General features: G+C 39.7%; 14 protein-coding genes, 3 long non-coding RNA genes and 1 pseudogene across 27 annotated transcripts; 10 read left to right on the top strand and 8 right to left on the bottom strand.

Annotated features, from left to right (window-relative positions):
- Positions 1-22,780: 22,780 nt before the first annotated feature.
- LOC141765991 (uncharacterized) lies at positions 22,781-30,806 on the bottom strand. Its single transcript, XR_012593556.1, has 2 exons — positions 30,693-30,806; positions 22,781-23,483 (listed from the first exon to the last, which is right to left on the bottom strand). It is a non-coding gene; the product is annotated as an uncharacterized LOC141765991 (long non-coding RNA).
- On the top strand, positions 23,778-28,372 carry LOC141765990 (shaker-related potassium channel tsha2-like). Its single transcript, XM_074632391.1, has 2 exons — positions 23,778-24,708; positions 25,846-28,372. Exon 2 carries the CDS (start codon positions 25,911-25,913, stop codon positions 27,351-27,353), a length of 1,443 nt encoding a protein of 480 aa, XP_074488492.1. The 5' UTR covers positions 23,778-24,708; positions 25,846-25,910; the 3' UTR covers positions 27,354-28,372.
- kcna1a (potassium voltage-gated channel, shaker-related subfamily, member 1a) lies at positions 29,892-38,728 on the top strand. Its single transcript, XM_074632390.1, has 2 exons — positions 29,892-31,477; positions 32,153-38,728. Exon 2 carries the CDS (start codon positions 32,404-32,406, stop codon positions 33,877-33,879), a length of 1,476 nt encoding a protein of 491 aa, XP_074488491.1. The 5' UTR covers positions 29,892-31,477; positions 32,153-32,403; the 3' UTR covers positions 33,880-38,728.
- A 4,632-nt stretch (positions 38,729-43,360) lies between these two features.
- Positions 43,361-49,376, bottom strand: LOC141765999 (uncharacterized). Its single transcript, XR_012593557.1, has 5 exons — positions 48,815-49,376; positions 47,785-47,919; positions 43,853-43,930; positions 43,540-43,746; positions 43,361-43,454 (listed from the first exon to the last, which is right to left on the bottom strand). It is a non-coding gene; the product is annotated as an uncharacterized LOC141765999 (long non-coding RNA).
- An 8,575-nt stretch (positions 49,377-57,951) lies between these two features.
- On the bottom strand, positions 57,952-73,053 carry cnot4a (CCR4-NOT transcription complex, subunit 4a). Of its 2 annotated transcripts, none has more exons than XM_074632388.1 (13): positions 72,838-73,053; positions 67,218-67,440; positions 66,688-66,885; positions 66,327-66,413; positions 65,689-65,790; positions 65,363-65,488; positions 65,136-65,260; positions 64,839-65,045; positions 64,672-64,729; positions 64,322-64,577; positions 62,111-62,626; positions 61,640-61,873; positions 57,952-59,911 (listed from the first exon to the last, which is right to left on the bottom strand). In XM_074632388.1, exons 2-13 carry the CDS (start codon positions 67,389-67,391, stop codon positions 59,580-59,582), a joined length of 2,415 nt encoding a protein of 804 aa, XP_074488489.1. In that variant the 5' UTR covers positions 67,392-67,440; positions 72,838-73,053; the 3' UTR covers positions 57,952-59,579. The 2 variants fall into 2 exon arrangements, with proteins under 2 accessions (XP_074488489.1, XP_074488490.1); XM_074632389.1 differs by having other exon boundaries at positions 67,218-67,421; positions 72,838-72,971.
- A 2,679-nt stretch (positions 73,054-75,732) lies between these two features.
- LOC141765980 (uncharacterized) lies at positions 75,733-86,109 on the bottom strand. Of its 2 annotated transcripts, none has more exons than XM_074632379.1 (19): positions 85,104-86,109; positions 83,803-83,905; positions 82,870-82,984; positions 82,610-82,784; positions 82,402-82,513; positions 82,176-82,282; positions 81,355-81,481; positions 81,124-81,244; positions 80,873-80,958; positions 80,586-80,704; positions 80,444-80,503; positions 80,293-80,356; positions 80,109-80,203; positions 79,887-80,015; positions 78,752-78,866; positions 78,528-78,665; positions 77,165-77,331; positions 76,987-77,069; positions 75,733-76,168 (listed from the first exon to the last, which is right to left on the bottom strand). In XM_074632379.1, the coding sequence occupies exons 1-19, from the start codon at positions 85,179-85,181 to the stop codon at positions 75,973-75,975; spliced, it is 2,190 nt and encodes a 729-aa protein (XP_074488480.1). In that variant the 5' UTR covers positions 85,182-86,109; the 3' UTR covers positions 75,733-75,972. The 2 variants fall into 2 exon arrangements, with proteins under 2 accessions (XP_074488480.1, XP_074488481.1); XM_074632380.1 differs by lacking the exon at positions 85,104-86,109 and adding an exon at positions 84,477-85,092.
- Positions 86,110-86,242: 133 nt separating this feature from the next.
- LOC141765981 (interleukin-17 receptor A) lies at positions 86,243-92,989 on the bottom strand. The gene is made up of 11 exons (XM_074632381.1): positions 92,340-92,989; positions 92,201-92,222; positions 91,510-91,653; positions 91,251-91,369; positions 91,045-91,171; positions 90,740-90,787; positions 89,546-89,703; positions 89,352-89,426; positions 89,185-89,254; positions 87,920-88,024; positions 86,243-87,834 (listed from the first exon to the last, which is right to left on the bottom strand). Exons 1-11 carry the CDS (start codon positions 92,511-92,513, stop codon positions 86,912-86,914), a joined length of 1,965 nt encoding a protein of 654 aa, XP_074488482.1. The 5' UTR covers positions 92,514-92,989; the 3' UTR covers positions 86,243-86,911.
- Positions 92,990-94,701: 1,712 nt separating this feature from the next.
- LOC141765983 (troponin I, slow skeletal muscle-like) lies at positions 94,702-99,640 on the top strand (annotated as a pseudogene).
- Positions 99,641-101,192: 1,552 nt separating this feature from the next.
- On the top strand, positions 101,193-103,617 carry tnni4b.2 (troponin I4b, tandem duplicate 2). Its single transcript, XM_074632386.1, has 5 exons — positions 101,193-101,427; positions 101,557-101,688; positions 102,512-102,601; positions 103,160-103,333; positions 103,487-103,617. The coding sequence occupies exons 2-5, from the start codon at positions 101,584-101,586 to the stop codon at positions 103,571-103,573; spliced, it is 456 nt and encodes a 151-aa protein (XP_074488487.1). The 5' UTR covers positions 101,193-101,427; positions 101,557-101,583; the 3' UTR covers positions 103,574-103,617.
- Positions 102,620-119,232, bottom strand: LOC141765987 (uncharacterized). Its single transcript, XR_012593555.1, has 3 exons — positions 119,158-119,232; positions 113,732-113,873; positions 102,620-103,310 (listed from the first exon to the last, which is right to left on the bottom strand). It is a non-coding gene; the product is annotated as an uncharacterized LOC141765987 (long non-coding RNA).
- On the top strand, positions 106,192-111,345 carry LOC141765986 (troponin I, slow skeletal muscle-like). The gene is made up of 8 exons (XM_074632387.1): positions 106,192-106,253; positions 107,076-107,110; positions 107,375-107,416; positions 107,736-107,867; positions 107,993-108,082; positions 109,303-109,476; positions 109,581-110,529; positions 111,279-111,345. The coding sequence occupies exons 4-7, from the start codon at positions 107,763-107,765 to the stop codon at positions 109,659-109,661; spliced, it is 450 nt and encodes a 149-aa protein (XP_074488488.1). The 5' UTR covers positions 106,192-106,253; positions 107,076-107,110; positions 107,375-107,416; positions 107,736-107,762; the 3' UTR covers positions 109,662-110,529; positions 111,279-111,345.
- On the top strand, positions 111,763-115,837 carry LOC141765984 (troponin I, slow skeletal muscle-like). The gene is made up of 5 exons (XM_074632383.1): positions 111,763-111,802; positions 111,935-112,066; positions 113,046-113,135; positions 113,723-113,896; positions 114,886-115,837. Exons 2-5 carry the CDS (start codon positions 111,956-111,958, stop codon positions 114,970-114,972), a joined length of 462 nt encoding a protein of 153 aa, XP_074488484.1. The 5' UTR covers positions 111,763-111,802; positions 111,935-111,955; the 3' UTR covers positions 114,973-115,837.
- Positions 119,233-119,299: 67 nt separating the features above from the next.
- bpgm (2,3-bisphosphoglycerate mutase) lies at positions 119,300-124,367 on the top strand. Its single transcript, XM_074632382.1, has 3 exons — positions 119,300-119,436; positions 119,885-120,509; positions 121,416-124,367. The coding sequence occupies exons 2-3, from the start codon at positions 119,909-119,911 to the stop codon at positions 121,589-121,591; spliced, it is 777 nt and encodes a 258-aa protein (XP_074488483.1). The 5' UTR covers positions 119,300-119,436; positions 119,885-119,908; the 3' UTR covers positions 121,592-124,367.
- Positions 124,368-126,928: 2,561 nt separating this feature from the next.
- Positions 126,929-161,064, top strand: LOC141765976 (uncharacterized). Of its 4 annotated transcripts, XM_074632370.1 has the most exons (18): positions 126,929-127,047; positions 140,417-140,519; positions 145,189-145,317; positions 146,005-146,302; positions 146,387-146,428; positions 146,506-147,159; positions 147,527-147,562; positions 147,676-147,743; positions 147,847-148,093; positions 148,199-148,324; positions 150,670-150,713; positions 150,808-150,886; positions 151,693-151,833; positions 151,919-152,050; positions 154,648-154,719; positions 154,820-154,832; positions 156,976-157,010; positions 158,712-161,064. In XM_074632370.1, exons 2-16 carry the CDS (start codon positions 140,446-140,448, stop codon positions 154,820-154,822), a joined length of 2,145 nt encoding a protein of 714 aa, XP_074488471.1. In that variant the 5' UTR covers positions 126,929-127,047; positions 140,417-140,445; the 3' UTR covers positions 154,823-154,832; positions 156,976-157,010; positions 158,712-161,064. The 4 variants fall into 4 exon arrangements, with proteins under 4 accessions (XP_074488471.1, XP_074488470.1, XP_074488467.1 ...); XM_074632369.1 differs by lacking the exon at positions 154,820-154,832 and having other exon boundaries at positions 146,005-146,293; positions 146,390-146,428; XM_074632366.1 differs by lacking the exon at positions 154,820-154,832.
- Positions 161,065-162,479: 1,415 nt separating this feature from the next.
- tnnt2d (troponin T2d, cardiac) lies at positions 162,480-168,111 on the top strand. 3 transcript variants are annotated; one of them, XM_074632378.1, is made up of 12 exons: positions 162,480-162,965; positions 163,087-163,097; positions 163,190-163,207; positions 163,330-163,351; positions 163,438-163,495; positions 164,147-164,263; positions 164,346-164,423; positions 164,508-164,618; positions 165,917-166,029; positions 166,124-166,214; positions 166,512-166,549; positions 167,923-168,111. In XM_074632378.1, exons 1-12 carry the CDS (start codon positions 162,586-162,588, stop codon positions 167,966-167,968), a joined length of 1,083 nt encoding a protein of 360 aa, XP_074488479.1. In that variant the 5' UTR covers positions 162,480-162,585; the 3' UTR covers positions 167,969-168,111. The 3 variants fall into 3 exon arrangements, with proteins under 3 accessions (XP_074488479.1, XP_074488478.1, XP_074488476.1); XM_074632377.1 differs by lacking the exons at positions 162,480-162,965; positions 163,087-163,097 and having other exon boundaries at positions 163,103-163,207; XM_074632375.1 differs by lacking the exons at positions 162,480-162,965; positions 163,087-163,097; positions 163,190-163,207 and having other exon boundaries at positions 163,231-163,351.
- A 365-nt stretch (positions 168,112-168,476) lies between these two features.
- Positions 168,477-182,355, bottom strand: dnm1l (dynamin 1-like). Of its 4 annotated transcripts, XM_074632362.1 has the most exons (20): positions 182,114-182,355; positions 178,624-178,768; positions 177,608-177,637; positions 176,894-176,940; positions 176,320-176,391; positions 176,108-176,194; positions 175,823-175,985; positions 175,369-175,489; positions 174,181-174,312; positions 173,722-173,928; positions 173,475-173,595; positions 173,240-173,395; positions 173,047-173,136; positions 172,869-172,961; positions 171,931-171,984; positions 171,619-171,690; positions 170,567-170,731; positions 169,970-170,079; positions 169,680-169,839; positions 168,477-168,893 (listed from the first exon to the last, which is right to left on the bottom strand). In XM_074632362.1, the coding sequence occupies exons 1-20, from the start codon at positions 182,213-182,215 to the stop codon at positions 168,837-168,839; spliced, it is 2,184 nt and encodes a 727-aa protein (XP_074488463.1). In that variant the 5' UTR covers positions 182,216-182,355; the 3' UTR covers positions 168,477-168,836. The 4 variants fall into 4 exon arrangements, with proteins under 4 accessions (XP_074488463.1, XP_074488464.1, XP_074488465.1 ...); XM_074632363.1 differs by lacking the exon at positions 177,608-177,637; XM_074632364.1 differs by lacking the exon at positions 171,619-171,690 and having other exon boundaries at positions 182,114-182,354.
- Positions 182,356-184,502: 2,147 nt separating this feature from the next.
- Positions 184,503-188,599, bottom strand: dnajb9a (DnaJ heat shock protein family (Hsp40) member B9a). Its single transcript, XM_074632355.1, has 3 exons — positions 188,459-188,599; positions 186,692-186,922; positions 184,503-186,420 (listed from the first exon to the last, which is right to left on the bottom strand). Exons 2-3 carry the CDS (start codon positions 186,906-186,908, stop codon positions 185,984-185,986), a joined length of 654 nt encoding a protein of 217 aa, XP_074488456.1. The 5' UTR covers positions 186,909-186,922; positions 188,459-188,599; the 3' UTR covers positions 184,503-185,983.
- Positions 188,600-190,600: 2,001 nt separating this feature from the next.
- On the top strand, positions 190,601-228,084 carry LOC141765974 (calcium-independent phospholipase A2-gamma-like). The gene is made up of 10 exons (XM_074632361.1): positions 190,601-190,752; positions 192,589-193,904; positions 195,372-195,521; positions 199,919-200,070; positions 201,097-201,191; positions 202,769-202,940; positions 203,384-203,441; positions 203,828-204,022; positions 217,540-217,735; positions 225,461-228,084. Exons 2-10 carry the CDS (start codon positions 192,657-192,659, stop codon positions 225,736-225,738), a joined length of 2,544 nt encoding a protein of 847 aa, XP_074488462.1. The 5' UTR covers positions 190,601-190,752; positions 192,589-192,656; the 3' UTR covers positions 225,739-228,084.
- Positions 228,085-228,398: the final 314 nt, after the last annotated feature.

Genomic DNA, 228,398 nt, shown 5'->3' with positions numbered 1-228,398 from the left:
TGTTTTTATGCATATAACCACTATAGATTACAATGACAAAGTACAGTACAGTACTGTGTACAGTACCCTCCCATGCTCAAAAAATAGGGCTCCCCCAGAAGCTACGGTTAAATTCGAACATTATAATTTACCGTGTATAAAATGTTTTTATGTAAAATATATCGAACATTGAATGACATCAGTTCTAAATTTGTATTCTTTCATTTAGCGCAGAGATTTCAAAAGTGGCAGATACAATTTCTTAGTGTCTGCCACAGTGGCAGGCAGTGAAAAAAGTTAATTGCAGACCCTGGCTGTACTACTCCGTGTTGCAGTGTCTCATCATATTTGAAACAAGCTTTAAAAACACACAAATAGTCATATGACAAATAGACTTTCACAGGGCAGTTATTCTTCCAGGCGCCATCATTCAGTAGGTCTTGCTACCTTGGCAGAGGTCGGCCGTTAAATGAGCCATATGATCCACTAGTATTACACTACATAACTAATAATAAACTGTAGGGCAAGCTGTAGCCTCTCAGCCTTCATATAATGTAATTGAGCCATCAAAAGTGACGTTTCAATGACGCTAGACTGAATGACAAGATTCTGATCACTAACAGTTTGATTACAATTGTTTCAGTGCAAGTTTCAGTCTATTATGCTCACATTAGTCAGTTATATTGTGATTATAGAGCAAAATGCATACATGCAAAGTAAAGAAATGGTGAGGGACCGTCAGAAACATTAACAATTGTAATGCGGGAACTGTAACTGTAATGTGGGAGTGGTAACTATTATTCAGGAACTGCAAGTGTGATTTAGTTCAGATATATTTCTACTAAATACAGCTGTAATGTCTCTGGGCTGTGCTCTTGTAAATACAGGCATTATTCCTTTCTTTTAGTTACATATTTGCAGTTACAATTATTTACAACAGAATGTAGTTAAATATTTTTCTGTTATCACAGGATATTGTGTCTGCACTGGACGTGACATAACATGACATAACACTATCCACTTTACGAGGGACTGCACCGCATTTTTAACCCAGTTGTTGTTGTCCCACATATTGAGACGACGTCCCACCTTTTCATTGGCTCTAGTTTTCAAAAGTCAAACCAATGCAAGTCAAATGCTTTTTTAAAATCTGGCTTTTATCCAATGGCTGTGAAGAAAGCAGGGAAGGCTGTCATCACGGGGCTGTTTGCTGTCAATCAAACTGCGCACACGTGGGTCAAGTGCAGGTTAACATTTCACCGTCTTTGCTATGCCGGGGAAAATTGCGAGTCACAAACTATGCAGATTTGGGCCGAATATGATGGAAACTACCACAAAGAAAAAGAAATGCAACAACAACTTTTGGGTGGGTGAAACCGGAGGAAGGCGATTCTCAGAGTTTTTTTGCGAAATTTGCTAGTTATTTTTCAATTTCACACGGGAGGGGAATATGACATGAAGTGACACAGTAGTGAGTCTCACAAGAAAGGTTTGGCTCTAAAAGAGATTTGCCGGTCAATGGATGCATTCGGGCAAAGCATAGAGATGTTACGAGGTAAGGGGCAGAATAGAAATGTTTATTTTTTTTAAGTTAGACATTATATCAACTTTATCATTGGTAACGTGTCCAACATTGTCCCACGCAAACATACTCTTTGTCCGACATTTGACTTGTTGGAATCTGGTCACCCTAATCTGGTCAGATATTGATGCTGGGTTAATAACATGCTTATTAAACAATAAAACATTAGAAAAACTTACAAATGGAAGGCAAATTATCAACACTAGGCCTAAGTGTTTAGTGATGACTGCTTCTTTATTTAGCTTAATCCCCCAGGACCTGTTGGCAGTCCACTGGGTGGATTAACACTAACACCACCAGCTTCAGCGTGCCATTCTTTACTCCCCAGCAGCACACACCTGACTTTCCACTCTTTTCTTATACAGTAGGCCTAGAGGTCGGCGTGGGAAAGGAGAAAGGAAAGGGTCATGCAGCAGCAGGTGTTGTAGTTGTACAGAAAGCAAAGAGATTGGGAAAGGGAATAACAAGTCTGGCTGAGTTGAGGGGGCCGGTGCAGTAATAGGAGACAACTTGCCCCTCCCTCTGTCAGCTTGCCCCCTGACTTTTGGCCTTCTCTTAAGCGTACAGCAAGGGCAGCTGGCCTGACTCGTACAGACAGTCATCTGTAGACCATCAGCATGTCGGATATGGTGAAGCAATAAAGAACACGTGCTCAGGCGCTTCAAGTAATCCTACTGAACGTGCTTCAGAGTGTAGAGACTGCTCTGCAACCTCTGAACAAAGCACGATTATCCATTAACAATAAAAGTCTCATAACTGCTGGAAGTTGCTCTGTGAAATGCCCCCTAGCTATATGTTTGTTCCATTGTCTTTTAGTCACTTCATTTGGGTTAACCAATGTTTACCATCATCTTATTATTAAACAGACTATAGGTTGAATTCTACAAATGTCAATATTTTGCTCAGATTTAATATGTCCACTGTTAATGCTCAATAATCAACAATAAATAATAACCACTATTGCCGTTTGTACATGTTGTGGAAGTCCCAGATACGTCGGAACAACAAACGCCATCGTGTCGGAGTTCATAACATCATCCAGCGGCGCTGTGTGAATTTCACCGAGCTATATTCACTGTATCTAGCAAGCTAACCGTCGCTACAGCGGTATAAACCCTAAATAAACAGATTGTGCTGTGATTTAATTCCAATAAAAAGAAGGATGCCGAAATAACTACATAACGATGCCGATTTGTAAAAAGTCTGTATTCATGCATTGTCAGGTCTGTCCGCAAGACGACAAGCAAATTACTTTTAAAATGCTTGTTTTCTAAATGGGGTTTGGATTGATCAGTGCCAGGTTATGCTAACATTGTAGCTGCTCCATCAACACTCAACATGACGTCATATAGGCATAATTACCGTAGCAACGTTGTTGTTTATACCACATTTATACACAGAGTGTCGTCCGGTCTCTATACAAATATGATGTATCTCTGGGTGGCCACAGACAGCTACAATATTTTTTTCCTCCATTTCTGATTCAACAACGTCAGGATGTCAGTGACAACAGTGACGACAGGAGGAGAATCTCAACGCTGATAGGCTTTCGCGACACAGCGTCACATCAATTTCTCGCTCGAGTTTAAACATTTAAATATGGGGGAATACAAGAGTGACCGTATTCGCATCTTTTGTGTCAAGTCCTTTGTGTCGCCTCTTTGCATAGATTTTGTATGTAATTGCGCCGCGCAGAAAGTTTGCTTCGCTTTTCGATTGATTGCCCCATTAGTAACCATAAGTTAACCAAAACAATAACCACCATCCCAATGACCAGGGCTACAACTAAAAATTATTTTCATTAGTATTTAATCTGCTAATTTTTTTTTCTCACTTCAATGAACCGTTTGGTCTGTAAAATGTCAAAAAATAGTGAAAACGTTTATCACTATTTCCCAGAGCAGTGCTTATTTTGCGTTTGCTTCAATTGTTGTTGCAGGTTTGATGCACATGTAATATAGATCAATGAAGGAGCTGCTTTTAAATAATATCTTATGTCAAAATTAAGATAATATACTTCCATTTTCATTTATTTTAGAGCTAAACAATCAATTGACAGAAAGTTGATGGACAACATTTGTTTTAAGCAAAAATAACAATAATGTAACCTACTAGTTCCAGCTTCTCAAATGTAATGTTTTTTTCTGTCTTCTACGACAGTCATTAGAATATATTTTTTGGGATTGTTTGTTGGACAAAACATGACATTTTAAGACGTCACCTTGGACACCTGTAAACTAATCATTAGCTGCAGCCCTCATTTATCGACAGTAAAACTATGATAGATCTCAGGTGTGAGTTTCCACCCCGATCAGATCAAAGTTAATTCATTTTGAACTTTGCTCTCTCTGCTACCTGTGTTTCCCTGTGATCCTGTCATCATGAGGCATTTCCTACTTCTCATTGAAAATCAATCAGCGGCAGGTTCTTGATAATCAGGGTGATATTAAAGCAATAATCATGTGATGTTTCTTGGGTGATGTACCTCTCTACCCATTACCTCTGAATACTCTCACTGCTATTTCCTTTGTGACAGAACCACTGGTAATGAATTGTTGTGTGATTTATGTTTCATTGCATCTTTAATAACAATGAAAATAAAACTATTCACTTTGCAGAAGTGGGTCGTCGTCATCTGACTTTAAATTTTGCATTACACTTGTTCTGATTCATGTGGAGGATGGCAGAGTAATTTTCTATTATCTCCGATGTCTTCTGGAGATATACGTAGCATCCGCATGTTTGCATCAAACTATCAGACACAAAATATTCTGATCTGTGGGTCTGCACATCCTCAGTTTCTCGAGTCAGCATGTTCCTCGAGAGAGTTTTATTAGGTTGATACTACGTCAGTGTTTGCCAGCAATACCTTTGAGTCAGGAAAACCCTGCGAAGCACACAATTTCTATAATGGTTGGAGGGCCTATTTCCAGAATATCTTCGCTGGGGTTGCTGCCTTATTCAATTACCTCGTCACTTAAAACTACTCGGCCTGGTCATTATGCATCTACTACATGAAGCAGCCTCTCCAGACAGATCGACATTTATTTAGATGACAGCCACACTTTCTTGTGCGTCATTATATTATCAGATGAGCAAGAGTGTTTAATGTAGTCTCTTTCGACAATGTTGGTACAGTTTAGTCATGCTCTTTCTCAATAAAGAGGGTCTTTTTTTATTTTTATAATCCTAATGTTGGCTCTACCCTAAAGGTATCATCATGTGTATGTTTGCTAAAAGCTAAATTGTATGTATGTAACGTACAACAGTATATTACCATTGTTCCTCCACTTCTAATACATGCATTAAAATATGCTGTGCCCCTGCCGTACAAATAGGTACAACTACATTAGACTGTAGGCAGGCAGTAGAAAAGTTGTTAACAGGGGGGACGGACGCGGTTTGTTTCATTAACATAATGTCTCTTATCTATTGATTAATAGTGGCATATATTTGACTCAAACAACACTCTGCGTATTCAAATTGTGTCAATGTATGCATCACATACATGACATGGACTGCAAAATAGCCTACACATTAACTATTCTTATCAAAGCTAATAACTCATTATATATATATATATATATATATATATATATATATATATATATATATATGTGTATATATGTATATAAATAAATGGGAAGACTCGATAATAAAGCACATCTTAAAACCAAACCAAGGATGAAAAGATTCAAACAAGCTACTACTAGACCTCTGCACAATAACAAACTACACATGACCCAGTAGGTGACAACTAATAATGTGGAATACTTCCAAATGTGTTCAACACCTTGGCTAGCCCTGTCCATGATGCTGAGTCTGTGTTCACAAACTTCAGCAGCTTCATTCAGGCACACACACACATTACTACAAGCACCATAAACACATGTTAAATGATATTTATCTGTTAGATCATGATGAATTCAGTCGGAGCCTTTCTATTTTTCTTTGTGTTTTTGTTATTTAAACTGTGTCAGTTGTTATTGTTTTATTTACAGTTGACGTGCTTTACAGTGTGTTATGTTAGTGTATGATGAGTAGTGTGAATGTGTAGTTTTGTATTGTCACCATGGAAACTATGTGGACCCCAGGAAGAATAGCTGCTGCTATGCAAAATATAATGGGGATCTAATTAAACAAACAAACATCTGCAGTTGCACAGTAACGTTATATTCATACAGGCCAGACACTAATGGAACACTAGCTAACTGTTTGCTTCATTTGAATTAAGCTCACCTGCTAGTTAACGTCCAGTGATGTCATTAGTGTTAACCACACAGCAGGCTACCGTCCATACACTGTAAAAAAAAAGAAGAAAAAAGGTGTAAAATAACGGAAACTTTCCGGCAGTAGGGGCGCCAGAAAATATCTGTTAAAAAACGGAAAAATACTGTTAATTAACATAAATAAGCTAATTAATTAATTAAGTAATTATCTTTACATAATTAGCCTTTATTACTGTAATATTACAAGAAATATTTTACTTCAACATATTTATTGTTAGAATAGTCATACACCGTACATCTAAGACCATTTACATATAAATCACAAATGTTAGCCCAAATTTACATTAACTCTCAGAAGTTTTGCTAAAAAAATCTGTATTTTTAAAAGAAATATTTTTTTTCTAACATTAATTAATTGTTAAAATAGTCTGAATAATTATCTTTAAAAATGATCAAGAAAAGCTTAAATACAGATAATTACGATTGGGATTACAAAAAATACTGTAAATCTAAGACAATTTACATATAAATCACAAATGAAACATGTAATTTTTACATTTTTTTCTGTCATTTTGAAATACAGACAAAAAGTGTAAAATTTCTTGGAAAAAAAAGTTTTTTTTTTGTTTTTTACAGTGTAGCAGAGCAGAAGCAGTTAAATGCTGAAGAGGTGTTAATGTTAACGTTCAAGTTCATGTTCATCGTTTTGTTTATTTTAATAGTCTTCATTTTATATTTGTAGACAATACAAAGAACAATTCAAACAATACATAGATAAGAAATACAAATAGATGACATACATGGATAAATAAAAACAAAAACAAACAAACATAAAACTAAAATAAATAAATAAAATAACAAAACACAAAGCATGCCAGGGGTTAATGTAAATAAATAAGATATTAATTTATTATATATTTATATTTAATAAAATAAATAATAATAATTTGTTCCAAAGATGGTTTCTGTCATTTTAGGTAGTTCTTATCAGCCTGATTTATATTCAAGTGTTCATATTTCTAATAAGTTTGGTTTTCATTAGTTATTTGATGCTATAAAAAGGGGGGTGAGACGTCATGATTGACAGCTGCTCTGAGTGAAGGAGTTGCGCACCCGGAAGCAGATGGAACTTTAACTTTCCTTAACAAGTGTGTGTAATATAACATAACGTCAATTTGATCATAAATGTAGTTGTAGAGATATTATGGTTAGATGTTGTGTCTTTCTAGCCAAACAGCTACCGTGGTGCTAACGTAGCAGCTAGGTGGTGATTGGCTTGGGCAGGTGTGTGGGCGGGAACTTGGCTTCACTTTTGTACAGTGGGAGGAAGTGGAGATGTGTCATCCATCTATGTATACAGTCTATGATTTTATCTTTATTAAGATACCTCTGCCCTCTTTTAACATGTTTTAGCTCCTTGTTTTGATTCTTCAGTATATGCCAATAGACTCAAACGAGCCAAGAGACAAAACAGTATCTGTTGGAAGCAAATCCAGAGCTAAAAGGTGAGTAAATATTGGACATATTCATCCAGAAATAGGAATCTAATAAGATACTCATGTTGCTCTCTGCTGAAGGTTCAAGCCAAGTGGGCAATTGCTCGCAAACAGGTTAATCATGAAATCTATAAACTAATAGTAAGCTACTATATCAGAGCTGTGTATCAAATGTGCCTCCTAGTGGGCGAATGCTTAATGAAACTAAAAGTAAATGGTTATTGGAGCGGGTTATTCCATAGAAATTACATGGTAATCCTGTCAAGTATTATAACAAAGCCTAAGACTAAGAATGTAAATTAAGTAAAGAAGAGTAATTTTATTAGTTTGATAAGATAATTGTTTTGTCTCTCTTTCTTTCAGACCTTAAGTACACCACTATCACCACCACTGGTTTAGCCGAACTCTCATTTGATGGTAATATACAGCAAAAGTGAACTACTACCAACATATTCCCTTTACATACTGTTGCTTTCATGTTACCATGTTAACCACAACAACATTATACAGCAACATGCATGTAAGGCCGATGTACAGTAAAGGGGCTAACTAAATTTTGTGAATTCTCAGGAGACCACATTCTTGACACACTCTTGGAGTTAAGCATGCACATAGCTGACAGAAAATAGTTGTGGCTACACACTGTAAGATCAGAGGGCCCTTGCCATGAGCTAATCATTCCATGTGCCATATAGGCAAGTGTTGAAGGAGTGTTGCCTGTTTATTTATAGGAGTCTCTAAGGTTCCACAGCAGAGGGCTGCTCTTTGAGCTGGATTCAATTACAGCTCTGGTGAAAGCTGAAAATACAGCATCTATAATACAGACACAAACACGAGTATAAATTCTTGATATGAATCTATAGAGCTTGTTTATTGTGCTGTTTTTACAGTAGTTGAAGTGCACAATGGTGACCATCTCTCCAGAGAAATACAGGTTGCTATATTAAACACATTAAGGCTATATTTTCAATATTCATGTAGTGTTTTTAATGTATTTTTTTGCATGCTGACTGAAATGAAGGGAGCTTATGTTGTGGATGTAGAAAAGTAATGTATGAATATATAACAACTACAATGGCAGCAGCACCCGCCTTTATCAGTTCAACCTAGCATGTGCTGTCATCATCCCAAAAACAGTTAACCAGTGGCTGCATGGGAAACCTACAACTCCTCTGGCCTCCAAAAACAGCCGTCATATTAGAGTTTTAAATTAGATACACCATGGGAACACAACAAAAATTAAAAAATAAGTCCCCAGCAGCAGCAATTAAGAATAAATAAACATAAATCAACTTTAAACTTAAGGAAAAACAGCCCCCCGTGCCTTAAATTGGCCTTTGTTTGAGATCACAAAGACATAATGAAAGATTTATTAATGATCTGGCACAAGTTTGAGTATTTCAAGGACGCTAAATGCTATCAGAGACATGGCAACATCTTGCAGTCCAGATGGTCAGCACCGGCCTCGGCCTGACCTAATCTCACGGTTCAGCGGTCTGTTTACGTTGTAAAGCTCTCTGACATTCAGGGACATGGCAGGTGAGCTACAGAAAAGGAAAATGTTGGAGTTAACGCCGAGTAAACCTCTGAGCTTCTGAACAAGTGAGGCCTTGTAAGTGCCAGTGTAAATATGGTTCTCCCTATAAAGAAAATAATCAGAAAACCTGCACTTACTTCAAATGAAATTATTTGTACAGGCAGAATGTTTTTTTTGATGATTTGGCTGTAGAGTCTTCAGCAGCTTGCCAAGAAAAGAAACCAGTCAGGATGTAGTAGAGCATGAACATGTATTTCATCTATCTGTAGAAGTGGAGTTACTGTGTGTGACAGTAATGGCATAGATATGTTGGCAGGAATCAACCCTTCTTAGCTGGTGTAAAGGTCACCTCCAGCAGAGCTGCAACAATTCGATAACTTGTCAACTATTAAATTAATCAGCAGCTATTTTGATAAATGATTTATTGATTAATTAATTAATTAATTAATTCCAAATAATTAACAAAATTAATGAGTCATTTTTTCCGAAAAAAAAGTAAAAATTCTCTGATTCCAGCTTCTTAAATGTGAATATTTTCTGGTTTCTTTACTCCTCTATGACAGTAAACTGAATATCTTTGAGTTGTGGACAAAACGAGACATTTTAGGACATCATCTTGGGCTTTGGGAAACACTGATCAACATTTTTCATCATTTTCTGAACCAAACAACTAATCGATTAATCGAGAAAGTAATCGACAATGAAAATAATCGATAGTGGTAGTCCTAATCACCAGGTTGCTTTATAGCTTTTCACCCAGTAGGGAAAATCCCATGTTATTTTGACCATTAGTGGAGTAGGAAATAATTTAATGTAAGATATAATAGTTATTAATGGGTGGTGTAAGTGACAAATTAAAGCATATTGGAAAACTATTTATGTTATTGACTATAGCTCTGATCAATATTATGGACCCAGTCATTACATTACTGACCCAGAGCAGCCTGAGGGAGTAGGGCAGCAACTAATTATTATTTCACATCATTGATTAATCTATCTATATATTTTATTAATCCATTCATCATTTAGTCAAGGCCTATTCAATTGGCGGCCCATGGGCCGAATTCAGCCCTGTAACGACCTCAAGCCGGCCCTTTGATCATTTATAAATATGAAAAATGCATTAAAAAAAAATCTTTCAATAAAAGTTTTATTATCTGTTCATCAACATTACCACTCACGCTATTGACGCTGTTACGGACTGTTAAAACTTTAAACACATTAACACAATCAATCTTCAGAAGTTGTAGCAAAAACCTAAGGAATCCATTGGTACCAACCATGTCATACTAGCTTGTCGTGAAGGAGGCAAACTTGCTATACATTTTGGAGAGGAAAAACTGGCATGGTCATTTTCAAAGGGGTCTCTTGACCTCTGACCTCAAGATATGTGAATGAAAATGGGTTCTATGGGTACCCACGAGTCTCCCCTTTACAGACATGCCCACTTTATGATAATCACATGCAGTTTGGGGCAAGTCATAGTCAAGTAAGCATACTAACAGCTGTTGTTGCCTGTTGGGCTGCAGTTTACCATGTTATGATTTGAGGATATTTTTTATGCTAAATACAGTACCTGTGAGGGTTTCTGGACAATATTTGTAATTGTTTTGTGTTGTTAATTGATTTACAGTAATAAATATATACATACATTTGCATAAAGCAAGCAGATTTTAAAAGGTGTATTGTTTTCACATTAAAGTTCCTAGCTTTGAAGATCAGACCTAAGAAATGTAAATGTCCGGCCCCTTGGCACTTTACTGTTATTTACATCTGGCCTATCTAAAAAAAGTAATTGAACAGTGCGGTTTAGTCCATCATATCTTCTCAGAGCCTCAAGGTGATGTCTTCAGATGTCTTGTTTTGTCCAGTCTACACTCCAGAACCCAAATATATTCAATTTACAATGATTTAAGACAAAGTGAAAAATTGTTGTAGATAATTCTGTATAGATCACCTTATCAATTAATTGACCAAGTGTTTCTGCTCTAGTATTGATACTGTGGATATATTAATCCATGTGTAGTGTTAAATCTTGTGTGAAAATAATGGTTGAGGCTCAGCACATTGAGTATGAGGAGTAGTGGAGCGGATAGTGGAAAAATCGTGCAAATAGTGATACAAGCACCAAATTTGGCATGATGATTCCCGAGGGGTCACTTAGCAAATATAAACGATCGGCCACTTGAAAATCCAAGACGGCCGCCAAATTGACCTGCCGTTAATGGTTTCTCTCATAGAAATTCATCTACTTGGTCAATTTGAGTGATCTTGGTGTCAAAGTATGTGATTTCTAGCATGCTGGATCTTATTTTGATAGTTAAATAATTTTTAACTTCAATATAAATTTAGTCGCGGAGAATGTTTTTCTTAAAAAAATGCATGATTTTGATGAACTTGAATGATTGTGATGTAGAATTATATGTTTTCTGGTATGCTATCTAATCTAACAATTTTTACAGCTTTAACATCCTCCAATACGTTTTTTTTTTTTTTTACTTTTGGCTGTCCGGTGAGTCTTTGCTTTGTGGTGTTTGCAAGGCTCAATTGGCTTGTAGGTCTACTGTTGTAGATATCAATAGCTGCTGTTGCCATAGGTGTAGGGGCTTAGTGGTAGAGGTAGCACCTTTGTTTCAGAAGTCAGCCACATCCTCCAGGATGGACTACTCGCACTGGTTCACACTACTTGCCCAACTCTCATCTATGGCTCCATGAAGTTGCCAGTGCATGGCAATGACCACACCTCGGACACCATGTTGGCTCATGGGCTGAACTAGGTGAGGGTAAAACACAGAGAGTCTCTGTGTGATGGAGTATTTCTAGCTCCAAATTTCAAAGTGCATAGAGTCAACGAACCAGCCATCTTTATCCATGAGGTTCCCACACCAACATATCTATCAGTTGCCTCTTTCTGGTCTTGGAAAACACAGACAGGCCAACATACATAGCAAAAGGTGTCTTCCTGTCCTTGGATTGCCTGTGGACCTGCGATCCTTCCCTGTATTTGGCAAAACAGCTCTACTGTAACAGTTGCAAGGTCAGATTTTGATGTGCCATTTTGGAGTTGTGACTTGATATCAGCCCCATGTTCAATCATACATACAAACTGAAGCAGTGATGGTGGGACGGTATCTTCAAGGTACCCATCATGAGACGTGCTGTTGAATTCTGATTTATGCTGAAACATGTCACGACGTATCATCTGAGCAGCCTTTGCCAGGTGGACTGCTTCTCCATATTTGCTTCCTTCTTCTGGGACAGCTCTTCTTTCTTCTGCAGCTGTTGGGCATTCAGATAGGCTCGTTCTCGTTTGTACAGAGCAGCCAAGCAAGCAGGCTGACATCTCCAGCACTCAGATTGGGAAGGAGCTTTCCATCACTGAACGGGCACTTGCTTGCATGGGATACAGCTAGGTTCATGCATTATTTTACGCAATCTGTACACCATCTGGATAACTGGAACCCCATTATCCTTGGCTCGGCTCTCCCGCGCTTGCACATCCTGTCGATTCAGGTTTTGCTGCCTTAAACTGATCAGGGGTTGGTAGTAAGCAGCATTTTGGACACTAAGTATAATGCTGAATCCTACTTAGCTGACGTTAAACCCCATTCTGAGTTACACAGCAGCGATTGTCACCAGTGTGCCCTGGTAGTGCCCGACAATCACTCCTTTACAGTTCTTTGCTGTTTTTCCAATTCTGGCAGTTGGGTTGGAACCTCATGGATAAAGATGGCTGGTTCGTTGACTCTATGCACTTTGACATTTGGAGCTAGACATACTCCATCACAGAGATACTCTCTGTGTGCTACCCTCACCTAGTTCAGCCCGTGAGCCAACATGGTGTCCCGGGGTGTGGTCATTGCCGTGCACTAGCAACTTCATGGAGCCACAGGTGAGAGTTGGGCAAGTAGTGAGGACCAGTGCCAGTAGTCCATCCTGGAGGATGTGGCTGACTTCTGAAACAAAGGTACTACCCCTACCACTAAGCCCCTACACCTATGGCAACAGCAGCTATTGATATCTACAACAGTAGACCTACAAGCCAATTGAGCCATGCAAACACCACAAAGCAAAGACTCCCCGGACAGCCAAAAGTAAAAAAAAAACGTATCGGAGGATGTTAAAGCTGTAAAATTAGATAGCATACCAGAAAACATATAATTCTACATCACAATCATTCAAGTTGACCAAGTACATGCATTTATTTAAGAAAAACATTCTCTGCGAGTAAATTTGACAGCCATCTTAAAAATGTCCGCCATATTGCAGTTCAAAATTATTAAAACTATCAAAAGAAGATCCAGCATGCTAGAAAACACATAATTTGACACCAAGATCACTCAAATTGACCAAGTAGATGAATTTCTATGAGAGAAACCATTAACGGCAGGTCAATTTGGCGGCCATCTTGAAAAATGGCCGCCGTCTTGGATTTTCAAGTGGCCGATCGTTTATATTTGCTAAGTGACCCCTCGGGAATCATCATGCCAAATTTGGTGCTTGTATCACTATTTGCACGATTTGACTGAAAAATGGATGTTAGCCGCTCCACTAGAGGTCTTACACACACAAACTGATACTGATAGAAGTCAACAAGAACTCCAGTGCCAGAAGAGTAGAGTCTGAGAATAGAATCATAAAGTTACCAATAAAGATTAAACTTTGAGACCTTTGAAGTCATCCTTGATTAATAACCCATGTGTGGTCTCTCCTGTGAACTGATCCCCCTGCAGTTGCCCCCGGCCTAGACTTTGGACGACACCGTCTACTAAAAAAGGGAAAGGCTTGATCAAGGAGTGAAATGATAATCCCAAGTAGGCGCGGGACAGGACATGCAGAGGTAATTCCAAGGAACCCTTCCCTCCGGATCTGAGGTATCCAGTTTCATCTCTTGCCGCATTGCCCCGCGTTACCTATCAGCAAAAACATGAACATCAACTTCAGATGACAGCAGGCTAAAATTGGTGGATATCAAAACCCAGAGCTTGGCTGGGGGTATCCACTTTCTAGAGTGGAAGCCCTGGGTACAGACACCTCAGGGTGAGGAGACCGAGTGCTCTCACTCACTCGCTGAGCGGGTAATGGGGACGGCATAAACACAGCTTAGGCTCTATTAGGCACAAACTTTCACACTATTAATTAGATGCAGCTGCACACGCTCCTCACGTCTCCGCCGTATGCACTAGATGATGAGTGAAGACTAAAATGTATGCTGTAGTCCATATAGAGTCCACTCTACAGTAGGTTTAAGATTTATAAGATGTATTAATTGTCACTGTATTATCAATCTTGGAACCCATCGGCTATCGGTCTGATGACGGATAAGCCTCTGGTGGCAACGGCCAATACTTCTGGGGTTCTGGTGTAGCCAGCGGATATCTGGGCCAGGACTTCCTTTTCCGTGTGGCGCTCATTGTTTACAGTCCGATTAGCAACTTGAGATGCAAGACTGGAGTTGAGATGACGTGTACAACCAGATTGTTTCACAAATAGCCAGTTTACACTCAGTTAAGTTTATTTTTTAGCAAATGAAGAGCTAAATCACTATCAGACTATAGTCCAAGCCTGCTTTTCGGCTAATGTGTTTGGACTATTTTGCTCTCCACACAGACTGTTAACTGCATTCAACCAAAGCCTGCTCAAACGTGATTGACAATATTACAAACTGAAACCAGAACACTTCCTGGACTGGACTTACTGATATGAGGAACAGAATGGGAAGCAGTCAGCAGCAGGTTTTGTTTATGCAGAGTAGTTAATTTTGAGACACATTTCTTAATTCTTTTTTTGCCTCTATGTGTAGTTTATACTTTGACACTCACATCATGTTGGAGGTCAAAAAGAAGGAACAAAGGGAGGAAGGCAGTAAATGCAACACTTGATACCAAAATATTGTACCGTTGCCTACAGATTGTGCCTTCATATGCAGATCTGGTTAAAGAGATTTGTGAATTATCGACTCTGCATGGCCATTGTCACACATTCCCATACAGCGACAGCAAAATATAAATCTTTAAAAAGAACTATAACCCAAGTACGGTGTTGTAGTTTGCAGGTCAAAACACCCGCCAAGTATCTAGTAGAACTATGATGATAAATTGGCCACATTAGCTCGCTGCAGATATATCCTTTCAGTGAATATGTCAGCCGATAAACTGCAGAACAGAAATTACACAAAAATGTCTGAGACATTTTAGAAAGAGTCACTTAAGTAAAATGTCTCTAGTGCTGGTGTATGTATAGTTGACCGCTTAATAATCTCAAATAAAAATTCTTGACCAGGGTAATGCATTATAGTTGTCCATTTACTGCCTCTATTAAACTCGTGTTTTTCTGCAGTATAATCAAAGAAACTAAAGCATACATCTATGGTTAATCAAACCATCCAGAGATGCAACCAAACGTTTATTCACAGCATATGTTAAAAATATTTTTTCCAAATCAAACAGTCAGTAATGCATGAGGGAAACAGGGCTCGAGACACTTGAATGCAGGTCTGTCTGCTCTGAACTGAAATAAAAGGCTCGTTGGAGACGAGCCAGGCCTGTGCAGAATCGATCACCAGCGATTACCGCACAATGCCGGTTAGATTTGTGTCCGACTTGATCCCGACTTGCTCTGACGTCATGCACGCATGGGCAGTGATAACCTCACGAGATCGAGGCGGCCGCAATTTTTAGAGCGAGGCGCCGCAGTTGCTCTCCACCGACTGCAAGACCCAGGGCATGATGGGAAATGCCTGGCTGTCGCCTGATCAAAGAGCTGATTGGCCCTTAGTTTTAACAACAAACACCACGTGTTGTAGAAAGTCCGAACTTTCTGTGTAATTGAAATATTTAACGCTACATTATAGGCTATTTTTCTCATGTTGTGCATTGAAGGTTTCATCTGTTAAACATATCTTGTGTGGTTAATAATAATGAAGGTTATTAATATAGCACTTATCAAAACGAGTGCTCATTACAAAGTGCTTTACAAGGTGGACATAAAATAAAGGATAGAATCCAATGCCAGATACACGTACATATATTTACAAACAAATCCCAACATGGTCTGCAAACTACAAGTAGCCTACAGATCGGATCAAACAGGATGCAACTATTCCTGTGACTTCCTGTGAATTCTTTGAAGTCTGCTGGAAACTGTCTGACTTGACCGCAACCTAATGAGTAGGCCTGAGCCCACCTGCAGTCACTTACTCCAATCAGGTTATGTAACAGGTCATTGTCTCTAAGTCCTCTAGGGGCAGTCATCCTCATCAGCACAGAGGGATAAGGAGAAGGACTCCTTATAAAAAGTTATTTACACTATGCATTTATAAACAAAATTACAACCTGCTTATATTGTTAATTGGGAGGTTCAGAAAGGGAAGTGGACCATCATGGGCATGGGATCAGAATGCTTTGGAACAAGCCAGGAGTTTTAATCATCTGAACAAAGTTTATTTTTCTACAAAATTCAAGTAATTGCTTTTATGAACTTAATGTTCAAAATAATATTAAGTTCATAATTAATTAAGACACTTATGGGCTGGTGTATCTGAAACAAAAGAAACAAGATTAGAACTTAACATTAAATGAATCTCACATGTCCATCTTAAAGGTCACCTATTATGCAAAATGCACTTTTCCATGTCTTTTAAACATCAATATCTGTCCCCAGTGTGTCTACAAGTCACCATAGTATCATAAAAGACCATCCTCTCTTTTTCTCCTGCTCCGTTTGTCCGGAAATGGGTGTCGAAAAACGCTGCGCAGCTTTTCCTTCTCTTCTGACGTCATTAGAGAATGCAAGCCACGTGAGGGTTTCCTGCTCGAACCAGAGAGAACCTTCAGTAGCTGACCCCGCCCCACAGCGCGTCACTGTCTCTCCTCCTCAACCGAACTTGAGCAAAGTAGCTCCTACTGTTAGTCTGCAAGAACCAGCAGAACAGTCTTCATGTACTCCCATCATCTAAATATAACATGTTCTTTCACAAAGGCTTTATGTAATTACACTGTTTAAACAGATGATATTTATATATTATATATATTTGATGTCATGCATGTAGCAGAGTACAGGTAGTAAATAGTGACTTGTAAGCAACACAACACATTTCTGTTTCACAGTCAAACTTTATTTGAGTTGACAGATGACAATATTAATTATTCACAGCATTTGTAATCATCTCACCTGTTAGTTAGTTATGTTAACATGGTACAGGAGAAAGTCTTCAGCTCTGGTAAACTATGGTAAGCTAAGCTCCGGTGGTCTGTAGTCATGGTAACACAGAGACAGCTCCTACTGTAAATAATATACCATTACTCTGATCTTCCATACATTTATCTTTTAGCAGAAATAATGAACTGACTACTGTTTCACATCTTCTATTTTCCACCCTGATGGTCGCTGTGTTTACACACCGTGTCATAGCGGTAGCATGTAGCTAACCCGTTAGCATGTAGCTACATGCTAACGGGTTAGCTACATGCTACCGGGTTAGCTCTGTATCTCCATGTAAACAGAGCCATCTGCTCACAGCTGTCTGCTCTCCTCTGGGATGATTCTGTCGGTCATTTCTCACAGATGGATCTGTAAAGACAGACGTAAAGCAGAGTGTATGTTTACGGTTTACAGAGTTGATGCATGAGGTAAACACTGAGTTAACTAACAGAGCTATAAACAGCATTATTTACCTGAGAGAAACCGTCAGGAAAACCTGGAATCTGGACCGCAGATGTTCATCATGTGTCGCCGATTTCTGATCAGATTCCTCCGGTCACGTGCGCTGGGTGAAGTTTCTGGTTTATAAACTTTAAAGTGGTTTATAAACTTTATTCTAGCTCCTCTCTCTCCACTCCTCTCTCTCCACTCGTCTCTCTCTCCAGAGCTGCTCCGGGAGGGAGGGGGAGGGTGACGCTGTTGTTGTTGAGGACGTTTGATTGACAGAAAACGCTGACCAATCAGAGCAGAGTGGGAGGAGACAGGCTGTGAATCAGGGGTTTTCAGACAGAGGCTGAATTAGGCTCTGAGGCAGGCAGACTCAGGCTGCAGTATGAGAAGAATAAAGGGTTTTTTGAACATTGCAGCATGTAAACATGTTCTAGTGCAACATTAAAATACATCTATGAACCTGGAAATGAGCATAATATGAGACCTTTAAGTAAGGCTAAATAAAGTTCCCAGTTAAACAAGCATGGACATAGAATAAGAACTAACGATACTAAACTAAAGATAAAGGAGAAGATAAACTCCTCTTACCAGACCTGCCGCCCCATGTGAAGGTGAAAAAGAGTGAGTGAAAGTGAGTGCAGTCTTTAAATAAAGTGTCATCAGGTGAACTTAATCAGGTTAATGAGGGGTGATAACGAGCCAATCAGTGATGAGGAAAGGAAGTGGAAAAAAGAAAAGAAAATGGGGATCTTTACTACAGATATTTGATTTTTTAACTGTCAAATATACTGTAGATAATCAGTATCTGTTAATTCAGGCTGCTGGTGTCTGTAGTGTCTTAAAGGCTCTAAAAATGGGCTCAATTTAATTGAAAAGTTAATTTTCGACAGTATTTACTATATTTCAACATGCCGTTCGGACCTGCCTCACACTGAAATATAGTCATACAAAGTCTGTTGAAACCACAGTTATCTAAAAACTTTCATTTATCAACCAAAAAATGCAAGTCTTAAAAATAATCCAAGGTACACTATAGGGTTTGTGCAATACGAAAATGCCTTAATTTTCCATGGCAAAATGTATTTAAAATGACCAATGCGTTGCGACCAACGTGGGTCTTCATCAGGGTCAATAACCTTGTCTTCCTCTGGGATCCATGCCTTGAATTATTTTTACTTTTTAAGATCATATTCCATCCATGCAATGAGCCCTTCACAAGATTGCATAAGCACAGATCTACCACAGGTTTGGGGTAAGGATTATTAAATATATAAGATATAAAAACCTCTTATCACAGTATATGTAGCTTATTTTCACAATATCCATATATATCACGATACAGTACATTTTCCGAAACATGTTGAGAAATTGTTAATGGATAAGATAAAATAAATTGGCTAATTTAGCAATTTGAATTTCTGACAAATCAAAGCACTTCATCACATTGATGCAAAAATCATATAAAATTCAGTATTGTCATACACACACATGCTAACAAAGTATTAACACACCGAGAATTATTTAAGTGACAGCTATAGACAGATTTATATCGTTTCATGGCATATAACATCATATTGTGCAAACCTATTTTTAATCTCGCTGTATAGAAATCGTTTGACCTGACAGTCACTAAATCACTGAGAATTTTTCCATCTTGATACGAAATTTTGCTTTTGGTGATACATTTTTTACTAGTGATCCTTTATTAAAATTGAAAGGTTTGTAGTGTTGATGTAAAGCAGCTTGAATCAGAAACCTCACAGATATAGCTCCACCTTTATAGACTCATTCCAGTGACTGAGACGCTGTCATCACCAGCAGACGTCAGACTGGGTCAGATGCCCCCTATTTCATTTCGAGCAGAGTAGTTGGCACAAGAACGATGTGATCCTGAAGGAGCTGTTGACGAGCCCGGTGACCTTCTAAAAACTCCTCTTTCAATTTATAACAACACCCTCACACACACAAACATTATATGCACATGCGTTCATTCACCAATTGTAGCTACTAATGGCGACGCCGGATACACACTTACAGAAATACACACACACACGCGCACACACTTTGTAAATACTTGGCGTAGGGTTAGGGAGGAGGAAAGCCAAGGGAGAGTCACTGACACAAGTAGCTACTGTGTTACCTCACGTCTGTAATGAGCTAGGAAGGAACATCATTCTGTCTATATTTAGACAACTTCAGAGGAAGATGTGCAATTAATCAAAATGCTGATAAACATCAGCTTTAAAAAAAATATTGTGTTTCAGAATATCTGAGCAATGCTAAAAGTATGCATTATTAGAACAATTTCAATATTATAATTAATATTGACATCATAATTGTGAAGTCAAATACTTTTTGAGTCATAAGGAATGTTTTTCATCATGCTGTTGTGACTGTTAGAGATTGCTTAATGTATTTATCGTCACATTTATTAAATCATGATGATATACAAGTCAGTCGAGATCAGTGGTGGAAGAAATATTCAGATCTTTTACTTGAGGAAAAGTATCAATACTACAGTGTAAAAATACTCTGTTACAAGTAAAAGTCCTGCATTCAAAATCTTACTTAAATAAAAGTACAAAAGTATTAGCATCAAGATTTACTTAAAGTTCCAAATTATTAAATTATTATCAGTACTCAAGGGCAGAATGGCCCATTTCGGATACATGTATATTATATTATGTTATATTATATCATAATATATTATATTATATTATATTATCTTATTATATTATATTATATTATATTATATTAAATTAGGGCTGCATAATTAATTTAAATGTTATCAAAATCGCGATATGGCCGACTGTAATTTTCAAATCTCAGTATTTGTTAAAATCACAATATTTGTTAAAGGTGAAATGTGTGTGAAAATACCATTTCAAATTAAATATTGTGGTGCTGCAGAGATGTCCTGACCTACACATCATATTCTCCAGACTTAAGAACTTTGGTACAGATCCCTGCAAAAAAATCACACCTTAATCATTTTTTTATATGTTTTTCAATGAAAATTAGATTAATGATGAAAAATGATCATTCCCTCTAATATGGCAAATCATATTGCAATATCAGTCAAAATAATTGCAATTAGATATTTTTTCAAAATTGTGCAGCCCTAGGTTTAATTACTCTTATACTGCTGGTGGCTTAACCTATAATAATAAATTATAAACTATTAGTTTACTTATATATTGTATCAATAATCTAAATTTACAAAGTAACTAGTGACTAAAATTTGAAAAAAAAGTATCTCAAAATTGTACTTAAGTACAATACTTGAGTAAATATACTTTTCATACGATGTTCTCAACCACTAAAACACATTCTCTGAAGAATGGTGAGAAAGCAGATGTTTCCTTGGTGTGAGTGAATCCAACAGTATCGTGTTTCCATGGGGGTCTCCTGCACTCATAGGTCGCCATTAATAACGACGGGAGGTTCCTCGCTGTCAGCATTCATGCACCCTGCAGCTTTTACGGCATGTGTTTCCCAGGCTACGCCTCATTACAAGCAGTCATTGTAAAGAAGTATGCACGTTACATGCATATCCATCTGCATATCTGAATGTGTGGATTTTTATAGAAGGCACTACTGCAAGACCCACCACCAATCACGCATGGAGTATACAGCATGTGTTGTTATAAAATAATCAAAAGAGATCAGATGAATAATGCACTCAAATAAGACCCTTAAAGATGATTTACCACTAAGGAATTCTGAAAAATGATGGTGACACAGGGAGGTTACTGTGGAGAAGCTTAAATCCTTTCAGAATTTTATATTTTTGTCTGACCGATATACGAGCGCCACGTGTCCATTCCTCAGCTTGTTTGTTGGCATTTGTTTCCTTGGTTACGGTCAATGCCTGACACCTTGGCACGACCCAGACAGTCATTTGGTGAGCTCTATATGCTAACACATTAGCAGCAGGCGGCATCGTGTCCTGACACTGACATTTGACTCCGACATCCAACCCTTTTGTTCAGTAATGGAAAGGCCCAAAAAAACCTGATCTCCACGGGGGAGTCGTGCTTGAGAACCTGACCACAAAGAAAAAAAACCCCTCTCTGACATAAATGTTTGTGGTGTCATGTTTTCCCCGCCATCTGTGTTATAATGCAAAGCGTCCAGGTTGGTTTCAGTAACAGTGATTAAGCCCTTGGGCTATTATTGTTGCGCTCCTGTGTGTACAACTGCAGTGACTGACACACCTGATGCAGCTTTATGAAGCAATGAAAGTGGAAAAAAACTGGCTATAAATAGATGCTGCACAATGCTGCAGTAACTTCACACTGTACACACAGCCGGGCCACATCTTCTAAACTTGATCATTTAGTCTTCAAGAGGAGGCTGAAGTATTAAACTGTAACCTGAAAGAAAGTAGATCCTGAACTTTTGCAAGGATTTGCAGGGTCTGATAAGGAACTAATAGAGTGCAACAGGAATGAGTCATGACACCTGGAAATGAGTTTGCATTTTAGCACTTCTGGGTCCCGCGTCTGGAAGTCAATGGGTTTTTAGTTAGAGGCCTGAAATAAGGTTTGTGGTTAACACAAGATGAAGATATTTTAACGTTTTGCTATACGACATAAAATACATCAATAAATACCCCACTTGTGAATTTTGAAACCTTTATGTGTCTCTAACAAGTGGCTAAATGAGACTACTAAAGGTCATCACTCCGACTTGTCGTTCTTTACAGCCTCGTTGTGTGTACTCGTGCTCATGCGACCGTGGTTGGTAATGCCTTCAAATGAAACTTGTGAGCTTGTGTTTACAACATGGGAAGGCGTGTACACGATATGCTTGGCGTTCAAGTGGTTAAGTCGTGAGAACACCGCTGCTAAGCAATGGCAATATTAACGTTACTGTCGGTGTCTAGAAGCCACAGAGGCTAACAGTTTAGCAAGCTAGCAAGTAATAACTTAATGCTGTAAATGCAAAGGCATAATGACAGAGGAAAATTATGAGGCCGTTGGGAATATCAACATTTTCCTAAAAACTATAATAAAATTACAAAGAAAAATAATATACGACTAAAATTACAATATATGATCTTCCCTGGCCTCCGTCACTTCTGACGTTAACAAACACGTCACAACTCATGGACTCGGAGCTTTCAGACACTTTCCACTTACGAGGTCATGAATGCTACAAGAGGGGGGCGTTCATATGAACCTTTCTGGTGAACACGGTAAACACGAACCCATATGAAGGCACCAGTAGTTCATATATGGGCTAACGTTAGGTTTCTAATTCTGATGATTGCATTCACGCTTCAAAAACCATAAAAGTGGTGTTCATTTGTGGAGATTATCTAGCTGAACAAAACGTTTAAATATCATAAACGTTTCTTTGCCACAGATTTTATTTTCTGCAATAATCCAAAACCCAATGGACAAATCCCATTGGCTTTTTGTCAAGGGAACCAGGGCAATGCTAACTTCCTGGTTGGCCTACAAAAATACATCATCCTTTGGAACACTCTATAAGACTGGAAGTACTTGCAGCTGGTTTTTACACCTCAGTATCTCCGTGACCCCGGGGCCAGGACACTTGTCTTCTGGGGGTCCACATGTTCCAAGCTGTAGTCTACAATTGAGCCCCTTTAAGTGTTACTAACGGTGAATGTTATTTTGGCTGCGGCTTCCTGAGGATGCTATCCTCTCTGGGCTACTCAAGTGTCAGTCAAGCCAGCAGTTTCCACTGGCCGGATCCAGGAGGGCTGCGGGTTATACGAGGCCCCCGTGCTTCAAAGCATTCAGGTTATTTCATCTTATTTATTTCAAGACACATCTAATATGCAGCTGCAGAGAAACCTCACTACACTCAACAAGCTGGATCTATTTTGTCGCAGTTGTCTGGTTTCTAAAACTGAGGGCTGCTGTGACCCACACGGGCCGGGGTCCTGGAGGTTCCCCTTGTGACAAGAATAACCCCATGATTTCATGAATGAGGGACCAGCAGGGTGAGAGACTTAATTTCTGAGTCGAACTTTGGATCTGGAAAAGTTATTGAATAGAATAGAATAGAAAGCTTTACTGTCATTGTATTAAATACAACGAGATTCACAGTTGCCACTTCTGGTCAGTGCTTTAAAACAAATACTTGAAAAGACTAAACGAGGCAGATAAAACATATAATAGGTAAAACACACACACAGTTATAAAGTAAATAAAACAGGTAAAGTAGATGTAATAAATAAATATAAACAGAAGTGTTACACTAGAAGTATAAAAAATAAAAAATAGATGTAATTGCACTTGTAAAATAGGTAGGGTAGATGTAATTGGACCTTTTGCTCTGAACAAAACTGAAGAATGAGGATATTTTAAAAACTTGCAATTGAAATTAAAGGTCCCATATTGTAAAAAATAAGATTTTCATGTCTTTTATATTATAAAGCAGGTTTAAGTGCTATATAAATACTGTGAAAGTATCGAAGTGCTCAATATACAGAGAAATACACACAGCCCATATTCAGAAATTGTGCGTTTGAAACAAGCCGTTTGGATTTCTGTCCATTTGTGATGTCACAAATATACAATATATAGACCATTAAACGGTTTTAAATGTAAACATTCTAAATGTGTCCCAATTTATTCCTGGTCGCAGTATATGTTAATGACATCAGCTGACAGGAAGTAAACATGGACCCAAACTGTTGCCAGGCAGCACAATTCTGTTGCAATTCCGTTGAAATGCACTAAAACGGAGCATTTCAGACAAGAGGGTAAATACAGGTATATTCAAGCAGACAGAATGAGGAAAATAAAGTTTTTTTTTAACATTACAGCATGTAAACATGTTCTTGTAGAAACACAAAATACAAGTATGAACCTGAAAATGAGCACAATATGGGACCTTTAAAAGATTTCATTTGTAAGGCTACCCCCCTTTACTTGTAAATCACTGCAGTGCTCCAGTGGAGTCAGTGAGTGTGAGAGGGACAGCAGCAGCAGCAGCAGCAGCAAGTGTCATCTGGTCTTCCAACTTGGGGAGGGCTTTGGAGTTTAAAATGGTGTGAATATGATAGCTGTAGCCATCGGTATAGCTGCTTATGCAAGTGGAGAAGTGAAGTTGACAGTTCAGAGGCACTAATCTGACAAAAGGACGCAACGGCACAAAGATTTGGGGATATCAACAAATAACTATTGGGGAGCAAAAGAAAGTGGACTTTGAGTGTCGGTGCGGCTGCATGAGGAGAGCTGGGAGGACGCCTAAAAGGTAAAAAGGGCAAAAGGGAGAGACTTGTAATGGAAATTTTCATATCTGAGTAGGCCAAACTTAACCATGTACCTTTAGAGAATCTCAGAGCCTCACAGCTAATAGACCTTGTCACCATAAGCATTAAAACAGTGACCCGACAGTTTTGTCTTCTGTGACTGTAAACAACAGAGGGCTGAAATACTTGTGATGCTCTGTTGTCTGTTCTGTGCTGATGTAATGATAATGATTCACTTTCTATCTTCCTGTGTGTTATGCTTTAGTATGTATAAATACTGCACTGTTAAGAATTTCCCAGTAAAATAACAGTAAAGAACTGGCAGCAGGGTTGCCTTTATGTTACTGTAAAATTAACATTATTATACTGTTGCTGAAATTTGCAGCTTTGTACTGTTAATGAAAAATACAGTTTGAACTTTTTTTTAAAAATTAATTTCACAGTATTTTACAGTTAATTTCCTGTTTAAAGATACATTATATAGCTGTTTTTCACCTTTCTTTTACATTATCTTACTGATTTGTTTTAATGCACTATTTAGGTTGTATTTTTTACATACATTTTAATAAACATTATTTTTTGCCTAGATGAATAGACTTAGCAGGTTACAGACATAGCAATAGTCACACTAAATACAATTAAAGGCACTTGTTAGGAAAAAGGCTATAATAGACTTGTTGACACTTTTCCCAAAATGTCTGTCTATAGCTGGCTACAAGCACAGAATGCAAACCATAACAACATGTGAGTGAAGAACAATAAAGCTAATTCACTGATTTCACAATCATGTACAATGTACAAGCCTCACATGTGCAGATCAGGTCCCAGAATTAAAAAAATACTGCATGAAACTGTTACTGATGATACTTTAGACAGTTGATCAGCAGTAAAGTGCTGTTTTTTTAAGAACGCATTATAGTTCAGTTAAAAAACGGCCTATGAGCGTAATTTAACAGGTTTTCTTTTGTATTAACAGTAAAGCACTGTTTTTAACAATAACAGGTTAATACTGTTGAAATCCTGCTGTAAATTAACAGCAATTGTTTACAGTGCAGATATTTTTCTTATTAATATATGCTTTTTTATTAAAGTTACTTGAAAGACAAGTTGTGACCTTGGTTTGTGTCTTGTTTTAACAGAAACTGCCACCATAGACTCAAAGGGAGGTGAGCGACAGATTTAACCCTCGGAGGGGGTAAAAAAGATGACCGTGGTGTCCCAGGAGAACCACGACGACACTGTGGTCGTAACTCCTCTGTTGTTGCAAGATGTTGTTGACCTGGAAGCAGCAGAGCAGCAGGAGGAGTACGGCAACAGCGAGCGGCTGGTCATCAACATCTCCGGGCTGCGCTTCGAGACGCAACTGAAGACCCTGAACCGCTTCCCATCCACCCTGCTGGGAGATGCGTGTAAAAGGATGCGCTTCTTTGACCCTCTGAGGAATGAATACTTCTTTGACAGAAACAGGCCGAGCTTTGACGCGGTCCTCTACTACTACCAGTCAGGAGGACGTCTCCGGAGGCCCGTCGGCGTACCTGTGGACATCTTCCTGGAGGAGATAAAGTTCTATGAGTTTGATGATGAGGTCATTGAGATGTTCCGAGAGGATGAAGGTTTATCCAGAGAGGACGACCGCCCTCTGCCCAACAATATATACCAACGCCAGCTGTGGCTCCTTTTCGAGTATCCGGAGAGTTCAGGACCTGCACGGATAAACGCCATCGTGTCAGTGATGGTTATCTTAATATCCATCATCATATTCTGCTTGGAGACTTTACCCGAGTTCAGAGAAGTCCAATCTGTGCAGGAGAACCATGTGAATGGTAGTGCGAAAGAGCCCAGTCCCTTCACAGACCCCTTCTTCATGGTGGAGACACTCTGCATCATTTGGTTCTCCTTTGAGTTCACCATGCGGTTCCTCTCCTGCCCAAGCAAAGCAGCTTTCTTTAAAAACATCATGAACCTGATAGATGTGGTGGCCATAGTGCCTTATTTCGTCACCCTGGGTCTTGATCTTGCAGAGCACCAAGGCAGCAATCAGCAGGCTGCATCTCTGGCCATCCTGAGGGTCATCCGTCTGGTGCGCGTTTTCAGGATCTTTAAGCTCTCCAGACACTCCAAAGGTCTCCAGATCCTCGGACAAACGCTTCACGCCAGCCTCAGGGAGCTGGCACTGCTCATCTTCTTCCTCATCATTGGAGTCGTTTTGTTCTCCAGCTCTGTTTATTTTGCAGAAGCAGAAGACCCCGAGTCTGGATTTACTAGTATTCCCGATGCGTTTTGGTGGGCTGTGGTGACAATGACCACGGTTGGATATGGAGACATGTGTCCCTCCACCATCGGGGGGAAATTCGTGGGATCTTTGTGCGCAATCGCCGGAGTGCTCACCATTGCTTTACCTGTCCCTGTCATAGTGTCAAACTTCAATTATTTCTACCACAGAGAGAACGAGGATGAGGAAAATGTCCAGTACATCCACGTGACGTGCGGACAGCAGACACAGCCCTCTATAGGAGGAGACAGTGAGTCAAACAAAAGTAGTCTCTCCAAAACTGAATCTTTCCAGGAGAGCGACGACTTGGAAACTTTGACGTATCCAATCATAACCCCAGTGGAGACACACACAGTGAGACTGACAGTTGTATAAAATGTTGGGAAACGTATTCCTGGTGAGTGGTCTTCCAGTGGACATATAGAGACATATAGTGGAGTTTGGGCTCCTTCATGTCGGATGCTGACGGTTGTTTTACGCACAGTGGTTCCCAAAACGTGGAGAGTCAGATATTCATGCTACAAAACCACCACCAAAACGAGGATTGGCTTAATTCACTGTTATTGAATTCTCTAGATGGCAAGGGGAAATGAAGGGGGTACAAATCAATAAGTGGGGGGCTGTGCACCAAAGGTTCATACTTGGGAGTCTTCACATGAACACATTTGAGCGTTACGCATGGAATATTTGAAATACCATCAGTAATATTTGAGCCATACAATAACAAACTTGTCAATCTATGAAGGGTATATTGAAATAACCAAAGAAAAAATACATTCGGAGATGTTTTCTCATCTTTAATTTCTCACTAATGTTTTTTTTAAAAAAGCTCTCAAGTGGTGTTTACGCACGAACCAAACTTTGCCTTTCTGCCGTTGAGAACATGACGTAGTCTATTCTCTTAGAATAAAGTGGAAGAGGAGAGCTCAGCTGTGCGTAAAAGCGCACATGAAGCACCATGAGACCAGCTCTGCCCTGGGAAAGCGCACGGTGAACTTTTCACAATTATGACATTATATGAGATATAGAGATTATTATATATACATATATATGTATATATATATATCTATATATATAGATTTACCTCATCTGATTAGTCTTAGAATCACAAATATTCACATCTTCTTAACAAGTCCATTTTGACAGGGCTAACAGCCAACATGTACATATGTGCAAAAGCCGTCTCATTGGGTTTAACTTAGAGACAAAATGATCAATCAACAATGTGTCCAATCAAACTTGTCTTTCAGTCAAAATGTCCATCTGACTTATGTTAAGTGTGTTGCTCTTTACAGCACAGATTTTTACTACTCTTGGTCATTTGGAAAAAGGAAATTGGTGTTCACATCACCCCCATTAGCAGAAAATAAACAAAGAAAAAAGAAATCAGTCCTGGAAAAAAATAAATAATAATAAATATATATATATATATATATATATATATATAGAAAGAAATAACAAATTACACTGAGAGATAAAAAACACCTCTGACTTAATTTTTCATTTGGAGCGTGTATTTATGCTTCTATATGAATCTGATGAGACCTCAAGTGAGCTCTGAGCGCCACTCTGTGGATGATAAATATCCCTGCAGACAAAAACACTTCTGCTCTACTGTGTGTAAAATAAATACTTTGCAGCTTGAGTATCTTTGCACTGTTGCAGCTGACCTTGACTGGTTCAGGCATAAGCCCCTGAGATCAATGCTCTCATCATGACTCTGTTATGCATCCGGATGCTTGTGATGGTCAACTAATCACAGCAGAACTCTCACTAATATTAAGGTGGGGTTTTGTTTTCTGCTTACTTGCAGGAGGCAGACGATTATGAGAAGCTTGTTTCTCTCCCTCAGAGTCGTGCGTGGGATCATCTTCTTCTCCAAAGTATTGGATCACTTTCTCACGGATATTGGTGCATTGCCAGAGTTGTAGAGACATCATAGAGGATGAAACACTTTGACATGGTTCAGTGTGTCTTAATGGACATTGTGTGTATCACCAGTAGAAACAAGGCCATTATTTTTGTTGTGCAGGCTTTAATTTCATGACCACGCATTCTTTGTATAAAAAGCCTTGTGTATACTGTGTTTTTGTAAATCTGAATTATGCAGCTTTTAATGCAAACTTTGAATCGCAACTTGCCTCATGTGTTGTTACAAACATTGCAGTTGCTCGCTGTAAACAACATGTAGCCTATTAAAGACATTACAATGCAATGTCTGCATGACACCAATGCATTGTGAAGTTCCAATGTAATAAAATATTTATTTTTCTAATTCAAACATGTATGTGAACTTAACTTAATCCTTTTTTTATAAATAAATTATGAGTCAGAAAATATAGCACTGGTTATTTTTTCACTCAGACTCGCAGAAGGCAAAGTCATTTTTTTGGACAAATCCATGCCCATTCATTAGATCAATAGGCCCACACTTTATCCCTTTTGGTGCTGAATGACTGAAAAAAAAGGGGCTCAGAAGCAGACATTGTGTTGTCTTGCCACAAAACCAATTAACTTATTAAACTGTCATAGTGATAAATGTGGGGGGATTTATTTGGCTGGAGGCACAAATTAACAAATTAGACATTTTAGTCTGATGACCTGATTTAGTGTTGAATTTGTGTTTTTTTTAGAAAGTCCGAAATTTTGAGGCCCTGGAAAAACCATCCTCCTATACGTCAGCAATGGACCAATATGTGTGCTTCATGTGTTATGATAATGACTTGAGTACCTTCTGGTGTTTTGTTTTTGGGATTTGTAGTTCTTTTATGTGGTGAATCAATCATCTTGCGCTGTCCTTGGTGCTGAATCTGACCTTTCGTCCTCTGCAGAGCCAGAATTCCTGCATTATTTTCTCTCTCAGATCTGTTTGTCTTCTCTGGAGACATATTATGTAGCTATGAAGATGTTATAACTTAGTCAGCATCATAAAGTATCAGATATTGGGTGTGAGCTGTGCACATCCTAGATGCAACCTCCCCTTTATGGGATGTTTCATATAGCTACGAGGGCTGCAAACACACATGTGGATGATTTGATCTTTCTCATTGCTCACTATAGTAAAATGATGAAAATGTACTAATTTGGTCTCAGATATTGACACATCCCTTGTAATCATTACATCCTGGAGGGATGGGATGAAAAGGTGATTTTAATCTCTCACCATTTGATGATATATACAGCTACTTTTATAAATCACTAAACATCTCAAATGTTGCCCATGCAGTTGTGAAATTTACTAATTTGGTCTCAGATATATTGACACATCCCTTGTAATCATTACATCCTGGAGTGATGGGATGAAAAGGTGATTTAATCTCTCATCATTTGATAACTTTTATAAATCACTAAACATCTCAAATGTTGCCCAATGCAGTTGTGAAATTTACTAATTTGGTTTCAGATATTGTAAGCATTACATCCTGGAGTGATTTTAATCCTTCACCATTTGCTGATATATACAGCTACTTTTATAAATCCCTAAACATCTCAAATGTTGCTCCATGCAGTTTTTGGATTTAGAGGTTTTTGTTACAAACTGTCACCTTGGTCTCAGATGGACTATAGATATTGTAATCATTACATCCTAGAGTGATGGGATTAAAAAGGTGATTTTAATCTCTCACCATTTGAAGACTTTTATAAATCACTTAAACATCTTCAAATGTTGCCCCATGCAGTTTGTTGGATTTAGAGAGTTTTTTTGTTACAAACTGTCCTTTCCCTTTGCAGTCGGATTGCGCCAGAGCTGGCACACAAGCGCTCTCTCTTGTTTTTGTGGTGTGTGGAGAACTTCTGGCGGCGTGCTTTAGTAGAGAGCCGGTCTGCATTGCGTCGAAACCCTCCAACTCCTCCTCCTCCCTCCTCCTCCCTCCTCTCCATCCCATCTCCTCCTCACCTCCCCATGCACTTGCATGTAAAAATGCACAGCAAAAACTTGCTTGACATTGTGGAGAAACATCCGGACCTCTCTGCTGCTGCTGCTGCTGCTGCTGCACACTCAACTCAAATCTGTTTTGATTCATTTTTTCGCTACAACACATTCTACATTCTACATTCTGCTCGTCATCTTGTCCTCCTCGCAGCAGATTTTTTTTTGCTGATGCAGTGATGTCTGGAAATGTCAAGGGCTCGCTTATTGCCCCTTAATGTATCTCTCCCCCCCTGAATTTGCAGCACAAGATCTGCTCCTGCGGTATCCAGTGAGCTGTCCACACCACCACACCACCGTGCCAGCAGCAGCTATAGCGACGCTGCAGCTTTCTCTCTCCATCATCTCAGGCTTTCCATCATTATAGACTCACCTGATTTCCATCTGCTTTTTTAATCTCATTTTTGTGGAGGATGGCGATGAGCACAGTATAGGCTTTTTTTTTTTTTTTTTCTTTCTTGGTATAGGTGCAATGTAAAGTTGCCACATGACACCCACTGCTGCCCTGCTGTTGGATGCTTTTCCTCGAGGATAAGACGCATTCAAGACCTTTCAAGATCAGCCCACGGTAAGCCTGCAAAAACTGCTGACTCGTACAGTAATGATATGGGCTTGTTATTCTCTCTCTGTAGACAGCTGCTGAAGATACCAGACAAACTACTGTGTTGTTTTTTTATCTTGCAGATGTATTTTATGCATCTTTTGCATCTTTTATATAGTGGGCCTGAAGGCTGTATATGCATGTAGTGATACATCAGCTGGTGTATAATGTCAGTAAATCAGATGTTATGCGTCACATCATAATTCAGGGCTGGTTAGAGAGTGGCATACAGGATAAATCACTGCCTTTAAAGACATAAAACCAACAGCATTTTGTATGTAAAACTAAACTGTACAGAAATATCATGAGTTGTATCAGAGAAACAGGATTAAAAAGAGTCAACTATAGGAATGTAGAAAATAATGCAAGCTCATCATATAATCACGACTACTACAGTACAGAAAGGGTTATAAATGTCTATATTAGAGAATTTTCATAGAGATTCCTCCTCGGTGTAGTGTCTTTACCTTTACTACTGGAAGACTGCACTAATTGCAGGTTGAGAGAAGTACATAAATAAATAAATAAAACTGCAAAAAATGCTGAGCCAGCAAATATCTTGGCTGTTTGATCCCATTATTTCTTCTCTCTCTCTCTCTCTCTCTCTCTCTCTCTCTCCCTCCCTCTCTCTCTGGGTGACAGAGGCAGCAGTAACAACAGCAGCAGATGCACCGGAGAGCAGCGATGGTCAAGTCAGCGAGAACCGCAGTGGAGCCGCACTGAGGCAAAGCAGCCAACCAGCCCCCTCGCATCTGGGGACGTCTCCAACAATTTAAGGGGTGTGGGAAGCTGAGGAGTGGAAAATTTGCTCCCGAACCTGAATGCCTGCTCAGTCAGACTAACCCAACACAACTCCTCCTCCTCTTCCCCCTCCACCTCCTCCTCCTCCCAAAATGACCGTGGTAGCAGGAGATAACATGGACGACACCTCGGCTGTCCCGGGCCACCCTCAGGACACCTACCCCCCGGACCAGACGGACCACGAATGCTGCGAGAGGGTGGTCATCAACATAGCCGGTCTCCGGTTCGAGACGCAGTTGAAAACTCTCTCCCAGTTCCCAGAGACGTTGCTCGGCAACCCCAAAAAACGGATGCGGTACTTTGACCCCCTGAGAAATGAGTACTTCTTTGACAGAAACCGCCCCAGCTTCGACGCCATCCTCTACTACTACCAGTCTGGGGGTCGGCTGAGAAGACCAGTGAACGTCCCTTTGGATATGTTCTCAGAAGAGATCAAGTTTTACGAGCTGGGAGTGGATGCGATGGAGAAGTTTCGCGAGGACGAGGGTTTCATCAGGGAGGAGGAGCGTCCTTTACCTGAGAAGGAGTTCCAGCGTCAAATTTGGCTCCTCTTCGAGCACCCGGAGAGCTCAGGCACTGCGAGAGGGATCGCCATAGTGTCTGTGATGGTAATCCTGATTTCAATAGTCATATTTTGTTTAGAGACTTTACCACAGCTGAAAGAGGACCCAAGGGGTCGAATGATTCCATTTGGGAACACTACTATTTATTATAAGCCAAATATCCTCACTGACCCCTTCTTCGTCATTGAGACACTCTGTATAATCTGGTTCTCCTTTGAGTTGATTGTACGCTTTCTGGCGTGCCCGAGCAAACCGGCCTTCTTCAAGAACATGATGAACATGATTGACATCGTGGCTATCATCCCTTACTTCATCACGCTCGGCACCGAGCTGGCCGAAGACCCGGAGAAAGAGGGAGTGGGGGAGCAGGCAACATCTCTGGCCATACTCAGGGTGATTCGTCTGGTCAGGGTGTTCAGGATCTTCAAGCTGTCACGACACTCCAAAGGACTGCAGATTTTGGGGCAGACCCTCAAGGCCAGCATGCGAGAGCTCGGATTGCTGATCTTCTTTCTGTTCATTGGAGTCATCTTGTTCTCCAGCGCTGTCTACTTTGCCGAGGCAGAGGAGCAAGGATCCTACTTTGGCAGCATCCCGGATGCATTTTGGTGGGCCGTTGTGTCTATGACAACTGTGGGCTATGGGGACATGGTCCCCGTCACTATAGGAGGCAAGATCGTAGGATCTCTGTGCGCCATCGCCGGAGTGTTGACAATTGCGCTCCCAGTGCCTGTCATTGTGTCCAACTTCAACTACTTCTACCACAGGGAGACCGAGGGAGAAGAGCAGGCGCAGCTGCTCAACGTCAGCAACCCCAACATCCCCTCCGAAACCAACTCCAGCCGCCGTAGCTCGTCCACCGTCAGCAAGTCAGAGTACATGGAGATCGATGGAGACATAAACAATAGCATCGACAACTTTAGGGAGGCAAACCTCAGAACTGGCAATTGCACTATAGCCAACCAAAACTGTGTAAATAAAAGCAAACTGCTTACAGATGTTTAGACACCAGTTAGTTAACTTTGGGATCTCTATGGGACTGTCATATGTGGAGTAGACCATCAGTTAGGAATGCTTCATTTACCTCCCCAAAGCACTCTATATGGCATTAGGCCTACAACTACGCTCAGCTATATAGAAAGGAAATCAAAGCTCTTAGAGTATATGACAGGTAGATAGAATAATTAATTCTTCTGATCCTACAAATATATAGGTACATCCAAAAGAAAAACATTACGCATATACACGGAGGACACCGAGCACACACTGTCCTATCAGACGACCGCGTGATACTTAAAATCTTATGCATGGAGTACAGATAACATTTCAGCAAGTTGCACAATGCACCAGAAAAGTCTGCAGAGACATGCAAGCACCTGCAGCCAAGTGGTAAGCGCCAAGAAGTTAGGTGACCCCCTCCGCTCCGTCCTCCTCCTCCTCTTCCTCTCTCCTCTCTCTCCCTACAAAGGATATCTACTATTCAGCAAAGCACCTTATAGGAGGAAGACTGATCTCTCTTGTTTGGATGTAAACAGATGGTGATCTACTCGCTTTCACGGACATCCGCAATGCTGCTGTTTTTTCAGCAGATGCTGTAATTGTGATATCACCAAGTGATTCAATGCCATGCCCTTTAGACGCAACACAGCACAATGTTAAAGTGAGCTTCACACGAGCATGATTAGAGACTTTCCATTTTGATATCGGCATGCACGAGACACATATCTCACGTAATGGAAAGGATGTTCTTTTTGGATACCTGCCTCCATCCCTTGCCCCTCCTTCTCATCTGTTTTCATACAAGTGCACTGGATGAGTTTTTAATTTGAAATGCTAATCATTTAGAAGTATAGAAATTGAATGTTAAATCTTAAGGGAACAGTACATAAAATGAGATCATAGCATGAAAAAAGTAACCTGCATTATGGTCTATCGACTAAGGTACTTTTGTATCCTGGTATATTTAATGCATGACATGAGTATTCAGCTTGTTGCAATTCAGGCACCCTGCAGTGCCCTATTGTCAGGGAAGCTAAGGAAATCAAATTCTGGATGTTTTCCGAATTGCGATCAAATATATCCAAACCCACCTTGAGGATGCAATTTAAAAGTAGTCAAAGAAACTGAATAAATATTATCGAAAATGCATATAATTATAATAAGCACCAATTACAGTATCAATAGTGCAGTGCATGGACCTTCTTTGAACAAGAAAAGTTAACATATCATGAGTCATGCTTCCATTTCCACGTCCAATTTGAGTACGTATTGGTTTGGAATCCACTAAAACAAAAGGATCGATACCAAATTTCACTTCATATTACAGAGAATTATTCTGACATTAGTTGCTAGTGCCTTTATCCCTTTCACCAACAGGACCAGTGAAAGTGCCTCTGTGTACAATTGGATTTGTGAGGTTGAGCAGAGCTGGTTGACCTTCTGCTCTGGTGTTGATACGTTATGATGTTAAAGATGAGCAAGGTTGAAACAGCAGGTGATTGTGGTCAAAAACAAAAAAAAAAGATGATCCATGGCTGTTATGCACAACCCAGTTTTCATGCCGTCATGCACTTAATTATGCCCTTAAGCAGCGATGTATTGTACTCTGCATGTTTACCAATCCAACTCAAAAGGGAATATCCATATAGGTTTTAAACATGTTTTATTTATGTCTGTTGTTTTTTATGTTCGTGCACCATGCATCCTTTCAGGGTCTCTACCTCAGCGAGGTCATTGCAAACTTGCTGCAGAGCTGCAAGCTTCAATGCAGGGCTTCCTATACCATAATGCAAAATGGAACCTTAAGTGTAAAACTGCAGTCATGCAACATTGAATGTGAGAGTCCCACAGCATAGCCTTTACACAAGCACTTAGGATGAATAGTGTACCACAGTCCCGCTCCTTTTGTTCACTTAAAGCTACGCACAATCAGAACATCCACATGTAGGGAGTTTGTAGAAGATTGACTGTTTTTATATGTTGGTTTTCTTTGAAACGATGGTATCTAAAGTTACTGTTGTGTCACCTGAATGTGTTTCATGTACAAGACGGTGGTTTGTTATAGTTTTTAAACCCTGCAATCCTTGGGCATTATGATGCAGCCCGTCTTTTTGCACAATCATTTTGTTCTGTTGCCTGAACCCTTTTTTTTTTTTTGCCAGTGAGATTTTTTTTTTCACTGTGCTTGCTCACACGTAGTGCATTGTTTCTCCAGACAGACTAACTGCAGATAGATTTGGACAAAGTGTAACGACTACTTGAAAATCTCCAGCTACTGTACATCACTCAGTTTTGAGATGAATTCACCCAAATAATAGTAAGATTTTCTAATGTACTGTACGCTCTTTTTTATTATTATTTAGCACTCTCCTGACAAAAAAAAAAAAGAGCTCCACTGCAATGCTACTTGAATGTCACATAGTTGTTTCTGTTGGTGCAATGGCTATTCTTTGTGGTGCTAGTACAGGACTACCATTGTTGTCTTGGTGGTACCATCACGTGTTACTTTCGACAAGACTTTTTCCATTTCTTGTTTTTGTTATTGGTGACTGCTTGGTTAGTTTAGGGCACTTGTTTGTCATTTTATTTGGATGATCTTTGTACTGTACCGCTGAAGAGTGTCTGCCTCAGGCGAGGTAAAAAATCCAGAGCCTTGCAACTCATCATGAGAGCAAAAAAAGATACACATTTGTGTCAGGGATCTTCAATTTGTATAGGGTTTCTCATACAGAAGGACATCAATAATACCCAACACCATATATTATATTGCTATATATAGATACAAAGAAATTATAGTAGTCTCATTAATGCAGCTATCAGGAAATTGTTCGCTTTGTTCACAAGTTTCTTGATGCTTGAAAGCAGCGACGTGTTTAACATGTCCTGCAGGAAACGGCTGAAAGTGAGACGAAGAAAATAACATAAATAAATGACACCCCTCACGTTAGCAGCGCTGTGAGGGCATGTATGGATGGTGCTATGCATTTAATTACCCAACAGAAACATGCATTCTTAACAGCAATAGAATAACAGATAAACTGTTTCTTAGATGCTTTTTGTAAAAAAAAAAAATAAAAAATCTATTTTGAATGTCGGAAATCACTTGACAGATAACTCACAACAGGGCTGTTTATGTACCAACCTCTTACCCTCTGTGCTGTGATTTTGTAAGGTCAGCGGGGTCAAATGTAGAGGCCGAGAGAAACCCGTGAAAAGTCCAAATATAGGCGTTGTGATAGTGGCGGTCCCTATTAACCACCCAGGTCGGACTGGAGTTGTTTTGCAGTCAGCAACGAAAAGCTGCTGATGGGTTCAGTCGAACGTATAACACAGTCCCAAAGGAACAGCCCATAATGCACTTAGAGAGAGGATCTATCGTCAGTTCATCGGACTGATCAGATGTGTGAGAGAATGTCAGAGAAGGTGCCTAAATTGTTTTACATATTCATTTGTTTAGCTTACTGTTAGATGTTAATGCTTCTGCAAACAAACACGAGTGAGAAGATCTACAAAAAAAAAATGACATTAATTAATTAAACTATAAGAAAAAACATGAAATGTCACGAGAACAAAATGCAATTTAGCTACAATAAGATAGAGAAAAAGTAACCACTATATACTGCAATTACGTATGAAAAACAATGTGTTTTTATTTTCTTTCTTTTTTTGGTGGCACTGTAACATGACTGATTTAGGAAGAACATGCCATATACTGGAATATCAAAGACAATATGTTCCTCTGGCAAGCCATGATAATGAAACTACTGTATTATGATCAATTGCTATACACTAAATGATATGGACAAGAAGTGTACTATTATAAAAAACAACTTATGGTTTGTTTTTTTGGGGTTTTAAGAAGAAGAAAAAATCATTCAAACACCATGTTCACATTTGTTCCAATCTCCACTGCTGAACCTACTGCATAATGTATCTCTACAGAAACCTACTAACCGCAAAAAACTGCATGGTCGATGGAAGACTGCATGAGTTTTGCCTTTCAAACTGTGGATCAACTATAATACAGTTGCATCATTTAAAAAAAGAAACCCTTGCTTTCATCTGCACCAAGGCTTCCTGTGAAAGGCCCTGTTCAGAAGTTGTCTTGTCCTCTGCTGGATTCCTTAAAAGCACCTTAGCGCTGACCTCATCACTAAGACGGCGTTGGGCGTCCGAGCCGTGCTCAGCGTCCGTGTGTGATCTTCAGGTTGTGCTCGCTATAGGCTCTGAATGTGAGCAAGGACATTAAAGGGCTAGTTTCTCAAACTTTATCTCTATTCTAGGACTGAAACGCTCCCTCAAGTGACATTTTGTTCTTATCTCAGTCTAGACTGTAGTGATACTGTGTTGTTGGAAACATGCCCATCATGTCTAAACAGGGCCACACACCCTCCTCTGTACTACATTTGGTTTTAAGGCATTCTTGTTTGCTAAAGGTGTCGATGTCGGGACTGCTTTCTGCCTGCTGAGGAGGCACTGAACAGGATCAAATGTTGGGATGTTGGGATTATCGCTGAGAAGACCGTGTTTGTGTTAGATGGCTGATGAGTTTGTCTTTCCTGTCAAGAATGCACATTTAATTGCTTGTAAGGAAGTTTTGGAGCAAAGCGCTAAAAAAAAGGACTGTTTCTGCTCTTCTTTTCATCCACAAGCAAACCAAACTCTGATTGTGTTATTATCTAATCCAGCCGTCATTGTCATGTTGTGTTTACCAAGGATTATGCTACAATGTGTTCAGTTTGTCACATGATGACAAAGGCATGGTCTGTGATCTATGCAAGGGTTATTTCTTTTATTTTTCCTTATATCACTTATGATTTCATCTTACATTAACTTCAATAAATTTTTAAGGATCTGCTGGTGTATGCTCATTTTGGCTCGGGATGGGGGTGTATATCTGCACTACGGACCTGCACATTAAAGAGATATTTCGGGTGTTTTGAAGTGGGGTTGCATGAGGTACTTATCCACAGTCAGTGTATTATTTACAGTAGATGACAGTCGACACGCCCCCAGTTTGGAGAAACAGACAGGAGTACCAACACCGGAGCAAAGCAATACAGTGCTGTGGACGGGGCTGGCAGAAAAACTTATTTTAGCCACCCAAAAGAAAGGCTCACCTAAAAAAAATCTATATCTGTTTAAGTGTATGCTATATTTAGAATATTTTCAGCGCTTTACCTTGCCATCAGACAGCACTTTCCTTCTCCTTTCCGACAGGGATCTGAACTGAAACTATGCTCTCTCCAAAGCCAGCAGGCTCAGATGACAAAAACAGTAAAAATACGTTTCACCTTCAGTTCAATTCCCTGTTGGAAAATATTCTAAATATAGCGTACACTTAAACAGATATACATTTTTTTTAGGTTGCTAAAATATGTTTTTCTGCTGCCCCCGTCCACAGCAGTACATTGCTTTACTCCGCTGCCGATAACTTTTGTCTGTTTCTCTAAACTGGGGGCGTGCCGACCATCATCTACTGTAGGTAATACACTGACTATGGATAAGTTCCTCATACAACCCCACTTCAAAACAGTTGAACTATCCCTTTAATTAAACCATCTGCAGAAATATGCTGCATTGTGTGTTGTTGCAGAACTGGAGGTCTCAATCTAAACGTGTCCTCTGTGCTACAGTAGCCTCTCACTGAAGCCATTAGCAGTGATTCAATGGGCTAAGGTAATGGTTACACACTAATCCGGCTGTCCCAGGGGAGGCCCGCTTACCTCTGTCATTCCCTTCGAGTTGTTACACACCTCGGGGGCCTGAAGAAGAGCTCCCCTCCACTCTCTGCTGCTTCCTCCTGTAGTCACACAGACACATGCTTAAAACCATCAGAGCATGACTCTAAGGTGTTGTGCATCTGCTAAGTGTGGGATTATGAAGTTATAGAGTGCTCCAGGAATGAGTCCTAAAACCCAGAAATGAGACTGAGGTAGCATTTTAGCACTTCTGCTTCCCCCGTCTGGAAGTCAATGAGTTTTTTGAATGGGTTTTTAGTTAGATGCCTGAAACAAGGCCTGTGGTTAACACAATATCAGAGACACAAATCACCAGGCTTTCAGCCAGGAGACCGGGATTCACATCCCCTGTGAAACCATCAACGTATAGTTGTCCTTGTGGTCACAACCGTAAGTTTCATTTTCACTTTAGAAACTTAGTTATTTTAAGCCAAAAACAAAATGTTTTCCCCTAAACTAAGTGGTTTTGTTGCGTAAATCTAAAGAAGCCTTTTTGTTTGTGTTCAAAACGTAATGTTTTATCCAGTTTTACAACGTGTTGCTTTTAAGTTTTGCTTTCACTTTTAAAACACAGTAGGTGTAGTAGGCCCATAATGGCTCACATGTACTTATAGTGACCGATAACGCCTAATTAATGGCCTGATAACAATCTAATCGGGTGAAATATCATAAAAGTGGTGTTTATTTGTGAAGATTATCTTGATGACCAAACGTGTAAGTATCATAAACGTGTGTTTGCCACAGAGCTTATTTTCTGCAATAATCCAAAACCGGACGGAAAAATCTCATCGGCTTTTTGTCGAGGGAACCAGTGCGATGCTAATTTCCTGGTTGGCGTACAAAAATACATCATCCTTGCAGCTCTCTATTAGGGATGCAACTAACAATTACGTCATTAATGGGCTTTAGTATACGGCTTTGTTGAATACTTGTTTCTGATTGGTCAATCACAGCGTTCTACGCTCCGTTATTTCTTTATAACAGACCATTACTATGTATAACAGACCGTTGCTATGGGCGCAGTCCTGATGTCGGACTCTGGTGGACTGCTTTTGTGTCAAATTATTGATTTCTTAAGTAGCCTTGTAATAAGCGGGATAATGTTCAGCTAGTGTTGTGAAATAAACCCCTTCAGGGCGATGCTTTGCGTCCGTGTGCCGCATCACACTGTCGGGGTTTATTTCACAACAATGACCGGCTCGCTGTATACTATCCCTTACATGAAAAATAGTGAAATATGCCCATCATGATATCCTAAAGCCCAAGGGGACATCTTCAAACGGCTTGTTTTGTCTAAAACCAAAAGATATTCAGTGTACAATCACATAAGACAAAGAAAAGCTCATATTTGAGAAGCTGGTAATCAGAATAGTTGCTTCAGAGTAGATTTGAGATACGGAGTAAAGTTTTTGCCATCCATTTACTCAAAATATAACCTTTTCAAGTATACTCTAAAGCATCTTGTTTGTAAGAGTGTGATTATGATTAAACCTCATCATGAGGAGGTCTTTTTTTATATTAAATACATGCAGCTGTCGAACCCTAAAACAGCGAACAAACAAACACATCCAATCATAGAACAGTCGAGCGATGAAACTGAAAGAAGTGGGCGCAATTTTTTGGGGTGTGAAGATGATTCATTGCCACTTCTGTCCTGTGATGGCGTGAAGCTGAGTATTGGTGGAGAACATTGGACAGCAGAGGCATCACGCTGAATGCTGCTGTCCATCTGTCTCTGTCCCTCTCAGTTTCTCTGTTGTCTGCAGCCCGGCTCTGTGTTTGCTGTATGGTGACCTTAACAGAAGTGAGCCTCTTCTTCTTCCTTGTCCTCTGCATTGCCCTCAGGAAATGCAGCACTCCTCACTCTGCAGGCAGCAGCAGTAAGGGTGGGGTGAGCTGGCGCCGGTCCCACTCTTCTTGCACACACTATACTCTCTCTCTCTCTCTCTGTGTGTCTGTCTGTCTTTGTCTCTCACTCTCCTGAGTGCTGTGAAACTCCACTGGACTGTAATAGCACAGAGCATCGTACAAGAGAGGAGCTCAGTCATAGTAGAGGATATCACACCTGCTTTTATTAGTTTTCTCTCTCTGTTGTTACTTATGTTTCACTTACCTACATGCACACACACACACACACACACATACCATCCCACCATGACTGTCAGGTAACTCATGTTTACTTTTTCCATGTCCTCCGTGACCATTTGTATTTTTTTTAAAGCTGCACTAATCAATGTTTTAATATCATTATCATATCATTATCATATCAGACTATGAGTAATGTGAAAGACGAACCCACAGAGACTTACAACCTGACTCAGCTCTAAAGGCCTCACACACACCGGAGGCGTGATGAATAAACAACACGAAAATGCGAAATACTCGCCTGTGAATATTATTATTATATATTATATCTCTAGGGCTTTTATTGTGAAAGGTAATAACAGGAGTGAATCTGATCTGCGCTGCTTTTGTCAAGGTTGAAAGGAGTAATAAAGTTTGCCGTCTTGATTCAGACTTTTATAATCTTGTAGCCGCATCTCAACCCGTTCTGCACAGTGATTGGTTGATGCCTTTATTCGTGGTGCAAATTAAACAAAAAAAAACAACAAATCAACCTTATTTTGAAAAAAAAATTACACAAACAATAGTTTGAAAAAATATATTAACGTGCGATTAATTACAAAAAAACGCATCCAGTGTGTAAAGGCTTTTAGAAGCATTGTAGCGTCTTTCAGCTCATTGTTTTGGTTTAAATGTTAGTGTTGGTTCAGTCTCACTGCTCTCACCAAACCCAGCAGCAGGCAGCTCCAATATAAATCCAATGTACGCTACCTGCACAGCACCAACCAGCAGAAACAGACTCAAATCAGACACTCTAGTTAGTTAACTTCCATGTAGTAGCCTGTGCACACTATGTAGCTCGGTAGATCAGCCGTATCAGCAAAAATGTCCTAATTCAGATGGATAAATTAATTAAATTTGTATCAATAACGGCTTCTGTCCGACTACAGTATAGTGGTACTTAGTGAAAAAAATAATGTATAACTTAAATTTGTATAGTTCATCGTTCGCTGTGTCAATCTGTGTCAACTGCTGCAGCTTTCTCTCTCGCCATTTTCACAAGTTTGAAATAGGTTGGTGGCCCCTCCCCTCCCGCAACGTAACAAAGATGGTGACCGTTGACCGTCGAATTGAGCATGAGAAGCGTCCAGCGTTCCACACTCAATGTTTTGACAGTTTTGAGTACAACATCCGGGCACTTAGAGTGCACTGCATACTTCTCAGTGTGAACGCACTTATGCACTCAAGATAGCAAGTGTAATTACGGAGGTACGCGAATTGAGACACAGCAACAGTTAGCGACAGGCTGGAGAACATAGTGGAGCAGCTAAAGATCCAGATATTTCCATCTGAAGTTAGTGGAGATCAAAATAGAGCAAAAAATTAGAGTGAATATTGGACTTGGATTCGCCAGGTGGCCAGAAACACGACTAGAACTGAATGCTTCGTAACCATAATTCTTTTTATCAATTACACCTGTGTTTACCCTGTGATGCTATGTCACAATGGCTGCTGTGAAAAGACCCTGTTAGGTATGAAAAGCTGTGATTGAAAGTCACCTTATTCCACTCTATACCATACCATCACATACACATTATGTATGTCATGGTGTGGTTAATTGGGTGGACCCAAACGCAGGACACTGGCGGGAGACAGAAGAAGTTTAACTGATTTATTGATACGGGTGAAGAGGATCGGCAGATCCGGCTGAGCAGAGTGGATGAACGTGGGCTGGCTTGAGGAGCAGGCAGGCCAGCAGGAGGGCTGGCTGGGATCCTGAAGTACAGGAGAAAAGGATTAGGCCAGACAGCAAACAACACACAAGGAGATCATGCAAAAACTAGAAAACACAAGGACCAACCTGAAACGTAGACGGAACAATCTGGTGAGGACTGGGAGGAAAACCAGGGTTGATATACTGCGGAAGAGTAGATTGCTGACCGGTGTGTGCAGAGCTGGGAGCCTCGAGAGGTGAAGAGCAGATTGATGACACTGTGTTTAGGTAGACTGGGCCCAGGTTGAGAGCAGGACAAGGCCTATTGAAAGAGGCTGGGACACGGGTCTTTAGCTATGGGGTACGACACATGCACAGTGTAACTGGAGCTGCGGTCGTACGTTGCTATTGGCTCACATTTGGCGAGTGCAGACCAGATTGTAATGCGCATATGTTGTACCCCAAAGATATGATGCGTTGATGATGCGTGACATCTCCTCTTTCCACCCTCCTGGCAGCAGGACAGGATGAAACACACCTTTACACACACATAGACAAGCCGGGGACATGGAAGACAAAAGGAGTGGGAAACACAACAGACACAAGCTGGAGCACGACCATGACAGTATATTCTGTACTGGCTTCTTCCAACTCTTCATGGAAACTCTGTGATATTTACACTTATTAAAACACACCACTCCATCAAAAGGAAGTATTTTGTGCATCATTTTAGAACCATTTTCCCAAAAGTCAACCTGCCTCAACAAATTGGACGAAAGATGAGGGAAAATGCTAAAAAGATACATTAAAAAAAATAAAATTGTATTATTATTATTATTGTAAGCTGTCACAGTGTCGCCCTGTAACGGTTTGTGCCTGCCACGAAGTTGCTCCGCTCCTCTCCTGAAATTTAGATTGCTAGCTTATTACAAAAATGGGCACGTTTTTGAAAATGAAAAGACCTGACGAGCAGACACAAACACACAGACACACGCACAATGTTGTTGAATGTAGTTAACTATACTGACAAACAATGCTTCTATTGGAAAAGAGAACTATTGAATCTAATGGAATGATTAGATTTGCGTCGAAAGGAGCCAGTTGAGGTGGTTCGGGCATCTAGCACGGATGCCTCCTGGGCGCCTCCCTTGGGAGGTGTTCCAGGCACGACCAGCTGGGAGGAGACCACGGGGAAGACCCAGGACTAGGTGGAGAGATTATATCTCTACTCTGGCCTGGGAACGCCTCGGGATCCCCCAGTCAGAGCTGGTTAATGTGGCCCGGGAAAGGGAAGTTTGGGGTCCCCTGCTGGAGCTGTTGCCCCCGCGACCCGACCCCGGATAAGCGGTTGAAGATGGATGGATGGATGGATGGAATGATTAAATATTTGAAAGACAAATGTAATTATTATTGCGTTAATAAAAGTAAGGAAATATATTCAGAAGTTTTATATTATTTATTTATTGTTTAAACATTTGCCGTATTATTGTCAATGGGATTTTAAAGACATCTTGCCAAAGGGGGGCCCCGGCCATAAGCTAATGTTATTTGGGGGGTTCTTGGCATGGAAAAGTTTGGGAACCCGGGCTGAAGTGAATATTTACGGCAACATGATGGTGTATGCAGGACTGGCTCAAATACATCTACACAGTGCCCATGTTTATGTTTAATAAAGCATCATGGCAGATCAATTAAACATAGGATCACTTAATTGTTGTTGTTGTTTTCACGGATTTGTTGACATCAAGAAAAATATAGAATATCACCAGACTCATCCTCTAGAAAGTCGACTTGACGCACTTCCTGGTGGATGGTTATTGGACGTTTCAGGTCAACACGAGCACCCAGGTGTCAGCCTCCACATGCAAATGAGAAGCATGTAATTGAAACTGTGGTTTAAGCCACTGTCTTGTTAATCCCTGATCAACGTGTGGAACTAATTGAGGTGCTGTCTGTCAACGCCCCCCTTCTCCTCCTCCTCCTCCACACTCTACGCTCTATCTTACAACTGTCTGAACACAACGTCTGCCAGCTGTGTGTCTCCTTATCAAGGAATGAGTGTTTACAAGCCGTGCCTGCGTGCAGATGTACTGTGGCTGCATGTGCTCATTCCCTCACTGCTTCTATCTTTCATTCGGTTTATCTCTCTTACACACACACACACACGCGCACACTTGCACACACACACAAAGGATGGCCGATTTGCCTGAGTCAGGCCTCTGGCTCACTTGATATTCCCCGATCGATTTCTTTGAAGACAGACACTCATCCCATATCCCTTGTACAAAAATGCCATGCCATTCCTGTTGACGTCATCCAAAAAGTTTCTCAAGGGCCTTTTCATTGTGGCCCAATCAGCTGCGCATGCACAGTATCGTATGATTGCTCTGTATCATATGACAAGTGTCCTCTGGTGTTGGCTTTATCGCTGTGTAAAACCAAAAGGCCAGTAGTCCACCTCCAACAGCCTCACATAGAGTAGGTTCTGAATGTTAACAATGTGCAAAATAGCTTTGGCAGCATTATTGGATCTCCCATGCTTGAGCCAAAGCCCTTGGGCCTAACACTACCCCACCCCCAGGTCCAAGCCCACCCGCCCCTCTTATCCCCCCCGATCCCCGAGGCCCTCTCTCTGGCCCACTTCCTCTTTGCATTACCTCCATCAGGCCGGGCTGCTGACACACTTGTTTAATAATTAAGGCCACGTCCATAATTTCCTCATCCTTGTGGAAGTCCACAAATGGTCTCAGTGAAACTCAGGCCAGTTAAATGTACCTCTTTACCTCGGGCCACTGACAGCCCTACATCACTGTATAGTGATACGGAGCAGATGATGCCATCCAGCGAAGGCGGTGGTGGATGGATCAGAAGGAACGAGTTCATCATGAATTACCCACTCGTCTTTTTATCACTTTATCCAATTTCCATTGACGTAGACACACTCACACATCCTGTGGTGGAGTGTCTGCCATCACACCGTATTCTAGGAATAATGCATGACGGAGTACATTAACTATAAAACAAGCATCGATATGTCTGATTGTCCGCCGTCCCTCCGTGTGCCCATAAAACAATCAATCTATAAACTGATGAGTCCATCTATTCATCCACTCATCCGTGAAAAGAAGCAGCGCTGGAGAGTCTACAGCCGTGCTAGCAGCTCTGTGAGGCTGCACTTTGGCACGGCGGTGCTTCATGCTAAAGGCTAACATCAGCATGCTAACATGCTCATCATGACAATGCTAACATGTTTAGCGGGTATAATGTTTACCATGTTCACCCTCTTAGTATAGCGTGTTAGAAAGCTAACACTAATTAGAGCTAAACAAAGTACAGCTGAGGCTGATGGGAGAGTCATTTTTTGCAGGTTTTTGGTCATAAACATGTATATAAGAAGTGGACGGAGCCCCCGTGACATCACCCATTGGTTTGTGGACTGCCGTTTTGAAGCCTTGAGTTCGACATTTTGGCCGTCGCTATCATGGTCTAGTCTAGTTTTCTCTCAGAACACTTGAATTACAATATGCTGAAAGGTTATTTTGGATTTTTTGCCCAATGATGCCAAAAAATGTCTGCCTACTGAAGATTTAAAGTTGTATGAAAACACGGACAACTCCCAGACCGCACAACGCCGTGGTACATCCTGTCAATCACAAGGTAGCCACGCCCTAAAGCATACCCTGCTTTATGGTCTATTTGACTCTAAATGGGACCATAATTTACTAAATGAACATCATGCTGTATTGAAGAAGACTTGAAACTAGCGATTGAGACTATAAACTCATGTTTACAATGTTTACAAAGGGTAATTTCCTCATAGACTTCTATACAATCTGACTTCTTTTTGCAACCAGAGGAGTCGCCCCCTGCTGGCTATTAGAAAGAATGCAAGTTTAAGGTACTTCAGCATTGGCTTCACTTTTCAGACCCGGAGGTTGCCGTCTGGTTTTTGGTCATAAACCATGGATAAATTAAAAGATTTGACCCTATGATGGCGCTAGATTAAAGATTTAGTAATGAATTACAATTAATCCTGAGGGAAACATGAATGTCTCAACCTAATTTCATGACAATCCATCCAATAGTTGTTGAGACATACTCAAAAACACAAAAGTCAACCACATGGTGGTGCTAGAGGAAAATTCAGACAATCAACAAAGTCAGTAGGATTCATCCTCTGGGGACCATGAAAGCGTGTGTTTAATTTTACAGTAATGCATCCAATAAAGTATTCCAGTCTGGATCAAAGTGGTGGATAGATCGGCCCTCATCTCTGGAGCCACGCCACTAGCATGGCTAAAAAAAGCAGAAATATCTCACCCTAATGTTCAGTTAGTTTAAGATCTAAGTACTGACAATTAATTACTTGTTTATGGATGTTTTCTTTCCTACCATCTCTATCTCTCCAGTAGCCGTGGTAGAATCTGTTATCAATGCTCCAGTCTGGATGTGTCCTTGTGGTATCAGGCGATGTGGATCTCAGTTTACATGCTCCTCCTGCCCAGTGTGCAGTGTCAGCGTGCTTGTCTGGGGGAGAAAATTCAAAACTTAACATCAACGAAAACCGGCGCTGTGACCTTCCCGCTTCAATTACATCACTGCACAGGGCGAAAGGAGGCTGGCAAATACAAAACCACAAGAGGATATCACCATGAACCGTGAGGGCCATGCTGAGATCCACATGCTGACTGCAGTCTGAAGCACCAGCAAAGGTCACTGTAATGCTGGAGAGGTTGTTGATACCGTCAGGTTACTCTTTTAAAAGGAGTAGTTCGTCATTTGGGGAAATTGTTTTTCTTGGCAAGAGTTATATGAGAAGATTGACTGACCATTCTCATGTCTGTCAGGCTGTTCTCATACACCATTCGTAGCTTTACCTATGAAAAGTAATGCACTGTAATTCATATACATCCCACAAAATCAATTTGTATGTAATCAACGTAATTGTGAACAAGGAAGTATAAAGAGCGGCAAACGTCATGTAGGGAGGAGGTCGGGGTGGATCAACAATCACCAGACTTTCGCCCAGGAGAACGACGCTCGTACCCCGTGTGAAACCAGAAGTCAGCGTTGATTTATTTGTCACGTAACATCCATACTTAAGTTACGAATTTCTGAGTTATTTTAACTCAAACTACGATCTATTCCTGAACCTAACTAAGTAGTTTTGTCACGTAACTTCCGTACTTAAGTTACGTCACTTCTGAAGTTATTTGAACACAAACCACAATCTTTTCTTAAACCTAATAAAGTATTTTTGTCGCCTAAACCTAACCAAGTTGATGTTTTCCTAAACCTAACTTAATCGTTTTATTTTGAAAAGACTGGAGCGGAAATTGACACGTCCGTCAAGTGTTGCTGGACATTCGTAGGAAAACACATGAAAAATTAGGAAAAACGTTTCGTAAGAAATCATACGAACCGTTGTATGAGGATACGTCGTGTCTCTACGTTAAACATGAAGCTACAGCCATCAGCTGGTTCGCTTAGCTTAGCTTAGCACAAAGACTGGAAACAGGGGGAAACAGCTAGCCTGGCTCCATCTAAAGAGCTAATTAACACTAATCGGATACATGACGCTGCATAAAACCACAACTTGTCATTTTTACACTCAAGTTTTTCTACAGATTAAAGAAACAACATACAATGTGTTAATTAGTGAGCTTTAGTGGTGCTGGTAGGCTTGTTTTGTTACCTAAGCTCGTCCAGCTGTTTCTCCTTGTTTCCAGTCTTTAAGCTAAGCTAACGGCTACTGGATCCAGTTTAACATTTACCGTATAGATATGAGAGTAATATCAATCTTTTAATTTGTCACATATTCCCCAAAATGTCGAACTATTCCTTTACAGCCCATTTGAATGACACGATAATGCCCAAGGGATCTAGTGTGCAATAAGAGCGCCTTCTTGCTTTTGGCGTGACATTTGTACGCCATGTCTGGACTGACTGCAAAGTAAACGCATCCAGGTAAATATGCTAGAGCTAGTGACATAGAATAAAAAGCGAGAAAGGCCGCTTATGACGGGCGACGGGGGAGGTGGACAGTTCAAATGGTTTTGTTTTGTAAGTTACGAAAGTGAGTGTGTTTTAGTGACGTTAGAGACGTGTTTTTCCGTACTTATATTACATTGTTTCCATACGTATTTTAGTTAGTTTATGTACTTATTTTAAGCCCAACCATTACGGTTTCCCTAAACCTAACTAAGTGGTTTTGTTGCCTCAACCTTAACTGCGGACATTACCATAGTTTTGTTGTGTAGCATAGCTACAAATGACACCCAAAAAGCCTAAAATGCGTCCTCATGACACGCAAAATGTCCTTATAATGTCATGCTATTTATACGTCTTAGATGTCTACACAGTCACTCCTATCCTCCTTTATTTAAATGGATGTCTCACCTACAGCCTGACAGTCATTCATCTCCTGCAACACATTACTGTATTCTATTGATTTGTTATCACTTCCTCAACTTCTTAATCTACATTACAGAGCTTTTGAAATCAGATCTTAACCTTATACGTCACACTGAGGCATTTTGATGTTCAGGTTAAATATTGATGACCCATAAATAGCTGTCATGTCTTCTAGAGAAAAGGCCAAAAGAGGAAAATAAAACATGCATGGGGTGTGTCTTTTCCCTGAGGTTACAGGAGAGGACATAGACACCATTGTTGGACATAACCCACTGTCCATGTTGCACCACATACAGACCCCATACAGCAGAGGCATTACATATTGTACGATGATGGAGGAGCATGTCAGTTTTCCTGGCCGGGACACATTAACTGGACTGCTGGTGGAGTTTACTGTAAAGGCTGGTGTGCACACTGCAAAAGATATCCACCTTATTGAGTCTATCTAAATATTAGTTTTCTTTTGGAAAGTAAGAAAAAGACAAATAAGGTGAAATAATTTAATGCATTTTGAGTGTCAATTAACTTAAATTAAGTGACAGTAAAAAGTGTTTTTTCCCATTATTTTTTCTCTTTTCTCAAGTAAATGTAAATCCCTACATAGAAGTTGAGTTATTTAGTTATACTGGCATTTTTCAACAAGGGTTTTTAGAAACTGAAACCAGAAAATAATCTCATCTTTTGCTTGAAAAATTACCAAAATAGCTGCAAATCAATTTTCCGTTGACAAACTAATCAATTAATTGTTATAGCTCTAATTTTAATAGCTTAATATGAGACAACATAACCTGTCAAAATGGTAATTTCTTGCAGTGCAGGCAGCTCCAGTGGTGAGAGAGGCTGTCAAAGGCTGACAAATGGAGAGAGTGCTTTCTGCTGAGAGACGTCCCTACAGGTTTCCCATGCAGGCAGCCAGACCAGGGCCAGGAAATTATATTTATATATACATCATCGACCATCATAATGTTGACATGTATGAAAACCACATAACTTCCAAATATAAGTTATGGTTGTCCTCTTCAGTGACACACATGAGGGTTTGGAGTTAAAACACTGGCTGATATGATTAAAAAAACTTTTATCAGTTTGGGTAAAATAAAGAAAAATCGATGGATCATGGATGAATTACTGATTGGGTCTATCGGGCAGAGGCCCAAGAGGTCAGGGGGCCCCTGGACCTTGGTAGTAAATAGAAGGGAGCCCGCAAACTGGGGAAACTCACAAGATTGTTAAGGTTAGGCAATGATCTTGAATAGTTAAGGTAAGGATAGGTCATCGGGCAGCGAGTCTCGTAAGAGTTTTTGCATATCTCAGATCAGATTTCGCAGTTTGCGGGCTCCCTTCTAGACACAACTCTGGACCTCTGTTTGAAGTGACTGTTAATAATACTTGTTTTAAAGTCAAAGAGATCAGTTAAAAGTACTACACCAGGGGTCAGCAACCGTTACTATCAAAAGAGCCATTTTAGGCAAAAATAAATAAATCTGAGACTTCGAGAATAAAATCATAACTTTACGAGAAATAAAAGTCGTAATATTAAGACAATAAAGTCATAACTTTACAAAAAAAAGAAAATAACTTGTAAAATTACTACTACTACACTACTATACATATACTAATATTCTGACTTTATTCTTATAATACTACCTTTTTTCTCATAAACTTCTGACTTTATTCTCATAATATTATGACTTTATTCTCGAAATCTCAGATTATTTTTTTTCCTCAATGTGGCCCTAATACGCCGTCGTACCGTCATAGCATAGACTTACAACAATTATAAATAAAAAATGAAAATGTAAACAAAAAAACTGTTATTCATTTCCACAATTTAAAAAAAAAATCCACAGGGAGCCCCTGGAGAGGAGCTTAAGAGCCTCATGTGGCTCCGTAGTCGCAGGTTGCAGACCTCTGTACTACACCATGCTAGTGGCGTGGCTCCAAGGAGGCAATGCTGGTCCAGACTTAAATATCTCAACAACTATTGGATGGATTCACGTAAAAATTGTACAGACATCCCCTGACCTTCCCTCTAGCGCCACCATGAGGTTGATATTTGTGGTTTTAATTGAATATTCAACAAATATTGGATGGATTGCCATAACGGTTGGTACAGTCATTCATGTCCCCGGCAGGATGCATTGTAATATTTTTGATGATCCCTTATCTTCTCATGCTAAATTAAGCTGGAAAGCATTATATCTGCTTACCACCAGCATGCTAGCATTAAGCTCACAATACTGCTGTGTGTACATAGTGGCTATGTTCCAAAACGCATACTCTTTCTTTTTACTTTTAGTACGTACTGCAGCTGCCCTTACAAAGTACATACTGTTGCATTCAGTATGCATACAATTGGGACATACTACTTCATAACATTGCGCCTTGAACTATGATCCTCTTGCTTATATATCCGCTGCAGAGGATTGTGGGTCAGAATAGCCAGAAAAGCATGCTGGCTTGCATACTGTAAAATGTGACCGGATGTTGTAAGACATCCTGGTATTTTTGGCATACTGTATTTGACGTACTATGTATTGGGACATACATCTTTTTCTGGCATACTAAATAGTATGATACTGTGTATTGGAACGTAGTGTATATACAGTCTCATAGAATCGCTAGCATCGCTACATATTGATTGCAAGATGGAAAGTCCTTAAACAGTCTGCATATCTTAAACAAACAAAACATGGTTTGGAGAAAAAAGGGAGGGTCCAAAGAAAAAATTAACAACGCTCGCTTTTTTCACCTAACTCGCCAGATGGTTTGTTACACAGAAACCTTCATCAATTTAAAAACAGCAGCGATTGGATGAACTATCTGTCAATCAAACGCTTGCCAATACTAGTCAGGAGAAGAGCGAAAACATCTTTTTGAACCAGGAAAGGCTTCAGTGCCGTTCTTTGCTCTTCCTTCAATGAAATAATCCTCTCCAGTTCTGATATAACTGATGCTATTGCAGCTACGCTAACATCTTCAGGAGCTACCATTTTTGTCGCCTCTCGTCTCACGCACCTAAACCCACAGGACGCTGATTGGTCCGTGCTCTGGCTCGCGGGACACGAACGCCTGACAAGATGGATATCTGTGTGACGTGATCCTGCGATACTCGCATGATCTTGTGACATCGCGACAATCCAGCTGCTCTGCAAGGTAATTTTTCACCCTCCTCCCCAAGACAATCATTTTCATACAGTCCCTAAAGCAAATATAAACTGCAACTCAGGCTTTCCTTGATGGTTTCTTACAATATTTTGTACAGTGTGCTGCAGTACTTAGTATAACTGTGCAGAGGAGTGTCAGTGTGGAAACAGCTTAAAGCAGCCTTTCTTCATCTCCACAGCAGCACCTGAGAGCTCTGATTCACCTGCAAAATGTCACTGACAGAGACGCAAACCGCCTACAAACATTGTGTTATTGTATACTGCCTCATAATCCATCAATGCCTCTCAGCACAGGCAGCTCACTCTTACCGGCAGCCACTGCAGCTACTGTGCCCTCTCCACATGCCCTCATAGCTGCAGTCCTCAAGGAAAGCGAGATTTCAGCAGTTTAACAGACTGAACCCCTGAAGAGGACAGAGTGAAAAATCAGGGCTTTTTCTGCTTGTTCTGATGAAACACCTGGCCGCAGTTAAATGCTGTTTATAGACATTTATTTGCAAATACTCAGCATACTTCAGTTAGATATTTACGGGCAGGTATTTAAAGTTCAAATGCTGTAAATATCCCAATTCTGGTGCTTTAAAATTATAATAATTTACTGCTACTGTTTGACCCTGGTCTTTGCAATAAGCCACTAAAATGTGATTTGTCTCGATGAATTACCTCTAACCTCTTTTGCTTCATCATTCATCCCCACTCCTCCCCCCTTCCCCTTATGATAATGAGCATGAATATGCAGTTTCAGCAAATCAATAAACTAATCATTCGTTTAAGGCAACACTGTGCGTCACGGAGCACTTGATAATTAAGTCCGGCATCCTTTTAGGCAAATTCTGTGCCAGCGTTTTTACACTAGAGCAGAAAAAAAAGGGGCTAAACACTGGAGTTATTTTCTGTGTAGAAAATAAACAGATGCTATTCTTGTCAGGTATTCATCATCACAGATACCTCCATTATGTTTCAGTGCAGTGTCTGCATGAGTGTGTGTTGGTCTGGGAACACTCTCAGCAGAGCTTTCCCCCCCATCTGTGTAGCTGCTGACTCATTGTCACAGCTCCCGAATCTGCTGCCTGCTTGCATTATTCACACACACTCACCTTCCTCTGCTAGAGCCTCCTCAGCACCTGGAGCCTGAAACCAGAGGGGGCTGAAACCAGAGGGGATGAAACTAGAGGGGGATGAAACTAGAGGGGCTGAAACTAGAGAACTGAAACCAGAGGGGCTGAAACTAGAGGGGGCTGAAACTAGAGGGGATGAAACTAGAGGGGATGAAACTAGAGAACTGAAACCAGAGGGGCTGAAATTAGAGGGGATGAAACTAGAGGGGATGAAACTAGAGGGGATGAAACTAGAGAACTGAAACCAGAGGGGCTGAAATTAGAGGGGATGAAACTAGAGGGGATGAAACTACAGGGTCTGAAACAAGAGAACCGAAACCAGAGGGGCTGAAACTAGAGGGGGCTGAAACTAGAGGGGATGAAACTAGAGGGGATGAAACCAGAGGAGATGAAACTAGAAAACTGAAACCAGAGGGGCTGAAACTAGAGGGTCTGAAACAAGAGAACCGAAACCAGAGGGGCTGAAACTAGAGGGGCTAAAATTAGAGGGGGCTGAAACTAGAGAACTGAAACCAGAGGGGCTGAAACTAGAGGGGATGAAACTAGAGGGGATGAAACTAGAGAACTGAAACCAGAGGGGCTGAAACTAGAGGGGGCTGAAACTAGAGGGGATGAAACTAGAGGGGATGAAACTAGAGAACTGAAACTAGAGGGGGCTGAAACTAGAGGGGGCTGAAACTAGAGGGGATGAAACTAGAGAACTGAAACCAGAGGGGCTGAAACTAGAGGGGGCTGAAACTAGAGGGGATGAAACTAGAGGGGATGAAACTAGAGAACTGAAACCAGAGGGGCTGAAACTAGAGGGGGCTGAAACTAGAGGGGATGAAACTAGAGGGGATGAAACTAGAGAACTGAAACCAGAGGGGGCTGAAACCAGGGGGGGCTGAAACTAGAGGGGATGAAACTAGAGGGGATGAAACTAGAGGGGATGAAACTAGAGAACTGAAACCAGAGGGGCTGAAATTAGAGGGGATGAAACTAGAGAACTGAAACCAGAGGGGGCTGAAACCAGGGGGGGCTGAAACTAGAGGGGATGAAACTAGAGGGGATGAAACTAGAGGGGATGAAACTAGAGGGGATGAAACTAGAGAACTGAAACCAGAGGGGCTGAAATTAGAGGGGATGAAACTAGAGGGGATGAAACTACAGGGTCTGAAACAAGAGAACCGAAACCAGAGGGGCTGAAACTAGAGGGGGCTGAAACTAGAGGGGATGAAACTAGAGGGGGCTGAAACTAGAGGGGATGAAACCAGAGGAGATGAAACTAGAAAACTGAAACCAGAGGGGCTGAAACTAGAGGGGCTGAAACTAGAGGGGATGAAACTAGAGGGGATGAAACCAGAGGAGATGAAACTAGAAAACTGAAACCAGAGGGGCTGAAACTAGAGGGTCTGAAACAAGAGAACCGAAACCAGAGGGGCTGAAACTAGAGGGGCTAAAATTAGAGGGGGCTGAAACTAGAGAACTGAAACCAGAGGGGATGAAACTAGAGGGGCTAAAATTAGAGGGGGCTGAAACTAGAGAACTGAAACCAGAGGGGATGAAACTAGAGGGGCTAAAATTAGAGGGGGCTGAAACTAGAGGGGCTAAAATTAGAGGGGGCTGAAACTAGAGAACTGAAACCAGAGGGTCTGAAACAAGAGAACCGAAACCAGAGGGGCTGAAACTAGAGGGGCTAAAATTAGAGGGGGCTGAAACTAGAGAACTGAAACCAGAGGGGCTGAAACCAGAGGGGCTGAAACTAGAGGGGCTGAAACTAGAGGGGCCTGAAACAAGAGAACCGAAACCAGAGGGGCTGAAACTATAGAACCGAAACCAGAGGGGCTGAAACTATAGAACCGAAACCAGAGGGGCTGAAACCAGAGGGGCTGAAACTAGAGGGGCTAAAACCAGAGAACTGAAACCAGAGGGTCTGAAACCAGAGAACCGAAACCAGAGGGGCTGAAACCAGAGGGGCTGAAACTAGAGGGGCTAAAACCAGAGAACCGAAACCAGAGGGGCTGAAACTAGAGGGGGCTGAAACTAGAGGGGCTGAAATCAGAGAACCGAAACAAGAGAACCAAAACCAGAGGGGCTGAAACTAGAGGGGCTAAAATTAGAGAACTGAAACCAGAGGGTCTGAAACCAGAGAACCGAAACCAGAGGGGCTGAAACTAGAGGGGGCTGAAACCAGAGAACCGAAACCAGAGGGGCTGAAACCAGAGAACCGAAACCAGAGGGGCTGAAACCAGAGGGGCTGAAACTAGAGGGGCTAAAACCAGAGAACCGAAACTAGAGGGGCTAAAACCAGAGAACCGAAACCAGAGGGGCTGAAACCAGAGAACCGAAACCAGAGGGGCTGAAACCAGAGGGGCTGAAACTAGAGGGGCTAAAACCAGAGAACCGAAACTAGAGGGGCTAAAACCAGAGAACCGAAACCAGAGGGGCTGAAACCAGAGAACCGAAACCAGAGGGGCTGAAACCAGAGGGGCTGAAACTAGAGGGGGCTGAAACCAGAGGGGCTGAAACCAGAGAACCGAAACTTGTGGGGGCTGAAACTAGAGGGGCTGAAATTAGGGGGGGCTGAAACCAGAGGGGATGAAACTAGAGGACTGAAACCAGAGGGGATGAAACTAGAGGACTGAAACCAGAGGGGATGAAACTAGAGGTGGCTGAAACCAAAGGAGACTGACACGGTAGAGAACTGAAACCAGAGAGGGCCTGAATCCAGAGGTGCTGAAACAAGAGGGTCTGAGACCAGACGGGGATGAAACTATGGAGTCTAAACCAGAGGGGCTGAAACTGAAATATGGGGCCTACTGTAATATAACACAGTTTTAATGATATAAAATATGTCTTCACAGGAAGTTATAATTGTTGGCAAAAAGTAAACATTAATAAACACTTAAATGTCCCTATATGTACTCCATTATAGTGTTATAAATAATGTCTTCAATGTTTATATGCTGCTTATAAACGCTTACAATGCATACGTTTAATGGTAATTTGGTGGTATGTAAACAAATATAGGATAAATAAAATGTGGCTTATCTTGTAGCCGACAGCTAATTAACTGACTCAACATTAGACTTCCTGTTTACATCAAGCAAAGCCCCCCAAATTATAGGAACGCAGTTGTTTCATTTTAGTGTCAAACTAAATGATTAATTCGAAAAATAACTTGGGGATTAATCGATAAAGAAAATTATCTTAAATTGCAGCCCTAACCAGGACTAAGTTTGGATTGGCTTCCCGGGCTCTGCTGCAAAGACCAAAACAATTACATTTCAAATCATGTGTATATTGAGTCACCTGATTCAGATGAAGCCACTCTCTGAGTATAGACTGTGCTCCTCCCTGTGTCTGTCAGCAGACCTACAGGACCAAAAAAGGAGGTCTCTGCTGCAGGTACCTACTGCTGCATAGGCCGGGGAGAGTGCAGAGCTGCAAACTGAAGGGCTGCGATATGCACGCATGCTCTGCTCCCACTGAAAAGACAAACGTATGGCACTGAAGAACATGATAACACCTCACTCTCATCTGCATCATAGTTGCATTTAATAATTGAATGTGCCTTATACTTAGAAAAGTGTTATTTAGTGGGAGTAAACATGGTGTATTTGAAAAAAACTGTAGTATCAGTCATTCTGTGTAACCTTGTGTATGTGCTGGACTGAAGTTTGACTGCAGAGCTTCGTCACTGACAGAAAGGGATCTGCCCCCTAGTGGAAGACATTGGAACGACGAGCAAGAGTGATTTATAGTGACCTTCCTGAGGAGTTACACAAAGTATGGTGGTGAGTACTTTAAAGTTTAAATATTTATAAGCGCACATGTTTGGAATCGGGGTGCTGAGAACACAACAGCAGACAAACACCAGCTCTGAGTTTTCAGTTTTATTTAAGGTTCATTTTTCCAGACCTGCAGAGGACAGTTCACTTCCTTTTAAGCGCCTCAATTATTTTTTAGTTTCTCGCGCAACATCATGTTAAAACCCACTGTATGACTCTGTGTTGGTTTCTCCTGGATGAGTTTGTTCATTTTTGTGAAATACTGTTAAATAGGGAACAGCAGGAGGAGAGGAGTGGGGTGGGGGGGTGGGGAAGAAGAAGAGAGAGAGAAAGAGAGACAGAGCGAACATGGATCAGAATTAAGACTTCAAAAAAGAAAAAAAAGGCGGTGGTCGGAGAGGTCGATTTTCGAATCCTAAAGGCTAAATCACTACTACAGTACTTGTCTTGCAGCACCTTCCTTTGGGACACACGCTCACATACAGTTGCTGAAGTCACACACAATATTGCATATTTTTTGTTTAGCAATCATTGACGCTAGACTTCCCCTCCAATCACTCGAGCTCCTTTCTCTCATCTGTCCATGTTAAGGCATCGTTTAAGCCCTCGTGGGTCGAACAAGGGGACCTGTTAACCCTGTTGCTACCCTCTTTAGTATTTTTTTGACATATCCTCATCCATCCAGTCATTGTCTTATCTACTTGGTGGCTGTCCATGTTAGGGCTAGCTACTGTAGGTACCACACAGTGGCACTGTGAGTAAGAGCCTAACCCTAGTGCTCAGGATGTGTGCCACGTTCTCCCAACGCCCTGGCGCCCCGCGGTTAGGCAGTGCTCTATCCTCTGATACAGAGGTTCAGCAAAATTTTCCCTCCAGCAGGACGGGGCCAGTGGGAGCCCTCCACTAAAGGGAATTTGGGCCAAGTGGCCTCTCAAGCAGGCCATCTGTGTCCCTACCTAACAGGGAGCCCATGCATAGCCTGTGCCCTCAACTCCCCTGTGTCATCTGCATTCACTCTCTTCTAAATCTCAGCTTCTTTTTTAACATATTTTTTTAAAACCACTCTCAAAAAAAAAAGAAAAGCTAAGTGCCAACCCCTTTTCTCTCTCTCTCTTTAACCTCGCCGTATTCACAACTTCGCTGTAAGGGTTAACCGCTTCACAGTCTCCTGTTAAAGTGGGGAGGATGAGGGTCTTTGGGGCAAAGCTTCAAGAGCAGATTCACAGCTTGCTTCATTCCTCGAAAACTAATCGTGACTTCAACTTTCAAAAACACAAATGTTGTTTCATGCTTAATCATTAGTTACTTTTTTTTAAAAAGATCTCCCTTCAGCTAGTTTGTTTTTCTTCGCAAGTTTGTGGAGTTAAGTCTTGTGTCACCACTGGGCGCTCGATGCTATACTGTTTTCTTGTGCTCTCCGTTAACAGCGAGCTACGCAATGAATCGCCCAGAACTAGGTCTAATGAAGTGGTGATGGTCGCGGGTAAAGGGTACCGATAACTCGTGTGCCACAAACAAAAACAAATAGGCCTTCGGAGTAGACAAAAAGGAAGGAGGAAGAGAAAAAGAAGAAAGCATGTTTGTTACTTTGTTAATAATTTTTCATACTCTGCAGATTGGTGTGTATTGCGTTGAGGGGGAGGGGGGGAGCGGGGTACAGGATGAGTGGGTATAAAGTGGTAGTGGGGGAATGGATGGGTGTCTGCTGTTGTCTGTGTTCAGTGGCGGTCCACAGCGGCACTCTGTAGCAGCTCTGTGGCGGGCTGTCCCGGGGGTCTGAAGGCGGTCTGGAAGCCGGGGGGAGGGGAGTGGAACTGGCTGGCGGGGTTGGCTGTGGGGGGGGGCATGTAGGGAGCCCAGCCGCCGGCGGCTCTGTGGTGGAGGGGGAGGTGGGCGTCGAAGGGGCCGCTGTGGAGGGGCTGCGGAGGGGTGGGCACCGCTGAACTGGCTGGGCCGTCCATCTCTGTGAGCGCCTGCAGGGACTTGAGCCAGTGTGGTGGGTTGTCGTCCTGGAGACAGTCTAAACTGTTGCCTGCTGTGGCCGGGATGCCTGAGGGGTCACAGAACAGATGAGTGATGACAACCACAAATAAACACATTTCAACACAACAACACTGCAGTAAATACAAATAAAATTATGGCGGGGACGATTCACCTACCTCACGATTCGATACTATCACGACACTTGGGTGCTGATTGGATATGTATTGTGATTTTTAAGTATTGCGATTCAATATTATCATTTATTACGATTTTTGTTAACTTTTTTAACACTAGACCACGGGGGAAAAAGTTGAATCATACACTTTAACTTTGGAAAATATCTAAATTAATACATTAAAATGTTTGTTTTCAGCATGTATGTATTCAGAGATGTCCTGAAGTCAAATATATCAGTCATTGTCAGGCATTCTTTATGATTTTTTTCCAGCAACCCAAAAATCAAAGACATTTCCATCACAAATTAGTGGTATTTTCTTTTTAATTTATAAGGGACATGTAATGTTTTATACTTCTGGTGAATATAATCCAATCAATCTTATTTCCGTATATGTATTTTGTAGATACAGTTCCCTTTGTTAAAACCTTATTTTGAAAACCAGACATAGTCTCACGTGTATACTTCCACTACCTTCGTCGCTATCTCTGTTCTCTTTATACATCCATGGTCAGTTCCATCAGGGCCGTTTGAATCCTTTTAACATAAATGTCAGTATATGGGTGCTCTACAGTTTAAACGTCGGCCGATTTGACCACGGAGACGAGAGTGATCGCAATACGATGACATTTTCTGTCCGTGACAGAGTTAGCATGCAGCTTTAGCCGTGATGTCTAGCTCTGCTTTTCCTGCAATGTCTGAAACCCAAAGTGTTTCCATACTTCTACTGTATGTGAAGTGTTTATGACTTTGGATTTAAAATGTGAGAGCGCAGGTCATATCCTCGCCGACCCTCCGCTGTCTTCTACTTTCTCATTTCAGCTCAAATCAACAGAATATTAACCATTTTTCAAGCAAACATTCCCTGGTTCCCACTTTTCAAATGTGAGGATTTGCTGTTTTGTCTTATATCATAAATTTAACATCTTTAGTCAGTAATAATTTCTGACAAAGAAATTAATTGAGAAAGTAATTGGCAGATATTAATAAGGCAAATCATAGTGATTTGCAGCGCTAGCTGACTTTTCAATTGACTAGTTTGATTTAAGGTGCTTTATTTGAATAAACTGCACTTGAGTAATGTCAGAAATTATGTGGATATTATTGTGAAGGCTTTTGTATTGTAAGATGTTTCTGGTAAAACACCTCCTCCTCCTAATATCCTCATGAATGAATAACTCAGTTTTGTCACGTAAATGAGGCTGCAACTAATACTTATTTTTAAGAGTTTATCTATTTTTAGATTTATTGTTCTATAAAAGTCAATAAAAGGGTCTGATTGGTCAATCACAGCGTTTTACGGTCTGTTATTTCTTTATAGCAGACCGTTGCTATGGGCGCAGTTCTGATGTCAGACTTTGGAGGACCATTTTTGTGTCAAATTATTGATTTCTTAAGTAAGTAGCTGTGTAATAAGCGGGATAATGTACATCTAGCGGGTCATTGTTGTGAAATAAACCCCTTCAGGACGATGAGAGACCATGACGCGAAGCCCCATCGCCCTGTCAGGGTTTATTTCACAACAATGACCAGCTCGCTGTACATTATCCCTTACATAAAAATGATTGATTTTCTCGATCACTTAACTAATTGCTTAATCATTTAAGTGACACTTTCTACCTGTGATGATAGCAGGGTCCATCCAACTGGCTGTACCGTCCCAGCTCAGGCTGTGTGAGATGCCTGCCGGCCCCACCGGCCCACCGATGTGGTTAACACTGTTGGAGGATGAGGAGGATGAAGAGGAAGAGGAGTTTGGGAGGCCCCCGAAGTTGATATTGATGTTGGGCAGGAGAGCTCTGAGGCCGTCCTGCCACTCTTTCACATTTAAGCCGTCTATAGAGCCACTGTTTTCTGCAGGAAAGAAGAGAACAGGCAGGTCAGTTCCTCAGGTGTTTTGATCACACACTAGTGGTCAGCTGCAGAACTGCATCTACCAGCATCCCCTCTGTGAGGTCAATAAACACTAATCAAAACACAATGCTACGTGGCAGTGTCCATTTGTTGTGATATTAAATAACATCATTATGCAACACATCTGATCTCTGTTTTAACATGCAAAGGTGCCACAGTGGCCTAGGTGTCTGGTACCTGAGATGGGGATCCCTCCCAGCCCTGTGTTGTGCTGAGGGGGCAGATTCAGGTCCAGGAAATTACTGTGTGAGGCAGCACTGGCTGAGTGGTTCAAGTGTGTGAGGTTATTTCGTGTCGGGACGCCCATCCAGGGGTGTCTGGCGGCTGGCTGCTGCTGCTGCTGCTGACTGGCCTGGCTGTTCTGACTGCCGGGGAAACTGAAGGAGCTGTAGATGGCTCTGTGGTGGAGCTGGGGGAGGCGTGGCAAGCCGCTGGGGAAATGGTGAGAGGTGCCCGGGTTGGGGTTGAGAGGAGGCAGTCCGGGACCGTGGTTCATCCCGCCGTGGTGGGAGAGGAGTCCTGGGGAGAGGGGGCACTGATCCTGCACCGACAGTTCCTTCTCAATCAGGTCGGCCAACGCCTTGCGAGTGACGTCGAAAGGGTCGAAGCCCAGATCGTCGTCCTGCTGTTTGCTGGACGAGCCGAAGCCAAAGGCCGCCTGCCAGTCTGTGGAAGAAGACACTGGTATTGTGTCTGTGAGGGAAGAAGAGAGACACGTTACTGGAGCGGTCCTCTGTGTGAGCAACTTTTAGTCGACTCGCTGTAGGATTCCTCTGACGAATTGATTAGTTGGCTGGTGACAAAGCGCCTTGAGATTATACATTTTCATCTCCAATGAACTTTGATTTCATTCTTCCGTTTTTCTTTTTATTATGTTATTGTTGTTTTTTATTTGTATTTGCTTTTTTCTTTTCCATGTAAAGCCCTTTTATAACTTTGTCAAAACAAGTGCTATACAATTAAAGTTTGTCATATTATATCATATTATTGATTTAAATGAACGCACAATCTGTCTCTCCGATATTATTGTTCCTTCCAAGATAAATGCTATCATGCAGAACGGTCTTTTCAAATCTAAAGTTCACCAACACATATTTGTCAACACTACAGGGATGCCAGAGATGCACCATTCAGTAATGACTGATGGTTTATAACCAGTGCTTGAAGTGGAAGAAAATAAGTGAGTACTCTTATTCACATGTTGACATGTGTATCGGCCGGTATCAACAATCTCTTGCGACTTATTTCTATGAATTTATTATTTCCTTAAGCGTGTTATACTGTGTCAGTCATAATCAGCTGTGGTTTTATTGCTATTATTATACTTTGGCAATCCATCTTCTATAGTACACATGTTATACTGCAATAATATTCCAACTGGTACATTACAGGGGTACGGTGGTGTGTTTGTATATTTACGCATAGTGTTAATAGTTAAGTGCTTTCCTGTGTTATTTGTAGCCTATAGTAGAGTATCATTCAGGTTTTAGGAGCGGCTCTTACATATTATGCAGCAGGATAAAGACACATTTTGAATTTCAACAGTGAATAAAAGATGCTCGGAGATATAAGGTTTGGGGTTGCTCCCTCAAGAAAATTTGAAGGTGTTTGGCTTAAAATTATACAATTTGACATAATTTTGGACAATTGTTATTTCTAGTTAAATGATTGTTTTATTATTTACACATATCACAGCCTTCTAAACGTTTAATTCTTCTGTGAATGTTTGCCCTGTATCATGTTATATAAATCAAAACTTTTAAATAATGTTTCATTAATTATATTTTTTCACAAATAAAAGAAATTGTGACTAACAGTATATTAATTATTTTACAAAAAGGACGTGAACATTGTATCAATAAATTACAGCATCCTCATTCTATCCCCTCCCCCCTCCCCCGTGCCGTGCGTCGGCTTGTCTAGATGCTCTCCACATTGTTTTTATGTTCATACGGCTTATCAGGCGCGGCACAAAAAATGCTGGCGCTGCGCAGTCATGATTCTCCCAGAGAAACTGATATGGAGAGGGCAGAAAAGAGTACCGTGCACAAGAAAAAGTCACGGTATGCCGAGGAGTAAATTGTAAAGGTGCCGGTACTGCGTACCGCTGAGTACCAGCCCACTTCGAGGCACTGCTTATTGCTCATTTCCCATAACGAAGACCATAAATCTAATCTTATCTATTAAGAAAGGGCAGCCTTCCTAATTTTATTATCCAGGGAAATGCAACAGCAGAAAACACCTAAATTAATGAGACACACTATTACAGTCAGCATAATGAGAACACTGTGGGTTCCAGGTCAACCCTCTATTTGAAAATGACGACAAAAAGCACAACCAATCAAGCACTAAAGACAAACAAAATGATTCATTAAATCTCCACTGTACCTGACGTGAAGAGGCTCTGTGGTTCGGGGGTCATGGGCCAGTCAGAATTGCCGCGGGGGGAGCTGGGGAAGGGGGGCAGGCCAGCGGGGAGAGGATTAGGATGTCTGAAGTTACTGTTGTCTGAAAAGAGCGACTGGGACTCAGCTGCCGCGCCCTCGAAGGGTGAACGGGCTGTGAGGTCTGACACGCTGATGGGCACCACCAGGCTGGGCTTGGTTAAACCCGGGGGAGGAGAAGGGGAGTCACTGGTGGGCATCTGGAAGAAGAGAGAGGAGAGCACTTGTGAGATTGTCCTGATTCATCTTCATTAGTATGTACCTGAACTAAAACAGAGAGTTGGAGCTTCTCACCTGTTGTAAAGTCTCTCCATTCACCATACCGATCGATTCTGGAGGTTTGTCACTGGGACTGCAAATAAATAAACAAATTAAGATACATATTAACAAAACAAAATGATGGAAAAATAAATTAAATCATTTTCTTTAAAGTGCTATTGTCTAGGAGGAGTCTATAATACCTGTTACTGTCACAGTTAGAGGAGAAGGGGGACAGCGCAGTACGCTGACCAGGACCCAGGTCTGTATCTAGCCCATCTGAAGTAAGAACTTCTTGGTCTAGATAGTCTAGCAGCGGAGGAGACTTGCGGTCCTCTGAAAGCCCGTTGGCCAGTTTGTTGTGTCCTGACAGCGTCGGCCACCCATCTTTACCGTTGCTACTGTTGCTTCTGTTACACAGCAGCAGAAAAATCAAGGTTAGCACAAGTGGAAGTAATAAGAGAAAGAACATGGAAGAGAAAACAAATAAAAACACCAACCTCTGTGTGGAGTTGGATTTACTCTTTGACTTCTCTGTTCCACATGCTGGAGGTTGTAGAAAGCTAGGGTTAATTTTATAGAGGTCTTGGAGGAGTTTCTGCTCATACTCTTGATGTTTCCCCGCCTAAAAACAAATAGACACAACATAAGTCAACATTAATCCTTTTGTTAATACACAAAGGGCAACAATTTAATCCACATTTCAGAAAGAGGAACAACATTTTACCTGCATCTCCTCTTTAGTAAAGCTAGCTGCTTCATCCCCCAGCTCATGTAGATACATACAATCAGGTTTGGGACACTGCATACTTTTAAGGAAGTAACTGCAGTACTTTGTTGTGCCTAAAGAAGCCTGTAACAGAGAGACAGAATGAGAAGGTAATAGTTAAGGACTTTTCTTTCAAGGACTTTTAGTTAGATCATACTATTTTACATTGCAGGTTGTTTAATAAAAGGATGTTTATGTCTTACAGACAGGAAGAACATATAGAATAAAGCTATCACGTGGCTTTTATGCAAATAAAACTTCTAATCATATCCATAACTTCTCACCTTGAGTGTTCTGCCATCAACAACCACATTGTTCACACACTGTATTGCTCTTAAAGCGTCTTCAGAGCGGATGTAAGTGACATAAGCGCTAGCACTCGGCCCCTGGAAAAAACCCAGAAAACAAAGTAAACACAAGTCAAACACATATACTGTGGTAGTTTAATTATGTTTGTTACAGGGCAACAATGAACAATCATTTCCATTATTGATTGCTTACACTGCAATAGCGATAACTAATAGATGATATATGTAACTGATTTTGTCGACTAATTGATTAGTTGATTTAATCAACAGATCTGTAAAACTGAGCTTCTCCACAAAGAATCACACAAAAGCACCACTTTATGCTCATAAGTTTCTTGGAAATAAGTCATTCAGAATGAAAAAACGACATATCGACTAAAGAAATCTTAGTCGACTAAGACCAAAACGACAGATTAGTCGACTAATCGACTAAGAGCGGGCAGCCCTAGTGAAAACTAAATAATATGCAACTAAAATAACAAATATAACAAACAAATCTTGGTATTGTAAAATTGAAAACACAAGGTTTCACAAATCTGAAAAATTAAAGGTCTGTTAATGTTTATAAATATCAATGCGAGTACATCCCGTCATCCTTTCATCAAACGTCTCACCTGTGAACCTGCGTAGGATGTGCTATTGTTGATGACCACTTTATGGATTTTCCCAAACCTCCCAAAATATTCTGGTCGTTTTAGGACCTGTGGGCGTAATGCAAAAAAATATTTATATCATCAGAGCTTCAGAGGGAGGTTTTACTGAAAAACATTCAAAATGTGCATTAAAATAATTCCATATCAAAAGTATTCGTGATTTTTGGTGTATCGGTCAAAGAAGTCCAAAAATAAATCAAGCAGCTACTGCCTTCAGTTTGTCACACCCTTTTTCACATCAAGCTAAAACAGTTCCAACGCTCCCAAAGTCACAGGTAGCATAAAAGTCACTGAGCTTCATGGTTAGAGACACTGCACTCACCTCCGGGTCGGCGAGTCGCTGTGAGAGCCCCACAACAAACACCAGGTTTCTCTGGACCACTCTGACGCTGGCCAGATGCTTTCGGTTTTCTGTCACTTTCTGCTTCTTCTCGTTCTGTTTCTGCTTCTTTTCGTTCTTTATCCTTTGAATCTCCTCCTGTGACAGAGGCTTGTACACCGCGGGGTCCTCTGGGTACGGCTACACAAAAACACAAAAAAGCAAGGATGGTTATATCCACCATTTGAGAATTTTTTTTTAATTACGTGGCTTTATAAAGGATATTGGGCCCTTAGTTGTCAATATGGTAGTTCAAAAGGCATCACTGGCCAAACTGCTGAGGCTGTAAATCTTAATTGATGATGAGCTGATGTTTCAACTAGGAGGCTACTTTAATAGGGGGGTCCAAAGTTTATCCCCTCTATATTAATAATTGGACATTCAACATCGTTCTGTTTGTCACGACAGACAAAAATCACCCCTCAGTTGTGATGAGTTTCTCTGCTATCGTGTTCATGTCATCATCTCCTCACCTTTCTGCAGGCGGGGCAGAGGCCGTTCTCGTCTGTGCGGATGCGATGCCAACAGAAGCGGCAGATCTGATAACCGCAGGTGCAGGGGAAGAAGTTGACGTCATCAATCTCCAACGGTTCCATGCACAGAGGGCACTCCATGGGGTCATCCTTCATTTCAGGGCTGTGGGACATCCTATGGCGTGGCGAGGGTGAGTGTTGGAGCTGGTCACAGAGCACAGGGCTAGGGGAACATACAAGAGTTAAGTTTAAGAGCTCCATCATGACATGATTGAAAAAAAAAAAACACATCAACTGAACATTTGTTTTTACTTGTAGCAGGATGGTATAGTCTCTGAAACGGACTTCATGACCACCAAGGTCACAATATCACACTGAGCACACCAAGATGTATTTACATATTTTTTCAGCAGCAAAAGAAACACTACACTCAGATGCTACTACTACAGTCTAATGCAATACATCTTACTTTAATGATGGATATAATGATTGGTTTTTGGAGGTTTTGATTCAACTGCATGGTCCTTTTAGGAGGATGTCGTTTGTGGTGCTAATGAACTGCATTGTGCTGTAGGTGCAGATGTTTCTAATGTTTCGTCTATTATATTTATACCACTGAGGGTGGATTAAATATCAGTAACGTCTCAGTACATTTCAGCGCTGAAACAATTAGGCAATCGACAGAAATTAAAGTATTATGAAAATCAATTCATCTTTTACGTCATTTTAAAACAAAAGTATAAAAAGTCATGCATTCTGACATTCATAAAATTTGAATATTTGGTAGTTTTCAAAGTACTCTTTGATAGAAAATTGTTTATCTTTCGAGTTATGATAATGAACAAAACAAGAAATTAGAAGAAGTCACCTTGGGCTATGGGAAACTGTGATGGGTCGTAAACTACAGCCTCCAAAAAATTATCATAAAGTTGAATCAACACCGCTCTAAAACAGTTTCAACAAAAGCTGAACATTATAACCTTGAACTATAACCTATAACTAAGATTGTAAGTCAACCCCTTGAGAAATTCTATGAATCAGCCTATCATAATAACATATTAAGGCTGGCTAAAACAATCGTCTCTGACCCAAACCATGTTTTGAACAGTGAATATGAATTGTTACCATCAAATCGGAGATACAGGGCTCCACGTACACCAGTCAATCCTAAAACTAAATATGGAGCCTAATCCCAGATCAAATGTACGTTGAAGGGCACTGAATATCGTCTTCTGTGATTGTAATGTTACGATTGCCCAGAAGTCTTTATAGATATTTAAATCAATATCCTCCTCACAAACACTAACCATACACTTCCACGCAACACACACTTGTCTTTTTGGATATATATATATATAGACATATAGACATAGACATATAGACATAGACATCTTGTCTTAATTGTTTGTTATCACTATTATGTAGTCATATTATTTCTTTATATTAATCTTGTCTCTAGGTGGAGGCTTCAGATAAGCCCAGTGGGTTTTTTGCCTCTTCCTGCACTTTATATGATTAATTTATTTTTTTGTTATGTTGTATAGTCTTAAATTGTGCAAAACAAATAAACAAACAAAACCTCCATGAAGGTTTGAGTTATTCGCAGGACTTCACTGTGTTAAGACTGCATTAGTTTAAGCTAGATGTGACTTATAAAAGACCTGTATCTTAGAAAACCAGTCACAAACAGCTGTCATGTTATAGGGTGATAATGCGGATGTTGTGGTGTCATTCAGGGGTTGACAGTAAAGTATTATCGTATCGTATCGTAACCTCCATGAAGGTTTGAGTTATTGCAGGACTTCATGCATTAGTTTAAGCTAGATGTGCCTCATAAAAGACATGTATCTTAAGAAACCCAGTCAAGAACAGCTGTCATGTTATAGAGTGATGATGCGGATGTTGTGGTGTCGTTCAGGGGTTGACAGTAGGACACACACATCGTCATGATGATGGACGTTAAAGGGATATGCAACAAACAAATCCAATCGGAGATACAGGGTTCCACGATTTAATAAGGTGAAGCTAAAGCACTCTTTTGTGTACCAGTCAATCCTTAAACTAAATATGGAGCCTAATCCCACATCAAATGTACGTTGAAGGGCCCTGCATATCGTCTTTTGTGACTTTAATGTTTAAATGTAAGTATCCTTGTTTTCTTGTCTTTGTCCTTTTTGTGATGTTGCAAATGGAACTGCTGTGATGCAAAACAAATTTCAAACCTGTCTGACAATAGTGTACTATCGTATCGTATCATCGTATTATCATATCGTAACCTCCATGAAGGTTTGAGTTATTGCAGGACTTCATGCATTAGTTTAAGCTAGATGTGCCTCATAAAAGACATGTATCTTAAGAGAACCTGTCAGAAACAGCTGTCATGTTATAGAGTGATAATGCGGATGTTGTGGTGTCATTCAGGGGTTGACAATAGGACACACATCGTCATCATGATGATGGACGTTAAAGGGAAGTGCAAAAAATTTATTTACAGATGAAACCTTCTGCTGTTAAAAGGCCAGCCTGGTTGGTTTTCTACGTGACAATACTGCTGCCAGCAGGCCAACTCATGACAAAACCCAGATTAGTTAAAACCTGAAGTTGAATGTGAACAGTAAAAACAGGAAAATGCCAACAAATACGTGGCAGCATTTTTACTGATAAAATAACACACACAGAGGAGCGTCACAGTGTTGCTGCTTCACTTATACCAGCTGATTGGTGATAAAGTGGTGTAATGAAGCTAGTAGTTGTAGTTAGCCAGGCTGAGGCTGGTAACTTTAGCTGCTCTGTCTACTGGATCAGTACATTATGACAGATGTTATTTGACTAACTCACATTAGCCGCCAATTGGTGAAAAGAAGCCGGTTATAATAGTAATAGCAAGTATCCAGGAGCATTAGTAGATGTAATCAGAAACACCTAAACACACAGAGATGATTAATAACTTGATATTTTGTAATGTATATTTGTAATGAAGCTAGTAGTTGTAGTTTAGCCAGGCTGAGGCTGGTAACTTTAGCTGCTCTGACTCTACTGGATCAGTACATTATGACAGATGTTATTTGACTAACATTAGTGCTACCTAACATTAGCCTCGGATTGATATTATCTTATCATATTATCGTATCGTAACCTCCATGAAGGTTTGAGTTATTGCAGGACTTCATGCATTAGTTTAAGCTAGATGTGCCTAATAAAAGACATGTATCTTAAGAAAACTAGTCAAGAAAAGCTGTCATGTTATAGGGTGATAATGTGGATGCTGTGGTGTCATTCAGGAGTTGACAATAGGACACACATCATCATGATGGACCTTAAAGGGAAATGCAACAATTATTTACAGATGAAACCTTCTGCTTGTTAAAAGGCCAGCCTGGTTGGTTTTCTACATGACAATACTGCTGCCAGCAGGCCAACTCACGACAAAACCCAGATTAGTAAAAACCTGAAGTTGAATGTGAACAGTTAAAACAGGAAAATGCCAACAAATACTTGGCATCATTTTTACTGATAAAATAACACACACACAGAGGAGCGTCACAGTGTTGCTGCTTCACTTATACAGACATATACCAGCTGATTGGTTATAAAGTGGTGTAATGAAGCTAGTAGTTGTAGTTTAGCCAGGCTGAGGCTGGTAACTTTAGCTGCTCTGACTCTACTGGATCAGTACATTATGACAGATGTTATTTGACTAACATTAGTGCTACCTAACATTAGCCTCGGATTGATATCATCTTATCATATTATCGTATCGTAACCTCCATGAAGGTTTGAGTTATTGCAGGACTTCATGCATTAGTTTAAGCTAGATGTGCCTAATAAAAGACCTGTATCTTAAGAAAAGCTGTCATGTTATAGGGTGATGATGTGGATGCTGTGGTGTCATTCAGGGGTTGACAATAGGACACACATCATCATGATGGACCTTAAAGGGAAATGCAACAAATGTATTTACAGATGAAACCTTCTGCTGTTAAAAGGCCAGCCTGGTTGGTTTTCTACGTGACAATACTGCTGCCAGCAGGCCAACTCATGACAAAACCCAGATTAGTTAAAACCTGAAGTTGAATGTGAACAGTAAAAACAGGAAAATGCCAACAAATACTTGGCAGCATTTTTACTGATAAAATAACACACACAGAGGAGCGTCACAGTGTTGCTGCTTCACTTATACCAGCTGATTGGTGATAAAGTGGTGTAATGAAGCTAGTAGTTGTAGTTAGCCAGGCTGAGGCTGGTAACTTTAGCTGCTCTGTCTACTGGATCAGTACATTATGACAGATGCTATTTGACTAACTCACATTAGCCGCCAATTGGTGAAAAGAAGCCGGTTATAATAGTAATAGCAAGTATCCAGGAGCATTAGTAGATGTAATCAGAAACACCTAAACACACAGAGATGATTAATAACTTGATATTTTGTAATGTATATTTGTAATGGAGCTAGTAGTTGTAGTTTAGCCAGGCTGAGGCTGGTAACTTTAGCTGCTCTGACTCTACTGGATCAGTACATTATGACAGATGTTATTTGACTAACATTAGTGCTACCTAACATTAGCCTCGGATTGATATTATCTTATCATATTATCGTATCGTAACCTCCATGAAGGTTTGAGTTATTGCAGGACTTCATGCATTAGTTTAAGCTAGATGTGCCTAATAAAAGACATGTATCTTAAGAAAACGAGTCAAGAACAGCTGTCATGTTATAGAGTGATGATGTGGATGCTGTGGTGTCATTCAGGGGTTGACAATAGGACACACATCATCATGATGGACCTTAAAGGGAAATGCAACAAATTTATTTACAGATGAAACCTTCTGCTTGTTAAAAGGCCAGCCTGGTTGGTTTTCTACATGACAATACTGCTGCCAGCAGGCCAACTCATGACGAAACCCAGATTAGTTAAAACCTGAAGTTGAATGTGAACAGTAAAAACAGGAAAATGCCAACAAATACTTGGCATCATTTTTACTGATGAATTAACATTATCACGCACACAGAGGAGCGTCACAGTGTTGCTGCTTCACTTATACAGACATACACCAGCTGATTGGTTATAAAGTGGTGTAATGAAGCTAGTAGTTGTAGTTTAGCCAGGCTGAGGCTGGTAACTTTAGCTGCTCTGATCAGTACATTATGACAGATGTTATTTGACTAAACGTCAGTGCTAACTAACATTAGCCGCCAATAGCCGGTTCTAACTAACAGCAAGTATCCAGGAGCATTTGTGGATGTAATCACAAAACATAAACACACAGAGATGATTAATAACTTTCCATTTTAACACACTACAACACTACGCCTTTATCCTGACACATAAACTGACAGCTTGGCTTCATGCTAACCGCTAGCATCATGCTACATTATCATGAGAGCGGACGGAGGTTATGAACGCGGCCTACTGAAGCTAATGCTAAACCGGGAGCTAGTTGTTGTCACTATAAACACCTGACATCACTCTCATTACGTTAACGTTACCTGGACGGTGGTGTAAGAAACTGGAGGACACTGTCAACTGTCCAACTGGACAACTTGTCCTCTATTTCTTGAGACAGGACGCCAGCGTTAGCCGCAGTTAGCCTCGTTAGCTCTGGTGTTAGCATTACTCACCCTGGTCTCCGTGTCTAGCTGATTCCTCTCACAGGATCTGGGCGGCTGGACTGCAGAGCCACAGTGTGTCTGTAAGCGGTCACTAGAGATAACCCGGAGCTGTGTTGTTCTGTTGTTATTAAAAGGCTATAAAGATGTTATGAACCCTTTTCTGTTCTTGGTTATTGTGGAGACTAATTTAACGCTCAAACCACCATCTTAGCTAGCATTAAAGTAGGGAGGAGGGAGCGGGGCAAGTGCTGCCGGCGACTGAGGCTGCGCAGCGCGGACAGGTGCATTGTGGGAAATTGAGTTTAATTAGGCGATTTTTTTAAGCTAAGACCAGGGACACATTTAATTATTCTTATGCTTTTCATTGTATGTAAATACTAATTGTTTCTGATTGTCCACTTGTTGGTATGATCATTCTTTTTCTTTATTTTTTTTTGTATTCTACATGTTCGAAATAAATTTTGAAATGAATAATAATTCAAATAATGTACCAAAATGTATCGTAGTTAAAATATTTATTTGAGGTACTTGTACTTAAAGGGACTATTTGTAACTTTCAGAAATGCTTGTTAACAGCGGCACCTGTGGCCATTAAGTCAATGAAAGTCAGCGTCGGGCTCGCGCTTGTGCTCGCTGTATATAGACATGAACGAGCATCGCTCAACACAGTGAGGCGACACACGTCAGCTAAAACCACAATATCACTCTTAGCTGACCAGACAAAGGTCTCTCCATGAATCAATGCTGATCCTAGTGTTGGCTTTTCTTGCCTCAGCCCCCGGGGCTAAAGCAGGAAGAGAAACGTTATTGTCTCCCAACTGCGCCCGCAGGGGAGACACTGGCACCCGGTCAGAGATGACAACGTTACCGGGAAAACCTTTGTTGGTCTGGAGGAGCTGCAGCATTTATTTCTGCACAAACGTCCACTGTACATTCACTAGATATTCTCAGAGCTAAACGAACTTTTCTGCAGTGTGTAGTGAGCGCACGATCACGTCTAGAGCTGGAGCGAGACAGCGAGAACGCGTGCGGTGTGTGAGTGAATGCAGGGAGGCAGCGGAGGAGTCTCCGGCCACATGCATGTGTCCCGACCCGGTACATTTATACGCTTAAAAAGTTACAAACAGTCCCTTTAAACAGAGTTTATTTCTGAATTTTGTTAATACAACTCTGACAATCCATTGCACAAACATGTTTCGACTGATAGATATCCCACCCATGACAATACCCAGAGGGCAATCAAAAAAAACAAGTGTACAAAAATAAATATAAATAAATAGATAAATAAATAAAATAAAATAAATAAACATAAATCATGATAAATTGTTAGAGGTCTAGGACAGTACATCCTATCATCTAGGGCACTGACATGCATAAAACAAGCACAGGAGTTAAGCTGAAGAGTTGAAAACAAAGACAAATCAGAGGTCCTTCACATGTTTCGTATTCCTGTTCAAATACACACATATCCTTTATCCATATCCATATATATATATATATATATATATATACACATACACATACATACATACATACATACATACATATATATACACATACACACACAGGGACACATTTAAAAAAAAGTTTGACAATTTATTTTTCTTATGCTTTTCATTATATGTAAATACTAATTGTTTCTGACTGTCCACTTGTTGGTATGATCATTGTTTTTCTTTATTTATGTATTTATTTAATTTTTGTGTTTTACATGTTCTAAATAAATTTTGAAATGAATAATAATACACAAATAATATACCAAAATGTATCGTACTTAAGTTTTTATTTGAGGTACTTGTATTTAACTTAAATATTTACATTTTAAAGTAGGGAGGAGGGAGTGGGGCAAGTGCTCTGTGCGACTGAGGCTGCGCAGACGGACAGATGCATTGTGGGGAATTGAGTTTTCGGTTCGATTTTAAGCTAGGAACAACCAGGGACACATTTAATAAAAAACGATCGTACTGAAAGTATTTATTTGAGGTACTTGTACTTAACTTAAATATTTATATTTTATAGTAATTTAGTCATTTATACTTCAACGCTACTACATTTAAGAGGAGATTATTTATAGAAAGAGAAGAAGAAAGGCAATTTATTGATCCCCGAGGGGAAATTCAATTTGTTCACTCTGTTATTTTACATAGTAAACAGTACACACAGGCCAGAAATACACACACCCATGCACAAACCGGACCTATACACATGCATTAATGGAGAGATGTCAGAGCAAGGGGGCTGCCACTGACAGGAGCCCCGAGCAGTTGGGGGTTTGGTGTCTTGCTCCAAGAGGCAAACTGGCATCTCTCCAGCCACCAGTTCACACTCAGTACTTGGTCCATGCGGGGACTTGAACCGGCAACCCTCCAGTTCTTATATAAACTGCCAGAAGATCATCTTTACATGTGCCTATGATTAAGCTACTATTTTGTTTTTACAATGTTTTTATTCTATTTAAAGTACTTTGTATTATATTTTTTATTGCTTATCTTTTAACTATATATATGTTTAATTATTGTGTTTTTTAATTATATTGTATATATCATTTTTTTACTTATGTAAAGCAGACTGAATTGCCCCTGTGTACGAAATGTGCTATAGAAATAAACTTGCTATTTTACTTTGTAGATTAAGATTAGTTTATAAAATGTGTCAGATTGTTAGTTAAACTACACAACAGTACAATAAGTAGTTAAAATTAGCTCCACCTTGACCAACATGATAATTTTTACTTTTTTACTTGTAATGAAAGTATTTTACTGTAAAAAAAAAAAAAGTACTTGAGTACTTCCTTCACCACTGTTGTTAAATATGTGCCTTTCTTTATTATGAGAAATCAAAACCCCTTGTTGTAATGTTCCATCATTTATTTACAAGGATTTTTAAGCATGAACTCAAGCAAAGTTTAATGAACGGTTGTTAATTTATTTATCAATTAAAACAGAACATTATGAAATATGAAATAAAATCTGGATTTAATGTTTTTTTTTTCTTACATTCATTTACTCAGTCCCTATTTCACATGGTGGTTTCTCAAGAATCCAATCACACATTTTGATGCTAAAAATGATCAAATAAACAAAACGACAGACACAATCTTCACACATTTCTTCAGTAATGCTTTAAAATTATTTGAAAATATTTTTAATCTATCCACATGAAGCTGGGTTTGGGCCAGCTCTGAGACTGGACTCTGATGGGATCCACAGAGTCTGAGGTGAGCGTGTGGGCGATGGGGTGCGGTGACGCCAGGGACAACCGTGCAGCCAGGAGCCCCATCCGAACACAGCTGTCTGTGTCTCGCCGCTGGAGGATCCCCACCATCAAAGCACCTGCGAGACTGCAGACAGAGCGGGATGAGTGTTGTTTTGTTTGAATGTTGTTGAGTCACAATGATTTTATTGAGTGAGAGAAAGTGTGACAAGGACAGGAAGAGGCCAACAAAAAAGAAGTTACTTCAAGTTTATTTTATGAAGTAAACTTAAGTATTCTTTAAGTATATTCCCAAGTATACTTTATGTTATAAGTATACTAATAGCAATGTACTACTAATATACTTGTAAGTGTACTACTTCAATACTTCTCGGGACTAAATTGCCCCACTTTTTAGTTTATAAAAGAATACTTTAAATGTAAGAGTAGTAAACTTTGAGTACACAACTAGTTTACATCCAAGTTGTATTTTGTACTGCAACTATAATATGAACAATACTACAAGTGAACTCATAGGTATACTGTTAGTTTACTAGTTATATACTTGTAGCCCATATTTTAGTTTATGAAAGTACACTTTAAAGTATACTCTCAGTAAACTACTAGTTTAATAGTTTTTACTGCAAGTATACTTGTAAGTTTTCTTAAGTGAACTTATAGTACTTTGCCAAATGTACTTGTACTTTTCAGTATAAGCCAAGTATTATTGGACTTTTCTGTATACTTGCCAAGTACACATAGACTTTTCTGTGTACTTGTTGGTATAAGACAAGTATACTTAAAGTTTTGTTAAGTTTATCTCTGATGAGTACATAAAAAAAACCCTGAAAGTATACTCTCTTATTTTAAGTTTAAAAGAAGTATACTAATAACATACTTGAATAAAGTTATTTTTTGTAAGGGAAGTATAGGGAATAGAAAGTAGGTCAAGTAAATTGTTAGCACCTGTCTCCTGCTCCAGACACATTCACTGTCTCCTCTGCTGTCACAGTCAGTGCTGGATAGTGGACAGCACAAAGCTGCCTCCTCTGCAAACACAGGTGCAGTAAACGTCTTCACTTTCACTGTCATAGTACTCATCATCATCATCATCATTATCAGATTAAATACAAGTTGCTCTTACCCTACTCTGTTTTCTTGGCTGCAGGTTGACCGAGCCTGCATCATGCTCTCCGCACACCAGCACCCCACCAGCCCCCAGAGTCACCACCAGACAGTGGAGATGCTCCAGTAGGGGGCGGGAGAGAGCCACAGCAACACTCAGCACCTCCTCCAGAGAGCTTGGCAGCACTGCCACACCACAAGACAAAACCACATCCTCAATCACCATCACACCATTTTTCACAAGAACTCTAACTGCAACATCTGTAGGCAGGAATGTGTGTTTGAGAGCATGAGGGAGTAAAAAGAGAAGTTGAACCACGAAATGCTCATTAAAGGAACAGTGTGTAGCATTTAGAGGGATCTATTGATATACTATTAATAAGTATGTTTTCTTTAGTGTATAATCACCTGAAAATAAGAATCGTTGTGTTTTCGTTGCCTTAGAAAGAGCAGTTTATTTCTACATATGGAGCGGGTCCTCTTCACGGAGTCCGACATGTTGCTCCGCCATGTTTCTACAGTAACCCAGGACGGACAAACCAAACACTGGCTTTAGAGAGAGGCAAAGTCCCGACCCTTCCGGGATCGTATTTCGGAAAAAATATGTACGGTAGTCAACAGCGATAGACAAATATTTTTTGATCCTGTTTGAATTGCGCCATAAGTCACACACATGATGTTTGTCAATTTAAAACATAATTTTGTAAGTCAAGAAAGTTGTAGTTTGTCATATTTTTGTCGTAGTATCATTTAGTTTTGTGAGAAATGCTCAGTGAACTACATCTCTTGTCTCATACAATAAACGTCACCACCACTAGCTAGTTAGCTAGCTAACTTAGCTATGACCGTGCACAAATGAAACGTTATCTTACCTGATGTGTTTTATCCAGCGACTCCTGGTCTTTTTATCAGCCGAGAAGAGAAAGAACGAGCGAGATCCGTTGTTCATGTGAGTACATCCCAGAACGAAACACACAGGCGTCGTAGCTTCAGAGAGAGAGACGTCACTTACGCAACTTTTGGGGGTGTAGGCTTTCTAATTACGTAATTTCACTTATATTTCAACAGTTTTAAAACAAACTGAGACTTTCTTGACTTGCAAAACTATCTTTTAAACTGACAAACATCATATGTGTGATTCATGGTGCAATTCAAACGGGATAAAAAAAACATTTGTCTCTCGCCGTCGAGTACAGTTCTTATTTTTTTCTGATGTAAGGTCCCATGGTGGTCCACCAGAAAGGGCAGGACTTCGGCTCTCTATAGGACCATTTGCTTTTTCACGTTTTTGCGTCGGCCAGCGTAGTTCTCCTACTCGCTTGGCACTCAACGCTAGATGCGGCCAAATCCTACACACTGCACCATTAAGGAATACAGTTTACCTTCAGGTGTTGGGATACCCAGCATTTTGTTCATGGTGCACAACTCTGCCAGGTTAGGGGATGAATAGGACAGAGACTTCCAGGCGTCTGACAGGAAAGGCTTACAAGCCTTATCCGAATCCGTCGGCTCATACCAAACTGTGACACACATTGATTGTGTTGTGTTAAAATCAATGAAAGCTTCTGATCACAATCATTCATAGTGACCATCTCCCCTTGTTTACCATTGATGTTGTGTTTTTTGGCAATGGAACAAACATAGTTGATGGTGGAGACGGGAATGTTTCCGTCCAGACACACGAGAGTGGCCGACGAAAGCTGCTTCTCAAACTGCGAGACCTAGAAAAAGATATTCAAAGGTGCAACAAGAATGTCAAGTAATGGTCAAATATAGAAAAAATAAAAGATTTCAAACAAACAAGGGCTGAAACTAATAATTCCTCTCATTATCAAATGAACTGTGGCTTAAATGTTTGATTAATCATTTCTGGTCTATAAAATTTCAGAAAACAATACAAAAATGCCAATCCTGCTTTCCCAAAGCCCAAATTGACATCTTCAAATATCTGGTTTTGTCAGACCGGAAGTACAAACCCCAAAGGTATTCAGTTTAGTATCTTTAGAAGTGAAAGAAAAACATCAAATATACACATTTGAGAAGGTGCAACTGGAAAATCTTTGGCATTTTACTTTTTGTTGGACAGTGTTGGAGCTAAAACACTAACAACATGATCCCCATTTGTCTTGAGCCTCAAACGTGATCACAGGGGGTGCTCGATAAAGGCACTGCGTCATTATGTGAGCATGCACACAAATTACTTGCAATGTCTGCATGCGCCAGCTCTTGTCTTTTGAATTTCGTCTAGTACATGCATATGTAGTTTCCTGTCCATTCCAGCTCAATAGGGGATGCCGCCACTAATGAGTGTTAATATATAGGTTAGTTAAATGCAGTGTACATTGAAATAGCTATATCAGAATAAATCACATCCATAAATAGTATCAAGATTTGGGTTTGATGTGATGAAACATTTTTAAGGTACAGTGTGGAGGATTTGGCGGCATCTAGTGGTGTGGTTGCAGATTGCAACCAACTGAGTACCCCTCCGCTTACTCCTCCCTTTCCAAGACTGTGGTAATGTGAGTTGCAGAGTGCAAAACTATGGTAACGCTGTTCCCTTCGCTCAGAGGCCATCCTTACCATAATAACACTACTTTAGACGCAATGGAAGTCAGACGGCCTGAAATGTTACACACCGTTCCTTTAAGGACTATAACTTTAAATTGTGAATATAGTATTGGAACACAAATCCTGGGCTCGTCGTGCTAGAAATGAATGACTTTGTCAGTAACACTTACATACTGCTCTGTGATCTGCTGATGAACGTCCATGTCTCCCAATCCTAGACTCAGATCTCCACTCTCAGTGATAACGGCGCAGTATGTCGCTGTGCTTTGCTCTTCTAGCCTGATCACACCACTTGTGTTCTAAGAGAAATAAGAAAGTCATCATTTACATATTTACTTCTAAAAGGGATTATAATCATGCTTAGTAATAAACAACCGTTTCTGATCACATACCATATGTGTACAGTAGTTAAACACTGCTTCACTGTGTGAATCAGCTCCAGTAGCTGAAATGAACAGAGGTCTACGGCCTAATCGGCTCAGAGAGTCTGGAGGGAAAGTACCAAACAAGTGCGTGTGAGAGAATCAGAAGTACTGATGAAAACATGAGGATGTACATAATCAGATAAAAACCCACCAGCGATGTTCCGTCCTACACCACCGAACGACTGAAAGACGCTTCCTGGGTTCGTCTGTCTAAACTGAAAGAGACAACAAGTTTTCTCAGAAGTAACTTACAGTAATATGACCTTACATGATCTGCAGTAGTGTGGATAAATCATACTTACAATAAGTGTTTTCGTCTTTCCCTTAGCAATAAAATCAACATTTATTCCCCCTATGACAACCTGTAAAAGAACAGCATTGTGGGTACTGTATTGTGCCAATAATCTTTGACTAAACAAGTCCATCATATGTGTTTATACTCACAATATCTGAGTCTGATGAGTGTTTTCCACGATGATGAGTCTTTCTCTCGGTCATTTGTTTTGACAGTGCGCAGGCTATCTGACTGCCGACTTTAGCATTGTTATGAATGAGAGCAATGTCTGAGAACATAACAGGTTCAGGACATTTTAGTTGTAATGTACTGCACTGTAACATTGTCTGGCCTATGAGAAAACAACTTTTTTCAATGTTTTTTGTGCCCTTTCCTTTCCATAGAATTTGATATGATCATGTTCTCTGTTCGATGATTCAGATTCTCAGAAGGATACTGGCCAGAAGGGACTTCCCCTCAGTCAGCTCATTGACCTTTTGAAGAATGAAGGGCGTCACATCTCTTCCTGTTATACCTTTAGCACTGAGTAAATAAAAAAAGGAGAACAGAAAGTGAGATAAACGGTCCTTTTAATTCACTTTGTCATGATCATAAAGATATCCAGACAAAAATGTTCCTCTGATGTAACTGAACTAGTATCTCAAAGTAAAAGTACAACAGATAAGTAGCCACAGAGACTTCCTGTACCTGGCCTCCGTTACTGCAGCCTGTATGGCTTCCTCTATCAGCTGGCCGGCTGCTGCATGCTCCTGTGGGATGGGCACCGCTAACAGGACGCCACTTTGGAGACCCAGTGACAGAGTGCTCGCTGAATGATGCAAAAAAAAAACCAGACTGATCCACATTCATAAATGTTGGTAGATCTTGAATCTTGACCTCTTTGTGTTAAGGGTTAAATATATAAAATTGTTTATATACCAATGAGTTTTGCAGCCTCCTCAGGGTTGCAGGCATGGTACGGAGAAGTGAATCCACTTTGTGGAGAGAAGAAGGCGGGGAAATTCTTCAGCGCTCCATAAGTAGCCACACAGACTCCCTGCGTCTCCTAATAAAAGAGACAACAACAGAAATACATAACAGTCCCCACCGAGTCCCCTTTAAACACAGCTCAGCCCAACATCTCTCTGCTTTATTTAATTAATTAATTTTGTCCTGACAAATAGTATTTATCCACTTTCTTCTCTCTTTCTATTTATTATATTGATTGTTTATTATTATCCATAAAGGACAACCATTCACACCTATATACAGGCAGTTTAGAGTCAACAACTAACCTGCATGTCTTTGGGAGAACCCAGAGAAAACCCACACTACTACGGGAGAACATGCAAACTCCACACAGAAGGGCCCCAAGCCGTGTTTGAACCTACGACCCTCTTGCTGTGAGGTGACAGTGCTAACCATTGCACCACCATGCACAAACATACAATGAAAGGACTTTCTGCACCATGTCCACCCCATATTGCACTTAGGCCTTTATCCTCTGCCTTAAGTCTTTGTGATTTAAAGCTTATCATGTTCTAACAACCATATATGTTAAATCATATTTTATGTTTTGGCTTCACCAATTAAAACAGAAACAAAATAACCTGTGGTATACAAATTTAAACTAAAGTCACTACAAGCCAATGTTATACATAAAGTAAAAGATTGCCAGTGCATATTTGGCTGACTAAAGTACACAACTCTCACAGTATCAGTATCATTATACAGTGACAACGTTATCTTAATATTCTTACAAGAAACTCCAGGGTGCGGCCGATGTCCAGAATAGACTTGACACCAGCAGAGACGACTGCAATGGGAGTCCTGCCGAGCTCTGTCAGATCTGCACTGATGTCCAGACCTGTAGGAATAACCATTTACTCAGTGGTGACTAATGGAGCTTTTTGTATTGTGTTTATTATCGTCTGTATATGTGTCCACTTCTGGTGATTCCTCTTTTTTCACAGTAGGTCTACTTACTGTTCTCTCCGTCTCTGTGAACTCCTCCGATGCCCCCTGTGACAAACACAGGGATGCCAGCTCGATGTGCTGCTATCATCGTGGCTGACACTGTCGTTCCCCCAGAGAGCCCCTGAGAAAATAACACACAGGACAGCAAATATAACACAACCATAGCGACAGACTCAGGTACTCAAAGTGGATGCCACAGAGTGTGTTGTGGTCTCACTTTGCTGATGACGTAGGGCAGATCCCGACGGGACACCTTCAGGGAGCTCTTGCAGCGGGCAAGGTGGTCGAGCTCCTCTGACGACAGACCAACGTGGACTTTACCCTCGATCACTCCGACCGTGGCCGGAGTGGCTCCTTCAGCTCTCACAATGGCCTCCACCTCCTTCGCTGTGCTGCATTAGAACATTGATGGTATATATTAATAATAATTAAAGCAACTTTAAGAGTTTAAGGACACTTTACGGTCAAGCAGGGTACCTGAGGTTGTGTGGATAGGGCATGCCATGTGTGATAATAGTGCTCTCGAGTGCAACCACTGGTTTGTTTTCTGCCAGCGCCTGAGACACAGATGGATGAACTCTGAAGAGGTTGTCTAAGAGAAGAGGTTACATTTACATTCATAAATCATCATTATTATTATTATTCATCTGTTATGAGATGTGCATATTAGGGCTGTCAAAGTTAACGCGATAAATAATGCATGAACACAAATTCGTTTTAACGCCACTAATTTCTTTAAAGCATTAACGCAACTTGCGGTTTTTAGGTTGTACCGGGCTCAGTGTTTAAGCTAGAGTGAAGAGACTGGCATCATATGAATTGGTACCAAAATGAAGGAGGCTAAATAACGCTCCAAAATTACGCTAAAAGTTTGTGAGGAAAAACTGGAATGGCCATTTTCAAAGGTGTCCCTTGACCTCTGACCTCAAGATATGTGAATGTAAATGGGTTCTATAGGTACCCACGAGTCTCCCCTTTACAGACATGCCCACTTTATGATAATCACATGCTGTTTGGGGCAAGTCATGGTCAAGTCAGCACACTGACACACTGACAGCTGTTGTTGCCTGTTGGGCTGCAGTTTACCATGTTATGATTTGAGTATATTTTTTATGCTAAATGCAGTACCTGTGAGGGTTTCTGGACAATATTTGTCATTGTTTTGTGTTGTTAATTGATTTACAATAATAAATATAAATACATTTACATAAAGCAAGTATATTAGCCCACTCCTATGTTGATAAAGGTATTAAATATTTGACAAATCTTCCTTTAAGGTACATTTTGAACGGATAAAAAATGTGTGAATAATTTGCAATTAATTGTGATTAACTATTTTAATCGATTGACAGCCCTAGTGCGTACATTATACTTTTAAATGTTATAGATATAATGAGAGGATGCATTTACCGATTTTGCACAATCTGCTCTGATAAGTTGTGATTCCTCTTCTCAGGATGAGTGCAGAGGCTCTCTTCAGCATCCTCATTCTCTTCAGATTTTGAGGCAAACCCTGAAAACATGAAGATTTAAGCGAGAAAGACAGTGTCAGCTGATGCTTTTCTTCCAATCAACATGTGCCATTCAAGTTTATTTAACTGCTGCAGACTAATATAAGGCTACAGTGTTAGTCCACTGGTAGTAATTTGCATAAATATTAGGACTTGGGATGTCATTTTTTTCACAGTTTTGTAGGTGACTTTGTCTGAAAAGATTAAGAGTGAGACTGGACATCGAGAGAAAAGATAATGTACTTTCTAATTGGTTGATTATGATTTAATACTTTTTTTATATATATAAATTAAAAAAAGCCCCCTACACATCTTATTTCCAACATACATAAAAAAATACAATCCCATCTCTCTCGTCTCATTAATTTACAAAACGCACATCACAATGTCTCAATCACTGTTCTTCAGAATGAATCGCAAACAGGAATGCACTAAAGGATTGATTGTATTCCTAAATTTACTTCCTATAGACTACTTTATTTGACGAAAAACAGTTCATAATATACCGTGTGTCTTTATGAAGACCAAAAGAACTGTAAAAGTAACACACAGTGTCAAACCAATGAACATTACCTCAGCTTCTTGAAGGAAAAATCAAACAGACACCCCAGTTGCATCACACCCTGCAGTGTGTTCTCTGGCACAAGACCAGTTCAGCCATTGTGAGGATTTTCTTTGCTCCAACTAGTTGGGACAAATTCCCAAAACCCTTCCCCCCTTTTTTGGGGCCACTCTCAGAAACCCACAACCAAATTCCAGAGTGGGGGTCAGTATTGCTATCTTCCTACTTCACTGTATTTAAGCACTAAAGATTGTGAGCTGAAATGTATTACATTGTCCGTAATGTATCTGAGACAAAAAGCCAAACATCTCAGTCAACACCTTTTAACTGATTTTTTTTCAGAATTGCAAATTTAACACTCAATGACACAGAGAGGATCAGAGACTCATCAACAAAACACTTTAAATTACAATGAAAACATCTGAAAAGCATAAATCTAAAGGACTTATCAACATTTACTCATTTCTGCTCACATGCTCTATGCAGGAGGAAGACCTTTAACCTGTGCTACAAATACTGACTATTCAATCAAAATGTCCATGCTTTACAATATGCAAAGGTACATAGTACATTACATTCAATCATTTCATGATAATAATATTAAAAACAGTTTCCCACAAACAGGTTGTTGTGCTTACCTTCTCCAGAGCATGAAAATAGCAGAAACTTTGCCCTGAAGGCTGAACTTTGACTCTGTTTACACAGCCCAAAAGCATCAAGCACAGATCTGAACCGGTTATTCTCTTAGTGGAGTCTGGGGACCGCCAGGGGCCGTGACACACAGCAATAAGTGAATTATTTTAAAGTTGAAGCATATACTGAAAGTCAGCTTTAGACTGGTAAGTTTAAATGTCTGGATTTATTAGGACAATGACAGTCTTTTGCTACTGTTCAAAGCTTTTAAGAGCAATTACTTGACCTGTGGGCTATAAATGCTGCCAAGTTGAGTCCAAATGCAATTTGAATAAAATCACCCTCTGTTTAAGTGGTATTAACATTCAATAGCATTCCCCGCTGTGAGACTAATAAAGGATCATCTCATCTAATTTTGTTTTGATTAAAATTGAAATGTGTTTCTGTTTATCACTTTGAAACAGGTCTGAAGTATTTATGTTGAAAAGTTTTATAATACAAATAGTTACAATGGTATCTAAGAGTGCAAATGTTAGTTAGCATGTGCTTATTCGCTGTTACGATTATGAGGGGGTCCTTGGAAATGTTCTCCCCCGTAAGAGGTCCCTGGACTCCTAAGTGAAGAGAAGAAGAAGTGAAAGCAAGAGATATTTAACATAAATGCAACATGCAAAACAATACTGCAGAACGGATATGAAGACAAGCAGAGACATGGTAAAATAAAGAAAACAAATCACTGAAGAAATGATGAAGGTGTACAAAACAATCCATCAAATCCATCCAAAAATGATCCATTGGCCACATATCAGTGCTTGCTCTAGTATGAGTTTAATTTGTTTGTATGTACTGGTGATTTCTCTCAGCAGATTTCTGTTGCTCCGCTGGTACCAGTACCTTAATGCTGCAGTTGCATGACATGATCATCGCATGTGTCTTGGATATATTTATATTTATACGTATATCTTGGTAATATATCGCACTCCAAATGTATTTTTCGACACATTTAATTACATATTGGACCTACATGACATACATTTCCACAGTTTGTACATAAATGTATAGTTGCTTAATAGAAAAAATGTTTTATGTAGCTGTTGAGACAAATCAAATTGTACATAAATGTAATATTGCATATACGCTACAATAAAACCAATTGAAAATATGAAATCTGTTGCCTACAGATTAAATTGGATAATGAGAAGGAATACCAAGGGCATTTATAGCGCTGTTTTCTCAGCATTAAACCTGTAGTAGGCAGAACGTTTTTGGCATCATTGGGCAAACATTGCATAATAATCTTTCAGCATATTCATTCAAGTGCTCTGAGAGATAACTAGACTTCTGCACCACCTCATGGCTCTGTTTTCAGGCTTTAAAAAAATCAGAAAGAGAGCGTTTCTATTGGCTGTACTCCGGCTGGTGGGCGGTGCTTAGTATCACTTCAACATGGCTGCCGGGTCACAAACTTCCTCATTTTACAGCTAAACAGTACACTACAAGATGTTTCTGAAAAAATTTGAGGTGAGAAATAGGCATTACAGTAACAGAATATTGATTCATATTTGATCAGCGTTGCCTAGTTTGACCGTTTGATCTGAGTTTGCGAGTGATTGACAGCTGCTCAGAGACGGTTGTTTAGGGGTACGCACCTAGACTCACCAGCAAGCGGTGATACGCAGTAAGAAGTAAGGGCACTCATGTGGACAAACATCAGAGGTACTCAGAGGGTCAGAACTCAGTACCACTGAGTTCCTCTGATCCATCCATTCCAGCAGAGCAGATCTTCATTGATGTCTCAAAAGACTAAATTACATCAAACTGGCTGCATGTTCTCAGCAATAAGAGGGTTGAACTCAACTGAGGTGCACATTTGAAACTCTTCAGTCACATAAAGTCCTGTTTTGTCTCCAGTGAAATCACTTCCTTGTGTCTTTACATGACGGGTGACTAGGGTTGAGTTGGGTAGACAATATGTAATGAGATTTGTGGTTGTTTTTGCATCGTCACAGATCTCAGCTGAGGTCTTTGAGCTTTCCAGTAACTCATCTTCAAACCACTGTGGATGCTCCAGCTGGTACGCATGAAAAGCCTCTATGGCGTCCCGCAGGGCTCTACCGGAGGGACAGAGATAGTACTCGTCCTCTGAAAGCCCTTCAACCCGATTCACTCTGCCGGGCTCGTGCTTCTCAGTGTCCAGAATTCTGAAGAAGAGCTCCTCAAACTGTTTCATCAGCTTGTATCGCACTGTAATGTTGAAAGGTGAAGGAACATCTTCTTCAGAACAAACATCATCAAAGTAAGCCACGATGTATTTTTCAAACGACGCGGATCTGATGAAATGGGGGACCATGAGGCTGAGGGCTGGACAGAGCGTGTCGCCTACAGGTGAGCGGGCGTCCTCTCTCAGGAGAACTTGTCTGTCGCCACACATGGATCTCCATTTGGCTTGTACTCCTCGTGAGCACAGGATCAGTATCTTATCTGAAGAGCTTTCTATTTGTTCTCTGTGCCAGTCCAACCACTGGATGCTTCCCAACACTCCCAGTCTGGTAGAGTCCAGCAGATCCAGGACCACCTCAGTACCACATTTGGTCGCCAGGAAGGCACAAAGCTTGAGGACGATGTTTTTGTATAAAGGATGGTCGAGGGAGTAGATGATGAGGACTCTTCTTCTCTCTGGCACTTGAAAACCTCCTGGTTGTTGTTTGGCAGCAGATGAGGACGCGTTCACAGGATCTGAGAGAAGGTTAAAGTCTGTTGATTAATTATCAATTCAAGCTGCGTTTCCTATTAAATACGGTGCATTTATAAGAAGGCAAACCTTTCTGACAGGCTCTCCGCAGTAAATAAGCAAGACAACCACCAATGACAAGCAGCCACAGCAGCCCCGCAGTTGCCTTCATAATTATAGTCCGTGGTGGATAATCTAGAAAAAACAAATATATATGATTAGCTTAATAACTTTACAAATACAGAAAGTAACTTCAAATATTATTATGCCAGTGATTCCCAACTTGGGGGTCGGGACTCCTCAAGAAAGTATATCTGAGGAGTGAGAAGTTATTTTTATATAACGGTCACTATATCCTGATAGTAGTTCATGAGACAGATAATCATGTTCCTCTGTGTCCTCCTGTGCCCCTGATGGCATTTGCAAGATTTCACCGCGCCTGAACTAAAACAGCCAGTCAGAGCCGAGCTGTCTCTAAAGCAGCTGTCAATCACTTTTCTGAAACTTGCGAATTCTGATCAAACAGTCAAACTAGGCAGCGCTGATCAAATATGAATCAATATTCTGTTACGTTAATGCCTATTACTCGCCTCAAATGTTTTCAGAAACATCTTGTAGTGTACTGTTTAGCGGTAAAATGACAAGCCGGAGCAAACTTACTCATTTACCGCTAAACAGTACACTACAAGATGTTTCTGAAAACATTTGAGGTGAGAAATAGGCATCACAGTAACAGAATATTAATTAATATTTGATCAGCGCTGCCTAGTTTGACTGTTGATCAGAGTTCACGAGTTTTGCGAGCAATGATTGACAGCTGCTGTAGAGACTCCTCGGCTTTGATTGGTTGTTTTTGTTCGGGTAATCTTGCAAATGCCAATAGGAGTACAGGAGGACACAGAGGAACTTGATTTTTTTCAGATAACCCATCTCATGAACTACTACCAAGATAAAGTGACAGTTTTATAAAATTTACTTTTTATCATATTTGCTCAAAGTTACCGACTGCAGCTTTAAAGGGATAGGAAATAATAAAAAATAACCTCCTGCAACATAAATTTGCATTCATTTTTTGTATTTTTTCTGATCTTTGCTTCTTTGTGAATTATGGAATTTTATATATATATATAATTTACCTCTTTGGGTCTCAAATATTTATTCAAATCAGACAATTTGAGAAGTTTAGAGGTCAAAACTGAAAGACTTCTGACACCTGCAACAAGGAGCTGCAAGTGAACAATGCTTTGTTTTAAGGGGCCACAATACAAAAAGGTTGGGAACCACTGATTTATGCTCTGCACTATATGGTCGTTGAAAATATATCATACAGTATACATGTCAAAAATTGTACTTACACGGGCATAATTCGATTATTTTCTCGAGGCGCAAACAGTCATTCTTGCATCCAACAAAAAACGGCTGAATCTTAAAAACAAGCAGAGTAAATTGAGCTTTTAATGTTACATCTCTACACGTAAGATCATTTTATAAACTGTCAACTGTAAATTAAAATGAAACTCACCATTAACAACATTTCACATTGTGAAAGCTGCGACCAATCAAACTCAAATAACACATTCAGGGATGTTCTGTTTTCCTAAGGAAGAAGGAAATGACAATGATATCATGTGTGGTAAACAAGCAGTAAATTATATGATGTTAGTCTCACAACACCTTCATCATTGATAATATAAGTGAGGAATTCAGTGTAATTACCTTTGAGACATTCTTTGAGCGATGGAAACCATGACTCTGGATGGAGACTTGGTATCTCTCTGAATACTGAGCTGCCTCAAAACCCACAACGATGGAAAACTTTTTACATTCCTTATGAAGAGACACAGCACGGGTCACTTTAGGATCCCATAGACTCCCTGAAATAACAAAACATGCAGAGCACAATGCTTAAATAGTCCTGGATCTCTTACAGTGGTCCATTAAAACCTGTCAGATGTAAATTAGGGCTGTCACGATATCAGATATTTACTACACCATTATCGTGGTCAAAAGAATTCACAATAACGATATAATCGCGATATTTATAGAAAATTTAAAATAAAAAAAATAATAACGCTATCAGTCAAATTCATCTTAAAGTTTGTTTATTGTGTCTTTTGTCTATTTTTAGACAAATTAATTACACTCAAAATACGAGTGTAGGGTGGTGGAGAGTCTGTAACCATAGCTGTACAAAAAGCGAGAATGGAAAGAAACTGAAATGACTTGAACCTGCTGGATCATTTACACAATATTATCATCTGTGTGTGTTTTTGTATTATTGGGCAAAAATTCCAGATTAACCTTTCAGCATATTGTGATTGTAGTGGTACCCCAGGGCAGGCAGATTCCTGGAAAAGCAAAAATAAAAAAAATGGCAGAATTTGAAAATACAGCCCTCAACCTGCAGCTCTCCTCTCTCTGTCATAAGCCCCTCCCACCAGACGAGCATGGGCACATGCACATGCTCCATACAGTAAGCTAACCTGTACGAGTGCAAGTCATTCATTTCAAACACCATACTGATTGTTACCATCGGAAGAAGGCTAAACTATTAGAGAGATGGAAAGGAAATGATGCTTTCCCTGAGCTACTGCCGTAGCCGGGAGCAAAAAGCTAAACTATTAGCAGGTTGCTTTGCAGTGCAGCGGTTGCCAATGCTAGAATAGCAACTTTTCCTGCAGGATATTCCGCCGTTGAATCAGGCTTTCACCGACGGGACATGCACATGCATATGCATTGCTAGAACAGCCAATAAGAACGCTTTCTCTGAAATGACCTGTGATTGGCTAAAGTCTCCTGTCACTGGCTAGATTTTTTAACATGTCATCAATCAAATTATAATTTTTTTTTATTGTTATTGTCAATACCGGTATATCGTGACACCCCTAATGTAATTAATGTAAAACTTACCATTTTCCAGACACATTTGGGCCTTTTGGATTTTCCTGTCATCACATCCTGGCCATGACAGTAAATATTACAGAGAATTAGAGCATATTAAACTTTGTTTTGTGTTTATTTTGACACTTGAAGAAGCTCTTCAGATGCAAAAAGTTATATATATAAGTTAGATATTTTCTCTCATAAGTACACAATGTAATTACACACCAACACAGAATCAATAGAACGTATAACCTTGTTTGTACAGCAAACTTATATAACTTATAATAAATGTCTCCCTGCCTTTTCGTGCAGATTTCAAGGCGGTAACTCACCTGGGATGGTAATTCGCTTTGTAATTCTGTAGTCTCTTCCTCCGATCTCAGGTTCTGGAAGATTAAAAACGGACACCGTATATGTATGCCCAGGCTCCACCACGACTCCATCCAACGAAAAAGTCCACTAATAAAGAAAAACAAATGTGTAACAGCTATACTGCCTGTCACTGTTGTAGCAAAAGTTGAAGATTTTACAAATTTACCTGTTGATATTTTGGATTACGCTGTTCGCTGAGGTTGTAAGAAAACTGCACACACAAAGTTTGATTTGTACTTTCATCCTGAATATTTATCTCTGATCCACGAAGGGTTGTTGTACTTCCTGTCAATAGAAGACAATGTATATTTTATATGAATGTTATCTCTCTATTAACCTTTGGTGAAAGACTGGTTGGTTTACAACTTGTATTTGATGCACTTTAAAATGTGAACTACGATAAACTCTACTGTACTTTTACTTACCATCTGGCTTTATCTTCCATGTCACATTCACAACAGAAACAGGCCCATGTTTGTCCGTCCAGACTCCCACCTTCTCATGATCCCACTCTGGGCCGAGAGGAGCACGTTGTCTGACTTCAACCATGCGTTTGTCTGAGCAGTTATCTGACATTTACAGAACGGTGTTATAATCAATGTATGTGTAGTTAAGTATGTGGGCAGATGGACTGCATAAATGCCAAATTAAAATGACATTTCCTGCACAAATTATTCCACCATGCTAAGAATAACACCAAATCTATGCTTAAGTTTTGGAATTAAAAGAGTCAAATGAAAAGGTATTGACTATTTGCACAACATATTGTCACCTTCAACATATTGGTTGAGGTCTTCTCTATATATAAGTATTTGAACTTTATTCTACTGATTTGACAAATAAGATATTACTAGGGCTGCCCCCTCTTAGTTGACTATAGTCATTTAGTCTTAGTCGCCTAATATTTCTTTCGTCGATTAGTCATTTTTATGTTTTTTCATGCTGAGTGTCTTATTTCCAAGAAACTTATGAGCACATCTCCGGTAAACACAAGATTTAAAGTGGTGCTTGAGAAACTCAGTTTTACAGATCTGTCAATTAAATCAACTAATCAATTGTCGACAGAGTGATAGTCAACTAAGAATTTCCTTGGTCGAGGACAGCTCTAATACTTACTAATTTTGCAGTGTTCAAGACCCTGGAAAAAAAACAAAAACAAGATAAGAGTGATTTAATGAATCGAGGACTGTAAATTCCTCTCAGTTTACTTTTATAAGATTGCTTGTGTTTATTTTTTAATAGATTGAATTCTCACCTCTTGCTTGCAGTTTGGACGCTTGTCCAGAATCCTAAGAGAAGACGACACCGTGAGTCCAGCTGCCAAACACAAACAGAAAAAAGGAACGTGGATCATTCTGGTGGAGCTCCACAACACATGTGGAAAAGCTTTAAAAACTACTGAGCAAACAAGAACAATAATCAACTCCATTTAGAAAGACAGTTCAGTGGTTTGCTTGAACAAACACAGAGAAGGCTCACTGTGAGCTGATCTCAACCAGTGTGTCGTGTTTATCAGGCGCTGACATCTGAATACACAGGAAGGACGCTCTTATCAAATGTGGTTTGTGGTTTCCATGTCCTGAAAACATTGTTTTCTTAATCTGCAATTTTCTACAGAATTACGTGAGAAATAGAAGTTTGTTTTCCTTATTGCAGTGTGTATGTACACTGTAGATTGATGCCAATTGCAAACCAATATTTCAAACCTTGAAATAGTCACTAGGTGGCAGCAGTGACCAAATTTACAAAGTTAAAAAGTTAAAGTTCCTGTTTAAAGAGTTTAAATTGCATTTTGGTGACTGGAAACAGTTTTACAGTCAACTGCTGTCCAGTAATTTTGTCACATTATAAATAGAAAGTTGTTGTACAAAAAAAAACACATGCTTAAACTACTACTACATTTCTGGCTTTATTAGAGAGCAAACAGTAGAGAGTTAAAGCCTCTGTAAAAGGTCTAATCAGCCAGTTTCACTGAAAACACCTGGGTGGGTGTTCACAGGCTTTAACAGGAAATGATGGGAGAGAGAGAGAGAGACATGCAACAAAGGTCTTCAACCTCTAGAGGCCACCAGGGCACCTCTTAAACCACCTTTTAACATCCAGCCTGACCTCACATGAATAAATATATATTATAGATACCAGAACATCTCGGTCCAGAGGATCAACAGATGAAGGCCCAGGATTATGACCACCGAACCTTCAGCTATTCACTGCTGTTGCTGTTGTTATGTGTTAATTCCTGTTGCTTTGTCTCGGTGTTACTACGTCGAACCAGAATAGACTGCAGAGGTCCACTCTGTCTGTGTGAGTGGTGTCACGCCATGGTGGTACCTTGATCCAAATATAACGAGACTCTTTTATTCAGTACAGCTACCGTTGGGTGTGATATGATAAGCTCAGGATTTAGTATTTATGTGATCAGATATAAGAATATTTTTTGTGACAATTATAACTCATCTTTTAAAACTCCTCCCTTGAAGCATCCAAAACTGGTATATAGCGTTATTAAATGCTTGAAATATGTATGAGTCAGCCTGTAATGTTTTTTTTTTTTACTATTTTTCCTTTCATTTATGTTGAACAGAAATAGGGTACAGCATTGATGTTGTTTTTTCTGCTTTTTCCCGTCTGTGGTATTTGTTTAATTTAATGTAAGGAGATTGCAAATGAAAATGAGCCTTTTGGACAGATACTGATGTTAATGAATGTGTGTTGTCTCAAATGAATAAATGATTAAAGTAAAATAAAGTATTTGTTTTTCATCAACATAATATCACATTTGCATAAGAAAATAAAAAAAATCGTCATGGGTTTTAACCCGCCTGCAAATGATTTGTACATGAGTATAAACGGTTAATAAATGCTTTATAACAACACTATAAGCACTTGTTCATGTGTGTAATCATATTTTATGTTATATCGAACTTATCAAGCTTTTGTTAACTATTTATACTCCAGCTATAGATGCTTCATAGGAGGAGTTATAATGGTTGACACATACATTAAAAAATTTAAAACCTTTTGCATTTGCTTAGAACCACATTGTAGTGTGTTAGAATATAATGTGCTTATAAATGATAATTAGGTGGAGTAAAATAGTTTTACCAGATTTTCAATGCGGGATGGCATTAAAGCTCTAGAAGTAAAACATCTTTACTGTTCCAATACTTTGTTTTTTGACTAAATTCCTGCAAAACTAAGGACATTCCCATTCATCTGTGTTTTGTATTTAGTGCTAATTAGGTAACATTAGCATGCTAACACAGTAAACTAAGATAGTGAACATGGTAAACATTATACCTAGTTAACATCAGCTTGTTAGCATGTAGATTTTAGCATTTAGCTCAAAGCCTCACATGATAAACATGTCTGTAGTCTTCTAGTTGTAGACAATAAAACAGCAAATAAAGCTTTGAGTTCAACCTAATAAACTTCAACCTATCACCTTTAAAACAATTGGTCTTTGCTTTTTGTATTTGGGTCATGGGGTGTACTGGCAGAGGCCAACATCAAACACGCTCAGGGCGCCTGATATCGGCAGAGAGCATAAGTCAGCTGTCAGTTAGGTGAGAGAGGTGAGGTGTGCACTTGTGCAATGCAATCACATGAGATAAATGGGTCACGGGTTGAGGGCAAATCATGCCCTGTGTTGCAGAAATTGTCAGGTGGACAGGGGGTCTATTTTAGCGAGCCATTCACACGAGACTTTGAATACATAACTCTTTCACAAATAATCATGAAGTGCTTCTTCTTTTCCTGACTCACTACAGTCGCTGCCTTCTCTGATTCTCACCTTCAAGGTAAGTTTTATATCAAGTAATCAACCTATGCTATTTATCACCAGAAAGTAAAAGTCAATCAGATTTATTACAGACATTAAAGGGGGCTCTTTAACCTGACGTTGCAGGATTAACTTCTTGTCCTGCTGTGACAGCAACCCAGCTATCTTTGTCTCTACAGTCGTGTTTGTTTGTGTAAAGTCAAGTCTAGCTTTAATAATGAAGACTGCATGTCAGCATGCCCCTGACACATTTACCTTGGCTGGTATTTATGTGAGGAAATCCCTGCTATGTTTCCACTTTAGTCAAGGTCTTAAAGTAACTTTTCGGACGTGGCTTTCCCGCTTTAACTTCTTCGACACCTCAAGCTTCTCTTGATCCTCTAAGTGAAGACATGTAACCTGAGGCTTGAATTGCCAGAGTATTGTCGGCTGGTAACAGAACGCTTGACCCGTCGTCGTGGCCGAAAAGCTGGTTTGATAAGTGATGATGGCTCGCTCGTATGAACTGGCAGCCTCCGGGGTGGAGGGGCAATGCTGCAGGCTTCTTGAAATTGTCTGCTGCTTGGCTTGTCTACCTTGGCTGTCAGACTGGCTTAATCTAAATTGGATATATAACTGTATTGTGTCAGAGGCACTGACATGCTTTTTTTGTTAATATATAATGCTGTCGTTAAATTCTTTAAAAATTGGAAGTATTGTAGTTGTAAAGCTAATGACACAAAGCTCATTTTCACTTTATCTGGAATCTGGAATTTTATGCTTGGACGATAGATATATGCAATTAACAACGTAAATAAAATAAAATAGAAAATGAGCCGCGCTGTGGATCCTAAATGATTGGGATTGAGAACTGTTTAATTTACTCTCACAGTTTCCACAGGTTTGGCGTCGTTTGTCTCTTGGCTGCCAAACCTTTCTCTGGCACCATCGAGGCCACAGCAGCTGCTGGGACACAGCAAAGCATGGTGTCAATGTAGCTAAATATAGCAGTTCAACAGGCTCCTTATCACAATAGGAAGGATTATCTGGTCCTGGTGGAATATAAAAAATGTATCTGAAAGATCATGAGGACAATTATAGGCTACTACTTAAATCTATGAAACGGTGAAGTAGTTTGATTAGTCAATAACATCAACAGCAGAAAACACCATTGAGACTTCGATAAATACTCATTATGATCATCTATACTACTGGAGGTCTAGTTTGTAAAACTATGTGGAGAAGTGTTAAAAATACATGCAATGCATCTTAAAAAGAGTAAATAAATATATTTGTTTCTGCTCCAAAGATACTGTAAACTGCAGACATGTCTGAGGGGTGAGTATTAACCTCTAAAGGAAGCCACAATTATGTACACTATTTCTATAACAAATAATAACATATCTTGATATCTTTTGTCTTCTTTTCCTGTCACGTGTTGATGAAGACCGGTGAGTCAAAATTATTTCTTTCACAATCATTAATTAAAGGGGACCTTTTATGTTTTTGTGCGTTTTCCCTTTCCTTTAGTGTGTTATATAGCTTTTTTTTGCATGTGAAAGATCTGCAAAGTTACAAAGCCCAAAGGGAGTTACTCTCCCCGACAGAAACACTGCTCCTGGACTGCCTGAAATGCCTTCATTGAAGTCCCGCCTTTTCTTCTGTAACGTGGTGATGTCACCAAGTAGAACATTTGCATAATACCTGCCTAGCGGCTAGTTTGGCACGCCCTCAAACAAAACTAGTCAGAGTGGAGCTGGAGCGGAATCCGAAGAGTTCGGTTCAGTTGACCAATCACAACAGAGTGGGCCAACTGACCAATCAGAGCAGACTGGGCTTTTCCTTTTTTGAACATTAAAGCATGTAAACATGTGTTCTAGTAGAAACCCAAAATACAAGCATGCACCTGAAAATAAGCATAATATGTCCTCTTTAAACATCAATATTGTTTGAGAATCGTGCATTTTATGCTTAAAAACACATTTGAAAACCTATATTATTTGAATGTATAAAGTATCTTATCTTTCTTACAGAGGAAGCCAAAATATTCAGCAACACGCCGACTGCTTTTGAAGGTAGGTCTTGTAGAAGGCGACATGTGAACTGTATTTAACAGTATGCCTCAAGACCACTTTAGTTTTCCTCCAGGCTTATTAACGCCTAACTATCTTATAGGGCTGTGTGTTGGTAAGTATCTGATGATACGATATGTATCATGATACAGTTGTTAGGATTCAATATATTGTGATACTGTATATAAGCAAAGCGATATTATTGTGATTTTCTAAATCTAGTTTTAGGACAAATGTCATAGTCCGGCTGTTCTCATACACCGTTCATAGCTATATGTACTTCTGAAAAGTAATGCACTGTAATTCGTATATATCCCACAAAATCAGTTCGTATTTAATCTACGTAATCGTGAACCAGGAAGTATAAAGAACAACAAACGCTGTGTAGGGAGGGTTGTCAGTGGTGGATTGGTGGGTGAATAAGACATTGGGGCATTCGCTCAGGAGATCGGTGTTTGTATCCCGTGTGAAACAAGAAGTCAGCGTTGATCTATTTGTTACTTAACTTCCGTACTTAAGTAACGCCACTTCAGTAGTTATTTGAACCCAAACCCATCTTTTCCTAAACCTAACCAAGTTGTTTCCTGAGAAGACAGAAGTTTATTTTGAAAAGACTGTGCATGTAAGCGGAAATTGGCACGTGTTGCTGGACATTTGTAGGAAAACGCACGAAAAGTGAGGAATTACTTTTTTCAAGATATCTTACGAACTGTTGTATGAGGATACGTTACAATAGTATAAAGAACGCCACCATATGCACAAAACATATGCAATCAGAACAGTGGGATTTGCATTTGTATTTATCACAGTCCCTGTAACATCCAACATCATAGCACTACTTTTTAGAACAATCTGAGCCACAAATCTTTGCATGTAAACTAATTAAAAACTAAAGTGTTTTTGAGGATCGACATGGTATCACAAAACATAATATCGCGATACTCAAGTGTATCGATATTTTCTTACTCCCCTACTATCTTACAGTCCAAACTGCTGAAGAAAGCAGCTGCTCTGCTGGTGGTTGAAATTGAAGAGAAGCGACATGAGAAGGAAAGAGTTGTAAATGAGAGTTCCCCTCCACTGATGCTGTCAGGCCTGTCAGTCCAGGAGCTCCAGGTACTACTGACACCACAAATCATGCTGATTCAGAACTCATTATTATACATCATCTTGACAGTTTTCTTTTTCTTTACAGGATCTTTGCAAAGAACTACATCGTAAGATTGACGTTGTAGATGAAGTTCGTTATGATATAGAGGTTAAGGTGGTCAAAAATGACACAGAGGTACAGTGACACCAAATCAGAAGGTCACAAATAACAGTTCATATATTTACTGACCTATAAGGATTTTGAAGTGTGTGGTTGTTGCACAGATCCAAACGCTGACTCAGAAGATCATCGGGCTGAAGGGGGCAAAGAGGCCCAACCTGAAGAGGGTGAAGAAAACTACAGATGACATGGTGGGTTCATGCACCGACACCTCCAAACTCATGAAGGCTGATTTCAAGAAAAACCTGAAGACGGTGAAGAAGGAGGAAGAAAAGGTAAAGCTGGTGGCTGTAACAATCGTCCACAAAAATAAGAAACTGAATTTAAAAAGTAGATTACAATTTATCTCTTATCTTTGCAGAGGGAAGAGGTGACCGACTGGCGTAAGAACGTGGAGGCCATGTCGGGTATGGAGGGCAGGAAGAAGCTGTTTAATGCAGGACAATAAGAAGGTGCTATTCTAGTAACACATCATCTTATTCTTTCCTAAAGTAAACCTTACGCTTGCAATGTTCAAGTTTTATTTATATGAAATCCCTTTGTTTGTCTTTATTTCAGATTCGTTGTCCAAATGGAAGAAGTCTCCACTATAGGATGAAATAAAACTGTTTTTTGTAAAGAATATCAACCACAGTTACTTGTAAAAGATGAAATAAAAGCACTACTTAGATTATACAGTATTAAAAAAGTTTTAAAGGAACAGTGTGTAACATTTCGAGGGATCTATTAGCAGAAATGGAATATCATTTTCATAACTATGTTTTCATTAGTGTATAATCACCTGAAACTAAGAAGCGTTGTGTTTTTGTTAGCTTAGAATGAGCTCTTTGTATCTACATAGGGAGCGGGTCCTCGTCACGGAGTCCACCATGTTGCTCCGCCATGTTTCTACAGTAGCCCAGAATGGACAAACCAAACACTGGCTCTAGAGAGAAACTTTCACGGTTTTACGTTAACTGAAGGCCACCATAGTTCTCCGACACGCTTGTGAAACTGCGGTAACGTGAGCCGTCTGACGTCTGATGCTCCTAAAGTAGTGTTATTATAGTGAGCGAGGCAAACGGCGTTACCATGGCTTTGCACTCGGCAGCTCGCGTTATCGCACTCTTGGAAAGGGAGGAGTGAGCGGAGGGGTACTCAGTTGGTTGCAATCTGCAAACATCACTAGATGTCACAAAATCCTACACACTGTACCTTTAATATTGATTTAATGTAAACATGTATGTAAAGAAATACCACTGTATGACATGGATGTAATCATATTAAATAGTATAGTATACACAGAACCCTTTGCATATTGAAATTGTGCTAAAGAAAAGGCTGATATATAAAAAAGACAAACTCATAAAGCTGGTAGCTTTATGAGTTTGTCTTTTCAAGTGCAGTATTTGTATTATGGCGCTGTCTCACCAGTCTGTAATACATGTGATGCTGATTAAACAACCATAACGACATTACTGTTTGGCCTCTTTGGTTTGTTTTAATTTCCATATTTAATCTTTTATTATCTATCCAATAACAGAGATACTCATGATGACGTATTCATAGTTTTTTAATCACTAGCTGTCCTAACATCCTCTGCTCTTGGTGTTATTGAGCAATAGGAGTACAGTGGTCGTTAACCTGGTGTTGGGGGATGTGATATACAGTAGAGTCTACTAGCTGTCAGGACATAGGAGGCTATTTTAGTTGGCCGCTCACAGAAGGCAAAAGGAGCCATTACATTTGAGGAGTTTATTTCTTGTCACTTAAAGACAGCCACTGCTCACCTCAACAGGTTTTCTGCAGCGATAAAAAAGGTATGTTGATTTTAAAGATGATAGTGTAGTTTACGAATATATTAGACAATTAGACAATTTCACCTGTTGCATTTATCAGGAATAATTTAACAGCAGGGACTTTAGTAAGCTGATGGAAAAATACAAACGTGCAAATTTATTGTAAAATATTTATTACAGTTTGATCTTTAAGAGACCAAAACAAGACAATTTATCTACTTACTTTGTTATAAAATATATGCACTCAGTGTAAAGGCACATCTAGTTTATCCATTTAATGTTTAAATTCACTCATCAAGTGATTCAAATGTTAAGGTGCAACTTAGTAAACCTTCTCATTTTTAATAACTTTAACAAATGCTACTGGGAAATACTTTTTATTACAAAGATGATGATTTGTCCTATTTGGCAAAAGCTCATTTTGATTCTGGCTGCCCTGTTAAATGGATCAACTCCCAACTGGGATTCATGAATTACAAAATAATCAAATATTACAGTGTATATAATACATCTTGTATATTAATGTTAAACAGGAAGAATACGACTACACTGCATGTATTTACTGTTACTACTTCTGATTATTGCATTTTTCTGACTTTAGTATGAATTATTTAATTTTTACAGACAAAAGCTGATCATGTCTGAGGGGTAAGTTATAATTTTGTAATTATGTAAATAAATATTTGTAAAATTATAGTAATTCTTTGAAGCTTTATCATGTTGATAATATTTTTTTTTATTTTCCTTTCCATCATAATATCCACCACAGACAGGTAAGTTATCTACTGTATATAGTTGGTGTAGCTTAACTAAAGAAAATCTACACTTAGATACCATCAGTGGTGGAAAGTAAGTTTACTAAAGTACTGTACTTAACTACCAATGTAATGTACTTGTACTTTACTTGAGTATTTCCATGTTCTGCTACTTTATACTTCCACTCTACTACATCTCAGAGGGAAATATTGTACTTTTACTCTGCTATACTGATTTATATAATTTAGTTACTTTACAGATTCAGATTATTAAAACAAAATATAATCAACTAATAAATGATGATGTATTATTACAGATGAAACTAAGAAAGCTAAGAAACCTTTACCAGGTGCAACATTAAAGTGATGAACACATTAATGCATCAATAATTATAATACAATAATATAATAGAGATGATTCTGCGGAATGAGTACTTTTACTTTTGATAATGGAAGTATATTTTGATGCTGATACTTTTGTACTTTTACTTAAGTAAAGATTTGAATGCAAGACTTTTCATTTTAACAGAGTATTTCTACACTGCTATATTATTATTTTTACTTAATTAAAAGATCTGAGTACTTCTTCCACCACTGGATACCATATGTATTTTTATAAACTGTTGCTACATATATCTTTTGTTCTACTGCTTTTTTTTTTTTTAGAAAAAATCCAAGATCTCTGCATCTCGCAGACTGGCTCTTAAGGTATTGTCTTCTTTGTCTTTACAATAATAACCACAAATAAAACTGTATAACACCATCCACAAATTCCCAACATAAGAGTGATCTGTGCCAAAAAAGTTAATCTCATTCTCACTTTTTCATTCACTTCAGACCACGCTGCTGAAAACGGCAGCTGTGATGTTGGAGAAGGAGAAGAAGGAGAAGAAGCTGGAGAGAGAAGCCACTCTGGGTGAGAGAGTCCCTCCTCTTCAGCTGTCTGGTTTGTCCATGCAGGACCTTCAGGTATGTGCAGGTCACTGCATGAACCGCCAATCATACTACAATGAAACAACATCGCTGAAATGCTCCTACGCAAGTATCCCTCTGATGCTTATAGATAACATGCACACAGTATGTTCAAATGCAGTAGGTTTATTAGAGGAGAGGTGCCTCGCAGTCCACATTTTATATTTTGGGCATTTAGCTGACGGAAACCTTTAATAAATCATACTATTAAAAAAACGTATTTCAAATATTAAATACAAGCAACCACTAATAATGAGACTCCATGGTCTAATGTTTCATAAATAACTGAGTGTTGCATCAACACCTAGAAGACAAAGTACGTTTGGCCAATCTGCTTTTTCTGTCAGAGCTTCCCAGGATTGAAACAACTTCCCACAGCACATAAGAAACTGTGAAAAGTACTGTTCCTTCTCCACAACATTAAGAGTCTGTTTTACTAGAAATCAAACTTGTGAACACGAGAACTGGGAGGTGTTGTTTATTGTCATATTTGTCATTATTATGTTTAATGTAAGAGCTGCTCCTGCTTATTGTGTTGCCATAGTGTACATAATATCCACACTTCACCTGTTGTCATGCTGTCTGTTGATTGTTGTCATGCTATTGTTGATTCTGTGTGTTATAAGAATGAATGATCGACAGATGAAAATTCAGGTTTTCTGGCTAACTCTGGCATATTTTCAGAAATGTTATTAATATGCACTGTCCCCGTAAAATAAAGTAATAAACTAAACTAAACTAAACACACAGAAAAACATAACCTTTGAGTTTGAAATGTGCAACACGCCAGTGGATTGTAGGGTTCTTGCTCTGTGTGCAGGCTCTGTGCAAAGAACTGCAACAGAAGACCGACGTGGTAGATGAGGAGCGCTATGACATCGACGCCAAAGTGGCCAAAAATAACAAGGAGGTACATTTTTATTCATATTCATTTGACTTACATGTGGATTAAGTTGACTTTATTGATGTGTTTACTGTTTTCAATGATAAATTAATCTTTCATAACAAATTAAGAAGCTGCAGCATTATAGTGATTGTTTTCATTATCAGTTTTATTATCATTTATATACCGGTAACATGTAGGATTAGTATGTAGGATAGTAGGGCTGCCCCCTCTTAGTCGTTTTGCTCTTATTCGACTAAGATTTCTTCAGTCTATAAGTTGTTTTTTATGCTTTTTTCATGCTGAATGATTTATTTCTAAGAAACGTATGGGCATATCTCTGGTAAACACAAGATTTAAAGTAGTGCTTTGGTGTGATTCTTGGTGGAGAAACTCGGTTTCACAGATCTGTCGGCGTGTTAGTCGACTAACAATTTCTTAGGTCGAGGACGGCCCTAGTTAATAGCCTTACTGAGTGTGTTTTTTTTTATCATATTTAAAATACATTTTCATTGTGATCTATTGGCATTTTTAAGGTGGTTATGTTGTGTACTTTTTACTTACATTTTTCATTGTTTCCTGCAGTTTGAAAATCTGTCACTGAAGATCTTTGAGCTGAAGGGTAAAATGAAGAGACCGGCCCTGAAGAGGGTGAGGGTGTCAGCTGACGCCATGTTGGGAGCTCTGCTGGGCGCCAAAGTCAAAGAGTCTGTGGACTTCAAGGCCAACCTCAAGACTGTGAAGAAAGAGGAGGAGAAGGTAAGGGTGGCAGCTATAACAGCAGATTGTTTTTAAAGTTTTCAAGACTACGTAAGGCTTGGTTGACTCGTTGGTTTTAAACTGCTCGTGTTATTTTGGGGTTATTTTGTGAACATACAGTATCATTAAGAGTTATTTTTTTCTTATGAACAGAAAGAGGAGGTGACTGACTGGCGTAAGAACGTGGAGGCCATGTCTGGTATGGAGGGCAGGAAGAAGCTGTTTAATGCCGGACAGTAGACTTTCCTCTCTATTCTCGTCCACTGTAAACATTAAAATGTCCGTAAATATAAAGTAATAAAGTAATAGTAAGTTGACAGTGTATGCGTGTGTATAGACTTCACATTTGAAATATGCAAAAATATTCAGATTCAAATGAAATGTGTAGATTTAGCATATAAATGAGTTGCATTCTGGCGGCCTTTTTGAGGTGTTTTTCTAATTGTCTACACTTTCTGTGAGATTTGCTGTGTGTCTTGATCTTGAAATGCCTGGAAAAGACCGGTTTATGTCCTGATAATAAATACTCCTGATCAACACAGAAAACCTATGCTGCACTCTTCTGTTTACTTTATTATTATTATTAGATTGGGACACAACATCAGCCAGATGGTAGTAATGGTTCCATGTTGTCAACAGTAGCAGCTGAAAACAAAGTTGTTAAATCGTCTTCGTAAATCAAAGCAGATGTAACATTCACATTAAGAACTGTGGACGTCTAAAAATAAGAAAGGTCGCAGGTTCAGGGCTGCAATAAACCCCTCAGTAAAACAACGGAACAAGGAAGCAACCAGTGCAACTCAATATGGGATACAATTATAACCAATGATGATGACCAGGCAGGGGTCTAATGATGTGTTCACATATTGTTTGTCAGCCTTGGAGTCGGAGATTGCGGGAGTTTCTGACAGCGACAATTTCTCCCACTTGGTGGAAAGAACTATAGATGTGTAAAAAGCCATCATCGCTGGCAGTTACATCTAAATAAAATGCAATATTAAAACAAATACAATCGATTCAGCAAATTTAAAAGAAGCTATATACAGTTTTGTATTTGTTTTCACTTGTTAAAGAACTGGTTTGAATACGTACATAAGAAGACCACAGAAGTAGCTGTTTCATTTCAATGATGTTCTTACAAGGCTAGCAGAGGAGGTAATTAAGCATGAACACTCCCAAGTTCGAATGACAGGAGGTTTTGCTGATAGTGTGTGAATGCAGTATAACAAGTAGGTGCTGCTGGATGCATTATGGGAAATGTAGGCTCCAGTATTGTTAGGGCGGCTGTGGCTCAGAGGGTAGAGCAGGTGGTCCACCAATCGGAAGGTCGGTGGTTCGACCTGTGACCCGGCTGCTCCGGGTTACATTTCGGTGGTTCGACCTGTAACCTGGCTGTTCCGGGTCACATGTCGATGTGTCCTTGAGCAAGACACTTAACCCCAAATTGCTCCCGAAGGCATAGCCACCGGTGTGTGAATGAGTATTTAGATCAGATCCTGATGGGCTAAGTTAGCACCTTAGCAGCCTCTTCCATCAGTGTATGAATGTGTGTGTGAATAGTTGAATGCTGACATGTAGTGTAAAGCGCTTTGAGTTGTCGGAAGACTAGAAAAACGCTATATAAATGCAAGTCCATTTACCATTTACCATTGGAGTTTAACCAATTAAAGGGACTAATAGGAAATCTGCATCAGTTTTGACCATTCTTGGTCGGAGCTGTCTCTTGTGTGGAAGTGCAATACTAAATCGCTTGAATACTCCTTTAAAGCAAGTACTGAAAGAAGTGATCCAAGAATAGTATTTGACCCAAGGTTTGTAAGCTACTATTCTTGTTTAATCGTTCGCTGCCTACCTATCCTTACGTGAGGGCACGAGTCGCGGCCCTTTGAGCCATTTGACTCCCTGTTACAACATTGACGCAGATTGAGCTCTGGCTGGCTCAGTTTACAAACCATCATGTCCTGACCAGCACCTGTCCTTGTTCCTCTGCTCCCCTAAATAAACTAACTTTTGGCTTTAATCTTACCTCCAAGGTGGTCCTGTAATGTGTTATCAGGCTATAATAGGCTGTCATCACACACATGCAAAGGAGTGATGATGTATTTAGAGCAAGGTGGATAGAATGTGATTGATAGATGTGCATGAAGATGCTTCTAACGTTTTGTGATAGTGAAAGTAAGAAAAAAGCTCCATTTAATTTGAGGCAAAATGATAAAACTAATCATTTTAAATCCCTCAAGATCTAAAATAAAATCATCTTTGATTCATTTTCAATGTTTTAAACTCTATTATGTTGATGAATTTGCAAATTGGCATGACCAAAGCAATGCCATACAGTGGCTGCGGCCACTAGAAATTCAGATATGTGATATTATAAATTAAATTATAAACAGTCTCAGATGGTGACACAATTAGATGCCTAAAGATGGACATCTTGAGGTGGTCCAGACTCACACTTGGTTTGTGTTGTTTGTTCTATAAATAAACAAGCAGGACAAGTGAATACAAACAATCTAGGTTGCTTTCCTCCTTCTGTTTGACTCCTTAACAACTCAATCCAAACTCCAACAAGCTGGCCTTGGTCAATTGTGAATGTGTGTCACTGACCCAGTGTCTCTTTAAATTCTCACTGTCACTTCCACCAACAGGTGTTGTCAAAATTACACCAGATACCCAAATGTTTGAGCCCATAAATGAACTTTTATTACCTCCTTTCCTGTCTGATATTGTGGGGATGCTATGTGCAACAGTAAATGTCACTGCTGGTGGACAGACAGCAGGAGTCTATTTTTGTGAGCCATTCACACTTGACGCTATAAATCTGATAGATTTTTCTCTCTCAGAAAGTCGATTGCTGCCTCCCTCACACACACTTTTCTTCAGTTTGGAGGCTCAAGGAGCTGTTTTCGGCTTCAATAAGGTACAGAGTTGCTTATATTCTGGTATTTGTGGATTACAGTAAACTGTGTGTGGGCACGTTGAGGCGTTGAGCTGAGTTCTGTGAATAAGGAGTAACTTCTCAGCATGCTACGAGTTTAAAACAATTACTAATAGTTGATTTATAATCTGTAAAATCTCTCATTCAGATGAGGGTCTTGTTTTGTTCTTTCATTTGGAAATCATTGTGACATTGACATCATTAGTTGAACATTGTCAGTTTACATGCCTGTGGATTATCTGGCCATTCACCTTTATTGTCACCTATGCAGAGACTCTTGTGAGTTATGTTTGCACATCACACAAGTGCTTTTAAAGTTAAAGTCATTTTTAAAGATGTTTTCTGTACCATTGCATATTAGTTGTAATATGTATTTAAATTTGTAATAAGACTACATTTAATTGTCATGAATTTTTATTTGAATGAAGAGAGAAATTAAAAAAAGTTTATCTATATTATTCTTTGATTACATGTACTGTATCTGACAAAGGATGATCACTATAAAGTAAACAAAATGTAATGTGATGAAAGCAAAATGTTCATATAATATTCGTATCCGCCTTGAACTGCACCAGGGGAACAATTGGGTGAACGATAAATAACTTTAATGGGCCAATGAATGTTTGGAGTGGGTGAAATACTTTGACCAGGGAGGTTTAAAAGATCACCAATCCTCCGCGTACAGCTCAATTTAACAGGTGTTTAAGGTGAATTCACTCTGTTTGCAATCAAATGTATTAATATTTCACAGTTTTCAATTTCTGCAAAGATAATTTTCATTTTCTTTTACCTTTACAATTCTAGTGCGGGAATTTAAGACAATCATGGCTGAAACGTGAGTATAATCGCTTCTGGTTTATTTTAAAGTGTTCATTGACAGCTTCAAAGTATACTGAAAAACTATATATTGATATTCATTGTGTAAATAAGTTGACATGTATTTTCTTTCTCATTTTAATGCTCCAACAGAGCTGTGAGTATCAATCATACAACATCTTTTATATTTATCTATTAATGCAATCTAAAAAAAAATCATACAGTCCATAAACAGTATAGGTATATGGAGGGTATTAAATGTTTTTTGTTTTATGTGTGAATTATAGAAAAAATCAAAGATCTCCTCCTCTCGAAGGCTGGGGTTGAAGGTAAGTTTTTCTTTATTTGAGATGTTTTTGTTTTTTTTAATCTATTTATTATGAAGAATTTGACTTGAGACAGAGTTCATAACTTTAAATGCTCTTTATATAAACCTCAGAAAAATGGTTGTGATGTGTGTTGAGAATTGCATTATACATACAGTTTACATGTGTGTTAGTCGTGTATAAATATTCTTAACGGATGTGTCATACTCAAGTTTTATGATGCAAATTGATGCAAAAATTCTGGTATTTATGTGGACTTTTGCTCTATTTGGTCTAGAGAAAAAAATTGAGTTCAAATTATTCATTTTTATTTTGTCCTTAGATTAGACTTTTGACCGTCGCTGCTCAGATGCTGCAGGAGGAGACGGAGCAGAAGATAAAGGAGAGAGAAGCTGCTCTGGGAGAACGAGTTCCTCCTCTAAATATTTCTGGTCTGCCTTTGCAAGAGCTTCTGGTATTTCACTTTATTCAAATCGTCCAATACACTCTCTCTCTCACCAATATAAAGTCTTTCTATTTGACTTTTTTTTATTATATTCTGATACCACTAGAGGGTGTCTTTTACTTTTTTTTTTACAGGATCTTTGCAAAGACTTACACCACAAGATTGATGTTGTGGATGAGGAATGGTATGATATCGGTCTTAAGGTGTCCAAAAACGACAAGGAGGTGAGCTGCTCATGAATGAACAGGAAGATAAAGTCAGTGATGCATGTGGAAATGTTTTTTTTTTTAAGTTATTGCATTCAATGTCTTTACTATGAAGATGGGGACACAACATAAAATAGCTAAAAGTGAACAAACACTGCCTCCGAGTGGCGGCATGAAGACATAACAGACTCTTATGCATAAAGCCTTATGCACTCTGTGACTTTGTTATAGCACCAAAACGCCCTCAAATATTTAGGAACTCAACACATTTCACATCTGTGATTTACAAAATCAACAGTAAGCTGGGAGGAAATTGTAAATTTGCAATTTGTCTGTGAGCACATCATGCTTCATTGTAATCCACGGCATTTTTTTTGAGAGTCAAGAGTCACATTATTCAACTGGTTTAAACAAGACAGTAAATCATGGACTGTTAATTTGTTTGGAGACAATAAATCATTACACTGATATAATGAAACATAAAACCCCAGCCAGTGACATTTATATTCTAGGGTTAGAACAATAAATACATTGGGAGAGATTGGCTATATATCAAATATGACGTATTGAGCAATCAGATTTCAAACCACGGATATCAAATATCTGCAAAAGTGGCAATTTAAAATGTTTTTCTTTGCATGTTTTATTTATTTATCTCCAGTAATTGTTGAAATATTGTTAAAAGGAATTTTCTTGCTATAACAATGTACTATTTATCTTGTTATACTCTGAAACTTTCACATTAAAATGTGATAACTTATTGTTATAACAAGATAAATAGCATATTGTTATAACAAGAAGAGTTTCTAAGTTTGTATAAATATGCTTCTTTTTAAAAATATATAGTATTTGTTTTGTAAAGTAGTAGTAGTAGTAGTAACGCAGTAGAGTTTCTCTGACCTTGTACTGGTTGGTCCAATCCATCTAAATATTTTAGAAATATTTGGTTTAAGCACTAGAAAAATTGACATTAATGTAAGATTTATTTTTTTTTTTTTTAAATGAAATTACAAGGTTAAGAGTGAACAGTCAGCTTTCAATTTTGGATTAATTACAAATAGACATATTGATACATTCCAGGGTTCATAAATCCATATATGGATGTGAACTTGTGGGGAAAAATGTAAGGATCTAGGGAGCTTCCCTCACATTGTGTCTGGGGGTGATATGGTGTTCTTGACTCACAATGGTCGAATGGCAAAAGAACAATCCTTTCTATCAACTGATCCTCCGGCTAGATTGACAACATGAACTTGAAGATTATTGAGATCCAGAGTAAATTCAAGAAGCCGACCCTGAAGAGAGTGAAGATCTCAGCTGAAGCCATGCTGAGCGTCCTGCTGGGCTCCAAACACAAGGAGTCCATCGACTTCAAGGCCAACCTCAAAACGGTCAAGAAGGAAGATGAGAAGGTAAGCCTGGCTTTCATCTTTACAGTCTCAGAAACCTTCAGGTAAAGGCCATTTTTGGTTCAAATGATTTGATTCATCTTGGTGATGTGTTATGTTTCCAACAGAAGGAGGCGGTGACTGACTGGCGTAAGAACGTGGAGTCCATGTCTGGTATGGAGGGCAGGAAGAAGCTGTTTGACGCCTAAAGAACTAAAGAAACATTTACTTTTGTTTAAGAGATCATCTTATTATAACAAATTCTTAATGTTACTTACTGTCTTACCTATATTATACAGTATTGATGTATGAATTGCAAATACTCTAAAAAATCAGCACAGTCTTGCTTTGTAGTAATCTTGTAGAAATAAAGGAAAGCAACAGATGTTTATTTAAAGACGGATTACAGGCTTCAAGTGGACTTTAAATTATGTTTTAAATTGAAAAATCATATCTTTTTTTGTCATTAACTGCTTTGTATTAGACTGTTTGCAGTAGTTCTCCTCAGCAGCCTTGTGATGGCAGCATCACTCTTTCAAACCATCACTCAGACACTAGTGGACCTACAGTATAATATGTTGTTTGTCCCTCGTAAATGATCGACTGCTAATGTGTTATCTGCTGTGATAAATTGCCATCTAGCTTGTTAATGTGGTGAAAGTGTGTTCATATTTGGTTTATGTACTTGATACAAAGATAAACGAACGAACTCTCTCAATAAAAATAAAGCAATCCTGCCGTTGTTTTCCTCCACTGTGTGACCTAATAATCACTTGGGATTTTATGTGGGATCAACATTAATTTCACACACAAAATGTTGGATTAAAGCTATTTCAAACTGTCCTCCTTAGCGAGGAGACGGAGGACAGTAGGAAAGCATCACAGGTGGACAGTCCCAGTAAGATTTCACACATCATGCAAGAGGGATATGAGAGACGCTGTGCAAGAATGGTGAGGACAGAGGGTCTATTTTAGTGAGCCACTCACATGAGCGCTGGAATCTATATATCTACCCTCTTTCTGTCCTTCTCGTCTCAGAAAAAGGCGCCTGTGAGTATTTGTCACCTGCTGTATAAGGTAAGGAGCTTTATTTTGAAATCTTACAGAACATGAAGGGATAAAACAACAAAAGAAGGTGTTTTATTACAATACTCTTGTTGACGCTACTCCAAATTCATCAGTATTAAAAAAGCAAGGCTGGATTTATGTTAATGCCAGTTATAGTTTCTTAAACTAAATGCCATTTAAAAATCTTTAAAAATCGAATTAAAGCTATCTATTTTAAAAAAAAAAAAAAGGAATCTCTTTACATGTGAGTCAGGTAGGAGTTTTATTTTTGTTCACGTTTGAGATCAGCTGGCTGAAGTTATAAAGAACACATCACACAATGTGTATTTCATTTATGTCTTCTTCTTCTTTGCAACCTATTCACATTACTTTGTAGTGTCATTTAAATGTAATGATCTGGAATCGAAGAATCTTTGCTTACTAAATCAAAAGTCATAAAATATCTATATTGAAAAACAATATGAATCCTGTCCTCTTTAGTCTTGATTGATTACTTGTCTGGTATTAGTATTATTTTGAGTATTTTTTGGCTTTTTTTAGAGAGTATTTTTTAAGTTGTAGGTTTGACCTTTAGACAATGTCATACATTGTTTGTGTCCTCTGCTGTGGAACTGCAACCTACTGTATGGTATATAGGATTTCTCAATCAAATGGGCTAAATTTAGCTTTTTTCTGTTCACAATAAATTAGCAGAGATGTATGTGTATACTTATGTAGAAAAAAAGAAAAGATAATTGTCTTCCATCTGTCTTTTTCAGATAGATTTAACAAGTGAAGACACATAGAACTGCAAACATGTCTGAAGGGTAAGCATTCATGTCTCATTTACTTTCACCACACCACAACTTCTTATGAGACATTTGACAAATGTAATAAGTTGCACCTTTTCTCTTTCTCTTCTTGAAATATGGGCACCACCTTCCTAACTGGATAGAAATACGGTGAGTTATCAATTCATCGCATCAGTTATGGGACTAAAAACTGCACTTGTGTTGGATTATGAGACTTATTTGATGTGTTCTGTGCTCCAAATCCATAAATATGCATTTGTATATAATATAATCCAAAGAAAAGAAAAGAAAAAGTTGAAATATAAAGGATAAAGTCAAATTCTACTCAGGTTGTAGTCAGTACTGTATATGTTGTCATATTTTGTTTTCTGTTGAATCATTCAATTCTGTTGGATATTTGAAATGTTTTGCCAGAAATTTGACATGTATAACGTTTTCCTTTCCAGAAACCAAAGCCAAAAATCTCTGCATCTCGCAGGCTGTTCTTGAAGGTATTTTATGTGTAACTGTGTGTTATTCTTGGACAGTAATGCACTTGTTCAAGAATTTACACTCTTTAAGAGCTGTAAACTATACGTTGTCTGGTTGACTGAGGTGTAATTCTGTACATGTATGTGCACCAGACCAAACTGCTAAAGAAGGCCATGACTTTGCTGGACAATGAAAAGCAAGTCAGAAAAGATGAACGAGAGAGAATCCTCACTGAGAAAGTCCCAGAGCTCCAACTGTCAGGCCTGTCTCTTCAGGATCTACAGGTACATTTATCATTGAAGCATTTCAATCCACATGGAGTAGTTTTTTTTTTTATTTTGGCTCTCAAGAAAGTCAACATTAAATCACATAATCACTTTTCCCCACCTACTCCTGGTGGTATCTAGCCGCAAGCAATTACTTTTGGTTTTGAGGTTTGGAGATATCTGCCACTGACAAATACAATCAAGGTGAATATATTTTAGTTTGTGGTGCTCAAAGCATTTAAAAATGAAATTTAAAGACCTCAATAGCAATTCCTCCTGCCAAGAACATCTCAGTTAGTCCACAGACCACAGACCTCAATGTCAACAGTTTCAATAGAGACCATTAGAAAATACTTCCAATGAAAACTACCCACAGCAAAGTCACTGGATTAATCTACGGATCATACAAAGTCTACTGTGACATACATTTAAAAATGAAAGGATCTCACAACTCCTCTCCAGTCCACCATGCTTTAATCATTGTTTTTAGCTATCTTGCCTTCTTCAGGGTGGTACCCCGAAAACGTTTGGTGATCAAGGCATGGTGTACTGGAGAAGAGTTGTGTGATGTGTTTCAATTTTGATATTCTATAAACAAATCACTGCCCATACACATGTTGCTCTGTCTCTGTGCATTGTAGGACTGCCCACTTTAAGTAGATTAGTCGACTATTCGTTGTTTTGGTCTTAGTTGACTAAGATTTCTTTAGTCGATCACTCTTTTTTCAGTTGTTTTTTTCACGCTGAATGACTCATTTCCAAGAAACTTATGAGCACATCTCTAGTAAAGTGGTGCTTTTGTGTGATTATTTTCTTTATTATGCGATAAAGTTGTATGAGTGTTAGTTGACTAAGAATTTCTTTTGTTGAGGACAGCCCTAGTGCATTGCTTGTTATCATGCCAGTATTTCCGTGAAATTATCCAGATAAATTACACTCAAACAAATTCCAGCAACTGGTACTCAAAGGAGTCTAATCTACACTTTTTTGTCCACAGAATATTTGCAAAGAGCTACACCAGAAAATTGATGGGGCTGATGAAGGTCGCTATGACATTGATTCCAAAGTGTCAAAAAATGATAGGGAGGTAAGTAATATTTGTGAATAACTGTTTAAGTTCTATCCTTTTTCACACAAATCTAAGGGGTGCATACTGTATGTAAACAATATTCATTGGGATTTGGAACACCTCTGTGTGTGTGTGTGTGTGTGTGTGTGTGTGTGTGTGTATACTGTATATATATATACACGGTATATATATACAGTATATACTGTATATTACTTCACTATACATACTACATTCCTGTCTACACCTCTGTGTACATATATTACTTCTCAACATGCATATACATACTACATCCTGTTTTCATTCAGTTTTCCCATCTAAAATACTGTCGTCAACAAAATTACAAATTTACATTTACAATACTATTTTATATTTACTTATGTTTATATTTATTTTAACTGCACTATTGTATGCCTTAGATTATCATTTTGCTTTTACATTTACTTGTGTGATTTCCCCATTTTATATAAACAAATTTCATGAGCATTGCAAGATTTTCATTGCCAATGACTGCTTTGCTGGAATTTACAAATGACATATAAAGTACCTTGAACCTTGATTTTAAGGTAATGCTGAGGGTGGGTTTGTGTCATTTGTGTTGGAAAAAGATACTGGACCTGTCTCAGAAGATCTTTGAGTTGAAGGGCAAGATGAAGAGACCGGCCCTGAAGAGGGTGAGGGTGTCAGCTGACGCCATGTTGGGAGCTCTGCTGGGCACTAAGGTCAAAGAGTCTGTGGACTTCAAGGCCAACCTGAAGACTGTGAAGAAAGAGGAGGAGAAGGTAAGAGCTGCTGGTGTCACTTCAAATCACTTTTATTCACTGAGGATAGTACTCTCAGTATCAGTGCTGCTTTTCGGGGAGTCCTGTGAACTGTAAACACACAGCACACAAAAACAATTAAAAACATATCAAATAACAGTGTACAGTCTGCACAGTTTTGGTAAGGAAGCTTTGGATGTTTTAGTTAAACAGAACACTTCTTCATCATCATAACATATTGGTTGAAATCAAGGGTGCCGGTTTCATTTTAACTGTGGGGACCACACATTTGACATAAATGTAATTGCTGACCCAGTAGCAGCCTGAATACAGGATATTAACATAATCACTAAGGCTAAATATAGAATACTGATGTGAAACCCGAACTGCTAAAATGCTTTTAAAGGAACTAGAAAGTAGAGTGGCACATCCTGAGAAGGGTTTCATTTGTTTCAAAAATACAGAGAAAGTAAAAATGCAGTTGAAGAGTATCTAAGTATATCAATGTTTAGTGCATCACATTAACATTAACAAGCATGTACTGTATATTCCCCAACATTGTAGGGCTGCACAATTAATAGAACATTTTATCAAAATCGCAGGATGGCCTAATGCAATGTTCAAATCGCAGGATGAGGAGGAAATTGCAATATTTCTTAAATGTTAAACATATGTCAAAATACCATTTTAAATTAAATATTGTCATGCAGCAGAGATGTCCTGGCCTACACATTATATTCTACAGACTTAAGAAAACACCTTTGTTTGGTACTCGATCCCAGCAAAAATCATACCATAATTACGTTAATATGTTTTTCAATGAAAATGAGAAGAATGATGCAAATCATGTTGCAATTGCAATATCAGTCAAAATAATTGCAATTAGATCTTTTTTCAAAATCGTGCAGCCCTACGACATTGTATGCCTATTTGTGTTGTACAAAATGACTACAAGTACTCTTGTTTTAATCAGACTGAGCTGATTCAAAATCATCTTTTCACCCCCACAGAAAGAGGAAGTGACTGACTGGCGTAAGAACGTGGACGCCATGTCTGGTATGGAGGGCAGGAAGAAGCTGTTCAATGCTGGGCAGTAGATTTAGTGCTGAATTTCTTTGTGAAGATATTTGCTGCTCTAAAACAGGTGGAACCAGTGAATCATGACTATTGTTGGCTCTATAATGACAGTGAATGACGTGATGCCCAGGTTAGGTTCTGGCGCAGTTCATGTTTCAAGTGTTTGTGGAAATGACAATAGTGAAGGTGCTTAACTTCACGATAATTCACATGATACATATAGTTTTTTACATAATGTATGATGCATTATGAAAAACATATGTATATATTAGAGCACTATATTGCCTTTGTAGTTTGTTAGCATCCATATGAATTCATGAACGCAGCCCCAGTTTTGGCTGTTCAAGTCACCTGTAGTAATTGTTACTGGCTTGCTTTTTGACCTCTGCTACAGTATATACAATAATAAACAGGCAAGACTCAAAGAAAATGCAGATTTGTCTACAATTACGAATCTGAATCTGTCCAACTTACATTACATGTCTTGCCAACAAAAGTGTCTTTTGAATCATGGCCTTAGATGACAACATAAAACATGGAGAACAACATTTCTGTGTATTTCTGTACTAAAAAAATGTGCCGGTTGGATTGAATGAATACACATTCCAGAGGCAGCTAATGTTGAGGTTCAACTGTTCATGGAGCTAGATCAAGTTGAAGATGAACATAGTGGCATTAAACTTAGACATTATGATGAGAAGAAGCCTTGTTATGAATTGTGTATCAAGTAATAAAATGTAAATTACATTGCTCAGAGAAGACTGGTCCTCTGTGTCTTAAACTGGAATGTTTGTCTTGTATGAATCATGTTATCGTCTGATGGTAAATATCGTCATCATTTTGTCTAGACAGAAATTTTGCCATACAGTTTGTATCATGGTAGCCCTCCCTTTAACATCTCTGGTATATATATATATATATACACACACATTATATATATATATATATATATACACTGATCAGCCATAAAATTATAACCACTGAGAGGTGAAGTGAATAACATTGATTATCGCGTTACAATGGCACCTGACAGTGGCTTGGGATATATTAGGCAGCAAGTGAACATTTGTCCTTTAAGTTGATGTGTTAGAAGCAGAAAAAATGGGCAAAGGTAGGCATGTGAGCAACTTTGACAAGGGCCAAACTGTGATGGCTAGACGACTGGGTAAGAGCATCTCCAAAACTGCAGCTCTTGTGGGATGTTCCCGGTCTGCAGTGGTCAGGACCTACCAAAAGCGGTCCAAGGAAGGAAAACCGGTGAACCGGTGACAGGGTCAGACCCAAGGCTAATTGATGCACGTGGGGAGCGAAGGCTGGCCCGTGTTGTCCGCTCCAATAGAAGAGCTACTGGAGCTCAAACTGCTGAAAAAGTTCATGCTGGTTCTGATAGAAAGGTTTTCGGAACACACAGTGCATCGCAGTTTGTTGCGTATGGGGCTGCGTAGCCGCAGACCGGTCAGGGTGCCCATGCTGACCCCTGTCCACCGCCAAAAGCGCCTACAATGGGCACGTGACCATCAGAACTGGACCGAGGAGCGATGGAAGAAGGTGGCCTGGTCTGATGAATCACATTTTCTTTTACATCATGTGGATGGCAACGAGTTTGAGGTGTGGACTCGGCCTCCAAATCTCCAGATCTCAATCCGATCAATCGAGCATCTGTGGGATGTTCTGGACAAACAAGTCCGATCCATGGAGGCCCCACCTCGCAATTTACAGGACTTAAAGGATCTGCTACTGACGGCTTGGTGCCAGATACCACAGCATACCTTCAGAGGTCTAGTGGAGTCCATGCCTCGACGGGTCAGGGCTGTTTTGGCGGCAAAAGGGGGACCTACTCAATATTAAGCAGGTGGTCATAATGTTATGGCTGATCGGTGTGTATACATTATATATATTTTGTATATATATATATATATATATAGTATATTGCACCCACATGACAGGAACGCACCTGCCATTTGGAGTCAAAAAGCTATTCCCACAAGGTAATCCAGTCATTTTTGGGGTGGAGACTGGATTTATTAATGTATTAATGTAGCGTTAAATCAATATGTCCTTTAAAGCCTCTGAACACCCAGGTGTTTTCAGTTAATCTGGTTAATTAGACCAGTGATTCCCAAACTTTTTCACGTCAAGGACCCTTAAACTGACACAAATTAGACTGCGCGCCCCCATTTGATAAGATTTTGTCCCAGGGTCCCCCATCTGACTTGCTTTTAGATGTGTTATTACAGAATGTGCATGAAACCCATGACCAAAATAGTCATACATATTATGTCATTGTGTTATTTATGGATGGAATTAATGTGAAAATAAATTGTTCCCCTTTTTGCTGGGGACCCCCTGGAACCCCTTCAAGGACCCTTGGGGGTCCCCCCGGATCCCACTTTGGGAATGTGGGCGTGTATAGACTAGTCCAGGGGTCTGCAACCTGCTGCTCCGGAGCCACATGTGGCTCTTTAGCTCCTCTCTAGTGGCTCCCTGTAGATTTTTAAAAATGGAAATGAATAACTGTTTTTTTGTTTACATTTTCATTTTTATTTATCATTGTTGTAGGTCTATGGTACGACGGAGTATTAGGGCCACATTGAGGGAAAAAAATCAATCTGAGATTTCGAGAATAAAGTCATAATATTACTAGAATAAAGTCAAAGGTTTATGAGGAAAAAAGTCGTAATATTATCAGAATAAAGTCATAATATTGCGAGAACAAAGTCATATGTTTACCAGAACAAAGTTGTAATATTATGAAAATAAAGTCAAAGGTTTAGGAGAAAAAAAGTTGTTATATTATGAGAATAAAGTCATAAGTTTAAGAAAAAAAAGTCATAGTATTATGAGAATAAAGTCATAATATTATAAAGTAGTAATTTTACGTGTTATTTTAATTTTTTCTCGTAAAGTTATGAAATTTTTCTCGTAATATTCCGACTTTTTTTCTCGTAAAATTACTAATTTTTTTCTCGTAAAATTACGACTATATTCTCATAATATTACAACTTTTTTTCTCGTTAAGTTATGACTTTATTCTCGTCATATTACGACTTTTTTTCTCGTAGAGTTATGACTTTATTCTCGTAATATTACAACTTTTTTTCTCGTAAAGTTATGACTTTATTCTTGTAATATTACGACTTTTTTTCTCGTAAAGTTATGACTTTATTCTCGTCATATTACGACTTTTTTCTTGTAAAGTTATGACTTTTTTTCTCGTAGAGTTATGACTTTATTCTCGTTATATTACGACTTTTTTTCTCGTAGAGTTATGACTTTATTCTCGTAATATTACAACTTTTTTTCTCGTAAAGTTATGACTTTTTTCTCGTAAAGTTATGACTTTATTCTCGTCATATTACGACTTTTTTCTTGTAAAGTTATGACTTTATTCTCGTCATATTACGACTTTTTTCTTGTAAAGTTATGACTTTATTCTCGTCATATTACGACTTTTTTTCTCGTAAAGTTATGACTTTATTCTCGTTATATTACGACTTTTTTCTTGTAAAGTTATGACTTTATTCTCGTCATATTACGACTTTTTTTCTCGTAGAGTTATGACTTTATTCTCGTTATATTACGACTTTTTCTTGTAATATTATGACTTTATTCTGTAAATCTCCGATTTGTTTTTCCTCAATGTGGCCCTAATACTACTGTACGTAGTACATTTGCACGTTGGCCCTCACTGCATTAGACTTATATACTATATACTTAGACTATAAACTGTGTTACCTTCATCACAATGATCAAATGTTTTGCGGCTCCATACAGATTTATTTTTATTTTTTCCTGAAGTGGCTCTTTTGATAGTAAAGATTTCTCACCCCTGGCCTAGTCTGTTAGTTTTGTTGAACCTGTTAGGGAGGAATGAATTACACCTTTATCATTCTTAGTGGTTAAAATGAAGATTTGTGACCTAACTAACTAATAAATTCCCATCAAAGCTTCAACCTGAGCCTCAGAGGTCTAACTGAGGTCTAATCAGCCAGGAACACTGACACACCTGTGTGACTGTTCAGTCTCTCATTGACACCGTGCAGGGAAATGATGCAGCAAATTACATATAATGAAGCTATAGGGTTAACAAAGAAACCTGACTTCAATGAAACAATAAAAAAATGTTAACTAACTAACTTTTGAAGTAACGTTAGTTTTACTAGCTACATTATGTTGGAGTATTTACATATCTAACGTTACTGTACCTCATCATCCATGTTTAAAAGAGACAACGGCCAACGGTCACTCCTCCTTCTTCCTCCCTCCATGGTGAACCGTTACTACCACTCCTAATATGGGCATAACATTTGACCAAAAGGTACCGCCCACTTTCTGATATCCGCCTTTCTGATTGGAGGAACGGGATGTCAATCATCAACGTTTCAAAGGGAGCAACTGCTGTACATGGCCCCGGCCAAAAACACTGTCAACACTTCACGACTGTGTACTAGCTACTTTTAGGCCGGATTTAAAACCCACACAGGGTAAGACGACTCTTTCACCATATTATGATTATTTGGGGAATTACGTTGCTTGTAGTTCTGTTTTTTCATACGTTGGTTTTGTCTTTATCTCTGTTTGAGCGGTTATAATATAAGATGTACTCTACATAGCAACTGTACTCTACATAGCAACCATCCATCCATCCTTTCAGACTTGTTACTAAGCTTTGCTGCAGCATCCAATGAAATATGTGCATATACTATAGCTAGTAGTTAGCTAACATCATTGTTTTGTGTCCAGCCTATGTATGAATAAAGCCTGCCTGCCTTTAGCCTGTCACTCAACCTCTAACCTTTTGAGGTACCTGCTCCTGATCTCAACTCAGACACACAGACCTGTGACTAAGTGAGGTTATACACTGTATAAACTTTGGATTACAATGTATTTTCACTTGTTTTATCACTAACTGCATAACTTTTTTGTGTGCAGGTTTTCTGCTGCTGGTGCTTTCGGATGTCCAAGTACAAACTGTTTCTGCTGAGGCATGGGGAGGGGGCCTGGAACAAAGAGAACCGTTTCTGCAGCTGGGTGGACCAGAAGCTGAGCGAGGATGGGGTGAAGGAGGCCCAGGACTGTGGTAGGCTCCTGAAGGAGCAGGGCTACAAGTTCGACTTAGTATTCACCTCCATCCTCAGCCGCTCCATCCAGACAGCGTGGCTGGTGCTGGAGGCTATGGGTCAGGAGTGGGTCCCCGTGGTCAAGGCCTGGAGACTGAACGAGCGCCACTACGGCTCCCTGATTGGCCTGAACCGGGCAGAGATGGCTCTACAACATGGAGAGGAAAAGGTGAAGTCGTGGAGAAGGAGCTATGATATCACTCCACCTCCGATTGATGAATCCCACCCTTACTTCCTGGAAATCTACAATGACCGCAGATACACCACTTGTGACGTGCCAAAGGAGAGCCTTCCCAGAGCAGAGAGCCTGAAGGAGGTGTTGGACCGGCTGCTGCCATACTGGGACAGCACCGTGGTGCCAGAGATCAGGAACGGCAGGACTGTGCTCATTTCTGCGCATGGAAACAGCTGCAGGGCTCTGCTGAAACATCTGGAAGGTATGCTACTGAAATGGCCCGCGCTATTATAAACAGTGTTCTCAGCTTTTGTGTTTGTGCATTCAGTTGAGTGCAGCAACAGCTTCTGGACTCTACAGGCTGCTGTTTCTAGTCGTCAATTGGTGAAGGCCATATTTCAGTTCCACAAATGGAAAGTTGAACTTGTGTAAAAAGGCCAGTGAGTTTATGTTACATTCGGCTGTGGCTATTAAGTCCACTCTGACCTTTCATCACACTCATAAGCTTTCGACGCTCTTTTTGCCACAGGACACTCCTTGATTTAACACATATTGACTGTTACTTAAAGCAGCAGTGGGTAGAATTGGAGCAAATATAATTTTAAAGTTATTTTGATAAAACAGTCACTATATCCTGACAGCAGTGCATGAGACAGGTAATCTGGTAATTTGTCATTCTACAGCTAAACAGTACACTACAAGACGTTTCTGAAAACATTTGAGGCGAGAAATAGGCATTACAGAATATTGATTCATATTTGATCAGAGTTGCCAGTTTGACCGTTTGATAGGAGTGAACGAATGATTGACAGCTGCCTGTTGAATGAACAGCCAAATAGGAACGCTCTCTCTCTGAAATGACCTGTGATTGGCCAAAGTCTCCCGTCACGAGCTAGATTTTTTAAAACCTGAAAACAGAGCCATGAGGAGGTGCAGAAGTCCAGTTATCTCTCAGAACACTTGAATTACAATATGCTGGAATTTATTATATAATATAATATATTATGGAATTCTTGCCCAATGATGCCAAAAACATTCTGCCTACTTTAATATTATGCAGCATTTGGTAACAGGATTTTATTACAGCGTTCATGCATATTAGTTATCACGCCTGGTTGTGACTGGTTTGTCCAGTGTGACCTTGATATTACTGTCCTTATTTCAACAGGTATATCGGATGAGGATATCGCCAACGTGACTTTACCTACGGGGATACCTGTGCTGCTTGAGCTGGATGACAACCTCAAGCCTGTGAAACCTCGGCAGCTCTTGGGAGACCAGGCGAAGATTCAGGCGGCGATTAAAAAGGTGGAGGACCAGGGAAAAGCCAAACCGTCAACTTGAATGCACTAAACCGGCTGTAAGACTTAACATAGTTCTGTTCTGGTTGCCTGTGCGCACTTTTATTAGGTACAGTGAAAAGTCTTGAAAAGACTCAAATAATAATAATATATAACATCAGACAATAACAACAACAAAGTGGTGTTAATAAGATTCAAAGGATAGGTGTGAAGTTATGTGTAATAGTGGCCTGACCTGGATACAGAAAGGGCCTGTTCAGACCTGGCAATATCATGCATCCTAACTGATCGGATCACAAGTGGACAGCTTTAAATACGTCTGTTCACACCTGGCATTAGAATGCATCTCCACATGCGTCTTGAGTGACCATTTGTGATCGGATCTCACTTCACCGCTCTATATGCACTATAAACACCTAGTAAACACATGGCTAATACAGCAGACGTTGTGACGTAATATTACATGAGTGTCAGTTGTAAGATCCTACATATTCGTGAATTCGGGTACATTTTATTAAAGCTGAAGTAGGCGAGATTGGAACAAATATGATTAAAAAATATATTTTTATATATATATTTTTACCAAACGGTCAAACTGGGCAGCGCTGATCAAATATGAATCAATATTATGTTACGTTAATGCCTATTTCTCACCTCAGATGTTTTCAGAATCATCTTGTAGTGCACGGTTTAGCTGTAAAATGAGAAAGTTTGTGACGCCGCCGCCATTGTGAAATCTGGTGAAGGAATGCCAAATTCCGGTCACATGACCGGAGCACAGCCAATAGGAACGCTCTCTCAATGAAATGACCTGTGTTTGGTCAAAGATCTTTTAAAGCCTGAAAACAGAGCCATGAGGAGGTGCAGAAGTCTAGTTTTCTCTCAGAACACTTGAATTACAATATGCTGAAAGGTTATTATGGAATTTGTGCCTAATGATGCCAAAAATATACTGCCTACTGCCACTTTAACATCAAAATAAAAAGTTATTGTACCGGCGGTCTTTGGGGACCTCCGTGCCGCCGGCACCACCGCCTTTGCCAGGCAACAACGGACTACAGTGCTTCAGAGAGCCGGGGATGAGAGAGAGCGAGCAGGTGGGCGGGTGTCAGCTCCGTGCAAAACACCGGAACAAAAACACCGACACACCTCCGACAGTATGATAATAATGCAGATAAGATATATTTTATAATGCAGATAAGATATATTTTAATAATGCAGATAAGATATATTTTAATAAAATAAAGTTGTACCGATAGAATACAGTAGAGCACCGAAGCCGTTTCCATGCTGCGAGGCAGACAAGCGCTTGCGTCTGGCCGTCTATTCACATGAGGAGCGCAGAGACCCCGCGGATCCCAGCGGGACGTTTGTGGAGTAGGCGGTCCTTCAATGTGGCCCAGGACACATTCGCGTACACACTGCTAAAGGAATGTGGCCATATGTGGCCCAGACCACCTCTGAATGTGGTCTGAGTGATCAGATCTCAATACGTCTTGAGTGCATTCACACCTGAGTGATCCGATCACTGAGGACGTACGGTAATACCAGGTCTGAACAGGGCCAAAGAGTGTGACAGGTCAGACTGATCCGACAGGAGCAGGAGGAAGTACCGTACTGTACTGTAAATGTTTCGCCGCTGTGTTGAGTTGTATTATGTGTAAGCACTGATTTTTAAGCTAACTGTCCCTACTGATGCCTGTATGGTGAACCTAAAGTGGTTATTTATTTATTTACTCATTGACTGCAGATTATGCTGAAAGATCTTGAAACATATCATATCCTGAAAGAAGAAGAAAAATCACTCCTTTCTAAAAGATGCTTTTCTGTTACATTGATTAGCTTTAGGAGTATTCCCTTGTGTGGATTCATGTGCCTTCAGTATTAACCGAATGCTCAAATTTAGCTACTTTTTAAAAAGCTTCTTTTAAGGAGCATCAAACAGGTGATTTTATTTAAGAATAAAATCACTCCATTAACAAAACTTACCTCTTAGAAATAGATAGCCAGGCTGTTCATTCCAAGAATGGGGTAATTGTGAGCCACAGAAATGCTGTAAATATGCAAAACCACTGAAATCCTCTACTGTCCCACACATATGAGTTACTCATACTTTTAAATTGCTTACTAGGAGTAAGCAAGACAGCTGAAGTTGTTTTTCTATGAGGTTTCTGCAGTACATTAACTCTGACGCATGAGTTGAAAACACTGTGGCTATTTGGTGATAACTGGTTTATGCTTTGCACTTTTGGGGGATTTTATGAGGATTTTTTAAAAAATGAATCCCCTTTTTAATTAAATGCAACTACTGTGAATGGTAAATACCTTTATTTTGGATAAATGTGAAAAAAAAGTTTACTAGTATTATTTTGTTCATTTTAAATTCTAAATTATTATCATACATGTGCAGTTTTATGTTGCTTATGTACTGTTAATAATGTACTGTTCATGCGTGAAAAATGTTACAAACCACACTTGAGTCTGCACTTGATGTCTTACACCATCTTAGTTGTCTTCCTCTGTTACTACTGTGTGTGGCACGGGCTACTACATTGTACTGTATGTTGTATTGTGTCTTTATGTACAACGCTTTGCATCATTTTGCTTCTCTGCCACTGTTATTTTGTACACTGGTCTGTAAGGTCAACAGGGGAAAAGAGAAAAGTTGAGAACATGCATTTGTAGATAGTAAAGAGTAGAAAACACTGATATATTTGTAATGTCATGTAAGATGATTTAACATCTTCCCTGCTGTTCACACCTTACCGTATGAGAGTTTGCATGATGAAATAAAAGGGAATTCATATTTTCCTAAAATATTCTTTTTGTTATCTCTGTGTTCTGTGTCAATTTTAAGTTTCATCTGATCGTTTCACAACAGGAAGGCGTGTCAGATGTCACACTGACATAGGGTTAGTTATAAATATTGTGTAATGGAGCAACAGGAACAAATTAGAAAACAAACAACAATGCTGTTTTGGGAAGTACAGATATGCCTGCAATTTGGATTCTGGTCGCCTTGAGCCCAGTGGAAACAATAAACAACTGAGTGTGTTTAGCTACCACAGATGGGTCCAGAGGAGTGGCTCCTCATTTCTCAACCATTTCTGTAATGTGGCCAAACCAAACCAGAGGGGCTGAGCCAGGAAGAAACCCTCTAATTGGATGGAAACGCTCTCAAATGGACACAATGATCAACATGATACTTGTTCCCATCTATATGGCAACAATGATACTATGTGTCCTGTTAGATATAATACTGAACTTATCAGTGGTTCCCAACCTGAGGTTCGGGCCCCCCTTGGGGGGCGCCAAACATCACAGGGGTGTGCCAGGATTTGTCTGCTCTGAGGTTGTCAAAATTAGATTTGCACATCCGTAACTTAAGTCATAATAACACACTTACTGGATAATTTTTTTATCTGTTCAAAATGTATCTTAAAGGGAGATTTCTCCCATGTCTTATCAACATGGGAGTGGGCAAATATGATTGCTTTATGCAAATGTATGCATATATTTATTATTTAAATCAATTAACGACACAAAACAATGACAAATATTGTCCAGAAACCCTCACAGGTACTGCATTTAGCATAAAATTATGCTTAAATCATAACATGGCAAACTGCAGCCCAACAGGCAACAACAGCTGTCAGTGTGTCAGTGTGCTGACTTGACTATGACTTGCCCCAAACTGCATGTGATTATCATAAAGTGGGCATGTCTGTAAAGGGGAGACTCGTGGGTACCCATAGAACCCATTTACATTCACATATATTGAGGTCAGAGGTCAAGGGACCCCTTTGAAAATGGCCATGACAGTTTTTCCTCACCAAAATTTAGTGTAAGTTTGGAGCGTTATTTAGCCTCCTTTGTGACAAGCTAGTATGACATGGTTGGTATCAATGGATTCCTTAGGTTTTCTAGTTTCATATGAGCCCGCTATAGCTTCCGAAAGATCGATTGCATTAATGCGTTAAAGAAATTAGTGGCGTTAAAACGATTTTGCAAAAAAATTATCCTATTATGTAAATGCATTCGCTTGGCGAATCCGTCAAGACTTTATTTATATTGACGAAACTGATGAGTTATATTCATTAAAGAAAGATTACTTAATGGAAAAAAAGACTAACTCATTTAATACACTGAATCACTTTATTCAAATTGAGGATTTTGTTCGAGGACCACTGGTTCGGATCACAGTGTCCCCATGTCATTTCAGTCAGGCATCTGAAACACACCAGATGAAATGATATATATTTTTATGACAACATTTTATCAATCATTCAGAAAACTCTTGTGCATTATATACAGCAATTTAGTGGTGCGAAATCATGTAGAAAAGAAACCACCCTGATTCACAAAACAGGAGAGACTTCAGAGACCAGGTCCAAAGTACACTGGAGCACACAGATTTAAGGCAGTTAACTTTATTGAAGACTAACGTTTCAACGCCAACTGAATCAGAGTCAAACCGATCTCAGACATCCTCTTAAATAACCTCCCCTAGTTGGGAACTGATTCAGCATAGGCTGGAAAAATGAGGAGGGAACAATAAGTGGCATGTGGGAAGGGTAAACAATCATACATCATATAATAATAATAAAAAGAGAGAAGTCAAAATAAACATATAAATAGCTGTGTGCTCCAGTGTGCTTTGGACCTGGTCTCTGAAGTCTCTCCTGTTACAAGATTGCTCTACTCAGAGCACAGGACAGACCTACTATTCCTTGTGAAACGGTTGTAGCGCGCTTAACCTCCTTTCTTCACATAAAGTTTACAGTTTTCTCAGAAAGACTTTGATTTATGCTCACTCTCTCTTTCAAAGATCATATCCTAATAGAAGCTACACCAGATTGATATTACCAAGAGTTAAATAATCTCAGAAATAATAACGTGTATAAACTAGAGCAGGGTTACCCAAACTTTTTCCCTTGGGGGGGCCAAAACAGAAACGTAATGGTGGGCCACCTATTGTACTATTGTATGGTTAAGATGTAAAATGGTACAAGAATCCCAAGTTCCCAATGAAATTCCTTTTGTCTGTTTGCAACTGTCTCTGCCTCTCACTCTGCCCGCCGTGCTCAGAAAAAAAATCGGGGAAAAAAATCATAATTACAGATCTTACATAAAGTGCATTTTTTTCTTCACAAAAATTAATATATTATAATTTTTTATTTTTTTATTTACCACAAACATCTGGCGGGCCAAATCAAACCTTATGGCGGGCCCCCCCTTTGGTCTGTGGGCCCCAATTTGGGCAGCCATGAACTAGAGGAATCAATGGAATTAACATTTAAATACATCCCTAAAGTTAAACTGAGTACACACACACACACACACACACACACACACACACACACACACACACACACGTCAGCTCTGTGTGAACATCACTGAGCTGCAGCTCTAGCAGGCGGGGCTGTACGCTGCACACTGTGCTTATAAACCTCTGGTTGCTCTCCCTCTGCTGTTTTCCAGCAAGAACGGTCGGGCCCGGTAAGTCTGACCATGATAATGCATGATGTTATCTTATAACTTAGTTAATGCAGATAGAGAGGAATGTTATTTTGTTGTACTCAGATTGACTTACATGGAAGAATTAGAGATTTGTAATCACAGTTGAGCAGATAATTACCGTGCTGGTCTCCATACATCACTTGATGTGCTCGTTAACAAGTCTTAAACTTAACCAGCTGGTTTAGATCAGGAACAGATGCTCTCAGATGACTACAACTTACTTGTTGACAGAACTTAGAAGGTTATATGTTATGTAGATACCTCACTCCTCTATTTAATCTGGATACACCTGTCTCAAATCAGACCTTTTGAAAAGCTGCAAGTTAATTATTCATAAAAAAAAACAATCATGAATCTCACTTTAAAAAATTAATTGGGAGAAAAAGCTGAGAATAAGCAAAATGAATAGATGCTAAAAGGACAGGAGAGGAGGTTGAAATGTCTCCCCTCTTTATACAGATGTGTGCACTGGCTTTCTAAACAAAAGCTATAACTATCAAACGCTAAGCAATCACTTATTTACTGTAGACGTTGTACCCAAAATACTGTCCCATGAGGGAAACTTGATGGATATAATTCTTTTATCCAAACATTCTCATTGCATAAAATGTTGCTGAACTTGATTTAATACAATAAAAGTCAATAAATCCTTTCAGTGGAAGGATCTTGGCAAAAAAGCAAATAAGTGCATCTTGAAAAGTAAAAAAATATAAATCTGGCATTATTTACTATATTTCTGCAGAGGGATCAGAGTTGGAAAGCACTGTATCCAATACTATGAAATGGTATTATGAAGGCAGCGCCTGCATGAAGTAAGCTGAAACCTCTGCATTTTTCTGGTATATGCCTCTACAAATCGGTGTCCTTGAGGCTTAGCACTTGCATCTGCTCTGTCCAACACAGTGAATACTATAATCTGACTTAGGTTTCTGTTACTCGTACATTGAGTAGACGTCTGGTTGTGGAAAAGCTGTTTGGCGTGGCGTTCGTGCCAAGTCAGACTCCTATTCCTTAGATGGTATTGAAGATAAAGGCTACAACAATCACATGGGGTTGGAGTGTGTGAGTTTATGACCACCGACTCTTTGGGGACTGGAAACGTGTTTGGGATTTGAGGGCATCCTCTCCGCTTGTTGGTCGCTTGAAATCAGGATAATTTGAGAGTGAAAACAGATGTGTGTGTACAGTGAAATGTTTGAGCATTAAGTGTAAAAGTTATTTGATTTCAAGCATACATGTGATCACACAGCCTTACAACAATACAGAGAAGAGTTCACAGATGTGACATGTTTAGCTGTGGATGACTGATGTTCCCCTTTTAAAAAAACTGCATCAAATTAGCTTGATGTCTGCATGGTGCCTGTGACGAGAGAGTGGGATATGAGCTGTCCTGTGAACTCCAACACAGACGACTTTTTAAACAGTTTGAGTCCAAAAGTCGTCGTTAAAAAAAGAGTTTGCGAATCAAATTTGCCAAAAGAGAAACGGATACAGGGGAGATCTAGCTGCTGATGTTTTTGTCTGAGCACAAATGAGTCTTTGTAGCTTAAAAGTGTTGTGATTTGACCGAGAGGGAGGCTGTCTGCTCTCTAGTTGTGCAGGTGGGACGCTCTAAAATAGGAGAGGAAATGGGTTTCCACATGTGCAAATTACAGGAGGGGTAGAGGTGAGTGTTAGTGGCTCTGACATTAATGGAATCATTCATCAGCAATCAGTCTGCCATCAAGTCTACATAGATGTAAGGAGAAATAACATTCCCTACATCAATACTAGAATGATTTATAAGTCACATTTATTTGCTTAAATGTCCAGCTGTTCCTATTCCACTGTGCAAAGCTATCTTAAAATCAGCCGTACTCAGTTTCCTTTTATTGCGATGACAGTCAGCCTTCCAGTTGTACTTTCTGTCTCCCAGCAGCATTATGGAAAGGTGATTATTAGCAATCACAATGGAAATAAGTTATTCTTGGATTGCCACTTTGTATAGCAGCAGGTATTTCCTAGAGTAAACCATGCTCACTGTCCGTGGCCTTGCACCTTGCCAAGCTGGGACACTACAACTAACACTGCCTGTGTACTTCCTTAAAAGGAGGCCGAGTACACCGCCTCAGCTGATGGGATGCAGAACAGGGAGTGCACATAGCTGCATCTATTTCCATTGAGTTCCTGGCCTCGGAGGAAACTAAAACACTGAAACACCAGATATATTTTATTCCAGTTTCAACGAGCACTCAGATCATTGACAGCAAGCAAGCAACAATTTCCACTTTTTAAGATACACCCGTCAGCTGATGATGGACTTCTTGTGTCCCTTTGCTTATTAAAACAAAGCAGAGTGAGAGTCCTGTTGAGCCTGCTAACTCTGAATAGAGATGACAAGATGCTTCCAAATGTCCACTTTACCAGTCGATGGTCATCGACCACAAAACAACTCACATTTATTTCTTACCAAACTGTACACAAACATTTTAACGAGCAGTGGAGAAGGTCACCACTACAGTGTTGTGGCTTGTAAACTGAGTGGAATTTGTATCCTGGTCAGGGACTTTTTCATACGTGACCATGTTTGGTCACGTTTGGAGTAAGCAGCTGCGGCTTCTTGATTGATTGCAAACGCCTCTCAGGCGACTGTTTATCTATAAGTGTGTTGAAGCACTTTCTTTATCTCTTAACAAGAACCTTGTCTGGTTTGAGGCTGTGGAGTTGTCTGAGGACCTATGTATATTTTATATATGTAGCCGATACTGTTATTCAGTGCAAATTACAATGAGAGCAAAAAACAGATCTCTTTTAATTCCTGTATTACCAACCTTACAATTAACCAGTATAATAACTACAAAGGTCAAAGGATAGCCTTCAGTATTAGATGAAACAAATATGTTGTGTTTATATATACTGTATATATCTTACTTTACAGTACCCTATGTAGGCCCATAGGTGCACAGCTATGCAGCGAGCTAAACCCTCCCAATAAAGGTCAAAGACAGCTGTTGACCTATGAAGAAGTCTTTACTGGAAGCAATCGTAGACTGTGAAAACAGTATTGGAGAACAAATTTAATGATTGATGATGATGGATTCACAAAGTATAGACTGTCAAATTAGTTATATTGTCCCTCAAAACCAAAACCAAAATATGAAAACGACATATCGATTTACAGGGGGTTATGTGCCAGACCATTTCATGGTCAGGATGTGTTTGCCTGCAACAAGCAGTGGCTCCAGGAAGGAAGTCACTGGTACTGAAAATAGTCTGGCACATAATCCCCCCGTGAAACTGCAATATGTCGTTTTTTACACTTTGGTTTTTCTGAGGATTAAACAAACAATACAATGTGTTAGTGAGCTTTAGAGGTGCTGGTAGTTGTATTTTTTTTAATATTTTTGAGAGCCAGGCTAGCTGTTTCCACCTGTTCCCAGTCTTTGTACTAAGCTAAATAGCCTAATCTAACTCTCTGCAAAAAAAAGTTGCAAAATGTTTAACTTTTCTTTTAAGTCCCCATTGAAAGCACAACACAGTAACATAGTAAACATACACATATAGTCTACAAGAGTAAAAGTAAAAAGTTAAAAACACAACAGTTAGCCCAACAGTAAATTAGCTCAGAGGGTTAGATTAGCAACACATTAGCCTCAGGCTAGCTTGGTTAGCAGTAAACTGAGTGCAGAAAAGTTAGGCTACCTACAGAAAAGGCTATTTTGGGAAGTACAGAAGATAAAAGATGCCACAATATGGTGGGTGTAAGTTAAACTGCAAATGCAATGGCACTTTGTCAAAGAACGTATATTGCCAAGTGGTGAAAGTCAATTGTTTGTTCCATTGCAACATCAGCGCCCAGCAGCAAAGCTACACTTCCGCCATTTTGGACTGAAAGCAACTACTGGACGCCAGTGAAATGTTCGCCTAAAAAGTGCCGTACAAAAGTAAAATAAAATTGTTTCTATTCTATTGTCATGTTCTACAGAAATGGCCTGTGTTGAACAATTAAATCGTATAAACATAATAAGAGTTTTCAGTCCAACATGGTGGCAGCGTCTATTGTCAAAAATCACATCGGAGTTTCGTCTCTTTGCTTCTATACTCTTTGCTTTGCCAGCAGCACAGTTTGTTTTTTTATTACTCGGGTTTCCTTTTTGTTAGGCTAAAAATTGTATTGGAATTATTTCAAGAGCAGAGAGAGAGCTGTACAGTTACTAATATCCAGCTTCCTGCATGTCTTTCCTGAACATTTCCTGATTAAAGACGCGAGGCCTACTCTGAATGCATTAGAAATAGCCTTTAACAGAACATAATGCTTTCCTCTGCCTCCTTTTGATGTCTGATTAATACAAAGGCAAACACTTGGTAAGGATGCCATCATTGAGCCAGTAATTACAAAGCCAGACAATATACTAATAGCACATGGTGTGTACACAATGCTGATGAATAAAGACACAAAGAAGTACCATGCAATTGATGTAATTATGGGTCTTTTAGTGGAGGGCTTTTAACTTTTGTATTGCATACCGAGCACTAATGTCTTATAAGACTTATTATAGCCTTCAGTGGACCACTTGAGAAATTCTCTGGCTAAATCCTAGTTGGCTTCAGAAACAAAGGACTCAGATGTGGCCTTACTGTGATTTAACTCCTTTAGATGGGCAACACTGGCATTGAATACTTCCAAAAGCGAACTGTTTCTTCTTTAGGGCCGTATCCATTAATCACATTTGATAAGTCATCTAGTTAACTTCAGTATGTTAAAAGTACAGTTCATAAATCCATGCTTCCAATATTAGTCACTGCCTTAGTATGAACTGTATTCATTCTTCCAAAATATAGACATCAAATCATGTAACACATCATATTTTCAGTACTTTTCCCCTAAATATGCCAAAAATCTGCATGCTTTTAGTAGACTCCCTTAAATCTGCTTTTTCTTCTACTTTGCAGCTGTGGCCAGCACTGCATTATTGCTCCTGAACGTACCCCCAGTCTAATCTGGATGTAAAATGACTTAAATAAGAAGACTTTATAGATAATACACATACAGACAAACTAGAATGTCAGGTATAGAAAATATGTTTATTTTACCAGTTGCAGCTGAATGCAAAAAAGTCCGTCCTCGTTGGCTCCTAATACTCTCTCTCTCTACATGCTGTAGCTTTATTGCAGTTATCAGGTTTAACATGTGCTATTTATTGCTTCTGTGTGTATATATTTGGACTATTAAGATAGCAGCAGTCCCTGGCAGTGGTAAAAGAGACAGTCCTGTAACATAATAGTTGCTTTAATGCTTGACAAAGGTAGTGCAGACCAGATCCACTTCTTCCGTTATTACCTTTCACAATAAAAGCCCTAGACATATAATATTCACAGGCGAGTATTTCACACTTTCATGTCATTTATTCGTCACGTCCCCTGGTGTGTAAAGGCCTTAACTCGCAGACCGAGTAGTATCCTCTCGTCAGACTCTTGGCAAAAAAGAAAATAAGTGCACATTCCAATGGTCAGTCTGCTCCTTTAAAAGCCATATTGTGTCATAATAGCTAGCTGTGAAATACTGAAATGTAAATGTTGTATTCAAACTAGGGCTGTCAATCGATTAAAATATTGAATCGCAATTAATCGCATGATTGTCCATCGTTAATTATGATTAATCGCAAATTATTCACACATTTTTTATCTGTTCAAGATGTACCTTAAAGGGAGATTTGTAGTATTTAATACTCTTATCAACATGGGAGTGGGCAAATATGCTGCTTTATACAAATATATGTATACATTTATTATTGGAAATCAATTAACGACACAAAATAATGACGAATATTGTCCAGAAACCCTCACAGGTACTGCATTTAGCATAACAAATATGCTCAAATCATAATATGGCAAACTCAAGACCAACAGGCAGCAACAGCTGTCAGTGTGTCAGTGTGCTGACTTGACTATGACTTGCCCCAAAACTACATGTGATTATCATAAAGTGGGCATGTCTGTAAAGGGGAGACTCGTGGGTACACATAGAACCCATTTTCATTCACTTATCTTCTTATCATGGCAGTTTTTTCTTGCCAAAATGTAGTGCAAGTTTGGAGCGTTATTTAGCCATCGTGACAAGCTAGTATGACATGGTTGGTACCAATGGATTTCTTAGGTTTTCTAGTTTCATATGATGCCAGTATCCTCACTCTAGCTTTAAAACTGAGCCCGCTCACGTCCGTGCTAGGCGATGCAGCCAGCAGAACACCAGACTTGTTTCCTTGTCACAGCCTTTCTCCTCTTGTGACAGTTTATTTGTTGCAAACATCAATATGAATATTCATGAGCAGTGTCTGGCAAGTGTTAGGGCAGCTCTCGGCCATCCGTAAGCCAATGACAAGTTTCCAGTTGCATGAGAGCTGAGTGACCCTGGAGAGGAATAAAGAAAAAAGGTGCTGCACCAGCTTTTGATGTCAGAGCAGGCTACAACAGGGAGAGCTTACCCAGATGAGACAAATCAGTTACAGATGTATGAATTAGAAACTGTCCTGGGAACCCGGCATGTGGGAATGATTTGTGAACTTGATTCCAATTTATGACAGGAAGATTATAACAAACTATAACATGCTGTCCACATATAAATGAGGAGATTACAAAAATCTCCTGCAGCTTGAGAGTTTGGAGCGTTGAGGGACTGTTCCCGTGTCCCGGGTGGGTACCGGCAGACATTTCTGTCTAAATTAAAGTGCCAATATGATTAGACTGTGCCTTTACATTTGGATTATTTCAGTGTTAGAGCATGAATAATTCGCCTCCAACAACACACCTTTAATCTATACAAATCATCTGTCTGGTGACTGATGGGACAGCTGCTTTGTTGAAGCGAGTGTCACTATGTGTCCACATTTGTGAACAAAGTGGGGGGTAGGAAGGCATTGGTGAGTTTTTGAACTGCTGAAATGCAGAACTTCGCCGGCCCTGCTGGACCCGGGCCAATCCAAACAGGCCTGGCTGGATCACTACTCTGACATGTCTGTGAGTTGTTAGCCTGCAGGTCAGTAAGTCCTTGTCTGCTGCTCTGTAGAGTCCATAATGCTCAGAAACAGACCAGCCTTTGTCATCCATCCCCAGACCTTAATTGGTCCCATACTGTATAAGAACAGCTGTGAGGGAGTGATGGATAACAGTTAGTCTCATGTTTGACTGTGAGAGGAAGAATTTTGTCCCGTAGATTAGCGATAGAAAGCAGAACTTTCAATGTGAAATTAATGTGTTTATAAGAAATGTGGGTGGTGATGAAACTGATTACACAAATGAGGTTGCTCGATGGTGGTGACGACAATACCAAAACAATAACATAATCATCTGTTGTGGTCATTATGCATATGTCTCTATGTGAATGCTGAGGACACAAGGTGCCCTTGACATGATGGTTGACTGATGTTGGCTCTGTGTTGCACAAACTGTACAGGAGAGCAGAGATCACATAGCTGGAATACCATATCATCGCTGTGAGGGACACTTTGTGTAATGATGAGGGATGTGAAGGAAGTGGGGAGGAGGGGTGAGCGCTGTTTTAGACACCTGCATCTGGTGGTAATCCTGCAAAATATTCTAAAGCTGCTACAACACATCGCTTGCAAGTATAGTATACTTACAATTCTGATTGTAAGAAGGCCGAAAATCAGTTCTGTTGAATTTTTATTCTTGTCAGAAGGTGTAGCTCACAGTAGTGCCAAACGATAAACTGACTGAATGTTTATCCTAATTTATCTCCTCTCAGATTTAACAAGATAAGAGTCTTAAGACTGTATCGGCTCAGCAGTGCTTTGACCTAAAACTTCAGCATGCTTACATGCTCACAATGAAAATGCTAACATGCTGATGTTTAGCAGGTATGTTAAACATGTGCACCATCTTTAATTTAGCATGTTAGCATGCTAGCATTCGCTAATCATCACTTTAAAGGAAAATTAAACTGAAAATACATAGGGAGTGTGTCCACTTCACGAAACCGGCCACCATGTTTCTATAGTAGCCCAGAACGGATAAACCAAAAACTGGCTCTAGATAGGGCCATTCGTGTTTTTGAGTTTTCACATCGGCCACCATAGCTGTAGTTCACACTTGGCACATGGGAGGAGTTTCAGTTGGTTGCAATCTGCAACCTCATTGCTAGATGGTGCCAAATCCTACACACTGCACCAACATAAAGTAAAGCTGAGTTTGGTTTGTATGTATTGGCCATAAACCAAAGTATTGGACAGATTAACATTTTGACCTGATGAAAAGTTGCACTTCATCCTGAGGGGGATATCATGTGTGTACCAAATTTCATAGCAATCCATCCAATGGTTGTCCAGAAATTTCACTCAAAACCAATAATGTTAATCTTACGGTGACACTAGAGGAAACATTCTGGGCATCATCAAATATAATAATCATCTAAACCATAAATGTCTAAACACAATATTGTCCAAGATATTTCACTGGATAAGTGAAAACTTTGACCTGCTGGTGGTGTTAGATAAAAGTCAGGGGATCACCAACAGTATTAGGATTTATCCTCTGGGCAACATGAATATCTGTACCAAATTTCAAGGCATCCATCTAATAGTTGTGGAGATAAATCATTCTGGACCAAAGCAGTGGACAGACCAACCAAAAGTTTTTTTTTTCCTCCTCTCAAGCTCTTCGTTCTCTGACTCTACAGATCATTATGTTTTATACATTAGCAACAAGCACCTCTCCAAACCTCTGCAAATGTTTTGTCCAAAAATAAGATATCACTTTCCTGTTTTCCATGTGTAAACGAGTGCCGTCCTTTTCCTGGAAAGCTCTAAACTCTCTTGTTACCCATTTAGTGGATGTTTTAGAAAAGACTTCTTTTGGTCCATTCAGTTTGTAAGCCTTTGTGACTGTATATGGTGTCGGCCATTGTAAAAACTAAACTAATGACCGACTGCTCACTGTTGGTGGGCCCCTCTTCAGATCTGAAGATACAGATAACTAAACAAAGGGATGATGCTGAAGTGGCCCTCTTTATGACACTGCATAGTGTTACATTACCTCATAGGTACAAGACTGATCACGCTAGCTGTGGGACATGTTGCATGTATGTCGAATCAAAGTGAGGAGAGAAAACACACACATGATATAAAGTTTGATGTCAACTTGACTTTGTGAGTCATTTCACTGCCCAGCATTCTTTGGTGTGTAGAAGAAGATGGATGCATGGTTTGACATTTTCCACGTATCGCTTTCTTTCAGCATGTTCTCGAATGTCAAACAAATGAGCATGCGTGTTGGATGAAGGTCTGTTTCCTTCACCACTGTCTTTAGACTAATTTTCAGCATATCAACAGGACCACCAACAGAAGATATCAAAGTCTAACAGCTGTGGGATCGGGATGACCCAACCATTGATTACGTATTGCAGAATTTTTACTATTCCTCCTGTTTTCTCATAGAAATACAACTGTCGGATGCCTTTTTTTATCTCTCAGTGTAGTTTGAGGATACTATAAATTTACAGTAGAGCATTACAGTTTATGGCCCTAAAACACAAACCAATATTTGAGCATTGGGTTCCCTAAGCAGATTTTAAATTTTTTAATACAGAACTTGCTCTTAATGTAAATCTTTGTTCTACAACATACATTTCACAATGATTATATCTCAACAGTGAATTCTGTAATAGATGGGCAAATCTGGCCCATCACTGAATCACTAATTTCTTTAACGCATTAACGCAACTTGTGATTTTTTGGTTGTAGCAGGCTCCAATGTTATGCTAAATTTTGGTGAGGAAAAACTGTCATGGCCATTTTCAAAGGGTTCTCTTGACCTCTGACCTCAAGATATGTGAATGAAAATGGATTGTATGGGTACCTACGAGTCTCCCCTTTACAGACATGCCCACTTTATGATAATCACATGCAGTTTGGGACAAGTCATAGTCAAGTCAGCACACTGACACACTGACAGCTGCTGTTGCCTGTTGGGCTTGAGTTTGCCATGTTATGATTTGAGCATATTTGTTATGCTTAATGCAGTACCTGTGAGGGTTTCTGGACAATATTTGTCATTGTTTTGTGTCGTTAATTTATTTCCAATAATAAATATATATATAAGTGTTCATAAAGCAAGCATATTTGCCCACTTCCATGTTGATAAGACTATTAAATATTTGACAATTATATTATATACTTGACGATTAATCGCGATTAACTATGGACAATCATGCAATTACTCGCGATTAGATATTTTTTAATCGATTGACAGCCCTACATAATAGACATCTGATAAAAAAACTCTGAAAATGTAAAACTATGCAAATCTTCAGTCAACACTGCATTCAGAGATATAATAGAAGAAATGCAACCATATTATGTGTTTGACTGCATTGCAGCAGGTATTGCATCAATCAAATAGTGCATCTTTTGTTTTACACAATCCAAAACTGACCTCTCCTCCTAAATTGTAATCATTTGGGATATTTACCCATGAAGTTATGAGTGTAAAAAAGGAATACATGAGATTTATTTTCATTGGATTTACTGAGCCAAAGTGTCTGGAAGTATTTGTTGGTTTTATTTCCCTTCGTCCTGTAAGTGGGACAGAATTGCTCAACTTTCTGAAACCACACGTCAGTTCCCCTGCTCTGTATCTGTTGGCTGGAGTTACTGGAAGGTTTTCTTACAGACTTAAACCAAGGTGGTCAAAAGATGGTTGATGGCAGCTGCTTATTGTTCAGCTGGTAAATGTCACATGTAAGAAAAGAGATCATTTGATATGATAAAGGGTTTTTTATTGGAAATGATTTGGAATTGGCACTCAAGGCTATAAGTGTTAACAGGACGCTACTCAAACCTTTAAGATGAATGATGCGGTTAATTCTTCAGCGAAAATAAGTTGATATGACACTCAACTTATTCAAAGAGTTTATCTAGTTACACTCAATTATAAATCTAATTTCTTGCTCTTTCGCCAGAGGTGTTCTGCAGATGTAGTGATTTTGCACAGGATGTTATGGTCTTATAGTATTGCATAAGTTAGCTTTGGGATCTGACCCCTATCAGTGCAAGCAAAAATACAGATTTAATTAGAGGATTTGGGTTGTAGATTGATTGGTGTAAACACACACTAAATTGTAGATTATATACTTTGGCAGCCTTATACTAGAATGATCATTTTCTCTATTTATGAATTTCACATGTACACTTCATCATGTCCGATGTCAGAGGGATGTCATGGAGTTTCAGTCCACTAAACAATATCAGAGGGAGTTAAAGGTTCACTGATTATTATGATGAATGAGTGGTGCTATCATGTCTGTTCAGCCTCTACAATTCAAATAAAGCTGTCTTGTAAATTTGGCTGCCCACTTAATATATGGGCCTCCATCTCCATTCATGAAAAGAGGTGAGCTAGTTTGTTTATTCTTTGTTTGAACAGGTAGAACTTATTGATCAAGGAAACATATATAAACGGATGAGACTAATTAGGAAATCAATTAACAACACAAAACAATGACAAATATTGTCCAGAAACCCTCACAGGTACTGCATTTAGCATAAAATATGCTCAACTCATAACATGGCAAACTGCAGCCCAACAGGCAACAACAGCTGTCAGTGTGTCAGTGTGCTGACTTGACTATGACTTGCCCCAAACTGCATGTGATTATCATAAAGTGGGCATGTCTGTAAAGGAGAGACCCGTGCGTACCCATAGAACACATTTTCATTCACATATCTTGAGGTCAAAGGTCAAGGGACCCCTTTGAAAATGGCCATGTTTTTCCTCACCAAAATTTACCGTAAGTTTGGAGCATTTCCAGCGGAGAGTTTCATATGATGTCATATGTTTCACTCTAGCTTTAAAACTGAGCCCGCTACAACCTCCGAAAGATCCATTGCGTTAATGCGTTAAAGAAATTAGTGGCGTTAAAACTGATTTGCGTTAACGCGTTATTATTGTGTTAACTTTGATAGCCCTAAAAAATATATTTTTTTGCTACTTAAAATCTGACGAAATATTCAGTTTCAATCCATATTTGTTGGGGTTTAGCATTTCAAAAACAAAATTTTTACTGCGGTCTAAAACCTATTTGCTCTCCTGCACCTGTATTAACTGGGAGGTTTAGCAGCAATCTAACAGCACCATAATATACATTTATTTAACCACAATAACAAAAAATCTATTTAGACTCTAACACTATTATATTAAATGAATTAAGTCGTTACAAAAAAAGATCATAATATGAATCTGCATTCGCTTGGCGAATCCGTCAAGACGTCATCACTTTATTTATATTGACGAAACTAATGTATTCATTAAAGAAGGTTGATTTAATAAAAAACTAACTAATTTAATGTATCACTTTATTCAAATTGAGGATTTTGTTCGAGGATTCATCTTTTTTTTTAGGTTGATGACGTTGAGGGGGCTCATGTTTTCTTAGACACAAGTAGGGGGGGCTTTAAGGAAAATAGGTTGAGAACCACTGGCCTAAAATACACCCAAATCTTCAAGTAGTCTGGTTTACTGGCAGATTTCGAGACAGCAGATGAAACTGTACATATGTCTCGTTAGAAAATCCAAATCTAATCAAATTATTTTTGCTTATTCGCTGGTAAGTGGTTTCGAGCAAAGACTGTATCGACATGTTTGGGTGGATTTCACATTTGGTGGCAAAACATACATCAGACAGAAAGAGAGAAAGCAGGAACTGAGAGAAACAGTTTGAGAGAGTCTGAAGTCAGAGATCAGGGAGGGGAGAGTGAGACGGAGGGAGAGAGCAGGAGTCAGGTTGAGGAGGAGGAGGGAGGCTGAGAGAGAAAGAGAGGGGAGCAGAGAGGCAGGCTTTGCCTTTTCTGGTAGTTAAAGTCGCTGAAAGAAGCAGCAGGAATTCTTTGTGCTGCAGAAGGGCTGAGATATAAACCAGACTGTAGAGGTTGATATATGAAGAGAGGGGAGACACCGCTGTTCATGGACTAAACTTCAGCTACTGCTAAAGGTATTGTAAACCAGCAGGATTTTAATGTTTCTACCTATGTCATGAAGCTGTCTTGGGTGGTCTCCTATACTTAGATGTGTTACTGATTTGGAGGTCATTTATGATTTTTTTTTTTTTAGCATGTTTTCTTTGTCACAGTGAGGGTTTGTTAGTTAGTATTAAACCCCACAAAGCTGTGAAGGATCCTACTGTACTCTGAAAAATGTGCCAAACACTGCAGCAATCAGAAGATTTTCCCAGGATGTGTTTTGTCCTTGTGAAACATTGTATGAAACCCAAGATAAGCCAATCGACGAGTGAGTGATTGACCGCCTGATTGTACTGAATTTATAGCACATGATTTGATATCGCAATTGTGTCTTTCAGTGAGAAAGTGAGGACAATTCTTGGGCATCATGGATGATGACTTTGACCGCCGCATGGAGCAGAGGAGGATGAGGAGAGAGCAGATGCGCGTCGACTCTGACAAGTGAGTGAACCTTCTAAGAACATATAAACAAATGTGCAAAAAAACACATTTATGGACATGAACACTCAAACACCAGTTAAATTTAGTAGGAAAAAAAGTGGTTAAAATTTTACTAAATGCTATAAAAGGACACAACATCTTAAATTAAAGCGTCATTAGTTTTATCAGTGTTTGACTGTCTGACTCACAACTCAAACCTGATGTACATTCTCAACTTCAGTACACCATTTGATCTGCAGGAGCTTTTATAAACCACATGTGCAGTCGTTGCCAAAGTTATTGGACACCAGCTGCTCACAGAAAAGTCCCATCCATACTTTGCAGTGAGGTTTAATCTAGTGGAAAAGACAGTTTTCTGTTTTTAAACCTGTATGGCTATATAGGACAAACTTTACCATAATGCAACAAACCATTTAAGAGGTTTTGAAGAGTTTCAAAATACTCAAGATTTTTCTCCTCTAATCTTGCAAAGTCTTGGAGACAGATGCTCAGTGATCGAGGCTTACAGTTTGTGTTGTGTTTTAGCATTTCTGCATGAGGGAGTTGTGAGTGCCTGTGTGTCTCCCAGTGGACCGCCTGCAGGTCTGAAAAGTGAAGTCAAGGCTGAAGTGCCTTAAACTTGCATTCTCTCTAATAGCCAGCAGGGGGCGACTCCTCTGGTTGCAAAAAGAAGTCCGATTGTATAGAAGTCTATGAGAAAATGAGCCTACTTCTAACTTGATTTATTACCTCAGTAAACATTGTAAACATGAGTTTATGGTCTCAATCGCTAGTTTCAAGTCTTCTTCAATACAGCATGATGTTCATTTAGTAAATTATGGTCCCATTTAGAGTCAAATAGACTATATGGCAGGGTATGCTTTAGGGCGTGGCTACCTTGTGATTGACAGGTCGCTACCACGGCGTTGTCCGGTCTGGGTGGTGTCTGTGTTTTCGTTGTACAACTTTAACCCTTTCACAGTGTGTTTTCAGTTCATGAACGTTAATTATCACCTTTTTGATCGCCTGAAAATGTCTCATTCAGCATTTGGTTTTACTCCACCGTCTCGTGTCACTTCTGGTAAAAAAAACAACAACAACATGGAAACAGTCAAATACCAAGATGGCCAAACTCGAGGCTTCAAAATGGCAGTCCACAAACCAACGGGTGACGTCACGGTGACTAAGTCTTCTCATATACATGTTTATGGTGTCTCCACATGAGCAGCAGAGTAGAGCAGACAGGACTTGGATGGCGCTCAGGCGATGACGGTTTAATGACCTCCACTGCCTTTTTCACTCATTAGGGAGTCAGTCGGCTGTGCTGCTGTTTGGATTAGTCTGTCGTCTCCCTCCGTCTCTTCTTTATGCTCAGATAAATATTAGAATACTGTTAAAGAGTTATTGCTGACATCCACTCTGGTGGTGTAAAGTTGCAGGTTTGGCTCTGTGGATGAATCTGTTAACACCATAAGAACAAAAGGAAAATGATCTATTGTGAGTATATGGGGGCAACTCAAACTGGAATGTCTTTAAAATTTGCATACGGTACAATTCAAGTAGTTGAGCTCCAGTTTTTGTAACACGACTTTACCTGTCATGACCCCAGGTGAAGTGGAAACAAAAGGAGTAATCAGCACAATTGCTGACACCTGTAGCCGTCAGCTGCTGCTTGATTACAGAGCAACTTAACATTGGGATGCATCTTGATTATCAGAGCCTACAAACACTAAACTCTCAAGATTAATAAAACAGAAGCAGAAATTGGATTTGATTGTTTTAGATCTGAAACCGCTTAGCAACCAATTTGTCTGTTTTTAGATTTCAGAAAATAGAAATGGGAACCATTTGAAATAGCTGGGTTGTTGTCACTTTCACTGGGACAGTTGAATACAACAGAGCTATTGTTAGCATTATGAGTAACACCTGCGCTTTTCCCACTATGGGATGTCAAAATGTCTGCTATACTATATATGAAAATGAGGATTGTATGTAAAAGTGACAGTTTCTACAATAGTATTGCAATATATACATGCAGTGGCTCAATGTAGCAGTAAAAAGTGCAAACAGCAGGTATGTGTTATAATCCACAGCTGAAAATATTCCCTAACACATAGACGTTTTACTCCTATTTTGAGTGTTGTTCACTAAAAACTACCATGCCCACCTGTTTTAGGAAAGCATTTAGCCTTTTTTTTTTTTATAAATAAGACTATATATTCAAGACCTTTTTTTGAGCTTGTTTGACACAGACAGAAAGTATTGAGAGACGGACTAACACATTGTTGGTTTTGGTCTTTTTATTGGATTTGTTAAAGATATAGGACATCCTCAGTTTCATTTTTTAATGGAAGATGGTGATATTTGGCCATGACTAGATAGGATGTCCATACAGATAGGGTTGCAACTAACAATTATTTTCATTGTCAATTAATCTGTTGATTATTTTCTTGATTTATCGATTAGTTATTTGGTCTTTAAAATGGTGAAAAATGTCGATCAGTATTTTCCAAAGCCCAAGATGACGTCCTCAAATGTCTTGTTTTGTCCACAACTCAAAGATATTCAGTTTATTGTCATAAAGAAACCAGAAAATATTCACATTTAAGAAGATGGAATCAGAGAATTTTTACTTTTTTTTTTCTTAAAAAATGACTCAAACCGATTACCAAAGTAGTGATTAATTTAATAGCTGACTAATTAATTAATCATTGCAGCTCTACATACAATCAATCACAGCTCGACACTTTATTTTCTTCCAGTTCAGAAACCAGTTACTGTCATATCAGATGTCATACCAGAACTCCAGTGGAAAAAAAGGCGTTCCTAGCAATTTTTCTCACAGTCCAGCAGCCAGCCCTGCCAGCAGTGCCAACCCAGCCAGCTCCTTTCTGCAGCAGCCCGAGGAAATGCTGCAGACGCTGGAATGTTTTGACTGCCATTTCTATTTCAGCATGAGATAGCCTGTTCTGAACGCTTCATACTCTGACAGTTTGTGTGAAGTTTTTAAGTCTCTTGTTAGCCAAGTAGATCTCTCATCATATTTCCCTCCATTTATTGTGTTATGTTTCACGTCCCTCCGGTTGCTCATCTGGAAATGTAACGGCAACATTTTGACTCTCACAGCAGGCCTCTAGCATGGAATAATATCTAATTGAATCACTTCCTCAATGATTTATCAGGGTGACCAATGCCATGCCAGGAAAACCTATGCCTGAGGATTTGTTGGATTTCTGCCTCGATTGTTTCTGTTTTAGGGACTCTTGTGGTTCCCATCACCTCTTCCTCTCACAACATCTGTAAATCATTGTGTTGCGGATTCAGGAAGAGCAGAGGGAAATAATAGCCGTGCTCTATCAATGGGCCATTTCAAGCTTTCTCTGTGCCTCATAAAGCCTGGTAATGCTTGGAGAGATATAAGCCTGGCATGCTCAGAGGTCTCTGTGGGTGTACTCACAGTTGGATGAAGGTCAATGGCAGGATGTGAGCGAGATGAGGAGGATTGAAAGGGAACGACAGGAGTTTAAAGATGTCTCATGTTGGTGATTTTCCTCCTCCAGCGCTGGCTCTGATTAAATAGGTTTCTTACATTAACAAATGCAAAGGGGGGTCTTTCCTTTGGAGAGCTCTTGATTTTTTTCTAGGTGACATTTTTATCTCAGACACATGTAAAATGTGTTTTTCTTATTATTTCTTAGTCTGTTTTCCCTCTGTTGTGGTATCTCCCATCTCCATCATGTCTTATGAGGTCAGCTTTAGACAGTGTGGCTTACGTCAGTGGTTCAGGCCTCCAAAAATCCTTAAAATAAATGAACTTATCACATCTCATGTCCACACTGAGGTCATAACACAAGCAGATCCTATTTCCAATACATATTTCCAATATCTTTTAATCAGTAGTGGAAGAAATACTCTGATTTGTTTTACTTTACTTAGAGTAAGTAGAAATACCATAGCCTGAAAATATTACATTTCAAATAAAAGTCTTGAATTCAAAATGTTACTTAAAAAGTACCAAAAGAGTCATCAGCAAAATGTAATCAAATTATGAAAAGTAAAAGTACTCATTATGCAGAATGACTCCTTCCACAGTGTTATATTATCATAGAATATTATATTGTTCTGTTTTTATCATTAACAAATACACGTAGGAGCTCTTTAATGTTATAGTTTGTCAATGTGGAGCCAATTTTTTATATACTTTGTCGAACTACTGGGTAGATTAGTAGTATAGTACTGCATCATATCATGTCATCTGATAATTCAAAACTGTAAGTATAAGTGTCAAGTAAATGTATTGGAGTAAAAAGTACAATATTTACATTTGAGATGTAGTGAAGTAGAAGTAAAAAGTAGCATAAAATGGAAATACTCAAGTAAAACACAAGTATGCCAATTCTCGGATACAAATGTCGCTGATTTTCTGGTGATATTAAAATGTGTAATCATGAATGCAAACACTGTAGAGTTACATTTAATCTTTTTGATATCCAGTTAAGGTAAATTGTTGATAATTGAAATGCATTAGTCATATATTAACTACCACTCAAAAATATAACAATAGGTATATATCTAAAACAAAACTATAAGTGAAGGTTAACTTCCCATAGTGGGATTTCAGTTTTCTCATTAGAGTAAAAACACTAACACATTAACTATGTACTATGTATCTGTATGTGTGATATTTCAGGCCGGGATGCACCAACGAGGACGATGATGAGGAAGCTCGGGAGCAAAGGAGACGTGCGAGGGAGGAGAGGAAGAAGATGATGAAGGACTCAGAAGAGCCCGAAAGCACTGATGTGATCGACACTAACAGGTACAATGTAGACCAAGTCTCTGGGTAGAAAGCAGACGAGGGACAAAAAGTGTCTCCCTATAACACTGTGTGGGACAAATGAGGAAAACAAGAGGCAAGAGGGCAAGATTTATAAGCAGAGGTCGAAGTACTCAGATATTTACTACTACTACTAATACAACAGTGTAGAAGTACTCTGTTACAAGTAAATGTCCTGCATTCAAAATCTTACTGAAGTACAAAAGTATCAGCATCAATATACTTAAAGTACCCAAAGTAAAAGTATTCATTTTGCAGAATAATATATATTATATTGTATTATAATTATTGTTGCAGTCATATAAAAAACTATTTTATATTACTATATTATTGTCATGATGCTCAACCAAAACTGCATAAATGAACTGCATGATATACAATAGTGAAGACAGCAGCAGGGGAAATAAACACTTTTGTTCCTTTTAATCAAATGCAATTTGTCCATTCAGATTAAGACACCTTGAGAAAAAACATTATCCACAACAGCACAAGTATACATTTTTAAATTTTGGTATTGATAATCACTTCCAGCCACACACAGAAAGATCCAATCAGAGTTAGATGTGGGTCAATCATACTTGATTGGGCAAAATGTTTAATTGCGATGGAAATTTGGAGATTCAACATTCATTTTCAGTATTTTTAAGTGGATTTCATGTGCTTATACAGTGTGACGGAGACCACAACCGTTACTGCTGAAGGTGCAGATGATGACCAGGCTTTGCTGGAGCGCCTGGCGAAGAGGGAGGAGCGCCGGCAGCAGAGAATGAAGGAAGCCATGGAGAGACAGAAGGAGTTAGGCACCACCAACGGCACAGAAGAAAGTTTGGAAGAGCAGTCCTCTATCAGCAGCGGCAGACAGCGACATACAGAGGAAGAGGAGGAGAAGAAGGAGGAGGAGAAACCAGCCCAAGAGGACACCAACTCCTGGAGAAAAGAGGCAGAGGATAAGAAGGAAGATGAGAAGGTAAAGTGAAGATCTCAGATGTAGAGTAAGACTGTTGGGGGTGAGATTATTCTGTTCTCGCTTAAGTTGTTTTATTCCCACCAGGAATCTGTTGAGGAATCAAGAACAGCGAGCACAAGAAATGAGGTATGGTCTCTTATCTTTCTGCCAACTTTATTATGTTGATTTGCATGCATACATTGACACAAAACTTAATCTTATAGGAGGAGATGGAGGAGAAGGCCGCAGCAACAGAAGAAGAGGTCCAGCAGCCTGATTTAGGAAAGGAAGATGTTCCTGATGTTGACAAGGAGGAAGAAGAGAGGAAGAGGAAAGAGGAAGAACAGGAGAGGCAGCAAAAAGAAATGGAAGAAAAGCTGAGGATAGAAGAGGAAGAAAGACAAAAAAAGGAAATGGGGGAAAAACTCAAGAAAGAGGAAGAAGAAAGGCAGCTAAAGGAGGAGGAGGACAGGAAGAAGAGTGCAGCGGAGGAAAAACAACAAAAGGAAATGGAAGAGAGATTGAAAAAAGAGGAAAAAGAAAAACAGAAAAAGGAGGAGGAGGAAAAAATGAAAAAAGAAGAGGGGGAAAAACAGAAAAGGCAGATGGAAGAGAAACAGAGGAAAGAGGAGGAGGACAAACTAAAAAAGGAGACGGAGCAAAAGAAGAAGAAGGAAGAGGAAGAAAAACACCAGAAAGAGCTGAAAGAGAAGAAGAAAAAGGAGGAGGAAGAAAAGCTGAAGAAGAAAGACCTGGAAGAGAAGAAGAAGAAAGAAGAAGAGGACAAGCGGAAAAAGGAGGCTGATGACAAGAAGAAAAAAGAGGAAGAGGACAAGCGTAAAAAGAGAGAGCTGGAAGAGAAGAAGAAGAAAGAGGAGGTATTGATGTGATTTATTACATAACAGACAGAATACATTTATAATGTAACACAAATCCTTAGTTCTTCAGATTAAGTGACCACATTTGATCTGTCCAGGCTGTGTTCTCCTAGATATTTGCTGTATGACACGGTTTTGCGGTGTGGTCTCGGATCACTGAGCAGTCACAGCCTTTTGTTTGTTACTTGGATGAAAGAGGTGGTGGCATCAAGGATGTCAGTGTTTACATCTGTGTTGCATTCACTGCCAGTCGTTTGATTGCAACAGTGTTTTAATGGCTTTTTTTGTGGGTTTTCTACATGATGTGTTTTGACTTGAGTCTGCTGTTTTTAATAATTTTCTTCCATTTGTGTCTTCTGTTTTAAAGGAGGAGAAACCGAAGAGATTTGGATTCAAGGAAAAGGTTGAATAAATTTGTCCAATAAATGTATATTTAATATTCTTTTTAAATATCAAAGATGTAAGTAGAAACAAGTAGTTGTTTAACTTCCCCCCCCCCCCCCCCCTTTTTGCCAGAATGAACCAACCAAACAGAACGGAGGGCTCTTTGAGAACAAACTGAAGAAAACAGAGAAGACATCAAGGTAAAGTCATCATTTTCAACTCGTCAGTATATACTCTGAGGAACACACAAGTTTGTAAACATGTATATTGATGATTAAATAAATTGCTTGTGTCTGTGTGCAGGGACAATGTTCCCTCCACCAAGGCAGACGACGCCGAGCGGCAGGAGGCCGAGCGTAAACTCCAGGAGTTGAAGCGCCGGCGAAACGATGCAGAGAGCGAGGACTTTGAGAAGATGAAGCAGAAGCAGCAGGACGCAGAGGCCGAGCTGGAGGAGCTGAAGGGGAAGAGAGAGGAGAGGAGGAAGGTCCTGGAGGATGAGGAGAAGCAGAAGAAACAGGTGATGGAGGACAAGAAAGCCAAAGACCAGGTGAGGATCGACTTTACATCCAGGGATTCACTATATCAGTGAAATGTTCCACAGTGTGAAATCTATTTTCTCATTTTTGACAGCAAATTGTTGTTTTCGTCACAGGAGGAGAGGAAGAGGATGAAGGAGGAGATAGAGAAAAGGAGGGCGGAGGCTGCAGAGAAGAAGAAGCAGAAGGATGAAGAGTCTACAAAACCTGTCTTCGCTATCAGTCCCAAAGGCTCCTCAAAGGTGAGTTTTGGAGCAGAGGTTCAAACATCTTGGAGTTGTTCTAGACGGTTTCCGGCACAACAAATGACATAAAATAACATTTGTCATGAACAAATTAAATTTTTCGATGCTCTGCTGGTTCGATACACCGGCAGACCACGGTAGTCTGTATTCGTCATTCAAAAAGAGAAACCGGTAGACCGAGGACTGTGGATGTACAAGCCGTTGTTATGATACGTACATGAAACAAAGCGCTGTTTGACGACCATTTTCACACCACCATCACTCACCACTTAGCTTCATTTCAGATGGCCATGTCGCTGTGAAAAATATCCGTGTATTGGAATGATCAGATGAGATGAAGATGAAAAATAAGAAGAGCCTTCTGTGTTTTTCCTCTTGACTTTACTCGTTAGCTTGCTTTCCTCACTTCCGTTGCAATTCGGTTCAACATGTTTAATTGGCCGAAAAAGTTCTGACACGAGCGGACTACAGCCAATGGGGACGTCACAGTACCAGAAATCTAGTAGTCGATACCAATAACAGTGAATTTACACGATTCTCGATACCAATTCGAGACCACGGTAAAAAAAACAATAAATCCAATGTAATTCAACACGCAGTCCTTTATTAAAACATGTGAACATTACAAAAAACAGATGCATGTAGCCTTTAAGTAATAAATAAAAAGAAACGTCTATTAACATTGCAAAACAGAACAGTGGCATGTAGCCTTCAAGTATTTACAACAAACAATATTGTCTGGAGGTCTGTCTTTGAGGTGCTTTGCTAAATTGGAAGTATTTCCTCCTTTGGAAAGAAAAGTACGACGGCACCGTTACCGCACCGCATACTGGTTTTTGTGAATCTATTATTACTCCTTATAAATCCCCCTCGAAGGCAAAGTACTTCCATACCCGACTCTTGCTATTTGTTTTCTCAACGAGTTGAGGCGGAGGTAGCGCTGCATCAGCTGCCATCGTTCACGTCTCGTGTTGGTTATTTTTTTCCCGTGCTGTTACGGCGTTCTTCTTCCTTCATTTCACGGCAGATGAGAACACTTGTTGCGTATACTGCCACCATTAGATCTGGAAGAATCGCATCTCCAGTACCTCCGCTCCGGTACCAAATGACCATTACAGGCATCGTTCGGTACCTTTGGTACCGAAGAAAACGCATTTTTAGAATTTTGGTACCGAGTTGGTACCGGAGTATCGGTTCTCGTGACATGCCTGGAGCCAACTATGCGGGACACATCGCAAAAACAAGGCTGGCAGGCGCTCACCGACGACCCCAAACTGTCCGGCGGCCGACCGTCGGCTTGGTGAGTCGGGGCTTTGGCCTAAAAGCTGATAATGGGAGAAACAGCCTGGAACAGCCTTTGCACAGAGCCAGAAATAGCCCTGCTCTGTACAAAGGTAACAACATCCACCTACCAGCACCTCTAAAGCTCCTTAAGTCTTTTTCACCGTGAGGTTTCCAGGCAACAAGCGGCCAAGAACTGTGCCAAGAAATAGTTCAGCACATAACCCCCTTAAACCCACAATATGTTGTTTTTGTACAGATTAAATAAACAAGATGTAACACTTAGTGATCCTTAAAGGTGCTGGGAGGTGTACTTTGTTACCTTTGGACAGAGCCACGCTAGCTGTTTCCCTTCGTTTCCAGTCTTTATGCTAAGCTAAGCTAGCCTACCACTGGCTGGAGCCTCATATTTAACAGACATCGGTATCCATATCTTCTCATCTAACTCTCAGAAAGAAAGGGTATTTCCCAAATATTCAAGCTATTCCATTAAGCATTGCTACCAGCTTGTCTTTATAGTTTATAACATCTGTTTATATTTGTTATCTCCAGATGTGAGACATGGTTTGTGGTCTAATGTGGTTGTGTGTTTTTCTGTTCCCATTTCAGCTCCTCTGATATTAGCCAAACTGTATATTGTTAGTTGACAAGAATAAAAAAAGATATGAGCTGGCGTCTGCTCTGTACCCAAATATGGCTATTTCTGTACAAGACCATGACTTGGTAATTTTCTGGAGTATTTTTGGAGGAATGCTGAGAGTTGTGTGCGTGTAACTCTGCACGTACATATAATTCATCTTGACCAGCCGTACTCAGTGTGTGTGTGTGTGTGTGTGTGAGCAGTGTTTATGTGTATATCCTGGCTCCCTGACAGCTAAACTCTCCAGTTCAATCAGTCAGGCACCGAGTACAGAGAGACCTTCCCAGGGACCGACTGGTCTGCCTCTCAGTGAGGTCGTCTTGGAGACAGGATGGAAGCCAGGACAGCTTGACCATGTCAGTATTTATTTGTGCATGTCGACAGACTGGTTTATAACCTTAAACTATGCTGTTTTGTACAGATCGGGGCAAAGGCAGAATTCTTGAGCAAATCAGCCCAGAAAAGGTGAGTCATGAAAGGTGTTTTATAGTAAAATTAAAGTAAACACTCTTAAATTGGTGAGCCGCCCTAATGTCCCATGTGTTGTTCATCCACACAGCACCGGAGCCAGAGCGTCTCACACTCCAATTGTCTCCAAGATCGGCAACAGACTGGAACAGTACACCTCTGCCCTCCAGGTGAGACTCAATATGCACCATCTTCAGCCCTGGTGGAAGAAGTACTCAAATCCTTTAGTTACGTAAAAGTACAAATACAACAATGTAAAACTACTCCATTACATATAAAAGCATACAAAATCCTACTTAAGTCAAAGTACAGAAGTATTATCAGAACTAAAAGTACTTATTTTGCAAAAAAAGTAAATTATTAGACTATTGATGCATCAAAATGTAAATACATTTTTACTGCTGTAGCTGGTCGAGGTAGAGTTGGTTTTAAGGTAAATCTGAGGGGGCCTTGAGATGATTAACGCGGTTGGAAAGAAGAAAAAACAAACATTTCTAATAATTTCTTGGACATAATCTTTTCTGTTTTTGTTAGACATTGAATAATTGAACATCTTTGTGCCTCTGATCACTTATTTAAATGTCATCATCTGAGAAGTTTAGAGAGTAAATCTGTCTTTGGTGGAACTGATAACAACTCATACACATCTTAAACATGACAAGAGGCCAAACCAGACACTGCTGTTTTTGTTTGTGTTACAATGCATTTGTATTTAACATGCTTATTATATGTTTTAATGTAAAAGCTTAACCGGTAAAGTAATTAGTAACTATAGCTGTCACATAAAAGTTGTAGTGAAAAATGTCAATATTTGCCTCTGAAATGTAGTATAAAGTAACTCAAAATGGAAATACTAAAGTACAAATATGTCAAAATATTACTGGATTAAAGGTTACTTTCCACCAGTGATCCTCAGTCAATGAAGTGCTGTTTCTGCCCACGTAAAAGTAGTTAAATCCATCCTCTACTTCCACAGGGAAACAAAGACGTCAAATCTCCAGCAAAGGCTCCGATGGTAGATATTCCTTCCGGAGGAGCACGCAGCATCAAGAGCATGTGGGAGAAAGGCAATGTTGGCAGCTCCTCTGAAAGCCCAAGTCCAAGTCCTGCCAACAAGGTGAGAGAGAAAGAGAGCAAGAACAAAGCATAGAGAGATTTACTGATTTGTGATTTGAGTATTTGAGACGTCCTCTGTTTCCCAGGATTTGGCTGGTATCAAAGGAGGTGTGACCGGACGTGTCAACAGTTGGATGGCGAAGCCTCCAGAGGCGGAGAAGACAGCAGCACCTGCAGCAGCAGCAGCAGCAGCATCACCAGCAACAGCAAAGCCAGCAGTAAGGCCTGATAAATCCACACACATACACACTATTGTAAATTAGACACCAGTGTTAACTCAATAGAGTAATCCCTTGATATTCTGCTCACGCTAATGTCCTGATTTGCACATCAACATGCCAGCCTTTTGTTGGCTGCAGCCAGTTATATATCTGAGCTCCAAGGCTGGAGAATGTTTCTGCCTGGAGTCTAGTGACACCTCATGGACAGTTTACTTCACAACATCTGGTACCAAAGACCCAACAACCCTCTGGGTATTATTCTATACATGATGTGAAAGTTTTTAATATATGCATTTAAGCCTAAACCTGTGGGAAATCATTGGATAGAAGAATAATATTACTCTCATTGTTGGACAACAGTCCAACCACAAAGCGCTGAGCAGCAGCTATGTACAGTATGTGTCAGGTGGCTGAATGCCAACGTGCTTCCTCGCACAGCCGTTTCCACACCCCTTCATACATCAATCACTTATCCTCTGAAGTTATTTCAAGATTATATTACAGTCCATAAAACCCATAAACCATACAGTACTTTCAAACAGTCATCTTTTATTTTGGACTCACTTTAAGCCCAAAAACTATATATTTAAATCTCACTGTGGATCCATATTTAAAGTCTCCTTCAGGCAAGGGTAAAAGGTCATATCCCTTCACATTTGCCTCACACAGAGACATTATTATTCTATTTCACAACACTGACAAAACAGGTAAGTAGAAGTAGATTAATTTGGTGTATTTATTATCATATGGCACTGATAAAAAAACATTTATGTGTACTTGGTGGACACTGTGTCCCTTTTCTTAAAGTAGGACACCAGCTGCTAATCCTACCAGGTATTCTGGAGACATTACACTATGTCTGCATGCAGTAGCAATGCTGGATGATGTGTGACAATGTCCTAATGTGAAATTTACGAGCAAGATATCTTTGGTGTCAAACATCTTGGCCAGCAGAGTAGTGGTTGTAACCTTGGCCTCACTTATACGCCAACATCTCCCCCTGATGGGATGAAGCTGTACAGCAGACTGTTGTCTGACGTCTGTATTCTCTTTTATATGTTTACTCCGTTGTTTAATCCTCTTCTGCCTTTATTTCCTCCTTCCTCCAATCGCACTCCTTTTCTCAGCTTTCCTCACTCAAACCTCTCCTGCTGTTCTTTGCCTACTCTTCAAACTGGTAAAGGTACCATTTTGCATACTTTTCACCGTAACTACCACTAATATAGAATCCTAATAAATACTAAACAATTGCATAAAAATAATTAAGAAATGGAAAGTAATTAAGTATATACACACTAGTACTATAGTGTATTTTTGAGGTACTTCACTTGAGTATTCAAATTTGATGCTATTTTATACTTCCACTACATTTCAGAGGGAAATATTATAATTTTTATTCGACTACATTTGTTTGAGAGCTTTAATTACTAGTTACTTTGCAGATTCAGATTATCAATCCAAATAATTAACAAATAAATGCTGATTTATTATTATAGATTAATCCACCCACCAGTGTATAGTGGTTAAAATTAACCTTGCCTTTAACAGCTGCAACAATAAAGGTGCTAAATGCGAGATTGGGAGCATTTCTATTGCCTCCGCACGGCTCTCAACATGGCGATGGCTGACGCTTGATTTATGATTGCCGCATCCACAAGGGCCGTGAGAGTCCGCACGGCCAAAGTGACGTCACACCATCAGACATGTCACTTCGCGGGGGTCCGTGCGGCTGGTTTTCGCCTATCCGTGCACATCCAACATTTTCTAACTGCGCGGACGAGGATGGGCGGAGAAAATAGAGAACTTTGAGGAGCTGCTGATGGTAGAAGTGAGGAATAACCACGAGGAGAAACCTGCACAGAGTATAAAAGATCCAAAAGTTTCCTCGTCAGGATTCCACGTCGGCTAATGTCCATGTGACCGTCCATGCGGAAAGTATAACCAAGGTCGGAAACTAACAGCAGAAACAATGAAAAAAGTGCTGAGGGGGAAACGGAGGGTGGGTACTACACTTCCGCGACTACTCCGTTGGTCGGGACGCCGTTATCAGCTGCCGTATGAGAGCAGTGCAGAGTGGCGGCCGTGAACTAGCTAATGGGGCACGCTCACATGCACGAACATGCACTGAAGGCATGTGCGGCCGGCCTGGCTATGCCAACAAAGCGAGGAGAAGCTCAGATTACAACATACAGAGAGGTCGAGAGACTTCATTCTCTGCTCAGGTAGACATTAGTCTTCTCCATCTTTCATAGAAAATAGTTCTTTGATGCTATATTATTGCTCTGGATATCGTATAAAGCACCTTTAATGCATCAATAATTGCAATCCAATTATATGTATATGTATATATATGCATAATGAGTACCTACTTGTACTTGAGTACTAACATAATGAGTTTGTTTTGATACTTTAAGTAGATTTTGCTGCTAGTACATGTACTCTTAATCAAGTAAATTTTTGAATGTAGGGCTTTTACTTATAGCAGAGTATTTCTACACTGTTGTGTTGGTACTTGTGCTTCAGTAAAAGATCAGAGTACTTCTTCCACCACTGCATCAGTCTAATAGGCTCATTGTTGGTCTTATTTGTGACAGGATGTGAAACCAGGTGACATCGGTAACAAGCGTGGCATGTGGGAAACCAAGAAGAGCTCTGCGCCTGCCAAGGTACTGTTGTACACACACACACACCTACTGTGAAGGAGGGGAGATGTTAATGTTTTAAAGGCTCTTCAGTGACGTGCTCCTGTTTGTTTGTTTCATTTAGTGAAGGGTGAAAGGTAATTTATGGCGACAACACTCAATGCACGTTCCACCTACACAGAGTGATTGACCTTTGTAGTGTTTACACTGTCATGCTGTCTCTCAACACGCATATGATTGGGATCAGTGTTGCCAGATTGGCCAGTATTCGCCCATTTTTTTGAGTGGGTTGTGATCATTTAGGTGATTTTCTGGCAACAAAAAGTTCACTTCAGTCAGCAATAACCGGTAACTGATGATCTTCAAAACCAAATGTCACTTTAGTTTATTATAGCTGAGTTGAATTTTTTTTTTTATATTCCTATTATTCTATCATAATTCTGTGATAAAATATTTGTAAATGCTTCTGTTCATATGAGTAGAATCTTTTAATGTTTAATGTAACATTATCTAAAAGACCTCTATTTTATTTAACTTTATCACTCCTATTATTTATCAGTATAAATAAAATACATTTAGAATAATTAAAGATTTGGCTATACTTTTCTGATGATAAGGCGGGTTTTAGGCTCTGATTGGGCTCCTTTTTGTCAGTCCAATCTGGCAACACTGTTGATGTTGTTTGTTTCTCAGTTCAGTCAATTCAAAAGGTGAACATAAAATTCAATAACAATCGGTATACGTGATTTTTCAGTAAGTGACTGTATATATTGGGGGGATGGGGCAGGTTATGTATTTCTTTCTATTCGCTGAAGGGAGGGTAGTCTCAATTTTTGGGGCAAGCCAAGGAGGGTCTATTAATTTTTTTATATTCCACATTTTCAGTAAAGTTGCATCAAAAAGATGTTTTTTTTGTGCAGCAGGTCATAAAAGGCATGTTCGGTCATATGCAGATGACACCCATAGGCGCAGTTTGAACTTTAAGGTTGGGGGTTCACAAAAAAAATCTAGAGGGAATGTAATGTGAAGTTGAAATGAGGAGTTATCTGATACGATACCTCCTTATTTCATAGAAACACTTCAATAAGCTGACAGCTGGTTGGAGGGAGATCACCTGAAAGTTTACTGAGGCTACTGTTGGCTGTATGTTTGTCATTTACATTAAATATCGCAGTATAAAACCTGTGTTTTCTGTTAAAAAAACACAAACGTCGCAAGAGAGCAAGTAGTCTACTACTCACCCATCTTTTAATTGGTTACGTCACCAGTCTGATCTTGACCGCACAGCTGATAGGTACGTGGTTTGTTTAGGACGTAAGAGAATATTTAACTGTGTGTGGACAGAGAGTGTCCGATGTTATTAGGCTATAAATAAATAAAAACATCACAAATCTTTGATTTCTCTTAGTCAAGGGGTGGAGCCAAATAAATAATTAACACAGAGGAAAGCCCTTGTTTTTTTGTAAAGTGAAACATAAAGTCAGCCCCTCCCACACCCTAATAATGTTCATACAGTCCCTAACTCATTAGTCTGTATGCAATCATTATCTCTTGTTAAAAGAAGGATGTATTAAAAACTTCTCTTTGAGTTGGCTGAACTGAAGTGGAATTACTGATTTTGATGCGATGAAGGAGACTGCCATTGGTGTGGATTTCTGTTTTTCCCCTTCTCCCCCCTCTCCCATACATACTGTATATTATGTGGATCATTAGTTCCCACACTGGGTTTGAGGACATAAATAGTATTCCTGGGCTCTGTTGTGGTTGTTCATGAGCTTGGATTACTTTCATACATGGATGTGATCTATATGTTGTTGCAGGACGTTTTGGCTGCACTGTGCACAGCTTTAGGAGGATATTATGATTGAGTGCATGTGGTTTTGTGTGAGTGCTGTGTACGATGTATTTTTTTAAAGTCTGGAGTGCTTTAAAAATACTCTTTGATGGATTTCACTTAATCTTTTCATGTGAGAGTTTCTGTACACCCATTTTTGACCACGTTTTATATAGTATGTTATATATTTACCACATCCACCACTCTCACTGCCTCTTATGTTGTAAGATATATCCACAGATGAAACAAAGCTTTTTTAATATTTTTTATTTTTTATTAAGATCCCCATTAACTTCTATGAAGCAAAAGCTGTTAATCCCGGAATAATTTGAGGAATTGTTTCAACACCATCAGATGATCACATTAGACAATACTAAACAGGTGGTAAACCGTTTTTCCTCTTTCCTTTATTTCTTTCTGGTTCCTTCATTCCTTTTTGTTTACAGGTGGCAATTGGAGGCAAAAGCAAGTTTCACTAATGGTAAGTTTCTTAAGTGACTGTAAAAACGAAGTACATTTACTCAAGAACTGTACTTCTGTACTACTGTACTACTAATTTTCCATTTTAATCTACTTTATACTTTTACTTCACGACACATCAGCAGAAAATATTGTACTTTACTGAATCACAATAATCCGACAGCTACACTTTCTCTCGATGCAGTGCTTTATGTTTAACTAAAGTGTACACCTTGACCAGCTGCAACATTAAAATGCAGCATATGTTAATGCATCAGTGATAATAATCAAATAATGTAGTATATAGAAAGGACTTACTTTAAAGGAATAGTTTGACATTTTAGGAAACACTTATTCACTTTCTTGCCAAAAGTTAGATGAGAGGATCAATACCACTCCCGTCTACGAGATTGGTATCGATCTCCTCATCTAACTCTCGGCAAGAAAGCAAATAAGCGTATTCCCAAATGCAAATTTTGGAGGTCTTTTAGGATACTAGTAGTGAGGTATCATTACATTGGGGTATTTCTACTTTTAATTAATTAAACAAGCTGAATACTTCTTCCACCACTGACTGTAAATGTGCACATACTACATGTTAAACCCGGGTTTATCTAGATCAGCCCTGGATGAAGCAGAGTTTAGATGAAATGTCTCCGTCCTTCAAACCATTTTCTAGATGGGGGTTGGGGGGGGCAGCTCATGACTGATTTATAGCCTCTGTGGACTCACAACCACGACAGTACAACCCACCAATCCTCCCTTTGTGCCAGAGTAGCTGCTCATTGTAAATCAAATCTGCTGCTGGAGATGTTTTGGCTCAGCTTTGTGGCACCGTGGTCTATATTTAAAAAAAGACCCTCAGCCCGACCTTGTGTCCCAGTATAAAGAACCTTCCAGACTCCTGGGATGGCTGTCGTGTCTTTGCAATGCACTGTTCACCCGGTGCCACCTGGGCTGTCCAATGCCACGGTGTTGGCGAGTTGTTAAGCATACCAGAGTGCAGCTGCTTGATTTTCACAGTACAACTGACTGCTGGGGAGGATTACTAAGCGTTTTAGCAACAAATCGGGCTCAGATCACTGGGCTTATTCACTCAGTGCTAACGATAAAGACCTAACATGTATCCCTGCAGTCTGTAGGGAGTTAAAATGTGCATTCATCATGAAAAAAATACATTAAACATCTGCTGTTGTTGGAATAGTAAAGCTCCCCACTGCGGGACTAATAAAGGAATATCTTATCTTATCTTATCTTATCTTATCTTATCTTATCTTATCTTATCTTATCTTTCTTCTTCATGTTCAAAAGTCACATTTCTTCTGACAATCCGCCGAAGCTTAAGCAAGAGCGTGAACAATAGGAATGGAAAAGTGTTTGTCGAGTGTCAGCTCCCGACCCTAAATAGCAATCCTCGTTTGTATCCGCCCGCGTCTTCATCAGAAATAGACCGCCGAGGAATGAAGTAAAGGGCAAATGACAAAGTTACAGCTTCCAATCACACAGAGAAGAGTCCTGGCTTCGACTGCAGGGTATGTGTCAGCGATGCTAGAACTGACTCTGATGTACAAACACATAAAGAAGTATGGATGTAAAAACATTGATTAACAACCCTGGGACTAATCTTGTTTAACACCTAGTAAACGTTGACAGGTTATGCAGTTTTAAATACACCATTGATGCGTACATTGACTAATATATCTTTAATGTCTCTCTCTATTAGCAGGCGTAAGACCCCTAACCATTGACATCCCCATATAAATCAAGCCTCACCTGACCAAACACAAGGCTCTGCTACTGTATGTGCATCCATTTCCCTTCAGCGTCCCTGTTTTTCGCATGAAGTTCACACCGGAGTGAGGAAAAGACAAGGGACCAGGATGAGTGACTCCAGCATCAACTTCTCCAGAGATTTGTTTCCTCAAAAGTTTCAAAATATTGATGTTCTCATCATTTTTTACCAAGAAATTCAAAGATGTCTTAGGGTTTTCAGGACAAAGTACCCCATATTTTATGCTTAATATAATGGATTGTGTAGTAAACATCTGTTTAATCAAGGTTACACATTTCAGATGGCTGTCAAGACGCTTAAATGTTATATTGCTTTCAAGTATTGTCATATAGCTTAAACCCAATAATAAGCATTTGTGTTTTATTGTCATGCACTCTCACTGGTTTTTGGGATGATAGTCACTGTTTTGACTCCATGTGATAACCGAGGCTGTTTAATGTCCATCTCACCGCTTGCATTTGAATTGTTAGAGTGTACTGCCACTGAGCTGGATGTTGGGTGATTAGCCTGTACATAATAGATTAATTTCATAAGTCGGTACCACTTTCTAATAAGGCATAAAGGGTTTATAAACAGAAGGTTTATGGGTTGCCAGGTTGTGAAAAATCCCTTTGTGAAGTTGTAACTACAATTCTAATGTTGTGGCTCTGGGGATGGAAATGTCGGTCAATCTGTTGGTCCACGGAATCTGTTGGATTGCATTGCCACAAAGTTTGGTACAGACATCCATGGTGCCCAGAGGATGAATCCTAATGACTTTGGTGATCCTCTGACTTTTCATCTAGCGCCACCAGCTGGTCAAACATTTCACTTACTGTATCCAGTGAAATATCTCAAATTCTACAGGATGGATTTCACACAAAATTGAGTGAAATGTCTTGATAATTGTTGAATGGATTGCTATGAAATTTGGTACACACAATAATTTTCCCCTCAGGATGAATTGTAATGCTTTAGGTGATCCCCCAACCTTTCATTTAGCGCCATCATCAGCTCAGAATTTTAATTTGTCCATTACTTAAAGGTGCTAAATTCGATGTCCAGAGCGTCAATATAGCAGCAAACAACTATTTACTGTAAAGATATAGAGGACTAATGTCTACCTGAGCAGAGAATGAAGTTACTCTCCCTCTGTGTGTGTTATAATCCAAGCTTGTCTGTGCTTTGTTAAGAGCGCTGGGCCGGCCGCGCGTGCTTTTAGTGCATGTTCATTTATTTGAGCGTGCCCCACTGGCTAGCTCACAGCCACCGCTCTGCACTGCTCTCATACGGCGGTTACAGCTGATTACGCTGTCCTGAGCAATGGCGCCGTTGCAGAAGCGTAGCACCGCAATGTTGAGAGCCGTTGAGAGAAGAAATGCTCCCAATCTCGTATTTAGCGCCTTAAGTTTATGATCAAACACCGGCAAAAATAACATTCCCATCAACATCAGCTATACTGTACTATTGTTTAGTGCTAATGTGAGCTTGCTACGGAAGTACAGCATCACAGAGCAGCTCGCATGGCTGGAGACTGTTAGTGCTGTTTGCTCTTTAATTAATCAGAAAGACTGTTTGACCTCTGACCTCCTGGCAAAGCTTTGCAAAGTTAATTTATCAACAATTTATTAACATTCACAAGCTGGTTGGATTATTATAAAAAAGAAACAAGTCTTTATTAATGCATTTATAACTGCAGACTTGATGACTTACTAGAACATGAGAACCGTTAGTTACAAAGTTTATAAACCCCTTATAAAGTGTGCCTTATTATAAAGTGGTACCCATAAATCCATCACCTCAGAGATAACATCAGTGGCACATTCAGCCCAGGACTGCAGCCAGAGTAACACAATGTGCAAGCAGTTCAACGTTTCTGACAACAACATATGGGTTTGTTACCTTTTTCTGGCTTTTGTTAACTGTGGCAGTTTGAAAATCACATTATTATGTAATATAAACACGAACAAAGTCTATGAATACGTGTTAAGGCGAGTATACACTGTAACAACTATTCAGTGACCAAATGCAATTCTATTTAACAGGCAGTCTTGCTTTTCTATCATCAGTTTACATCACAAACTTCACAGTTTAATTGCATTTCATCGCAGCGATAAAGGTTTCTAAGACAATGGCAATATGCACTCTGTAATTAAGTTTAAATTGTACCCTGGTGTTTCTCTCAGTCAGCAGTGCACATGAGTTGAATCCTGCCAAAATGGATTGCGAGATGGATTGCTTCGTTTGAATGTTTGAAGTTATTATTTGTACTTGCTTCAGCAATAAAAAAAAGAAAGAAGTATAATAGTTATGTTGCTTTGTTTTTAGCTCTTAGGAGGAAATGTTGCTCCATGTCCTTCCTAACCACTTGTGAAATTATGAAGTGTTGAAACGTGAGTGGCTGCTGAAAGCTTGAATGGATAAATGGCATTTTACCAGGACGGGAATGTACCTGCAGAATGTGTGTTAGCCTGTTTGCATGTATGTGTGTGTGTGAGACAGAAACCCTTATAACGTCCAGCTGTCTAACAATAGACTGGACAGCCATAGGGTGCTGCAGTCACATGAGGAAGAAGGGCTGGACTATGTATCCTTAATGCTCAACCTGTTGGTGAACTTCAAGGAGCTGAAGTCTGTCGCTCGTCTCTGTCTGGGTCACAGGTAAGGACTCTCCTGTATGTCAGCACTGCTACTTTAAATTAAAGCCTTGTTTAGTCATAAATCTGGAAATGATTTGCTGTCTAACAAATATTTATTGGAGATAACTGATTAAATAAGATCTTAAAGTAAGGTTTATTTACATTTACTTTGTTGAACTGCATCCATAACCACTTAGAATACTTGCTTCTCACTAGTGAACTGGTATTTACAATGACCTGACACAAAATAAACTGAATATTTGTAGAGTAAAAATCCAAAGTCCACTTAATTGAACTTTACTTTACTGGAGTATTTTAATTTTAAGTTACTTTATAGTACTTAACCACATTTTAGGGCAAAATATCCTTTTTATTTCACCAACACTAACGATACTTTTGAGACACTAAACACAAACCGCTCCATACTCCGACACAAGACAGATGAAATATTTGTAGAGTAACAACTTTAGGTGGACGAAACAGAGTACATTTACTTGAATACTGTACTTGAGTACAAATTTGAGGTTCTTTACTTTTGTGTTACTTTATATTTCTACCTCAGATCATTATATGATATAAGTTATTTCACTTAAATGACCTTCCAGCTGTAGTAACTACCAGTAGTTACCTCTCAGATTATGAATTTACATGCAAAACATACGACTTTGTCAACAAGTAATTAGAACTACAGCAGCATCTGAACTACAACACTGAAATACTTTATACAGCTTGACACTTTTTGGTTCTTAAGTACATTTTGTTGCTAATACTGAAAAGTTATTTTAAAGAGGACCTATTGTGCTCATTTTCAGATGCATACTTGTATTTTGGGTTTCAACTAGAACATGTTTACATGCTTTAATGTTTAAAAAACACTTTATTTTTCTCATACCGGCTATGCTGCAGCACCTCTTTTCACCCTCTGTCTGAAACGCTCTGTTTGAGGCTGTTGTGATTGGTCAACTGAACCAAACTCTTCAGACTCCGCTCCAGCTCCGCTCTAAATAGATTATTTGAGGGCGTGCCAAACTAGCCGCTGAGCAGGTATTATGCAAATATGTTGCTTGGTGACATCACCACGTTATGGAAGAAAAGGCGGGACTTCAATCAAGGCGTTTCAGGCAGTTGAGGAGCAGTGTTTCTGTGGGGGAGAGTAACTCCCTTTGGTGTGGACTTTGAGCTTTGTAATGTTGCAAATCTCTTACATTCACAAAAAACTATACAACACACTCAAGGAAAGGGAAAAAGCACAAAAGCATAATAGGTCCTCTTTAATTAATTGTTTTGAATGCATGATGTTTACTTGTAAAAGAGTATTTTATTGTGACATCGGTACTATTCCTCCAGTAAAAGATAAGAATACTTTTTCCTCTACTGCCACAGATATTTGGGTCACTACTGGTGCTCGCTGTAAACTGCGTGAACTGTTTCCGTCTCGTACTCTGCTATGTTGTTTAATGATCAGAAATATTTGCCAGTCTATAAATAGACTAATAGGGATCCATTTTGCAGAGCTCATCCATAACAAAATGTCTGACACGGAAGTCATGGAGGACGAGGAAGTTCAGTATGTACTCATTTTTGTACTTTTGCATTTTCATTATATTAATGTTAATATTGTTTTGGCTTTTCCAATTTATTTATTTATTCTTTTATTATTCTTGTTCGTTTTCTCAATACTTCTGAAGGGAGGCAGAAGGTAAGAAAGTTGCATATGCTCATGTATTTATGTACTTTACCTCATTTAATTTCATTCACATTTTATTAATCATTTATGTTCCTGATCATCAGCACAAGAGGAGGCGACAGGTGAGAAAACTGTAATGTTTTTCCATTTTTTTCTTCTCATGCAACAGTTTTTAATGACCACTTAAATACTCGCTTGTCAAATGTCAATTAATTTATTTATGTTTTCTATTTTATTTTCCCAGATGAGTCAAAGCCCAAACCTAAGTAAGTACCTTAGCTTTTCTTTAATTAAGCAGTTAAAACACCATTTATGGCAGCTTATAATAATAATATATTGTTCACTTCCACAGGTTCATGACAAATATTGCTGCCCCAAAGATCCCTGATGGGGATAAAGTGGATTTTGATGTGAGTTGACCTTATTAAATATGGAGGACGGAACCTGCCGAAATAAAAAATGTATTAATAAATAAATAACTGACTCGATAAATAAATAAATAAATAAATATGTCATTAAATGTACCTAATATAGTATTATAAATGAATATAGGCAATAATTAATTAATAGAATGTGACATAAATTTATATTTATGTTTTAATTTGTTTATTTATTTACTTTTGTATTAATTCCCACATTTATCTACTCTTCCATTTAATTTTCTATTTAATTTATATTTATTCACTTTTAAATGTATTATTTTTTTGTATTTTCTTTTATTCATTTAGAATTTATTTTTTAATGTGTTTATTCATTATTAAATTATCTTTATTTATTTATTTATGCATGATTTTCCCTTTGCATTTCCCCTCTAGTCATTTCTTCAACTTATTTATTATATTTTATAAATTTATGTCACATTTTATCAATTAATTAATGCCTACATTTATTTTTTACATTATGTTTTGTACATTTAATTTATTTATTGAGTAATTTATTTATTTAGTCATTCATTTTTGATTTTGGCATGTTCTGTCCTCCATAATTAAATGCCTCCTTCTTGATAGAAACATCCATTTGGATCAGATCTGATGCATTCTGATTTGTTTTTCTGGTGACAGGACATCCACAGGAAGCGTCAGGACAAGGATCTGTCTGAGCTGCAGTCTCTGATCGAGGCTCACTTTATCCAGAGGAAGAAAGAGGAAGAAGAGCTCATCGCCCTCGTTAACAGAATCGTGAGTGCGTCAATCAAAGAGGAATGATTGTGTTTCTGTTTGGTCCAACAACACAATGACAGTGAATGTTTTTATTTTACAGGAGAAACGTCGTGCTGAGAGAGCAGAGCAGCAGAGGGTCCGGGCAGAGAGGGAGAAGGATAGGCAGGCCAGACTTATGGTATGATCATACATTAACTCAAAACATCATAACAGACAACATTATCAGTTTCTCCTCTAAATGGTTGACCTGTACTGCATACAGGAGGAAAAAGAGCGGAGGGAGGAGGAGGAGCACCGTAAGAAGCACGATGATGACGCCAAGAAGAAGAAGGCCCTCTCCAACATGACCCATCAGTACAGCGCTGGACAGAAGGTCATTCAACTTCCTGTCACCTATTAGTGTTTAAATGTGAAACACAATGAACAGGGATGGAAACAAGTACCTACTCAAGCAGAAGCTACATACATAGAGGCACAAAAGTAGCTCTTTATTATTTACTTTGTTGCACAGGGTCAGCAAACAGGCCGATTCATTATGATTTAATTCATGTAAAGGTCCAGTGTGTAGGGGGATCTATTAGCAGAAATGTGTTTAATCTAAGAACAGTAAGAATCCTTGTTTTTGTTACCTTAGAATGAGTCCTTCATATCTACATAGGGAGCGCAGCGAGTCTTGCGAAAGGTTTTTGCAAATCTAGGGTCGTCATCTAGACATGACCCTCTTCCACGGAGTTTGCCATGTTTCTATGGTAGCCCAGAACAGAGAAACCAAACACTGGCTCTTGTCTGTCCGTGCGTTCGGCCGGTCCATTATCGTGAACGCGATATCTCAGGAACACCTGAAGGGAATTTCTTCAAATTCGGCACATACATCCACTAGGACTCAAGGATGAACTGATTAGATTTTAGTGGTCAAAGGTCAAGGTCACAGTGACCTTACAAAACAAAACATGGATTTAAACTGCAACTTGACTAGTTGGTGGAGACATACAACTGCGAGGCGGTAATTCTAGTTAACCTTTTGAATGCAGGATTTTACTTGTAATGGAAACGTTCTACAATGTTTCATCACTACTTTCACTTGAACAAAAAATCTGAATACTTTGTATATATATACAACTTTAGTATTATAGTATCAGGGCTACACTGGCAACCAGCAGAGAGGACTCAATCACACGACTCACAGACAAAAGGTTCAAGTATGAATCTTTACTTGGCAATAACACAATAGGCCTATAACTGTAACTGTCCAGAGAAGACAAACATCCAGAAGCAGGGTGCAAAATACGAGGAGTCTAATCAGAAAACAATCGCTGTAACGCTCATTAAAACAGTAATGACGAACTGGCACAGACAAAGGGAGCACAGGGTAGGTAATTGGGTAATTGGGGACAAGTGAGACTGATCAGAGCGGGGAAGTAATCACACAAGGGCAGGAAGTGAAGTATCTGAAACGAGAGACAGAGGTGAGTATATCAAAATAAAACAGGAAATAATAACTAGAAACAAGGAAAACATAACTTAATCATGGTACCGGGGTGTAACATATAGCCTAGTAGTTTTCCTAATATATTTTTTTTATCAATCCCTTGTAGGAGAAATATGAAAACAACTTTTTCTTTGTTGCATTCAGATTGACCTATGTGTCTTTCTGCTCTATGACCAACACAGGGTGACAACAGAAAAGGAGCCAAGAAACAAACTGAGAGGGAGAAGAAGAAGAAGATCCTGGCCGACCGCAGGAAGGCTCTAAGCATTGATCATCTGAACGAGGACAAACTCAAGTACGTCAAAGCTGTACACATCATGTCTCATGATTTTGATGATACAATTGGTATAAAATACTCGTAATGTGACCTGTGGTTGTTTTGTGTTTAGGGAGAAGGCCAACGAGATGTGGCAGTGGCTGATGGGGCTAGAGGCTGAGAAGTTTGATCTTGGTGAAAAACTCAAAAGACAGAAGTACGACGTAAGTCATCCAGCACACCACAAAGTAAAGGACATATTTGATTTGGTGATGAGGTCCTCTATGAGAAACAAAAGAGGAAGATCTCGACAAACACAAACAGTCTCTGCTATAAATCGGACACCTCCTCAACATGCGTCCTCCTTTAGTTTAGTGTGACATATAAGTGTCTGACAAATGACAGGTGTCCACTTTGGGTCAACAGAGGCTTTCCAGTTGCTGTTGACAACCTTTGCTTGGCTTATCTGGTATCATGTGTGTGTTCTTTAAAAAGCTTAGCAGGTTTATGTGTTCTTGCAGATCAACCAGCTTCTTGCTCGAGTCCAGGACCACCAGAGGTAAATATACACAAACACCCTTCTCCAAAAATGTGCCATTATGTACATTAACATTACATTATTATGTACATTATGCCAATTCTTATACTCCATACCACTTCACATTTCCCCATTGTTATATATGGAAGGATCACAGATCACCAGAACTTATTTGAATGTTAAAACACAGACACTTAAACTATAGACTAGAGACCACCCATCTCAGCCTCTGGCATTGCCTTATGATTGTTTTTTGCCATTATGTTTAATGTTGCATCTGGCAGCTTCTGCATGGTAATCTAAATCAGTGGTTCCTAACCTTTTTCCTTAAGGGACCCCTTTTCTATCGTTGAGTAAACTGACGACCGCTGACTAAGTGACATATTTTATGGACATTTCATATTATATTCAATGCATAACAACATCAGTACAGAACAACTGATAAACTGTACAATTAACCCCAAACAGTGAGCGCAATAACTGGAGGAAGTTTGTGTAAAACGAGCGGTTTGGATGAATTTGAGCAGATTATTTCCTGTGAATATTGCATCGGAGATGAGTTTTCATGTTATTTTTAGGAACTTTTAATACAATTCTGTCTGCATTATTATTATTATTATTTTTTTTACAATTATTCAAACTTAATAACCTTTTTTTTTTTTTTACAAATTCAGTGTTTTCTTCTTCCTGATGCTTGGCCATTGCTCTATTAGCTCTTTGGTTGAATTAACTGCATATGTTTCTAATGCAGGATGAGTCTGTTTAGCAGAGAGGGAAAGCTCTGTGAATATAGCATGTGTTCAGGTCTTCACCGTGCCCTTATCCTGTTTATATCTTAAATAATAATAATAAATAACAATTTAATTTAGTTTTCTTAACAGAAATGAATGAATAGATATAAAGTTGTCTTACACCCCTTAAAATTAAGGCCTCGTGACCCCCCGTGAAGCTCTGGTGACCCCTAGTGGGGGTCGGGACCCAGTGATCTAATCGATATGGTCTAAAATTTCAGTGCAGCATATGCAAAAACCTTCCTACAGAAATTGAACAATTATGCATAACTGCATACTTCGATACATATTTGAGCATGAACAGGACTCTACAAAGAAAAAATAAACTGGATTTTTATTTGCAATGTCATTAGCGTGACAAAGGCTCAAGTTTCACTGATATCATTTGCTGTATTCTTACAATTCTGATTTAAGCAAAACTTATTTTGTGTCACAACAGCATCTACAAGTCTGAGACAGAATATTAACCATCAACACCACACCCTGTTCGCTGTTTTGTGTATTGATCTGCCGAGTGCTGCAATCGAATGACCTCCACTTGTCCCAAACCCCCTGATTGCAGTGCTCTGCGTTTGGCATTAATCTTTCCCTGCATCCTTTCAGTGCCAAAGGACGTGGCAAGGGCAAGATGGCCGGCCGGCTCAGGTAAAGGAGCAGCCAGACGGAGACGAAGCAGACCGCAACACCAGCGATCAGCCCATGTGTCTATTATGTGTGTATTCATTGATCAGCTGTGTTCGGTTACATGTCAATTATCATGAAATCAAAACAATAAATAAGTCATTACATCCTGTCTGCTGCCTCTCTGCAAATTATTGTCTGTTTATGTGTATTTAAGTCCAATATACAACAGTACCATAACACATTTATACAAAAACTCAAGCAGTAACGGCCCATTGAATGTCCTGAAACCTCTAAAAATGTGTAGAAGATCTTGTTGAAACATGTAAACAAAGGGACAAGTATGAGTGTGTTATAGAATAGTTTCATGTCTAAATAAAAATAATACTGTTCTTAACAGAAACCAGAAGAAAGGGTAGAAATAGGGAGTATGTTCCCCATAAAAATTATTTAAATTAAGTGCATTTCTTTGGAACAACAACAAATACTTTGTCAACATCTAATAAAAGAATTGACATGATGAAGAGAGCGTCTACGTGTTGCAGCATGGGTTTGACATTTCCATCTTTAATTCAAATCTACATTAAGAGCAGACAATCCTCAGCAAGGCTCCACATAGTGGTGATGCGTACAGTGTCTACTTATTTATTGTTTCAGTTACATAAGAAAAATATAATTACTAGAACAGGAGCATGTGTGATGCTGAAGGTGAGGAGCTGATATGTACTGCCCTTCATTAAGTCCTTACTGTACATTAAAACTATGTTTCCATATACACATAATATCCACACCAGTGCATTGTCAGGTTGTTTTTTTGTGGGAGCCGGGAGTCGCAGCAGGAGCGTCTGGATGGTCCATGAGGGATGAAGAGAGCCTGCTGAAGAGAGAGGCCGCGCTCACCACATGTGGGTTTCTCGGATCTCTGCGATCACCTGGCTGGCTCTCTGCAACGCCTGGACACAGAAATGAAACAGGGAAAAAATGAGTGTAAATTCAAAAACTCTATTATTCCTATACCCGGCGCTCATGCCTTGTGGGTACGTATTGGGGTACAACGTATTGCCCTCTGCAGATAGTCCAGCACAGTCCCACTCTGAGCTGGTGTCTGTATCAGCAGAACTCTGTTTAAAAAACAAGGAAGATAACAGCGTGGCTCTAATTACCAACCAAATGTACGGATGAAAATAGATTCACCATCTTCTCTGAATCTGTCAAAGCATCTCCTGTAATTCGGCAAACACATAACCCACCAAAGAGGAAGTGTTAAAGTATTAGTTTACCGTGTGTCTCTGTGGTGTGAAATGGACAGAGAGGAAAAGCAGTCCGGTGAGAGTGACCCTTCACAAACGGCACTTCGACACAACACAGCGCTTTCTACGGTTACTGTGGTGTCGTCCTGATTTTAGCAGCTTTTTTTCTCATCAACTTCTCACAGAACTTCATCTGAATTTATTGCCGTTTTGTGGGTTTTTGTTTTGGAAGCCTCTCGCCATGTTGGCATGTTTTGAACGGGCACTGCACTAGTTCCTTATAATTCTAATAAGGGAAGATAGCTTTTATCTGGATTTACTCCTTTGGTAAACTAAAAGAGTTGAAGTGAAGAGTGAAAGTTTGAAAATAAATGTTTTAAAAATATGCCTGAGGAAGATCACTGATCAACACCTAGATGAGCAGTGAGCATGTGACTGATACAGGATCTTGTTTTGACGATCCATTGTGACACTTGATGAATCGGTTACCTTGAGCATGTCAGCGGCCTCGTTGCGTCTCTGAGCCATGTCCTCGGACTCTGTCAGCAGGTCGTCCAGCAGGCCCGCCTTGTATAACTGACCCACCAGCTCACTCTGCAGGCAGTCTTTCACATGGTTCACCAGGAAGTGCATCACGGCCTTCGGTACACTGAGGCCAAACAAGAACGACGACAGTACAGCACATATGAAACGACCAATCATGCCAATATTTACAAAAAAAAAAAATGGTATCATAGTGGATGAAAAAAAAAAAAGCGTGATGCCGATTACACGCGTACCTGTCCTGGATGTTTTTCCGTACAATGAGAAAGTATGACTTGATGAGTCTCTCGATGACCTCGCAGTCCCTCTGCTCCCTAGCAGACAACTTCCTGGACACTGGAACAGGCTGGCAATGAAAAAAATGATTACAAACTACATTTAAAAAACACACTGACAGTATTTTTTACTACAAAAAAGATGACTAAATGTGATCTCAAATGCATTAAGTGAAATGTGACCAGGAAAAAACAAACGCAAACAACTGTAAATACTAAGAATAAAACTATTCAGTGCAATGACGCACTTATACACAGTATCATGAGACCACAGGTTGTTTTTACATTTCGGGGTGTTTGCCTACTACAGTAGAAAACGTGAGGGGAGCCCCAGCAACTTTCCCTAATGCCTTTTACTATGTCTTGTTGTTCTCCGTATGATATATTACTGTAGAGCAATAATCAAAGTTTTGAAAGTTTCTGTTCTTTTTAAACTACAATTGCTGAAATGATTTTGTAACATGCCACATTTTGAGGCTGTTACAAAATCACCAGACCACAATGAGACATGGACGATCTCTCGAGCGTCTGTTATGTGTACAAATGAAGAGCACCCACCACATCTAGCAGGTTGACAGCGTAGCCCTTATGTGGGCTTGCAGGGAACTGGTGCTGCATCATGGCTCTGTCACCAGCCAGTCCGTCATCTTTCTTCAACATGCCCCTCCAGGTCCCCGTCCCACTGCTGTCTGTCTGATCGCTGACGGAGCCGCCGGCTGCTCCCTATAGGGAGGAGAGAGACGGGGAGTGCGGACGCGTGATGAATTCGGCACATGCTCAGGCACATACAAGGGCTGGAAATGCATTATGTGTATATAAAACAGTGTACAAAGGTAAGATAATTAATGTAAACTTTCAAAACAGTTTCATATAGTACCATGCCACAGGCCTTCTTTGACTTCACTGCAAAGAAGTTCATTAGCATATTGTTCATTCTTCCAATTTCAACAAGTAAGAGGACTGTTAGAGTGCAGAAATGACATAACCCAAGTGTAGGATTGGATGATATGAAAATAGATTTCATGAAAAAGCGGGTTTTACTACACTTTTTCCTCAGAATAAGGATTTTTGTCATCAATTTGATCGAGTCAATTTATTTCTCAGGCATTTCATTCACTGGATTAGGCAGAGGGAGGCTTTTCCATCAGATTAATTTATATGAAAATGTGTTGGGTTTTTTTCAATTGAATTTCGAGAAAATTTACTATATAATGATATATATTTCATATACTGTGGTAAAACATCTTTTTCCATATTACCCACTCCTACCAAGGCAATAAATAAATAAAAATGTTTCTTAATTAACAACACATGCCAAATCAGTATGACTATATCCTAATAAGCAATATCATATTAGTTGTGTGTTGTTAGTTGTGAGCAATCAGCATGCAGCAAAAAGGGTTAGATACATAAGTTAGTTAAAAAGTGAAGGTCAAAGTTTATATAGTGTATAAGCTGCCCCTCAAATCCCGCTGCATTTCCAGGCCCATCCAACTGCTGCAACAGGGGTTTGAGTGAATCTAGAGGAGTGATGGGGTAATGGGATCTCTCATGACGTAAACTTGGGAAATAATCTAAATGTGGGTAGGCAGTGAGAGGACGGGACACACCTTGGTGGCCTCGCCCTCGAGGGCAAGAGGCTCGGTGGGAGAAAGAGACTGCCCACCTGGGCCTTTAAGGGACTAGAAGAAGACAACATCAGGAAGAAAAGAGTGGATGGAAAACTAGCAGAGGTGTGCAGGAACTTTACATAATGTAAAGAGAATAACTGTGTTAGATTTAATACGGAAGAATATTTTGAACTTGGTTAATTTTTCAGTGATAAGCGAACTGAAACTTTATGTGCAAGAGTGGCAGAAAATCTGTTAAAGCCTGTGACAAGAAACAGAAAGAAACATTCAGATCATGAAGCCTGACTGTACCTTGTCTCTGGGGACAGCAGAGGGAAGGTCTCTCATTCGGATGCGTCTCTGCTCCTGTGATAAAGACAGAAAAAGAAATGTCATATATTTTTTCTATAACGCAAGCTTGTTGCTCTCTTTGGGAAAAGTTTTCATTTACTGCCTTTCTTTACTTTCACACTTTTACATACATTCACACCTGGGAGCTGTACAGTGGAAGTAGTGGCCACTGAGCATCTTACATAGAGTAGAAGACCGTAGTTGTGCTGTGCCCCCGGTTAAGATTAGTAATGTGAAATGATTAATGCTGAAAACATCATCAGGCTGAGATTCTGGTTAAACCTGCTATTTTTTGGGCCACTTGTGGGCAGCAGAAACAAGTTGTGACATATCATCACCTTTTAAGTTAAAATGGCGAACTTGTTAAATAGTGCTTATTTCTACATCCAGCAGTTATGACGCAACATTGGCGTTCATTCTGAGTCATGTTTTTGGCCATCTGGTGAATGAAAGCCCAGTTTTCACTCTCTTTTAGCTCTGATTTTGGTCTCTACCAACTCCTGAGGGAAATATCTGGCTTTTAGCTGCTAAATGTTCCACTTTGCTCACCAGCTAGTTGCTTACTGTGTCTGTCTGCCGTCTGCTGCTGAGCAGGTAGTGTAGAGTGAGTTTTTAACTGAAAACAGCGGCGAGAGTGAATCAAAACAATTGCAGGCAAGGCAGCAAAACAATGAGTTATAAGGCTCCATAAAGCCGAGGGGAAGGACAGAATCAGAGTTGATAATTCTCTGTCGGTTCATCACAACAAGAGACCCCTCTAACATTGTTTTCACATTTGTCATTTGATACATCAGTTATTATAAACATATTGATTATAGCCACTTTAAGGATGACAAAACACAGCATTTAGTCGATGCATTATGTGAAGTTAACGTCCAAGAAGTGTAGCGCTGTCTCACCTCTATGTTGTTGTTCATGATGCCACAGGCATCGGCAAAGTCAGGGTGCTTTGTGTTGATGTAGGCCAGCTCAATGGCAACCAGGTTGTGAACCTGAAACAAAAAAAGGCTTATTAATCACTACTAGGATGCCCATAAACTTCCCTTAAATTGGTATTTAGTGTGAGCAGGTCCTGACCATTTCATTGGTGACTGGGAGTCTCTTCCTGAGTAACGAGGTGACCACTTCTACGATGGCATCATGGAGCTTTGGAAACCTCAGTAACTCCTGCACAGATAATAGAGATACATGTTTGTTTACATTTCATAATCTCGTAGAACAGTGATGTGGTTAGTCCGGAGCGTGAGTATGTGTGAGCGTGTTTTCTCACCTGCGTGCTGTAGTTGCTGCAGTGCTGGATAATCCTCTGCATCTCCTCGTGAACCAGCTCCACGCAGCGCAGACTGGGCTCCTCCAGGCGCTTCACCTGCCGCTTCACCAGCAACTCAAACGAAACCTCAGGCACGAATAAAGCAGGCCTCGGGCCCTGTCAAAACACAATGAAACTGTAAGTCTTCAAAAAGGTGCCATTTAAAAAAAACACAGATTAGGGAGCAGAAACCCACCGTTGCATTTCTGATTGCTGTGAGCACATCGATGGTTGTCAGACCACCCAGAGGATCTACCGACTCCAACGTGCGACCAAATGTTTCATGAAATATATAACAGATTCTTGCTCCACCACATCTGAAAGGAAGGAGAGGAAACTCGTGAAACATACAGGCAGAAGTTTCATTTAAAGGATAGTTTTGATGCTAGCACCCCTTAATGGTGTATGGAGGTACATGCAGTTATGACAGTTGTGTAACTCACAGTTCAGTCGTCTCGATGTACTTGGCCGTGCCCTCTATGGTGTGGCAATACTCTGCGGCGAACTTGGTGATGAGCTGCAGCAGTGTGGAGCTCTTGTCATCGACGGGTTCCCCGTAACTGTTGAGTAACGACTGGTACTGCGCCGCCAGCACGTTGATCCTCGTCTTCAGCTCAGGAAGACAGTCTCTGATGTGGTGCATGAGTAACCTGTTATAGGATTAAAGAAATCAGTTGACACTCCGATTGGGAAACAAATAGAGGGAGATTTGTTATAACCTACAACAATACGTTAACATGGAAGATTTAGAGGTCCCTTTCTTAAGTTATACTTTGTCAGAAAGGGAGGAAACCTCAAATGTACAAGGTCAATAAGCGACTCAAACATTTCATTTGTTAAATAAAAGAAACTAAGAAATATTTAGAAAAATCTAAGTATTAAAATGAATTTCAGCTCCATACCTGTTCAAAGTTCTTGCCAGATATTTGGTTCCATTTCTGTTTGCGAGGGACGGGTACTTCTTTTGTAGGAAGGCGTATTCATCACGAATGGCATCTGCCACCAACTTCTTGTTATTGATATCCAACTGACTCCTAAGAAAATGCACACACACACACATAAAATGAAATACTCAGACATGGCTTTGTGTGTATGACCACCACCACCCACCATGTGACTATAGTTTAGCATTATTGACACAAACTCTCAGATCAAGTTGATATAAGAGGAAATGGTGTATAAGAATCTGGCGGACAGTATTACATTTTTCAACATGGTCATGTGGTATGAAAATCTGAACGTTAGGAATAAATAGAAATTGCAGAGAATAGAAAATATAACCAGTTTAATAGTCAACACGTCATCCCAACTCATCGCATACTGATGACCCCTATGTCAGACCCCTACAGTAGGTGTCACCTTTCGGTCGCTGTAAACACGTGCTTAATGTTGTGAATTAAACTAAAACACTTGCTTAAGTTTAGGAAAGAACAACATGGTTGGGCTTAAAGTTACTACGTTTGTACAGTGAAAATGTGACTTGACGTTGTGAAAATAGAACACAAACAAACAGCTGATTGTAAAGGGAAAGTGAAATTTAACGCACTAGACACGAACAGCGGTCTCCTGAATGTGTTTGTTGAACAAAATCCATCACCCCTCCCACACATCTTTTCGCTCTTTAAATTATGTCACCACAGCACTTTCCCTGAGCTGTTACTGTTGCCATGGATGGGTTTACATTGTAGTTAATGGAATGCCCGGTGCGTTTCATACCGTAGCTAAAGGGTGCCTTGTGCGGCTTTGTGACAAAGCGTCAGTATTTGAAACCCTGGGAATGAGAACGGGCTGAAACAGTAGGGAAGCCCCAGATGAGTGAAGCTTTTCCAGTTTATAAGCGATCATTCCCACCCTCTTTTACCTTAAGGCAGGCTCTGTACTGTATTCATTCATTTAAAGTCATGCTGTTTGTTGGTACTGTGTCCCTGCCATTTTTCCTCAGCTTTGTATTGTTTTTTTTATCATTTTGTGATGAAGCCATAATCACTTTTCCACAACATGGACAAGACAGCTTGTTTGTTCCTTCCATCCTTACTAACTAACTAACTAACTAACTAACTAACTAATGTGGCACAGAAGTGCAGTGTTACCTGTTAACGACTCCAATAATGCCCAGTTTGACAGGAATGACCCTGCCCATCAATACGTCCATGGCATCTGTACCAGCATCCATTAGATCCAGCTTGGTCACCACCGCTAGCGTCCTCCTGCCTGAAGACAAAGACATCATAAACACCTGTCCACATAAAACACCACTGAGGCAGGAAATACAAAGAGTACATGACAATGAAAATAAGGGCTGATATATGCTGATGACACGTAAAAGACACAAGTAAAAACAAAAACAAGAAAAAATCTTTATACAGTTTAACCAAAAATCACAAATGTTTCTCAAGCAGCACACAACACCCTCTGTCCTTAGACGCTCGATTCAGATAAGGAAAAACTCCCCCCAAAAAACCTTTAATGGGGAAAAAATGGAAGAAAACTTCAGGAAGAGCAACAGAAGAAAGTGAAGAAAGAATAAACAAGTAGGCCGTTTACCATCGGGGTCGGCCTCGCGGGCTACTTTCAGGGCCTCTGAGGTCGCCATGTCTGTGTTGGCAGCGGTCACAGCCAGGATGATGGAGTTGGGGTTGGAGATGTACTTGAAGATCAACTCTCTGATCTGGATCTCTATGTCTTTAGGCTGGTCTCCCACCGGTACCTGTTTCAACACAAATACACACACATTGAGTTCAAACCATGAGATTCATCTGCAGGATCATTTTGAGTTCATAGATCACTCAAGTTTGGACACGGGGGAAGAAAAAGGGAAACCCATCTCACCTTTGTAATGCCAGGAAGGTCTACCAATGTGAGGTTCACAACGTGTGGTGAGAAGACTTTCAGGTGAATAGGTTCATCACTAATACCCTGGGGGGAAAAAAATGACTCAAAATCTCAGGTTGATGCTGATATTTAGAGACCATCCATATATATCATTTCTTCTTTCTTCTTCAACTTTTAACACTCCCTCTTAATAGCCATAATTAACATACCTTGTTATTGCCCGAAATTCTTTCTGTTTCTGCGCTAATTTCTTGCCTGATCTCCTCGAAGTCTGTGTAGATCTGGAAGAGCAATTTAACCATGAAAGGTTCAATATGTTAGCATTGTTTTTTGATACAACAATAACAACATAGAGTGACAAGAAACAGGACATGACAGGGTTTGTTTTCAAAGAGACTTCCTGTTTAGTGTCATGAGGCTACCAGCACATGAAAAGGGCTTCTTTGTTCAAACATAATGAACTATGTGGAGCTCAAGAGACACAATTCAACCTTGGATGAACTTTAATCCAACAGCCACATAAATATCTTTAGCTACTGAGAGGGTGTGTGCGTGATCTCATTACAGATTACAGACGTAAACACACCGCAAAACCACAGAATGTCCTCATGTATCCCTAAATGTCAGTGAATCACTACAGGATACAGGACAGGGGTATCCCATGTTTAGACGCAGTTTATCAAATATTCAGATGTTTCTATATACAGTGCAGCGGTGGTGGGAGACTCCATTGAGGGTACTGTTTTCCAGCAGACTGTGAGGACATGACAGTGACAACTCTACCTTGTTTTTGGTGTGTAGAAATTTGCCCCATTCCTCTCCGTCGATGCCTGCAGAAACACAAAGTCGAGGACAGATGTGTCAGTTACTGATGTGGCCTTGAGATCAGTGTTACTATTAATACTAGTGCTATGCCTCATGGGAGGAATTCTCTGTTGGCAAAGATGGGATGGAAAAAACTCCTCAGGGCAAAAAATCCACAGCTGAAGAGTTTAAAAAAAAAAAAAGAACACAGTGGAACGACTGTTGTTTTCACACAACAGTCACGGAAGCAAATAAAAGCCTAAAGCATGAAAAAGCATGTGCTTTTGGGGAAGCAGACAGGGACCTAGGGAGTCTTTGAAAAACAAAGCAATTATCTCAGCTGCAATAATCAACATCGCAACAAAAACAAGGAAACGTCACATGGGTGGAGTCTGTTAGTCAACTTAGAGGAAGCTGGTATTTGAGGACATCATAGGTGTCATATAGGTGAACTTTTAAAATGTAAAACTTTGAGAGGAATCGGCTTATTTTCTTTTTCCAACTTCAACTGACAGAGACCAACCTGAATCGAGGAGAGGGCTTGAGCTGAATAAAGTGAGGCCACGTGGTTTGGCAGCTTTGGGAAAAGCTACACAAATGCAAGTGCAGGATGGGGCAGAATGGGCAAAAGAGACGGAGGGAGTTATGTAATATATACAAACACAGAAAGGCAAAGAACAAGGAAAAGGAGACCTCTGTTAAGGCGTCCATTTTTCTTGGATTCTGTGGTTAAAGAGAGACGACAGGAGACAAAAGGGTTAGCCACGCTATCTGCAGCTCCTGCATGACACACTGCAGCAATGCAGAGTCGCTCTGACAAAGGCTGCTCCCAGAGGACTGCGTTGAATAAATGCAGGTATTTGGCACATTTCCCTGCTGTTCTTTTCACTGAGCGGTGGATGGTATCAGTTAAACTGTTTCTTTCACAATATAAAAACATTCCATAGTTAAATAAATAATTACTACAGCACCGTAGCAGAGAAGCCTCATGACCTTGACAAAGGGTCCGTTAAAGATCTATGCTCTTGGCCAGTGAAAGTGAAGCATCGTCAGGTTGCTAAATTTAAATGACTCTTTACAGCTTCCTGTCTGATTCATGCCTTAACTGTGACATCCCCATACACACACGAAACAAAATGTATTGTAGAAGTACACCAACTAGTCTTAATTAATTCTACATTTCCTGATATGGTTTCACGATATTTGCGCAGGCCAATGTATTGTCTGACATTAGCTTATTGCACATATATTGGAGCGGTGTTTATGTGGCTGATAAGTAACAAGAAATTGCAAAGCAGAAATGTCAAACTAAGTTTGACGCCTTTTAGAAACACCTGTCACCTTTACATAGTTTGTCTACCAGAAAGCACTGAAAAGTTATTTTTCAAATATAAAATGTCCCTTTTCAGTATGTATCCATCACAATTTTAAGAAACCTATATCAAGATTGTTTGTTTTCTTTTTAACAGAAAAAAATAAAATAATAAAATACTATCGGCGGATGTATTGTTATAAGAGTTTTTAAACACCCAAATATCAAAATCAGTATCTGCCTTAAAAAATCCAGCACCGGTCTGGCTATAACGCATGTACAGTATATTGTCTATATATGTAAAAATAGTAAATATCAAATAATTTAGTTTGTCGGAGAAGATTAATATGCAACAACTCCACAGATACAGTAATAACAGAGGTGACAGTGACGTTACCATTCTCTTCACTGGTTTTCCTGCGGTCCTCTGGATCGATGTGCACTAGCTGCAGGATAAGGGGCCGGCGTGTGACGATGCCAGTGCCTCGCGGCAGGAGGTCCCGGCCAACCAGGCTTTCTAAAACTGAACTCTTCCCACTGCTCTGTAGACAATAACAAAAACAACATCATTTAAAAAAACATTAGTGGGGAGACTGAAGAATGAATTACTCGTTAACAAGAGAAATCAGTCTTAACTGCATTTGGATCAGAGGAGCGAAGGTCTAATTTAGCTCTAGGCCCCCAAAAAAAGTGGGTTGTACTTTCAGATTTGGTGCCGTAGTTGGCCATGCTGAACGTCACTCACTGATCAAACACAAACGTTGTGGCATCTTCAACTGTACAGTCTTTATTCACACAAGCACTGGGTGCAACTAGGAAAACATTTTTCTGGTTTATTGGCATGTGTGATCAAGTAACTCCTAATGAGATCTGGCTAACTGAAATACCTCACTTAGCTCACTTGGCTAGCAGATTTCTCTTTATTGGACTGGTACAGATTTCTTCAGTAGGAAATGAAGGCTACAGATGCAATCAGTTACTTCCTCTGTAGCAGTAAACCTAATGTTTTTTTGACTGATATAGGTACTAGGTTGGCCTATAAATAGACCTGACAGGGATAACCAATACTTGGAATCAGATCTCAGTTCCAGCTGTCCTTAACTCAAGGTCTTTGCAGATCTGGGCCTTTGTGGAGCCCTGGCAAGGCCAAACATAAGAAATTACACTTGTAAACCGTCCTCTGACTTGTCCTGTCTCACTGTAACACCATCAGAAGCCTGCCAAAAGGGCTGAGACAGCCACATCCTCTTAGCTGACTAGTGAAAGTAAATGTGGTAGACCAAAACTTGACACTTTAAACCAATTAGGCTTTAATGCGTACACATAAGGTAAAAGTTAGCTAAGGTAGAAGAAAAGGTGTTGATTCAACTTCATGGTCATTAGTAGTTTGTGGTGCTGTTGAATTGTGTTTAACTGAGGGGTGTTTGTAATATTTTGTTCACCCCATTTCTATACATGAGGGTAGACTACATATATCACTAACAGGGTCTGAAATTAACCTTTTTCCTCACCTGCCACTGTGGCATATATAGATATATCTATCTATATCTATCTATCTATATATATACAGTGCCTTCAGAAAGTATTCAGACCCCTTCACTTTTTTCACATTTTGTTATGTTGCAGCCTTATGCTAAAATCGATAAAATATTTTTTTCCCCTCATCAATCTACACGCAATACACCACAATGACAAAGTGGAAACAGAATTTTAGAAATTTTTGCAAATTTATTAAAAAGGAAAAACTGAAATATCACATTTACTTAAGTATTCAGACCCTTCACTATGACGCTTGAAATTTAGCTCAGTTCCCTCCCATTTTCTTCGATCATCTTTGAGATGTTTCTCCACCTTTACTGGAGTCCACCAGTGGTAAATTCAATTTATTGGACATGATTTGGAAAGGCACAGACCTGTCTCTATAAGGTCTCACAGCTGACAACGCATATCAGAGCAAAAACCAAACCATGAGGTCGAAGGAACCGCCTGAAGAGCTCAGAGACAGGATTGTGTTGAGGTACAGATCTGGGGAAGGCTACAAAAAAAATCTGCTGCATTGAAGGTCCCCAAGAGCACTGTGGCCTCCATAATCCTTAAATGGAAGAAGTTTGGAACAACCAGGACTCTCACTAGAGCTGGCCGCTCAGCCAAACTGAGAAATCAGGGGAGAAGGGCCTTGGTAAGAGAGGTGACCAAGAACCCGATGGTCACTCTGGCTGAGCTCAAGAGATCCTGTGTGGAGATGGGAGAAACTTCCAGTAGGACAACCATCACTGCAACACTTCAGCCATCTGGGCATATGGCAGAGTGGCCAGACGGACACGAAAGCCCGCTTGGAGTTTGCAAAAAAGCACCTAAAGGACACTCAGACTGTGAGAAACAAGATTCTCTGGTCTGATGACCCAAGATTGAACTGTTTGGCCTCAATTCTAAGCGTCATGTCTGGAGGAAGCCAGGAACCGCTCATCACCTGCCCAATACCATCCCAACAGTGAAGCATGGTGGTGGCAGCATCATGCTGTGGGGGTGTTTTTCAGCAGCAGGGACTGGGTGACTGGTCAGGGTTGAGGGAAAGCTGAACGGAGTAAAGTACAGAGATATTCTTAATGAAAACCTGGTCCAGAGCACTCAGGACCTCAGACTGGGCCGAAGGTTCACCTTCCAACAGGACAATGACCCTAAGCACACAGCCAAGATAACGCAGGAGTGGCTTAGGGACAACTCTGTGAATGTCCTTGAGTGGCTCAGCCAGAGCCCTGACTTGAACCCAATCGAACATCTCTAGAGAGACGTGAAAAAGTCTGTCCACCGACGGTCCCCATCCAATCTGACAGAGCTTGAGAGGATCTGCAGAGAAGAATGGCAGAAACTCCCCAAATCCAGGTGTGCAAAGCTTGTCGCGTCATACCCTAGAAGACTCGATGCTGCCAAAGGTGCTTCAACTAAGTACTGAGTAAAGGGTCTGAATACTTAAGTAAATGGGATATCAGTTTTTCCTTTTTAATAAATTTGCAAAAATTTCTAAAATTCTGTTTCTACTTTGTCATTGTGGTGTATTGAGTGTAGTTTGATGAGGAAAAAAAGTGATTTTATCGATTTTAGCATAAGGCTGCAACATATCAAAATGTGAAAAAAGTGAAGGGGTCTGAATACTTTCTGAAGGCATTGTATATGAGGGTAGACAACATATATCACTAATAATATATTAAACCTGGAACTAAAACTGCACATATAACCTTTATGAAGGCAGGATTTATTGCAGGGCTTGCATGTTATATTAACCAGCATTAGTTGTAGCTAAGTGTATCTAATAAACTGGCAACTGAGAGAAGTTTATATTGTTTCTATTGTGAATTGAACATATTTTTAAGACACAACAAATGATGATATTTATCTGTTAGATCATGATACATTCAGTCGGAGCCTTTCTATTTTCTTTGAGTTTTTCTTTTTTTTTTACGTGTATTACGATGTGTTATGTTAGTGTATGACGAGTAGTGTGAATGTGTATTTTTTTGTATTGTCACCATGTAAACTATGTGGTTTAATAACCCATATGTGGTTTAATAACCCATATGTAATGTAAATAAATCAGTATTTTAGGATAGTGATCTGAAGGCTAGTTATGTGGATAACTGCCAAAACTAGCTAGCTAGGTTGAGTTTATAAGTGAGATCACATGTAGCTAATGCTAACTTAGCTGCTAAGTATAGCTTAGATTTAAACAAGGCTAAGTTTATGGAAGATCAGACTACACGGTACATTTGTGCTAACGTTACACCTGCATGAAACCGAAAGAAAAACTGAGATTTAGAGAGCAGAGCCGCCACAACAGTAGGTTGTCGCAGGCTAACCTGCTAGCTTTAAACCAGAGCGACGTTTCTCACCTGCGTTCCCACGACAACTATCTGCGGCAGCTGGATGATGTCTGCTCCCACCGTGTTAAACACATCCTGGAGTTTGTTTATCACAGGTATGAGGGCCTCCATGTGAGCTCCGATACTGACTCCCGGACCTGTCAAAGTTTCTTTACCCTGCTGCACAGGGGGACAAAGTCATTCAATGTCTCTCGGCTGAATGCTACTGGCGTCTCTTTGGATCTACCAACGACTGCGCACTAACAGTTGCTCAGTGTTGAATCATGGGAGATGGAGTTCACTGGAGTCACGCTTAACATTCCTCTGCTCGGGGGTTGACGTTTCGCTGAACTACATTTCCTATGAGTGACGTCATATTCGTGTTCGACCAATGAAAAGACAGATGCATATTTTTCCTCTACGCAACCGTAGCTAAGGTGAGTACCAAAATATTTTGATATATGTCAAACCCATGAATACAGACTTTACTGATACAGGCTTTACTGATACAGGCTTGGCTTAGCGTCAGGGAAATTAGCTGATTGGTAAATTGATTTTGGTAGACATAAGTATGGACATAAACTGGAATAAAAACTTTACCAGAGGGAGACTTTTTGGATCCATAGATTGGATACCTTAAAGGTCCCATATTGTACAAAAATGAAATGTAAAGTCCAAGATTTTGATTCCCTCTCTCAAATAAAATACAACATCTACTTGGAGAAAATAGTGTCATCGCCATAGAAGCTGCAGGATACCTCAGTGCATGTCACAGCCTAAGAGACAACCACAACAACACATAATAGATGTAACTCACACTCTGTCTTTTATTTACTCCTCTACTTCATGTTTTTACTTTTTATTTTTTTATATATACATTTGATATTTGATATTGCAATATATTGTTAACTGTTTTTTTTGTTTGTTTTATTGACATAACAAACATAAATTATTTCTCTATTGTTTTCTACCATTTCCATGTTCTTTTTAAAATGTCTATATATTGTAATTTGCTTAATGAATTGTATATATGTGTATATATATGTTTTTGTTTTTATTTTGTTATTTTTTATTATTATTATTATTGAATTGACACTTTGGCAATATTGTTCACCTAACAGTCATGGCAATAAAACATATTGAATTGAATTGAATTGAATTGTAAAAAGTGAGACTTTCAGGTCTTTTTTACTATAATGCAGATTTAAGTGTTATATATTTACTGTGAAAGTATGGAAACACGCAATCCATGGAGAAATACACACAGTCCATATTCAGAGACTGTGCCTTTGAAACAAGCTGTCAGGATTTCTGTAATTTTGTGATGTCACAAATATACAATATTTAGAAGTAAACAATCTAAATGTGTCCCAGTTTATTTCCAGTTGAAATTGAATGACATCAGAGGACAGGAAGAAACATGGACCCCTGCTGTTGCCTAGAATTGCAATTTCGTTGAAATGTGCGAAAGCAGATCTGCTTTCGCACATTTATAATATGCCTGTATTTACCCTCCGTCTGAAACACTTGAGTGTTTCAGACGGAGGGTAAATACAGGCATATTCAGGCAAACAGTAGGAGGAAAATAAAGAGATTTTTTTAACATTACAGCATGCAAACATGTTCTAATAGAAACATAAAATACAAGTATGAACCTGAAAATGAGCATGATATGGGACCTTTAAAGTATCCTGGTCTTAATGAGGTTATAGATATTACCTGTTTTCTTTAAATAAGTCAAATTTATTTATTTTGTCTTCTCTCTGTATAGGCTCCCATGTTCGTTTTTCAGCCTATGTTAAAAACTAGGAGTATTATGTATTGATGATGTACATAAATTACTTGTTTCTGTGTTATTTATTCATGATATTTTGTAATATTTGGTAGTTTTATGGTGATCATGTGATTGCCTCCCATTGGTTGTTGATACCATATAGGTGAGGCCACATCCACTTTGTCTGTTTGTTTTTAAGCCCTGATGAAGACCTGCAGTGGTCAAAGCCTGTTGGCTTTTTTAATGATTAACCCACTACAATAAAGGCTTTTTAACATTTTCCTTCCTCGTTGCCACTTGTTTTAGTATTTTGGAGTGCCTGGATTGCCTTCCTGTCTATCATAAACTGGAACTTTACAGTATATATAACAGTGAATTAGCCATCAGTTTAACACATATAGTTGGTAAACATATATTAAGCTGTGAACTGTCTGTTTTTGACTCACAAGTAACTGTACTAGGCTATCACCACACAGAGTTATGTTCAAAGTAAAACAGTGCATACAGTATATAATGCTACAAAATGTTCGTTAAAGATGGCATATGCCCATATATTATGCCAGATTTTGGTTATCTTACAGTATGTAGAATATGAATGAACAACATTCTCACTCTTACACAACATAAAAAAGTAGACAGAAGGAAGCTCAGTTTACTTTTTATTTCTCGAAACACATTTTATACAAAAAGTGCCATTGAATATTTACACTGACATTATAGACTACTACACTACAATGTAAAATGAACACGTCACTGTAACTAGGTTTAAAGATAAAAGGTAACAGATGATATGTAAGGAAAACAGTATGTACTGGGAGTTTCATCTACTAGTCAACACTGGTGAGTAGCCATCACCAGATTCAGTGAATGTGCTGAACATGGATGCTTGTATGCACTTATACATACAGTATTTCTTCAGCATTGTACTGCAGTATTCTTACACTTCATGTCAGTGAGCATGTAAAAAAAAATGCAATATTTTACATGGTTGCACTCTCCATTTAAAAAAATGAAACAATAAACCTTGTGATTAGTACAATTCAAAGTCATGAACGCTATAGTACGTACTGTAAGCTTACAGTTAAATTGGTCCTCTGCAAGTTAGTGTACACATAGAACGTTCTTTGTAGTTTATCTGACATGCCAGTCAAAAGTTTTTAAAAAGCTATATTTAAGGCTTTGTGGTTAAATTTCAAGCATTGTAATTGTAAGTTCAGATTCAATACACATCTAAATATTAGTAAAAGTGTGATTCAGAAATGGTTGTGACTTTTTTATATTAAAGATAGCCTCAATCTAGATGTCCTCTGCCAACACGAGGTGCACAAAATACCACAAACACCAAGAAGAACAGGACATTGAGGGCTTCACATTTAATTGTATTAATTGAAAGGCTAGAGTCACAAACATTTCTCTATGTACTTATCCTACTTATATTTTCTACTTTACAGATGTTTACAATCATTTTACAATTGCACTGATGGAGATTTAACCACAAATTCTAAAATATATGATGTGTAAAAAAAAAATGTGACTGGCAGTGTGGAGTACAAGAATATTTCAACAAGATGTAGCACAAACAACAGTCAACAAGCCAACATGTGGAAGGTCACAGATTTCTGTTGCTCCCCATTTGACAACCATAGGCAAAACTCCAATGGCTGCTGCTATTGTTTCCACTTTCAGTTGTGTTTTGAGACCCACAATGGCAAAACCTACACAAAAGAAACTAACAACTGTACAAAATAACAGGGTGGAAGTAGTGAACTAGTGGTGAGCTGACACATGGGTATTCCTGTGCCTAATTCATTTTTATTTTTCCAAAGAGGAAAATTCTACTATCAAAGAAGGTGCTTAAAAAATACTGACAAAATACACCCTGTCAGCTTATTTCAACAATAAGTGTAAAACTACTACAATCATATACAAGTCCATGAGCACACACAAGGAATAGTTTGAAAAAAACAACATAGCTTATTTGAATTTAGACCTAAGCTAGGTAAACTGAGTGTCACTGTTCGAATCATTCTGTGCCTGAATGTCAGATATCAATGTCACTGCTCAAATTTCACAACATTTGAACCAAGTGGCTTTCCGTTACCAGATCAATACAACAGTATTGTATCTTAAGATGCGGTACAGTCTGTGTATGTGGTTACCATATTTCCTCTGCGCTGCGTCACTGTTCTACAGTGTTGTTTTGATGCACCATGAAACGTGTTGTCAGTCTGTTTGGCGTGTCTATCGAAGGTAAACATTCTCTCTATGTCGTCATACATGTCATCAAAGACACCTGCTCCAAAACCTCCTTGAAAGTGTCTCTTGTGTCTGCTGTGGGACTCCTTGTGGGACCTGGAGTGTTCGTCAAAATGTCTCCGGTGACGGGCATGCCTGTTCTGGCTGTAAATGTCAAAGTCCTTGAAAATGTCATTAAAGTTGAAGCTGAATGGTTGGTGGGCGCCCTGTCTTTGTCTGCCTTGCGTCTCCCCAGCGAAGTATGCAGAAGTGTCACCAAACTGGTCATAGTCTCTTCTTCTGGTTTCATCTGATAAAGTTTCATAAGCTGCACAAACAGAGACACAATTAAGGTAAGGCTGGAGAAGCTCAGCACTGTATCTCATCAACAAAGGCCTAACTAAGGTGTAATATATGGTAATGTGCAAGCTCAGACATATTTATCCTCTAGAGTTCTTGAATTGAAATGGAGACAGACTAAACAATACTTTCATCTCCATGCTGGACAAAATATATTATTAGAAATAAGAAGATTATTCCAGTATGTCCAGAAACAATATATTTTTCACACACACAAAATGAGAAAGAATCAACTTTACCTTCAGCAATTTCTCTGAATCTCACTTCAGCGTCCGGGTTCTTGTTTTTATCTGGGTGATGTTTCATTGCAAGCTTGTGGAAAGCTTTTTTTATCTGTCTCTCAGTAGCGTCTTTAGGCACTCCCAGTATATCATAGTAGTCCTTCTTGGCAAGTATCAGCTCTGTTATCATGAGGATGCACACTGCAAACGTTACAGCAGACTGAGCAGTTGCCATGGCTCCAATGCCCCCTGCAATGAAGAGAGAGAAAATGATCAGTTGGTGAAATTACCAAAATAAAATACAACATCTACTTGGAGAACATAGTGTCATCGCCATAGAAGCTGCAGGATACCTCACGGCATGTCACAGCCTAAGAGACAACCACAACAACAACACACCTGCACTATATTCAGTTTTAACAGTTTTCTTCATCTCCTTGTATTTTTATATCTGGTATATTTTTTTGTACTTTGTACTTTGCACTACTAACTTTTTTTTTTTACAAACATGTTTTGCACTATGGAACTGTGATGCTGGAAACTTGAATTTCCCTCGAGATCAATAAAGTTACTATATATCTATCTGTCTGTCTATCTATCTATCTATCTATCTATCTATCTATCTATCTATCTATCTATCTATCTATCTATCTATCTATCTATCTATCTATCTATCTATCTATCTATCTATCTGTCTATCTATCTATCTATCTATCTATCTGTCTATCTATCTATCTATCTATCTATCATAAAATATGTAACTCACACTGTCTTTTATTTACTCCTCTACTTCATGTTTTTATTTTTTTATAATATACATTTGATAATTGGTATTGCAATATATTGTTGTTAATTGTTTTTTATTTGTTTGTTTGTTTTATTGACATAAAAAACATAAATTATTTCTCTATTGTTTTCTACAATTTCCATGTTCTTTTTTAAATATTTATATATTGTAATTTGCTTAATGAATTGTAAATATGTGTATATAGATAGATAGATAGATAGATAGATAGATAGATAGATAGTAATTTAATGATCGAGAGGGAAATTCTAGTTTCCAGCATCACAGTTCCATAGTGCAAAACATTTTAGTAAAAAGACAGTAAAAAAGGTAATAGTGAAAAGTACAAAACAAATATACCAGATATAAAAATACAAGGAGATGAAGAAAACTGTTAAAACTGAATATAGTGCAGGGTAACAGCTGTGATACACGACTATTAAAAAAAGTGAATATAGTGCAGAAGAGACTGTTAAAAATGAATATAGTGCAGGGTAACTCCAGTAGCTTAGTCTATGAAAGTGCACTGTGTGCATTATTATCTGTCCTGCAGACCTTCCTCCTTTGTATATGTATATGTATGTATATATGTTTGTTTTTATTTTGTTCTTTTTTATTATTATTATTATTATTGAATTGACGCTTTTGCAATATTTTTCACCTAACAGTCATGCCAATAAAGCATATTGAATTGAATTGAATTGAAATAAAGTGAAATGTGTTGCATGCAATAAAGGAAAGGAGTGTCAATTAGTGTCAACACATCTGGAGAACAAGGCACCTTAGCTGATAGCTAAACTAGCTTACAGTCATTCTTAGCTAGTGTTAGATGACATTGCAACAGAAATACTGCCCCCTCCACCCAGAAAGATAGGTTAACTCTAGCTTAGATCTTATGTAACATTAAGTTAGTTGTAACGTTATAACAGACTGTTCCTATCAACAGTCCGTTAGCTGATGTTGCTAACACAAGGTACTGTATCTTTTAGACCCTCACTTACCTTTTCTTAGGGACACGAGTGCTGCTTATCTGGTGTATTGCAGTACTGCCTATTAAACTATTCAACCTACAGTAAACATGACAGTGTTCAGGTGTTACTTTAGGTGAGTTTTATGGAGGAGGAGCAGTGGTCAGACGAAGCAGCATCTCTTCACATGTCTTCTTCTCTCTTCTCAGTGCACCATGGTAACATGACGTCACTCAGTGCATTTCCGCCCTCTGTCGGTCAGCTGTCCGATAGTGACCCGGATGTTGTGTGTGTTTACTGTATTTACAGCAACTATGTTCTGTTTTGTTGAAATAAGAGACGTATCCTTTAAAATCCTTCACATAAATTATCTAGCAAGTCATTATCTCGATAAGTTTAAACAGGACATCAATGTAAACTGTTCATTCTGTGATGTACTCCCAGAAACTCTTCTTCATCTATTCTGGCACTGTGACCATAGCAAAAGGCTCATAATTGATAATATTGACCCTGATTTTACTCTATGTCTAGCGAATGTTTTGTCTGGTTTCCATAAAGGTAATAGTAAAATCAAAGAACATTATATTATTAATGTGATTATTCTAATTAGCTAAATTTCATATACATAAATCCAAATTTAGGAAATCTAAACCTTATTTTTTTGTATTTGAACATGAAAACAAACAATACATTAAATTGATTCTCTCCTCTGAAAACAAAAAAGCTATTAAGACGGTAACTTTATGCACCTCCTTTAATATATTTATCTAAATGTTTATTTCCCCTGGCTTTGTACTTGTAAGCTGTTTATCCCCTGGCATCTGTTATTTTGTCTTGTTGTTAATTTTACAGTTTTGCTCATGTGTTTGTAATTGAACCTGTATGACCAGTTTGTGAAATCAAGGCAATAAAAAAAACCCAAAAAAAACAAAAAACAAATGTACTGTTTTTGAAAAATAGTCTTACTAACTGTTACTACTACTACATACTAAATATTACTATTAACATTATAATGTACATACTGTGATCTTATAGAGGTTTTAAAGCATAGTAGTTACGTGATTTGGGGTAAAGAACAGTCACCACATTTCCAAGTTTCTGCATGGCGCTCCATTTGATTATCTTTGTATCCCGCGTGAACACGTAAAAGCGTCGGGATACATTTTTTGATATTTTTGGTTGGCCGTGTCAGCTCTGTCCACAGAGACAGGTCGACAGAGCAACATTTCCTGCTACAATGTATAGCACATATGAAGAAATTAGGAACAAATTCTTTACAGAAAAAAAATGTAAAGTCCAAGATTTTGATTCCCTCTCTGACCAAAATAAAATACAACATCTACTTGGAGAAAATAGTGTCATCAGCATAGAAGGTGCAAGATATGTCAGTGCATGTCACAGCCTAAGAGACAACCACAACAACAACACATAATAGATGTAACTCACACTCTGCCTTTTATTTACTCCTCTACTTCATGGTGTTTTTTTTGTGTTTTTTTGTTGGTTTTTACATTTATCCTTTGATATTGCAATATAGTGTTATTAATTGTTTTTTATTTGTTTGTTTGTTTTATCGACACAACACAAATTAATTACTTCTTTATTGTTTTCTTCCATTTACATGTTCTTTTTAAATATCTCGTTATTGTAATTTGCTTAATGAATTGTATATATACTGTATATATTTATATATATGTTTTGTTTTTATTTTGTTCTTTCTTTCTTTTTCTTTCTTATTGAATTGACGCTTTGGCAATATTGTTCACCTGACAGTCATGCCAATAAAGCAAATTGAATATAAAAAATATAAACTAAATCTTATTATTAACATTATAATACACATACTGTAATCTTATAGAGTTTTTAGGGCATAGTAGTTATGTGATTATAACGTTTCCAAGTGTCTGCACGTCGCTCCATTTGATTACCTTTGTATCCCGCGTGAAACGTAGAAGGGTGGGGATACATTTTTGATATTTGGTTGCTCACCCCGCCTACCACATGGTCTACACGGGAGACGCCGGTAAATGTTACAAATTAACCCTCTAGGTACAGCTAACAGTAGACTTCCCTCAACCAATCAACAGGCTCCATTTAAAGGGGCCAAGTGTGAGGCAGCCAATAGCAGAGCGCATATAATATCACGTGATCATTGTTTTTCTTTGGACCGACGTCACTGTGTAAATTCAGTGCCAGGTCGAGTGACCGTGTTGTTGCCATCATCCGTTGCTATAACTACTTCTGTATTAACGTTAACGACTTAATGAGTATATTACATTATTCTAGCTTTTGATAGGACGCTATGAATGATACGACGACATAAAAAGGTATGTTTTGTTGTGTTTTGTGTAGCCTTTATGAATGAATGCAGGCTAGTTAACGTTAGCTAGCTAGTGAGGCTAACAGCTAGCTGCTGATGATGAAACCTGTTATTGTGAGTAGCAGGTAGCTATTTGTGTTGTCCTCTCAGTTAGCATCATTTACCAAAGATATTTCACTTCTGAAGACAACAGAACAACTGTCAACATATGCAGGCAAGCTCAAGCCACCCTTTCACATCTATTCTGGTCCTGTCCAAAACTAAATAGTTTCTGTCAGTCAATATGTAAAACCTTTTCAGATGTTTTGGAAGTACCTGTAGAGCATTCTGCTACTACTGCAGTATTTGGAGTATTACCACAAGACATACATCTTAGTCGCCAAGCAAGGAATATGATAGCTTTTGCATCTCTCTTAGCTAGACGACTTATACTTCTTAGATGCAGGCAAGCTCCAAGGCAAGGCAAGGCAGCTTTATTTGTAGAGCACATTTCAGCAACAGGGCAATTCAAAGTGCTTTACACAAACATTCAAGAACATTGCGACAAAGTGCAAAATAACATTAAGACAATGTCTCACTGATTTGTGTGCCTTAGGGTATTGTCTGTGTTTTATTTATTTTTTGTTTGTTTGGGTTTTTTTTGTTTGTTTTTTTCCTTTAACTACTTCTGTTCTTTGTATTTACTTGTCTCCATTTTTGTTTGCCCTTAGTTCCTAGTATTGTCTGTTTTTGTTGATATATATATATATATATATATATATATATATGCACATGCTTCCTAATAAAAATATTTGAAACAAAAGAACATTAAGACATAATTAAAACAACATTTTATAAAAACATTAAAGATTAGAAAATAAAAGCTAAAAATAAAAACTAGGATGGAAGCTAAAATAGAGTATAACACACAAGAGTAAAAGCTGTAGTGCAGTATAAGATCATTATCTGGTTTTAAAAAAGGCAGCAGCAGCAAACAGGAAAGTTTTAAAATTTGATTCAAAAGAACTCAGAGTTGGAGTTGGTCCTGCAGGACCAGAACACCCTTTCACATCTGGGCTGGTCCTGTCCAAAACTAAATAGTTTCTGTCAGTCAATATGTAAAACCCTTTCAGATGTTTTGGAAGTACCTGTAGAACCTTCTGCTACTACTGCAGTATTTGGAGTATTACCACAAGACATACATCTTAGTCGCCAAGCAAAGAATATGATAGCTTTTGCATCTCTCTTAGCTAGACGACTTATACTTCTTAAATGGAAGGAGAAGTATCCTCCAACCTTTAGGATGTGGTTTAAAGATCTCATACATCATTTGGTATTGGAGAAGATTCGCTATACTACAAGAGGGTGTGCTCAGAAATGTTATGCTATATGGAGACCCTTTTTAACCTATATAGAAAAAATGGATACAACTGACATTGAAGTTTTAAACTGCTGACCCCATATTGCATATAATTCACAACTTATAATTATTGTTTTTATTTTTTATTTATTATTATTATTTTTTATTTGTTTTTTTGGTCCTTTTCTTTCTTTTTATTTGTTTTGTATGTGTTTCATTTATGTTGATATAGGATTTAATTAATTTATATGTATACATTTTTATGAAATTAACTCTGCTTATTTAATGGTGCAGTAATATTGTTATAGGGATGGGGGGGATATAATTTGTTTATACCATTATTTCTGTGATTTATTGGATTTTGTACAGAATACCAATAAAAAGACTTAGAGCAAAAAAAAAGAAAACATCAAGCCGGTTATAGGAGCAGTGTTTGTAGTTTTAATCTAAGTAATGTAATTTTCATGGTTTTCTTTCTTGCCTTTTTTTGTTGTTTATCACCAGGTTAATGAAAAGGGAGAGCAAAGACCTAATATTGCCGTGGATGGTACAAACTCTTGTGACTTGGAAGAATGAGTAATAACTGGGCTCCCAATGCCTGGGTGAAAGTGAGCAGAGCATTTCACATGTGTCATACACATGCCCGCAAGTCAGCAGCATCACTTCCCTTGTCTGGTACCTCTCACTGCAGGGTTCACGTACAACAACCTTATTGCTACAAGGTTGGCTATCTCAGCTGGAGGCACATCCACCACCTGAGGATCACTGGACGTAAAGGATGGCTCTACAAAGCTAACCAGGTTAGACAAAGGCTTGGACTGCACACCAGCACCTTGTATTTGAACACTTCAGCCTCACGGTGGTCTGCTGGTCTGAGCCAACACATGTCGCGGGTCAGGAACACACTGGACACAGTTTCTAAAGCTGTGAGTGGGACACACACAGAACTTCTCTCCAAAATTGCCAGACTCAAGCCTGATGCTTTAAAGGGTGGAAAAAAGGGTGAGGCAAGTGTTGAGTCAGCGCCAAAAGTAGAGGAGAGTGCAGTTGCGGCTACTCCTGCTCCCACTAATTCTGCCCCCACTTCTACATCTACAACACCCAAACCTATATGTATGCCATCGTCTGCCAGTCCTTCTATTCCTACTTCTGCTGCTACATTTGATGCAAGTGCCACTACCTCTACTCATCCTCCCAGTCCTACCCAAGTGACTGGCACTGCCACAATTCTGACTGTGCGTGAACCTAAGGAGAAAAGGCTGAGACGCGTTGTTCCAGCTGCCAAAGCCAGTTGTGCAAGGAAGCAAGAGGAGCCTAAACCTTCACCGAGTGATACCGAGAGCAAGAGCACAACTTCTGAACAAACCACAGCACTTTTCCATCCGAGCACCTTTTCAGGCAGCCTGGATGAGACTTACAACAACCTGGCCCATCACATCAACTCATACTTTGGCAGCACTACAAAGGACAAGAAAGTGGACAATGTTGACTATCCCTCTGCTTCCTCTCAGGGTCAACAAACTAGTGACCTCGTGCCAGTATCTGATAAAACAGTCTCTGCTGCTCCAGTTACCCCACCGTCCACGAAGAAAGGTTTAGGACATTACCTGTCCTACTCGGCTCCCACTGTACAAGCCTTTGTAGGAAGCTACATTACTCCCCTGGTCCCAAAGTTTAGGACAGCAGCGGAGTCCAAAAGTGTTTCAGTGGAAGAAAAGAAGTCTGAGGATGCACAAGTCAAACAGGTGGAGGCCATAGTTAGTAAGGAGCAGAAGTCTTTAGAGGAGAAAACCAAGAAACTACTGCTTCAAAGGGAGAAGGTAAGTCTAAGCTGTCTATAAAGTGAAACATATTTTCCACATCAGATAGTTCTGCTATATTATAGCAGGGTGCCTGCTGTCCAGACATTGACCAGAGCTCATGCTACTCTATATGTCTCAGGGTAGTGTGTTGATGTGTTACGTGAGTTCTGGGAATCTATTTTCAAAAATAACCCCTCTTGTGGAGTTAGAGGGCCACAGAAGGTGTTTACTTTATAGGCCTAGCCTGATGCTTTTATGTTGTGGAGATGAACATACTGACATTCAGTTAATGTCAAGGCTGGATTGAGTATTTCAAACAGGAACTATTAATATTTGTTTTGTTTGAAATAGCAGATAGCAGAAACACTACATGACTTGTGTCCTTTGGCTGATAATATACAACAGATTGATATGATATACAGGTGGGTTATTGTCCAATTCATGTTACATTTAATCCAAGGAGAAACATGAAATCTGTACCATCCAAGTAACAAAATCTAGTTAAAGTTACTGAAAAGGTACGTGTTTGTTGACAACATTTCAGTTGGTTAGTTACTGGCAGGCAGCTTTGTTATTAATCTGTTCATGATTTAACCACCCTCCTCAGTCAATTAGATTTTAGGGGCTGGTTCACCTTTAGGCTCAATTTCGGGACCTTTTATTAAGAAGTTATTACCGGTTAGGGCTGGGTGATATGGCCAAAATCTATCACATTTAGGTCATTTCATATCTCGATAACGATATATATCACAATATAGAATGCTTTCTGCTAAATCTATAAATAAATAGTCTATATGAAGTAATCACATGGTAAAGTCTATTTTTGTATACTCCTGTATGAATTAAATACTTTACATATGAAAGGAGTATTTTCTCATTTTAAGAACTTGAGTGCAAAATAACCATTTTAAGTGAAATTATAGAGAAAAAATATATATAAATAACGGTTTAGCCTATATTGCGATATAAACTATATAGAAAAATATATACGATAGACATTTTTATATCGTCTTGAGGATATAGTATATCGTCATATAGCCCAGCCCTACTACCGGTATTACCCAATTTACTTTTAGATGATGGATTAATGTGTTGATCACAATATATAATATACTACTCAAGCCATAGCTGTTGTACAAAAACATGATATACAGTCATATAGCATTTAAAAATATTTGACTTGATTATTCCTCCTTTGATTGAAGCTCAAAGTTAAATTTTGGGGTCCGGCCCGTGGAAGTGAAACAAGCTATGTTTATCATCATCTTAATGCCGTCATATTGTAGTTTAGTGATTTGATATTATGCGTATTGGACTTTTAATAATGTTCTCACTGATTTCAACATTCATTAGCTACTGTGCATTTGTAAATAGAAATGAGAGATACCTTTTTAAATGAGCCATACACCGTGTCACGTTTTAACTTGGATCCCAGCTAATGCTTAAATAGCTAGACGTAACTGGTTGCACATTTTTTTTTCTTAGATCATTGCCAGGGTGAGTGTGGACAATCGAACTCGGGGTCTGGTTCAGTCTCTCCACAGGGCCTCAGATGTAAGGGTTTACATCAACAGGGTGGAGGACCTCAGCTACCATCTCCTGGAGTTTCCAGAGACGAGTGGTGTTGCAATCAAGGTGAGAAATCTGAACAGTCTAGCATTTTTGTCCTTTTTCACAACCTGAGGCTTTGTCAGGAATGTGTCTGACACTGCTTAGCATGTCAAAAGCATCAACTCTTGATGTTTGGGGCTAGCTTATGATGTTTATTTTTCACGTTTTATTTAACCTTTATTTAACCAGATAAAACCCATTAAGAAAAAAATCTCTTTTGCGATGGCGACCTGGCCAAGAAAGCAGCAAAGTTAAAAGTCAAATGCACGTTGATCTCATACATACAATAAAACAAAACAATACATTACAGAGTAAAAACTAAAGTTCACAAATCAACAGAAGAGGTTAAATAGAGAGAAAGTGTATGATACATATAGACAAAAAGGCGACAAGACATGACAAGTCCGCATTGTTTCAAGAACAGTTTGTGATCGAAACTTCTGATAACTTTTGTTTAAAACCGGCTCGCGAGATGTGGGACTCCAAGTGGAGTCTAGCCTGAAGATCATTCCAGGACCAAAGGGTCATAATAAAATAGACTCCTTTTTTCCTGTCTCAGTCCGCACAGGTGGCACCTTAAAGCTAGGGCTGCACAATTAATCAAATTTTTTATCAAAATAGCAGTATGGCCTAATGCAATATTCAAATCGCAGGATGAGGAGGAAATCGCAATATTTCTTAAAGGCAAAATGTGTGCCATTTTTAAATTAAATACTGCCGTGCTACAGAGATGTCCTAGCCTACACATCATATTCTACAGTTTTAAGAAAGCCTTTGTTTTGTACATACCCCTGCAAAAAAATCACACCATAATCATTTTAGTATGTTTTTCAGTGAAAATCATATTTTGTAAAAATGATCATATCCTCTAATATCGCAAATCATATCGCGAATGCAATATCAGTCAAATTAATCACAATTAGATATTTTTTCAAGATCATGCAGCCCTACTTAAAGCCCTGCCAATTATTGGACCTAAGATTATAGGTCTTTTGTACAAGTACAAACTTAGCGCATATGTACATGCGTAACCTGCCTTGTACATTAAGATATACCAATGCTGCATCCTGTGCATAGCAAGTGAAGACAGTCCAATCAGATTGTACAATAAGTAGCCTGAGTTTGAAATACTGTATATCTCAGAGCAACATGATAACGTGGCTCAAATAAGGCCAAAGTAGTGGGACAGGCAAATCTGTACATGGTATCACCATAGTCTAGCTGAGACAGGAATAGCCAGGAATAGGACAGGAATAACCAGTTATTTACGTGAGGATGGAGAGAAACATGACTTTAATCTATATAAGGAACCCAGTGTGAACTTGAGCTTCTTACTTAGTGTTCCAGTGTGATGCTTAATATTTAGATTATTGTCCAGTCAAATGCCCAGATATTATATGTATCAACAAACTCAATAGCAACACCTTCAAGGGTGTTAATAGAGAGAGAAAGAACCAGTGACAATATCTACAGCAACATTTTTTTATGCATACATAATCGTGTTATATTTGGCATGCAAATAATGTAGATAATAATGGCCTTTAGCTTGTGTCTGGGAATTTTCCCATGCCAGGCAAATGTCAGTTTGTCAGCTGTGGCAACAGGTTACATGTCGCTCTCTGTTTAATGTCACAGCACAGCAGCTTCTGAACATGCAGACTACATACTGCAGTATTTATTTATGTCTCGGCCTTATCTGTGATGCTGTCAGGAACTTACAGGAAGCTATTTCAAACCAAGGCTACTTTTACTGTTGTGATGAAGGTTAATCCTCTATGAAAGATCAAGAACAGTGTTTACCCCAGCATATCGTTGGAAGAATAAGTTTTGATATCTTTGCAAATGGCAACAGAAATATAGGAGACCACTGTGGGGATTGACTGAGGTCTCAATGCAGTCGTGCAGTGACGAAAATATGTCCTCTGAAACACTTTAATGCTTCGGTAACACAAGTTTTTGCTCTACTTTCATTTCAGTGAGGGTTCGATATGCATTCATTTTCCATTCCAAATGATCCCACCTTCATTCTGATTAAACTATGACTTGCAAAAAGGCAAAAACTTGTTTATTTGCAGCCAATTCGAGAGAGACAGTGGGATCGACCCCTTCGTTTAGGAAGCATCGATTGTTTGTGCCCTGGTTTGTCTGTTACTGCATGCTGAAAGAAAACAAGCATCAGAATAGGAGCGATGCGGTATGACTGGTAATGAGAGCAAATACAGGGATAGAAGGTAAATACAGCAGATGTATTATTTTCAACTACAGTGGAAACCGCTTATAGTGATCACGGTTACAGTGATCAACCGCTTATATGGATCAAAAAGCATGGGACAGAATCATTCCTTTACGAATGCTGTTTAAATAATGTTTGTGAAGGTTCTCAGTCATCCAGGTCATGGTATCCGAGTAAGGGTTAAATCAGCAGCAACTGGACTTGGTTTAGATTCTGAATACGTTTCACCTCTCATCCAAGAAGCTTCTTCAGTTTTGGTTAAATGGCAGGGGAACCCAGGAATTTAACCTCTGTGGGGTCGTTAGCAGGATAATAGAAACCACACAGTACATTGGTGCTCCTCGGTGTGACGACTGTAGTTATGGGTCGTTAGAGTCAGCTGATGCCAGGTGTGAATGATTGTCGGGTGAGGTCAAGTGTGAATGGTTGTTTAATCTCCTGGGAAGGGATGACAGGACAGCATTGTAGGTGGAAGACAGGTGATGCCTTAGGCCTCCTCCTCTCTTGAGTGATGGTTTCTCTACTTTGGCATAGATGTCCTCTTTCCCTCCTCTTTCAAACCACCTTTCCTCCCCGTCAAAAATATTCACGTTGTTGTCCTCAAAAGAGTGTCCCTTGTCCTTCAGGTGTAGATAGACTGCTGAGTCTAAACCTGAGGAGTCTGCCTGTCTGTGTTGATCCATCTGTCTGTTTAGTGGTTGTTTGGTTTCACCAATGTACAAATCCGTGCACTCCTCACTGCATTGGACTGCATACACCAGGTTGCTTTGCTTGTGTTTGGGTGTGCCCAAACATAAACTAGGGTGGACCAGTTTATGTCTGAGGGTGTTGCTGGACTTGTAAAACACAGGGATGCGGTGTTTGTTAAAAATCCTCCTGAGTTTCTCAGACACTCCAGACACATGGGGGATGACAATGTCGTTATGTCTGTCCTCCTTTTCTTCGCCACCCGTGGTACTGGTGTTCTTTCTGGATTTTGTGGCTGTTTTCACAAAGGTCCAGTTTGGGTATCCACACGTTTTTTAAGTGCACTTTTCAGGTGTTTTCGCTCCTTTTCTTGAGCCTGTGCACTTGTCGATATATTATCTGCTCGGTGGTGCAGGGTTCTGATACCTCCAAGCTTGTGTTCCAGTGGAGGGTGGGAGTCGAAGAGTAAGTATTGGTCCGTGTGAGAGTTTCTTGTAAACTCTTATGTGGAGGCTCCTGTCTTCCTCAAAATGAACTTCACAGTCTACGAAGGCCAAGCTGTTGTTTTTGACGTCCTCCCGTGTGAACTTGATGTTACTGTCCACAGAGTTGATATGTTCTGTGAACGCTTCCACCTCCTGTGTTTTGATGGTGACCCATGTGTCATCCACATATCTGAACCAGTGCCTCGGTGTTGTTCCCCTGAAGGAGTTCAGGGCTCTGTTTTCCACCTCTTCAATGTAAAGGTTGGCAACTATGGGTGAATAGCACAGCCATGTGTCTGCCTGTTAAACCCCCCGTTGTACTGGAAATATGTGGTGTTCAGGCAGAGGTCCAAAAGTTGGCAGATATGGTCAGGGTTTTAGTTTGGTTTGGCTGTAGTCTAAGTCTGCAGGCGTTTCCTCACAGTTTCTACTGCCTCCCTGGTGGGGATGCATGTGAAAAGTGATGTCATGTCATAGGATACCATGGTCTCCTCTGTGTCTAATTCTAGACACACGTTTAAATAATGTGCTTATAGTAATCAAGTAGTCTGCTTACAGTGTTCATATACACTGAAACCACCGCCAAGCTGTGGTTTAGTAGCCTATCTTCACTACTGATGTTACTGTATTCGTAAACAGTACAATACTGTTTTAGGCTACAGCCTAATTATAATTTGAATTTATGTAGATTATATTTTATGAACAGTATTGTAGTGTATTTGAATTATACACAGTACAGTAATTTAATTTGTACAGCAATTTGAAAAGCATTTGAAACAGCCATACTGTAGTTTGAACCGTCAATAAAATTCAGTAAATAGCGAAGCTCTCCGTTTCATTACTTTATATTCATGTAATACATAATTAGTGATCAGTTTGACCCGGACAGACGTGATCACTATAAGAAGTTTCCACTGTAGTTGAGTAGCTCTGCCTTCACAATTTTGAGCCCCATCTCCTGTTTGCCTTCATTTCTGGCCTGTGTTTCTCATTTAGTGTGTTTATGTGTTTAACAGGAGCAGGTTGTCCCATGCCTGCTGCGTCTCAAGCAGGCCAGTGACCCCGGCCTGAGGGCAGCAGTTAGCGAAGCCCTCACTCTCGTGGGATACCATAAACCTGTGAAAGGTCGGGGCATACGGATCCTGTCCATAGATGGAGGAGGGTTAAGGTACAAGTTCAGCTCTTCTGTTTTCTTCTCTTTCTTGTAAGATATCAGTCACTGATGTCAAGTCTTTTCAAAGCCGAACTTAATAGCCTTTAAAGCAGTCAAGGCCGTGTTTTGAAAAGCAGTATCTTTCTTTCAAAGGTCTTTTATTGATTGTCGATAATGAATTAAACAGTAACTGTACAGGGAAAGGATTTTGTTTTTCTCAACAATGCTCACCCGTGTCACAACACATCTATTTGCTCACAAACAAAACAAGCAAACACAGCTGACCACAGAAAATATATTCTAAATTATGGATAAACAATACAGAGAAAATTTTTAAAATACACCTTAATAGTAGCGAAATAAAGGAAAGAAAATTGATGAATAAAATAGGAAAAGAAAAAAATGGATTAAGAAAAAATAAATAAATACAATAAAAATAATAATAATAATAAAAAAATAAAAAAATAGCTACTTAGAGATTAGAATAGAATAGAAAACACTTTATTGTCATCTTTTCATGTACAAATGGCAGAAATTTGTCTTTGGATCGCATGTGCAAAAACTGCTATTAAAAATGGGTACACTAAAACACAACATATCACATCCAGACAAGACACATTAAAAAACATTCACATAAAAACACAATACACCAATAGAAGCTACATTAAAAAGGAGCACCAGGTACCAGGGCTGAATCGAGGTTAAATAAATAGATATAAAGGGCTGTGAGCTGAGGTAGCAGGCTTTCTTACTGTAGTGGCTTTATCAAAAAATGTAAAGAAGGGGAACCACACTTTGTAAAATGTACTCTCTGTTCCCCTGGTAGTATAACAGATTTTCTCTACAGTCATACAGAACAATAATCTCTCTAATCTAATGTGAGTAGGAAGGAGGGGCGGGGAATCTATTAGTTGTGTTAATCAGTCAAGTAAATGTATTTTTAAGAAACATTCAGTTGTCACTTTTTGTAGCCAATGTGTATGTGCTGTGGTTGTTATTTTATTAATATATCGCTCTTTGTGTCTGACTTTGTACTTTCAGGGGACTTGTTGCACTTCAGACGTTACACAAGCTGGAAGTCCTGACCGGCAAACCCATTTACCAACTGTTTGATTATATTTGCGGTGTCAGCACAGGTGCGTTCTCCTCCTGCCCTACTTCTCTGTCTGTGGATGTATGTGTCTGGATTATGTGAGCAGAGTGCAACATAACAGGCCGGACAGGCAGCAGCACTGATCTCACACTGACCCATTTGTTGCTCTGCTGTTGTTTTGACCTCAATTTCACCACCAACACCGCTCTGCTTTGTAACTCACAGCAAAACTGTTTCAAATTGTTCAAATTCTTAAATAGGTTATGAAATTATTAGGGCTGTCAAAGTTAACGCGATAGTAACGCCTTAACGCAAATTTGTTTTAACGCCACCAATTTCTCAACACATTACTTGTGATATTTAGATTGTAGCGAGCTCAATTTTCAAGCTAGTGTGAAGTTACTGGCATATGAAACTAGGAAACCTAAGGAATCCATTGGTACCGGTCATGGCATGGCCATTTTCAAAGAGGTCCCTTGACCTCTGACCTCAGCACACTGACACACTGACAGCTGTTGTTGCCTGTTGGGCTTGAGTTTGCCATGTTATGATTTGAGCATATTTTTTTATGCTAACTCTGCAGTACCTGTGAGGGTTTCTGGACAGTATTTATCATTGTTTTATATTGTTAAATTGATTTCCAATAATAAATATATACATACATTTGCATAAAGCAAGCATATTTGCCCACTCCCATGTTGATAAGAGTATTAAATACTACAAATAAATACAAAACAAATCTCCCTTTTAAGGCACATTTTGAACAGATAAAAAAATGAATGATTAAAAATGACTTAATCACGATTAAATATTTCAATCAATTGACCGCCCTAAAAATTACATTTGTCATGTAATGTAATTGCTTCATTTGGTTTCAGGAATTGTTTAATAGGTGGGTTCATACTTTTTTTTCCTGTATGCAAAATTACCACAAGGGGATGCTGTAAACCATCCTCAAACTGTCTTCTCCACCTGCTACTTGGTTGTTTTCATTTCACAGCAGATTAAAATTATTTGCAGAGTACTTCGGCCTTTAATCACTAGCAGAAGTCTCTGTTTGTCCCCAGCTCCTATCTCTTACCTCAGTCTTAATCTCCACCAGTTGGTGGAAGTTCATTTTCACATTTAGTGAATGTTGTCAAAGCCTAATATAATCCGCCTGCTAGATCGAATGATGTTCACACATTTAAAACCCATCTGGGCCACATCTGGCGAGTTTGATCACCCCCATTATTCAGGTGCACCCCATCTCTGCCCTCATAGCACTGCTGTGGCTTGGTAATCCTGTCAGGGATCCTTAATCATGGAGAGAAAGTAGTTGAGAAGTAGTGTAATAGCCATGTTAATCTCGTGCACTTCCTATGAAAGGATCATCCAAGGGAAATGTTAACAGGTAATCCTTCAGGCAATTAGCTTTGCATCAACTCCAGGACTTGAGAGTAATAACGGCGAGCTGTGCATTACTTGCCTGCTCGTTTATTACCTTGTTGCATTCCCAAAGGACTGACTAAAGCTCTTATACTTCCTGTTTACAAACATATGCTGTTGTATGGTTCGTTTACCGGTCCTCCTCAGTCACGTTCCCACTTTGAATGTTTGCGTGTGTTTTTTTTTCCTCAGGTGCTATCTTGGGGTTCATGCTAGGTTTGTTCCAAATCCCGCTGAACGAGTGTGATGATCTTTACCGGAAGTTGGGTTCAGATGTCTTCAAGCAGAACGTCATTGTTGGCACTGTGAAGATGGGCTGGAGCCATGCTTTCTATGACAGCGAAGCCTGGGAGAACATCCTCAGGTCGGTTCATTTGTCATTTACAGCAGAGTGGTGCCTGTGCTTTGTTAATTTGGAGCCATGTTACAATGTCATGTAAGTGGAGCACCTTGGTAGCTGAATGGTTACAGCACATGCATATAACCGCAACGTCCCGGGTTCGATCAAGGCTATTGAAATAAGGTTGGGACACTGTCTTGAGCTATGGGGTATGACACATACTGGAGTTGCGATGTTGGAGGGTTACAGCTGTCATATAAAGTATACATAGATTGTTGTAGATGGCCTAAAACCTTTAGAACACTAGAACGGTCCTTTTGAAAATACTGTAATTATGCCGATCACAAAAATGTTCTATCTGCAGGAGGATTTCATGGAGCTTGCAGAAAGGAATCTGTAACAAGTCATACTACTGTCCAAAATCCACTAAGCCAGAAAATAACTTTATCCTATCTTCCCCTCCACAGAGAGAAAATGGGCTCTCAGCTCCTGGTGGAAACTTCAAGAAACCCCGAATGCCCCAAGGTGAGCTTTAGAAGACGGTCTGACTCATTCTTCACTCTTGTTCTGTTCTGGCGCTGACCAGTGAGCCTCAGTCTCACCTTGTTTACTGGGTTATTACAGAGGAAGCTCCTTTCTCTGTCTCTGTCTCTATCTCTGTCTCTATCTCTGTCTTGCATACCTCTGCAATGACAAGTGGAAGGAGAATACACCCTAAAGCCATACAAGTCAGTGTGGATAAAGAAGTATGCAGGATTTCACATGTCAGCAGACTCCTCTGAGGCTCACAGAACAGAGATGATATTAAATTGATCTGTCAGAATGTCGGTCTAGATATTATGCCTGTATTTTTAGATCTCTTTGTAAAATGCTGCCTCATGCAAGTTGTATGTCATTTCTTGTACCTATAGGTGGCAGCGGTGAGCACCGTAGTGAACCGGGGCACTCCTCTGAAGGCCTATGTGTTCAGGAACTACAACCTGCTGCCCGGGGTGCGCTCTCACTACCTGGGGGGCTGCCAGCACCAGCTCTGGCAGGCCATCCGTGCCACGTCAGCAGCCCCAGGGTACTTCCAGGAGTTCGCTTTGGGAAATGATCTCCACCAGGTCAGTCCACTCACAACAGCAAAAGGGTAGTGAAAAGGGTGGCACTGGTCATGATCAACTTGGTGATTAAATCCTACAATCTGTCTCAGAAGTATCTCCTGTCACTGTTGGTTACACAAGAGCGGAAGGACTTTATGGCAGCAGTGGATTTAGACTCTACATTTAGATTTTAAGCTTTTAGCTGATGCTTTTATGGAGGATGATTGTCATGAGCACCACTGTTACGTGAGCTTAAATTCCAAGAGAACATGTGTCACAGTTACAGAACGTAATGCATATTGAATGTTGTCTCATAGGCTTTTTTCTTTGGCAGCCCTCAGACCTGATGGGTGCATTCAAACATTGCATGCACACATTTTAGGGTCAATACAAAAGCCGTACTAGTCAGATTTTTAACTCTATTTTTGGCTTTTCACTCCAATGAACCATTTTGTGCATCACCAAGCTCAATTGTTCCTAATTAATTTGTAATTCCTTTGGTCAAGAGGAGTGAACATGTAGCTGAGTCAATTTCTGCCAAGGCCTTTGTTTCATGCTGTTTGTAATTTTGTCAAAAACACACTTATGATCAAAACCTAGTCGATATGCAAAGTAGCTGTCTGTGGGATGTCTTTTTAACGCCAAATTCACACCAGAGCAGTGGTTAAGTGCGGCCTGTGGCGAGCTGTGATGCAATGTCTGTGGAAAGCTGTGGCGGCCGCTCCCAAGCTCAATGAACTCTGGCGCTTTGATTCTGCGAAGTTGAGAAAAGCTTAAGTTTTAGCCGGGAAGTTGCGGCCAGAGAGTATCGTCAGCCATTCAGTAAACAGATCCTGTGACTCCTGTGACATGTCGACCTATGTTACAAAGAATTTCTTCCACATGAATACGCCTCCCAGCCGCAGAAAAGTGTAATGATGGCGTGGCACAGGCACACCTGCCTGGTGTGAATTCTATGATTATTTAATACAATTTTCAACACTGTGATTCACAAGTGGATTTTATTGTGTGAAGACACAAAATTAAGACGTGAGCTGTACCTATGCATTTCTTTTTCCTGGCCATGGTCAAAATTACATAGTAAACAGTCAAGTCAGTAAAGTACCTGTGTGTGCATTTGTACATGTTCTCTTGTGCTACCCTCAAGCCTTTTCTAGTCCAATTAATATAATTTGGTCAGTTCCGGTGCCATCTTAAGAAAAAACACACATTTTTCTCTTACAAAGCTGTTGTCAGATTATGAATATTTTTATTCTATAAAATTTTAATACTCCAAACTGTGGCTATGATGCATGAAGGGAACGCACAAACAAGTCATCAGTGAACCACCGTGTGCGCAGCTTTAAGATCTTTTGCTTGGCCAGTGAAATATTGTGATATTTAATGTTCATTGTACGTGTGAAGGCTTATTTTTGTACTCATTATCTCTTTCACACCCTGCTTCACATTCACACCATTTATTTACACACCTAGTGACAATTTAACCGCAGTCCTCTGCTACAGTTATCAAGGGCTTATTGTTGGGCTGCTGGATTTAAACGCCCGGTACAGTCAGTGTTGACGGTGGAGAGTCTGAAGGATTTTGAGGAGCCTAATGAGAAAAAAATCCCCCACACAGACGGCAAGTGAGAGGGAGGAGGAACTCCATTTCCGTCCTGTCAGTGTTTATTTCCAGTCAGTTACATCCTGACAGGAGAGTGAAACGCAGTGAGACACTTAAATCCATCTCCGCTAAACAGGTATGCATTAGCCATCAGCGGCATAACAAACCATCACTCCACTCTACCGTTTTACTAATCAATACGTATGGCCACTCTGTTTGCCTTTACCTTTTCAGTAAGGGCTTAGTCAGTAACAACAAACCACATGAGTAGAGGCATAGTTGAATCTTAGAAAACAAGTATTTAGTTACAAAGTGCTGTAGAAAAAGAGATTAAAAGCACACAGGGAAACATAGATGCATGCAAGTCATTAAGCTCCACATCTGTTTGAGGATTCACTGGATGTAGCGCGTGTTTGACCCGTCATATCCACATGTCTCCTTGAATCGACATTCAAAACACAGATGGGGTGTAACGACTGACGAACTCAACGTAGACACAGCACACGTGAATGAGCATGTGTTTGCATCAAAGGCAATATCCCGTGTCGCCACGCTCCCACGCTCTTAATTGGGAGCTGTGTTAGTTGTTTAGGTGAATGGGGAAGTTCAGGGGGAGAGAATGAAAGAGACTGGTTGATGAAAACCCACCTGTGGTGGTAGATTTCCCCAGCATGCTGTCTAGCAGGTCTCACCCTACACTGAGATGCATAAATTAGCCCAATGCAGCGCTTCCTTCATCACACACAACTGTCTGACTGCCACATCTGCCTCGTTAGAACGAAAAGACAGACAATCCAATTACGGATCTGTTATTCCAACAGCAGGAAACCTCCTACTGTGAGAGGATGAGACACCGTCGGGAGTTAAATATATTTAATACATATGACGAGAAATCAGTTGTGTTTTTTTTTTTTATCACTTCATTTCTGTCCCCTATGATTTGAGCTTTTGCTCATTTGTTCCACTTTATATTCAATTTTATTTTTGGAACATCTGTGTTCAACACGACTGGAGATATTCTACTAGCTTGTACTTTGCTATTCCAACATCAGAACAAAATATTGTGCTATAAACCTCTACAGATACTGTATATATAAATATATATTAATGCATGCGTTCAAATCACCACAAGAGCTGATGGGAGGTAGGAGAGGGCACCTGATTTGTGCCTCCTGAAACTGAATATCTTCTGAATATCAACAGAATATCTTCTGTTTCAGTCAGGAGTCTTTACTTCTTAAACTCCCAACCTTTGCCTCTACCAGCTGTAGCTGGAAACAAATTAAACATCTTGATTTCATGATTTTAAATGAGAAACATTTAACATCCATATCACACCATGGAAAACAACCAATAGAAATGTAAAAGAAATGAAAGAAATCACTAAAACTGTTAAATGTAATTAATCAAAGCTTACAGAACAAGGTTATAATAGTTTTGAATTAGTTTTTATTTTATTTTAGTTTTGACTTTTCAAATTCATTTTAGTTCAGTTTCAGTTAGTTATCAGAGTGCGTTTGCTAGTTTTAGTTTTTGTATATTTAGTTTTGCAGTAGTTTTAGTTTGTTTTTGTTAGGGCCAGCTATAAAGTCTCAGAAGTATGTATCTACATATACATACATAATGCATGGTTGGAGAACTGTGTAGGAATGGCCATAATGTTTACGGTTTCATCTTCGCACTACTTTAGTGTCTGATGTGAAGCAATTGCGGCACAGCGCCATCTCCTGGAACGTCAAGTCCGTTCAATTTCTGTGGTTCGATGTCATGAGAGTTGACGGAAATTCATGCTGTCTCCTTTTTTCGAACTGAAATGAACTTATGTTAATTTTTATTTTGTATTTTTGTTTTTTGAAAGAATATAAAACATAGAATAAAAATATTATTTATATTTTCGTTTTAGTTTCAGGTTTAGTTTACTATAATAACCCTGTTACAGAAGCATCCATTGTGTCTTTATTAGTAGTTTGTGAGAAATTTAATTTATAAAGAGATGTTGTTATCAAAATAATAAGCTTGACTTGTATCAGATTTCAGTGATAAAGCAAATGCTAATTTGTTAAAAATGAATTTAAACTAGAGGGACACTCAGAGAGTGCAGACCTCCGGCAAGGCTGTTTCTATAAGTAAAAAATAATGTCCTGTATGTATCCGCACTGTGATTTGGATCTGCTCCAAAATTGAACGGGTTGTTTGTTGGCCCATGCTACACCCTACCGCCAAGTTTCATGAAAATTGGGCCAGAAGTTATTCCATAATCCAAACAAACAAACAAACTGAACCGAAAACATAACCTCCTTGGTGGAGATAACCAGGATGAAAATATTTAAGATATAACTTTTAATGAGTTGTTGGACAGTGTCATTTAGGATAAAAAAGATTAATAATAGTTCCAGCCACTTTAATTTCCATGTGAACCTCGGCAGTTTCAAAATGCCACCCAGCCTGATGGCATTATTTATCGGCCGCTTGAGCCACTGAAACCAGTCATGAGCATAACATGCTGTCTGTGTGATGTCAGGATTCCCTGGAGAGAGAGTCATCTCGCTCTTTTCCACAAACGCCCACAGAGTTTTCCACTTAATTCAAGCCCTAAACAATCACCCTTTTGTACGGTGAGTGCAGGAGAGCCGCTACGCCATGTGCTGAACGAATGCTGGAATTCTCAAGCAGCGTTTCAAGAAAGTTGTGATTGTTGGTTGATGTTTTTTTGTGATTCTGCCGGCTGCAAATGGAAATCTTGGCGGGGCCAGAACTTTAGATACACGCTGGTAAAGCAGGGGAAATTGTAACTTGGAGCAAGACCTTTTGAAGCAGAGCAGCCGTGGTGTTATCAAAGCCTCACACTTGCTGCCATAGCCATGGAGAGGATGCCTTAGTGAGGGAGAACAAGGGGAAGAGAGCGAAAAAATGGAGGAGATGAAGGAAGGGTGGTTCCACATTAAAGCTCCCTCAGTTATCTCTGCTCTAAAGAAGTAGAAGACTTCAGACGTTTCACAATGGATGCCAGGGCATGCGTGGAATGGCGAGGAGGGCCCAATTTTTTCCGCCTAGTTGCCATGGCGTCTCCTGAGGCGATGCGGGGGGGGATGGGAGCATGTTTCGTACCTACCTCTGCCAGCATTTGATGGTAGGGATGGGATCAGTGGGCCACCATCCTCAGTGCGAGCTCAGCAGGAAGACTTCACACAGCCTGAAATGGAGTAGGTCACATCAGCACTTCCATATTTTTTGTTGCTAATAAATGACAGAGGGAATGAGAAATAAGTGAGTCTAAGAAGTCATTAAATGTGGCTAAAGAACTCACAGAAAAGAGGATAAAGAGGCACAGGGTCTCTGACATAATTAAATGCCATTCCAAAAGTGCAGTTCAAGAAAGCATAACCTTTTGGTTCACCTTTTTCTGTTGCCTTTTTTTCCTTTGTAAAGGCCACAGGAGGTGCAGTTATTGGTCATAAATTACATGCTCAGCACCGCAGTGCTTCTCCGGTGAGGCAGAGAGGAGGAGAGGAGGTGGATTCAGGGAGGCAACAAAGAGTATAAATGTGAGCTTTTAGCCACTTCCTCATCCCAGTCTCATCCTCCTGTGTTAAGCCCCGGGAGCTCGGGCCTGGAGGCTGTCGGAGGATGGAGCTCAGACTGTTGAGCCTCGCTGCAGACAGCTTCCTCCTCCCTGACAGACAGACTCGGGATCTTTGTTGTCCCTTGAGAATAAACGCGCCCACATGGATTCTCTCATTGTCACTTTACCTCTTTTTCCTATGCCGACTGCTCTTTTTGTTCTCTTGCATTCATGTTTGCACAAACACTTGATTGCACTGCCATGCTTGTTTGGGGGATTAGGTCCGTCCACTGATTATGTTGACTGACTGCTGTGTTTGTGAATCTTCCTCTAGTCTCTAACCCCCTTGTCTTCTCACAGTGCACCACACTCAGCAGACAGGGTCTGAAATTAACACCCACCAAGTGCCAAATGCAGGTAGATTAGATCAGTGGTTCTCAATCTTTTTCCTGTCAAGGACTCCTAAATTGATACATATTAGGTCACGCACCCCGATTTGATAAGATTTTGCTTCGGGGACCTCCATCTGAAAAGATTTTGGTTGTTTTGATACGATTAAGACCAGAATTCTGTAGTTGTCAACTACAGTTGAGGAGATAACCGTGGAGGAAGTGAAACCTATGATCAGAATAGTCACTCTTATGACTCTTATGGTACGTGGCCACAGCCTCCGTCCTTTCCACGCTTCCCATTCATCGTCTGTGTAAGCAGCCGTGCAATGCATTCTGGTAGCATGGCGGCGTGATTCAAGAGACGAGGCGTAACGTTGGTCGCTCCTCATTTGCATAAAGTTGAGGTCTAGGCTAATCAGGGGCTTCTGGCGCGACTCTAAAATGTTTTCAGAAACACATTTCGGGGAACTATTTTCGTGATATAAGAGAAGAAAGTTTCCAAACAGGCTGCTATGTTGGTGCTGGTGTTAAAGATGGGAGCAGCAGCCTACGAGGGAAAGCGTTCGTCCAATCAGGTGCCGAGTGCCTTTTGTATAGTGGCAGCCCATCAAGCATTCAATGCTGGGAAGTGAGGCGATCCTTTGCGATAAAAAACGTCCTTGTGGACATGTATCATTACTCACTTTGGGCTCACTTCACACTGACTGTCTCTCTCACTCATTCTCTTCTTTACCGTCTCCTGCTGGAGATAAATTAACGGAAAGCAGCCGATTTCGTAGGTTTGCGGGCCTCTAACAGGTCCGAACGACGGGGAGCCCACAACTTTCAGCCCGAAATGAAAACAAGAGAAAAGTCCCGTTAGAGAAATAAACGAATCACAGTGCAGCCCGGTGCGGTGTCGGTGCTGGGAGCTGGGAAACTGCATTTCAAACAGCGGACCTCAGCAACATGTCTATCCGTCCTCAGGTGCGCTGTGACCAGCGTGCGGAGGTGCGGCTTCTCGGTGCAGCAGCAGCCAGCAGACGGCCGCCTCACCAGGAGGAGATGGTAAAGAAGAGAGCGAGTGAGAGAGAGAGTCGGCGTGTTGCGCTAATTCTTGTCTCATTTGTGGGCTGATAAACAGGAAATTCATCTAAACTGGGTTGAAAAGTGATGCAATCTGGTTGCCATGGTAATGAGATACGTCTGACTATTATCCACACCCCCATTCTCTGTTTGAGAAAGAATGTTAACCGTAAAACTGGCTGGAGGGGGGCTTTAAGGAACCGTGGTTGAGACACATTGGATCAGATAGATACCGCCAAAGCCAAGTATTCAGGATTTAATTGATTAACCGCCAATATATTGAAATTATTTTGCTTTGAATTTTACTCTGGTCTCAACATTAAGTTTGTATTCAACATAATACCTTATTAACTCAATGAAATGTACTGAAACAAATGTATATGTGACACAATAAGGCAATTTATTATTTTGGCCGGTAAAAAATATGCTTGGCCAATAGATTTTTTTTCATCTACCAGTCCCCTTGGCCGTTGAGTCAAAAAGTTAATGTTGGACAGTGTTCGCAGGCTTCTCACCGCAGTGGCTCCAGATGAGATTCCTTGGAATAAATCCCAGCTTTAAACCTTGCATTACAACATATTGATATGCAAGTGTGCATGTTCACTCACCTCTCCTGTGTGCAGCAGGGAAATTAGCTTTAAATTGCTCAACAGATGATGGACAGAGAAATTATGCTTTCTAATATGAAGTTGTCAAATATGTACGTAAAGCCTCAAGGGAACCTAGACTGAGTAAATATGAGCAAGGGCACCCATTTATATCACTGCAGGAATTGTCACAGTTTAATCTGAATGGCTCACAGCCGGCAGGAATGATTCATTGTTTCAATACCGGGTGTACATGTGTGGTCATGTATTCACCGAATGTGTGGGAAAAAGGTAACCGCGAACGGTAAATCTTAATTTCCTCGCCTGCCTTGGGCAAAGTTGGCGCTCACACAGATGGGTCTCTCCTCTATTGACAGCTCAGGAAGATGGCTTGAACCTCAATGTGACCCCTTTGGGGCCTCTAAAACAAAAACGGCAAAGAGGAGAACTGGTCGGCGTAATCGCACAATAAGGCATGAAGACCTCTGTCTTGACCCCTAAGAGTGGCACTCACCACGCTGACCATGTTGTCACTCTCATCCTCGCTGGCGACAATGGTAGCCTTTATGTGGATTGGATGCCATTTAGGCAATTACTTTTACTCAATGAGCTGATTTATTTTGCTGATTACACAGAGAGCGACTGAGGAAGCTTGCTTTTATGGCGTTGATTTGAAAGATTTGTGCAAAGTATTGAGAGTTTTTTATAGCAGCCTAATTATGTTCTTTATCGTTTGAATGACCAGCTCTGGAAAACAGTCTGGTTATTGTCCGCGACTTATGTAACGCTTCCCTAATGAATCATTTGAGAGAAGGGAGCCTCATAATAAATCATGACAGAGCTCAGTGCCCCTCGGTCCAGGCCTGTCAACGAAGCCAAAGAAGACATCTTAATGACTACAGCTGCTCATTGGCACTGTGATGTGAATGCTTCACCAGGTGTACGTCAAAAGCTCACCTCATTTAGATTTCTGTTCTCTTCTGTGTTGTGGCCGCTCATAATGACCCTCGCACAAGACGCCATTGAAGCTTTCCCACAGGTTAGAGAGGCAGAGAGAGATACAGAGGCACACGGGCTGAATGAAGAGGAGGAAGTTTGCTGTCCCAGCTAATGGGAGCTGACACACACTGGGGCGTGAAATGACTTTTACTGATCCTGACGATAGCACCTCTTTCCTATTCAAATCACCCTCCAAGACAGCTTAAACTGGCACAATGTAAGATAAGCTCCAGAAAGTTAATGACAGCAGAGAAATTTCAAACAGCAAAGCAAGGGGCCTATGAATCGTGTGTGTCTTTTAATTTTGTTTATTTATCGCGGCTCATGTTATCTCAGTAGTTTTATTTCAGAATATGCTGCAAGAACGGTTTCTTTTTAAAGCCATATTTCAGCTTAATTGGCCATCAGAAGAAGTAAAAAACACGTTCCCGAAGGTGTGGAGAGCCCTAATTAGTTTGAAAAGCTGCTTTATTCGAGGTACAGGAATACGAGGAGCTGATTTGTGAATCACCCAGTAGACCCTGAAGGTTAAAGGCGAGGCCAGAGGAGCTGTGATCCTCTCTGGAGGATCAACAAAGAGGCTGTCAAAGGAAATCATTAAACCTTTCAGGAAGGCAAAATTCAAATTCGTCATTTCAAAATTCTGTTTCCTTTCAGACTCTGAGGTTAAAGGAATAGTTTGGGTGGGGGTGTATGAGGTACTTATCCATAGTCAGTGTAGTACCTACAGTAGATGACAGTTGGCAAGCCCCCAGTTTGGAGAAACAGAGAGGAGTACCGACACAGGAGCAAAACAATGTACTGCTGTGGACGGGGCTGACAGCAAAACGTATTTTAGCTACCTAAAAGAAAGGCTCACCTAAAAAGATCAACATTACTTAAAGTGTGCGCTATATTTAGAATATTTTCGCTGCTTTACCTTGCCGTGAGACAGCTAGACTGCCTATGTTTCAGATGGGGAACTGAAGCTGTTACCTATGCTCTCGCCAAAGCAACCAGACTCCATTGAAAAAAAACAGTAATTTTACCTTGCAGAACACAGGGGTTGTTGGTCAACCGCTGCCTCAATCGGTAAGTTTGTTTGTGTTATTGTGTGAATTTGGTGAGTTTGGATTCACCAAAGTCACACATTAGCACAAACTAACTAAACGAGCGGTAGACCAACAACCCCTGTGTTCTGTGAGGTAAAGTTAATGTTTATATCAATGGAGTCTGGTGGCTTTGGCGAGAGCATAGATGGATAAACCATCTACTGTATGTAATACACTGACTATGGATAAGTACCTCATACAACTACACAACAACCGAACTATCCCTTTAAACTTCAGTCAGATGGTCTCGACTGACAGGGGTGTGCCCCCTGAGGACATTTATCCAATGATACATGGCAAGTTTTCTCACAGTGAGATCGTGCCATTGTCAGTTTGAGCAGCATTACAGCTCTAAATCCACATAAATGGAAGTGACCTTTGCCTTGCGTCACGCTGCCTGTTTGACGGACAGCTCGAGTTTGGCCGTTTCGTATGCAAAGCTCATTTGCAGTTTGTCCTAAGCAGATCATTGTTTCTAAATCTTCATTCAAATATGCCCTGGCCTTAAGAATCCCTTGTGTGAGAATGTGGCAGTGGGCCAAGTGTGGATTTTTCCCTGAAAAGTGTCTATAAAGAGGCACCGACTCTACCGCTTCAGCATCTGCCAAACTGTTCTCAGCGTAGGTTGAGCCTGGCACCATCTTCCTCAAGCACGCTTGTTTGTTCGTGACAGCTGTGGAGGGAGATGATGGATGCAAATTATCTTCTAAATTATTGATTCTTAGGAAGGTTCTGAAAACCACACACAAATAAAACCTACCTACAATCTTCCAGTGGCACCACAAAGCGTCTTCGCTGCCAAACAATCAGACTTTCGTTAAAGGCCTCAGCTCAGCTCTGAATTGCCCGAGCAGGTGCACTGAAATGGAGACAAGTTATAGCATTCAACTCCCAGCTCACAGGAGCATTGTGCAATTGGCTTCTAATGTTACATACCGTGGTTCTGTGTGCAAGGCCGGCCACTGTGCTTGTGAAGCTCGCCCCCAGCTATCAGCACAAAGACCCCATGACTGGACCCAGACTGTTGCCATAATTGCCACTGAGTTCAGAAAATGGAGCCTCTCTCAGTGGTGTGAGTGATAAGAAAACTGCTTAGTTGTTTTGTTTCCAGCCGGGTTCGTCTGGTGCTCTCCACAGCGCAAGTCCCTCTAAGTCGCCATTAGGAGCGACTCCAAACCAGGCATTTTCTCTCCTTTTTCTGTGATTCATTTCTTGGTCTGCCAGATACCCTACTGGTGCATAATGACGTGCTTTGGACAAACGGCTGCCTCAGCAGTTCCTCCATGCTTTGTGGCACAGTGAAACCCTCTTTGTGTGACTTCCATCTCAGCCAGTGAGATGGGTGCCCTCTGAGTCTCGCACAGGAAATTATCTTAATAACTAACTATAAGGTTTATAATGATTCATACAGTTAATTATCATAACAGATTACTTCTTTCAAGTCATAGAACGTTCCTCTATCAGACAGTGTGACTCAGAGGGACTGGAGACATTTGTAATTTGTTCATATTTCCTTTTAATTTTTAGCCAGGCTAGCAATGTTCACCACTTTGGTCCAGACTAAGGGGGCTTTCACAAGCTAGCATTGAATACGTTTGAATCAAACTCTGTTTCAGTTCGTTTGGGCAGTTGTGAGTGCAGTAATCGTACTCTGGTACGAACCAAAACAACCGGTCCGAGACCACTTGTGAGAGGTGGTCTCAGACCGATTCGAAGCGAACCAAAACGCAGGCTGCCTGTTCAGGCATTTGTTGAGCTGGAAACAGGTAAACAACAGGTTAACATGAGTTGGAGAGGACTGACCTGGACTTCTGCAGAAGTCCAATGTTGTCTAATGAACTGGAAGAGAAGGGATTCGCTCGCACAATGGATCAGTGCCAACTCAAAGTGAAAACACTTTGACAGCAATATATCAAAGTCTGTGATTCCCTGCATATAAGTAGCAGCTCTCAAGACGAAAAAGATGAATTCACTCCTCATCAAATTCATTTTTTATTTGGTCCGCTTTAATCTTTATATTGTGAAACCGAACCAAACTAAATAGAAAACAAACCAAAAGTATTTCACTCTGATTCAGACTAGTCAAACGTACTATGGCTTGTGAAAGCGCCCTTAAATATCAACTATTTTGTACAGACATTCATGGTCCCCAGAGGATGAGTCCTAATTTCGTTGATCCCCCAATTTTTCCTTTAGCGCCACAATGAGGTTGACATTTCTGGTTTTTAGTGAAATGTCTCAACAACTATTGGATGGATTGCCATGAAATGACTTGAGGGAACAAGATGACCTCTAACCTTTCATCTAGCGCCACCAGCAGGTCAAGTCTTCATTTATTTAGTGACATATTTCAACATCTACTAAAGATTTTTCCACAAAATTTGGTACAGACAGTCATGTCCCCTCAGGATGAATTGTAATGACTTTTGTCTTTTGATTCCTTCACCCTTCATCTGGTGCCATCATCAGGTCAAAATCTTAATCTGTCTGTCGTAGAGCTGCAACTAACGGTTATTTTCTTTATTGATTAATCTGTCAATTATTATGCCTCCACGACAGCCTTGGCCGGAGGCATTATATTTTGGGGTTGTTCGTCCTTCTGTCCGACCCATTCTCCAGAACACGATATCTCATTTGACACATGACATTTTAGACAGACATGGATGTAAACTGCAACTTGACCAGTTGGCGGAGGCACACAACCGCAAGGCGGTAATTCTAGTTTTCTTCATTAATCGATTTGTTGTTTGTCTATAAAATGTTAGAAAATTGCCCTTCATAAATTCCCATTCAAATGTCTTGTTTTGTCTGACCAACCGTCCATAACCAAAATGTATTCAGTTTACTATCGTAGAAGACTGAAGAAACAAGAACATGTACAGAATGTAGAGGATACTTTCTTAAAAAAAATACTCAAAACATTTAATTGATTATCAAAATAGTTGCCATTTAATTTTCTGTCAATCGACTAATTGTTGCAGCTCTAGTCCAGTACTTTGGTTTATGACCAAATTCCTGCAAAACTAAGGACATTTCCGTCAGCCCCAACTGTACTTTATGTTGATGTAAGATGGTGAACATGGTAAACATTTACCTGCTAAACATCAGCATGTTAGCATTGCCATTATGACTGCTGTGCCTAAGTCAATCTGCAACGCAAGTGTGTCTGTAGACTTTTAGTCTTGTCTGACTATTATCTAATGCTGGTTTATCCTAAGTGGCCTGCTTTGAATTCCCTGTAATTTCTCAAGTCTTCATAGAGAACAGCAATATTAAAAGCCACAACAAGTGATTCATGAGAGCTATTACTTGATGCAGTGCCCCCAGTCTAACTACAATAGCCAACTCCTTTTGCAATTCTACTCTCCAGGTCTTTGGATTGATGATACAATTTCTCAGTACAGCTCCCTGGATGATTAGCGGACCTTTGCCTTGGTAGGCAGCCCTCACATTCCCCATCACAACGTGTGCTTCCACACATTTGTACTGAATTGTTGTTATGCTGCGACGCTACTGAAGTGTGCTGAAAAGACGCGGTGTTCCCTCCCCTCTCGTCCCCAAGGTCCAATGTGTGCGGATCCATGTGACATATGCTGTCAGAAACACGTACCCACGTTATTATATGCATTGACTCTAAGCAGGCATGCGCTTTCGATCAAACATGCACATACACACAGTCACATAAACAAGCACTCTTCCCCCTAGTGTGTCCCTCGACGCTTGGGGCCCTGCGGCTCCCACCCCCCAGCCTGGCCTCTTTAATGAGGACTGGCCCCTGTGTGTTTGATCCCGCTGCCAGCCCACAGCCCCGCGGCCTCATGCCTATTCAACAATCCCCACAGCCTCTCCAGTTACCCCGCCACCCCCCCCCCCCACCCCATTGCCTTGGGTAGACTATGGATCCAAAGCAAAAGCACTCCTGGGCGGTTGTTCGATATCAAAGCCAGTGTGACTGAAACTGTGAGGAAAGAGGAGAAAAAAACCCACAATTTAGCTCTCTGTGCTTTGTAGACTTACAAGCAGCTCTGCAACTGCACATTGATCTGTTCTTTTTGTTTCGTCAGATGTTCTTCAAAAATTGCATCTATTGACTGTTAAAATCCATGAAAGGTTTCGAGGTTTCAAATGCCAATTAATTGGTTTCGCTGACTGTGGTCTTGTATTGGCATAAAAAAACAAAACATTCACAGCGTGTAAATTAATCCTCTAACATGGCACTTCCTCTGTTTTTGTGCACAGGATGGAGGTCTGCTGATTAACAACCCCACAGCACTGGCTATTCATGAGTGTAAGTGCTTGTGGCCCGACACGCCCCTGGAGTGTGTGGTCTCGCTCGGTACGGGCCGCTTTGAAACTCCCGGCAAGAACGGCACTAACTACACGAGCCTCAAAACCAAACTCACCAACATCATCAGCAGCGCCACAGACACTGAGGGTGAGTGACCGCCACCGCACAATGTTTAACGGTGCGTTATGTAATTTAGAGTTGAGTTTCACAGATTCATTGGGCAGACTATGAACCAATGTGTAACCTATTGCTAGGGGTCAGGGGGGCCCAGCAACCAACCTGACGAATCTGATGACACTTCTCCAATTAAAGAACTCTGATTGGCTCTTTGTTTTGTGGCCTTCACTTAAATACAACAGGAGATCCCGTTGTAAATGCTGAACATGGTTAATGTTTACGATTAGAAATCGGTGTGTCCAGGATGGTATTCTGAGCCGATTAGGGGATGTTTAAAACACTCTTAAAGTGTCAGAAGGCAGTATATTTTTGGCATCATTGGGCAAAAATTCCATAATAACCTTTCAGATTATTGTAATTCAATTGTTCTGAGAAAAAACTAGAGTTCTGCACGTCCTCATGGCTCTGTTTTCAGGATTTAAAAAAATCTAGCCCGTGATGGGAGACTTTGACCAATCACAGGTCGTTTCATTGAGAGAGCATTCCTATTGGCTGTGCTCCGGTCATGTGACCAGAACGTGGCGTTCCTTCACCAGATTTTAAAATGGCAGCGGCGTCACAAACTTTCTCATTTTATAGCTAAACCGTGCGCTACAAGATGATTCTGAAAACATCTGAAGAGTGTTTTTCTTAATAATTCTTTCTCATGGGAACAAGTGTGTGGGCGTCTTTGTGTGAACTGATTGTGTGTGTGTGTGTGTGTGTGTGTGTGTGTGTGTGTGCACTGATTGTGTAAGTATATTATAAGTGTGCCTGTATCATAGAAATCTAATCCTAAATTTAATTCTAGTTGTAGTTCTTTTCTCCCTCTTCTCACCTGCCCAATTGCTAATTTAGTAATTTCTTCCTGACACTCCTTTATCTCAAGAGTGTCTTATTCCAATGCTTATTTAGCACCTCACTCCATCACGCTGTTTCGTACACAATACTATACTTATTTAAGCAACTATTGTTTCAGAACTCATTTATTCCTTTCAGTGGTCCACAGACGATCGTACCCCGTCCACCAGATCACACTGAGTGCCAATCCGGTATAGGATATAGAGTACGACCTTCTTGCCAGTGATCAGAATACACTCACACACACACACCCTCAGTGCAAGAGGAAATGCGTCTTCTCCACCAGGTCACGTTTAGGTGACGGTCAAGGACAGGTGTGCAGCTCCTCCTCACCAAAGCCGGAGCTCTGTCTTCAATCACACTCACCAACACACACACTGGTTCTTACCTACTCCAACTATCCTGTAAATCCTTGACCTATTTCTAGATTACAGCCCCTCAGGTGAAGAAACAAGAACTATTCTATATTCTACAGACAGATTACCCTGAACTGCCTCCTTTCCTGAGTGCCAAGGCTGCCTATTAGAATACTTATCCCATCTTGGATGACCTGCCAATCCTGCAGAAACCTCCTTATTGTAAACCTAGCTAGGAAAGCCGTCCATGCTCTGAATGCTCCAGGTCTCTAGTTTGTGGCTGTAAAGTTTCATGAGGCTGTGATTATCCTAGAGGTCACCACAGGTCACTTTACACAGTGAGGCCAAGTTTCAAAATGGGGACTAACATCATCACACATGAATACAGTTAGGCTCATTGGATCCACAAGAGACTCAGCTTTACAGTGATACCCAATTCATATAATTCTAAAACTGTTTAGGGACCCCAGTATGCGGAATTATTCCAATACACCATTTTTAGAACAGGCAAAAATAACACATTTATACTGCATTAAAACAACTGCATGGTCTTTGCGCAAAACTGCAAATAGCTGTCATAAAGTGGGCAAGTCTGTAAAGGGGAGACCCGTGGGTACCCATAGAATGCATGTTCAGTCGCATATCTTGAGGTCAGAGGTTAAGGGGCCGCTTTGAAAATGACCATGCCAGTTTTTTCCTCGGCAAAATTGAACCCAAAGATAACGGAACCTGCTACAGTGTCTGAAAGACAGTAAAGTTGGTCAGGATCGCGTGGGTCTCAGAGAGTTAATGCAGTTACCCACTATGGCCAAATACATCTCACAAGTTGATGTGTCCCTTGATGAAGCTGATGAGCAAAAGCTCCAACACCAAGGCTTCACGAGAATCGATGTTGATCTGAACAAGGGTGTAGGGGGAAAGGACATCTACATTTAGTACAAACGTGGGTCAGTACTAATCACCAAGCTCCAAGTTACATTCAACAATGACATGGCTGCTGGATTGATCGATGCAGGGTACAAAAAGATCGATAAAAATTTCAATGCTGAAGCAAAAGGGGACTGTGTCTACCTTTGGTACTTCAGAGGGTCCGGAGAGTATTATACTCCCATAGTGGACATTGAGGTCTCTACAAATGCAGATAGTGAAGCCGTGAAGTTTCGGAATGACTTGGAAAGACTGGCCTGTGATCTGAACTGCAAGGCTGGAGGGAACTGGATCCACGCCTGGTTGAAGAGAGAGAAGAGAACCTACATCTGTGATGTCACTGTCACTGATTCCTACGGAGCAGATTCCGACTACTTAAAGAATGGTTACATCCGTGTGGATGAAGATACTAACAAGGGTGCAGGAGGATCCGATGTCTTCATCTGGTACCGTCAGACCACCGACCCCGGGCGTGCACTCAGTGATCTGAATGTCTCCACTGATGATGCTGAGTATCATGCCCTTCAGCAGCAAAAATACACGCCAGTGAGTGTTAACCTGAGCGAGGGGACCAAAGGGGACGCGGTGTACCTGTGGTACAAGAAAGACCAAGTCCACAATCCCATTAAGGTGTTCACCCTGCTTCTCAACATGAAGGCTGTCCCAGTGTACGAGAAGGCTGGTGTCACTGTTATCGAAAGAAATCTCAGCAGCTCCTGAAAAAATCGCGCAAAAGCGCGATTTATTTGCTCCATAGGAATGAATGGCAAATTGACATGAAGAGAGCTCAAAAACACTCGTCTTTAGGGCCATTCAGAGTCGCCATACTTTAATGTAGAAACGTGATTCAAAGTTTAAACGGGTCACTAGACTTTGGGACTTTATTTGGGCAAATGGAATTTTTTTGATAGCTGGCACGGTTTTCACGAAATCGCAGTTTACGTTTTGTGAAATTTTCAGACCGTTTCAGATTTTATAATGGGTGTGTATTGCGTGGGTCGTTAAGGGCTAGAGCACGTGATGTCAGAGCTAGAGTGGAGCACAGCTTAAAAATCTTTTGAAAATTATCCGAACAAATTGCTCCTTAGCCCACAACGTCCACTCCTCATACACAATTAATACATCAAAACGTAGGTATTTTTGTGCTGGTCGCAGTCATGTAGCTATGGAATCAGTCGGACTTACACATTTGGCGACACATGCCTGAACGTGACAGCAACTCCAGGCTAGGCTCCCATAGCGGCCCATATTAAATTTCACATAATTTTTTGGATCAGAGAAAAAAGTTAATACTTTTCTAAACTGCTGCCGAGGTCACATTTTTGCCACTACAGACCCAAATGTCACACCATTTGTTCATCAGAGACTCCTAACTGGTCTCATGAACAATCTAAGCGATAGGAGTCACGGTTTCTGTCGTAGAAGCACTTTTATGACATGTACGTCTCTGGTTAACTCCTATTATAAACTGCCCCACTGCAGCAGTGGCCAATCACCACGGCAACTTCAGATTGCTGCTAGACAGCTGATTCACATTAGCCAATCAGAGCAGGCTGACTAACTAACACACACACACACACACACACACACACACACACACAAACACACACTATTTACTGTATCACACCATTTCAGTGAGCCAGCATGCTCTAAACCAGGGCTTCAATGGATCAGGGCCATAATTAATGTTATTAATTACACCTGTGATTAAAAGCCCCCAACTCTCATTTTATGATAACAGGAAACTAGGTATTCACCTACTTTTCAAAATAAAAGCCCTCAACTCTTACTGTATGTTAACAGGAAACTAAACACTCCTCACGGCCCCCCAATCACCAAGGCAACCAGTGACAGAATGATCGGGAATGGTGTGCTATGACTTTTCTAAGAGATTGGCGTAGCAGTTCCCGAAAAAATTGCGCGAAATCGTGATTTATTTGCTCCATAGGAATGAATGGCAAATTGATGTGAAGAGAGAGCTCAAAAACACTACTCTTTAGGGCCATACAGAATCGCCATACTTTAACGTACAAAAATGATTCAAAGTTTAAACCGGTCACGAGACTTGGGACTTTATTGGGCCTATCATCCCCCTTCTTATAACCTCACTATGGTCCTCAGACCCCCCCCCCCCCCCCCCCCCCCCAGCACCAGGCACACTGGTCAAAATTTCTTGCGAAATTTTCTAGTTTTTGTCCAAAATGCAGAAACACTACTTAATATGTTCCAAAAATCGTGACATCACGTGCCAAACGCAGACAAGCTACATCAACAGAGGAACACTGGTCAAAACATGACACTCACCAACGGGGAGAAGCCAAACTAATGTCGCATGCCATCTATTTTGGCATTGTTTGCAATGCTGATTTAGTTATGTTAATGTTATTTTATCTACACATGAAGATTAAATTAATACACACTACGTATAATCAGAATGTAAAGACTTAAATGAATTATTCCCTTTGTTTCTGTGTCATTTCTGAGGGAAGGGATTGTACTTTGATGTCACCAGGGTAGAAAATACTGCACTGCAGGTTGACTTAGTTCTGGATATGTCCCATTATGGCCCTCTGTAGTGGCAACCTCTTCTGTCTCCTTATCACCTCTGGACATGGGCACCTCTGCTGTGACTAAATTTGGCTCGGTCCCCTCCCTGTTGCTGCTGTGGTGGTGCAGTGGGTGACCTAGATGCTTCTCTGCACTTGTTCCTTCTGTATTTGGGATTAAGCTCTCCCCAGCTCTCCAGCAGGCTTTGTTATTTAGAAACAGCAGATTAGCAAGAGTGTTTATCAAATATTTTTCTCTTTTTTCAAAAGCTTCCCTCTAGCCTCAGTGTTCACCAGCTGCCCGCTTTGTCTTAGGTGTATCAGTAGAGCTCGGTTTGTTGTTGTGTGGACAGATACGGCTGGTCTAATGGGGTTATAGATGTAAACAGCTCCTTGTACGCACTCACAAACTCACTCAGGCATGTTTAACAGACCACGAATTAGGTTCTCCATAAGGTGGAGCTACAGTTTAGATCTGCAGATGTAGACATTTTAATGTCATGACCAAGCAGCAAACTCCAGTGCTGAGATATGAAGCCAACGCGGAAGTGCCAAAAACTGCAGTTCTTCGAATGGCCACTTGAGGCAGAAATATACATGTTTACAGCCTGGCACAAAAAATGATTTTGGTCTCTATAGCTAATTTCCCCGTTCATGACAACTGTACGGGGGGTGAATTTTTATATAACTAACCCATTTAAATATATTATCGACTCCATCGACGATCCTCCTCTTTGCCCATTTTTGGATTAGCCGTAAAGCAGCGTCGTCACTGCCAAGACGGCGACGGCCGGAGCCACCCACTTTGAGCTTCACAACAGCTCTTCAGAAACCTATGGGTGACGTCACGGAGACCACATCCATATTTTATACAGTCTATGGTCACCACCTACACGCGAAGAAAATAATAGCTGATGCAAGTTTATCTCTTATGTAGTTGCTCCGTAGAGTTTCCAGTAGGCTAGTCTTGGATGTTATTATTCCTAAACAACCAATGAACAACATGTCTTCGGTTCTGTACACTGTTAGCATTGTACAGCAGCTGGTCATGTCCATTAAATCAGTGTCAGGTGTACAATAATTATCATAATTGTTTTATAATTTAGCCTTTTTATAATTTACTAGGAGTTATTGGAAACATCATATTTTTTTCTGCAGTAGTGAAGTAGTATGAATGATGATGATTCACTGTACTTTAACTATGTTAGTGATGTATTTTGAAAAACTGACCCTGGATCTGACGTAAGTGATCCAGTCACATCTCTGCTGAGAACCCATGACACAGTTGTGCACTCACAACCTCTTATAAACTCTCTGTGACTGTGTTGCACAACTTGTGGTTTTCAGCAAATTTTGTTTTGCATGGCTTATGGTGCAAAAATGCTTCACCTTTTAACCTAAGAGTGTCTTGTTTCGTGCATAATAAAATGCCGGCCTGTGGTTGAAGCCCTTTGGCAGTCAGCTTGGTGAACCCATGGATGTACTGTGAACCGCAGTACAGGCTTTTGGCACAGATTTATATGTGCCGCACACTCAAATATGGCTTCACCGCAGTCTGAATTTGTATGTACAGTAGTTTTCCCTGAAGTACAATAATTCTGAAGTCTTTGTATGATTATTTTGGTTTTGGTACCCAGCAATGCTGTTTTATTAAGATATCTTTCATTAAATGTTCTCTATACGATATTCAGAGCATTAATATAGCTACTAAACAACTATTTACTGTAAAGATATCAAGGAGTAATGTCTACCTGAGCAGAGAATAAATCTGTGTGTGTTGTAATCCGAGCTTCTCCGTGCTTTGTTGACATAGCTGGGCCAGCCACGAGTGTTTTTAGTGCATGTTCATGCATGTAAACGTGCCCCACTGGCTAGCTCATGGCCGCCGCTCTGCACTGCTCTCATACGGTGGTTACCGCTGATAATGCCGTCCCGACCGATGGCACCGCTGCGGAAGCGTAGCACCCACCCTCCAGTTCCCCTCAGGTTATTTAGCTCTGTCAGCACTATTGCTGTAGTTTTCACCGTTAACGCTTTTAAGATAAAAGAAGCTCACACTTGGTGATGAATCACTTGGTCACCATGTAAACTGATTTATTTCCCTAACTATTAAAGATCCAAGACTCAAATCTGTGATGTAAGGATTTTGTACAGCTGCAGACAATGAATGAGAGACTGTTTTATTATATTTTCAATATGAAAAAGTATGGTAATCATATGGTAATCTTTTCTGTCGACAGTGAAAATCAGAATTTTTAACAGATAGTACCAAACTTGTTTTGCTGATAAGCCTGGAGCTGCACACCAAATATCTGCCAATGACTGTAGTAAATGTTAGAAAAAGATTGAATTGATAGAAGAACATATTTAATCTCAAGAGTTAACCACATATTTTCTATTCAGTAAGCAAGCTTGTCTCATCACAGGGATTTTGTACACTTATCTTACTTCTACGCTTCAGTGCATAACATTTCGAAAATGCGATACAGTACTTTGACTGGATATGAAAATACCAGAAATAAAAGTCAATAAAAGTCTCCATATAACCTTTTAAATAAAATACTCCTTGTAGAGTTTTGCTTCGACAGCCTCGGAGGCAGCTCCTTCTGATAGAATTCATGTCTGGACTGCTGAACTACTGTGGGAACGCAGACAGAAACAACCTCCGTCACCTTTTTATAACCTTCAGGCATATTTACCCTGTTATTGCTACTCGCTGCCTGTTTGTATGCATTTGCATGTTGTTGATTTTAAACCTCTCAGACGTAGCATTTGAAAACAACCATGACGGACGAGCCAGACAGTTTCACTCTCAGCCCTGAGAGCCAACTCTGTAACACATGTAGTGCTGTCACAGCGCTGACAGACACGTTTTGACTTTCTCACTCTTAACACAACATTTAAATGTTTGTACATATTGAGGCTATTAGGAAGTTAATTGTGTGTTTATGATTTTGGTCTGTATGTAAAATGTCGTGTTTGTTTTTTTCGTGCGGCCTCACCCTCACCTCTCTTCCTCCCTCCAGAGGTTCACGCCATGCTTGACGCCTTCCTCCCTCCCGGCACTTATTTCCGCTTCAACCCCTTCATGAGCGAAGACATCTCCATGGACGAGAACCGGCACGAGAAGCTCAACCTGCTGCAGGCCGAGGGCGCCCGTTATCTGGAGAGGAACGAGGACAAGCTGAAGAAGGCCGCTCGCATCCTCACCCGAGAGAAAAGCTCCGTCCAGACGATGGCAGAGTGGGCCAGGCTCAGGGCCGACATGTATAACATGTCCTTTAATAAGTCCTTTAAGTTCTAGATCCAACACAAGCCACCGTTACCTCACATGGAAACTCTTCCTTTATTCTAAATTGCCTAGAATATGTCATGGTACCATTATTGGTGTGTCATAGTTGTTGACTTCTTGACCTTTTAGCATTGAAAAAACGCACAAGTAATGTGTCCAACATGCTAAACACTACTTTTTGAGTTTGGTGTCGCAACCTGCATGAAAATGCATCAGGTTGCCGTTGTGGTTGGTACCACTCGTCTCAGCACTGTTGCATTCAAAGAAGATGTGTCAAAATGACATGTGGGTTTGGGAACTAGTTAGGGATTCACTGTCAGCTTGCTAGCAAATTGCAGCTTGTATACGTAGAATAGTTCAACATTTTGGGGAAGATACCACGTAATTCTGTACGGTAAATATGAAGATAGCTAGCGGCCGGTTAGTTTAGCTAAGTATAAAGACTGAAAACAGGGAAACAGCTAGCCTGGCTCTGTATAAAGTAGGGATGGGTTATGATTTTCGATTAGTCATTAAAGGAATAATATATAGGACTGACAGCCAGTGTTTAAAATGGGTAACAGCAGTCCAAGTTCAAAACATTGGAGCCGTTATCTCAAAGGAGATCATGCTGGCTGTAGCGTTGTTGTCGGGAGAAGCCAGTATTTCAATTCAGCATGTTTCCTTAATCTCTGATGACATATCATGGTCATTTTATGATTTAGTACAGTAAATATATTACATATTGGTTTATGCGACTATTGTCTTGTCTTAAAAAAGTATTTTCCCTTGTTTTTATTGTCATAGTCTGCGAGTGTGTGTGCGGCGCGTCACCTCCCGTAGTTTCAGCTGGGAGACGTGTTTGAGCGCTGGAGCATCGTAAAACACACTTCATTTAAACTCGACTGAAACAAAATAAAACTAACCAAAACCATTTTGGTTAGTCTTTGCACCGTTTCAACAATTTGTTTGAAATAATTTGAGTTAGATTTTGAAAATGTGCGAGCGATCGATCTTTGAAGAATTATTTTATTTTTCCCAGTGATTAGCGGGTAGTATTTTTGCTTGAAATACCCATACCTAGTCCAAAGGTAACAACATCTGCTGATGCAGTGGTTTCCCTTTTCCAGACTTTGTGCTAAGCTAAGCTAGTCAGCTGCTGGCTCTAGCTACATATGAGAGTGGTACTATCATTAACTTTCATCAAGAAAGCAAATAAAAAGCAGAATACTGTAAACTTCTACAGTAGTCAGTAACGGACTGTTTTACCAAGTGAGCACTTTTTAAGCTTTCCTTTTTAAAGATTTGTTACGACAACCAGTACTGTATATCCTCACAAACCTGTGTTTGCACTTTCACAGAAAATGTGTAGATGGTATATATCTGACCTTGAAATAGAGTATTCGTTAGGCGAAGCTGGCAATCTGTAAAACTGTAAAACATCAATGTCAGGTACTGACAGAAAAAAAATCCTTCTTATTTTTGTAAAAAGTTTAATCGAGGTCAGTTTGAGCAGTTAATGCAAGTCACATTTCTCAAATGTAATGACTAAAATGTGCACCTTTTAACAATGCAGCTACTGGTCAACTGTATAATTGTACACTGATAATAGTAACATTGGTACATGAGGGCCCACTTCAAGCATTACAGTATTATATGTTGTATGTAAATGCATGTTATATTTAAGATTTTACGCACACAGATCAGTAAATATCTAGTTAAAAAAATTACAAAGATGTGTATTTTGCAAAGATTTACCCCAAATATTTAACTCTAAAATACCTATAATGATTAATTAATATGAATAGCAGATAAATATAAAATATAAATGGAGGCTCGCTGTCAAAAGAATGAAACTTTTATGTTATTTTAGCCTCAGAGTATTTTAAGCTCACTTGTTTCAGACGCTTTTATCATCCATGCTTGATTGTTTGGTTTTATGGATTCCCCACAGGCTATACACATTTTCTGCTCTGTCTTCAACATGCCCTCTTTCCCTTTGATGCCTCTCCTCTAAAGTCTCTTTCAACCTTTCTACCTTGAAGTGCTGCACGTCAGCCGCTGCTCTGCTGTACTATAACGTCTGTTAAAAATCATGCAGGTCATAGCTGAGGGACTGGTTTAAATAGGATTGCTGCTGAATTGATTTGCCATGGCTTTTAAATTATCTTAATGACATGTACAGCTAAAAAAAAAAATTTGCACTGCAGACATTCATGCCTCAACCTGGTCAAGTACTGTATAACTGATACAGAAATGTGTCGGTCACTCCTGGATGACCTGAGGTAAAGTAGACGCAGATATCAATATAATTCCACTGTTCTTCTGTTGATCCTGTGTAAAGACTGTTTGAGAATGTAATTAAAACCCGTCACTGAACCTCGCTGCATCTTGCCTCCTAATTATATGAAGATTAGCTGATTGTGATCTGAGGAAACCTGCTGTTTTACTCACAGCTTGTGAGGAAGAGGAGACGCGTGGATATTAAGTTTGTACTCACAAGTGTTTCATTTCTGCAACAGAGATCTGAGCTGATTTGCACCTTTGCTGCTCAATCCCCAAGAGGCAAATCCTGATTAGTGAAATTACTACTGCAGGCACATACTGTATCTAGACATACCAGTGGTTCCTAGGAGTGTTTTTTTCCCCTCTGTTGTAAAAGTAGAGGTGTATTTTTCAGGGGAAGGTAATTT

The sequence above is a fragment of the Sebastes fasciatus genome, chromosome 4 (genome assembly GCF_043250625.1).
Source record: "Sebastes fasciatus isolate fSebFas1 chromosome 4, fSebFas1.pri, whole genome shotgun sequence".
Classification (NCBI taxonomy): Eukaryota; Metazoa; Chordata; class Actinopteri; order Perciformes; family Sebastidae; genus Sebastes; species Sebastes fasciatus.
Note: the sequence above shows the minus strand (reverse complement) of the source record. Positions and strands in the feature narration are given on the sequence as shown.

What these genes read in the sequence shown, in the direction of transcription:
- LOC141765990 (XM_074632391.1), top strand. Translation starts at nt 25,911, where the DNA reads ATGACCGTGGTGTCCCAGGAGAACCACGACGACACTGTGGTCGTAACT.
- kcna1a (XM_074632390.1), top strand. Translation starts at nt 32,404, where the DNA reads ATGACCGTGGTAGCAGGAGATAACATGGACGACACCTCGGCTGTCCCG.
- cnot4a (XM_074632388.1), bottom strand. Translation starts at nt 67,391, where the DNA reads ATGTCCCACAGCCCTGAAATGAAGGATGACCCCATGGAGTGCCCTCTG. An exon ending in TTGATGGCAGAACACTCAAG is followed by an intron (nt 65,489 to 65,688) that starts GTGAGAAGTTAT and finishes TCTCTGTTACAG; the next exon opens with GCTTCTTTAGGCACAACAAA. An exon ending in ATGGAGAGACTTTACAACAG is followed by an intron (nt 64,578 to 64,671) that starts GTGAGAAGCTCC and finishes CTCTTCTTCCAG; the next exon opens with ATGCCCACCAGTGACTCCCC.
- LOC141765980 (XM_074632379.1), bottom strand. Translation starts at nt 85,181, where the DNA reads ATGCTTTTGGGCTGTGTAAACAGAGTCAAAGTTCAGCCTTCAGGGCAA. An exon ending in ACTCATCAGACTCAGATATT is followed by an intron (nt 80,504 to 80,585) that starts GTGAGTATAAAC and finishes GTTCTTTTACAG; the next exon opens with GTTGTCATAGGGGGAATAAA. An exon ending in AGCAGATCACAGAGCAGTAT is followed by an intron (nt 78,867 to 79,886) that starts GTAAGTGTTACT and finishes ATCTTTTTCTAG; the next exon opens with GTCTCGCAGTTTGAGAAGCA.
- LOC141765981 (XM_074632381.1), bottom strand. Translation starts at nt 92,513, where the DNA reads ATGGAGTTGATTATTGTTCTTGTTTGCTCAGTAGTTTTTAAAGCTTTT. An exon ending in CCAAATGTGTCTGGAAAATG is followed by an intron (nt 89,704 to 90,739) that starts GTAAGTTTTACA and finishes TTGTTATTTCAG; the next exon opens with GGAGTCTATGGGATCCTAAA. An exon ending in GCTCAAAGAATGTCTCAAAG is followed by an intron (nt 89,427 to 89,545) that starts GTAATTACACTG and finishes CTTCTTCCTTAG; the next exon opens with GAAAACAGAACATCCCTGAA.
- tnni4b.2 (XM_074632386.1), top strand. Translation starts at nt 101,584, where the DNA reads ATGTTGGAGAAGGAGAAGAAGGAGAAGAAGCTGGAGAGAGAAGCCACT. An exon ending in TGTCCATGCAGGACCTTCAG is followed by an intron (nt 101,689 to 102,511) that starts GTATGTGCAGGT and finishes CTCTGTGTGCAG; the next exon opens with GCTCTGTGCAAAGAACTGCA. An exon ending in TGGCCAAAAATAACAAGGAG is followed by an intron (nt 102,602 to 103,159) that starts GTACATTTTTAT and finishes TGTTTCCTGCAG; the next exon opens with TTTGAAAATCTGTCACTGAA.
- LOC141765986 (XM_074632387.1), top strand. Translation starts at nt 107,763, where the DNA reads ATGCTGCAGGAGGAGACGGAGCAGAAGATAAAGGAGAGAGAAGCTGCT. An exon ending in TGCCTTTGCAAGAGCTTCTG is followed by an intron (nt 107,868 to 107,992) that starts GTATTTCACTTT and finishes TTTTTTTTACAG; the next exon opens with GATCTTTGCAAAGACTTACA. An exon ending in TCAAGAAGGAAGATGAGAAG is followed by an intron (nt 109,477 to 109,580) that starts GTAAGCCTGGCT and finishes TGTTTCCAACAG; the next exon opens with AAGGAGGCGGTGACTGACTG.
- LOC141765984 (XM_074632383.1), top strand. Translation starts at nt 111,956, where the DNA reads ATGACTTTGCTGGACAATGAAAAGCAAGTCAGAAAAGATGAACGAGAG. An exon ending in TGTCAAAAAATGATAGGGAG is followed by an intron (nt 113,136 to 113,722) that starts GTAAGTAATATT and finishes TGTTGGAAAAAG; the next exon opens with ATACTGGACCTGTCTCAGAA. An exon ending in TGAAGAAAGAGGAGGAGAAG is followed by an intron (nt 113,897 to 114,885) that starts GTAAGAGCTGCT and finishes TCACCCCCACAG; the next exon opens with AAAGAGGAAGTGACTGACTG.
- bpgm (XM_074632382.1), top strand. Translation starts at nt 119,909, where the DNA reads ATGTCCAAGTACAAACTGTTTCTGCTGAGGCATGGGGAGGGGGCCTGG. An exon ending in TCTGCTGAAACATCTGGAAG is followed by an intron (nt 120,510 to 121,415) that starts GTATGCTACTGA and finishes TTATTTCAACAG; the next exon opens with GTATATCGGATGAGGATATC.
- LOC141765976 (XM_074632366.1), top strand. Translation starts at nt 140,446, where the DNA reads ATGGATGATGACTTTGACCGCCGCATGGAGCAGAGGAGGATGAGGAGA. An exon ending in GATGTGATCGACACTAACAG is followed by an intron (nt 145,318 to 146,004) that starts GTACAATGTAGA and finishes GTGCTTATACAG; the next exon opens with TGTGACGGAGACCACAACCG. An exon ending in GTCCCAAAGGCTCCTCAAAG is followed by an intron (nt 148,325 to 150,669) that starts GTGAGTTTTGGA and finishes TGTTTTGTACAG; the next exon opens with ATCGGGGCAAAGGCAGAATT.
- tnnt2d (XM_074632378.1), top strand. Translation starts at nt 162,586, where the DNA reads ATGTTGCAAATCTCTTACATTCACAAAAAACTATACAACACACTCAAG. An exon ending in GAGTCAAAGCCCAAACCTAA is followed by an intron (nt 163,352 to 163,437) that starts GTAAGTACCTTA and finishes TCACTTCCACAG; the next exon opens with GTTCATGACAAATATTGCTG. An exon ending in ATAGGCAGGCCAGACTTATG is followed by an intron (nt 164,424 to 164,507) that starts GTATGATCATAC and finishes TACTGCATACAG; the next exon opens with GAGGAAAAAGAGCGGAGGGA.
- dnm1l (XM_074632362.1), bottom strand. Translation starts at nt 182,215, where the DNA reads ATGGAGGCCCTCATACCTGTGATAAACAAACTCCAGGATGTGTTTAAC. An exon ending in TTCTACACACCAAAAACAAG is followed by an intron (nt 176,392 to 176,893) that starts GTAGAGTTGTCA and finishes TTGCTCTTCCAG; the next exon opens with ATCTACACAGACTTCGAGGA. An exon ending in CAGCAATCAGAAATGCAACG is followed by an intron (nt 173,396 to 173,474) that starts GTGGGTTTCTGC and finishes GTGTTTTGACAG; the next exon opens with GGCCCGAGGCCTGCTTTATT.
- dnajb9a (XM_074632355.1), bottom strand. Translation starts at nt 186,908, where the DNA reads ATGGCAACTGCTCAGTCTGCTGTAACGTTTGCAGTGTGCATCCTCATG. An exon ending in ATTCAGAGAAATTGCTGAAG is followed by an intron (nt 186,421 to 186,691) that starts GTAAAGTTGATT and finishes CTGTTTGTGCAG; the next exon opens with CTTATGAAACTTTATCAGAT.
- LOC141765974 (XM_074632361.1), top strand. Translation starts at nt 192,657, where the DNA reads ATGAGTAATAACTGGGCTCCCAATGCCTGGGTGAAAGTGAGCAGAGCA. An exon ending in GCCTGGGAGAACATCCTCAG is followed by an intron (nt 202,941 to 203,383) that starts GTCGGTTCATTT and finishes TCCCCTCCACAG; the next exon opens with AGAGAAAATGGGCTCTCAGC. An exon ending in GAAACCCCGAATGCCCCAAG is followed by an intron (nt 203,442 to 203,827) that starts GTGAGCTTTAGA and finishes TTGTACCTATAG; the next exon opens with GTGGCAGCGGTGAGCACCGT.